Raw genomic sequence first — 288358 nt, 5'->3', positions numbered from 1 at the left:
GGTTGACAAATTAACACTAAGCAAATGTTCTTCACAGTAGCTTTAGGTTAAAACTGTTTGTATTAGTTTGACTTTTTCTGAGTTTTATTTGGGTAATTTCCTATGACTTGTGTTATTCTTGTTATTAGGATTGTTTGTGAAGTACTTGTGAAGCTCTGTTAAAGGTGCTAAATCCAATAAGTTTACTTTTTAACATGCCCATCGCAGCTTCTGCCCTCTGTGTCAAAAGGTGAATGTGTCATGTAGTTGTAAAGCACTTTGAGGTGTTGGAAGACAAGACAAATGTTGTGTACAGGCGGTCTATTTACCACTGAATAGATAGTACAGAGAGAAATCCCTTGTTTTTTGTTTTTACCATATTTTCACTAATGACAGTCATTTCTACTTTAACTTCTCAACAACAACAAACAGCTCACATGGGTGTGTTGCTCAGTTGTTTTCTTACAATAGAGAACAATAAGCTCTTTCCATATTTCTTATTTGCCCTGAGCTTCTCTAATGTTGTAGGCCCAAAGGCACCCCACATATTTGAGGTCGGGGAGCCAGGTCCAGCCCTTAGGATGTTTTCTGCTACCTTTTTTTCCCCACTATTATTTCCTGTTAGTCTATACCATGGGCAATCACATATTAATATCAAGCACCCCCTAGTTTGAGATGTTTGGTCTCAGGGCCCAAAATAAACTTTTTTTGAAAGATGCTCCTGGCAAAATGATGTTGTTGTTAACTTATATTTAGTTCTACTGATTGTAATAGGAACTCAAAACTCTGGAGAACTGTGACTACTTGTGTTTTCAGTTTGACAAAACAGTGATGTAACAGTAACAGTATTTTAACAGGGGGCAATCTTAAGCTGTCAATAAACAGCAGGTGCTTCTGCAGAAATAGAGGTAGCACAGTTCATATATCATCCTAAGAAAAAGAAAGTGGATTAAAAACAGAGTTGGTCATTTTCTCCAGGTACACTGTTTTAAGATTTTGGTTGAAATTGTCTTTATGTCCTCAAAGAAATATGAAAAAGGAAATATGTCATCTGTAGCAGTTGTAAGGATGTAAAAACTTCCACCAATGTCTGCCATGAGGTACCTATATGATGAACCCATCAGGCGCCTCCCTGTCTCCCTGCTTGTTCTCTACCCCATGCATGCACAAGCCCAAACTCAAAGCGCGTCACAGATGACGGAGTTTATACTGTGAGTTTGTCATTGGCCGTTGTGAGTAGTAAAAAATGTTTTTTGGATGTAATGTATTTTGATAAAGTTTAGTGTTTACTTTCTGAATGAGACACAGGACAACATAGTTTCTACACAATACAAGCGATGAACTGAGGTCCGCTTCTGGAGCAACGGTGCTCGTTCATATAAGTGAGGGGGCGTGGCTTCTGGGGGAACACAGAGTAGAGAGGGAGGGTTTGGATGGAGCACTGAGGGAATGTTACTTTCAAAATCATTCTAGTTTTCGAAAAGTACCAACCCTGCCTTTAATTCTCACCAAAAAAAAACTTTTTTTATTCAGCACATTTTGTGAATATCACAGCCTCTTTTCCACACAAAAAAGTGTCCTGGCTTTATGAACTTCACATTCAGCTCTGGATGACATTTCAATATTAGATATATTATGTAGATGGAGATGAGATTTATTTGTGTGAAGTTTTATTTATAAACTGTTCCTACTCTTAATAGATCAACCAGGAAGAGAAATTATTCTTTTGTCTCTGGATTTGGCAAATAACTTTTGCGTTACATTAAAGTGACTGTGCTCAATAATTTAAACACATGTCAAAATGATCATATAGCTTTTAAATCTCATGCACTGCAGTTGTGTCAAGCTTTATGAAGTTCGGTGGATTTTGTGCGATTCAAGGGTGAAGGTGCAACAGTGTTGCATTTTTCATTTGGTTCACTTTGCTTTCACACTGCACTTTGTCAAGTGCACCAAAACCTGTCAAATGTTGTGTACTGTAGACACCCGTCACTAGTTGGGGCTCTAGCTCCGGTCGGTGGCTTCTGCCATCCAGCCTAATGCTGCACTATGACCTGAAAGTAAACAACAGGACAGTTAAAGAATGACATCACGTAGTGTGGTGCAATTTGGCAGTATTTTGATCTATAAAATTGAAATAAAGTAATATGTCTGCTGTGCCAGGTTAAACTGGCATATGGCTCAGAGTGATAACCACACTAGCATAGGCATGATGAGCATGTTAACCTGTGAAGAGGAACGAAGGCTGGTGTTAGCCATGCTCTGCAAACCTATTTTGACATCGTTTACAGCTGGCCAAATTCAAACCACAATGCATTGCATCTTGGTGCACTTCCCTTGTTTGGTCCGGAATGTGTCGGAATACGTCGAACCGAACTCTGGTGCACTTGGAAGCGAACTGAGACCCCTCGTTTTTAAGAGCATTCACACCACCCCAAACCAAACAAATGAACCAACAAAGGGCATCAGAGTTCCTTTCAAAAGGACCAAACGCCTTCAGTGTGAATGAACCCTTTAACAGTGCAGAATCTGGGCTGTAACATGAATTAAACCAATCAGTGTCAGCTGTCATTGCCTTAAAAGCTCACCATCTCCCAGCCCTCTGTTCCATTAAAAAATACATTTAACTGTGTCTGCAGATGCACTTATTTAACCGGGCATTGCTGTGTGTGTGTGTGTGTGCATGGAAAAAGCTCAGTGGAAGTGCGTCATGGAGTCTCCTCTTTATTTGTGTCTCTCTGAAGCGCCCTTTTATTGGAGGAAAGTACTCTGCCATGGACTCAAGTCTTTAGACCACATTTTAGTTGGTTTATGGCGCAATCGCTTTCTGCATCCTCAAAATAGTAATACCAGTGGGCCTGATCACATTTGGTTGTAAGACCAAAAAACGCACCTAAAGGTGCAAAGGTGGGTACAAATCAATTTGCTCCTCACACAAGCTGAGCGCTGATATCTTTGGCAAGTAATATAGGAGCAAGACTTTAGATGCGTACCACAGCGCTTTGTACTGGGTGAACAATAGGGCCCTTTGTCTTTAGCAGTCAATTTTTGCATTTGCACATTGGAGAAAAAAGCCTGCATATGAATGTCCTTCTGAATCATTTTATTATTTGGTAAGGTTCATGAGGAAAGCCAAAACAAATACTTTGATATTTCTATTTTCCTAAAAGCATGCTTGGATAAATCCCCAGCTTACCTGCCGTAATAACCTTGAGACGGAGGACTATGCTTGTTTGAGGAGTCAAATTGTGTACATAAACGCACCCCCGCTGCTGTACTGAAAATCGCATGCTGATGACTCAAAGCCTCTGAAGGTTACTTTTTCATTACAAGGAAGACAAACTTAAACAAGTGGAAGGACAAAAAAGTCTGTGTAAACTTGGCCTTCTGAATTGTGCGAAGGTGCCCTGGTTCACCGAGAGGATTTCTGTTCTTCTGCTGAACATGATTTTTATTTCTTTTAATCTGTAATATATATATATATATACCTGAATGTGCTTCTACTCAGACGATGCTCGAACCATTGAAGTACTTGAACCCATAACTCAAAAGCTTCCTGACTGTAAATTACTTTTTTTTTTTGGCACAATAATTAAAGAAATACGGTTTCATTTTACTGAATGATATTCATCAGAATGCAGACTGGAAGTATTTCAGTCCTACGGCTATAGATCTTAGCTTCCTTTATAACGGTTCCCACTTATTGACAGAAGGAAAAACGGTGTTGGTGTGTCTGGCACTTTCCCAAATTAATTTAGATCTGTAGAACAGAAAAGGTTGCATATACTTTACATTGAGGATAAAAACACAGGAATACAGGAAACAACAGTTAGTTCAACAATCAAACATCCAATTCACTTCAGAGACACCACATCGCAATCAGACACCAAAAAGCATACAATAAATACATAAATAAAGACCTAGAAAAACACACACAGACTCACATACACACACACACACACACACACACACACACACACAGACTCACACACACACTCACACACACACACACACACACACACACAGACTCACACACACACACACACACACACACACACACACACAGACAGAAAGAGTAACTATTTGTATGGTTGGGATAATAGATACTTTAGGTTGTCTTTGGATAGAAAAATTATAAGATTATAAGTAAACTTTCCCTGCTTTACCCTGCATTGAGGGTTATAAATATTTTAAAATAAGAAGCTATCATGTAAAGGAAAAAAACATTAAAGGACATTGACTTCATAACACGACTACGCAACATAGTCACTATTCAGGCAGAATTCCTGGGACATGTTTAGTAGAAATCAAAGTTACCATTTTTAGGCCACATACAAAATAGGATATTATAGAAGACCCACAATGAGGGCATTTCTCCGTTTTGAAAATGTTCTGACAGTGTAATACTGCCCTACTTCATCTCAACAAAGCTCCCTCTTCTCTGTTCGCTTCAATGGAAACGTAGAATCTTTGAAATACTCATAAAACAAAAAACAGGAGAAAAATGAAAAGGGAATCCCTGGGAGGCACTGAGGAATATTGAGTGACACCTGCCACAGATATGGATCAAAAACCAAAGGGGGGATTCGCAGTGGGTCTTTTGAAACCTGAACTCAGACCAGGGACTGCAGGAAGACTGAACCGCGACACAAGGTGAGTTCATATTCATTCAGCAGCTGAATTTTTAGGCGTTCATCCTGTTCACAGTCTTGTGTGTTCAACAGTATGCTAAATAGCTGTGTGTTATGTTTTTATGCATATAGTGGCAGGTTATTGCTTCCATGTGGATATATATAAAAGATTCAAATGTTGACTTTTCCTGCACAACCAGTATTTGTCATCCTCATTTCATTTGATTGTATCTGCTTTGTTTCAGGCAAACAGACTACACTGATGAAAAATATCATCACCAATAGCAGCTTCAAACAATCAAATGTTGTTTCTACAATAAAACACCTCATTTTTCAATATTTAACTGAAATAAATGCAGATATTGATTACAATGTCTCAGGTATTCTTTTGAACACAAAGTTTTCTGTGGAGCAATGATATGAGATGACATGAATTTGAATGCTGCGCCTTCTTGTAAAAGAAGTTAACACAGCTCTAAAAGGTTTGCAAGACTGTCCTCCATAAAGTATTACATCATTATGGGTTATTAACATGATCTTCCCCCTTAAAGGGGAACTCAATCAAAGTAGTTTATATTGCAATAATATTTGCCATCATGAGGTAACCAGATCTTTGTAAGTGCCTCACTTTAGCTAAATGCTATATTAGCTGCTCAGTGTTTCCCTTAGGTTGAAGTGGAACAATGTTTTTGTTTTATAAAATGGTTGTCAATAAAATAATTATTTACATTTATTGGACAAAAAATCAACCAACAACCACCCTATTGCCATAACCTGGCTCATGGGTAATGGCAAAAGACAAAGGAGTCAGAATTATAGAATAATTTATGTCGAAACTCGTAAAAAAAAAAAAAAAAAGAATCAGCAGCGGTGGTCATATTTCAGATGCATATAGGGGAAACATTGGCTGCTACTAGAGTTCTACAACTCGAATTTTAGAAGTTGTGGTTGCTCCTAATCTCCCTTACTTTCCTTTAAAAAAAACGTGAATACTTTATTTTCTGATATGTTGCCAAAACTGAGTATTGATAAAAGAATAACAAAGTGTTAACACCAAAAATAACATGAACCATCCACCTAGGGGGTAATATACTAAGATATATTTTGCACTACCTCTGCCAGCAAACCTGCAATGTGTCATTACCCTGCTACTTATCGCACCACTCTCCTACAGCGTGTGACTAATTTCTGCCTGAGCTCACTTGGAATGTCATAGTCAAAGTCAAACCTCCCACTTTGGACAATCCACTGCTCACTGCAGAGACCAAAGAAATCCAATCCAAATCCAATTTTGCCTTTGATTGATTACTGTGCCCACTACTTAATTAGGTGAGCAGCTAGGCTAATAACTGATGTAGATACATATAAGTTATTTCCTTCATCTTCTATTTAAAGACACTATTGACCTTTGCAGCCGGGATTGGCCATGGTGAATCACAAGTGTGACACTGGCTTATAAAGAAGCAACATCTATCCCTTCCTTCCTCTAATATGTAGATAATCAAGTTATTTGTCAAGATTTGACTTATTCACCAGTATAGTTCGGATTTGTGACGTATCATGTGCAGGAAAAACCCTTGTGACCACATGACAACAATCAATACATTAAATTCAATAAAACAGAGGAGGCCAATGACTATCTAGACTGCACTTTGTCAACCAAATATCCTGAAATGACATCACTATTAAAAGTTGTCTGCTGCTGCTATTAAAAGTTCACAAAAATGGAGCGCCAGATAGCTTAGCGCTTTTGTTGTGCGTCCCATGTACAGAAGCTATAGTCCTCATTGCAGCAACCATGTGGTTCTATTCCAACTTCGGTCCTTTGCTGCACGTGATGCACCGCTAAAAAAAGCAAAACGTTTACAAAAAGAGAAAATTGAATAACCTCAAAGTTGCGCATACAAAATGAAATTTGTTGAAGATTGACTTCATGGTTCGATTTAAACGACAGACGATCCTGCCCTATCAAAAAACCTTTGCCAATCCTGCCCAATAATTTTGCCATTAGGTCTGGTGACGGCTTTAACTGTTTAATTCTGTCAGACTGTGACAACGAATCATATAACTTGTGCATTTCTATTTATTTTTCTACTGCCACAGACACACCCTAGCTATCTAAAAGACTCATATGGCTCTTAGATGAATTCAAACATCAAACATTACTGGATATATTTAGAATATCAGCACATATCTTGGCCTGCAGGCCATAAATATGTTGAGATGTTTCAATGCACTCTGCCATCAGCAACATAGAACTGTCCTTGTAAGTCTTACATTTGATTTTATGATAAGGGTTGATGAAGATTTATGTTTCTTTCTCTGTTGGTTCTTCTTAAACATCAAACAGAAAATTTGCTTTGAGGATGGAATATCTCCTCTTTAGCATTATCTATATATGGGTGCAACAGCAATTTTTAAAAAGATTATTTTGGCTGTTTGTGCCGTTAAAGCTCTCGAGAGACAAAAAAGGTAAAAGAGAGGGGATGGCATGCAGCAAAGGGCAGAGTGATTGGAATCTGCGGTGACGACATGTACATGGTGTGCACGCTTTACCAGGTGAGTTTCACAGGCATCCCACAGGGCTCCATTGTAAGTCATATGTTTTTTTTCTTCATCCACTCTTTTTGAGGGTGGACAAACGGATGTTTGTCAAAGATCAACATTTCAATCACCGATGTGGATATTACTGTATTTATGCACAGTTATCTCCTCTTTGTACAACAAGCTAACAAGCCCTGTTGAGTGAGAAAAGCAATATCACTGCCTTGTAAAGCTCCCTCCTTCCCTGTTCGCCCATCTACGCCAGAGATAGAGGAAAATAGAAACAGGGCGTCGCATCGCACTGGTTCGCGCTGCTTTGCGCTGCGTCACTTATATGCAATTAGGACACTCCAATAGAAAACAATAGGATCAGGCTGATTTTGTTGCTCGTCACGTGCTGCTAGGTCAAGCCATTAAACAGCAGAATCCAAGAGTGAGATTAAAGGAAGAAGAGACCAGAGTGGCTTGCTATGAATTAGCAGAGAAATATCTCCTGTTAAATTGTCTAAATCAAGTAAAGCAGCAGGTCAAGGTAAAAAGCACAATAAAAGATTAATTCATTCCATGAAAAGACAATCTGGACTGTCTCTTGTTACCATCTATGCAAATTTCCAAAATACCCACATCAACATCTTGCCTCTATTTTGCAGTAGTGTGTTTTGTGTTGTGAGAGTTCTTCTCTAGTGACAAAACCATTCATGCAGACTGGAGAGCACTGATTTATGCAGACTCTTGACTGATGTCAGCTGGACTGACAGGGGATGAATGCAAAGAAAAGCTGGGGGCATCTTACCAGGCAGCACCGAGGTGCCGGCACATCAAAGAGAGAGGCAAAGCTTTTTGATACAGAGGGGGGGATAGCAGGACAAGCTTCAACCCTGACAGTTCACCACAGTGTGCTTTTGTAGATTAATGTTTGGTCTTTCCCAGGCGAATGCCGCACAGAAGGTAAGCAGCAGACAAGCTGACAGAAAACACATTGGGGTATCTGGCTCCACACTATAGCTGAAAGGAACAGCAGAAGTCAAAACAAAAGTTCTCTCAGATGTTTGCGGGGCCTGCAACTCAGGGTCAGTTCACAGCGGAGTGACGCAAACTTTGATGATGTGATCAGTTTCACAGTGTGTTCTCTCCACTGAAAACTTTATCAAAGCATCATGTAAAATCAGGCCACATAGTGTAACATGCAGCACAAAGCAGCGAGAAACACTTTTAAAGCCCTGCTTTTTCCCCAAATATTGAATACAGTGACACTGTGAGCTGTTAGAGTCATCTTCATTGGTCAAAATCAGAAATGTTCTATTTTCTTGTAACCAACACCAGATTCTTGTTTGAAACATAGTCTCAACCGGAACTAATTCCCCAGTTTGCAAAAGAACAATAACAAGAAAGCAACACAGCTTCCTGTGCACAGAGGTGAACATGGATTCAATCTGAAGTCAGCATTTAGGCTTTAGATGTATGCACACTTTAAGTCAGTGAATGTGGGACCAATTTAAAGACAGATTTAACATTTACTGACTGTCCCAGAGAATATGAAAAACAACACAGCAAAACAAAAAAAAAATGGAAATCGAAATGTGTTATTGTTTTAAGGCAAAGACCCATGCCAACAAGAGCTCAGTATTCCCAGCTGCAACCAATCAAAGAATCTCACACATGCTGTTGGATACTGTCATTGAGGTTGCACAGGAAGTTAGCCAAATATTAGATTTTGTGGTAGAGCAATGGTTCTGCCTCTGTACAGAGGTGGGCTTGGATACTGAGTCAAATTTAAAAATGTTGGGCTCATGACCTGAATAGCTTCAAAAGCAAAATTCACAATGTCAAGAGATACCTACAGCTGCATCTCTCAGCATCTTATGGAGATAAGTCTCTTTCAGCAATAGCATCAACTCCAGCGAGCCATCTGTCTGTGGAGAGCAATAGAGTGACATAAAGTTGTATGAATTTGAGTGACTGTTGAGAGTAAGGTTGCATTGCATCAGACCAGTTTCTGATTAAGGCCCATTTAGAACCATTAAGGACAAATTGAACATTGTATTTACTTATTGATGGCTACTGTAAAATGCTTACTCAAGGGTAGAGCAGGCAGTGGTGGCACTGTCTGTGTAGATACCACACACAAGCAACAAAAGCGGTTCAGCAAGAAGGCATATCTACAGATAGTTGGTCCGGCCCTAAGAGCGAGACGACTCATACACACATTTTGTCTGCACCGGCACATTTGCATTTATACTTTGAAGGACTTTCCAGTGGTCATATTGATTGCCTAGACTCATGGGGACATTTTGTAATTTTCTGCCAAGTTCAATTTAAGTTAGCCCAAGATTCCCTTCTATGCAGTGCCAAAAATATTTATGTTATTTACCTACTTCATTAAATACTTGCAAGGCACAGTGGTGAAAACTGAGGGAGGGGTCAGATAAACTGTTTTACAAGTTCGGAAGTCAGGAAATAGAATGAAGCTTTTTTAAACAAATATGGTGAAAAAAATTAAGCGGCAGGATTACAGCCAATAGGAAGGCTGAGCTCAAAGCTGAGAAAAAATTGGCAGACCTGTCATTACGCTCCTCTATACACAGGAGGTTTTGTCAGCACCACCAGAGAGAGCTTTGTACAATCAAATGTTACTCAGTTAGTCATAAAACTTTTCAGATTATATCGCAAGAATTATATACAGACTATAGAGAAATATGATTTTACATCCAAGATCTATTATTTTTGAGCATCCGGACATCATCCCCTCCAGACAAGGAATCACTTGTTTAAAAACCCCCCATAATTTCCTCTGTCAGTGTCACATTACTGACTTTTCTAACAATTGACTCGTTGTTGGCTCTCTGATTTGTCCACTGACTCACAAATCAGAGAACCCCCTCTCATAGCAGCCGTTGGTGGGCTACTTCCGGTTGGGAAATGAGTCTATAGCATTTAGCATTAATTCATGTTGCTGTGATTGTGATTGTAAAATTGTGTACATTACTCTCAACTGTGTATATAAGGCCCAACATTTGAAAGATATTTCAGACCCTTGGCTCCAGAAATTGTCACCAATGAGTCCAGAGGTAGGTCAGTGGAGGTAAGACAGCTAGCAGGCGGGGGAGGACAGCTAACGTTTGCCAACATCTGTAGCGTCATCGGCCATATTTTAAATGATCCAAAACAATTTTTGTTTTAAAGATTTTGCGTTAGTCTCATACACCCTACTATCTGTCTTTGTTTATTCACCAAGGCCAACTATCGAAAATTCATTTAGAAATGAATCAAATCAATTAAATAGAAATAAAAGTTTTCAAATGAGAAGGAGCCTGGCGACAAGAGATTTTGTCTAATCTAGTAACAGTAGCTAAGGAGGGGGTCACAAAGGGCACGTTCATGGGCAGGGTCAGCTGGCATAGGAAATTTGCATTGTGTTAACTACGTACATTGTGACTACATGGTGTGCATATTAACCAAAACAATACATTGTGAAAACTTCAGAGTGCATATATTACTGTTAAGACTGACCTCATGTCATTACTCCAAAGATCAAACCAAACACTTATTTTTTCACACGGACTGCAAAACAAGTGAACACAGACAACACAACCCAAGGAAAAGTATCTTCAATTGTGTGATCTATAGGCACCATGTCAATGAAACGTTACCTACATGTGTGAAGGTCACTGCCTCACCTTAACAATTAGGCTTTCACTAATAGGTTCTGTCTTCCTCGTTCTTAGAGGAATCAGCCAGTCAGGTTTTGACATGTATGACACTGAAAAAAAAACTTGACCTCTCCATGCCCCAACTAACCTAAACCACCCACACACATCAATCTCCACTCATCTCAGGGGACTGTGAGCACAAAGGCCTTCAATCTACAAACAACCCTGCTTTATTATAGTCAACTATTGCCTCCGCTTTAAGCCATGAATTATATTCCATAATGCTGCCTACAATTGATTTGTTATATCTCATGTGATAGCTTTCAATTGTTTAAACACAAGAAGCAAGCTCGCAAGCCAAGGGCACCGTTGTTGTAAAGAAAGATGGATTCACAAGGACCTTAATCAATATTTATTAATCATGTAGGGAATCAAGCCAAAGACAACCAGCTCTCACTTCAAAACAGAAAAGGCTTTCTCGTAGCTTGAAACGGCCCCTTGCTGTGCCTTGCTCTTTGATTATTTTGACTAAACAAAAGAAACACACATTAAATATTTAGTCCAGGAAAGTTCATGCACAAGCCTTTAGTGATCAGCTTCTAAGTATTTAAAGAACTTATAGCAGGTGTTGAATAAAGAAAACATGAAGGTGACATTTTTTCAGATTTCTGCAGACTCTGGTCATTGAAATCATTGATTCCTACAATCTTGGTCATGAAATATTCACATCCTAACTTGACTACAAGATATAAAAGAAAATCTTGACTTCATTGCTTGCAAAATTGAAATTTAAAAGTTCAGTCAACGAAGGCCATTCATTTTTTATTCAAATTTGCAAATCACAGGAGAGTGTTTTTTCGAATTGCACTGAATTCAAAGATTCAACCCTGATATTGGTGCAGTACTTAAATTCTCCCCTGATCCAAATGCATCCTCTCAACCAGCAGGAATCTGATGGTTTTCCCCTTAATGGAAATCATGACTGATTTACCAACTGCTCCGGAAGTTGCTCAATTCCTCAATCAAGTTCTATCCGACTGGGCTGCATCAGTATGAAAAGCAAAATTAGCAGATTGGAAAAAGGAATCAGCTTCATGACAGCACCGCAGGTTGTGTTTCCAGCTTGGTGCGCAAAATGTTGTGAGGACAGCCAACAGAGAGAAAACCTTGTGCAGAGGATGAGATAAGGTAACATCTTTCGGGCTTCTGTAAGCAGCCTTCCAGTCTGTCTTTCTTCTGATTGCATATGCATATCAGTGTCACAGAACAACAAACACTTGCACTGCCTACAGAGCTGACTGTGGGTTTTTTTTTTGGCTGTCTTTGTTTCTTTTCCATGAGATTGTAGCTGCACTTGCTTGCAGCCCTCCAATACAATACTCTCTCAGTAGGAATAATTTAATTTGTTTCCACACATAACATTATCTATGTGAACAACACTTGAGCAATTGCTCAGTAATTTTGCTCAGGCAATCCAAAAAGATTAAGGAAAACACATCTTGGAGGGAACACAAAGAGTGTGAGGCTCCACATGCTTCCATAGTGTGAGATTTTGCAGAATACCAGACTTAATTTGCGTCAATCCAAAAAAAAAATAATAATAATGTCGGTGGCGATTTCTCCTCCGCCCATTCTTAACGCCTCAAGAGGAGGCTGGTAATTACTGCAATTAACGTTCTTCTAATTAAGGCTTTGCTTGGTAGTGCCTTAATGGACCGCACAATACAGACAAATTAATCCACGCTAAGATAATAAATCTGATTTGACAAAACACAAAATCATTAACCTTATGACCCAATGACAGTATCCAACAGCATGTGTGAGATTCTTTGATTGGTTGCAGCTGGGGTACTGAGTTATTGTTGGCATGGGTCTTTGCCTTAAAAAAATAACACGTTTAACTTTCCAATTTTGTTTTTGTTTGTTTTGCTGTCCTGTTTTTCATATTCTCTGGGACAGTCAGAAAAGGTTTAACAAATACATATAAAACCATTTTGAGGATATATTTAAACCCTTTTTGATGCTACCTAGATGATGTCATTATGTGATTTATGCAACCCAGTCCCACTGCGCAAAACGTAGTAAAAACAATGACTGTGTACATCATTTTCGTCCGGAGTCAAGGAACGAATGATATCGTTTATTCAGTCTTTCCGGTCTCGCCAGAAAAAACGTTGGACTGTTAAGTTTTCTACTGTTGCTATGGTGGTTGCTATGGACGCTATAAACAGCGAACCAGAAGGAAGTGGACGTTCGGTTGGCGGCTCTTAAAACGGGTTACATCAGACCCTAGACATCAAACTAAGCTCCTATGCAATAAATAATGATTTCTGTTACATTTGTATGGATGTCTTTCATTACAACCAAATTTGATAAAAAGATTGGAACAGATCGATGCATATTAGCAACATTATAAACTATAAAATGTAACAATCCTTGATACATAAAGACAATACTGTACAGTTCATGTGTGATTTATATGATTTTATTTAACAAAATAATCCTGACAGATTAATACTATCTTTTAAAACAGGTTTGATTTGACCACTTTTTTACAATATATATAGTCTAGATTATTATATTATAAATATTTGATATAGTGGGTAGATATACATTTTTTACAACCCTAATTATGTTCCCTCTGTGCACAACGCCAGACATAACTACCAAAATTCCCGTTTCTAGAATAACAGTCAAAATATCTGAAATTAACTGATATATGTACTTTATTTTAACATATATCATATATGTACTATGCAATAAATACTTCGGCCACACAAGATCCGTGACATTATCAGTGAATATATCTTTTGTAAGCCTTTTATAATCCTAGTTACAACCTTTTTTTGGAAACGGAAAAGACTACAATTATGGCGCCATTCAGTATCAAGCTGTATGACTTGACTCTGAGGAATTGTAGTCTTTTATACAAATCTCAGTGTTTCCCTTACCTAAGAAGTAATATATATTTAATTGAGGGTACACAGGGGAGTTTAGTTGGATGGTTAACACATTTATGTTATCAGATATTTAAAAAATAATTGATACATTTGTTAAAATGTATTTTAACCATATATAGCAGCTCCCCCTGTTGTTTTGGTGAGCTGACTACCCTCGCATGGTACTTTGTTCCAAGACCTCTCTAAAACAGTTATTCCCATGTCTGTAGCCCCTTTTGTTGCTGAGGTATAAGCCTTCAAACATGCCCTTGGGTCAAGGTTCAAAGGGCATTATTTCAAAACAGGGGTTATGTTGAAACCTCATCTTCACATATGTTACTCTCCAGGATGAGACCTTTCCAATGATGTATGTTGTTCAGCTCTAAGCCAAAAACTTAAATATTCTAATTTCATAGGCATGGGGTCTTGCAGTCATACTTTCATAGAGAGCCTTTTCATAGAGAGATTTTTTTATTTTGTTTGTTTTGGTTTAAGTATATCATAAAATCTGGGGAACTATATGTTTGGAGGACAGCCTTAAGTGCTTGGTTTAGAATTATGGCTAAAAGTAAAAATCTCTTATGCTCTTGTCCATATTAATTCATCTTAGTACTTTTTTTTATCCTTCTTTCCTTATAGAAGAGTTAATCTAATTTGTCATCAGTCATTGTTTTAATATTCAGTTTAATGTCTTTCATAGAGCAACAGGGTTGAACAGGTCAAAAGGCTTCGTGTCTCTGCTACGCCTCAAATGGTCAAATTAGCTCTTTTAAGTACCTTTAAAATGAGTTTTTAACATCAGTCTTGTTCACAAAGCATACAGAATATAGTGGAGAATGACCCTCTGTCTTTTGGAACATTTTCACACTTTTTAACACCCTTTTTTGATGTTTTGATAAAAGTGTTTCAATTGTGAAAGGTTTGGCAAATTGAGAGTGGGGCCTTAAGTGACTTGTGGGCTCACAAAATCTCTTAGAAGAGACCTAGGAAGTTGATTTTTGTCTTGGTGACAGTTCCCAATCTCACGAACAACTGGTGAAAATTTTGGGGTTTTAGGTCATCTTAAATATAAGTGTATGAAAAAGGGATTTCAAATTTGAGTCTACGGAGAGGAGGGAGAGGGGGGAGGGGGGGGAGGGGGGGGCGGGGGGCGTTGAATCGATAGTGAACGTGCCCTCGGCTTTTAAACCGACAGTGGGTGTGACTGCACGATTGCTCATGTCAGCAGCACACTGGCAGACCATAGCATAATGGGCTTTTTGAATGGGTTTTTGCTTAGATTCCTGGAATGGGATCTTTGGTTAACACAGATTTAAGATGTGTTTTTGCAACCAACCTTAAAAAACATCAGTAAATACCCCCTGAAAGATCTAATAAAGAGGTCACTCACAAGTGACGATTATCAATACGTTATTATTTAATGTCAGTGTCATGCGCCTGTTTGTAGTTCTTATCGCCGGCTGTTTACTTTATTGATTGCATTTTCTGGTATTAATATAATCCATCAGGATTATTTTGTTAAATAAAATTATAAAATCATATAAATCACATAAACTGTAGAGTATTGTCTTTATGTATCAAGGATTGTTACATTTTATAGTTTATAATGTTGCTAATATGCATCGATCTGTTCCAATCTTTTTATTAAATTTGGTTGTAATGAAAGACACCCATACAAATGTAACAGAAATCATTATTTATTGCATAGGAGCTTAGTTTGATGTCTAGGGTCTGATGTAACTCGTTTTAAGAACCGCGAACCGAACGTCCACTTCCTTCCAGTTCGTTGTTGATAGCGTCCATAGCAACCACCATAGCAACAGTAGAAAACGTAACATCCCAACGTTTTTCTATCGAGACCTGAAAGAATCTTCATAGAAACGAACAAACTAAAGATAAACTTAAACCGAATGAAGATTATGAAGATACAATGTACATTTGTCGCCAGAAAGGTTATCAAAACGGCACTTAAGCCTCAAACTGTCTTAAAATATTGCATTTTCCACCGAAAATAGAAGGGATGTCCACCATGTTTTTTTTAGGCAAAAGGAAACTTAGACATGTCACAATTTTAGAGCCCTTATTGTGAAACTACTACGTTTTGCGCTGTGGACCAACGTAGGTATTATACATTTTGACATGAGACTGGGTTGGATTTATGTTATACTGTCAAACGTATACCATGTTTGGGGCTGTTTGTCAGGGTAAGACTCTTTGTAGTTCTAAATAAGAAAAAAATAATGATAAATTATTAATTTGGTAGGATGCTTCCAACATTTTAGCCAGAGCTTCTTAAAAAAGCTTTACCTGTTTGACACTTTATTAATAAGAAGATGTTTGACTGCAGGCCAGGCTTCCTCACATAACATACATGGCTGAACTCATTAATGCTAACTCATGCATCTACTTTATTCTTTTACTATTTTTATTGTTTTTGCACCCAAACACCAAGACATATCACTCGCATTATTTTCACCTACTCTGAATGAGTGTTTTAACGGCTGTTTAGGGTGTCAACAGTGTGTCTCCATGATAGATAATTCACTGATTTGTGGCTGCAACAATCTTTCAGTTACTCTCTACTTGTAAAGCTGGAGCTTACGTCCTAGAACCTATCTTGTTTCAACGTAGGGTTGAGAGTGGCACCACACCATAACCTAAAATAGAATTTACACAGTTGCTACAACAGGCCCAAGATTATGATCTAAGTGGACTCTGTTGTATCAGCCATCCATGGTTTTTACAAAGGTTTTTCGCAATCATATATTGGCTTAACATGGGTTTGTTAACTTCTGCCAGTTTTATAAAGATAAAGATAAAGATAAACTTTACTGATCCCCCGTGGGGGAAATTTGTGCATTACAGCAGCTCCAGAAAACAGGGTACGGGAATATACTTATTAAAAATAAAAATAGAAGTTGAAATCAAATCAAACATATTTACATCATTTAAATAAAAACAATACAATAATGTAAAATTACACAGTAACTAAGGGATTGTTCTTAAAAAACACACACACACAGTGTGTAGCATGAGGTGGTGATGTTGTTAAAGAGTCCGATTAAACAGTCTGATGGCAGATGGGATGAACGACCTGCGGTAGCGCTCTGTCTTGCAGGGTGGGTGTCTGAGTCTACTGCTGAAGGAGCTGCTCAGGGCCCCCACAGTGTCATGCAGGGGGTGAGAGGGGTTGTCCATGATGGATGTCAGCCTCACTAACATCCTCCTCTCACCCACCTCCTCTACAGAGTCCAGAGGACAGTCCAAGACAGAACTGGCCCTCCTGACCAGTCTGTTCAGTCTCTTCCTGTCTCTCTCTGTGCTCCCTCCTCCCCAGCAGACCACTGCATAGAGTGCAGACGCCACCACAGTGTCATAAAAAGTCTGTAGCAGAGTCCTGCACACTCCAAAGGACCTCAGTCGCCTCAGCAGGTAAAGTCGACATTGGTCCTTCTTGTACAGGACGTCGGTGTTGTGTGACCAGTCCAGTTTATTGTTGAGGTGAACACCCAGGTATTTGTACGTCTCCACCCTCTCGATGTCCAAGCCTTGGATGTTCACCGGTGCAGTCTGGGGTGACTTCCTGCGGAAGTCAATCACCATCTCCTTTGTCTTGCTGGCGTTGAGCTGAAGGTGGTTGAGTTCACTCCAGTCGACAAAGTCCATGATGACCTGCCTGTACTCCTGTTCGCTCCCCTTAGACACACACCCCACGATGGCTGTGTCATCGGAGAACTTCTGCAGGTGGCAGCTCCCAGAGTTGTAACAGAAGTCCGAGGTGTACAGGGTGAAGAGAAAAGGGGAGAGAACTGTCCCCTGTGGGGCACCTGTACTGCAGACCACCATGTCAGACTCACAGTCCTGAAGCCTCACGTACTGTGGTCTGTTGGTGAGGTAGTCCGTTGTCCATGCAGCCAGGTGACAGTCCACTCCCGCCCCCTCTAGCTTCCCCCTGAGCAGTGCAGGCTGGATGGTGTTGAAGGCACTGGAGAAGTCAAAGAACATGACCCTCACAGTGCTGCCGGTGTTCTCAAGGTGAGTCCAGGATCTCTGCAGCAGGTAGATGACGGCGTCATCCACCCCGATGTTCGGCTGGTAGGCGAACTGCAGAGGATCCAGATTTGAAGTCACCAGGGGGCGGAGGTTGTTGAGGACGATCCTCTCCATGGTCTATATCAGGTGAGAGGTGAGGGCCACAGGTCTGAAGTGGTTAGGCTCCCTGGGGTGAGATGTCTTTGGGACTGGCACCACGCAGGAAGTCTTCCACAGAGTCGGTACCCTCTCAAGTCTCAGGCTCAGGTTCAAGATGTGCAGAAGAACCTCACAGAGCTGGTCTGCACAGTCCTTCAGGAGTCTGGAGCTGATGCCGTCGGGACCTGTGGCCTTCCTCGCCTTGATCTTCCTCAGCTGACTTCTCACCTGATCAGCTGTTATGGAGAGGCCATCGGAGGAGGAGGAAGAAGAGGAGGGGGTTGTTGGGGGGTCGTCTGAGGAGGAGGAGGAGAAGGAGAGGGCTGTTGAGGGGGGTGGCAGGGTACTCAGATGGAGTGTCTGGGAAGCGGGCTGTTCTGCGCTCTGGTGGGTGGGGTTGGGAGCAGAATCAAATCTATTGAAGAACAGATTCAGTTCATTTGCCCACTCCCTGTCTCCTGCTTCAGGGCCCCTCCCACGCCTTCTGCTGTGCCCTGAGATGTTATTCAGGCCCCTCCAGACTTCTCTTGCATTTTTATGTTGTAAATGCTCCTCCATCTTTGCTTGGTAGCTGGCTTTCCCCTCCTTGATTTTTATCTTGAGCTCCTTCTGCACCCTCCTCAGCTCCTCTCTATCTCCAGATCTAAAAACCCTTCTCTTTTCATTGAGCAGGGTTTTCAGCTCAGGGGTCAACCAGGGTTTGTTGTTGGAGAAACACTGAATTTTTTTGGTGGGTACAGTGTTCTCAACACAGAAGTTTATGTAATCTGTGATGCAGTGGGTTAAACTGTCAGTGTCCTCCCCATGTGGGCTGCACAGCACCTCCCAGTCAGTGGTGTCGAAGCAGTCCTTCAGCGCCTCAGTGGCCTCCTTAGACCACTTCTTCACATACCTGGTTGTGGGGGGTTGTTTTTTCACCATAGGTATGTAAATGAGTGAAAGTAGGGAGAGTGTCAGGCAGGGAAACGTGATTAAAGTCTCCTGAGATGAGAATCAGAGACTGGGGGTGTGATGTCTGTAGCTGAGACACTACACTGTGGATGAGTTCACAGGCTGCAGCATCGTCTGCAGGTAATATGGCCGAATGCTTACAGCCAGCAGCTCCACATCCTTAGTGCAGCGCTGTTCTTTAACGGTGATGTGTCCAGAGTTACACCACCTCTCATTCACATACATCGCTATTCCCCCGCCTTTCTTCTTACCGCTCTCCATCACGCTCCGGTCCACTCTGACGAGGTGGAAGCCGTCCAAAGTTACGAGCGTGTCTGGAGTGAGTTCATTCAGCCATGTCTCCGTGAACTGCATGATGCTACACTCTCTGTACTCCCTCTGAAGCTGGGTGAGTGCCGTCAGCTCCTCCATCTTATTAGGGAGAGATCTTACATTCCCCATAATTAAAGACGGCACAGATGGTTTGTACCGTCTTTTCTTTTCCCGACACTTCACTCTGGCTCTGCATCCCCTTCTCTTCCTCCGTAGTTCTGCGGGGATGTCCGGTCTTTCGGCTGGATGTAACCGAGGCTGGCACAGCGCAACCAGCTGTTCACGGGTTTAAACAATGGAGCCTTGACTGAATGGGTCTCCCGAGGAAGTTTTAAAGAGTCCACAGAGAGAGAAAAACATCACCAATATCCATGTTTGCTGTTTGGAGATGGAGTTACTCGCGAAGTTACAGCAACAAAAAGTCAATATTAACAAAATAAACTAAAAAACAATAACGAGGGGGGTCAGAGCTGCGTAACAGGCGACCACCCAGAGCAGCGCCGGAAGACTAAAATTACAAATCACAGATTCAAAGAAAGTGTTTGGTAAAAGTTATTTTTTCTCTAAATGTCCCTAAAATAATAAAAACAAAACAGCTGGTGTCCGCCCAGAGAGAAACAAGGCAGGCTTACTTCTAGACTCACCATTTTAATGCAATTTTGGAGATGCCCCACAGCTCCAGGGCATTGCTTTCTCTCTGTCTCTCTCAGTCTTTTTCAGCACTGCTGCTGTCACTTTCTCCGTCTACATATTTGCAGTACAGGGAAGCCTTGGTAGATCATGTTAAAAGCCATTCTGACAATAACAGGAAATTGCTTACTGACCCAAAAGTTAACAATTCCAGTTAAAGGGAATTTGCTACATTAAAGATAAAATTACAAAACCTCAGCCCGTGGAGTACAAGTAGGAACTCAGAAAATGTGATTCATTACATTTTAGATAATCTAAGAGTACCGTTTGCAATTTTAGGTAGATTTATTAAACAAGTACAGAGTTGCCAGAGTGTCCAACTTCCAGTGTAGGTAAATGCATCCTCGTATCCAACATCCAATTCAGATTTTTTTTTTGTAATTGTTATTACACCTTAAGCAATCTCAACAGAACGTCTGTGGACCAAGCTAACATGTCAAATTCTTAAATTTTTCTTAAATGCTTTATATTTGGCTTTGATGGAAAAATAATCAGACTTTATCCTGACTCACCATGGCAAATTGGGTGCTAACCTAAAGGTTGGACTGCAGCAGCTTCATATGACTATAAATGAGCTTTCTTTATGAAAAATGTCATTGTATGACTGTTCATAATTTCTGGAAAAAACCTGGCTGATGTTTTGCTGAGGACCCATGTGTAAAGTTCATCAGATGAAGGGCTCTCAAAAAAGATTGTGCCAAACCACAATTCTGAAGAGAGCAGTACTGCCAGAAGCCTATTAACCAGCCGGTGTTTTGTTGAGATGTGCTGCTTTGGCAAAAATGCTACTGTAGCACGAATCGATTGGCAGAGGCTATCCCTTTCCTCCTCTCAATAATTCTACTGGAACATAATAACTTTATGTCAAAATACTACTGTACTACTAGGGGGAGCAAGTTTTGGTACTCTCATAATTTTTATTTAAGGGGTGTTCCTGCATCTTGATATACAAATATCCACCCATCAGATAATCCTCTCAGTACAGAAACACTGTATAACTTCACTTGCTGGCTGCATTTCCTCTGGAAGGAAAAGGGAAGCAGATTTTATACTTTACTATAGAACAATTATCTTATCTCTGAGTAAGATTATCTCGACAAATAGACAAATTACCCCTATCTAATAATGCTCCCAGGACTGCACAGAGCCACTTCGTAGCACAACTTTATTGGTAGGACAATTCAGTGGAACACCCGAACTAAAAAGGAACACATTTCAAACGTTTATTACAAAAAGATAGAAGTATTTTGCACGGTTTACAAGCAGCATGTCCTGATGTTCTCCATTAAGACCTTATTTTTAGGCCCTTAATTTCTGGCATGATGCGTCTATTTCTATCAATACAGTTTGCACTGTTGTAAGACGGGCATTATTTAACTGTGTCATACATACACCATTTATTTTGATCCCCATGCACACTTGGTGGGTAAGGGTATCTTAGTAACCAAAGGGCAGACCAAAGCCTGTAAATATCATTACCCTTAGATCTCCTTTGAAAACCAGACAGGCTCTGCTCGCAATTCTTCTGAGATTCTTCCACTGCACTCTGATTGCTAAATTAAGCAGTGAATACCATGCTTTGTGGTGCACATGACTCCCAACCCAAAACAGGTCAGCCAGAAAGAGAACAGAGATGCACATCATGCTTTTGACTGCTTCCCCAAAGTCTCACTTTTAAGTTACTACACAAGCGGTGAGTGACTATGTGTGTGTGTGTGTGTGTGTGTGTGTGTGTGTGTGTGTGTGTGTGTGTGTGTGTGTGTGTGTGTGTGTGTGTGTGTGTGTGTGTGTGTGTGTGTGTGTGTGTGTTTGTGTGTGTTCCAAAGAGTATCTTTACACAATATGTTTCTCTTTAGAATGAACAAAAATATGTAGCAAGTTTTAAGACTCATTGTTATAAGAAGAGAGTTCTTGAGTTTGCAGGAATCCTTCTAGGATAATAAATAACCTAGCTTCCATTACAGTACTATTAAAAAAATACAACCAGCAAATCTAGGTTTTTGTTTCATGAATTTATTTCGTTTTAAAAATGTTGCAGCATAATATGACATAGGAAGATTTTAAAAAGTACAAACAAACCTCAGTTACTGTATGTTTCTCATTAGAATGTGTAAATCTGTTTTGCTTTCTCACATTTTGCTTCAGGTAGATTATGAGATGGATATACTTCAGATAAACATTGGGGGCAGCTGTGGCTCACTTGGTAGAGTAGGTTGTCTCTCAACTGGAAGGTCAGGGGTTCAATCCCTAGCTCCTGCAATCATATGTCCAATGTGTCCTTGGGCAAGATACTTAACCCCACACTTCACTTAAGCTTGTATATCACTTTTCTAGTCTTCTGACGACTCAAAACGCTTTTACACCGCAGGTCACATCTACCCATTCACACTGTTGGTAGTGGCCATCAGAAGTAACTAATCCCATTTGTTCACATTCATTTCTGAAGGTCACTTTGCCATCAGTGTGTGAATGGGTAGATGTGACATGCTCTGTAAAAGCACTTTGAGTAGTCAGAAGACTAGAAAAGCGCGATACAAGCTCAAGTCCATTTACTATTTACATAATGTGATCACTTTTGATCATACAAATGTCATTATCATATATTCAAAATGTCTGCATATCCTCTGCAACACCCTTTGCATAGCTTTGTAAAATTGTTCTATAAATAAGAGATATTTCTAGTTGATAATGTTTCACTATCAATGTGACCTTTTATTGTCATTTACATCTATAATCCTGCAACAACCATGCTCTGCTCTCCCACACATGTGCCTTCTCAATAATTCAATGTTCTCCCAGGAGATGTTGGCATAAGCATGAGTTACAATGTGGCCCGTATAGGGAATAGCACTTAGACCTCATCCTAGATTTTGTTTGTTTGGTGCATAATCAATATGGTGGCAGCTCTATCTCTATGATTGATAAGGTCCTCGGTATAGGCCTCAGCTTTCCATTAATGGAGAATTCCTCCCACTGATTTATGCTGTCATGGGAGCAGCTCATTTCCTCATAATTGCTTTGTTTTTTTTGTTTTTTTTAAACTGCCTTCAGAGTTGTACGGCTTCATTCTCCTCAACTTCAAGCGCCTTTCAACCATCCTCATCCTTTGTTTTGTTAAGTCCTTAGTTGTCGCACTCTTGGTTGACAGAGGGGATGTTGAATACACTTCTCCATTTCATTTATTCATTCATTTGTGCAGGGTGCGCCTCCGCATGCTTGGTGGGTTTGTGCGGTCGTGGGCTGAGACACATTTCACTTGGCAGAAAGCCACGAGGGACACCAGCGAACAGATGTTTCTGGAACCGTGTGTTCTCCCAGCAAGGCAGACGGCGCTACCAGTGCTGCAGAGTGTGTGTTTGTGTGTGTGTGTTTCTGAATGTGAGTGTCTACTCTGTGACTTAACAGCCAAGAAGCCATATGGACACATTTATTTATCTCAGGGACGAGTGAACTTTTGCTTTTGGCAATGTCTGTAGCTTATTCAGCTAACTGCATTGTCTCATGTCATTGTGTCATTGGTATTGAATTTTAATTACTTTATAATACATGATGGTTCTTATAATAATTACTGCTTTTTCAGAATAGTATTCTCTATAATAAACGAAAAATAATTAATAAATGACTGCAAACTTCCAAATGCTGTTCCCTTAAGCTTTTCATATAGTAGTGCCACTTCTGTTTTCAACCAACTAGTCCTGAAGGCAGAGAGAAATTACAACAGTAATGCAGTAAATTGCATTCATTTTTATTGTGTATGGATTGGAGAGATCAGTTCACTGCAGGGAACCAGGAACAGCAGTCATGTGTTCTTTCTTTCCTCATTTCTGAATTATATGTGCACTTTTCAACCCCTAATAGTGAACTCTACAGGAGGATGAAATATTTTCCTGAGACCCTCAGTCCAGGGCCTGCATCATACTACAACTGCCCACCTCAGAGGTCTGCTCCTCCGACAACTCTCTACACAAGCAGGTTAAATAGGCTGCTGAGGAACCTGCTGAGGAACCTGCTGAGGAACCTGCTGAGGAACCTCAGCAGGGCTGGACTTTTTATCTTCTTGGACCTAAAAGCTATGTGTATTATGACGTAGATTAAATTCCCCCTTTTCGTCTAGATTGAGATCACAAGTATTTAACTTCATCTTCCTTATATAATGGAGTTGAATGAAACACGCAATAGCCTGGCTGAGAATGTTTCCGAGTGTTAAGGTCAGTCATTATGAAATGATACTGGCAATGGTATCAGTAGTTGACATCAGCATCATAATCACATATGTAGCATTTACACTCAATGAAGATACTTGCACCTGAGATTCCTTCCTCCCTCTTTTTTTCCCCCTTCCAAACCACTTCGTATATTTATCAGTCTGCTGTCTATACTGGGAGCCTTTGTGGAGGAGCTAGAGCTGTAAAGGAGAAAGGTTTAGAAGAGGTCAAACACTCCAGCAACACTTGTAGTACCACTTTATTAACAAATTAGACCGACGCGTTTCGGCTTGTGGACTTCCTCAGAGTCATCCAGGTTTGCCAGATTCATAAAGCAAAAAGAAAAATATAATTGAAACTGAATGCATAATGTTTTCATTAATATTGAAATAACTTGAATTTCCCAGCCACTAGCCCTAGCACTTTGTTAATTAGCTGTCCCTTTTGTTCCATACAATTTGAATACCTCACAAAAGATAGGCAAAGTCTGAGCCCTCTGTCACCACTTTTGTATATTTTAGTTATAGAAACGTTAGCAATAGCAGTGAGAGATAACAGACGAATACAAGGAATTTAAATTAGTATCAGAGATTACAAAATAGGTCTCTTTGCCGATGACGTTAGTCTGTTCCTGAAACTATTAGACGTCTCTATACCTGCACTTTAAGACCTGATTGACATGTTTGTTTAAGTATCTTGATATAAAATAAATTCCTTAAAATCTTCACTTTTGTTGCTTAATGAAGATGAGAGTTAAGATCCTGGCAAACATATATTTACCTTTAAAGGTCACATATCATTAAATGCAAGTGATCTGTGTTTGACCACGCCCCACTCTGGAATGGCTTGGTTGGCCTGGCTCCATGTCCTTTTGTTTACGGTGAGAAGGCAGACACAGAGGGCAGAACAAACACCTAGCTGTGGATGGGTCTACCACCTGGGGGAGGGGTTACTTCCCTTTGTGATGTCACAAAGGGAACATCTCCAAACGGCCTGGCAATGCATCAGTCTGTAAGGGATGCATCAGTCTGGTTTGACTCTTGATATCATACCTGTCCTTGCAAAGAAACAACACAACATGACTTACTACACACCTGTTGTCCTTATCTCTGTGGCAAATTTTTCTTTGAAGCATCAGGATGTCCAACCTCTAATCCATTACTGATGCACTCCTGGATACCCTGCAGTTCATCTACAGAGCAGGCAGGTCCGTTGAGGATTCTAACATACCCCTCCACTTAGTCCTCCAGCAACAAGATTTCTCAGAAGCCGATGCTAGGATCCTGTTTCTTTCCCGTCACCTTTAATATAATCATCCGTGCTGTACCACCGGACGCGCTGTCCCAGCTGTAGTGAGCTTCCACCTGCAGATGGATCACAGTCTTCAAGTCCAAGAGTAGGCAGAGCAGAAAGCTGAGGAAACATGTCTCAGACTACCGGAGCAGCTGCATCGGTTTTCCCCCAACTGCTCCATCCTTTCCCCAGTGCTCCTCCTCGAGTACACCAACAGCTGTAATCTGCCACTGCTTCCTCCAGGCAAACTCTTTTTTTTTTTTAAACACTCCAAACAAAATCCTCATACAACTAAAATAGTTTCACTCTGAGGCAGCTGGCCTCATAAAAAGGCATTGGCCTCCCACTGACACTAACTTATACCACCCAACAGTCAAGACACATTACTTTGTATTAAAGTCGACATGGCAGACTCAAAGCATTCTCTTAATTTTCTTTGCCTCCCAGATCACGTTCTTTAAACTTCATGCACATGTCTCGCAATATTGAAGATATTGTATTGTGTTCTTAGTTATAATTTTTCATATTTTCATTGTATTCTTGTAGTCCTTGTTTTTCCCTTTTTATACTTTTTGCTGACAAACTAAGTGCAAATTTACCCAATTCTGAATTTGAATATTCATAGCATTAAATGACTGTTGTTATTTTACAGTAATATATTTCACTAGTCACATTTCAAATGTGATGGCACATACTAACAATTAATGAAAGAGCCACTTGCTTTCTGACTATTTACAGCAGGACTGGTACAACAAACATCTTGCCTCAATGTCAAACATTTCTCTATATAAATGTTTAGCCACTAGCCAAGCTTGTATAAAAGCTTCTGCGGGTTATTTTTTATTTCCTTGAGGTGCCAGATACTGTGTAAACGTTATTATGGGTCTGAGACTGCACAGATGACTTCCCCTGTTTCAATGCCTGGTTTTTCTGCAAATGTAAAAAAAAAGACTTCTTTAATTTCCTGCAAACAGTGTGTGATGTGAAATATATTTTGACTCATTGAAGTATTATATATCTTGCTGGAGCTCTTGTAATATTCCAAAGCTCACTCACAAGTTTGGCAGAGTGTGTAAACAAAGTTAATACCAAGCCTAATGTAAAATAAAAATGAGAGTGGTTGTTTATGAGATTTCCCTCGTCGCTGGAAGAACTGTTGCCCTCAGGTGGTGTGTTAGCGTTATATAACAGACAATATAGGGCAGTGTGGGAAGGAGCTGGAAAAGACTCGAGACAAGAAAGCACACTGTGGCTTTCTCCTGAGACCCACATAAGAAAACAAGGAAATGCTCTTCATGACGCAACGAGGAATGTTGTTTCAATGTAACATAATTGAAAATATGGAAAACAGAGTGACAATAAAGAATCATTTCTTGGCAGAACATATTGTGGGTTTTGAGTTAAACTCCTTCCAGTAGCTGCTGCAAATTTTTTTTTTAAAAACAGACGCCAAAAACTTTACTTTCTTTAGGAGTTGTTGAACGTGTTCTTAAAACTTTTGAGGGCTGACAAACTACGATTTTGTTTTATTTCATATTACAGAGACTTTTGAACTCAAGTGAGTCACTCTTCTCCACGTTTCAGCAAGACAATCAATGAAGGGGCAGGCTAAGAGGAGAGAAGTGTCCATGTATTATTCACTCTCACAGAGTGATATCAAGCCTTGTTGGGAACCCCTGTCCTCATCCCAGGGGCAAAGTGTTGTGGTGTGCTAATGGATTTTGCAACAAGGCATCTTGGGGCGGTTTGAAGATGCAATTATGCCAGTAATGGTGGTGCCGCCAGTGCAAAGTGAATGCATCAGCAGGAGCAAAAAAAAAGATCATACACAAATCCCAGCAGTGTGGAACATAACTTTTAAGCGTGTGTCTTTAATCCTAACCTCAAATAACATTTTGTGTGAACTGTCATAGATTAATTTTATTGTCCTGATGATAAATATGGATGATTGTAGATAGTTCCCACATTCCCCACATCCAAACACATTTTTACTGGCTCAGTATGACAAGATGGATGCAGTGCATACTACATGTAAAGCCTCCATAGAATCAACATCAATAAATGTGTTGAGAGGGAGGCTTGTGTGCGCCTGATGAGCATTCTCAACATGTTTCCTCTTTGTACAGCTTGTACCCTGAGCTGAAAGAAAAAAAATCCTGGAGAAGAAGAGAACTTACTTGCGAGCATACAAAGAACAGAACATATTGTATTCAGGGCTCAATACTGCAGACAACCTTCAAAGAGGGAGTAGGTAGTAATAATTCAAAGAATAATAACAGTGACAAGAAGTAATGGCATCTGACCAGCTTTGATGTTGAGTTGCAGATCTGCTCTCCAAACACATGTTCAACATGATAAACAATGTGCCAGGGAAGAAGCTTTGGAGAAAGCCATTCTCATAATCTTTCTTTTTTTATTCTCCTTTTGATGTGTTCTATGACCTATACTGTAGAACAAAATAGAAAGAAGACGAAAAGAAACAAGATTTTTAAAGGAAACTGTGTCTAAGGTTAACAGCTTTGTTAAGTGATCATTTGTGTGATTTCTGACTGTATAATAAGATGAACAACACGCCTCAACCTCCTCTGATTGTACAAAGATGAAGCCAAAATACTCCCAATGACGGTCGTTTAATTATTGTGCATTCGAGTCATGTGCAGAAGGGAGAGTACAAGGTCATTGAGGTCACACTACTTTCACTAATGAATACACACACATTTAACTTGCCAGAAAAATCAATCAATCAATCAATCAATCAATCTTTATTTGTACAGTGCCAATTTCTAACAAATTTTATAAGACACTTTACAAAAGAGCAGGAATAAAACCAAGTTCACTCATTCTTATATTATGTACAAAAAAACAACATTAATCCATCATGAGCACTAAGCAACATTTAGCAAAGTAACAGTGGTAAGAAAAAACGTCTTTTAAAAGGCAGAAACCTCGAGCAATACCAGACTCATGTCGAGCAGCCATCTGCCAAAACTGTGCTGGAGCTGGCTTGGAAAGTGGGATGGAGGGAGATACAGGAAGAAGGAGATGGCAAAGAAAATGGCAAAGATCCCACAGGTCAGTACAGTTCACAGCAGACCAGAATCATCTTGTATTAATTGGAAGAAAAACCTCCAAAAATATGGAAGGTCAATGACTCTTGTGGTAATGTGACTTACGTTTACTCTCACCGTTTTTTGTCTCTTCTGCTAATCTGGTCTGCACAGAGCTGCAAGAGCTGCATTTTTCAACAGAGCTGGTAATTATGGCATTTTATACCTTTTTATAGCATCAAATTACTAATTAATGGAAACTTTTTTAGAGAAAAGAGGACTTGAACAGAAATTGGTCTGATAGCTGGTTGTCACAAAGAGTTTTGGAAACATTTATTGGAATGGTGTTATGACATTATAGATGATGAAAGGATTTTATAGGGACTTCACTACTTTACCAAGGCCTTACAAAGGTGGACAAGATCATTTTTACACCAAAAAGACTACTATGAAACACGAGAATGAGTCTGCCTGGCAATAAATTTGCTGTCTCTTGAACTCTCTTGGTGCAAAGCCCAAGAATAAAACAGGTTCCAGGGTAATGAGAGGTGGAGTGATAGAAAGAGCCCATTGTCAGGAGATTTGCAACACTACTTTGTTGGCTGACAGTACCAACCAGAAGGACTGACTCATCAATCAAAGTGAATAGTTGGAAGCAGCCTTGGTAAGTTGCAAAAGAAAAAACCAGTAACAAACCATGAACACATATTTTTACTACTGCTTCAAGACACTAGAGACACTGACACAGACATGTAAAATTGTTCTGAACTTTTGATCGCGCTAATCTCTGAGGTGATTTTCAGTGGGGCTGTACAACTGAACTGAACATGAATTAATACATCTGAATACATCCTGCGTAACATATACGCTACTCTTCCAAGGACGAGAGATAAAAAGGATGTTGAAACATCCAGAAGACATACCACAGCATGTCAGAAACCTTGAACATAGATCAGCATCAGCTTTTCTCTGGAAATACACTAAGAATTGATTGCAGCCACTAAAAGCTCCATGAAGCATATTGGGTTAATGATATTCAAGCCAGAAAGCATCCATAAAATTTTAGTTTTCATAGTTTCAAGTTCCAAAGCTTATAACAAAGCTTCCTTCCAGGACCAAGTTAGCATGAGCAGCTTGTCCAGATAAATAAATGCAATCTTCCCTGCCTGTGTAGACACTCCACTGGAAAAGTGGGTCAGTTTGAGCTAGGGATATGCTATTTAAGTCAATCAAACACCTAAATGGTATCACCCTCCCTAGTCAGCGTTTATATTTTGGCCCACAATGCTGATCAAATGTAATTCTGAATCTGCAATGCAGCCACCTGCCACTAGCTGGGGTTGCAGCCATAGACTGGCTGAAGCTAAGGTTAATGGGCCTGCTCTCCCTGCTCTACAACCTGGATGCAAACAAGCACAATGAATGGATATCATCTCTTTTAGTCTTATGTCTTTGGGAAAAAAGTCCCAGAGTGTCGACTCGTTTCAAGAAATTGTAGCCCCAAAAAATTGTAGCCCCAAAAAACCCTGCCCAATTCCCCCTAGACTACACTAACCAGATAAAGGTTGGTGTCTGGTAGGTCCATGCCTGCACATTGCAGTATCACAAATCCTATAACATCTCCAAATACTCCCTCTCTGTCTCCACTTCTATCTTCTAGTTCTCAGCAGTGTTGTTTTTTAATGTCAATATGTCTCACACCAGACTCTTGGCTTCTCACTATTTTGACATTAAAAATAATATAAGCCATTCTCCCTGAAATGAGAAAAAAAAATATATGGAAGGTATAAAGCACCATAAGGAGAATTCTTCTCAGGTGCTTTTTGACTCCTTCTGTCACATGCAAACCAAGAAAGCTAGAGAGGGTAAGTTTAGTTCAAATTGAAAAAAAAAGGTAATCTTAAGATTCCCTACATCTTTAAAATGTGGCTTTAAAGGTCAGGACTCTGAAATAAGGCTGGACAAGTGTCTCTTCTATACCATCAACATGAAAATCAACAATTCACATGTCTTTTTTCGCTATCATGGAGAAGCAAAACAATTACCACATCCCATTTAGCCCACCATTTATTTTCTCTTAGTTACTGTTTTCATTACATCTTGTGTAAATGTGAAAACTCTAAACTATAAGAGTTGTCATGAAATACTCAATGTGAAGAAAATTGATCAAGACCACAGCTTCAGTTTTGCATCAAACTATTGGGCTAGAATATCAACACTTACTGCGATCAGTACTACACCTCTGCAGGATGAAAATGGACTTCTCTGTTCATCCACCAGATGTTTTGTCACCCAGCTGCCAACCCCTTTTAGAGAAATGTTTTCAATATATTGGAAATGAATGTGCCTAAATTCTCTATGACTCATATGAAGAATTTCTCTAAGATAGCCTACCTAAAAACAAAAGACCAGTTGCTGAGCCCCCTCTGAAAACATCACATTTATTATATGATTTTTTTTTCAATAACTATAGGCCAATATGTAAACTTCTATATAAAATAATAAGAATAATAATTTAGAAGGCTAATCAACACGACAACATCACAGCATTAAAACGTAACATGAAGGTTTCAAATTATATTAATCCAAATACCAATTTGTTGTCCTTTTTGTGCAGCTTGCAACCTTTGATATAGACTTAAAATACTGGCGGCAGTAGCTCAGTCTGACAGAACTTGGGTTGAGAACTGAAGGGTCACTAGTTAAAGTCCCGGTGTGGACCAAGTCTGGAAATTGGTCTGGTAGCTGGAGACTTGCCAGTTTACTTACTGAGCACTGCTAAGGTTCCCTTCGGCACTGCACCGACAACCCACACCAGCTCAGGAGCACTGGCTGTGGGCAGCCTGCTCATTCTTATATCTCTCCATTAGTGCATGTCCATGTCCTGTTTGTGCATGTGTGTTTATTTCAGCCTATGTGTGTGTATGCAGCATGTCCAACAACACAGTGGAAAATTGAATTTCCCCTCACCGGATTAGTAAAGTTTATCTTCTTCTACTCCTTGAAGATCTAGAAAACTGAGTGGGAATATCTAGCATAGCTGGTTGAGATTTCCAAGGCATTGTTGCATCATCATGACATGTGTAGTCCACCAGTGTTCAATTCTTTGGCTGACTTACTCCCATTTCTCTTCTCTTAATGTTTCATGTCTCTCTTTGGCTGTTCTCTCACAATGGAGCCAAAAAAATAACCTTTAGAAATAGAATTGGAGAGGAAGAAAGAAAAGTCTGTGCTCAAAAGTACCAACAAAGTGCTTTTTGGTGGGAAACAAAACAATTCAGTAAGGACAAAAACCAAGGCACTCTTCTGGCAAAAAGTAAAAAGCCTTTATTTGGTTTGCTTTTTTAGAGGACATGCTGTAAAGCAGGGACAATAGTTTTCAGTAATGATCCAAGTAACTGCCAACACATAACTGCACTCACAGCCTTAGAAATCCATGTGTATTAAATGGATCTGATCTGAACATCATTATCATGTCCATAACTAAATCAGTGTTTTGTCATCTCAAACAAATAATAATAACTGTATCTAACTTTGTCTTCCTAAAAAAAAAAGACTGCCAGACAACTTCCAATGGTTCCAGTGGGCAAAATACTCCGCCAACGGTTAAGTGTCTTGGCCAAGGACACATCGGACATGTTGCTTCAGGAGCTGGGGATCGAACCCTCGTCCTTCTGGTTGAGAGACAATGACTCTACCATCTGAGCCACAGTCGACCACATTTTAAAATGTTTGGTTTTAAATCTCAATTCACAGGCTATGTTACGATTCAGGGACAATTCATTAACCTATAGAACAATTATGTATGATTCAAACTGATCTGATTCCGAAGTATGTTGAAAAATATCATCCTAACAAATGTGTCATTCCAAAATAACATGTCCTCATATTTCTTACATATCCAGAATACTATAGACTATACTGTAACAAACAAATATTCAGGCAATAAGTATATGAACTGAAGTCTTATCAAACACCCACACTGAGGAACTCACTTTTACAATGAGTTTGGAGAATACATGTGAAAATTTGTTAAAATCTTATCTCTTTAGAACACCTCACTTCATAGGCTTTAAACAAGTCTGCTTAAAGTTATAAACAAAATGTGTAACAAAATGTTTGAAAACTTGCCCTTTTGACCCAATATTAACAATAATAAACAACGCCTGGCAGAATGACAACTCTGAATTCTGTTGACCTACTGTGCAATAGTTTGACCAGTTTATGGAAATTTATGCGCAGACAAAAACATTTCAGATAAAAGTTTTTCTTCACACATGCATATTATGTTACATTGAGTATGAACCAGAAGCTCTCCTTTTATGCTGTTTAACATGTTTAAAAATGCTGAGCAGGCCCACGCGACCTTGATTTTAGAACATCTTAGCTACGGAAAAGTGACTTTGAGAGCAAATTCAAAAGGCACCAACAGAGCACATACTCAATGGACGGTTTTCTTGAGACTTAAAATGATATCAAGCATATGCTTTGGCCTAGATCTCTTTCCAACTTTTTATGGTACTAGTGTGTAGAATATATGCATTTATTCAGACTTAGAAACTGAACTTGTGAACAGAAAAATTTGCACTGATACAGAATTTCTGTCATGTCTATCGCATATTTCATCTCCAAGAAGGAGCCTACACACCACACCGGAGCATGGACTATGCTATTACTGTGAGGTCTGATCGAGCAAAGGAGTGCTGGAATACAACCTGTCCTTGATGTACTTCATCTACTGGGTGTGACGCTGTTCGTAAGGAGGGGAGGGACAGTGTTCTGGGGCCCAGCTGCTTGGAGGGGCCCTTGCAGGTTAACGAAGAGAAATCTAATCACCACATTTTATTTTAAAGCTACAGTAACTCATCATTGCTGATTAAGCTCTTCTTCAAAAGTTAGCTTTTTTCTGTGATTTTAATGTTGTGTTCAGACCCATTAAAATTAATTCTCAGGTCAATAATGTCAAGCTGTGTCAGGACCTTCAGCAAACTTTATTCCAGTCAGCTCCAAAAGCTGATCGGAGCCAGGCAGAGGAAGAGGATGTTAGCCAGGAGGCTAGCACTATGGTTAATGGTCTGTTGACATTATTCAATGATATCTTAGTCGGGCCCATTTACTGGGCCTGACTGGATGTAAAATGACAACAGAAAGAAGCTGTCAATAAAATTTGTGAGCTGTCTTTTAAAACCAAACAAAGACGTTCAAGTCTGTTAAGTCAAATGAAGTCATGCATGCACGATGGTGGTGGCTTTGTTGAGCATATGTTGGCTTGCTAAATATTGCACTGTTGAATCATTTTGAAAGTTTAGTGCCATGAGTCTCATACTTTTTCATTTGAAGATTATTAAAGCCAGAACTATAATTGTCCAACAGGCATTCATTAAAACATTAACACTAAACAGTGAACATTTTTAAATCTGTTCTTTATGCCTAAATGATGTTAATGGTAAGGCATGTCAGTCACAAATGTGAAGACAGAAGCTTTTTCACTGCAATAGACTACCTTTAAACATTTACTACATTTAAAAAAGGTCTATGCATTTTGGTTTGCAAGTAAAAGTGCAAAATACCAAAACAAGTGATAATAGCCAAACTCCTAACTGTGAGGCTGCACTGCCCATTGTAATGAAGTAAATCAGGAGATGGATACAAGTTCATGTCCTCATCCTTGAGCTTAATTTAATCTTTAAAAAAAAAAAGAAAAAAAAAGTGGTTGTTATGCATTCATGCCCACAATGGCAAAAATATCATGCTAAATTATGCAAACTAGGACTAAAGACAAAGTGCAGCTGAGCCACAGTGGGGCAGCTGTGACTCAGGAGAAGAGCGGTTCATTCCCTGGCTCCTCCAGTCTACATGTCAAATAGTCCTTGGGCAAGACTCTGAACCCCAAATTGCTATTGATGGCATAGCCTTCAGTGTATGAGTGGGTGTGGATGTGATAAGATTAAATCCTTGAGCAGCATGGCACTTTGCATAGCAGCATCTGGAAGTGTATTAATGTGTGTGAATAAGGATGAATGGTGACATCCAGTATTGAGGCCTAGAGTGTTCAGAACAGTCAAAATAAAGGTGCTTAATGAGTCAAATACATTTAAAGAAATGTAGTCCTGAAGGTATTTTGCCACAGAGATTGTCCGTATTATTGCACTAGATCGTAGGGATTAGAAGTCCACCCAAACGCCATGCTGATAGTTTGAATAATAAGCAAACTGTTATATTGTAATCTGGACCAAATTAAGCAAAGCAAAATGTAATTCAGACTGACTATCTTCATGGTGACTCATTCTTACATTCTCTCGCTCTGTATCTCAACTCTACAGGCCTCAGGAAGTGCGTAGTCAGAATCGCTTTATTTCCTAACAAGGCTTTCATTGTGAATAATTTCTACTAGTCTGTGTGAAAAATTCAGTGACCATTTAAATCTCATAACGTACCAGTGTTGCTGTCTCCATCTCACAGTACCAGTATGTTACTACAAGCATAGTCTGGCTGTTGTCTCAATTTGATATCATCTGCACAGTATGAGAGCTGTACAATAACTGAGCAGGTGATATCCCTTGGATCACTCTTGGGAGCATAAATAATGCCTGGCCCACACTAATGGATTTTGAAAAATCTTAACAGATTTTTAAAATGTTAGCGACCAAACACATAATGATGAATCATATATTAAACTGTTTTGTTTCAATGTGTGGAGAGAAACGATGTGACCAAAACATCACAGCACACAATAACAGATTCCATTCAACAACAACTGGAATTCTGACTCTCAAAACTGGAAACCTCGCAAAATAACACACGGTCAAACGCAATTTATGAGTAAACAGACTTGGCAGACAATGAGAGGGAAAAGATTTTGATAGTTGTCGGACCACTTTTAACTTAAAAGTCACTTTGCTTTGGCTGCTGTGATTCTTATTCAGTGAGCTTACTTCCCAATCTTTTCATTCAACTCGGCAGGCCACAGAGTCCTACTTCAGCTGTCTCAGGGGTTCATCCCCCACTCTACAGGAGATCGCATCTCGGCATCCCTTACGTTCTTCTGATCATATTGGACAACACACCTCACATGGCAAAAATCTGGCAAGATAATCTTTGGACAAAAATGTCAAAAAGGCACGCATATCCAAAAAAGTTCAAGTACTGTACTGTACTGTACTGTATTTATTATGGTAATCCTCCTGTTACTGCATATTTTTTCTGCTGGAGTCGTGTACCAATGTAAAATATTTTTTTACTTCTGAAGTGTCTATGCATAGGTCTTTTTGGACCTTTTTTGTCCAATGTTTTGCATAGCTTAAATTCTAAATTCTAAATTGTTCCTGGTTTTGTATCACATGACCTGTCAGGTGACCTCGGGGGTGTATATAAGTGGAGGTGTGTCCATTCACTTGTTTCATGCCTGATGAAGGGCGAGGGCCCGAAACGATATTCCATAAATTCTACTTAATTGGAGCAGCTTCTGGTGAGCGGAATCAGTACTTTTTCTTTCTTAAGCTAATCTTTGGAAACATAAACATTTGGGAATCGTTAGTATGAATTGTTGGAAGGGGGCAATCAGACCCAAACACGGCCCAGTTATCTTGTAGTGTGTACTCCACTTACATGGAGGCACCAGTGGTTAGTCCCCCAAGTACAGAGTCTGTAACTCCTCAAACTGGCTGCCCAGGTTCAAAGTAATCCCACATGTTGTTCCCCCCTCTCTCTCTCTCTCTCTCTCTGTCTCTCTCTCTCCCCCTGAATTCAGACTCTATCTACTTTCCTATCTCTAAATAACAGCCTGAAACGCCCAAAAATAAACCTTTAAAAAAATGGATATCCTAACACTGGAAATGTGTTCCAATTACCTTTTTTATATTAAAGAGCTGTACTGTTTAAAACCATAAGGATGTGCAGAATATAGACCAGGGGATGTGTAAAAGTTAACAGTGTGAAGTAATTCAAGATATCTCATCTCTGACTAAGCACTTCTTCCTCGTCATTTCAGTCTGCTTCTAAGCATCTTAATGCAGACGCACTGTAATATGGCTTGCACAGATGCTCTGATACATAATGTATTTAGCGGCTGGTGCTTTTCTGGCTTTTAAGATTTCTTGCTGCTCGCAGTCAGTCCTTTGATTTTGTTTTTATCTGTTTTCTCTGGTCATAACTAACCTGGCACTCCATTCACATTATCCTGACCATATTCATTTATTCAGATCATTGGGGATCAGCAAACCTGCTTCTTCTAACTGGAGGCCTTACATGTAACTTTATTTAGTCGTTGCTTAAATCTGCAAATTATGTTGGTTGGCTAAGTATTTTCTATCCAGTGCACTCTGCAGATGTTTCATTGTTGCAATAAAATAATCTTACTAAGGGCGTTTCCTATTTTACTCAATCTTTTTTAAGCATCTACTACATTTGTCTGACAGCACTGGTATGTACATCAACTGAACTGATACATATTAAAATGATCCTTTATGCATTTATACACATTACCCTTTTGCTAAATCTGAATTTATCATCAGGAACTCTTTTTGGTTCATTTGAAAATGCATTGTAACAAAAAAATCATTAAACGTGGAAAAATGAAAGAACAGCTACTCAAAAAACATTTGACGATCTAACTCAGTTCAATGCATTGCTGTGGACCAAACTACCCTATAGTATATATTGAACCTTAACATTTTAACTTAACATCTACATAGTGAACGCTAACATACACAATACTGACAAGTGATAAGAAATATATTTCAGTCAGACAACTCACCTTTGTATCGTTTAATATATCTATTGCAGGAGACCATGGTTTGTATTTGGCGTCTAAGCTCCGCCCTAATCACTCCTCACTATAATTTAAATCCAGAAATTAGAGGAGTGATGAGATGATCTTAAACCCCCAAGTCGGAGCCTACAGGTTGATGCTGGGGCGAAGGTGGAGCTGAGAAAGAGCGCAGTACTGGTGCAGGTCAGAGCTGGTAATGAAAGAGAACAGGGAGAGATTAGAAGTCTTGCAGCTTAAATATCGCTAATTGGAAAGGTGTTGTCGGGTGATTGTGAAAATGACGCATGTCAAGTGTGAAATCAGTGCAGCTCGAGTTGACTGCCTGAACTCTCTTTGCATCACCAATGCAACATGATGAATTTTCTATTTTTTGATACTTTAAAGGTATAATATGTAAAATTAGTGAGTAAAATATGTATATAGTCCTTTGTTAAATGTTTTTCTTGAGTTGTGTATTTACATAATCACAAATGTTATCAACAATGTTCAAACCAGAGGAACAAGAGAGGGCAGGGGAAAGTATGATATCAACAAACATGACTGCATATGTTGGTTGCGTCTCAGTGCTGTCATATTCCCCCTATATCATGTTCTTTTTATAATGTGAACAAAAACACAGGAAACAGCAGACATTACCTCACACAGTGACAAAGGGTAGGTCAGGTCAACTGTTAACTATTGTTTGCATTCGTTACTCATGGTTGTGCACAATTATTCATTTCAACTTGCTGCGTGTTCCGTCACTGAAGCTGAAGTGCAAATGTACTAAACATGGTGTGACTAAACGTTTCATATATTATCCCATCAGCAGTGGTGAGTTTTTATCCCAATGAATGAAAACAACGGTTGTTAATGAATTAAGAAAACAACTCTGGTGATCTCACACTCTTTCACAACTTTATCAAAATATGTCTTTTTTGTTTTTATTCTTATGGAGACACAGCGACAGAAATTATAGAACTATCAATTGAGAGGCAACTCCCTGTCTAACAGAAACAAGCCGCCTCCACCTCCGCAGGTGAAAGCCAAACCCGAGGTTCATCCTCCTTCTGGAATGAGCTTTGTACACATTTCACCTCACTATGATAATATTTTCTCTTATTTGTCGCTACAGCCACGTCCGTTATATTCACCTGTTTGAATTTGTCCAATTGAATCCACTCCCATACTCACCTGTGCACTGTCATTGGCTAGAGTTAACACACCACCAGCTCCCCACTCAGTAAGGTCCCTAGTCAACCAAAACATCAAAATGATCATTATTAATCATATATGTTTGTTCATCTTTTGCATCTATGTCATTCATAGTACGTTCTTCACAGAGATGGGCACACATCCGTTAATCTGTTATACCATTATTATCTGCAAATTTTTTGTATTTCAATTTTGTAATGAATTTTCAACATGGACATTACTTCTGATAACTTTAGTTTCTATTAATGTTATTGTCGCTACTTGAATTCACTTTAGCCAACCCAAAGTCAGCTGACCTAATTGGTTTCTGAAAATGTCGTTTTTTCAACAAACAAATCTGGATCATTTTTTACCAGGAGAGAGAAAGAAAGTCCTCTTTGGCACTCATTGGCTATCGTAGCCTAGGAAGAGTGAATGGAAGAACCTTGATTGGTCAAATGAGGTGTCAAACAAAAGGTACATTAATTAGTACAGACAAAACAGTTTTTCAAAATCTTTAGGCAATCCGTGGATCTTTATGGATGTAATGTTGTGAGTGATTGAATCTTTCACTGGATTTACATTGTGGAGGCCTTTGCTGATGCAGAAGGACTATTTTGTTGGAACATTTTGACCAGAAGAGTACAGTAGAATTTCAGATGGTAAAAAAAATATTTTCCAAAAGAATGAACTGATATCAATCAGTGAAAGTAACTAATGATCATTTTCAAATTAATTTAGAACATTCTGCCGCCTGGTAGGAAACAATCCCACACCTCCCATGGTGTCCCCTTCCTTTACAACAAAGACAAAATGTGGTCCCATCTCCAAGACTCCTCTTATTCTTGCATTTCATTACGACTATACATTAAATAAACGCTTCTAATGATTCTTTAAGTCTGTGTTTTAATTAATTATTCACCTCCAGTCCTCATTACAGTTAATGCCCAAGGGTCCTTCCACTGAGCTCATATTAAGTCCTACTCCACAGCAAATGCATCCAGATCTTCAGCATTACTCTCCACTGCTTTGCCACCCTCAGTGTCTAGACTCCATGTGTGCTTTTCTTTATTCTAACTCATTTTTCTGATTCCCTACAGTCACATCTCTTCCTTGCATCATGAAGTGAGTGAGAGATGTGAGGGATGTGTGAGGTTGAAGGAACTGAAGCTGTCAAATGATAAAATGTTTGGTTGCATATCCTCAGTTAAAAACAATTTCACTCAATTTTGACAGGCTGCAAAGTTGTTTACCAGTATGACTGGAAAAACATAAGGACCTATTTCAAAACCTTATTTCATCTTTCATAAGTAGATGGTAAGGCTAGGGGTGTAAAGAGTGATTTTGTTTAACATAAAATATTATTTAAATGTAAGCACTGGGGTTCATTTGAATGATCTGCAACATTATTTTCAAGCTTCTAAATCAATATTAGTAGTTTTGATTATTTTTGCTATTTATCCATTTTTTTAACAGCACCGTTAAGGTGACTTTACTGTTTAATAAGATAACATAGAACTGTATTATTCCTAAAGGATATGCTAGTCCCAGGAAAAGGATTTGTTAGGTATTCGGTGTAACTTATTTTATGTATTGTAAAATAATACATACACTTAGAAAGAATAATGGGTGGGATGCTGATTTTGCTGGTTTTGCTGCTAGAGCTGGTGCCCCATGGAAAGAGGTTATGGTGTTCACCACACTGGTCACAATCGTGACACTATTTGGTGCATGTCATTCCTGTCTTGTCCTGAACAAAAAGAGGCAAAAAGCCCTGAAATGATCTTTAAAAAAATAAAGAAATAGTCAAATAATGATCTTAAAAATCAGTAAAACAACAAGCAAACTTAACGCACTGCTGCTTTGTGTAATGTCATTACACTTAATAATAATGTAATTAACGATCCAATCTACTCTGAAGTGATACATGTATCACACAAACTATGCCAGTGCCTATATTAAGTGATGAGAAATTCAACTCTTTCCATGAAGAATGATTGGTTCTGAAGTGCTGATTATACCACAACATAAGACACACCTGTGTGTCCTCGCTCTTAACTCCACAAGCCTTCAATCTAATTTCACTTTGTCTCTTAGAATTACAATAAAGGGGGCAAAAGATTAGGGGAATGATTTCAGGGTGACGGGAAGAGAGTGATCATCCATCCATTACCTACACCACATTTACTGTTTGAGGTCGTGGGGGACTGGAGCCGATCTCAGCTGTCATTGGGCGAGAGGCGTTGTACAACTTAAACTGTTGGCCAGTCAATCACAGGGCTGACATACAGAGACATACAACCAGCCACACTCACTTTCACACCTACGGGCAATTTTAGAGTCACCAAAAAACCTAACGAGCATGTCTTTGGAATGTGGGAGGAAGTCAGAGAACCCCGTAGAGAACCCACACATGCACAGAGAGAACATGCAAACTCCACACAGAGAGGCTCCTGTCAGACGGGGATTCAAAGCAGGAACCTCCACCGTGCGAGCCAAGAGTGAATGTGGAAGCCTAATTTAGTTAAATGCAAAGTATCCCATCTAAGGGCTATCTCTGAAAAAATGGCATTATGTCAGTTATGTCATTATGAGAACAATTACATTAACAAGACCAATTTTAGTCACTGTTTGTGGAAATGTACTGTATATATTACAGGGGAAAAAACAGTAGATAACAAATTACCATGTTGGTCTAACCCAGGTATAGAGATGTCAGAGGAAATGTAAAATTGCTTTGTGCCTGCCATTTTGGCACGACAGCAGCGATACCCGAGGCTGCCTACAGGCCAGGTCGGCTCCCCTGGAGTTTCCCCAGGGCTTCTTCCCACCACCTGCTCTCCCAGCTGTGTTGGAGCAACTCCAAAAGCCCTGTTTAGTATTCCAGCATCCACAAGGTAGGGAAAGAAACTATAGTCACTCTCAATTTGTCTCTGTAACTTGGTGAGTGACATGATTGAAAAGTACAGAGGAGAAAAAAAACAGATAACTCTCTGGGGAGCATGAGAATATTGGTTATCGGCAGATTATAGCTGCTTCCCTGTTTTGACAGTCACACAGCAAAAAGCAGATATCATGACTCCACAACAGCTGGAAATGGAGTGATTCCTATGATGGCGATGATACAATGCCTTTTTTTTCTCAGGCTTCACCTGATTCCCTGTGGGCTCAGACATGTTCAACAGACATGTTTTGCTCTCCCATTTGGATGGTTATCTCAGGTGGGATGTGGCCTCTGCTGTCACACCGTAACTTTTAACCCGACATGCTCATAACAACGAGGATCATGAATATTTAAACACAGGTACAGCTCAGTGCCGATGAATGTCAGTTCCTTTTGGAATTTCCTATAATTTCTCAAATAAGATAAGGAAAGACAGAATGATGATATCAATAACTTATCTATTTTCTTGTGCATTTAAAGCAACAGCTTACTCTTAAAGCATTTTTTTCAAAAGTCCCCTGTAATACATCTTCTCCCTGATGACGGGAATCTGGTCCCTCGAAATGTGAAAAAAGTATTTGCTTATACATTGCCTGTTAAGCTGCTCTGTTTACCTATAATCTTGGTCTTGCTGAATACACTGACTTGAATTGACTTGAAAGAAAACTGATTTGCACAATAGTAACCAAATGGGTTTATCTTCATAATTTTCGGATATATTTTCGACAGAAAAATGACAATGTCTTATGTATTCTGAAGTTTTATCAGCTCTTCAATAATACTGTTGCTTTATAAAATTGACTCCTTTAAAGTAGCTACTGAAGCCATAAGTTGAAATATTTTTCACTTTATATTCCAGGACCTTTTTGTTTCCCATTTTGCATTAATTTCATAGTACGAGTAATAGATGCTTAATTTTATAGCTGTGTCAAAATAGTTGATTCTTATTTTTAGCAATGTTCTGCTATCCCTCTAAAACAGACCAAACTGTTACTAAGAAAAGCAGACAGTTGCTATAGGACGAACTGTAATCATGTCAATCACCAGAAAGAAAGCTGGTTAATTTGTTGGTGATGGTAAAAAAAATAAAAAGAAAGGATAGGATAGCTTCAGAGGACAAGGATTAAAAAACAAAAAAAATGCAGGCTGTGATGGAAAAATCTACAAAACGGGAGATGCCTTCACTTTGCATCCTGCTCACCCTGTCAGAGTTTCATTCTGCAAAAACAACCCGTTCTCTTTACATACCCCTTACATTTTTCTTACTCTGTTTCAACAAAAGGATGATTATGAGTTATTTAAGAAGAACACATTTTGGGGCACTGGTGGCGCAGTGGTTAGTGCACGCGACCGGCGGGCGGTTCGGGTTCGAATCCAACCTGTGGCTCCCATCCCAGATGTTGCTCCCCACTCTCTCTCTCCCTGATTTATTGCTCTGTCCTCTGTCACAAAAAGCCCCAAAATAAATATTTTTTAAAAAAGAACACATTCCTGTCAAGTAAAACTGACATCATTGGCTATATAATTATAAATACTACAAAAAAGCAACAGCACAGTTTAGAATTAGTCATATTTCATGATTTATTTTCTGTCTTTGAATGAAATTCAAATTAAACACCCTTCATATTTTATGGTTTCTGGTAAGAAAAGACGCTGATGGCCCTCAAAGAGACTGTGCTCTCAAACAAACAGCGTTGCCAACTGGCTTGTTATTGACAGAATAAGTCTGTTACAGCAGAAATTTGGGGCTGAATGGGTGTGATTTTTTTTCTTACGTTTGACTCAGAAGCTTTATGTGGCTACCTGCGGTGCAATTCAACTTTTTTAGCCCTTGGGCCACAGCCAGCAGGTGGGTGCCACATCTATGGAAACACCTGCTGGGTACGAGTGGGAGGCTTAATCACAGTCTGAAAAAAAATGTAACTGTGAATTAGAGCAGTTGTACAACTGAATCAAATGAGGCTTGGTGCACAGTGTGCCTAAAAACCGGATGTGAGTCTGGGTTTTTTTTTCTTCAATAAATTTGATGGCTTTTATTCTTTTACTTACTGTCAGCATAATTTGATACTTTCTGCAGAACAACTAACAAAGCTTGAAAGAGTGTGCATATCATGTTCCTATAATTCGGCACTTTAACAATACAGAAAATGAATAATGGCCTTATAAGTCATAACTGATTGTAGTGCTTTCATATCTATACATTGTCTTTGTTAAACACCTCAAGACTGGCACCGCTTAAAAGGTCCCAAATGTTCAAATGGCTCAAAAAACTTCCCCATAATGAGTGTGGTATGGATTTAGGACAGAGATGACCTCTAACTTTGACACCATCATTTCACTGTAAGTCCAGATCATATCAAATGTCATAAAAAAAATAAATGTAAATGTAGTCCGGGATGAAAACAGGGTTTCTCTTAAGGAACTCAACGCCGACTGTCTGTTTGATTGTCAGGTTTTGGCACTTGGCCATACTACCAAAGCAGAATTCCTAAATAAAGGTCAAAAACAGAGTAATCAGAAATTCTTGAAAATCCTGTGTTTTTAAGGGGACTGTGAAGACAGAACCTTAAGTGATGTGAAATAAAGCTCTCTTGAGATTGAGTAAGATGTCCAAAGTTTCTCAACATTAAAGATGTTTATTTTACTGTGATGAAACAACCAAGATCATTTCAATGCACAGCCCTAGTTTCTTTTTTAGGGGTAGTTCCAAATGTTTATACACAACATACAGTGCACACACTAAACTTATTCCTCAGACTGTAAAGAATCTGCTGAATCTATGCTCAGACTATGTATGTTGTGAGAGACATAAATAAAGTAAGTCAGCTCTCAGCAGGGGATTCACCGTGCCATAAAGGGTAAATACATTTTTGGATTGAGAATTCATTACTTTAGCAAACTCATAAAATACAGCTGAAACTGTAAGGTGAGCCAGATTCTTTTTTCTTACATCTTTTGGCAGGAAAAAAGGAATGCTGTTACTTTGGATCAGGAAAGGCTGGTGTTATTATACAGCTCTTTGAAAATTTAGGGGGAGGTATGTTATGTAAGAAGGTAAATAAGAAAATGTTTCCGCATACAGGTATGGTTCACTCAGCTCAGAGTTGCATGGGACTTGATATATAAAGCCTCAAATAAACAGATCCACTTCACTCCACAGGGTCACTCTTGTTCCTTGTTTGGCAAATCACTAGTGTTTAAGTCAAGACCACGCTAACCGAGTACAAGACATACTTGAGACCAGAGTGCTCTGAGACCAAGACAAGACCAAGACCATACTGTAAATATCAAAAAAGGATTATCATCTTGTGTGCAGCGGACGTGTCACTCACTTAGACCATAACACAGAAAAGGTAGTGGACATAACCCAGGGATAAAAATCTAATTATGAATGAATTTAAATGATTTGTTCTTTTAAGGGACGTTTTCTGTCTAATCGCGGGAATGACGTGGATAAATAGCCTGTGTGGTGGTCTTGACTGGTCTTGATAAATCTGGAGTCCTCCCAGTCTGAGAACGACACAAGGCCGAGTAAAAATACTTTCGATTACAAGACGAGACAGAGACCTTCAAAAAGTGGTCTCGAGACCGGTCTTGAGACCGAGACTGATTTTGAGAAATACAACACTACGAATCACTGTTTATCTCGGGGAAGTGACATCGGCCATCTTGACATCTGCAGCCTGGCACACTTCAAACAACAAATGAAGACAGCCTTTTTGTTTGTTTGCAAAATAAATTTATTTTAATACTTTGTGTTTTTTACACAGACCTAATAACTGCAGTGAGTTGATATAAAATAATGACAATAATTCAATTTGAAGAATTAATTAGAGAATGGAGCTCATGCATAACCCAGAATAATTATGTTTACTTGTGTGTTTAAGGGCGTGCCGGTGTGTCAAGTAAAAATTCTACCACTACTACAACTAATACAAATCCCCTCCATCCATTACCTTCACTCCTTGTCCTGTTCAGGGTCTGAGGGGAGCTGGAGCCGATCCCAGCTGAATGGAACAAGTGTAAAGCACTGAGTGGTTGACCACGATAAGAAAAACGTGCAGTCTATATTACAAAAACTTTGTGTTAAGCACTTTCAAATCAAACACATTTGTAGATACACAGCAAGAATTGTTCTGACTTTAAGTTAATAAAATATAAAAGAGAAGTTTTTTTTTCATCCAGATAAAATTTGGCATCGACTCCCATTGAGTCTAAGATTGAGTGTGCCTAATCAAAAAAATGTATTTCCTTTTTTTTTGCTTCATCTTCATGTTCAAGCTCCTAACTCATCTGAAAAAAGTCTTTCTCTGAAGTAACAGTGACTTTGTTATCAGTGCAGAGTCTCTACATCACTACACTATAGCAGTTTTAATATAAAACACCTGAAAAGATGTAAGGTTCAACAAAGAGGTTTGAGGTTTTAACATAACATTGTCAATAAATTATTATTTTCCCCACCTGGCCTTGGATTTAAAATCCTCTCCCCTATGGGCAGATAAACAGATTAAAGCAGGCAGGATTATTAAAAGATAACACTGTTGACTTTCTAGGAATTTAAGGAAAAGATTAAACCCAAAGACTCCCAATTTTCAACCCATCTGCAGGCTAAGGGTTTTGTTTCATCTGTTGTTGGACCATGTATGGCATTTATATTTCAACCCTTGGTGAAAGACAAATAAACAAAATGCCATCAAAGTGATGAGATTTTACTCTGTCAAATAGAAAACTGTAGTTTGATTTGTAGAGGGCTTTGGTTTTTCTGTAGAAGAATTAGACATTAAGTAGTATTATATTAGTTGTTAATTGTCAGTTCTTAGTCCTGATATGGTTATATCCAACCTCTTAAAGATATGTGCTCCATAAAAGATTGAAATGCCTTTACAAAGGAAAAAAAGTTTTCCCATAACTGACTTTCTTAACCCAAAGTTACAACTTAGCATCAAATAGTTATGGGGTTTCTTGAATATTTAACCACTCTCGTTTAAAGACATTAAGATAATCCATCCATCTATAATTTAACATATCCATTTTCTTCAATTTATCCAGACTTGGTCCTGGTAGCCGCATGCAATGGTTAAACTAGATATCCCTTTCCCCTGAACTGTTTTCCTGCTACAGATGAGCTATTCAATCCATTTGGTATGAGAAGGGATACAGAAGTCATTGTGATCAGAGTCCTGAGCTACCTTAACGGACTCCTTTCGTCTTAAGACCTTACCCTATCTTCAGGGCTTGGCTGAGCTGCTTTATTGGGGAACCTTAATTCAGCTACTTTTGTTCACCATCTTTTTTATTTGGGTCACTGCCGATCCTTGAACCCAAGGCAATATCATCTGACATAAGATATAAACCTCTGGAAACTGATGTGAATTTCTCTGTAATTCCGGTGAAGCCAGCAGTAAGCATTAAATGCCAGAGAGACCTACTTTTTTCGCAGTCTTTATATCTACAATGTCATTTCCTGGTCCATAATATCCCAGAGTAACTAAAGCCTGTTCATATGTTGGGTCTCAATTCAACAGAACACTACAAGTAATACAGCTGCTTCACTCGGGCCTACTTCAGCAGTATGAGCCCAAAAAGTTGAAACCATTTTTTTGTGATGTACTGGCAAATATCATAACATCATGTTGCAGATTGAAAAACGAAGTGAAAAGTTAGGCTTTGTTTGTCTTGTCTTCAAGAGGAAAAGGAAACAAGTTTTAAAATGTCTGTTTTTAAGTGGAGATTGGATCAGTCCTTTCTGATAGTAGTCAGGGAATCTAAATGCTGGCTGGCTTGTATGAAGTAGCATCAAGAAGATATGGGGCTCAAGTTAAAATGTGTAATCTATAATGGACTTTTAGATGGAGTATAATGCAGATATCTTTTTATAGAAATAACTAAATCATCATGCAGCAGATGTGAGCCAGTATATTAAAGTGAAAATAAAGGTTGTGCCTGTTTTATACTGTCCACAATCCACATTGACATTTTTTTCAGCATAAACCAAATCCAGCTGACTACAAATATACAACTACATAAACCAAAACACTTCACTTGCTGAATATTCAGACCCCTGTGAACTTCTATTTAGAATTTGTAATAGAGTTCAAAGCCTGTGACCACAGTTGGGCATCAAACACATGGCCCATCCACACCACCAGTTACAGGCAAACTACATACATCCCTGTTACATCTTAGCTCCAGTGTGTAACTTAATGGTGTGGCAGTCGTTCCACCATGATCTCCCATCGAAGGTAGTAACAGAGGGGTAATGGGGGGGAGACAGTTGCAGGACCTGCAAACATAAGGCCTGTTGGAATTAATCTTTTCAGATGCAACTAGTGGAGAGTGGAATAAAAACGTTTCGGCTGAACACCATCTGAGTAGACAAGCCTTAAGTGTTAATCAATATCAACCAGCGGAAACACAAAGAAAAAAAGGTAGAGCAATCCTTTTTACAATATGCTATTTTTTTCTGTTCCCTTCCCAAAACAAAATTCTGAAGGATAGATGACTTTAGACTGATATTTAGTATCTAACAAGATACTTATGAATAAATAATTTGGTGCTTTGACTCTCTTGCTGGCATTAACACATCACTCTCTGTGGTTTATATACAGGACAATGATGTCATATATCACTGACACAGTATATTCACCCATAAACCACTTTTGACCATGGCAACTAACAGGGCTAGCTCAGACTCCAGCTGTACACACCACTACTGCTCTTCCTGTTAGCCACCTCCTCTCAGTACTTCTACATTAGTATTAATTAAAACTGTGTTGGATAAGTAGGGGTTTGTAGTGCAAGTTGTCTTTATAATTGCTACTTTGAGCATTCTGGGATCAAAGCCACATACTTCATCATGATGAAAGTGCCCTGACTGGAAGGATCAAGACTGGCAATGCACCCATTTACTACTTTGTTTTTAACATGACCTCCAGTAAAACCTGCTCGACTTTAATACTTTATTGATTTCAAACCAATTAAGAACCACTCTTGCACTTTCGTTTATAGCATGGACTATATGAATTTGGATATGCGTTATAAAAGAACATTTCACACAGTATGTTAAGATATGTTTTCCTTTTTTTCTTGTCAGAATGAGTTTGGCAGCATTTACATAATAGAGGTTTCATTTCGCCCTGATTTAGAATGCAAACATAATCCTGTTTTTTTTTTTTTTCATGGAGGTGGGGTTGGGGGGTTGGTGGAGCTTTTTAGGCCTTTTCTGTAGAGACAGGACAGAGGATAGATCCGGAAATTAGGGAGTGGGAATGACACGCGGGAAAGGAACCACAGGTCTGATTGGAGCCCGGGCCACCCGCTTGAAAGACTACAGCATCCATACATGGGGCACACGCACTAATCACTACGCTACCGGCACCCCATAGTCGTGGATGTAAATGCAATTTGTAAAGTTTGAATAATGTATCAAATTGATGTGCTATAGCAAACATAGGATCATTTCTAATGTTTTAATTGTGTTGAACTTTGCAAAGCTAGGTAAGGGTGAAATCTTCAAATCAAAGAGTCCATATATAAAACCATATAGAAGCCTGTGACAACATTAAGTCTCAGAAGCAGGTGTCTTACCAGATGCTGCATTAATTACACAAAAATCTTTAATGACTTATCACAGCGCTCGTTACCGAGCTGTGTGGCAGTATGCCCTCTATCCTTTTACTCTGGCCCTGATGTTATTTATAGCACACATTAGAGCCTAAATAGCCGGGGAGAGACATGGGAGAGAGACATGATTGCCTGGTATAAAGTAGAGAAGTGAAATTTCATGTTCAGGGAGGCCCAGCGAGGGTATGAGAAAGAGTAAATCCAATTGTGTTTGAATTATTTCCATGTAGAACAGACTCAGAAGTAAGCGGAAAATATAATACTCTATTGGGATTAGTTTTTTCCACCACTATGTACATGCAGCTTTTAAATTCAACTAACCTCAATTGAATGGTAAGAGACCGGTCATAGGGCCTGAATACTGACAATGTAAACGAGCAGACATGTAATTGTGGTCTTTGTATTTCTCAGGTCGGATCAATCTGGAGTCAGGAGGAGAGTGTGTTCTGTAACAGTGCAGTACATACAATGTGCATAAAGAGGTTCTACTGCGCTCTTTCAGGAGGACTTTCAGCACCACGGACAGCGACACAGCAGGAGTCAGTTAATCCAGAGAAAACAAATTCTGACCATAGCAGACCAGATCCCATACCTTATCAGTGTCTTATTTTATTTAGAAGCCTGATGCCTAATTCAGCAGTGTTTCATTAACAAGATCCTGATGAAATAAATATTTCTTAATTATCAGTTAGAAAGGTACAGAAGCGTATTGCATTCACATGAGAAAATACAATTTGCTCTGTGTATTTTTTAATTAATGAGATAATTAATTCTGAAAATATGAGTTACGTTTACTTTTTTTTTAATGTATTGGCTTCCTTAATTAATGAGATAATTAATTCTGAAAATATGAGTTACGTTTACTTTTTTTTTAATGTATTGGCTTCCTTAATTAATGAGATAATTATCCTGGAAATACAAGTTACTGACGTTCTGAATTTTCGAGATAACCAGTTCCTTAAATGTGTAATATGTAATTTAAAGTGGCAAACAATTCTTTACTGTTTAGTTGAACCTGGTTTTTTATTCACGTTTGGGTTTAAATCATGGGGAGGTTCTCGTGTCTTTTGATAACATAGATGATATTGTTTTTAGTTTGTTGAATTTGCGCAGGCAGCTTAGACGTTTGAAGTTTAGACAAAAAAAAAACACTCTGATCTGTCAGGATCAGCTATGCATGTGCTTCATCTGAAATGCATTCAGGCTGGCTATGGACTGATTCAGGAGACAATAAGTCAATGGCTTAAAAAACTGGATCCCCATTTAATTCTTGCAATTGAGACAGCGCTTTTGTGCCGAGAAAGACACACACCTCACAACTCCGAGATAATTACCTCGTTAATGAAGAAAAACTGAGCAAATTGTATTTTCTCATGTGAAAGCAATATGCTTTAGAAAGGATCTCCTCTTTAGAGAGGAAATTCAAATAATAAACATTTGATAATAATCAGAGGAGAGGCATGTCTGGGTTGACTTATTGCGCCTGCTGCCTTACCTCGGATAAGTGGAAGAAAATGGATGGCTGGTAATAATCAATCTCATCTTTGGATTTGTAAATTCCTCAATAGATTGTTAGTTTCTGCTTTAATAAAAATAGCAATGTCAGACATCTCCTTTGGCTATAAATTAGGCATCTTTAACCGTGACAAAATGATTGCAAGTTAATAAATAAATGAGGGAGTAGATAAACATTTAAACAGATTATGAAAGTTATGAAAGTGAAAAAGGAAACCAGTGTGATGAAGAAAATAACCAAATAGACAGATATGGGATTATGTATCCCATCTGTCCTGGAGACATCTCAGGATCTCTGATTACAGTTCACACTGCAGGTTCTGCTTGGTTGAGAGTAAACTTGTTGGTTTTGGTCCTATTCAGCCAAGTAATCCTGATCTTCCAAATCACAGCGTTGTAATTGCTCATTGTCAAAATTGCAAAAGAGTCCTGTAAAAGGGGTGTTGTTTCTGTTGTGAGCTTATTGGTTACCAGTTACTGGCTCTCCAGCATTCGGAGGCAATGGTAGCAACTCTGGTCATTTGGCTGTTTGCTTTCTGCTGCCATGGGTCATTGTTGGTCTAATGTTTTTTTTGTTTGTTATGTATTTCATTAAGTTGTTATGAGTGTCATTAATGAATTAAGACCTAACTAAAATGCTGGTGATTAAAGTGTGGGAAAAGGAGGATCCATTGGCCCATGCTGATGTCAGGGTAGAAGCTTCTGCAACTGATTAAGTGCAACATTAAAACACTGGAGTGCTCATTTATAGCTTAGCTGTTGTGTAATTAATTGGGAACTTCCCCTTAATTTAGAATTAGATCATTCAAGATTCACTCTTTTAAAATAAACTGCAGTGACATGAAAACAAACGATTGTGTTCTTGTGGATTTTGTCAAACTTCTTAATTTTTGTTTTTCAATAAATTGTAGAATTCTGTCACAGGAAAGTGAGTGCTGTTGTTTTATGTAGCCACAGTGCAACAAAGCCCAGTTAGCCCATTAAGCTAGAATATTAACTTCTATATATAGTCCTCTCAAGTAACCCAGTCTGTTAATTTTAGTGGAGGGGCCTGCTTTTATATGAACTGTGAGCTTGTCCACACTCATCAGATCATTGCTTGTCTGAGGGGTAGATGAACCTCCAATGACCCAGAGCTCTGGATACTGACTGGGGGTCTGTGGATGGGGAAGCTTGGCCCTCTGCCCAGAGCCGGGACATGGAGTTTATGTGGTCTCAGGGCACAGAGACTAGGCTGACCTTATGTAACATACAGTACTCTCAAGTCAAAGGAGCCAAAGGATCAAACACTGACTTCATTCAAATTAAAGATTGTAAAGTGTGGGTTCAGTGTGTTGAAGAAGAGCTGATGGATAACAGGATATGTGGCAAAAAGATTTAAAGATCAAAATGAGAACTTAGTCTTAAAAATGACAAGATATCCAAAGGCAGGAAGAGAATCTGAACTCAAATGTAAAAGGACAGCTGATGACAAGTCAGACATGCTAAAACAACTCAGATTAGACAATTGTCTGTAAAATCCACAAGTCATGCTGTACTTTGCCCTCTAGCATGCAAATTTCAAAACTTGTAAAGTTCAACCACAACAAACAGTATGGACCATTTTATTGTTGCATATGCATAAACAAGGATGGAATCAAAGGAGCAATTCAAGCCCTCTATTTGAGGAAGGCTGTTCTTAAAAAAAAGCGAAGCCCAATAATAATAATAACTTTATTTATATAGCACCTTTTAAAAACATAGGTTTACAAAGTGCTTTGACAAACAGCAAAAACAAGAACTAAACCAAACACAGAAGAACATAAACAACAGCAAGAACATAACAAATGTAAAAGATGCAAAAGAATAACAGAAAAGAACCCATAGTGCACGATACCCAACAGACATATATAACCTGACCATCACAAGAACCATGATAAGAACCCAGGAAAAAACAAGAACCCAACAACACGAGCTGAGACCAAGAGGAGCAAATATTATTTATTTTTTTAAAGATTTTTTGGGGGGCTTTTTGTGCCTTTAATGCAGAGATAGGACAGTGGATAGAGTTGGAAACCAGGGAGAGAGAGTGGGGAATGACATGTGGAAGGAGGCCACGGGTGGAAGTGAACCTGGGCCTACTGCTTGAGATGAGAGCCTCAACACATGGGACGTGTGCCCTAACCATTGCGCCACCAGCGCGCCCCAAGAGGAGCAAAGATTTAAAAAGATGTAAGAAACTAAAAGAGCTCAAAGCAAATCAAAAGAGAACAGCAATAAGAAGGTAAGAGCAGTAAAAGAAATAGAAACAAGTGGTTAAAGGATCAAAAAAAACAAAAACTATAATATTGATAAAAATAAAAAGTAAATATACATATAAAACATCAATAGACAAAGTAAGTAAGATAAAAAATGACCAACTTAAAAGATAAGAGGGGTTAAGATGTGAGCATAAATACGAGATAAGAGCAAAAATAAAAGGACAGTAAGAAGTAAAAGAAGATAAAAATAGTAAAACCAGTAAGAATGAATGAATGAAAAGGAGCGGTCACCTTTAGTTTTAAGTCTCGACTTTGGAATGACCAGGAGGCCCCCACCTGAGGATCTAAGACTGCAGGTTGGCTCATATGGGGTCAGTAGTTCTGTTATATAACTTGGAGCCAGCCCCGTCCGTGCTTTAAAAGTAATGAGTAAAATCTTAAAATCGATTCTAAAACTTACAGGAAGCCAGTGTAATGAAGCTAAAATTGGAGTGATGTGATGTCGTCTGTTACAACCAGTAAGAAGCCTAGCTGTTGCATTTTGAACTAGCTGGAGGCGAGACAGTGACTTATTTGTGATTCCGGAAAAGAGGGAGTTACAGTAGTCAAGTCGGGAGAAAATGAGGGCGTGGATGATCTTTTCAAGGTCTGGTTGGGTTAGTATTGTTTTAATTTTGGAGATGGTGCGTAGATGGAAGAAGCATGATTGGACAACTGTTTTGATATGGGATCGAAAGGTGAGATTGCAATCGAATGTTATTCCTAGATTTCTGGCGGTGGGTTGGACATTGGCGAATAAGGGACAGAGGCTGCTCTCTGAAATATGAGTGGAGTTTGGCAGGTTGAATACTATGATTTCAGATTTAGAAGTGTCCAGTTGGAGAAAGTTTTGTGCCATCCAGCAGTTGATATCGTTTAAACAGTTTCTGACAGCAGCTAGGCTCCTAGCGTCCTCAGGTCTCAAAGGAAGGTATATCTGTGTGTCGTCTGCGTAGCAGTGAAAGGAGACTTTGTGGCGTTCAGTTATTTGGCCAACAGCCCAAGGTCTGGGGTCATTCATTTTCTTAGTACATTTGATTTTACCTTTATTTATTTATTTTCTTTTTTTTGGGGGGGGGGGGGGGGATAATGGCTTCGTGTCATTAGGACAGACAAATGCAGGGGAGAACCGGAGGTGAGGCAGGGTTATATAATTTAATTGCAAGGTATTGTGGAATGGAGATGAAGTGCAAAGAGGACGATGGCCAACAGGAAATGGTGTAGCATGGCTGGACAGGTACAGAGCTACTGTAACAGTGTGAGGTAGGGTAAAGAATTACGGTGATAGCGGGCAGTCAGGCGAACAGGAATGGTTAATAGCATTAGGTCTGGTAGACAGCTTATCAAGAGCAAAGACAGTGAGGCGAGGGAGCAAAACTGCTACTCCACAAACACACAGTAGTGATGTGTAGTTCGTGAACGATCCGTTCAAAACGAACAAATCATCTGGGTGAACGAACTGAATTTACTGAAAAGAGTTGTTCATTTCTCAACTTCAGTTGCGCTCTCCTCTCTCCCGTCTCGTGTCTCTCTCTCTAGACCGTAAGAGTCTCTCAAAGCCCGCCCTCCGTCTCTCTTTCATGTCAGTGATATGTACTGACTGAACCAACAGGACGGAGTCGGTCGGGAGCTCTGTGTCACTAAAGCCCGCCCCTACTTCTCCCTCTAATGTCTCCAAAATTGAGGAAGTAGAAAATATATTATTTAACATTTAGGTGTTGCGAAAATGTATGTGCTTTTTATATCTGCTGTCAGTTTACAAACAGCTTTTATATCCAACTTAATTTCACTCAGCTGACTGTTTTAACATCCACTAACGATCGTGTTTCAGTCAGTACATTAGTGTGTGTGTGTGTGTGTGTGTGTGTGTGTGTGTGTGTGTGTGTGTGTGTGAGGCTGGTGACTTGCAGCCCCGCTCGTTCACGTTCAGTCAGTGTTTTGTTCATTGAACGTTCTGAGAGGAAGAGAGTGACTCGGAGGCGGAGCTCTTGTTCAGTTCGAACGAGAGCTCCGCCTCCGAGTCACTCTCTTCCTCTCAGTCAGTCAGTGAGTGATTTGTGTACTGAACGTACTGAACAGAACGGTAGGGGAAACTAAATGTGATCGTTTTAGCAGCTTTCAGTTTGCAAACTAGCTTTATGCAACTAAATTCTCAGCTCATTAGTTTATTATTCACCACCGGCTGTTCTCAGTACGATCACGAGCAGAACTAAACGTTCGGCCGTGTTTCAGCTTATTAAATTCTGATTCACAAACAGAGCTGCAGAGAAGTACTGAACGATTCAGTGAATGAATGTTTTGAACGAATCACTTTACTGAACTGATTCTACTGATTCAGTACACTGAAAAGAACTGCTTTTCACATCACTAACACATGATGCACATTTGTGTTACCTACAAATATATATTTTTTCCTTCTTTCCTTTAGAACCACACATACACACATGAAGATACGTAGATTGATTCTCATAACTACACGAAACCACGAATGAGACACGCGACACAAGATATGCCAATCTCCTTTGTTCGAAGTGGCCTATGTAAATCTACGTGTCTGTCACGGAATAAAACCCTTGGGCTATGAATCCTCTCTCCTGTCCTGATTCTCTGACCGTAATCATTTTCCATATCTGCCGATCCAAACTAAAGAACTTTCCAAAGGTTCAACCTTTATTTCACAGGGTATGTCTTAACTTAACTTTTCCTTGCTCCTCAATCCATGCTTGAACCATGAGTGACATTGGTTGGCTATATTGCAGGTTGTCCTGAAGGTTTTCTTTTTTTTTGTGGAGCCTAACGATGGATCCCAAGGATGGATCCCAAGGGACTAGAGTCATGAGGAAGTGTACACATGAGCAGCCTTTGAAATGCCCCATAATGGGAAATTACTTGGATACTGCATGTAGCTGTAGATTGAAGTCAAGTATATCACTTCTTAGTTTAAATTTGTGAAATGTTTTCTGATTCAACAAATTTCAATCAACTGTAAGAGAACAGAACACAAGGAGTACAAACAACTTTATTGATTCATTAGTAAGTTTTTTCTCGTGATCCTGTATTTCCACTGTTAAATGATATAACTGATAGAATCAAAGTCAGAGAAAGTTGTAGAGTTAGTCTGCTGGTAAGAGACATTATTTTTACATTATTAATCTTCTTTGAGGTTTGATAGGAGTTAAATCATTCATATTTTCCCTAAAACATTTAGCTTAATAAATAATTTTCAGTGTTCAAAAGATGCAATTTTAATTTCTCTGTTAATAAGTCATGATTTCACAATCAGATCCATAAATACAGATACAAATACTGAATAAACAATATGAATGCATTCTGCAGTCGAAATGGGTCCATTGCCTCTGAGCAGGACTTGGTACACAGTATCAATGCAAACTGCAGGTTTTTCTTTATGTGCAGATCTTTTAAAGCTAGTCTACTGAACAAAAAAAAAAAACAATGCTACATCAATAGCTACTGTTTCCTTAATGATGGCCTTATTTCAAAGTCACAGACACATTTCCAAAGTTGGACTGATGGTGCGTTCTGATCCCAGAAGTCAGAAAGTTGCCATGGGATACGTCATGACTTACACCCCCTGAATTCAAAACTTCAGTAGCCCAGCTTAAATTCAGAATGTCTGCTACATGCATCAATGGTAAAGTTGAGGTTTTACACTATAGTGTTTATTAGCAACTTAATCGTGTTTTTGTGTAATTAAATCAATCACACCTATAATCTTGGGCAAGTTCTACCCCGTGAACATGTCATCATGTTACTTTCGCACGCAAACTATCATGTACAGTAGTGTGTTGTTATTGCCTGGTGTTAGCTAACAAAACAAAGGTACTCCTGGGGGCGTCCATGTTGCTTGTTCGACTTGTTGCCAACTCGTTACAGTAACGCGTTCATCTCCGCTGTGACGACATTCCCAGCTCCGACTTCCCACTTCGGAGGTAAATGGAACTCACCATAAAATCCTGAGGTTTTTGCTGGAGTTTGGACATGCTCCTGGGATCTCGGTTGTTTGGTGTAAGGATGTCGTAAGCCTCAGTCGCTCTTTTAAGGCAGACTTTCTCATGTCTTTACGTTATTGTAAAATCAAACATGATTAATATTATCACAGCTCTTTAGTCTTGTCTTATACAAATAATGTTGTTTAATGATGTGACCACTGTCAACAACTGACAGGAGCGGTCTGGCCAGCACCAAAGCGGAAACTGCAAACTAGTAAACATGGCGGGGAGGCGAAGCAACATCCAGTTCATCTGGAAAGTGTAAAGGAGAGGAAACTGGTGGAGATGTGGATGATACAAGTAGGTCTTAGTATTTCCATTTCATCCATATTCAAAGCAGGATGCCAACCAGGGACCCTGTGTCAGGCAACAGCAGTAACCTCTCTAGAGCCACTTTGCCTTACTGCTATTTTAATTATTTATCTGTATTTAGGTCAACTTTACTAAAAGGTATATCTTTCTGACTCTTTTCTTAATGTCAATTTAATTGTTTTGTAAGTTGGACAATTTTTCATTAATTAAGATGAAACACATACACTCACACACACTCTCTCTCACACACACACACACACACACACACACACACACACACACACACACACCTGGTAGCTGCTAGCATTTGATTTAGAAGAGCTTCTTTTTTTCAGCTGCCTGCTGCAGGAAGGAAGCTTAGACACACCACAAGGCTGACAGGACCTGCAGAGTGGTGTAATAATTACTTGTTTGTGTATCACTGTTAATAAAAATGTATGTTATAGCTCTGTGAAAGCAACGTTACAAACTTACACCTCTCACCAGTTTTAATTAGCAAAACACAGCATGACGATTACCGTATTTTCCGCACTATAAGGCGCACCGGATTATAAGGCGCACCTTCAATGAATGGCCTATTTTAGAACTGTTTTCATATATAGGGCGCACCGGATTATAAGGCGCATAGAATACAAGATACTGCAGTCAAATGTTTGACTGGGGTTGCGTTATGCATCCACTAGATGGAGCTGTGCTAAAGGGAATGTCAACAAAACAGTCAGATAAAGTCAAACTTTATTAAGCGTTCTGACAACTGTGTTCACTCCCATGGTAACGATGTTCAAACGTTAATGTGCATATTCACAATATCTCCCAGCCTTGTTCAGTTGTAAACACGTAAAAGAAACACAGTCTGATACCGCTAATTCAAACGTTAGTGCATAACTCAACATTGTTCAGTTACGTATAACACGTAAAGCTCACTTTTTCAGTTCATTCCCCGTCCACGAATCCCTCGAATTCTTCTTCTTCAGTGTCCGAATTGAACAGTTGGGCGAGTACGGCATCCAACATGCCCGGCTCCCTCTCGTCATTATCCGAGTCAGTGTCGCTGAGCGCCGTGTACAACCAGTATGGATCAACCAATTAACCAATTGATCCATATATAAGGCGCTCCGGATTATAAGGCGCACTGTCGTTTCTGGAGAAAATTAAAGGCTTTTAAGTGCGCCTTATAGTGCGGAAAATACGGTACTCAGCCGGTGTCAAAACATGTTGTCTGGAAAGCAGAAAGAGTAATTCAGATGACTGAAATATTGACATTTAATTCTTATTGACAGGTGAATTTTCTGCAGGACTGGGTCAGTGATGAAGCTGGAAATCTCCAGGGGTCTAATTCTTTATTTTTTTTTGCTTTAACGAGTCCATACTGACAGTGAGGAGTGGGGAATGATTTAAGGTGAGAGCTTTCCATTCGGTGTGGGATTTTATGGAAAGGTTTTGAACTGCCTCCGCTCTGCTGTAAGAAATTTCCTGAGCTCTGACCTCTTACTTGATAAGGTGGACTCACAGAGAGGGCCCAATTTATCTACCAGGGCCTTGCCGCTCACTCATGAATATTTACAATATTTCTAATGCAGTGCACTTAGGTCAATTGGACTGCTCTAAATCAACATAAGAGCTATAGGTTAATAACTTGTCATTTTTTTTGTCTCACTGTCTAATCTGATTAGGTTGAAATACATTTTCCTGCTGTAGTCGATCAAAGGAATCTGAATTGTGTAGTGCTAACAAATAGTCCCAAGTTAATGCTTGTGTCTTTCTGACACACAAAGCTTTGAATGTAACGTGTAAATGTAAAAGGACAAGGCAGAGGCAGGAGGCAGCTTTGTAGTGTCTCTGATGTGACTGATAATGTTTCTGTTCACCCTTGCCTCATTAACTGGCTCACCCTGGTGTGCAGTGGTTACAAAGCGAGACAGATTGGTCTCCAATAAGTCGGAGTGTGTGAAGTCAAAGAAAAAAAGAAAAGAGTGGAGCTCTGGGCTTTGAATGCAGCTTTTCCTCAATATACCAGGGTGATCTGCTGCCTGACACAAAGTGCACTTGGACGCCCAGTCAAGCCTCCATATGAGTATTTCCCAGGTCTCTCCTTTCTCCCAGTTAGTTTATTTAACCAGAAATCTAGTTGCTGATTCCAAAACAGACTTGATTAAAACCCAGCGAATGGGACATGATTTCAGGTTTAAAAGTCATAACAGGCTGTAACACTTCTGTAATTTAAATTCCCTCTACCGCTGGAAAACCTAATCAGACTGAATAATTTCACTCTAACTGCATCAATCAATTTCTATTCAATTTGAGAGCACGCAAACTCAATCAGAGCATCTTTATGAGGTTTTTCTTGTCTAAAAGGTTGCCCATCAGTTTGCTTTGTTGAAAAAGGGGGATGGCTGTAAATGAGAGATAATGATGCTTTTTGCATATTAATTTAAACGTAACTACAATATTATCTGTCTTATCTATGCTTATGCTTATGATTTGGTTTGTATAAATTGGTTGGTGCATTGGGCATATTTGATAAGCATAGACGTGAGCAATGCTGTGGGTGCAGTGGCCTAGCAGTTGGTGTGTGTGCCCCATGTACAGAGGCTATAGTCCCCCAAAGTGGCTTACTGACAGAAAAGTAAAGCACTGAGAATTTTATTTTTGGGCTTTTTGGGTCTTTCATGTAGAGATAGGACAGTGGATAGTGTCGGAAATTAGGTTGGGAATAACTTGCAGGAAAGGAGCCACAGGTTGGATTCGCTCCTGGGCTGTACATGGGGCGTGCACACTAACTAATATGCTACAGGCGCCTCCAAAGCACTGAGAATTTTCTCAAACTAACACACTCTTATCCTGATATTATGTGTAGCCTAGCATCCATGCTGGAGCTTGAGCCTGTTTCTTAATAAAGGGGCCATGCTGACCAGTATCTCCTGTGGTTAATACACTTTCTAATTTATCTAACTTTCAACATTCTAATCTTACTTATACAACCCCCCTTAAAAAATGTGAACTATCCTTTTAAACGCACAGTATGTAAAATCCACCACCAGGGGGCTCTCCATCAAAACAATAACAAGAGATGACGTCGAGGCTAGCGGAGAATTATGGGTTTTCTCTGAAAACGAACTCTGTGTTGACTGTAGTCAAGACGAACGGGCAAAACAGACCTGAGAAAGACAATATGTTTACCGATGATGTTTCCAAGTATAATTTGCATGTCGTTTTTATCACAGCAGGACATACAGCAACAGTACGGCAGCTTTCAGTAGCAGCTACCACTTCCTTAGCGGTCTTTGACATAACATCCAGTGTTTCTATGGCAACGATAAACATTTTGTGTCTGTCATGGCGGCTCATCATGGCAGCTGCGGCTACAAGACACGTCCCATTAGAAATATAAAAATTATTGATTTCTCTGGCTTTGATAACTGACAGAAATTTTTGAGGTAATGTAAATACTCAATAAAAAATATAATATAGGTTCATTCAATTTTTAATTAATTTAGATATTTGAATGTAAACATTGTAATACAATTCTGCATATTATACCTTTAAGTAGACTCTACTTGTGTTTAATTTGACTTGATGTGGGGACATGATTTACAAAAGTCAAAATCAGCCTGTATTGGAGAACAGCGGAAGCAAGTGATTTGAGCATCTACCCTCAAAGGAAAATGTTGACTGTGGTACTTCATGAACAGAGAGGTTTTCAGGTGTACTTTCAAAAGATCAGACTACTTTTTCTAACCAGTGGAGTTTCTTCTTCTCACCTTTAGAAAGAAAGCAGGCACTTTGAAGTTTTTTTTTGTTTTTTTTTAAATAAGAGGCTTTGTGCACTTCTTATACTATAATAATATATAATATAATATTATACTATAATAGCTATAAAGAAAAATTATATAACTGAATAGTAGAATTTCAAATCATATTTCATAACCCAGATATGGTGGATATGTTAAGAATGTTTTTGAACATAAGCCCCTATCTTGCTTTAATAGGTTGATAATTAACTTTCAAGAGATTTTTAAATACATTTATTAAAACAAAATGAATTTATTGGAGAAGATACCATATGTACATTCAAAGAGGTTGATATATTAATATTGATAATAATATGAATAAAACATAAAAGACTGAAGGATAAATCATGCCTACATGTGTGCTGACTCTGCAAGGAGCACGTTCAGTGAAGAAGTTCAACCTCAGGAGATTCAGTGTTGGATGTACTTCCTGCATGTTCACCATGTTTCAAATAAAAATTTGGCTCTTAATTTTTGTGTTTCTCTTTACATTAATGAGGTTCAACCATGATGTGCCAACGTGGCACATTTGGTGCTTAAAGATTCACCAGAATAGAGGAAAAGAAGAGTGTGGGAGCGCAGTGTTGAACCTTTGCTCTTGTGACATGTTCCTTAATGATTGTGGCAACATTTCCATTCAGACTTATTCACAAACAATACAATGCATGCCTCTCTTCCCTTATTTTTGAATACACCTTTGAAGAGCATCAGTTATGTAACTTTTCTTTTAGTCTATATGTGCTCACTTGCTCATCATCCTCCTCATTTTAAATGTCAAACTACTTGTTCTCCTTTGATTCAAATATGGACTGTACAGGGACACTTTCAGTGATTTACTTTACAGAAGGACTGTTCACTATATGCATCATAAAAACATTTCAAAATGACAACACTTTCTCTCATTAACAAATCTGGAGCAGTCCTCTCTCTTAATATATTTAAGTCAATCTAACGTTTTACAGCACAAGGTAAAATCAGTTTTATTATGATACTATTCAAAATACTTACACATGCTGTTATTTTATAGAAAGAACAAGTCCTACTGAGCGCCCCATCTGCATGCACCGCCATCACCACGGCTGAATGTATAATATTGTGGGCTGTACAGTTATCAAAAAGGAATATGTTAGAATCTCGGTGTTTCCCTTTGATCCAAACCTCTCATTTAATAAGCCCCCGAAAGCAATGTCCCTAACAGCATATTTTTATCGCAGAAATATCTCCAGAATCTTTAATTCCCTTCTACCTTTCTGATGTTGGAAGACTGATCCTTGCTTCTGTAGTGAACTACTCTGCGGTGGTCCCATCTTAAGACATGCAGAAATATGTTTAAACCTCTGCAGACTAAACATGCATGTACTAGAAATATGGTGAAGCAGTCCTGTATTCTGTATCGCGATCACTTTGTGTAACTACTTCCCTTGTAAAATTGTTAAGAGTCCACTTGCCCTAAATAAAACTATAACTCGTTTACTATCCCATAAACCTAAATGAACTCTCTAACAGCTTCAGGGATTACCGTCACCATGAGAAGCACATGGATGGAAGTTCTCATAGAACTAGGAGCTTCACATTTATGTGGCACAACTTTTCAACCGACATGACCTCCACAGTTGTAGTGGCTCTCCAATTATCTCCCTGACTTAAGCTGATTTATAGCTTTCATATATGAATTTAGCTGATACTCCTATTAAAGGTAATTAACAGCAAGAGGGCAAGTAGGGATCACAAACTGTTTAAGGGTGCTTCTCTGGCAATAAGCATCGTTTTTAACTATTTCCATAAATGAACCACCATAACATTATTTTAGACATTTATCCTATTCAATAAATTAACTGCAGCGAGCCCTTATAGCTTGAACGTTTTACATAAGAAAGACACTTACTGATGTTTAAAGGAGATCCATTATGCTCAGTTCCTTCTAGGATTCCACTTGAGCAGCTCTGTATGATTTAAAGCAAACAAATTAAATAAATACTCTACTTATAGAGTCCCTCAGTTCAGCTTGTGTGCAAAAACTCCTGTCTCTTTAAGCCACATCCATCCCTGCCTAGAGGCTTTCTTTATTCTGACTGGATAGCTTTCCCCAAACATTGGTAGGATAGAGAGCTGTCAATAGCTGTATCTCAATGCATTGCTCATTTACACAATCATCATGTGCACATGGTATGTCAGTCTAGTTGAAGTGACAGTTGAATGCAGTGACGCCGCCATGCTGTGGTTTTAAAGCACAGCCATGCTCACATCTGGTATTTCATACTATTCATATCTATGTTATTAAAATATACTTACAAAATCTACTTCTTTTTTTTACATTTTAGATTTCTCTATCCTACCAATGACTAGCTACTAATTATGAGGGTTATGGGTAATGTATGGTGGCAAACAAGTGGCAAACAACAGGCTGCAAGTTCCAAAACCGTGCAAATTCAAAACCACATGCAAAAGTCCAGTACTGAAACACAACTCAAATGAAAAAGTGCTGCAAAAAAAGCAGCATAAAAAATAACACACAATAAACATGAAAAAGAAAAACACTAAGTTCAGTAGTCACAATGGAAGTTCCCTGCAGCCCTGAAGAGGTTCTTGGTGTAACAGGTGTATTATTGATGGGAGAGAGAAGGCAGTAAACTTATTGATCATCAGACCACATAACAAAAAACAGCTGGTAACAAAAACAAAATTTCCCCGCTGCTAAATGTGTCTTCTGTTCCGGATCACAGTTGGCTGTGAGGCCATTAGATTACTCTGCCTGGTGTCAGGCTCTGAGTAGAGGAGTTTGTTGGTGTTAAGTCCTCTTACTAGCACAGGAGCTGCAGACCCCGGGGAGTTTTCAGGCACAGGGGAATACAGCCCCCGAGACTAAGCAGGTCAGTATCACATTAAGGAGGAAAGTAGCACACTAGTTTTCTTGCAAAGCTTGGCTCTTGGCTTTAAGGAGCTGCCAGCTTTCACTGAGCTGCTCCTGTGCTAGCTTGATGCGATAACTCTAACACACCCATGTGCTCAAAGCCACAACACCACACGAGGCAGAGTCCCAGTTTCTTTTTTGTTGCCGTTTTTCTTTACTTCAAAATCACAGTCCCAGCCAATACATTCATTTTTAAATTTCATGGCAGGTTTTATATCCTCCAGGGTAAACCTATTCTATCTGCCTTAGTTTCAGAATGCAAAACATGCTCATTGAAGTTAACAAGAATGTTTTTAAATTTCTGAATTGCATGTGTGTTGAACATTGGTGGCTTTCCACACACCCTGTGTCCCATGAGGCTCTGTCCTGCAAAATTGGGGAAATAATTATGAAGCATCTTTTCACTCAAGTTAATGAGCCAGCTCTCTCCAAAGCTCTTTCAAATCACCCTAAAAGATGCCCTGTCAAGTACCTAATTACCGGCTTAACTCAAGGTTTCCTAACAGGTCTGTTCTATTTCAAAAAGTGGCACATAACGGTAAAAAACAGCAATCCCACCTTATAGAGCCAGGAGAAGTAAATGACCTCCTGTCAAAAGAGGTTTGAAAAGGAAACAATTGGTCACTGTCAAGATCTGTCTCTCTATCATAAGAGTAAGCCCCATTGGTGACGTTACTATGAAATATTTGCTTTAACACTACCTTACCATAAATCACGCAGCCCCTCATGATTCTTTTATTCCCAGTGTAAACAGCGCGATTCCTCAGAGGCCCTTTTCCTTGTTTTACAATTCTGTAGATAAAGCTGTGCAGATGATTGTCTGAAGGCTGCAGACAATGGTGCATGGCTGGAAAGATATAGCATATGCCTTCAAAGTCATGCCACTTTGATGCTGCAGTCATACCCCTTGATAGTGTGTTTATGTTGCCTTTCATCAGATAAGCAATCCAAGCCTTGCCTGTAGCTGCCATGTTGACTAGAAGTGATTTGTTATCTCTGTTAGGTCACCTTAACTTTCCCATGTGCATCATACCTTATGGTTAGACCTTTGTATCACCCTTGCTAGTATTGGCTAACTTTGCAAAAAATCTTACTGATGTGAATATCAGCAGTGGAGGAATCGGTCAGGATGAAGAAGGAGGCCTTTCAGGCTTGATTAGCCCACGGTTCTCTTGACTAGAACAGTAGCTGACAGGTACTACAGGAGTGGCTCAAAGGGCTGCAGGAAGCAAAAAAAAAAACTTGAGGCTATGGAGAAGGACTTTCGGTTGGCCTCGTGGAAGAAAAACTGTCAGATGGCTCAGGATGGGATGTCCGGGCTTGGCCAAGACTGTTCTCAGCAGGGGTGGAGAGCTGTCTACCCGGAGTGGGCTGGGTTGGGTGGTGGAAGAAACCATTTGAAGAACTCCTTAACCAATCCAACATGTCCTCTGAGGAGAAGGCAGAGTCTGAAGATCCAGGGGAAGCCTTTTATCATTGACCATTTTCCTTGATAGAGGTCGCTGAGGTCGTCAAAAACCGCCTCAGTGGCAAGGCGGCAGATGTTGATGAGATTCGTCCTGAGATGCAAAAGGCCCTAGACATTGTTGGGATGTCCTGGCTTTTTCAATGGGCAGCGTTGGCCCAGGTTGATGTTTCCCATGTAGTAAAAGGGGACAGTGGGATGTTGTCCAAATATGATATCACACTACTCAGCCTCCCTGGGACAGAATATTTGAGGGTGCTGGAAAGTAGTTTCTATCTAATTCTCTGGTTCTTTGGTGTCTCGCTAAAGGCAAGGACAAATTTCATTGCACATATATGATGTTGGAATCAGTTCTGCTAGTGGCAGATGGGTTTCTAAGGGGGACATCACTGTCTAGATCACTGTCTTTTTATCCCCAGCAAAATAACACCTTTTTTGATTTAACCCTAGACCTTTGTCATCACTTCCTGACCCATGAGTTGATTATGATGATGATGATGATGATGACGAAATCTAGGACGGTTTTGATGCGGATAAGAACTGCAAAGAACAGCTAATAATGTTGTTTTTTTAAAAGTGCTTTGCCTCTGTCCATTGCCTGTCAGCGCCTGTGTCCAATCAGACTTAAAGCTGTTTGTTTGCACTTGATGCTGTTTCTTCCTTTCCGTCCTCCTTTCTAGATCCATTCTTGTGTTGTACTTACTCTCTGATGTGCGTCGCTTTTGATAAAAGCATCAACTAGATAGATTGTAGAATTATACATCCCAAGAGCAGGAAATACTATCTGAAACATAGAAAAAAAGAGCCTGTGTTTATAGGTTTTGAAGTAGGAGCAATTGGTCTTACAGATGTCTATCTCAATTAAGTTAAAATGTGACCACTTTTGATATACATGACCAACATTGTAGCATTAGCATAGCAGGTCGATAAAAAAGGTTTGTTATAAAGCACAAGGTTTGGATAGTTTCTGCTATAGCTGCAGCCTCTGCAGTGGTTTTTGTGGTTGTCCTTAATGGTTAATGTGTAAACCTTAGATGTCTGCAGAGTTAGACCTATGAACCCACAGAGCAACAAGGATTCTTTTCTACTGACTCTGACACACAGTAGCAAAAACAAAGAAAAAAAAGATTTCTATGGTGGGTAAGCTTCAGGCCCCACGGTATGAAGATAGTAAACAACAAACCACCGACGTTTCTTACATTTACTGTTTTCAGACTGGTTTGTATTACATTTTTCATTTGTACCCTGTAGCAGCATGCCCACACCAACACAAGCCCTTGCATTTCAACAGTTTGAAGGTTCCCTTGGCATCCGTCTTGTCAGTAGGCAGTTGAAACATCATGTAAGGCTGCAGTAAAAAAGATAATTTAGCCTTTTTAATTCATTAGGATAAATTAACAAAAACCGAAAAGGGTTGCTAGCAAGGCTTTTCATTTAAACCACAAAATTCATGTTCATTACATACACAACACTACTCATAAAACAAACAACTCTTGTAATTTTTTTCTTGAAGTTGGTGCACTGGAAAGACCATGGGGCATTTAAATCAGGTGGTTTATCACCTTAGTAACATGAATGTCTTTGCAATCTGCGTGCAAGACAGTGTTATTTGTGCATAAGCTGTATTCGGTCAGTTTTTATAAATGCAACACTAAAATGCAGGTAGAATGGCCACTACAGCTAATTCAATGTGTCTGATAGTGCCTTTTAATATTTTGTGGGGGAATTCGATTGTATCCCTGTTAACATGGATCCCGCATGTCATCAGAGTATTATCTTCACTTGAATTGGTTCAAGTAGATCATAAACACAGGGGGACAGGTTAGAGACAAGGCAGCATTTTGGCCAGATAATTTTAACACTTTCTTGAGGTAGAACTGATAATCGTCACTGGACTTATGCTCTGGGGGTTGGGTTAAGTAGGGTACACACTCAAAGATCGGTAAAGGCTCGATTTTTGCTATGGTTAAAATGTTTAATATGTATGATCCAATCTCCTTTTGTGTTAGGGTAACCCAAAGGACAGCCAAGCACACACTCTGTGTGTCACGTGAAGTCAACGATAACCAATTGGAAAGCAAGCTGACTGAAAATAAAAGCACAAAGACTGCAGCAAATCCATGTTTTACTTGAACAATACATATTCATGCCATCTCTACGTCTTTATCCATAGTTAAATTTTTTCTCATGAATTTTCAGTTAAAAGTAGTTCAGACCTATCCCACATTCTTCTGCCTTCGACTGCCATGTTTGTTTACTCTTAAGTCCTGTTGACACCCTGACATCTCAGGCAAGATCTCTGGTTGTTGGTGAATGGGATCTGCTAGCGTATGGTGTGCTGTTTTGTTGTCATATCATATCATTGCTCTCAAACTATAGAAACAAAACAGTTTGATCTATGAGAATGTTTTGTGGGGTCTTTCACATTTTGAAATACTGTTAAGATTTGTATATACTGTTAAGCTTAGTTGATTTATGTTTTCTCTCTCTAGCTCTGTCCTTCATTTACATACAGACAATATGCCTGCAACAGGTCAACAGTTCAGACATAGCATGGTACTGTGTTCAAAAAAAGCTGACTGGGTTACATAGAATTGGGAAGATATTAAAGATATATTAAGAGTGTTTACACTTCCTGAGTAGGTGTTCACACTAATCAGTAGAATTGTGATCGAAATGTGTGACTCTTAGTACTTCCTAATTTATCAATTCTATATAGGAATTCAGCTTTATAATTTAAATATAATTGTTTTATAACGTGTGTTTATTTTTGGTCTTTAATTAATTATTCTTCTTTTTTTTTTTTTTTTGCTTGTTTCAAAAATTGCTTACGCAAGATGTCTGCTGGTTGAGCCTGCTTAATTCTGGTGAAGGACAAAATGACTCAATGGACTTTGGGAATTTAATTAAGGCGAACTGATCAAAGTTTGATGTTAAAAAGAGTCATTTTGCGAGGATTGTGACGCTCAGTACAGTTTATCCACAGTTTTACAATTCCAGTTATAAAACTTTGTTGACGTATAAAAAGAAAGAGACTGTCCTGGTTTCTGACAATGAGCAGCCATACATAGAACAAGATACAAGATTATAATACATTAAAAATACATTATCTGAACCAATTAAAACAGTAAAATATTGTTAAGATCACACACAACCATCAAATATATCAGGCAGAACACCTACAGCCAGTCATTTAAATTCCTCTTAAAATCATCTGAATCATCAGCTCAATGTTTCAGGTCTTTTTGTAATTTATTCCAAGTAAAGAGAGCAGCAAACTTAAATGTCTTTCCCCCCAGTTTAGCTCTGACCTTTTGAAAAGACAGAAAGACAAGCTCCTGGGACCAAAGATGCTAAGTCTCTGTACTCTTGCGTCTGATGTAGGTCAGAAGGTATGAAGGAAGTAGACCTAAAAAGCCTTGTAAATAAGAATAGGCCAGTGTTTAAGACAAAGATGACAATCCAACACATACAGTACATGCAGCAAACAGGCAAATAGTGAGGTGGGGGCTTTAAAGTTAGTGAAGAACCACAAAGCTCCACACTACACGGTACAGAGCATGTAAACTTTGCAAAGAGGTATGCATGTATAAAATCAACATAGTCCAATGTAGATATTAAAGAAGCAATCGGTCTCTTTTTAGATTCTAAAGAAAGGCTGAATTTGATTCTGAAATAAAAAAAAAAACAGGTCCAGTTTGCTCCTGAATGTGAGGTGTAAGACAAAAAGATACATTTATTAAAATACCAAGATATCTGTAGGTTGAAGAAGAATCGATCTGTGTACCCTGCAATGTGGATATCAATGGAAGGTTTGGTGGTTTAGATTTTGCATTTCAAAACAGCATGACTTTCGGTTTATATGCTTTGAAAATACATTATAAATTGTAGAATTTTGTTGTACAGGGTGAAAAGAAAGTTGTAACGGAGAGAGGGTCTGGTCTAGAGTGGGTGCTGAGCAGTATATATTAGTGTCATAAGGATACGATTTGAAAAATTCATTCGAAATAATTTGATCGATATATGAAGAATGAATAGGAGTGGCCCCAGGGCTGACCCCTGAGGCTCTCCTTTGGTTACACTGAATGAGCTAGAAGTGCAACCTTCAGCCTGCACACTGTGTTCTATCTGTAATGTAGTTGTAAACCAATTATCCATTTGTATTGACAGTCATTCACTCAGTTTATGTTAAAGTGCTGTATAGTCCACTGTATCAGATGCCTTGGACATGTCTGTAGAGAGGGCTGTGCAATGCTTTTCCTAGATAGTGACTTAGTGAGCAGACAGATGGAAGAGTCATTTTACAGTTAAATTTGAGTTGCTCAAAAAAATCAACTTTGAACTAAGCTAATCAAAAATATAAGATGTACCTGATCATCAAACCACTTGGAAGTTAGTGCAGGAACATCAAACACACACACACACTCAGGGAGCAGAAAGAGAGAGGGAGAAGAGGAGGCAGAGGAGGAATCATGTTTTACCCACTATCACTGTTTATCCTTCTCTAATTTGGCCATTTCCTAATTAAAACAAATCACTGTATTATCACTTTGTATGCAGTTCAAACAAGTCAGTATTGAATAATCTATTCAATAAGAAAGTATGAAGTATAAAAAACTGTCTATGTAAAATAAGGTTACTTGGAGGTCATTGGTCATTTATGATAACTTACAACCTTATGCTTCTGCTTCTGCTTTAAAGGATGAGTGGTTAGTGAAAACAACGGTGGGAATTTGCTGTGTGAGTGTAAGGCTGCCACCTACTGAGAGCTGTCTTCAAACTGGATGTGTGTTTGCAATGAGAGGAACAGTAATGCTCTCTCACCCAAACACATTTCCTTGGTGCTCGGCAGTCATGGCGGCGGGAAGGTCCTGCTGTGACGGGTAACGAGGTAATTGAATTTCAATTTGTTAATAGCTCCTTCTTGCACTTCACATCTAATGTGACCCATTTCTCCCTCCCTAAGAGAAGATGAGACAACTGCTTTCACTTTATTTTTCTTTTCATTTCACCCCTCTTTCATTGTTAAAAAAAACATATTTTCACTCTTTACAGTAATTTCATATCAAACTTCTGAAGATAAATTTAAATCTGTGAGTTGTAACCTTCAGAGCATGTTGCAGTTCTAACCACACCCCATTTAGTGATGACACTGCTTTTGTGTTGCTGTTGAAATATCAGCTCTGATGTTACGGATGAGGCGTGGAAAGACATGTTTTGACTATTCTTTTTTAAATATAGTTTTTCAGTGAATTGCTTTAAAAACACAGAATCTCCCATCACTGTACAAGTGCCAATCCAGGCCAGTAGTGTTCATGAAGAGGAGGGCTGGTTGCTAGGTTGCATATTCCTCCAGTTTAAAAACCTCTTTGATACCTGTGTGGCTGTATTCTCTCATAGGCATGCACCCACTCACATGGATCAGGCAAGAAGCGTACACACACACACACACACACACACACACACACACACACACACACACACACACACACACACACACACACACACACACACACACACACACACACACACACACACACACACACACACACACACACACACACACACACACTGCTGTTTAACACACGTATGCCCTAGCAGGTAGGTGTGGTTCTCTCAAAAATCAGGACAATAACAGCTGCCCTTTCCACCTTACAAAATACCACGGCATCTTCTTGGCTGGGCAGCTACATGAGCCGTCTAAACACACTAACAAGGTGAGCAGACGATGTGAGCTGTTGTGGCTGGTGTCTGTGCTCCTTCAGGAGGAACCGACAACAACTGGACTGGCAGCGCTAATAAGGTGTCAGCGCAGCTCTGCCCCCTCGCTGAGAAAACAACCATGCAGCTCCCCTCCTGCTCCAACCAGGATGCACGTATGAAAGCTGCAACAGGGGAGATTTTTCACACAATACAAACCTGTCTAATCAGCCACAAAGTGATTCCCATTGTAGAGAAAAGAGACTCCCAGCTCTACCAGAGAAATTGGGGATGGATGGCAGCACAAGATGTTCTCCACACAGCGGTAGTAAAGCATGACAACATGACAGCTGTTCACCATCTCCATCCCAGCAGACACTGGGAACATGCTGTAAAGACTGTGATAAAAACCTTTAGTATCTTGTGCTGCAGTTCTTAGGATAGTTAAGGTGTTCGTTCATCATTTGTCATATGAAATGTGTGTGCATATAAACAAAAAAAGAGTTATCTGTCATGGCAATCATTTTTCCTGTCTTTAATAACTGTAGGTGGATACATATATATCATAACCAAGGAACTAAATGTGCAGTCCTCATTCTGTAAAATAGTTTATAGTTGCATTCAAGCTTATAAGAGGATTGCAAAGGTTTCAAAATCTCTGAATCACTGCTTGCATCTGTATTGGAAAAACTAGAGCTTTGCAGACAGAATTGACAATGTATAAACCTCCTACATAGCTGGTAGTGGCCTTACACCATACATGGTAAATTTAACGGTAAATTCACTGCACTTATAAAGCCCCTTTCTAGTCTTCTTACCACTCAAGGTGCTTTACATGAAAAACATGGTGTGCATATATGTATTGTATGTATATGCATGTATATGTGCATATTTATATGTATATGTGTGTATTGTGTATGAGTGTGTACATATGCAGGTATGTATATTTGTACATTTGTGTGTACATATGTATAATGTATCCTTATTTCTGTTCTAGTTGTGTCCTGTTAATCCTGTTTATGATTAATGTTATTTGTTATGTGTTGTAATGGTTGCATTGTCACTATGTAAAGTCTGTTGTGAGGACCCCAGGAAGAATAGCTGTTGTAATGCTGCAGCTAATGGGGATCCCAATAAACTAAACTAAACACTGCATGTCAGCATTCACCCTTTAAAACACATGCTCACACTAATCAAATGTCATGCAAGGCCAGTAATCACCAAATCATTCACACACAATCATATACACCATTGGCTTAGCCATCTGGAGCAATTTCTGGGGTTCAATGTCTTTCCCAACAGTAGAAGCCAGGGATTGAACTGCCACTTGAAGGGCTACCCACTCTACCTCTGAGTCAGAAATAGTTTTACAAAAGTAGCCACAAAAATGGTGAGCAGCATTGTTTGCCACTGTGCAAGATGGAAGACAATGCTCAAATTTAAAGGTCATGTTATTCTACTCCCTTTGAACAAGTTGAAATTAGTCTCAGAGCTCCCCAAAACATGTCTGTAAAGTTTCCGTCTCAAAATTGACTCTGCTCCTGTATTTGATCATGCCTATAAACAGCTATATTTCAGCCCTGCTCAGGACAGGCTGTTTCTGTGTCTGTAGCTTTAAATGCAAATGAGCTGTGTCTGGAAGGGGATGTACCTTAGGCTGTCTTGCATGGTGAGAAGGCAGACTCAGAGGGAAAAACAAACACCTAGCTGTGGGAGTGTCAAAGTGCCCTTTGTGATGTCATGAAGGGAAAATCTTCCTATGCCCTATTAAAGCACACATTTGCACGCATCCATGGAAATACAAAGAGGGATCTTTAATGATTATAGCCTGGTACTGTTAAGATACAGTATATACAGCATTTGGCTAACAAACACGGTTAAAGCTTAATCTCTAACTATTTTTTTTTTACTTCACAGCATGACTGACTGATCACTGATTGTTTTGTCCTCTGTTCTTGCTCGAAGGTTTACTTCTGAGCCAATATGAAGAATAGGAAAGATAACAGCAAACAACGACCCTGTCAACATCAGCATGGTACAACATGGTACATGATGATCATATAGAGATAAACTTTGAAAGATCAAAAAAGTCAAAGTTTACAGAAACAAATGAATGTGTGAATAGAGCTTGAATATGTATTTCTGTTAGCTGTTCATATGTATACGTAAGAGGAGACAATGAGGCAATCTTTTTATTAGCCTTTGCTGCTGTAGTGAAGCTTATTTTGCAGCATGCATTCTAATGAGAGACGAGGCGATGAGGGGAGGGGATGGAGTGAGCGTGGGGAGGGGAGGGGGGGTTCTTATGTAACTTGGCGTTATATAACCCAATGTGCACGGCCTTCTCTCTCTCGCTCTCACTCGCTCTCTCTCTGTCTCAGACAACCAGACACACAGCAGCGAGAGCAGGAAGGAGAGGATGGAGGGGTTTAAAAGGGTGCTGGTGTTAATGAGGGCGATCTGAAGAGGTATGTGCCTCGGTGTAGAGACATACCTCATTACGCCACTGTTTCTAATAATGATGGTGATGAGGATAAGTTGTTCGGGATGCAAGGGGACCCAGAGAGCGGACCCCTAACTGGTCTTAGACCCAAACTCAGCCATCAAGTGGCATTCAAGTGGGTGTGCTGGGTAATTAAAGTCCATAAAATGTTATTGCTTTCACCCTCGCCCCACCTGCGGACATTTCAGAAGAGGAGGACACACGACAATTGGGATTTTGCCTTGATACTGATGTTGCTGCTTTGCTGATTCAAAAAAAAAAAAAACAAGCAAAAAATGTCTAACTTCCAAAAGATTTAAAAAATATATTTTTCTCTGTTTCTCTCCTGCAACCTAATTTCCACTTTTATTCATAAAAAGTTAAGTTTCTGCCTTGCTTTGGTGTATCGCTTGTGTTTGGATGTGTGTTTAGGGATGTTGAGAGAAAGCTGATTTTTCTGCTAATTTTGAATTCAGTGTGTTTGATTCTTGAGATGTGACCCTATTTCAGTGAGACTCAGCAGGCACAAAGCATCCATCATGCAGTCATAAAATACAGAACCTAGTACAAGAAGACTGAAAATCTCCACCAACAAAATCTGTGATAAAAAGAGAGTTTATTCTGTCTGACAACTGATATTATACAAAATGACACACACTAAGTAGGACAATTACAGCTCATTTGTACTCATTTGAGTTCATTTCACACTCAGAAAATATATTAAAGAGACAGATCAGTCAGTGTGTTCAGGAAGCCGTTGGTGCTCACTGTTTGATATGAACAGCATCAGTTCACGAGTAGTTGACCTTCACACAGAACGTCTCTTCCGTCTTCTCCTCCAGGTTGTTCACGTACACCAGTATCTCCACTGAACCGGGACTCTGGCTCGGGGCAAATCGTAGTCCGATAGTATAACTTTCTCCTCCGCTAATCTGAACACAGTGAACATATCAAACACACACTTCATTTACATCGGAACCTGATGGCTTCACTACATGATGATATTTTATTGATCCTCCATTCAGTTAAAATTGGGACAGAATAGCTATTAACTGTTTTATTCGTGTGTTTGCGTGTGTTTATTTCTATTTGGACAGGAGCAACTGGGCCTTTGCTTTCAGAACCCTGTTAGAATTCAGGACCAACTTGCCAGTGAAAGGATTTGAAGTATACAAAGATGAGGCTTGTCTGATTCTTCTACTTAAGTCTGTGCTCGGTAAGTGAAATAAAGCCTATTGTTTTATAATTTTTTTATGTTTAAATCTTATTGTATATTCAGTGTGTGTTTGTTCTTAATCATTTTCTTTTATCTAACATCACTTTGTTCCATATGCAAATTCAATTTATTATAATAATTTTATCTTAATGGGTATTTGTTCAGCGATGTATTGATGTAATCTCCTCAGAAGAATGACAATCAAATCCGAATGTGACATGGCCAACCTGCCTCACTCCATATGGTCTGCCTTTTTAGATATAGCCTTTATAGAGCAAACAGGACTGATGGTGCAGAGCCCATGAAAAGGTGGTTCCTTTCTTACCAGGGTAGATTGCCATGGTAACTTAAGTGAACACATAACCTGCTGTGGAGCAGAGCTCAATATGTATGAAACACTGACTGACCAATAAGATCTCTTGATCAAAGACCTCTGTGAGCTGATCGAGAGAGGGGGGAGAGAGAAACAGACAAAACATTTTGTCTGCCCTGTGTTTTTTAAATATAAAATGTATGCTGATTTACAGTTATCATCCTATAGCAGAGACACCAATATGATACTGAATGGGTTAAAGTTAACCGTTATGTGATGTCATCAGTGTTGAGCAGCACACTTGTCTTGTACGATCAGATATAGTCTACAGTTTTCAGTTATTTATCTTAAATATGACGTCTGTGTAGGTTCTCAGTCATCCAGGTCATGGTAAATGTGAAGCTTGATTCAAAGGCAACTGGACCTGGTTGAAGATCTTGAAGACGTTTCACCTCTCCTCCGAACGGCGTCTTCACTTCAACTGAAGAAGATCAAGATCTTCATCCAAGTCCAGTTGCTTTTGGATCAAGCTTTAAATCTTAAGTATGACACATTTGTTTCACATTTTTATGCATCATACGGCTCGGAAGGAAGAAAAATGAACACCAAAGTAAAGGAAATAAACTGTTATTGATTTATTGAATATTAATTATTCCATGATGAGGGTGTAAAATCATGACAAACTATGACAGGAGGAGGATTACTGATATGTGGTTGTTGTTTTTTTTTAAATATAACCCTACACTCACTCTTGTTAAACTTTTTTCTTGTCCTTGTTTTCCGCAGTATTTTTAACAGACATATTGCGAAAGCCAGCGATGGATTTATAGGTCAATTTGGGGGATTTATGCTGTAATCTTCCCCCAAAGCCCAGCAATATAGATCTGGACCCCTGACAGCTGATTTTATCAAGGCACGGTAGTTACTTTAAAAAAAAGAGTCCAGTGTCTTCACATTTGCCTAATGCTGGGGGCACAATAAATTCTTTATAAGACACCCGCAGCCTTGCTGACAAGATGGAAAACACAATGAGCTATTTTTCACTCTCCGTACCTCCTTTTGTCTTATTGATGCAGTGTCTGCTGGACAGCAGCAGGGAGACTCTTGAATAGTTTATGTGGAAACAGACTCCCATTGCATCTCATTCATTTATTAGTTCATTTAAAATGCTGTTTTTCCCGTTTGTTTTTTCCATTTGATCACACCTCAGCAATTGAAAGGCAATGACAACAGTGACTTCTGTTCTTCCCGTCTGTGCGAATTGAGCTATTATAGGCACTCAGACTGACAACCTCATAAAACGTCAGCAGTGGTGACTTTGTTATATTCCTTCTGTTTTGTTCCAGGCTAACAAGAGAATCAGTCACTTGTCTAACGGAGGAGTAATAAGCAGTCAACGTGTGAGGTCAATAATCACTGATGTCTTTTACTTTGCTGTCAAGATTACAGGAAAGTCATAAACATTCATCCTCATCCGTTACGCTCGACAATAAAAGTTTATTTTTCCACACAAAATGACTTATATTCACCTTCAGCGTGCAAGTCAGAACTTTTTTTTCACAGTGTCAGTCTGCAAAGTTCTTCATGGGGAGCAGCACAGTCGGTGATGATGCAGCATAGCCAAATCATGATTCTAACTGAGAGGAAACCGAACCTGATTCAGAGGCTGATAACAGGCTCAAATGTCAGTGAGAGACAGAGTTGAAGTAATTCAATTCCAAAATGTCTATTTCCTCGTCACCACCACACTGTACCCTGACTATACTACAGCTCCATCTTCACTCTGTTATAGTTTAAAAGTGCACTGGAATGATGACCTTCAGTAAAAGTATGTCTGCACAGGAGGCATTCCAGACATGTGTTATAAAGGCTGTCCATCTCATGTATGCCTTTGTAACCCTCTGAGCATTGAGAAAACAAAGATAAGATGACCTCTGGTCAATATTGTGCCTGATTGCATGCTGTGTGAACACAGACAGAAGAACAAGCTTCTGTTGCTGCTCTTCAATTGTGCTGCTTACAGAGTGAGTAGAGTTTCAACAAACTTTTTACATTTATTGAAATAAAGTTTTATACAAGTTGATTGTTTTCTTTATGTTTTAAGCAAACAGTGTAAATATTAATGGATGAAGACTGAGTGACGTCGCCCATCTGTTACTGCAGGGGGCTCTGGAAGCCCATCGGTGGCGCTCGCCATGCTGCCAATCCTGTCTCAGACTAATTTCAGTCAACCTAACGACAGGCGGAGAGATGGAGCTGAGGCAGGTTTTAAGCCTCTTGACAAACCGTTACACCACACCAGCCTGCTGATCAGATCGGCTTCTTATATTGTATATAACGCTAATCCTTCATAAAATCAAACGGATGAGTTATCAAAAATTCACCCCATGTAGAGTTGTGCTGATTGAAACATGAGCTTACCAGACCTATTTCTGTTTTTGAACCAGGCTGTAAACATATTTGTAAAAAGAGACTTTTTTTTAATGGGGTTTGTGTGTGACTTCTGGGGCTCCTGCAGCCAGCCTCAAGTGGACACTTAAAGAACTGCAGAATTTTTCACTTCCGCATTGGCTTCATCTTTAAACACCGGAGGATGCAGCTTGGTTCTAAGACATTATGGAAACATTTTTTCTGCTACATTTATGATTAAGAAACTTGAAATACAGATGTGTTACCTTATTTTAATTACTGTACTACAGCAGGGATCCTTATCTCTGTTTTGTATCGTGTTTTCTTACAAAATAATGCATTAAATTGGATGTATATCTTCATCATCTGGGGGAAGTGACAAGTACATTTACTCAAGTACTGTCAGATTTGACTTACTAGTAATTTGAGTGTTTCCTATTAATGCCAATCGACTCGTGTTTGTACCAAACGATTTCAATATAAAGGTACAGTTTTTAGTACAGTAATTGTACTTTTATTTTAAGCCTCTCCTTATTGAACTGATAATGTTTCTGATATCATGAAGTGAGAGTGGGGAAAGTAGAACAAGCCAACAGAACCATTTTCTTGCTAACAGTTGTTTGCTTATATGTCCTTTGAGGTTTGTCACATCAAAAACATGCACTTTGGTGTGGAGGAAGCTGCTTCTACATTGGTATGAGCTCGATTAGTGATGTGTGAAAAAGCGATAAAATGTTTCACTTTCCTAATGCTTTATTTTAAATAGGATTTTATAAGCTTGGTAACCTTGGTAACACTGTGATATCTATCAATATGTAGATTGTGTTGTGCAGTATTGAATGCTTTTGTGGTTATTTCCAGAATTGTATTGCACACTGGATTAAAAAAAGGTTGAAAGAAAGGATTCCTACCAGTCATCATTGACATTCTGGGATTAAAGCTAATGCTTATTATTTACAGGTTTGTAACATCACATGGTACCATTTATCCTGTGAAACTACCTGAGCTGCTGCAGGTCTTGGTTTCCTCCAGCAACAAAGAGAAAGTTTAGTCAAGGAGAAATGTTCTCTTTGGTGTTATTCACAGTATTGATTTTCTGAGAGAAAGAGAACTGCATGACTTCCTGCCTTATCTCACCTGGAACTTATCCTCTTTGAACTGGAGCAGATCGGGATGGTCAGAGCGGAGCAGAAACGTGCGACTGCGTGTGTAAGGGTTGGTGTAGGTGATCTTCCTGGAGCTGCCACGCCCACCACCAACTGGGACACACACTTCAAATGCCTGCGCACAGACACACACACGCACACACACAAACACACACAGAAAAAACTGTTCACTGTTGTACTGCTTGTATTAGATTGTTGACGTTAACTATTGTTTGAGTGCACTGGGACTTTCGTAAAACATGTGAGAGTAATGTTTTCTATTGATGCTTCTGACCATCTCCTTCAAATATACAAAAACAGGTGAAGAGAATCCTCTTTTAGATTTTGAACATAGAGAAAGGCTTCCCCTGTCAGCTCTGCTCTTCAGCGTTTTCCATCAAACCCTCAGCACAGTTATTCAGGGATGAACAGGTGAGAAGAAAAATTACGCTGGGGGGGGGGGCTTAGAGCAGAAGATTTGTCCATGTGTTGATGATGTGTAGTTGTAAAATGATACTAAAAGCTAAATGTATTTCTTCCCAACAGATTTGTCAAAATGTACAATCAGTATCGGTATCAGTATCATGCTTAATAGAAAACTATAAGGCAGCACAAGTAAGACTGCTTCCACACTGCTGTGAATCTGAATACAAAGAAGAATGGTCTCAAACTTTTATTTTGATACCATGTTACGATCTGTATTGTGAAGTATTTTCCTATCAGTTTAGTTCAACAATTTGAAGTTCATCTAAAAATAGGATTTAAGGACGGTAAGGTTTCTGCAGTCCACATGTTTTTGTTAATTTCTCCTGCGGGCATAGCCAGCTGTGTGTGAAAAGGATGAGGTTAGTACTGATGTTCAGCTTTGCATGTTGTATATCACAGTATCAATATGTGTTTGATACTGTAGGTTAATGTGAGATGTAGTTTAAAGTGCTTTGAGAGGTCAAAATACCCATTTAAAGTGTGTCCCTATCCTTCTTCTCCTTCTATCCCATTTTTCACATCCGGCACAGTTTCAGCAGATGGCGGTTCATCATGAGTCTGGTTCTTTAAAGGACGTTTTTTTTTATTGCCACTGTAACTTTGCTAAATGTTGATTAGTGCTCATGATGGATTAAGGTTGGGTTTTTGTAACACAACAATGAGTAAGGTCTTTTTACCTGCTTTTTGTAAAGTGTCTTGTGATAACATCTGTTATCAAAAAAGACAGGTAACAGGGTTTAAAGTGTGAAGACAGCAGGTTGGATGGTCTGTTGGTCTGTATATGTGACTCCTGAGGAGGATGCTGTGAGGACATCCAGTTTTCCCTCTGTTATAAACTTTTTCCCCCTGTTTCTTTGTTAGCAGAAGGCTATTGTTGATACACCTAATGAGTTTTTAAGTTTTTCTTTTGTGGTCAGCCTAAATAAAGTTTACTCCCTTGAGAACTCAAAATCCTGCATGCTTGTCCTTTCTTTCAGCTCACCCTGCCTGCACTCCACAAGTACAAGAATGTGGTTAACGACATTTTTTATTTTTTTTTATTTTTAGCCCTTTATTATAGACATAGGACAGTGGATAGAATTGGAAACCAGGGACAGAGAGAGTGGTGGAATGACATGTGGGAAAGGAGCATCAGGCCAGACTCGAACCTGGGCTGTCGGCCTGGAGGACCACAGCCTCCGCACATGGGGCACAAGCACCAACCACATGGCCACTGGCAACCCCCACACATTTATTTTTCTTTCATGTTGAAATGTGATATTAAAATGAATAGACAGATTGATTGACATTTGAACAATTAAGAATAACATGAGACCCCTCTCTAAATTATACTTTACTATTCCATCCACCTAGAAAAATTCATCAGATAATGTTCATTGAGAATGAAAGAAATAATTCTGACGTGTAATTTAAGAAAATAAAGGATTAAGGTGTGCACTTTACAAAGTACCTCAACCAGTTTGGGCCATTCTGTAATCTACTTGCAGTTACAATGTGCCCCCTCACAAGGGGGTCTACTAATCCTACACTGGCACATATTCCCATTATTATCACAAGTATACATTGAAATGCTTAGGCCACTGTTTATCCAACTGGACTTTGTGTTTATCCCTATGCTTCCCTCAAAACAAAGTATATATGGATACAATGTTTTACATGATTGAGGTTAGAAACAATAAAGACATAAAGGTGGATAAGATTGATATCAACTCCACCAACATGACTTGCACATGAGATGAAAAAAACACACAAGTTTGGTAATGTTAGCATCACCTTTGACAGTTTGACTATGTAGAAAGGCTAGCAAGAAGTTATAGAGGGGATTGATGAGTGTAAAGCAGAGTAGAGCTATGCTTAGCCTTTGATTGACAATAGCCATCAACGGGTTGGGAATGTTCAGCTGACCCAGGAAACCACCAGGATGGTTCAATAGGCGCTGAATGTGACTGAGTCACCAGCAGCTTTGACTTAGAGACCTTTGATGGAGCTGTCCATCGTATCAGGGCCCTAAGAAGTGCAAACACATGAGCTGCAGTAAGAACTGTATTTAAAATCATGTTGGCAATGACCATATAACTAAGCCTCACCATTGGAGAAAATGGGTTTGATGTGAAATGCTAGTGCTTTAACTGGGGAAATACATAAATACATTAAAAAAAAAAAAAAAAAAAATCCTCTTGAAGTATTCCGAACAAACGACTTATACCTTTGACAGGACAGGCCGATGGACATTCAAACAGAGTAGCCAGGCGGTGATAATTCGCCTCTGCTCCACGTCCACTGCGTTCACATAAAAGAAGCGACTTCCTGCTTGCCATGGCTGCACCTTCACCTGAAGCTCCTGAACTGCTGCTGGAGGCAACAGGAACACACTGTCTGGGTCCACCTAAGGAGAGGGAACGGGAGTCGGCGGTAAATGGATTGAGTTTGGCATGAGAGTGTCAATCAAGATGTTGTTCATTGTGTTGAATGAAAAAGAGACATAAAAAGAGAAAGAAATGGAGGCATTGAGCAAGGGACACAAAGAATTTGATACATTATGGAAAAAAAACATTTTATAAGAGGTAAAAAGAAGGTGTAGAAAAGGACAGAATTAATGTGGAAAAGGTGGTTAACAGAGTCGGGAGGGGGGCATACAGATTACAGGAGAGAGTGGGTGGGGGAAAGGGTGAGTGAGTTTTGGTGGAAAAGCAAAGAGAGGGGGCAGACAATGAAATGGAGAAAGTCGAGGCAGAAAAGTGACAGAGAGACAGAAAGATGTGAGAATGAGATTTACTGTGCAGCTCCTTTTCAATCTGTGGAGAAAAAGCAAAGCTATTCTCTGGCGGTGAGCTTTATCCTGTTTTATAAGACTCCTCCGATGCGATCCACAGTGAGCTAACCTGCCGAGAGTCAGATCAAAGCAGCAGCTGATGCATACAGTGAAATCTAAAAAAAAATAAAAAATAAAAAATAAAACATCTGTCGCTCTTTCAGCCAGTAGCCTATTTCTTCAGAACAGGTTTGGGTTGCAGTGTATGCACCCATGGTGGCTTTGGCATGGTGACAGTCCATCACTTTTTTTGGGGGGGGGGGATATGAGTGGGTAATATTCAATGCCCTTTTATTGCAGCTTTAACTGAGAAGCACTGTCAAAATCTCTCCACTCTTGGACCGGGCTATGAATAAGAAATGATCTCTTTTAACATACAGGGCAATCTGACAGTCCTGGAGACACGTTTTCATGTGTTCAGGGTGCACACAACCATTGCTAATTTTTTGTATCGTGTGAAATTGTGTCGCATCTTGATCTGATATGTTTGCAGGAAGTAGTGGGGGAACCTTATAAAATGAAAGGAAAGGATTTTAAATTCTCGATAATGACTTGAATTTCAACCTTGGGTTAAAAACAAGACTAAAAAATTGCCGCTCTTTTCATTTGTTACTTCTGCTAAGAGAACAATTTACAACAAAACGTATCAGATATCTGGTTTGGAAAAATTGCAGAATACATCATGTATGACCTCCGCTGTTTTGATTCAGAGCTAACTCTCCTTTATGTTGCTTTACATGTTTGTCTCCCAATTAAAAAAAAAGATATCAATAAAGAAAGGAAGGCAACATGTAGCCTTAGCCACATGGAAGGAAACAGCACAGACACCTTACTGGTATGTTAGATTGTGTTTTATATGTGCGGGGGGGTAGTGGAAGATGTACATATGCCACAAACACTGAGTACACCACCCTAAGATCAAAGAGATCATATTTCAACTCAAAGGAAGAGTTATGTAAATAATAATAAATAAGTGCTTTAAATTCTGGATGGATTTCAAGACGAATCAAGAAAGACTCTCTATTAGAAATCATCATGGATGCATAAAAAACTACAACTGACAACCAACTTGATCCTGACTTATATAAATGAGTTTAAGTTGAAAGAAAATTATCCAAGATAAGACTTGATCAAAATAAACCGTAAATGTATCAGACCTGATTCCACATGAGGTTAGAATAGGCACACTCAAACACAAAGAGAACACCAACATGAGGTTCCACCCAATTACTCAGCAGCTTACTTACAAAATGGCTTCAATACGTGTTTCTTACACTTTACTAGTTTGAGATGCTTAAATATTATTTCATGAGGCGTTAGTTTCCATGCAGATTAGCTCATGGGTGGTAGACGAAAAGGAAAGAAAGAAAATAAAAACAAGAATCTCCCAGACTTGATTTGGAATATAATTAACTTGGACCTGGCTTGACTTGCCTACTAGGTTAGGCGTGTTTGTCAAAATGTATGAAATTAAAAGATTTACTGAGACTCTGAATCATTAAACAAAGCAAATGTTCGCAAACCTGCACGTAAAGTTTGATTATGATGTCAGTGATTGTGCTTCCAGGGCATAGACTTCACTTGGGAGGGCCATCCAGCTACAATAATGTTATAATAATATACTGTATAGAGTTGCCTTCACCTCTGGATGTGGTCAGAAATGAGGTATTCAACATGCCAGGCCAGCATTGAGAGGAGCTGAGGGACTGCTGAAGACAACCCAGCCACCCAGAAGAAATATAAATAAAGGAACAGGTAGGATTACATTTCACTGTGATTGTACCTTACATGGAAACATGTGATAAATAAACTAGATTGATTTATTCCACAGGGGCATTGCACAGACTGAAAACATGATTTGAACACTGTTAATCAACATAAACATCAACTTATAATTACTGTGTTTTTAACTGACTCAAAACTGGGCTCAGTGTCGAGTTACTCTTGAAGTTCCGTACCTCAATCTCCTGGGGGTGTGATGAGAAACATTTGACCTTGCGGACAGCCTGCCTCCCCCTCAGCACCAGCGATTGACAGTTTCTCTGGCCAGTCACACAGCTGACATCCACCCGCTCCAGGAAATGCACGTAAATCTGCCAGACCTGGGAGGGTGCTGCCATCCACTTATCACTACAGAAGAAAAACATCATCAGGAACAATTAAGCTGAGGCTCACTGGAGATGCTGCAGACACAGCGTGAGGTCGAAGATGAGTAGGGGGCTGATCTGCTGCTGTGCTAGCATTTTAATAAGCAGCAACATCCCCATCATCATCTTCATCACCATCCTCCTCCTCCTCCACTCACTGCTGACAAGAAGGGGATTCAGTCTCAGTGGCCTTCTGAGTGCTGTGAGTGGGAGGCAATATACCTCACCTGTCACTTACTCAGCCCTGCTCTGTGGCAACAGCACTCAAGGAGCGTTTGGGGATATTAAGAACAGAATACAAGTGATATGGGTTTTTGAAAGGAGAGAGAAAAATGCCAGTGTTGGATTGACTGAACCTACAAAGTAAGCAGCTGCCTTACAAACATTGACACTGGATCGCATTACATGACACACATACTGAGCGTAAAACACCCAGGTCCAATGTGTGTTATCTTTAGATAATGTATGGTGATGACAGGATGAATATTCCCCAGCAACCTGGACAATTTTCTAACAACACACTGAACCCAAAATCCCCACATACTCTGTCAGTGCCACAGATTTGCTCCGCCACGGACCATGGCGCCCGCTGTGTGAACACAATGATTGACTAGAGTGGCAACGAACTACAGTGTAGTGTGTGGCCCTGACGGAACGTGGCACGCACAGAGCATGTGGAAATTGGGGGTTATTGTCAAAAAGATTGTTTTCTTCCAGGAGGACTGGATGATCTCATTGAAAAGCATTTAATGAAGCTGCCTTGTAAAGCCTTTGTGAACACGTTGTTTAACATGTCAGGTTTAGTTGTAATCTTTTATTGGAAGCAGTTAAAGTGAACCTCCCCCTGTGGAGATTCTACCTTTTGTAGCGACATGCAGAAGTGTTTCATGAGCAGGCACCTGTTTTGTTTGTGTGTTTCCAACATGCACTAGGATATAATTGTGCACACAGGAGTGTGAGGATGATGCAACCTAACTTCTGCCGACAAAGTAGCAGATTATGACAGGAACATTATTTAAAAAAAAAAAACATGTCCTCGCAAATGTTCTATGCTGAAAAGAGATGCATTCAACACATTAGTCTGGCCTCAAGGATACATATAATGGGCTTTACTGGGAACACTGAAGAGCTAACATTAATGTGTTTACCAGAAACTCCACAGGCTTATTTTGAATAGTGTTTCTATTAGACAAGCAATCCCCAACACACCAGTTATGTAAAATATATGTAACCTTAAAACTTGATGATACCCATTATATCAGAGTCTAATGTTTTTATTTGTATTTTTTACATGGGGTAGAAATTGGCAATGCGTATAAACAAACCCCAAATAATATACATAATATTGTATTATCAACATGGAGATAAGTGGATGGATGGATGTTTGACTTCGGGCAGTCAGACCACCAAATCTCCATCTGATAAGGTAATGAATTCAAGCCTGTGTGAACAATTTAATTACTCAAAAGAAAATGCTTATTCAGGTTAGTGTGTGTGTGTGTGTGGCTTCTATCTTCATCGTGTTTGTCGAGTAGAAAACACTTACGTAAAAACCATCACAAAGAACATTTTTATGTTTGGACTGGGACTCCCAGGCACTTTCAAGTACACATCCTGAGGCTCCCCTGGCACCTGCACCAAAAACAGAGAATTGTAAGATTAAAAAAGGCAGAAATAAAAGAGATTACACATCAACACTTCAAAAGTATAAGGCGTGGTGCTAGTGCAAGCCTTTTAGGTATCAAAAGTGGTTGTTCATTTCCTTCATTCTCTCACCAGCATCCTTGTCTGGCAGATGATATTGGGGTCACTGCAGCGTACTGAAATGTGAGTCCTAACATCTGGTTCTTCAACCGGACGACCCAATAGGAAGAGAAAGGAGAAGTGGTTTAGTACTGATGGTCTTGATTTCATCTGATGAAATCTGGCCCGTCAGTAGTCTCCTATGCTTACCTGTGGGGTCGTGCCATGGCGGCAGACGGATGGCTTTCTTCAGGAAGCAGAGCTCGGGGTGGTAAAGGCGAAAAGTCTGATAGACAATGTGAGGTGTTGGCTCCACGCTCAACTGGAAGATGGCCATTGGTTTGCCATCCTCTGCTTTAAATGTAACCTGTGGAGAGAGTGTGAAAAGTCAGCCGTGATCCCAGCAGCATTCAACTTTTTATCTGTTGTGTAATGTCTATGTTAATCACTTCACTTGTATTCAACAAACATCAACAACAAAATCTGCCAGATTTAAACCACGAGGGATCAGACAATACCAATATATATACATCAAACAATACATACTATGTATAAACTAGTGGTTACAAATGTTTGGTTACAACCCCTTAAACGCACAATATGTAAATTCAGCCACCAGGGGGCTCTTAATCAAAGCAATAACAAAAGATGATGCCAAGGCTAGCAGGGAATCATGGGAGTGATTCTCTCTGCTACTCCCCCCATTCCCTGATGAAAACGAACTCCAAGCTAACCGTAGTCATGACGACAAAACAAACCTGAGGGAGAGAATATATGCACCGACAATGTAGCTAAGTATTATAATGTACATGACGATTGTATCAGCACATTCAGCAGTAGTACGGTAGCTTTGAGTAGCAGTTCTCCTTATGTAGGGGTCTTTGACATCCGGTGTTTACACAAACATGTCGTTTCTGTCATGGCGGCGCCATGACAAGACATATCCCATTACAAAAATAAAATTACAGATCTCTCTGGCTTTGATAACTGTTGGAAATATTTTAGATTATGTAAGTGCTCAACTAAAGAAAATATGTAACAGGTTAAGTCCTTTTTTAATCAATTTAGATAGTTCAGTGTAAGCATTGTAATAAAACTCTACACATTGTATATTTAAAAACCTCTTATCACTTAAAACCCCTTACATAAAACAAATGACTTATTCTGCACACAAAGGGAAGCAGTTGAATCAAAAAAGGGCCTGAAGAAGGCAAGTATTCAGCAGGGTATGCAAAAAGCAGAATTTAAAAAGAAGCAAAAACAAACAAAGGTATTTTTGACCCAGAAATAAATAACTCCTTTTTGTTTTTCGAACATTAGATTTGTATTTGGTCCCACAAGAACATCCTGAAAAGAACCATCTCATTTTGAGCCAAACATCAAGCGAGAACACGTGGACTTTTTGTTCAAAACATTCAAAATAACACTGCAGGCCCCAAGACTTCGAGAGCAGAATATTGAAGTTGACTGTTATGGATGTTAACACTTTAACTGCAGTATTTTCATTATATCTTCTCTATATATCTGGGTTTAAACTATTATGAGTGCTTTTGCTAAGTTCCTAGATATCAGGCTTAAATTTGGTGAGTACAATCTATCTCGTTTTACACATTGGAATATAGAGTCATATAAAAAGTAATATTATAATATTAATTGTCATTAATATATTATAATATATATGAATGACAATTACAATATTTTATAAATTTAGATTTTTTTTCTTAGGGGAATTGTCAGCAGATCATAGATATCATGAGCTATGCCTTAAATGGCACCATTTCAAATTCCCTTTTATGCAGCTTTCTCTGTAGAGAGTGTGTGTGTGTGTGTGTGTGAGTGTGTGTGTGTGTGTGTGTGTGTGAGTGTGTGTGTGTGTGTGTGTGTGTGTGTGTGTGTGTGTGTGTGTGTGTGTGTGTGTGTGAGTGTGTGTGTGTGTGTGTGTGTGTGTGTGTGTTGCATCCCTTTAGCATAAAAAGCAGGTGAGTAAGTGTTATTTCCAAACCATCCTGTATTATTAGAAATGAAGAGGGTACCTGTACTCTAATTCCTCGACTCTCTTAAGTGATACAGATCTGGATTTGCTCTGTGTTTCTTCCTGGGGCACTACAGATCTAATCAACATACACAGCTTCTTTTTTTTATAAGCAATCTTTTAGAAGTTTTATTGAATAAAATCACCAGAGAGCACAGGGATGATAGAGAAGGCTGTCTTCTAGAACATAAAAGTTGGCATCTTCCCGACTTCTGAAACCCCCACAGACCAGTTGAATGTGCTTTGAAGTTTGCTGCATTAAAATAGCCCTCAAGATCTGTGCAAATCAACACAAGTGTCTTCACACATATACATAATTTACATAGGGACAGCTGAGATAAACACATTCTTAAACATATGCAAACATGTTGGAATTGCTAACATTCTCATGCTCCACTTGATTTAAATGTGTTACACATAGCTATAATTGATTTCAGATAGTATAGGTCTCATAAAAACTTAATTGCTGGATATGAATTATGAAATAATATTACCTCTGAAATACCAGAATAAGCCATAGACATGCTACAGAACTGAGTTTCCTTTGACTGTTTCATGCAACAATGTGCTACAGAGCTATTAAGAGACGCAGGTTAGCAATGTGACCTAAGACGTGAATGTCAGCTGATTGGGCAGGCTGCCTACACAACATTATGGGTCAATTTGGGGTCAGATATTCTGACAACTATGGATGGCTATGAAATGTTCTGTCAATATTCATGGTCTGTAGAGGATAATTCTCTTATTTTGGTGACTAACTGACCTTATCTCTTATCAATTGTTCCTGTCACTGTCAGAATCAGAATTTCCCTTTAATCAAAGATGCCCAGCCACCACCATCGGACTGTGTCGTCCCCACAACCACTGCCGTCCTCATTCATGCACGGCCTGCTTCGACTTCCACCTCAGCGGCACGGAAGTGTGGACAACAGGAACGAGAGGAATACAAAGGAGAAATCCTTCCTGCATGTTATCCCATAATGCTCTTTTGTAAAGTGTCTCGAGATAACACTTGATATGAATTGGCGCTATACAAATAATGACTGATTGATTGAACACACTCGCTTTCTTCCTCGTCCTGTCAATTATTTACTGACAGGACGAGGAAGAAAGCAAGGAGTATCCTATCAGATAACTCCCATCCTCTCTTCTACCAGTTTGAGCCACTGAGCTCGGGGAGGCGCTACAGAGTCCCTCTGGCAACCAAAAATGTCTTTAAGAAGTCATTTATTCCAAGTGCAGTCCTTAATTCTACAACATGACTGATGAGATCTGAACAATGAACTGATCTTTAATGTGTAAACCTAGCTGCTATGTTGTCTGTGTTATTGTTGGTTTGTTTATTATTGGATGTTCTTTATACTGTGTTATGTATATGGAGAGCCTAAGGCAAATTTCCCCCTCTGGTGGACAATAAAGACTTATTCTATTCTAATTCAAGAGATGTCATAGACGGAATCATGTGGTATCTGCTGTAAATATTCAAAATCAGGCTAGAATTTCCACTTGTTCCCAAAAAAGTCTACTGGGCCAGGTTGCCAAGAAATGTACTGAACATATTCATGCTTTGGATGAATAATTTCTCCTTTGAAAATTATACTAACTGTTCTACTGTTTATGTTTGGCTAAAGGGAATCCTTATGTTGAGGTTCACTGATCACGGCAGATTTCTTTCAGATGAATAATCTGATGTGAAATAAACGCAATGAGATAAAAAATGTGGAAAACTGTTTTCAAATGCGTTTGTTTGATGAGAAGTTAGCAGTGTAGAACAATCAGGTGTTTTTCACTGTTATTAATGACATACAAGAACAGCTATCGTGACTTTCAGCAGCGTGTTTTGGGGGAACTACTCAGATTTATGCATAGCCCTCTATCGTGAAATAAAAATTATATATATATATATGCTAACTTTAACACATAAGCCCCCGTTTCCTGCAAGTAGTCTGGTTCGGTTCAGTTCGGTACAGTACAGATTTATTGCTGTTTCCACTCTCACAATGTTAGAGTGGTACCAAAATAATCATTCCGATCCTACTTTTTTGCTACTATTCTGTTGGGGTGCAAAGCTTGCAGATCCGACCCTAAAGGGTGAGGGTAGACACACTGCAGTGCGTTGATTAGTCAAAAGAATTATCACTTCCCGTGCTACAGCGGTAATAAAAAAGAGGACAAACACAAAACGTACCATGTTTTGGGACTTTTGGGCCTGTTGTTCCATTTCATTTCTTACTGCAGGCTCAAATAAACACAGCGATACCTCCACTTTTTAACGGCTTTTCTCCCTCATTTAAAACACTGGTGTCTTGCAGTGTATCTGTACCATCAGCTGTAAAAGCAAGTTGCAACTTGTTTCTTAATCAAGGTTAATACTATTCTATTAAGAATCAATAGAAAAAGGTAGCCAGCTCTATTTAAGTAACTCATTTGGCTGACAGCCGGCGCTTATGGAAAGCTCTGTGTGAGTAATGAACTACAGTCCGAAGTTTACTTTCTGCATTTAGCAAACTGATTCACAATCTCAGAATTTGATCCCTGCCAATCAGCAGCTGTCCAAAACATCAATAGGTCAGATTTGTGGGCCCATGCTGACCTGCATGAGTGGCCCATATCTGGCTCTGATGATGTGTGCTGACTGACAGCGGTGCCAGTGCTGGCATCCTGACAGCTCTGCTGTTGGGGCTTGTCAGTTTTAGCGGGACACAGATTTGATCCGGACCCGACCTCTTTGACCTCTTGACAGGAATTTTGCTCTGAGCAGCAGTGCTGACACTGACACACAAATACACACACACACATACTGTATTCAGACACACACAGGCTTGGCAGATTGGCAAATATTTCATCACCCTGTGCAATGGGAGAGCTTCAGGGTACTGTACTCAACACGAACAACAGGATTATTGTGAGCTACTGCGGGTTAGCACATACACCATCTGATATCTTTTTTTAGCAGCATAAATCTGCCAGTAATGTAAGCCTAGATTTAAGCTCACATCTGTAGAGAAAAGGGGCCTAAATTTCAATTTGAAAGGATTCATGAGGAACAGAAGTTAATTTTGCTGACAGCTGTAGCACACAGGGGCTGCTGAGCACATTACGTCAAATGGAGATACAGAGCACATCGACTTATCTCTACACGCGAACAAGCAAATTCTCATTGTTGCTCCCTGCTCTAAACTTTCTTACATATTACAAACTGTTGGATAATAGCGTAAAATGGGAAAGTAACTCCCGCATAATGCCATGTGTGCATGGTTCATTTAAAGAAGATTAGCCAGGCGTGTCAGGCTGTCCTCCAATTAGAGATAGTTTAACTTTCCAGCCAGACATTTGCCAGTTGGAGGAGATAAACAATGTTCAGTAAGATAAAAGTAATTTCTAGCATATAATTTTGCTTGACAATCTTGTCTGGCTGGAGTAACTTTTTTGAAATGGTTGACACTTCAAAGCGTTCTTTGTGTCTGAGCTGTGACTGTGTGGGAGTGGAGAGGAGGGACGAGGAGGTGCACTGCCACTCTGCAGACAGTCGTCTGGAAGTGTGTGTGCGTACATTAGAAGTTGTACAAGAGAGGTTAACTCTTCTCAATTCCAATTCAAAAGATTCTAACTATATCATTAAGATAGTTGGTGTTATTTTTGTCTAATCTTCTGAATCCAACGATCCGTGTATGTACGCTAAGATGTAAAAAAAAATGTTTCAAATAGATGACATCAAAGCCCTTTTCATGGCAGAAAAAAACATACTGTACATTCACAATGCATCTCAAATATATAGCTTGCTATAATTCCAGCCTGGAGACAAACAAATGAGGGATTGAGAAGCAGAAGAATAAAGCGGGAGATAAATAAGGTATGAGGCATACAGTTAGAAGCACAGTTTGTACCTTGATAATCTTGGCAGCAACAATATTGGACAGATTCTTCCTTGCCATCCGGGAACCTTTGCCCGTAGGTAGAAAGCTCGGTCCCTGTGAGGATTTGATTAGAGACAGAGCAGTTATCAAAATTGAAGATCATTCAAAAGCAGCATATGACTGTAGAGAAAATATGACTTCTGCACATCATGTATGAAATCTGTAAATCATCACAAGATGCATAAAGAGAATTAAAGAGCTTAAACCCCCCCTCCCCCACCTCGGCTACATAGGATTAGAGCAAAGTGAAAGAGATTTATTGTTTATAATTTCTGGCATTACATTGTCTACCATGTTGCCAATATGTGGGTTCTTTAGAAGAGATCAGTTATAGTAAGCAACCCTCAAGGTGTATACTTAAAACCAGTGATTTTTGGACCACTCAAGGCCAATACATTTTTATCGATTTTCTTGAAATGGAATCTATAGGACTGACTTGTGAAATAATCGTGCACAGTTTACATGCACAGTTAAGTCGAGCTATGGTTATATTTTGATGAAGTCACTTAATTGGACTACTTTCCTTGTGCCAGTAAACAAGCACTGAGGAAAGATGATTTATTGGGAAGTATGTTTGACTCCACTACAATAGATGATGAAATGCCCACCAGCAGCTAGTTACTGCTGGACCTTCTTCCGGTTGGACCCAGTACGTCACATCCAATCAACAAACAAGCTAGCAAGAGGCCAACTGGTTGTATGTCGAACGGTTTAAACATGGACAGCTTGACAGCTCTATACATTTCATACGACCCAACATAAACTGTTTCTCCTATAGTCTGCCTTTTGTCCATGTGGGGTTCTCACTTTGGCACTCGCTATGTTAATTCCTCTGTCTTGTTTTCTTTCCAGCCTTTGTCCACGCTTTAATGCTGTTCGACTTACAGGTCAAAGTCAGGAGCAGGAACTGTAGAGCATGCATTGTACTCCCGGGCCAGTTTGGGTCAGATTGAGGCGTATAAAGGCAAGAGTAAATCGATCCCCAACCTTATATTTATATTGGTGTGTTAGTTCTGAAGTCGTAGAAATTCGACTTCAGTTGGATAAATATGTAAACATGATTTTCAAAAGTAAATTTTTTGTCAGTCACAATGATCCAATTTATTTTGAATTATCATGTAAATGTATTGACTTTTGTTCATCTAAAGGGAATGATTTGAATGACCTTTATTTCTTAAATTATGTGAAGACTGCATGTTAACACAATCATTTTGTCAATGTTCCAGTATTACATATGAATGGTGAAATAAATTGGTACTTGGTAAAAAAACACAGAATCCTGCAAAAAAACAACAACAACAACCCAATGCTAAATATGATTGTATAAGACCAGTCCAAACTTTCCACCAGAATCAACCTCTGGTGTCCTGTACTATACCTGAATGGCCATGGTGTGATCACAGAGAAAGCTCTGGTATTTCAGAGGAATGTGAATGCTCTCTTTTGGCCGGAGGTAAACTCTTGGTCCTGGGGCATCCTCTTCCAAGTGAAACATGTTCTCCTCCAGTGGGGTTGGAGTTTTGGCTAGTGCTTTGAAGTAACCCCACTCCTCTGCGTTAGTGAGAACGCTGGATGGAAAGATAAAAGGACATGGGCAAGATGAAAGGACACCCTTCCTCTTTAAGAGTCCATCAAGGATTAGAGTTGGACTTGAAACACAATCAGGAGAAAGGGAAATGTTCTCTTCATCCAGCAGAGTAAAAAGATACCAAGTGGAGCGAAAGAGATAACTAATGTTTATTCTTTACTTTCAGTCTAACCAGAAGCTTGGTGAACAATGTTCACATTGGCGGCACAAGAAAGGCCATGGGAATGTTGAAATAGTCAAAAAAGCAAACCACACGGAAAGAGCTGATTGTTGATTTGACTTTGTGTAAGGGGATTCTAAGCTGATGGTGGTGTAAGAGGTTTTAGCACTCTGATGCCTGAATATCTACAAATTGGGATATTTTGCTGCTTGTTTTTGGATGGAATACCCACCTGACATCACTGTTCTTAAAAGAGCAACAATGTTTGAAGGAATTTAAAGTAAATTCTGTATCCCAGAGAACGAATATTACACATTCGCAAAGTTAGGTGTCAAGAGAGAGAGTTCCAAAAAAAAGGGAATGGTTGAATGAATTGATGCATCGGGAGAGATATTCTGACTTTAAACGCACTGTGATCAGTTTTACTGGCCATGAAACAGACTCAAATGAATACTGATGCATCTGTATGACCTACAAAAGCAAACAGAATAAGTTTGAAAATAGTGTTACAACACACACACACACACACACACACACACACACACACACACACACACACACAGTCACAGTCACAGTTTCCATCCAGTCAGTGTCTGATAAGGAGATATAGAGCAAATTCCCCAAAGAGCACATGATTACATTTTTAACAATTGTTCGTTGGGCCGAGATTTTTCTTTAGAGACTTCTTCACAGGCATGTTCATAAAATGATCAGCAAAGAGGTGTACAGCGTTGACCGGAGGGGCCTCCAAAACTACAACAAAACTGGAAGTTACACACGGTTGAAGTTAATAAAGTGGGTCAAGCTCCTCTATCACTGTATACTATGTTCCGCATGAATCAACTGTTTTGTTAGACCTTACCTGCTTGGAAACACCTTTGTCCTTCAAACCTCATGCCCTCTTTTTGTAACACAGGTAGTCCTTTTTTAAAATTGTATTCCCCAAGACCAAGCTGAGAGCTGAGAAAATAACCTTGATTATATTATCAGTAGTTTTTAATTGCTTTATAAAGCTTCAGAGCCAGAGCAACAGCTGAAATAATTCAACAAAATTGTTTTCAGACGCTGTGCAGTACTTTCTATAACTAGTAAACTTATCCTCAAGGGAATATTGACACTGTTATTAAATCCTGGTTAGAGTGACCCAAACAGGGCCAGAGTTTAACAGTGACTTTAAACTGGCTTCCAGCCAATAGGAGCTGCAGATTTTAGTCTCAGTAGGCTCATAACTTACAGAATCCCCTTCTACATTTTCACCCTGTTTCCCTGAAACAACATTGATAATGGTATTTGAACTATTACAACCCCAGGCGTATATTACTGGCTTTGTTTAAGTATTGGTTATTTCAGAACTCGGGCACAGGTCTGATAATACTTCAATCGCGAAGGATCTGCGTTCATACCGTATGAGTTATCAAAACATTTAATGTCCAGTAAATTTGGTTTGCCTTACCGTCATTTTCTTTACTTGAATTCACTTCTTCCTAACCATGTCAACTGACATCACTTGTTCCTGACTCTCAGAAGAGATGAAACTGTTGACCGCCTTCTGTACTTTAGAGACCTTATTTTAATAACAACCCAAAATACCAATCTCTGCCCTGGGAGCTTTTATTGTGAAACTTTGCTGGACCTACTTGAAGGTACTTCCGGAGCGCCGCTAGAGTGAAGACGATATTGATATATCGAAAAAGTTTCTATTATTTGAAGATTTTCAGTACAGAGGAATGTGTAAAATTAAGTCATCATTGTCTCGAAAGAAATCGAATATGCTGACATTGCAAAAAGCTATTTTTTTTTGTTGTTTTTGATAATACCAGGTGGTTAACTTTAACCTGAGTTAATTATTTAAGGAAAAAAGCGCTATCGCAGTTAATGTCTTTGTTGACACAATAACAGTTAACAACGTTTTTTTGATTAACTGTGCCCACCTCTGGCTCACTTTCTGAGGGAACATGATTGATAATATGAAGCAATACTCCTCTTTGAATTGTGTACATGCGGGAATCGATGGAAAAGGAACCACATAATGGACTCTGCAAGGCATCCAGACAGGCAAACAAAACAACACAATTCCCTTTAGAACTGACAACAGTGCTGACCTTCCATTCTTACAAACCCAGCAATGTTTAAGTATGGTGAATGGTCTACAATCGAAGTGAGCTAATTCCACGGTTGAGCAGTCAACACACAAACGCGGAGCCTTCTTTGACAATTGCGGCTTTCAGGAAGGTGCACAAAGGTCAGTAACCCCATCCCCCTCTTCCCTTCAATCCACTGCAAATGGATTGCCAGGCAGAAAGCAAAGAAACATATAACAGATTATTACAGAGGGAGGTCTTGTTTGCACTACTTCATTTTTACGCACAAATACACAAATGGAGGTGCCGCTTTAAATATCAAAGGATCCAAGCCAAGGGCATTAAGAAGGGAATTTCTCTCAACAACAGAGCAACAGTTTATGATTTTTTCAGCACCCCACCTCACTTACATTAAGGTTCAAGGCAGCAGTCAATTCCATGAAACTTATTTTGAGATTTTTTAAGGCAGAATGAATATTTTGCCTTCGGCTTATCAAGACAACAAAGAGCCTATGATTGTGTTTCATCTGAGTCTCAAATAAAAAAAAAACAAGGGTTGATTCATTTTTACAGAAAGAAAACAAAACAAAGTAGGAAGTGAATAGAACAAACAGAATGGGGCACATAGGAGGAAAAAAACGACACAGAACAAAATGAAGATGATTAAAAAGATATCAAGAGAAAAGAGTGAACGTATGCAGAGATGAGAAAGCTCAGAGGAGAAGCCAGATAATGAGAGGAAGAAACTGTGAGGAGAGAGAGACAGCAGCAACATGAACAGCTGTGAAGCTGTGCAAAGCTGGAGTCTGCTATCTCCCTGATAGGTAGCAGTCACAGCTCACACCATGCTCTGTGAGGCCAAGTGTAAAGGTAGCCATGTGGAGGGAATGCCAACAGGTCAAAAACATTTCCTTTGTGTAAAGAGAAGTCTGACACTGGCTCAGGGTCAGACTGATTCTGTCTGTAGAACACAGAGCTAACCCAAGGCTTTTCTAGTGTTTAAAAAAAAATCCCTTGTCAAATATTGGTTGAAATATTTACAAGGCAGTTACAGCAGAGTAGCCTGAGTGCACTGACCAAACAATGCTTCGTGCAATCCAGGATAACAGAGGTGCAGGAGGCAGGTTTGTGTAGATGTTCTTTAACAATTCAAAGACTTGGCTGCTTACTAATTAAAACTAATGGAGAGTTCTTTATTAACCACTAATAGAGGTCCCTTTGGATCCTATTTTTGGACTTCCTGCTGCTGAGAACCTCCTTGATTTCAACTGCTATCATTTATTTATAAAGCTGTAATTAGTAATATACGTTATATTTCTACTCTTATTATTCGCATTGCTGCTACAGCACAAGTCTTGACTTTGTCCCTGTCTGTCCCAAGCTGCCCTTCAACTTCAACCATGTAAAACACTAATGTGAACCAACAACTATTAGCCACCATAAGAGAACATCAAGGACAAAGCACAAACACAACAAAGTTTGATGTTGTGAAAGCCGTCTCGCTAAACCGGAATGAGAATGACAAAAATATCTTGGATTCTATTGATGAAATACACCAGAGGCCTGTACTGTACTTTTTTGCTAAGCAAGGTAATAGTGGATCACTTCTGCATACATCACAATAGTAACTTAAGTCACACTTGTTACTTATTCTGGAGCTGGTTATGTTAGAGATTAGAGAAGAAACCTGTGAAAGAACCACCTACCGACTGATCAATTCTCCTGATCCCAGAGCTCAGTGAGTGGATCAAGAAGGGAGGAGCAAAACCTCTTTGGCTTTCCTGGGTGTATTTCTTTTTCCATCTAGAGATATTTTTAATGTTTGTGAACTGGTATATTCCTACCACATAGATTGATTAAAGCACCGAACCTTCTTACTTCTACTAGAAATGCAAATTTGACCACCTTTCTCTCATACCTTAAAACTGTTTTCAATTATATTAAATCTAGTTTTTCTTTGCACTCAAGTCGCTTTGACATAGCTTCTGTTGCAGCTGAAACATGAAGCACCTTCTGAAATAGCCCAACAATATCATGAGCATGTGTGGAGGTGTCCTGCCAGCATACTCACTAATCAGCTTTTTCAACTATAAAGTTCTGCTTCAAATTTCAAAACGTCAAATCTCTTCACAGGGTGCTCTTCCTGAGGCCACAACAGAGGTGACACAGTCTTTGAGGTCTCAGTCTCTTGGCTCTTACACACAGCCATTTCAAGGAGGGTTACGTTATGCGCATGTTACAGTACGTCTCACATGCAATATGTAACGCATATAGGTGGAATAGTGAGGCGAGATCTTTCAACTTCTGATCCACCAGGGGAGGTAGTAACAGAGACACTGGGACGGGACTGTGTGTGGGAAGCCTGTGGCAGTGTGTAATGTTAGAGTCGGCAAGTTGGAACAGCGCTGTTCATGAATTTCTGAGTGTGTATGTGAAGGTCCTGCTGAGTGTTAATACACCATGCATCTCGTGCTCCTGCAACGCTTTAATGCAATGTGAAATCACACACTGGGACACCAATGTTATGCCATTGCAAATGCAATGTAAATGGTAAATGGACTTCAGCTTGTATAGTGCTTTTCTAGTCTACTAATAACAAGGGTGTAACTACTGCATGGCAGAACTTCATTACAGCACTGTTGTAGAATTGCAGTCTGTAAAGGGCTTCTGTCACTCTTCCCTGGTCAAATTCTGTCTGTGGTGGTGGGGGGGTCAGAGGGGTCGGGGTTGGTGATGCTTGCAGCAATATCAGGACTCTTACCGTTGATAAATTTCCCATCCTTGAGGCTAAACTCAACCTTGCTTAATCCCATGCACCTTTACAAGCAAAAGTTACCAAGACATCAATGCCAGATCCAGTCAGTGAAAGTAAAGGCCTCTTGGTCATTTCTTGATACCTTTTTTGGCTATCTTGCCAAATTACTTCCCTAGTTAAATTTGCAAATAAAACTAAAGTATGCATCATGATAAGGAGTGTGTAAGACAACTACAAACTTTGCAAAGCACTTGTAAAGAAAGAAAAGTCTGTACATGTTGATAACAGATACCAATATGGCAATGGCATACTATGTACGGTATGGATGATGGATGACTATACTTATGAAATCTTATCCGAGGATTTCTCTTGAATTCTCCACCAGATCAGCTTTTTCTGATATTTTATCAGAAGATGTAAATATTTGAAAGGCTGTGTTTTTGTCTATGTGCAACTGTGCATTAGGGCCTCAAAGGATTTACAGTTTGAACTAAAACAGAACAAACCATAAATTAAGACCAAAAAAAAAAATCACTTCTCGTTAGCCCTTTAGCGATCTTACAGCCTGTCCTAAGAGCACATGATGCGAGCATCAGCGACAAAATCAGTCTGATTTTAGCCTGTAGTCATCAGCTTGTCAAAAGCGCCACACATCTGTTAGTCCACTTTAAGTACAAAAGCACAAGATGTCATACTGTTTGCAAGGGGAAACTGAAATTTACAGAGCGAAGAATTAAATATTTAATGAATGCAGTGTGGACAGCGAGCATGTGCAGGCAATTAAGCACATTTCTCCATAACAGGCTTCAATTGTATTGCCTAAACAGGAGCAGCATCAGACCAGCATTTAAAACAAGTGGAGTATCGAGTGTAGTACATCCCTCTAGTTACAATTAAATCCCGGGAAATGCTACTTTTTCAAATTATCAATATTTTTAAAAACCAAGGGAGCAGAAAAGTCATAATGATCCCATTCTTTTAGCACATGTTTGTGTCTTTGGCTCACCGTTGAGCTGACAGAAGCTTTGATGTGATGTGTCATGCTGCCTCTTCAGGAATTAAATAAATAAACTAACAGGATGCAGGGATGATGAAAGGACAGATGCAGGGATTGATGACTTTCAATTATATCTGCTAGGCTTGGTGGCCGGGCTAATGCCATAATGATTCATCCATGGCGCACTCCAGCCTTTGTTGATCAACATGATATATGCTAATCCAAAGCAAAGGCATGAGCAGAATCCATAACTAAGGATCCATGTGGGGGGATTAGCAACAACGCTAACTTAAGGAAACAAACACAAACGAGGTAACCAAGAAGGGGTGACTCAGGAAATGTAAGCCATAAAGGCTGCTGTATGTGGATTAAAGGGGGTATTTAGCATCTCACCAGCATGAGCATGTTTGTGTCAAGGACAATTATTTTGCTGCTGAAAGAGCTAGAATCTTCCTGGTTTATAATCCTTGTATAAGTGTGAACAGCAGTGAGTGAAATATGGCAACATAGTGCAAGGAGGTGGTTAAAGGTCATTAAAATATTCAACCTACGTATTCATGTTAATACATACAGGCAAACTGTGTGGGAATGTGTCTAATATTTGTATCAAATTATTTATCATGATTATTCTGAAATAAAAGTACTGCCTTTTTCGAAGCTGTGTTTTAAATCTAAATGTTAAAGGTCACACATTATCCTCCTTTTCATCAAGTTTAAATAAGTTTCAGAGGTACCCAAAACATGTCTGCGAAGTCTCTTGTTAAAAATCCACTCCGATCCTGTTTTTTATTGTGCCTATGAATCCCTCTATTTCAGCCTCGCTCAGAACAGGCTGTTTCTGTGTCTGTAGCTTTAAATGCAAATGAGCTGTGTTTGACTACACCTCTCTGGAAGGGCTTCAGTGGCTTGGGCCTTCTTGCACCAGCCTCTTCTGTTTACCGTTGAAAGACAGACCCAGAGGGCAGAACAAACACCTACCTGTGGGAGTGTCAGCCACCTGGGGGAGAGGTTACTTCCCTTTGTGATGTCACAAAGGGAAAATGTCCAACTGGCCTGTTTGGGCACACATTTTCTGGAGCAGGCAAAAGACAGAGAGGATGGACTTTTCTCATAATTGGGGGATTTGTAGACAGACTAGAGACACATGTTGGTGTTAGACAAACATGGTTAAGTGGGTATTTTGCATAATATGTGACCTTTAAGGGCATCCCAGGACATATAAATATTATTTTGAATCAAAACTACACCCAAAACATCGAAACAAGACAACACGTGTAAAAACAGTGCATCAAATCGATTTCAAGCTGTGAAACATGCACACATATAAAAGCACAAGTAGTTGCATAACTTCACAAACACATGTGTCTTATTAAAACAGAGGGCAGGCTGTGAATAGGACTCTGACAACCTGAATTAAACATCCAATAAGAAACAAGCTTCTTGACTTTTTTTGTGTTGGAATTTCATACTTCCAACTGTTTTACTTTTTGTATGATGGACACTTTTTGTAAAGCTGTGTTGCATCACTATAGTAGAGGTGCTAAAAGGTTAACTTCAGCATCAACATTCCTTTTGTGAAACGTCTCTACTTTGAGACTTTCAAATCCTGTTTGTGTCCTCATGTTGTTTACTGGTTTATTTTCACTGCAGTACGAGAACAAAAGTAGCTATCCCAAGCTTCAAACAGCAGCTTTCCTTAAACCTGCTGTGAGGAGTTTTAACAGTTTATGAACTGCCTAAAATTAGTACTGATGCTTCTTTTTAATAAAAGCAAAGCACACTAAAAGGACTACAATTGCTAATTTCACAGTTATCCTTAATGGTAATTGGAAAGCGCTTTCACACCTACCCATTCACACACTGATGGTAGTGGTTGCTATTTAAAGTAACAATAAAAAGTTACTTTCCGATTCAAATACATTCACATGCCTGCTGATGAAGCAGCAGGAGCAACTTCAGTGTAAGTGTCTTGCCCAAAGGACACATCGGACATGTGGCTGCATGAACCCGGTGGTTGGACCCCGACCTTCCGGATGAGAGACAACCGACTCTACTAACTAAGCAACAGTCCTTTTAGGGTCATTTTGCACCACATTCCACCGTTACACATCATTGTGAATTCTTTATCCACTATTTGTCAGATTACAAAATTTTAGTTTGTCACGATTTGGAGTTAACCAATTCTGAACAGAAGAACCAACCTATCAGGCTTTGGTTCACAATGAAACATGTCAACAACACAGAAGTGGTAGTTAAAAACCTAGTGTGGCAAGTTTAAAAACAAATAAACACAACTGGCAAATTATTCATAATCAAGATTAAGAATGTCAACTTCCCTCATCTGTAACAAAGTGTTTTATTCGAGCGTTGAACTCTGAGGGAGGAAAAAAATCATTACACTGTAGTGTGTTGGGAAGGTTACTTCATGACCAGGGCACAAATTGGATATCAAGTTCTGATATCAAGGTCATCCTGGGTAACTTTTAAAGCAGTGATCTATTGCAAAAAATCATCAAAACAGCTGTTTGATAGCTATATCAGATTAAAAAGGGAATTTCCCATATATGGCTTCTTAGAGAAAAAAACAACGTTTTCTCCTTTGGTTTAGAGACGGTCAGGACAAGTGATTAAAAAGACAAAAGGCTGTATAGAGGATAGTGAGTTGGAAATGTGTCCTTAAGCACTGTCATACACTGAATCAGAGTAGGGTAACGTAGAGGAACTAAAGAGTATCCCTGAAGTATAAAACACTTAAGAATGTAGTCATTTCTGCTTCATAAAGGCAGGGTGTGTTTCTGTAATAAAAAACAAGTATATCCTCAGGTTATTAAAGACAAAATGGGAGAAAAGGAATTTCTGGAATGGGTGTTTCAATCATACTAGGCAGTTCTGTGCGAGCATATTTTGAGTTATTTTCAGATGTTGGGGTTGCAATGACCTGATGCAAATTATAACTATTACATTCATTACATTTTAGAAATAAAGACTTACCTCAAACAGAATGAAAGCATTCTAGTCATTGAGAACAAGTCACCCCATCACAAAAGTTGCACAATGAGTTTGTGTTATATCTGACAAATCTGTCAACATCCCTCCCATCAGTCCACAATATGAATAACCACTTTGGCAGGGTTTGTGTTTACTCCATGAACTGGTGGCAGGCCAGGATTCTGGCTGTAAACACTGACTGTGATGCTGAAGTTAGGGACCTAAAATGATATGCTTCCCTTTCCCCCAGCCAAGAATAAACAAACAAACATTCTCTTACATTTTTGAGTTTGCTCTGTTATATATTCCATTATTGTGAGAGTTGTTTATGAAAGTTAAGTGCTATTAATACAAACTACAATACAAACTAAATGACGAGGATTAAAAGATTATGGTGGATTTGTTTTACTCTGTCCGTCAAAATATTCGACAAAAAGGAAATGTAAAGCAAACATTGGTTTTGAATCGACTGTCATAAGGAGAAATATGACTCGGATAATGCTAAAGCTATTTTTTGCGTATAAATTTGATCATATCCAGTTTGCTGCTTATCTTCACCACACTAAATTGTTTTTTTTTCAATAGATCATTAAAAGCATCCCATGATAGGTAAATGGATGGTCAAAACTTTAAAAGATGAGGAAGTAAACCATCACTTGAAATAACTAAATTCTAAAATTGAATATGTCTCAAAATGGGGACTGTGTGGAAGTGCAAAGATCTGTATTACTTAAGATTAAAACTAATTTAAAAATAAAAAAACAAGCATTTTAAATAGCGTTTCCTTGTCCTCATGCAGACACACTTTACACAGCATTATTTTCTTTATATTAAAAATATGTACCATTATGTAAATATCACATCACACTTTGCTTCTCAAAGGGGAATCTGTTTCCTTTGAGTTCATAGCTACTGTATATAGAAGAGCAGAGTGCAGCCTCTGTATGGCTGACTAGTCACAGACGCTGAAACCCACCAAAGAAAGATATGCATGCATTCCACAGAATGCCATCACTCTTGGAAACACATTCAGAATGTGTGAACACAATGTCATGGTGGGGCATGGTGTTTGCTCCAATCTGATAATGGAATACACCAGAGTCCAGAAATCCCTGAGCTGAGTTAGTGTGTTAGATTGGGGGGTGGGGGGCACATCTATAAACCGTCCAATTTTTAAAATGATACATCTGACTAACACATAGTAGTTTTCACAGATTTACCCTTTGCAACCTAGACAAATAATCATACTGAACACATAGTTTAGACTGAGGTTCAGACCTCACTCCAGCCTAATGTCAACTCAAGGTTAAATGAAAAAGTGTCTTACCTGAGCTCAGGGTCGTCACTGTGGATGGTGACAGTCTGAGGTACATTAAAGGGATTCTTAAGGACAAACTCCATGTACTCAGCAGAGCCCAGGCTTGCATAAAGCAGGTGATGAGTGGTGATAGCCTGGCTCAGCATGTTGGTGATGCCCTCTGCCTTGCTGTGATCTTCACTGGGTTTGATCTGATGAAGTTCTCTGGTCAATAGGGATTGCTTTTTCTGATCCTAGAACAGAACAACCAAGAACAAAGGTACATATATATATATATATATATCAGAGACACTCTAGTGTTTCACCAGAAAACATTAAAAAAAACTTTTTTTAAACAATTATGTAACATTTGTCGATTACAACCTTTTCTGGTATGCACACTCTATTTTTTCATCTATGTAGTTATGTTGCATTGTTACCAAATCTGAGCTCTAACTTTGGTGAGAACTATATCATTATGTGTGATAGAAATGATGGTCAAAACAAAGAAAATAACACCTATGATCCAATAAAGCCCAACTTTATATTATACTTTAAAAATAATGTTTCAAGTCAAACAACAACACAACCAACTAATTCTTCATTCCAAATATATCCATCACGACATTCTTTACTAAGAGGTCAAATTTATGTGAACATAAACTGAATTTGCAAAACAAATTGAAGAAAACTGTGTAAAAAAATGTACCTTGACAAAAAGCTTTAGATGTATTTTGATGTTAAACTGACTTGTAATACTTAACTAATTTTTGTCAATTCTTTTCACTTTGAAGACAGTTGAAAAAATATCGGATTACAAAGCAATGGCCTTGCAGGCATCAAGAAGAAGGCATCAAACATCTGCAGTAATTACAAAGTATTTTCATTCTGAAAGGGGGGATGAAGAGAATGGCAGGTCTTTTAGTCCAAACACCTGCCCTTGTAGCTAAAGGTTGAATGGGTATGATCTTCTGAGTAGAAGTATAGAAAGCATTTCTGTCAGAAAGACATCTAACCTCAAAATTGTCAATACAGAGAAAATGTTTTCATTTTGATTATGAAAGAGATCAGGGACAACACAGAGAGAAATTTGAAAAAAGAGAACATGGCCTAGCAGGAGGTTACAAAAGAAAGAGAGAAATAGTTCTAACAACTTTCACTTCATTTAAAGGCCACATATTATGCAAAATACACTTTACCATGTTTTTCTAAGACTAATATGTGTCCCTAGTCTGTCTACAAAACCCCCAATTATGAGAAAAGTCCACCCTCTCCATAGTTTGCCTCCTCCACTTTTCAGAAAATGTGTGCTCATACAGGTTTTTCCTTCATGACATCACAAAGGGCAGTAACCCCTCCCCCAGGTTGGTGATACTCTCACAGCTAGGTGTTTGTTCTGCCCTCTGAGTCTGACTTATCACTGTAAACAACTGGGCATTGTGAAAAAAGTCCAAGCAAACCAAGCTCTTCCAAAGGAGAGTGGTTGAACACAACTCACTTGCATTTAAAGGTACAGACACAGAAACAGTCTGTTCTGAGCAGAGCTGAAAGAGAGGGGTTTATAGGCATGATCAAATACAGATTTGGAGTGGATATATGGCGAGAAACTTCACAGACATGTTTTGGGGACCTCTGAAACTTATCTAAACTTGTTGAAAAGGAGGATAAAAGTGATCTTTAACCATACATCCACAATCACATCACCATTTCAACACTAGCTTTGGTTATTTGGAAAATAATCAATATTATAAACATTTCTCCTCAAACTTCCTCTGCCATTATACATTTTTCTGTAAACTAAAAGGACCCCCAATCATATCATCTCTATTCCAGAAATAAAATTATAATATAGTGCAAATATATTTGTATCTGTTTGCATAAGGTAGCATCATTTTGGTACTGTACAGGGCACAAAAACTACAGCCTGGGATTCTCGTCAAAACGTAGACTTGACTTAGAAAAGAATAAAACTTCTCAAATTGAGTATCAAAATCAGATAGGCAAAACTAGATGTGTAATAAATATTAAATTAGCTTCATAAAAACGTTCTTCCTGTTTGAGGTAAGGTGAAGTTACTTCACCCATACTTGCTTATTATAGCGGTGTGAAACAGCACAGAACACAGTTCTTCACAAGAGGAATTGTAAGGTGTAAAAAGCTGAGACAGACATGCTCCACAGACAAATCACATTTAACATGTGCACCCATGGGTGAAAGTACAAGATGTGCCTTCAGGTAGAAGAACAATTAACACCTTCTCGTACAGTCACTAAAACACAGAGGGTTGAAGGGCACATTGCTACAAGCGCAGCACTGTCTCAGAGAGGCTCCACGCATCTATAAAAACTCCCTCATGTAATGTTTTTCGAGCCAGAATGAAAGCCGCTGCTCTGGCTTTGTTGTCCGTTTGAGATGTAAGAAAAAAAAAAAAGACACACAGAGACAGACTATTGTCTCCCTGCTTTACAGATAAGCTTCTATTTTTGTCTCCCTAATGGCAATGTGCAAAGTTTGACCTCACCATGACCTTAGCTGCTTGAGCATCTTTCTTGCCCTCCCGCTGATGCACAGCAGCCATGCAGTTGAGCTTGCGCGTCCCACTGTCATGCTCTCCAGGCATTATGATGTCGGCTCTGATCCCACGTTTGTACAATGGCACGAGATCCCCATCCATCTCCAGTCTGTGTGCTTGCGCAGCGTTCCTCGCTGTGATGGAAAAACAAGCCACAATAATGAATATATTTACTGAACAGAGTGGAATCTAATCTCTTTGCCATTTTGACCATATGTTCTGAAAACCCTCCAAATGTCCAAGGGAGAGAGGCGCTGACAGATTAAAGTATTGTTGGAGCACGGGAAACAACAGCTTGTACACAGACAACAGTCCAGTCAAACCACTGGCACTACTACAACTGAGCCAAAGCCCTACTGTTAGACACAGACGCTCTGTCCCTAATTATGTTTCACCTCCATCCTCGGCATGAACTAAGTATCCAATTATAATACCTGATTCATCCATTTGTCACAAATAAAATGCATCCTCATTTGGAGTGTATATGATATGGAGGGCCATTTTATTTTAGTCCACACAAAAGCTGCACATCACCTCTCCACTTAGAGGACATCCACCACCCAAACTGCTTACTACTCTACCTATCAACACACATTGGAAATACAGTCAAATTGCACTGGCACCCAGTTGAGTAATGCAGACTGTCGCAATTGTATATAATGTGCCACCATGTTGAAATGGCTAATGGTAAATGGACTTAAGCTTGTATAGTGTTTTTCTAGTCTTCTGACAACTCAACCGCTTTAACACCGCAGGTCACTCCTACCATTTCACACCCATTCACACACTGGTAGTAAAGGTTGCTTTGTACTGTAAAGTGGCCATCGGTATTAGCTAATCCAATTCATACACATTTATACACTGCTGACGAAGCAGTAGGAGCAACTTGGGGTCACGTTTCTTGCCCGAGGACACATCGGACATGTGGCTGCAGGAGCAGGCAATTGAACCCCCCAACCTTCTTGTTGAGAGACTCTACCACTGAGCCACAGCGGTGTGAAAGCACACTATCTAACTAGGTTTAGAAAAGTTTGTTGTTTGGGTCATTCAGTCATTAAAAGGCCTTTTCACTTATTTTCAAGGATTTTTGTTTTTCAATTAAGATTGGGAATAAATTGGCGAACCTTGATGTCCTTGTTAAATGTCCTGTCCTTGATGACCATACAATAAAATGACTTTCTCCTGTACTGGAATGTAATATGAAGAGTGACAACATACTACATAACCCAAAAACCAAAACCATTTCAGTGCAATTTGAAAAGTTGGTGTGTAGTTCAGGAAGTATGTGTTTGGTTATTGAAAAGTTGGTGTCTGGTAACTGAATCTAAAAAGGTGACTTGCAGTTTGTGTGGGATTTGAAAGAAATGGCTTTCCATATAGGATCATGTAAATTTCCCAAGACATCTAAAAAGTTTTGATGGGAGAATTTGCCTAATCCTGTACTTTAAACAACACTCACTTAAACTAACCTGAAATTCGGAGCTGCTCACGTTATAGGATTGTCATTTTAAAGAGCTTTAATTTGAGAGATGATAGAGTATATTATTGACTGACTAAAAGCGGACACAAATCTTAGTGAAATGAGGTGTACATATATTAAGTGAGTGGTACATCGCTTTATAATTTGATTTGATGAACACAAAGACGATTAGATAAAGAAACAGGATGACAGAAAAGGGGACATGAGGCTTAAGTATTTTAGCTTCATTTTAAGCTCCTTAGGAAAGTTACCAAGCTTAGCCGGACAAAGATACAATTTTAAGTATTAATGCCATTGTCCTTTTTATCCACCAATATCAATGGCTGCATATGAAAGCTTGAAACTTGTCTAGAACTGACTGGAAAGTGTATGTAGCAGAATTTGAAAACAATTTAGAGTATTAAATGCAGACATTTGATGTCTTGTCAAACTTGAAACTGTTCAGGCCCTATCATACGTCTGGCTCAAAGCACCTTGGTGGCCAGTGCAGGTGTCTTTCCAATTGTCCAACCATTTTTACGCCCAGCCCCACAGTTTTTTAAATAGCAAATGAGCTTGAGCCTGAAAATGACCTCACCATAAACCACCTGAGATCTGGTCTGAAGTCTAAACTCTGTAGCGCAGTATGTTACTGCTATTTAGAGGGCCTATTGGAAAGATAGGCATACATAAATGAGTTCATTATATGGACTTCCACTTTTCCAGTTAGACACACAGTAAAACACAGCAACTCTCCCATGGCTGAGTTAAATATTTGTTTGCATTTGGTGATACATTAAAATTGAGTTTATAATGGTACAGAGGGCTTGGAGACCGCATACTTCTCGTTCCCTGTCTACTGTCATCTTTAAATTCCTTTCAACATGAGGCCCATCTGGTGATGTCAGAATATGAGGAAACACTCTTCGATCCCTCATTGAGAATCCTGCCTGAGTCAGATACGGCCAAAATACATCTCTCCATCATGGGGTCCAATGCACGTTCTGTCTACACACACATTAGAGAATATAGTCAATGATTCTAGCGGAGTTAACAAGTAAATACATGTTTACAGCCCACCTTTCTTTGATGTTCAACTCACAGAACATTAGTCAACAAATATCCTATCCTATCATGTCGTCGTATCTGGAGGTTTTAGATAATTAATGATAATAATAATAATAATAATTTGTGCCTCGTGGAGAAATTAATTGCATCTCTCTATATTTGTAAAGGTGCTGATCGTTTCTGGGTTTGTGGGAATGTTTCAGTGAAATTTAAGTAAAATCAGTCATCATCAGTCCTGTGTGTGTTCTGGGTGTTCAGGGGCACAATGAAAGGAGAAAATGTAGTCAGTCACGCACCAAATCATTTTCTGCTACAGGATTCGAACAGGCTTTAGACCGTCAACATCAACAAGAAAAGTACTGAAAAAAGTATGGATTAGGTTCTGAAACATTTATTGATACAAAGCAACCCTCATATTAATTTTCAATAAATGTCAGAGAAGCTAATGAAACTGAACTCGAAAATTAAGCAAATTAAGAAACATACAACATACTAAAATCTTGAAACATCACCAGGAGCATGATTAAGATAAAAGTGGGGTGCAAAAAATACTGGTGATATTAGCTTTCAGCTAAACCATATATGAATTCCCCATGTGTTTGCATTTGGTTCTTCTTATTGCCTATGTGTTGTCAAGATGAACTGTGTTTCCCAAAGTGGGGGTTGGGACCGAAATGCCTTAAAAAAAAAGATAGCAATAGCATATTATTCCCATTAATGTAAAAATAAACTGTGTGCAAAAACAGCAACAATGTAGGTGGCTGCTGCTCATTACACACAAAGACACAAACAAGTGTGTCTCTTCAGTAAAGTTTGATATCTCCACTCGGTGCTGGAGTCTATCCTTGTATCCTGCTTCTAACATTTCTTACAACAAATTACTGTAAAACATGTCATTATGTTTTTTAGGCTGTTGTGTTCTTATTTGTTGTTCTTTTGTGTTGCCAGGTTTATTAGTGTATGTATGTGGCTTTGTGCAAAGTTATACCCTTAAACCATCTCCAGGGAGAGTAGCACTCTCCAGTCTCTGGCACCTTTATTTTAGGGTCGGGCTGGAGAGTTTGGGAAACTCTGAAATAGAGAATGAGTTGATAATAAATTTGTGTTTTTCTCTTTCCAGTGTTTTTTTTTTAATTGTATGTGTGCTCGCAGTAGGGGGTCTGTTTGCTTGTGCTTTGTCAATTTGCATTTGTTTTCTTTGGCTTCAGGGAGTTGAGCATTCTCGGCCAACATAATGAAATCAATAAAAGCAAAAATAACCAATTCCAACTAACCAGAAGCAACAACCCAGTACTTTTCAATATCTATGTTATTGAACAAATAAAATGCATGAGTAATAACTGTGGAGGGAACAAACTCACTAAGTTAGATATTTCTGTCCCTTTCTTTACAGTAATGTGATACGTAATAGTTTTTTTTCCCACTCACACATACGTCCCTCTATGTTCCTTTCTCTCTTTGTTTCCCTCCCTAGTGCCCCTCTTAATCCCTGGACAATTTTTCCTAAGTCACCTTATCAGAGAGGCATTGGGGCGACTGTCAATCACCTGACCAGATAGTGTCTAGCTACACCACTTAGTTCAGACTTACAGACACACAGGAGTGTGACTGAGTGAGCACATATACACACACACAACGCACTCTCAACGGGCTAACTGTTGGGACTAGACTCAAGTGAAAGTAATTAAGTATATTGTACGTTTAAATGATACGGGGTGTTTGAGAGGAGAGAGGGATGGTTTCAGTATGTAAGACGGACAACAGAAATAGAGAGGGGAAGGCGGTGGGGAGGAGGAGGAGGAGGTGTGATAGGTAAGGAACAAAAGCAAACAGCGTTTAGTTTGAACTGTAATTAGAGCACTGAATAAATGATTACAACAGTTTAGAGAAACCATTTAAATTGAACATATGCATGCAATCATTTAAGTACATGTTTGTTTGTTGATGATCTGTATGCATACTATTGTATCAGTGTGCTATGAGCAAATGTTTGTGGAATATAATTACACAGCATCGCTAAGGTCGTTTCTAATAAGAGTGCACTATACTTCTAGACCTGCCAGATTTTTTATCATTACAAGCAATTATCTGCTTATTTTCAAACTGTCTCTCCAATGTGATGCTTATTCTTACTGTGTGTTTGTGTGTGTGTGTGTGTGTGTGTGTGTGTGAGTTGCGGTCTATGTTTTAAGGACAAATTCAGGAGTAAACACAAGTCGACTGGTGATGGCTTCTCTAATTGAGGAAAAAAATGGTTTCCCCCAGTGTGTTGTTCCTCTGCTTGGACTGTGCATGCATGCACGAACGCACGCTTACACACACACACACACACACACACACACACACACACACACACACACACACACACACACACACACACACACACACACACACACACACACACACACACACACACACACACACACACACACACACACACACACACACACACAAATGCAAACAGCACTGGGCTCGCCACCAGTGATGCTTCTGCAAGCTCAATTAGGCTGAAAATTGAGTGGTTCAGTGGTGCAGCCAACAGAAGGATGTGAAATGGATCTGGCTGGGTTGATTAAGTCAGGAGCACAAGTCCCCATCCAAAGGAAAGACACTAATTATTCCATGATCTAGAACATACATGTGTTTGGACACGTGCTAAAAAAATGTCCTGTGTAAAATCATGAAGCACCTGGTTATGGAAAGTAAAATTAAATGATATGTGAGTATACAAACACAGACATGACTCAGTGGGCTGTGGATTTAAGAGCTTACCGTTGAGTTGGAGGATGTTTCTGGAAGACAGGCTCCCTCCTCTGAAACCACCTGTGACTTCACAAGGTGTGATGATGTGAGAAGTGGTTGGCATGATGTCTGCTGGCCTCCTCTTACTGGGATCCACTGGGCACCCTGTAGAAGAGAAATACAGTTTTTATTTTTTCAACTATAGGGTCTGATATTGTGAAATTGTGAAGCATCTCATAGAGTATACTTTTAAGTCATTCATATCCATTCAATCTGAATGTTGTTCTGGAACTACAAGGTTTCATTGGTGGGATTAAAGCCGCCCAAAAAATACCCACCATCACTATGGTTAGAACTAGCTCATTGAGAACCAGCAAAGTCTGCACTGATTCAATCATTTTCAATCTCTCAAATGACTATGTTTCATCATTACTTTAGACTTTAATGGATCATCATCAAACTTGACTCTATACTGTTTTAAAGGTATTATAGAATGCTATGTATGTTAACTATTCAAGAAGAGCAAACATCAGGTAAAGCATATGTTGATAAAAACGAGCCAGTCAGCTCACTCAGGTGTATTTACATATGTTGGATGTTGATTAATGTACATTACATGTCTTTATTGTCCTTTTACCAATAAAGACATAGACTTTGCTGTATGTGCCACTTTAAGAGAGAGACACCTGATCCGACTGAAACTTAAGTGCATTTAATGTAAATTTAGGAATAGTTTCAAAACAAACAAGCCAGTGACAACACTCCCACAAAGAAATGCCACTTGTTTACTCCTTGGTCACACATTACTTTATCTCAGGATCAGGACTTTTTCTTAGTTATCTGTACGTTCTTATTCAATCCAGGTTATGTAGACCATACTTGTGTAACCAGCAGAGGCTTGTGACTCAGGTGTTTGCCACTCTTTGAACTTTAATGCCAAAAACAGATCCAAAGCCACATATATATATATATATATATATATATATATATATATGTGTGTGTGTTTCAGGCAAAAGATCCCTTTGAAGTCACATGAGAAACGATACATTTTCTTTGTAGACAGCGCCAAAGTGGACACAGTCCAGGTTAAACCCTGGATTAAAAAACTTGAGACAGGATCAATACATGAATACGAGCCTGCAGCGGTTAATGAGTAGCCTGAAATGGCCAGAGAGGTCTGGACACAGAAAGCTTGCCACGCGATGAGTGCCATGCTGATTGATGGTGAGTGTTGGCCTCTCCCAGTGTTTGGCGTCAGAGATGCAACGAGAGACAATTAAACATATAGATGAATAAATATCTACTGCAACCAGCCACCAATATAATCGGAGATGGTGACTGACCACATCATTACGGGGCTTTGGACAGTGGGATTGTTTTGCGCACTATAAGTCATGTCATTACAGAGGGTTTATGTCATTGTTTAGAAGGCTGAGCTGACAGTTTGGGGTTATTCTGCAGAGCCTGCTGCTCCACAACCAGACTGCCTTCTGTTTACAGCTTTATTTGTCTCCCAGTCTGTTCCTAAATGGCAAAATCATCATTTTCCCTCTCTTTTTAAAGGCAAGTGGATAAGTAAACACTCCAGGGTGTGCTTGTACACAGACAGTGAATGATGGTCGATATTAGGTTTTCTTCGAACATTAATTCTCCCTGCGCTGAGCCCCTACGGATAGTAGCTCTGGGAGAGACTTGCTTATGCTTTTGAACAATGCTTCATACACAGAATGCCTGGTAATGAAAGTGTGATGGATAATTGCTCACAGAGTCACAGCCACAACCGCAGCCTGCAGCCACGCATACTTTTTTACAGAGGCACTTGCATATACCACAGGGCGAAAGGATTGTTTTGTTCTTTAGTTTACAGTCAGATTGAGGCCAACACGCTCATTACAATTTAAAACGGTTGACTGAAGAATTAAAAATGAAAGTTTACAGCTCTTTAAATGATGGTGCACTTTGACACAATGCTTTTCCATTACTCCTTCTGGTTACTAAGCTTTGGAACATAACAACATCCCTGACTAAAGTGTTAATGACAAGGGTTTCAGTCTGCATTAGGTTTTGTTTTGTGTTTTGCAAATTTTAATATTATTTTCCTGGGTTTTGTTGTGTTTTGGTTTTCACCCTTGTCTCTTTCTTTCAGATCCTGCCCCTCTTGTCCCCGCCCTGTGTGTCAGCTCCGCCCTGATTACCCTCACCTGTGTCTCGTTTGTCCCTGATTGTCTGTGTATGTAATCCCTGTGTGTTCTCCCTCCTGTTGCCAGTTCGTTGCGTTCTCTGAGTTCCCTCGTTCCAGCATTATTATAGTTCTTGGTCTTTGTGTATGACCATCGCTGCTGTTTTGACCTTGCCTTGCCAAGCCCTCTGGATTTGTTTATCATTGCCTTACCGTGTACCGAACTCTGCCTGGATTAAAGGACTGATTTATAACTCTCCCTTTGAGTCTGCGTTTGCTCCATACAGTGAATCTTTGTGTCAGCTAAATTGTAAGTGTTTGAAATTTGAGAGATTTCTGAGAGGCTCTGGGATACCTCACTTGGGATGCTTTTATTTGAAAAATGGCGAGAGCAGCAATTTAGTGGCTTTAGCGCCCAGAGCTGACACCTCAGTGAGCTCGTAAGAGTTTGAGAAGGGGAGGCTAAAGCACCCTCCAAATCTTTTAGAGCCGAAGTCTCTCATAAACAAACTGATAATGGGTGGCAGCTAAATGAGTAATGTGGGGCTGATGTTGCCATGCAAACAGACACAGACAGCGCAGTTTTGCAGATTAATGGGTGAGGTGTCTGCCGTCCCAACTCATTCACCGCATCATCCATCACCCTTCCCTGGCCGCACTGCTCAGGCGTATGTATTTGTTTGAGTAATATTTCCAAATTATTACCGTAAAGACAATACTTCTACTGTTGCATAAACATCTCCAATCAATAAGAGAGCCATAGAGATCTCAATGCCAGAGTCTCATTATGGCCCTTTCAGACAGATTTCTTTTGTGCAGAGAAATGCTCTCATGATGAATATACACTTATACAATAAGGCTGTGAGACAAGATAAGCTGAACACCCAGGGCTGCAAGCCCACAATAAAACAAATGGAATGATGATGATGAACTCGATTGTGACCCCGTGATTTAATCATTCCATCATTTTAATTAATCAGCTATCACTAGGGCCATCATTAGTGTCATCAGATAAAACCTACAGTATTGCTAATCCAGGTTGACGTGGATGTCTTGCTCTCTGTAACATTATCCGTCCCTAACTGCTGAATCACACTGGCATGTTGTTAAGACGGAGCTGATGATCCTCATCACTGAAATGAAAGCTGATACTCCCGGTTTGTGTTGCAGAGAGAGAGCCGAGCGCAGCCTCTGCTGCTTGGTGTTGTCCGTGTGGAGAAGAGTAATTGTGGACAAAGTGCCAGGGGGCTGAACTCTATCAAATTTATTGACTGCCTCTCTCTGTTGCATGACAATAACACTGCTCGGCAGTACCCCCACCTGCCCGCCTTCTTTGCTCTGCTGGCAGTTCTTGAGGTTAAGGCCACAACAAACCACTGATTTACTGGCCCCAAGAACAAATGGGAGCAAGCACCAGGGGGGTTTCAAAGCAGTCTGCAATATTCGATTTCTTCTGACTCCCCGTTCCAGGCCACTGACCTTTCAGAATAAGCAGATTCACACTCACCTCAGGGCTAAAAGCAAGGTTGATAAAGTCGAGCCTTGATGCGCCAACAGCAAGACGGTTTTTAATGAGTGGGACATACTGTATGTGCATCCCTTGATGAGGTCACCTAGCTAAACTGATTGTTAGGTAAATTTCACTGATATTTTGTTCCACTTGCGACAGGATTCTCTTTACTGTACAGCAGTCGGTTTCCCCAGGGCTTATCAGGCTGCTGCAGATGAGGAGTTTGGGTTTGTGGTTTGGAGAACATTCTAATCTGTCTTCTCTGAGCTGAAGCAGATACATGCGTTCTGTTTGTGAGCGAGAGAGTGTGCATGTGTGTGAACGGAGGAAAAGAGACGGTATGAGAAAGTGAGAGAGGGAAAAAGAGATACAGACACAGCTCAGTCAGCAAAACTATTTATATCAAACAGGCATTTCCCTTCTGACACATATGGGCCTTTTTATCAGTTGGCAAACATAAAGAAAAAAAAAGTTTGAGATAGGAAACTAAAAGCTCACTGTTTAAAATGTTGGCATTTCTTTTTATGGTCCAATCCAAATCCCTACAAGGCTTAACACCTTAACCCTTTGGGACTTAATTTACAGGAAATGTGCTGTGTGTCTGTGAGAACGAGGACTTGAAACCATATGATAAAGAAGGAATAGGACACATTGTCAAATCTCACATTGCAGCAAAAACACACAACTATATAAATAAAAGAAACAAGGCCACCCATCCAGATAAAAACAACTATTCTATAAAAATGTACATGAATTAACCCCCAAGCGACTTTTTCTCTACACATTCCATGCTTGGTCTGGGTATATGGGACCCCGACTCTGCAGTGTCTCTCAGCTTTGTTCTGTTTTTTTAGAGCCTTGTTTGGGTTTTCTGGATTGTAGAAGGGATCCGTCCCTGTGAACAATGTTTGCAGCATAATGGAGAGCTATAGCTGCTACAGAGCCAGACCTTTCTGAAGGAGCTTTTGGAGAACAAATAACTGAGCTTTACAGAGGGTGAAAATGTTATGTGCCCAAACAACACTATTCAGTATGAATGTGATGTTGCTCCATGTCCATACTGCGTGTGAATTTTACAACTGCCTTATAGCACAGATGTAATATGTTGTCTGTTAAGGCCCTGACACACCAAGCAGACTGCAAAGATCTAGTGGCGATGAAGCCCGCCTGTGGCGCCGGCTCACAATGCCTTTTGTCTTGGCCAAAAAGTTGCACTAGAACACCGCAAAGACAACAGCCTACTGCCAACCACCACGTACGTTCTGCACATGCATGAGAGGCAATAACTCTCCATGCAAGCAGGTGGCGGTAGTCTGTAATCGTCATTCCAAAAAGGGGGAAACCGGAAGATGAAGAGGAACAACGCAGATAAATAAACTGTTGTCATGATGCAAGAAGACAATTTTCTCACTGCTGTTTCTCAACACTCATAATATAGGTACTTCTAATGGAGAATAATGTCTGATAAAAAGTTGAGCCCTTGGTCTTTTATTTATTATTATTTATTACATTGCCCTTCAGAGAGGGAAAGCAGACTCACAGGTAGCTTACTTCTACTGTTTAGAAGTTAACTCTTTTAAGAACTCTTATAGATAGCGCTTTTATAGAAAGCAAATTTTATTATTGGTTTTAAGATTGTTGAACAAATTAGCCTAGCATTTCTTAAAGTATTTTCTTTTCTTCCTTTTGTTTCTTTGTTGGCCAATGAATTAACTCAAGCATACCCGAGAGTAAGTGAAGCCACATACACTTTTAAAGACCGTCAGCTGCAGAATCACAGGGTGCTGTGTTGGTCCAACAAAAAAGAGATAAAAGGAGGAAACTGCAGCCTCCACTCTCTGAACTATTTCTGTAGATCTGTATCAGAATTGTCAGGACACACACTGGGAGAAGGACAGGACCGGCTTCCAAATGTTGAACTTCTGTTTAGTTTTTAGTAGGTCAAACATCTCGCTTGAATGTCTCTTCTCCCTTCTGTATCTTCACTTACTACTCAGTGTTCATATGGATTTAGCAGATGAAATCAATAAGGCATTGTAGATTTCCTCCGGATTCGCCACTTGAACAGTTTTCATTGGAAGAGCAGGCGGTCGTCATGGTTTTATACTCTCCTCATCTGCTCCTACAGGTTTTCTGTGTGGGTGTGCTGTTTTATTTTTTTCCTCAAGACCAAAAAGCAGCAAATCAAACCCCCCCCCTCGTGTTCCAGCCACGCATTTACAACTCTCAATTATTCTGATTAAGCCCCTTTCTTTGGTCCTTTACGATAAAATTAATAAAAGCTGTTTTACAGATTGATTAAAAAAAGGCCTGACAGCTTATATAGCCCTGCCATTTATTGAATTACTTGTCAATCCCACCTTGAGGTGATTAAAGAGGAAATAATTCTGTGCTTCACTCCCCTTCTGCAAAGACAGTCTGCCACATTTTTTTTGCATTATTCTGATGAAACCCTAATGGGGGAAAGTGTATACATAATGAAAAGCACGCCTGAGTGTACGTGAAGAAAAAGAAATAGAGAACAGAGCAGTTTGTTGTCAGGGCTACACTGCATGTGAAATATAATGGCACTGAGGGGGTGACACATCTACATGATTGCATAACCTATACAGCATGGTGTTCCTTATACATTTTATTAAATGTCATATTGTTGTGATCGTGGCTGAACACATGCATGGATAGAGTTCTGGGTATTTACCGACAGTAATGTTGTTGTGATGGATTTAATGTTCTGTAAATGTAAATGAATGATTAAAACAACAGGTGAACATGCAGGCAGTCTTGATATTGTAGACAGGTCAAGCAGCATCGAAAGCAAATAAATAAAGGAGCTATTTGGAATGAGGGATGAGGAAATTAAAGGCCCTGGTGAATTAGGATTAATGTCCCTCATTAAAGAGTATTTTTATACAACAATGCTTTGCTAAATTCAACGAGCACATTAATTAAATAAGCAAGACACTGCTTTGCTTCTTCACCTAATCTTGTCAGACTGCCAACATTCTTCTTCTCCCTTACTGTCTTAGTCATGGACCCCTTTTTTTCCCCCAAGAAACCTCCCGTCACCTCTCAAGATGAAATCCGGGAGCTGTATCTTGCACGGTGTCAACGCAGAAATACAAGCCTGCCTTTCAACTCGGACGCCGTGCATCTTTGTGTCCATCCACTGGGGATTTAGGAGTACTAGAATTTTTCCAATCCATAGAAAAATCTGTGTAATCCTTCTATTGAATTTGAAAATCACAAAAAAATGTGAGTCACAGACTCCTAGCATGATTTTATATACTCTACCTGTCCACCTCTCAAATCTGCCAGCCTGCCTCATCACACAACCTGTCCACGCTCTGCTACACCTATCTGTCCGTTTGTCTGCCTGAGCACATTTTGCCTTTTTTTGGCATGTGTGTCAATTTGAAAAGCACACATGAATGCATGGGTTTGTACGCGTTTCACTCTGTATGTCTCGTTGTACTCAAATTTCTGTCAAGTCTTCTTACAGAATATCCATCTGTGGTGCTGTGGGTGTATTTCTCCTGAGGCAATAATGACCCAGCTTCACATCCTTTTACCACCCACCAAATTAAAGAGCTGATTTATTACAGCTTAATGAAAGATGCAGAAAAGGAAAGAGAAACACAGAGGATGCAGGAAGAAAACAAACATTCAGATAGCTATAGAGAGAGAGAGAGAGAGAGAGAGAGAGAGAGAGAATGAGATAGAAGGGTAAGAGGTAAATAGATGAAAAGGATAAAACAGGAAGACAGTGATAAACAGTGAAGCGAGGAAGGCAGCGACAGATGGAAGCTGAAACAAAGAAAAGTGCTTGCAAGTTCTCCCTCCACAAATTGATTCTGACTGTCTGCCAGGGCGCCTGATGGATATCTGAGCCTTGATTGGAATTTACATGCCAGACACAACCCTCCTCCTCCCGTCCTAAGCACACCCAATAACCCAGTATGCCCTCAACCTGCTTTGAGTGATAAGTGCTGGCATATTTAGACCCAACAATGGCAACCGAGTTCCTCAGGCCTGCCGAATGATGTATCGTTTATGAGAGGAAGGATCGTTTCAACAGTTGATAAATGGCAAGGAAGCTATCGTCAGCTGCCATCCCGCTGCGGGGGCACGCTGGGGCCCAAATTGGATGAGTGCTGAGGAAGAGGAAAGGTGCTCAGTTGCTAGACGGAGTGGAACTATCACATCAAGATATTTCATTTTGGCACAGCGTTTGCTTTGCATGCCTGCACACCTCGAGAAAAAGGGGAACTTTCAACAGCAAGAGGAACTCAGGGGATTCGCTGTCGTTTCCCAAACTCTCTACATCAATAAAGGTAAACAGACAACAATCCCTTTTATAATCTGAGGCTCACAATGGAATATGACCTGAATAAAAAAAAAACACTCTTGTAGATGTTTCAAGAGTAGATGAGAGTTGGGTGATACTGAAAACTGGATTTTCTTCTGACAGCTAAACAAATACAAGTTCTTCTTTTCCTGGGTTACCTTACGTTTATCCCCAGGCTTTAGTGATGCAATAACTTAGCCATTCCCCACAGCACTTATCCCAAGCTTTTGCACTCAACTGTGTTTAATCCCTGGGGGCACAGAACTAGATTTAGTCTTTTTGATTGCCAGGTTTCACTGTAGGAATGTGCACTAACTGCAATACAACACACCTCGTATTTCACTCTACATAATACAGCACCTTGTGCTCATTCATCAGTTACTAGAACTGCATCAAGGTAGAGCTTCTCAAAAGGCTTTTACATAAATCCATTAACAATTAAGACATGTACAATTGGCTTAATCAGGGAATACAGATCACTAATTGTGTATGCAGAAGAACTCGGTGAAGTTGTGCACAGCAGCTCTTCATGCCCTTGAGATCAATATGTGTGACAAATGAATATCAATTCCATAATCCACACTGAGCGTGTGTCATTAATTGGTGATGACGGTGAGATGAAAATCTAAGCTCTGAAAAAAGGTTGTTATGTCCATGTCCATGTTCATGACCTTATTCAGTGACCAAAATAAACAGTTTCTTGCAGTACTTGCCAATATTGCCTGTGCGTATGTGCAGCCGGCCTTTGGTGATGGTGTGCACCGTCATTGGGCTGATTGCAGACGGTCGGCCCAGATTTGCACTTGCCAGCAGGGGGTCCTCTCCCACATAATCTGTGGTCAGCACCTCCACTTCATGAAGGGCCTGCACTGCTGGTTTACCCTGACGCAGCAAGTACTAGGGATCAAACAAAAGGGTATAGGAAAAAGGGAATGAGAAGCATTTATACAAAAATATGTGTTAGACATGCGTGTCATAATCAAGAACTGGTGAAAAATGACTTGAATGACAATGAAAGAAAAGCATGAAAATTAAAGCTCATATAAGCTTGGAATCACTTGGAAACTATTGCTTAATGGATAAAGTCAAGTTCATGAGAGCCCTGCAAAGTTGTAAACTACTATTTTCTTTTGACAGGTTTTGAAGTTACTAATCATATAAATTCCTTACCAAGGCTGACTGATACATAGATAGCAACCTTGAAAAGACCAAAATTGAAAAGGCTTTGTCTGTGTTTTTTTTAAATTTTCTTTAAAGAACATTGGTGACATTCTTGAACACCGAGTATACCAGGGGAAACATTTACTCATCCAGGTTTGATCAAAACAAATTGAGCAACACTCATTAACTTTTTTGACACATTTAACTCATCTCAACTCAAACTGCTGTTTGCATGTATTATACTATTGAAAGAAAGATAAGCTGTGCTTTTTTTGCTCCAGCTGATACAAAGAAAAATCATTTATAACTACTGTAACTACAGCTTTTCATTTTCAGAAAACTTGACAAATAAGTAAAGAGATATTTTATTTGACATTATAAGATTATTATATATTTGATACTCATATTTGAGTTATAAGAACAAATTTTCCCTGCAATGTGTCGCTTACACTGTCAGCCAGATGCACCGTATTTGGATGAAGGAATGTCAAGAATTGCGTTCGTAAACAGAATCAGTTTTTTTTTTTTCTGTTGGTGGTGTTTTTCTGATATTCATCTTGGGAAGGTCTTGTAATGAAAGAAACCTTAGTTGTTTTTATTTACCTTGAGCTCGATGGCAGTAGAGCCTATGAGAAGCAGTGAGTTGCTGTCCCAGATGTCGATGTGCATGGTGTGGAGGGCCAGGTAACGCAGAAACCAGCGCTTCTCTCCCGGCCTCAGGAAACCCTCATCTACTCTGAACTGCAGCTGCAGGCCCGGGGAGCCTGAGCAAGAAGAGAGGAGGATTCAGCATGGAGGGCACACAAGTTACACTGTTCTAAATGTTTTACAAAGTACAGAAGAGATGAGTACTACACTGTTGATTGGGTTTATATATGACCACCTTGAGTACTGAGAGGAGAAAACAACAAATATGCATCATTTTCAAACTATTAATGGATACGAGTGGATACATTATCTTAATGTTTTAATGACACAAAAAGATGTATGTTAAAGTCAGAATTTAAAGTACTTAAACATTTGCTGGAAAACTCCTGCACAGTCTAACTTGCAAAAAAACATGAATTGGCAACATATTGGTCCCTACATTGCTGGTTCGTTTATTGCAAGTAAGGCAGCGTGCATTACTTTCCTTAGCACCTGTCTTGTGAAATAGACAGTGATATGTAAAGAAAACTACCAGCAGCCTTTCCAAAAAAAGATACCCAATAGTTGGTTTTAACATGAGTCCCACTTCTGACAGGGCAAGTAGACAATCACAGTTAAGGATTTTTGAGATGGCATGGCATCTGGGGTGGCCAATCAGATTTCTATGGGGGCCCATGCCACACCTGGCCACCCATCTGGACATGCCCCTGCAACTGTGAACCCTGAAGAAGAAGTAAAATGCATCTCCAATCCTTTATGTCTGTATACCAATTTACCACATTTTAAGCAAACTTCTTTCAACCTCTACAGAAACAAAAACATTTTTACCAAAACAGTCTATACCGAGTCTATAAAACAAGTAATGCCAAATGTTGAACTGCATGTTTTGGATTCTTTGCAGTGAGTTGTGTATGTAGGACCGGGGGAAGAAGACAGACAGTGCAGCTGCTGACCAACAGACAGCTGCTGCGCGCAGAGGAGCTTTGGTAGATATAGTGGGGGGCAGAGTTTCTGGAGGAATAAATACCCAGAGCCAACAGGGATTCTGCTCTAACCTGGAGCCATTTACCGACCAGAGTAGAGTTCACTTTTCAAACTTTTGGGATTAAAAAGTGGATGTATGTTAAATCTCACTTCCAACCCATCTGCAAAAGTGAGCCACAGAGGTGCCAACCTCCACTGTCGGTTGTTATAATGTAATTAGTCTCTCCTCGTCTGTGTTGACTGCTAGCTGAAGTGGAAATTTTCGCCTACCCTACTTCATGAAAATACATAGAGGAGAAGAGGAAATGAAGAGAGGCTGCAGGGAAATAACAGAATGAACCATAGTCTCCAGTGAGTGATGAGTTCACTCAAAGGCTGATCTGAACACAAACTCAGACACACACCGTCTGACACGGTCAGAGCCTGTCTGCTTCTGGCTAGGAGCTATTTCTTCAATCTGCTGAGTGACCTTAATCCATGTTACATAATTATTAGCTTGATGGCTCTCCTGCCACTGTAGCTCCTTAAAACAGCAAGTAAAACATGCTTGAGGTAGCTAAAGTTTGAGTAAAATAAAAAAAATTAAGGAAGAATGTGCAACATTTTACACATCAAGTATATCTCTCTGAGTCATGACTGTATATAATGAGTGAGAAGCGAGAGTCCCACTGGCTGTGTTGTTGTCAAAGTCGGGTTTACATGGACGGGATGTCTGGCTCCGTGCCCATTTATAATGAAGCCACAAGCTAACATTAGCCCGCTAACACAACAATGCAGGCCACAGCATTTGCAGCTTGAAGCAAGGACAATTTTGTCAGCCACTTTCGCTAAACGTGAGTGGAGGGGGGATGGAGGGGGGATGGAGGTGCGTCGGAGTTTGTTTTGGTTTGATACTTGTGCTCAAAAAAGTTACACATTCTTCCTTTCAGTATAGTTTTTCAAATATTTGTTTGAAATAACAAATGTTTCATGTCATTTGTGTCTTGTAAGATGTTACTGGATGCTTTGAATTACCATGAGGAAAAGTATCTATCTATCTATCTATCTATCTATCTATCTATCTATCTATCTATCCTCAGTTGGGATTTTACCAGTATACCTGGGAGTAACAGCCAGGATACCTTTCCTCAATCAGTTTTGACAATATTATTATGAGAGAAACAACTTTCTCTTATAATTTTCATGTCTTTGTGTAAATTCAGCACTTATTCACTCTTTAAAGTTGAACTTTCCAACAGTAAAATGGCAAGTTTCTATTACAAGCTCACAACAGTTCTTTCATTCATAAGTTAAACTAAATCTATGTCTCTAAGAGTTTTGTACTATTGAACAACCTGGATAGAAAAGTCACCGATCTGATGACTATTCCAGCCTCTCCTCTCATCAGATGGATTTAAATTTGGTGGAAGAGCCATAATCTGCGACCAGCTGTCAACTTCATGGACAAATCTGAGCTGGTGCAGCAAGCGGTCTACCAGGAGTCATTAGGTCTGATGATTGCGCTGCAGGGGAGTACAATAACCATGCAATGCAATAAGTGAGTGTGAGGCCATTCCAGGAAATCAGAAGCACCCTAGGGTTCCCATAATTCAAGACGATAATGGTGCCTAATATAACAGCATAAAAACCTCAAGAGGGTTTTTGTGAACAGCGGGATAAAGTCATGGCTTTAATCAGCAAATCCACAAAAACAATTTCAAACTTTGGGAGTTGATTCCCTTCTTCATCAGAAGACGTTTGTGTTAGTGACACAATATTGTCTGCCATTTCTAAAGCCATGCTTAAACAACATGACACTCGAGTAAACCGAACCCGATAGAAATTTATAAATGAGTAATAAATAACAAACAACCATAAACCCCGACTAATCTCAATGTAAGGATATTACATGTTAGTGGGTTTCTAAAGGTCTTCATCTGCCAAAGCAGACATTTAGCCTGTATTGATCGGTGCATTCCCTACCCCATTTCTTTCCAGTTCTTGATTCCAATCAGTTGGAGTGCACAGTATTCCCTTCCTTCAGGGAAAAACTTCATTTCTTTATCTTTGTAAAAACCACTTATTACAAGATCCTTAATAAAAAAGAGTTCTTGTCAAATCCTATGTATTCACATTCTTACAATTGAAGCTGCTCTAAGGACATGGGTGGCCATAAATCTAAAAGATATTTAGTATTTATATCATCAGCATTTTTTTTATTTTGTCCAATCCTGCAAGGTCATACATGCAGGACACACACACACACACACACACACACACACACACACACACACACACACACACCAACCATTTTATTTTGATCAAATCAGTTCTTAGTAAAAGCCCTGATTCATTTTGAGAATGTAAAACAAGTGCCCTGTGATTATCTGATGACGGCTCTGTAATGTAATGACTTGGAATCTGACTCATCCTCTATCTCTGAGCGATTTAAGTAAAACTGACCCCATCAGTGATCCAACTCAGCTGGTGAGTGGGTACAATGAACAGTCAGCAGCAGCAGCCCAAGCCCAACCTGCAGCACTGTGGTAATGTTAATGCATGTGTGTATTAAAGGTGTGAATGTGCTTTGACTCCCAGAGTTCTACCCCCCTCGCAGCATCCCTCCAGCTCTGTATCAAAGCCCTCATGCTGTCTTTATTCCCCGAAGCCGAATGTGTGGAGAAGCAGCTGGTTGGATAGAAGTGGGGTAATGAGGACCTTTTGGTGACAACCCTGCTGGGTTAAAAAGACCAGCTACCCCCTCTGATTCTTTTTCCACATAAACTGATACAAAACTCTTTGCTTTTTTCTTCAAATACGCACGCACGCACGCACGCACGCACGCACGCACGCACGCACGCACGCACGCACGCACGCACGCACGCACGCACGCACGCACGCACACATACTTATAGTACATCCATAATTCATGCATGCAGCCTGACAGCCCAACACCACTGTGCTGCCACTGGGTGTTTCTTAAGGTTCAAATAGAAAGGTTTGTTGAGGGCAGATACTTCTTAAATAACTATTTCAATGAACCAGACAATGAATCTTTTTTGAAACACTCACCAGACTCATCAAGATTCAGCCTGCACCATTTAAAGTGTAGGAATAGGAAAAATAATTTAATTTGTGATTTGTGAGTTTATGAAAAGTTGAAACAGTCATCCCATACCTTCCACTGGAAAAGCTTTTATGGAGTTTTTTTTTCTTTTTCAAATTAAATTAATTTAACTTTGTCAAGTTGAGGAAATTAATGATTTTAAAAGAGCACTCCTTCATCTCTCAAATCTAAATGTATTCTATTTACAAAAAAAAAGCCATTCTCAAAGCAACTGAGGCTCAAGTGTTACGAGTAGGCCATCCACTAATTGGAGGATCACCAGGGTTAATTCTCTTTGCTCCTTCACTTCACATGTCAAAGTATCCTTGGGCAAGATACCTCAAACTGGGCATTTAAGACACAGTATGAATGTATGAATAAGGTGGTGAATAGCATGAACTGTAAAGTTCTTTGAGGGTTCAGAAGACAAGAAAAATGAATAAGAAAGTGTATTCCATTCAATTAACCATTTACATAACCCTTTTAAGCAATGCTTGATCCTTTTCTAGCAAGGGGAGTATCTGTAAATTATATCTGTGTTTTGGTGCTTTCACACATGCATAAAACTCTTGAAAACTTCCTGAGATTTTTCAGGGGTGAGCGGCATGTGTGAACGCAACCAGACAGATTTTTCACCGTTACCTTACCCGCAATTTTCCCTAATAGCCACTTTGTGAATTTTCCATGTGAAGTCGGGGTGAGCTGATGTGAGTATGCAGGTGTGTGTGTGTGTGTGTGTGTGTGTGTGTGTGTGTGTGTGTGTATATATATATATATATATATATATATATATATATATGTATGTATATATGCAGGAAAAATTCACAAAGAGCAAGCAAGAGAGGGTGGTGACGTTTTTATCCTGGGACCGTTGCATGACAGCATGTACGCGACCAGTGGGATCTCCAAGCATGTAATAAAAATGCTTCATTATGTTTTTCTGTTCCTCAGTATGTTCTTCTCCGCTCTTTTGTTGATATTGTAAATGTGTCTAAGTACACATCACATTGATAGGGTAATAGGGACTCAGGTGGCCTAGCAGTTAGATCGCATCCAATGTACAGTGGCAGTAGCCCTCCAAGCTGACAACCAAGGTAAAAATCCGATCTGTGGCTACTGTGTACCTTCTTCCCAATCACCACTCACTGCAAACAATTTCCCTACTCAATCTACTCTCCTATCGAATAAAGGCGAAAAGCCCCAAAATAAAACTTCAAATATATGGTGTCGGGCTCTGATGCTTCATACAGCCACCCCAATCCAAAAGGAAAAGTCTCCTGCATTGAGGTGCAAGTGAACAAGCAACCCAGAAAGATTTCAGGGGGCAGTCTGTTTGACAATTTTCCGGGGTGTACATTTAAAAATAGCTTTTGAGCGTTTTTGTCTACACAACTGGTTTTGTTTGGTGTTCACAGAAAAGTCAAGTTCTTTGAGATGAAGTTGGAAGGAAGAGGGATAGTTATGATAATGTTATAAATATAGAAAAGCCTCCAAAATAAATAACAACAAGATACAAAAATTGTGCACTGAAAGCCACAATAACATTTATTTAGGTCGGCTGCAGCTTCTTTACTGAGGTAGGTGACAGTGAATGTTTTACAAGCTATTTCTTATGAAATACCCTGAAATGAAAAAGGCAATACTGTCTGGGCTGACCTCTACTTTAGACAACAGTGCACGGATAGAAGATTTTCACCAAAAGGCCATTTCACACTTGTTCGACAGTATACATGAATAAGATAAAGAGAGAAGAAAGACACACAAAGACCAAATCAGTCCCTAATATCTCTGTGCGGCTAAGAACTCCTTTTCCTTTAAAAGAAGCTACGCAGACTCCTGCACATCCACCTCTCCTTCCCCACTCCCCAACCACCTGCCAACTCTCTCCACTTGGACCATTAATTCTCCCAGCATGCTCTGGGCTTGTGTGCAGTGGACGGGTGGCAATGAGAACACAGAGAGAGAGTGGGAGAGAGGGAGAGAGAGAGGGAATGTGCTGTGTGTATTTGTGCTCACAAGCAGAGAAGAGCTGACAGATCTGGCCCAAGGGTTCTACAGGGTTGTGTACGTGCGTAGTTAGGTCTGCAGACAAGGAGTGGCACCAAGCAGACATACACAAACCCCCCCACCCCCAACCTGGATGGCCTGCATGTTGTGTACACAGCAGACTATGCTGGCTGAGAATCCTGCTGGGGATCAACAACTCTCAACAACGCTGTGAAGGCTGAAGGCGGAAAAAAAGTGAGGATGCACAGAGCGTATAGACAGATGTAGAGGCTGATGCAAACCACAGCATCACTGTAGAAAAAATGCTGTATTTACCAATATATCTGCAGGAAAAATGTTGGTCACTAAAGTTTTTTTTTTTTTTAAATTCCAGGGAAATTGATGCACTTTATTAGACAGGGCTGTAATTGTTTCTGGTGCACATCAAACCAATTACATCAAGTCAAAGTGTATTTCTATTGGCCCAGTTCTACCATCGATGGTAGGCTGGGCCTTGACTGACTGACTCTCCCTTTACAACCTTCATGTCTCCAGAGTTCAGTTGGTCAACACAGAGCTAGCATTTCATGATTAGCGTACTCCAGCATGCTCAGAAAAGATAACCTGGAAGATCTTAACTGTCTTTGTCGTTGCCACCATGATTGCTGATTTCGGAGTCAGTGTGGAAACATGATGTCAATTTTGGCCTTTTTTGGCCTTTACTCTGATGATCAACAGGAAAACCCCAATTCAACAAGTTGCTATGAATGTGGCTGATGAGTTATTTGATATGGGCATTGAAAACACCAAATGTTCTTGATGCTTTTCAGATGTTCAGTAGAGTGAATGACTGCCTTCATGCTAACTTTAAGTGAGACTAAGCTCAATAACGGTTTCACATCCCCAACATTTTCTGGTCTATCTCTTTGATGTTGATGGTGTTGTCATATAATTTGACAAGGTGCAAGGGCTGCAGGGTGGGCTTCATCACATTTTCATGCCTCATTTTCAAGCAGGCTTACTGAAGCCACATCATCACATTCTAAAGACACGCCCTTAGATATGTGGATGTGGATGTAAAAAATAAAATAGATATTAAATTATTTTAAAATAAATTGTCATGTGCCTCGGGGGATGTTTCAACTCTTTAAGAGTCTTCTTCAGGCCAAGGCAGACTGAGAAACAAAATAAAAAGGGTAGCTGGCTGTATAGACTGGCTGGAGAGATGTTGCCTCTTCTACAGTCAGATCAGGAATGAGCTCTCTCCTGCGTGAGTGTGTCCCTTTTAAAAGCTTTCAGTTTCAGCTGTTTAGTTTCACTTTCTCTTGCCCTGGTGTTCATGACTTTCATGTGGTTTTACCCTTTAATTCATATTTATTCTTCATGAAATCTGCCTGAAATGTTCTTTTATTTAAATAAACACCGACTATTGAATGAGTAGCTGAAAGCAGCTTTTGTATGATATTCTGAAGGGAAATACAATCTATTTTCATATCAGCTTGGGGGTTTCTTGAGTGAAGGAAACCTTTGTGTAACTTGAGGATTGCTGTTGGCTGACAGACCATATATACTGTATGACATGACATATGGTGATTAAAATTAGTTTGGTAGTGTGAAAAGAATGGGCACCTGCTCCGATACCTGGAGATCTCAGCAAATGGTTTTTAGAATATTTATATATGAACTTGTCCTATTGGCAGATTAGCAGTGGAAACATATCACTCAATAAACATTCATTTAAGCTAAAATATATATATATATATATATATATATAGGTTTCTTCACACCTAGCAATAAGGCTGTGAACAGACCATCTAGGAGAGATGTTATTACAAGATGTAAACAGGGCCACTAACCTCTCTCACTGCCTCTTTATGCAGATAACATACGCATATTTTTGTGTGTATATAATCTGCATGAAAGGGCTACAGCTTCCATTAAATTGAACAATCCCATGTTGTAAAATGATACATAAATTAGGTCAATCCCCTAAAGGACTTAAAGGTGCTAAATACCAGACTAAAAGGCAAAATTATGCCCTTCCCACCGCATTGATGTAAATAAAAACGAGCAAACTGTAGTGTAATTTTTTTTGCAAACGGCTCCGTCTCTAGCTGCTCTGTAGCTGAGCTAGTAGCATCTTAAGTTGTTGTAACATGCATTTTTCTTCAGTCTGTGTCGCATAACGAACCACAGGCATGAGCGGCTGTGGCTCAGTTGGTAGAGTCGTCGCCTCTCAACCGGAAGGTCGAGGGTTCGATCCCCAGCTTTGAGTAGTTGGAAGACTAGAAAAGCGCTATATAAGCTCAAGTCCATTTAGCAGGACATCAGGTGATGTTCTGATTGGCAGTCAGAGCCTGGCAGCAGAGGGGCGGGTGTGCTGGTTAGGTGCTGAATGGTGTATGACCTGTCTCAGTCATGCTGATATGATTGGTTATTCTCAAATCACATACAAAATATTGAAATTGCCAAATTATTGTACACTTGGCATTTTCTGCAATTATTGATCGTACAGAGGGCAAAATTATGGTACAAATCTGGCAACACTGCCGAACACGCATCTGGTGAAATTTGGCCGTAAGGCCCCCTTCCCCACAAGCCCACTTTCCTCCGATTGGTTAGCTCTGTTTGCAGAGGCAGGGAAATTTAAATGAGTCTGGGTTGGCATGTCCTTAAAAGAGCTGCCTGGGAAGGCATGTCCTACAACTTTGCACCATGCTTTGCTCTAATACTTGGCAGAACCTGAAGTCAGGTTCTGGCCAAGTCTCGTTAAGTTCTCATAACCTCAAGTTCAGAGCAACAGGAAACGATGTCCGGGGTTTTAGCCAACAACTGTGTATCTTGTGTTTTAAAAAAATGTTGCAGAGGTATAGTAGACAACCAACATTGTAACATTATGCATGTATTTAAATATGGATCAGCATTGTAGATGTCCTTTAAAGTTATGTCCAGGTGGTGCAGACAGTTGCAACGATCCACCTTTGTGAGTTAAGTTGAGGACAATTTGTGCTTTTCTCAACAGGTAATGACTCTAGTAGTGACAAAAAAAGGGAAGAACTTGAGTTCCTGCTCAGTTTTGGGACTGTACAACAATACAACCAAAATGCAGAAACACTAGATAGACATGTTTGGTGAATAACTTTGAGAAAGTATACATGTAGTTAATGCCTTTTTTCAGGAGTCAATATGTTTGTGGCACAGACGAATATCTGGCTTCTTTTCAAACTGAATTCTCCTCATCAGATGCAACAAAAGACAAATAGGAAGTTACAGACACGTCAATCAAGCACTGTCTGTACACCCACACAGTCCTGAGGAAAGTTCTAGTCACGAAGCAAATTAAAACAGCTGCGTGGGTGGAACCTGGCTGAGCAGGACATAAACAGGATTATTGTAGCCGTGGCCAATAATTACTAAAAATAACACAGTTTACATATTGATCTGTTGTCAGCTATTCAGACAGTCCAGTTTGTACAACTGCTTCCTTCAAAGTAAAAAGCCTTGTAATAGAAAAAAAAAACCTCTACTTTAACAAGGAAAACAAAATACTTATTTTGCTCTCTGGTGAATTCTTTTAATTGTTACTACCAACCACAGAACATTTACACTGCTTTCACATAATTGGAAAAATGAGCCATCTCACTTGAGGTAAACAGCAGGATGCCAAAGAGTGTCTCACTCCTCTCGCAGTCTTTGAGTGTGTGAAGACAGAGTTAGCGAGTTAATGTGCTGATAATGTTCAATTATACGAGTAATCAAAAGTCCAGGGTAGATTTCATATCTATGATGGGAAGAGGTTATAGAGGTTGGAAATGCATTAAATGTCATTGAAGGAATCCACTAATTAAAGTATGTTGCCACAGAAGTTGGATTTAAGCATGCAACACATCAAATTACATATCACACCTTACAATATATGGTTAAAGCTGATTTGGTTGAGCATGGTGTTGGGATCATTTGTGGATTGAGAAATGACAACAAGACTGAATAAAAAACATGACTGTTCATTTGAATAATTGGCCAAACTGATAACAACCAGCCCATCTCATTAATGAAGAACAAAGTCAGTAGCATATCATACTTCCTCAGGGTATGAAGATCACAAACCACTGAGTAAAATAAATGCAAACATCTAAATACTTTACAAGACAATTTTATTTTGCCATATTTCTTGGGTCACAGACCTTCACAATAACCCTACGAAATGAGACAGAAGGGCTTCAAATGTGTGACAGAAGGGCTTTAAGGATTGACAACTTACGCCTTCCATACACTAGAAGACTTTTAGAAACTTTTCAAAGACTCATGTCTGACACCATCTCACAATGCAAAGATCTCAATCTGCAAAGACTGGGAATCTTGCATGGTGACAAACTTCAAGACAACAACCAGATTCCTTCTGAAATGATTTCCCATCATGCAGCAGGTGAAAATGTACAACTTTAACTTTTAAACAGAAAACGGAAAAAGGAGGGGGAAACATGTCTCAAATGATCCCTCAAAATTGAGATAATAATGATTGAGTTAATATTCCTAGCCGGGAATGTCACTGGGGATCTCAAGGGCTGACATCCCAGGTGAGGATGCTATAGCTAGCTCTGTTAGCCTTGCAGAAACACCATTAGTATGCTGTAGTCGTTTCAAGACACGCCCGCTGCATACAAGATGATAATTTTTCAGTGATATTTATGGCCTCGGTCTTGGTCTTGTCTCAGTCTACCACTGCCTTGGTCTTGGTCTTGACTCGGTCTGGATTCCCTAAATGTCTTGGCTGGTCTCGGTCTCGGGCACTCTGGTCTCGGGTATGTCATGCATCACAGCACAATAAAAGCAGATTGGATGGCAGCCTAATAATATTTTTAGGTTTCTGAACTATAACCTTTGCATAAAGCTTTACAGCTTATTTTGAGATATAAATGATAGTAGTTTTGATTCAGCAGGTAAAGTTTTGAAACGCTTAGCATACCTTAGCACTCAGTTACCTGGAGTTAACAAAGATTGAATCTGAGAATGAACAAACAGAAAAAAAGATTACCCTGTTCCAAACGAAAAATAAGTGGAAAGACATCCAGCTGTAAAATGTATAGAAGGATTTGTCTGAATGTGGGAGGGATTTGTGGAAGTGCACCCTGGATGATACAGACTGAGAGAGATACAGAGACAGATAGAGAAATATTGACAGAGTGAGGCTGGGGTGTATGTCTGGGGAATTCTGAGTATGGGTAGGTGTAGGTGGGGGGGGGTTGTTTGTGTGTTCAATATCACGCTCTGTCAGAAGCTGTAATATCTCTTCCATTTCATTAGCTGCTACATGAATAGTCTTGACATCAATCAGCGCCTGCTCGGCTGATTGAAAGGGAAGTGCCTGAGCATCAGAGAACATGTATGGAGTATCGTAGAAAGGGCTTGCAGTTTGTAGAAACTGATTTTACTCTGTAAACCTGGAGAGCAGTCAAATAAACAACAGTCAAGTTTACATCAACAATTTTGTTCACTGAGATAGTTAAGACATCTCAAACACGTTTCAAGTCCTTGCAGTTTCATACTAGTATAACAAACATGAAAGCCAGAGGATATTATTAAATTCAGTGATAATTCAGTTAACAAAAACTATGACAATAATGTACAACGACGAGATGTTAATGAGCTAAAAATAGATCTTTGACAACAAAACTCTGAAAGCGCGTACGTTTTTTTTCATTAACAAGACAAGATGGGACAATGTTAGTGGTGGTCAGTCGAACATTTAAAATCCATGATATTACCTCCCACCGTTTATCTTATCATTCTTTAAAAACACAAGTATGAGAAAGGAGAGGTATGAGATGTCAGGCAGAGAGCAGAAGAAGAGGTGGAGCATATAACTTTAGGTAACTTTCATAACCCCGGTTCTCTGAGTAGCATGCATGAGCTGTCTACGAGCTAACGATAGCGTGGCCAAGCAGTGACTGACCTCAGTTTGCATTGTATCATAATATTTGTAACCTAATAATGCTAAGGTTTCCTTTCATGAAGATGTAGGTGATACAAAAGCAGTTCAATAGGTTCAATCTGTAGCTTGTCTGTGCAGTAGTGAAAGTACAACACTGTGATGCAAGTCCTTTATTCAAAGTATATTAATATCATCAGTTTGATGTTAATATACCAAAAGTAATGCTAGTATGACTGTTCAATTATTCTATGCTATTAATTGTACAGTTGTAAGTGTTTATCAGTTTAAAAAGTCAGCTCATACAACCTCTTGTTTGTGCTCTGATACATTTATTAGACTGAATGAAGTATTGTATATGGAAAACGTTTAACTTAAAGAAATGAAAAAAAAAAATTCTTCTGTTTTTTTTCCAAGTTAAACTGGACTAAAATGTTTTGAGTTTTCCTAACTAAAATAAAAATATAAAAGGAAAAACTGACCAGGACTCATAAGACTAAGACTAATAAGCATTTTGGTCTCAGTTGGTAGAGTTCGTCGTCTCTCGACCAGAAGGTCGGGGGTTCGATCCCCAGGTCCTGCAGCCAGATGTCCCATGTGTCCTTGAGAAACTTAACCCAAAGTTGCTCATGCTGCTTTGTCGGCAGTGTATGATTGTGTGTGAATGAGTTTAGCTAATTTTGATGGTCACTTTAAATAGCAGCCTCTGCCATCAGTGTGTGAATGGGTGTGACCTGCGGTGTAAAAGCACTTTGAGTATTCAGAAGACTAGAAAAGTGCTATACAAGCTCAAGTCTATTTACCATTTAAAGTCTAAGACTAAATTAGTCTAAATTAACACTGATTCAGGTGAAAACTATTCTTTATCCAATCTGTCTTTAAAATTCTCAATTTGCAATGAAATTGATAGGAAAGAATTATCTAATGTGATTTTTATGGGGTCATACTAAAAGGCCAATTGAAGGCATGACTCTCCATTTCAGTGAGGAAATTAGAGGAATTAGATGATCCTTACCAGAGTTGACAGTGCCATCTTTGTTGATGGAGGCCAAGACACAGGGAAGTGAATTGCCAGCTTTGTGTTGAACTTTTCCACTGGTCACTAATTTGAGTTGCTGCGATGTGACTGGTGGAAAGCGATAAAACTGGAAGGTGAAATAGATGTTGTCCGGCCAGTCGGCACCAACGCCTGCTCTGGGTATTCTGTCAAGAGACACAGATCAAAGATAACTCAGAAAATAATGATCATTCATAGATAAATACTTAGTGGTCAATACAGGAATGCTGTATGTAAATAACTGCACAACTAATTCAACACTTACTGTGATATTTGTTTTACAAAATCTATGTGGGGAGTAGATTGGTACAGATTGAAAATTAATCATTGAAAATATAAAAAACCTGGGTGAGTAAATTGAGCTCATAATTTACCGCAGACAGTTCCAGGAAAGTAAAAATTTAATATGCATGCCGTGCATGTCCTGCCAGAGACAACAATACAGATTTACAGCTTCTTAAAAGTTAAAATGCACTTATTGAAATAAGAATAATAATTAAAGAAATAAATCACACCTTGAAGTGGCCATAAATTGTCCAGTTGACTGTGAGGGTACAAACTCAGCCATACACCTTTCTTCATAATAAGTGGATAGCTTTGCTGTATCTTAAAAAACAATCATAAGATCTCTGAACGTTCCTACGAAGATCCTTTTCTGTTTATTAAAATAATATATATACATATGGTTTAAAAAGGTTAATAAAAAAGGTGTGTTTACTTGCTCACTTTAAGTGCTATGGAGAAAGAAGAGTTTTTGACAAAGTGAAACTAAGGTTTTTCACACTAAGGGCGCACTCACATGAGGCCCACTGTTGTCCAGTACCGTGCTTCAGGACGATCCCCCCCCCCCCCCCCCCTCCCCATTCCCCCCGTTGGCCTGCACTCACACTGCTCCAGGACTAACCGGGTCTAAGCACAGTTACCTCTTGTAGCCTACATAACATTGCAATAAAAAATATGCATGGCTTTGCATTATTCTGAAGCGTCCTTTGATTATAAGACAGACAGATTTTTAAAAAAAATTAAAAAAGGAAGCATGGTCGACTATGGTCAACACATCGGAGAACAACACAGAGAATGTGACAGCTACTTTACTGACTTTGTGACTTATTTCTTTAATTTACAGCCATAACACCCCAGGATGCACTATGACGAGTGAGTTTTAGGGAGAGCTTCTTTCTCTCCATCTGATGAACTGATTAGCAAACAGTCACTGCGTATTCAATAATGAGGAAAAAGGAAAAGGCATTTGAAAGCAAGCAGGGAACGCTTGGAGGCCCCCCTTCAACCACAGACATGCCTATCAGAGCTGGAGATTTCAAATTGGAATCTAATAAGAGCCATGTGTGACCTCGCAGTCAATCACATAGTCTGATATTCCATTGTTAACAATTTCTGCCATGCTCCATCTTCGCAGACGAGCCGGCATTAATATTCATTCTGTAAACAGACAATATGGATAATTATGGCACCCGGGTGAGAGGTAGAAATTACATTGCCTTTCCACAAGCCCCCTGCTTGCCTAAGTGCTGCTGCTGCTGCTGTCTAAATTCCTGCCTGCCCTACCTGTTTGTCATAATTATGAGGCAACCACCAGCCCACACTACAGCAGCCACGGCGATACACAATGTATGTTCACATGTATACTGTGTCAGGTTGTGCTTCTTGTTGCCTTAAGGCAGTCTTAACAATCCAAGAAGAATCAAAAACACTTTCTTACCTTCACAGAACATCAATTATTGTAATAACCTATAATTTCTGATAATAACACAAATAAATCTTTTCAGCAGAGTTCAAACTCCCCCAGAGGCTATACATTTTTGTTGTTATAATCTTACATTATAACCAGTTTCAATAACAGAGTTACCTTGCAGAAAGGAAATTCCATAATATCTTTTGTTGTTGTTATATTTTTGGGTGATTTTAGCCTTCATTGGATGGGACAGCTGGAGAGTGACAGGAAACATTGGGTGGAGAGAGAAGGGGTGTAGAACAAGACCAAGTCCAGATTAGATCCTACAGCCGCTGCAATGGCTACACCCTCTGCACATAGGGCGCGTGTCATAACCTCTAGGCTATCCGATCATAGGAGAAAGAATTGCTGTGATGATGTCTTGATTGTCTTTTTCATGCTCTAAACCCCTCAACACTACTGTAGTATTCCAAATTGATGTTGAACCAGAATGTCAGACTGTGAAACAAACATGCAAAATTCCTAGATGTCTTTCGGCCCGAACAAGATTTCAAGTCTTTTTTGGCACTGCCATGACGTGCCTATTTGCTGCCACTTTAATTGCTAAGCCTCTTCTTTTATCCTGGTTCCCCCACTAAGGCAATAATGGACGGCTCAGGTTCAATTCCACTGACATCCTCATTCACTATTGTGACATTTATTGACATCTGAATACCGTCAGACAGGCCAACCGGACCAAAAAGTAGTCACAGAAGAGTAACCTACACGTTTTGGTCGACGAACTTCTACACACACCTTTAAAAGATCAGGTAACACCAGGGACATATTTTTCATGAATAAAACTGAACATTTGAGTCCTGGAGATGTGTAACACAATTACCTGGATCATGTGGAATATCAAATATAAATTCAAATCACTGATATGAGTCTGCTATCTCTTCCCTGACTCTACGGACTAAAGTAACCTTAGGTGAATATTTGAAGTTAATGGAGTATTTAGACAGAGAAAGTCTAATATTTTGACCTATACACATTGATTATTATAATAAATTGAGCAGATTTCTCTGTCCCCACATTTAATTGAAACAATATGCATTGTATGCCTTTATACAGCACCATGTACAGAGTTTTCAGGTTGGTACATAAGAAGTCATAGCAGGATGGTGCAGAGTCTATGATGAACACGACAGACTTTGGTGAATCAAACCGCTGACAGTGCTGATGACAAGATAGAAGGACACAAAGAGTTGTGTGTTTTGTACCCATCCTTCAGCAGCCTCCTCCACTGTCAGCCCCTGACAGAGGGGACGCTGGCTCCAGGGCTTTTGTGACAAGCCACTGACAGAGGCACTATTCAGCCTGTGCTGACGGGAAATGTGTTTATGTGTTTTTCAGCAATTGAGAGCGTATGTCTCATGCTGTGTTTGGGTATGTACTTGACATATGTGTAAAGTGTGACTGGCAGGACTTTTAGCATGCATGACTGAAGTGCATTGAAGATTTGGCTGCAGTCCATAACAAAAAAGTAGAAATATCAAGGCAGACTGGGCTTTGTCCTTGGCTGTGAACCAAAATGCATGAAAGATATATCTATTCCTTTAGACAGTTAAATGGCCGGTGGCTGAGTACACAGTGAAATGCAACTTAAATGCTGTCTTACAATCGCGGCAGTTCTGACAGTTCTAGAGACATAAATTATTATATCCAGAGTAATGCTTAAGGAGCATGTAATCACACACAATCTATCCTGTTTTCTCTACAGTAAATCCATTGTGAGGCAACAGCTGCTATCACTCGAAAGCAGCACTAAAAACCCCATGTGGCCCAGAACTGCAGGCCTCACCTGGTAAAGGCCAGAAACTGGAACACCAGCAGGTTGCCCTGTAGAAGGTCAGTCTCTTCACGCTGGGGGTCAAAGGGAACAGGCTCAGTTGGGTCGAGAACTTCTGCAACCTGCCCACTGTGATCCACAATGTCAGGGAAGCCAGCGGAGTAAAGGTGGGCCAGTGAGCTCCTTGAGCTGACTGTGCAGGAACTAAAGGAGAAAGAGTTGAATAAGAGAAAAGTCACTAAATCATGAAGGCACATCCATCATTTGCAAAGCTGGAAAGACTCTCGATGCTGTACGAGCAGTAGGTGGTAATGTGTTTAGTCCCTGATGCACCAGCCTCAATTGGGTGATCTGTGGTCGTAAATGAGGCAGAAAAAGAGTTTGGGTCTAATTTGAATACTGCGCTGTTTTATCATTTCAGACCCAGCTCAGTTTATCTTGGATCAGTTCCATTCTAACTCATGCAAGATGTTATATCTTTTGAGAGATAGTACTCACTTTATCCTGTTAAACTGACATAACAAAATTGCAGTGAAACACTGATTAGACAGCATAAGGATGTCAGCAGTATTTGTCAAGCAGCAGCTCCAAGAGTACGCTTACAGGGGAGACATGGCTGGTGCCAAAGCGCTCCCTCAGGATTTTCAAGCATAATTGGCAGTTATCTGTAATCATGATGGCCACCTGTTTTTCCACAACTGTGGGTACATTCATAACTTATATTTTAAATGCTGACACCAAACGCTCTGGGTATGATAAACACAGTGAGCAGATGGCTGGCAAAAGTGCAAGCACACAAAAATGAATGTTAATGTTTGAACTTATCACAACTTTATGTGTCCAGTTGGTTAGCAGAGCAGCTCACAGCGTCAGATTTGTGAAAGAAAACTAATTGATCAAACTAATTAAGACACCGAGAGTGAAGCAGACAGATGATTTGGTGTCTCTGTGTCAATTTCATGCTTTCCCTGTCTTCCTTATCATTCAAAGTTATATCTTAATTTAGCCCAGTAGATTAATATTCAAGCCATCATTTTGTCTTTTCAAATTGGGTTCATCAGATACCCAAAGCAACTTCAATTAAACTTCTTTAGGACTCATTGTTCTTCTCAAAGAAGTGGGTCATTCCACACTGAAAACAGTCAAAAAGATGTTTTGGCTTTGAGTGGAGAGGCATGGATGTTTCAGACCAGTGAACTGGACAGCATCATGTCTGGATCCAAATGCCAGGATTGGGAAACTGTTTCAATGCCAGCTGCCTTTTTTTCTTTCTTTACAGACTCTTTTCACTAATTTAAAGTCTTGTTTTTGAGATACTGTGCCCATTATGTCTTGGGTTTACATTGTCATTCGGGGACTCGCCTAAAAAGTTTGCCAGCATTACAGCTTCCACTCTTCAAACTCTATCATTAGCTGCATTGTAAACTATGAGCTTGTTTCATTGCAATCTGTAGCAATAAATCAACTTCAAACCCTCAGCCGTGTTGCTGGATTCAATAATGACATTTCACACTAACAAACAATGGTGCAAACATCATCCAAAGTGGGATGTAAAGGCTGACAAAATGATGCCTTTAAATTGGCTCTGAGCTCTTACCTACCGAGGACTCTGCTATGTTACCCAGCAAACACATGATGCCAATTAGAGAGCCAATCGATATCCTTCTGTATAAAGCCAAACAGTGAACTATTGTGGTAATGAAGGACTGTACCAGGGTCCACACACCGGGATAGATAAAAGCAGCAGCATGATTTAAGGATGGTAAAACTGAATTCATTTAATATAGTCTACAATCATAGAGTCATGTCAACCTCACATGATACAATGGGGAGGTCGACATGACTCTATGAAGGCCAGTTTTATTACGTTTGAAGAGGGATCTGACGTTACCCCAGTTAGAAGAATCCTTCTAGTTTATGATTTATAGGATAGATGATAATGTCCTTTGATAAAATAGCTGCTGATCATAATTTCAGTCTCTTTCAGGCAATAGTGTTTCATGTATAACAGCTCATCCCTCTATTATGATTTATGTTTCACCAGTGATGCCAGCTCCAAAATATTGGTACCCTACCAACTTATTATTCAACATCAGAGATAGAAATTGGAATACGAGAGACCAGAATGCACCCAGGTCCTTGATTTGAGGCTAGTGTATGCAAATCCTAACCTTCTTTGTCCATGCCTGAAGCAGACAATAGAGAGAACTCACCTAGGCTCATTCATCCCCACAGGGATGATGGGGGCATGGACAGGGGTGAAGGGCAGCTCTTCAAGTTGGTCCCCTTCATCCTGAGCGGAAGGTGAAACGTCCCCTCTCGGCTGAAGGGCCACTTCCATGTGGGCAATGTTGCTGACAACTAAGCCAGCCTGGGCCTACATGGAAGGATACAGACGCAGGACATTATTAGAGAAAGAGATGATTTAAAAACAGCAAAAATATGAACTTCAACAATGCTTAAATAACAGAAGGGAAGCACAGTTTAAGGTTCAATGTATGAAGTGGCTAGAAAAGCACAAGGGAAGTTGTCTGCAATGAAGGGTGGTGTTTAAGTTTAATGTAGTATGAGATGCACAAAATTAACTCAAAGAAAATAAAGGTTAACTTCAACAAAGAGGTCTCTTTCTTTGAATTCATAGACACCTTTTTTAAATGAGTGATTGTTAAATATTTCTTCCTCATTCTACAAATCAGCATTTTAAGTCTGATTTAAAATGGGTATGATTTTAGTGTTGATGTTGTCCTTGGGTATTGTGTGTTTCTGTTTGCTCTTGCTGCAAATGAAATGTTCTCTTGTGGGACAATAAAGAGAATCTGAGTCTGAGCTCGCAGTGTTGCCTCTGGTGGCCTGAATATACACCACTGAGATACTGATTTAATACGTAGTTTTGCTATGTATGAATTTGTATTTACTCAACACCCTCATTCAGTCATGTTTCTTAGCTACACTGCCTGTTTTTGGTGAGATTATATTCACAAGCATCCAACATCAGCCGTATAAAAAAAAGAGCAAGTGATGGAGTTGTTAGAATTGATTCTGAAAATGGCCAACCACTCCAGCTGCTCACACTCCACACTTGCACTAAAAATTACACCACATCTTCAATACAAAGTGGTCATATGTCAAAGAGGACATGAAGAGCTTTCCATTTTATACCTTTACTCTGTGCATTTAAATGCCCTGCATTGATTTCAAGTGTTCATCTGCAAGTTGGAAGGTGTTAAAAAGCCCCGGCCATCGACATACGAGCCTCAGACAAGCCACCTATTCTCCTGTTTCAGTAGTCATCGCTTACAATCGGATTTGAGGGACTGTTAAAAGCAGCTTTGAATTGTAACCAGTCTGGAACAATTGCCTGTATATTGAGAAAAGGCAAAATAAAGAAGATAGTAAGGACAATCAAAGTAAAAAAAATGTATGCTAGTCTCTTTCTATCACCGGATTCATTGAGGATTTTTCACTTCTGCATTGTCTTCTTTTTCAAGACCGGAGGTTGCCGCTTGGACGCGATATATAATGCTTGCGTGCTGTTAGGACGCGGTGTTCAACGCATCTCATTTCCACTCCCTCTCCCAATTTCCTAATCTATCCTCTGTCCTATCGAAATATAGGCATAAGCCCAGAAAGAAATCTGGAAAAAATAAGTATAATTTCAAAATGTCTATTGGCAAGTATCCAAAGAAACATGCTTGAAAATATACTTGTAAAATTGGATTTGGATTCAAATAATGCTTTTCTTTAAATGTACGTTCTTGTTCTTTGTAAAAACAAGCACAGAATCAGATAACTTTTGTCTGTAAACTTCCAAAGAACCGTGAAAAAAGTGTTGCAGTGTTGTTGGAACATGATCGTCCCCTGTGAGGAACTTTAACTTTGTGTCCTGCTATAAGAGAGACTACACATCCGCAGTAACTTTTAATTTAAGTGCCACTGACAGTCAATTTCTTATTTTAATTAGGGAAGAGGAAACAGGGATGCATCAACAACACCATTCCTACGTGATTAGTTAAATGTCAACTACTTCAGGCGGTCTGTTTTTAATTTGCATTTCAGTTACTGACATTCTTCAGTTTCACTGTGATTTCTTTTCTTTTTTTCTTTTCCCTTCTTTGTTCTTCACAATATCAGCTATTTTGGAAAGAAAAAGAACTGTTAATGCCTGTGGATCAACTTAACTTTTAAAATGTTCATGAGGAAAACATTAATCCCCTTCTCATTGTCATTGACAGATACGGAGCTGGAGGGGTATTAGCACAGATAATTAACTGAGGAGTGCTAATGGTGTCATTTTCCAGTCAAGTGTTTTTTTTTTTCTTCATGTCTTCAAAATAGCAGCACGGTTCAGTTGGCCTATCAGGGGACACGCATGGCTGTGCATTATTGAGCCTCCATCAAACATGTTGGTAATAACCTCGACCAAAGTCACGCTCAAACATACACATACATGTTCCTCCACTGATACAGAAGCAGCATGTTTTATAATAACCTTAGAGGATGCCCAGACATGGTTAAGATGCTGAAGCATGTTGGAAAGGTTAAAAGTAATAGCTTTATACTGTAACTGAACATGCTGCCATCAAACCTACACAGTGTGATGGAAAATGAGTAACTGCTTCTGATAAGCAGGTGTGTTTAGGTTACAAGGACGAATGTAGGTTTAAACAATAAATTCTCTAAGCTGATTTAATAACTCAATTTATGGAAAGAGAATGACACAGAAACTCACCTACAGTTTCAGAACTGAAAACTAATGTCAGCCAGGGGGTGTGGGATATAATGCATAATACTTATCCATGACTTTAATGTCGGTGTTGGCAGTGACTCATTTTCCTACAGACTAGGATGTATCATCTGCAGAGTTTGAGATAAGCTACCACTTTCAAGTTACTGACACCAGAACTCAAGACATCTTTAAAACCGTGTCAGTATATGACCTTAAAGGTCCTGTGAGGAACTTCTGGTCTGCGGCAATTTTTTCAGACCCAGAGGTTTATCTTATATCTTTGCAGATTTGTTCCTTGTAGAAGAGTATGGCTCCACTGGTTTCTGACGACAGATAGCATCTCAACGGTTTCTATTCATTTCCTATGTAGAGCCGGAGAGGCAGTCGCGCAATGCATTATGGGATCTTTGTGGCGCGTCTCGAGAAGGGCTCCGGCACGGAAAGCAAAATAAAATAATTTACTAACCGCCATAAAACAGGTATACGCACATCCAGCTGGCGAGTTGAGTGCTCCAGTATGATCCCTAGTGTCCTCGTCGGAACCAATCGAGCCGTACCATAATTAGTGTTCACGGACCAAAAAAATTGCATCCTTCTACAGTCACATGTATCTATCATTCAGTGAGAATCATTGCCTACTGTGACGCCTTTCTTTATGCTGATGGTCTCGTTTGCTTTTGTAGCTCATAAAGAGACATCAGATTTCATTTGAGTCTGTTTCACAACCAGCCGAAAACACCTCCCAGAAGCTTTAAAGCGAGACATAAAACATATATTGTTTAAAGATGAAATGTTGAATTTACAAGTGGTAAAATAAATATGTTGTTAATTTGATGAGCTAAGGAGTTTTCACTTACAGCTGAGCTTGGTTTGGTATGTTCAGTAGCCTATGGTCCATATTGTTAAGAAGGTTTTGGATGAATCTCACTTTGTAACTGATTTTTAAGTCAGTAGGTTTTATGACTCTACTCCTCATGTGCTACTGCTACACTTTATTTTGTCATTTACCATTATGCCACATTATCCACTTGTGGCGACAGTGGCAGATGTTCAGCAGAAGGTAAAGGGGCTTTAACTTTAATAGCCCGCAGATGAATTCCCTGAGCTCTTGGGTTCATAATATCTACACATCCCTAAAGGCCCATCAGAACTAATGTATTTCAATGTGTCATTTAAAGGGAAATACCGGTCCAGCATTTTACCCTCCAGCCAAACAAAAAGGATTTTAAAATAAGATGGCGACAATGAATAACTCCTTATTGTGTTTGTAAAATAACACAATATGCTAAAATGTTAACAGTGTGAGCAGAGAGGCATATAATGAACATCAGGAGAGATAGGGTTCGTATATTTAATCTATGTACCTACTTTTGTACGTTCATAATAGATAAAGTCAGAAAAAAGTGTCTGTTTTCATGAACTGCTCCTCCTTGCTCCCTCTACGCTCTGAGTCCGTCAGCTACACTCTGTTGAGCCCACACTGTTAGACCCCACGTGGGCCAAGTCTGCTCTGATTGGTCTGCCGATCCTCTCTGTCGTTATTGGTCAGTTGCTCAGCACGCGTCTCGGAAATTTCAACATGAGCTGCTGGGCTTGCCACAACGAGCCAATGGGCTTAGATCAGTGATCTCACACTGACAATGACGTCGGACTGACACATTTTTATCGAGGGGGGCTAGAACCGAGCATTACATGCAGCTAATGCTACAGCTAACAGGAGGACGTAGGAGAAGCCGCGTTTCCGAATTTTTGCACATAGATGTGCCTAAACATGCACAGGACACATGGAAAACACACTAAAGGGCATATAAAACCAGAAAAAGCATAATATGGGCCCTTTAAATTACTGAAAAGATTGTATAACATCTTTGATAAGATGTAATTCTGCTGCAGTTCATCGTAAATGTCTGAACTTTTGAGGACTCCAAAGTCAAACAGCTGTTCAAATGTAGGATTTGTATAGCCCACAAGGGCGGCTCAAATTGGCCCTTCTTCTGACCTTAAGAGAGGCTACTCATAGTATGGACTGGACTTTTATGGTCAAGACAGAGCTTGGAGTAAGGTGAAGCTCTCAATCTACTGATCAATCTGCATTCCAACCATTGGTTATTCCCATGAAATGTGGGCAATAATACATTTAGTAAAATAATGACGGTATAAAAAAGCTAGCAAAATCCAACCAAAATGTTTCATGGGTTCATCCTTAGGGGCCACAGATCTGGAACATTTTTAGCATAGAATCAATTCTACTTTGAACTGAATTGTGCAGGTTGAGTTAGTTTTGGTCATCTGACTCACATGTAGACTGTGCATTTAAGCTATGGCTCGCTTTCGGATCATACTCTGGTTCTGTGTGTTAAAGGTTTCAAATCCCAATCGCTAGGCGAGAAAATAACCTCCAAGCTAGCATTGTCAATTTGTAGCCACTGAGGAAGCACAGTAGCTCACTCCAAGCTCAGTAGAACTTTTCACAAAGTACTCAGAGATGGTTCACTGTGAAAGCTCCTGGGAGGAACTTTCAGTTTGTGTCAATTTTGACCACCTCTGTGGACAAAGTGGTACATCCTCCTATCTCTTTACTAATCTCATCTTGAACATGTATAAATTGTGTTTTCTGACCAAAACAATGTCATCCTAATTTATTTGGTGGCAGTTTTGTCGGAGTGAAGTGAATCACTCCGTCTGAAGCCTAGGCTTTCAAACATTAAAAATAACCATATAGAAATAGTTTATCTTCGTGCTGATGGTCTTGATGACTTTTTCAGCTCATAAAGAAGTATCAACATTGAGTCTGTTTCACAACTAGCTAAAAACTCCTCATAGGAGCTTTATAGAAGTCTGCACTGAAATTGTTAACATCATAAATCCTGTCTTTAACTGTATTTCATCCATGACAAGGCTCAGTCCCATTGCATCTTAAACATCCATTAGAAGGTACATTATTATCAAAATGTGTTTAATTCCTCTCTCTCTGCAAGCAAAGACATTAAGATACCAAAACTGACGTGCTAAAACATCACTTCAGTACAAACAGAATTCTGGTAAAGCTTCTTTGCATTAGAAATGGAGTGGAGAAGGACGACTTTGGCATGTTAATGAAGGGCAACAGTAAAAAAGAAAAACAAAGTGCTTAAAACACCAGCATTATGTTGTACTGAGATTGAGTTTGAATCCAGTATGACAGTGACAGAGTATTGACTCTATACTAAGATTTTACCATATGTCCTATTGTGCAGGATGCTGGATTCTTAATATATGCATCCTTGTGGGCGAACATAGTCTAAATTAGTGAAGACAAGGTGGCTTTCAAAGCAAAACGACTCTGCCTTCTGATTCACAGCAGCAAACACCTACGACTGGAGCTAACAGGTTACCCTCACATTATTTCAGGAAATGATTCAGCAGAGCTATTAAAATAATCCCAGTATAGCTGACTTTCTCATTTCTGATATCCCCTGGCTGCTATGAGTGGAATTTGTTAATATGTATAAAGCTTGTTAACAAGTGAAGCCGCTCAGATATTTCCTAAGATCATATCTGCATCTATATGCTACTTTGCAGGGATGCAGATAGTTTCAATAAGAGAGTTCTAGCTTCATCAAGGTTATCTCAAGACTGTCCTTATAGCTTTTGATGTCATGTGGGTGCCATGATCTGGGTTGAATTATAAAAAGAAAACTTTTAAAACTCTTACTCTTAAATCTGCAATTGCCTGCTTCAGCTGTGGCACAAATGCCAAGCATTTCAAAATAGGAGCTGACACTACAACGAGGAGGCCAAATATGGTGAGAAAAAAGGGTAAACCATTTTAAAAGTGGTCCTGGACAAGGCAGATTAAACATATTTTCCCATAGGGCCAAACACAAGGTTAAGCGGGATACTCAATACCTTATGAAAATTGAAGTAGCCCTTGTGAAAAGATTTGAAAAGCCAAGTCAAAGAATATTGGTTCTTTTGATTATAAAGATGAAAAGGAGTAGCTTCAGCACCTCCAGCAGGTCCAAAGACAAAGCATGTGCAGTCTGGAGTTCAGTTTAGAGGTTGTGTGTGTGTGTGTGTGTGTGTGTGTGTGTGTGTGTGTGTGTGTGTGTGTGTGTGTGTGTGTGTGTGTGTGTGTGTGTGTGTGAGTGTGTGTGTGTGTGTGTGTGTGTGTGTGTGTGTGGGGCTGTATCTGTGTGTGTCCATGGATATGAGGTTTGGAGCAGACTGCAGAGTAAAGGTGAGTGAGTCTTTGAACTATTTTGAGTGACTGTTTTCATAACCTTGGGAATGCAATGAAGGATTATCATGTTCTGTGTTTCGTTGTTCCTTTGTTTGCTGGTTAACCCTTCTGTCTCTTCTTCACCATGTACTTCTTTGAGAAAAAGGCTGTGTGTGTGTGTGTGTGTGTGTGTGTGTGTGTGAGTGTGTGTGTGTGTGTGAGCGTTACGGGGGTGGAAATCTTACGACATGTGACAGCTGGTGGGACGATGCCAACGGGGAAGGATGGAGCAGAGAAGGAAACGACTGTTGCCATGGCAACGCCTTGCCGGAGTGGCTGACGGTCGGGTAGTGTGAAGTTGCTGCCAGCTGAGAGAGCGAGAGCTGCAAAGAAACAATGCAAATGATTCGCTTTTTATTATTATGATTATGAACAACGGGGCTCAGGAATATACTTTATACGCCAGAGAGACACATGTGCCACCTCTGATGACAACAACAGACGATTACACCGCTTTGGAACTCATAAGCCCTTCTCTCTCTCCACCCACAATCCTTCAACACTGTCATCCCCTTAGCAGGTCGAATTCAAAATGTTTGTCTGCTCCTTTCTTTTTTTTCTGAAGCCTTATGACTGGAAACAAAAACAAAGTGAATCTATTAAATGGAAAATTGCTATTGGCTCTTAGAGTTGTCTTATAGGTTACACAAGCCCTGGAAATGAAATATTGTTCTGCTTATGCTCATGATAAATGACTTATATAAACAGTGAATTATTTTCCGAAGACTGCTGAGCACCATTGCCACTCCACTTATCCTCTAGAGAAAATTAAGAATGTTCCAGCTTCAAGTGCAGTGCCACGGCCACTTATACACAAGTACGTGACAGAAGAGAACACTTGTATAACAATAATCAGGGACGGATTCTTTGTCAATGCTTAGAAAAGTTACCTGTTTGGTATACCTGCACTTCCAACTTCAGACAGGACTGGACTTAAAAAACTGTCTCCAAAGGAAGAACAAATAGCATTGTTTGCTACATAGAGTGACTTTTTTGATTAAAAATATTGATGTCATGTTTGATGTTGGATATAACTGGGAAACATGGTTGATTGTTTGAAAAAAGAAAGACACTATTATTTTGTAAATGTATTGTGTTTGTCTTTATACATAAATCTGATCCTTGTGAACAACAAATAAAGGCAGTGCTGTTCACAGGGACATTCATATTTGATATTAGTTCATATAAATAAATAGCCCTATTTGAATTAGGTTTGGTTATATGTTAACTTAATTGTACTCAAATCTCTTACTTATTTTTGCGTTTGTTAAAAAAGACTGTAATTCTCTCATCTGGCTTTGAATGCAGTTCTCTTACCCACACACCTGCACCTCTCCTCTCCTCTCCTCTCCCCCCGCGCTCTCGGCCAGTCTGCTCCTTCAACAATCTTCATCAGCACTTCATTTCATAAAGTGGCCCAAACAACTAAATTCCCATTTTAAGAAAGTTTCACTTGCCGGTCTGTTATCATAAAAGAGGAGCATCTTGCAGGGAGCAACGGGCAGCTCAAGAGCATTAAATCAACAGAATTACAAGGTTCATACATGAAACCTCCCACCACAATCAATGCTTTTCCGGAAAAATGAAGAGCTACACACTGTATATCTAAAAATACAAATATACATATACATATATATATATATATATATATATATATATATATATATATATGTATCTGCAGGGCATACAGATGGCACATGCAACGGGTGTAGAGCTAGTGCGGATTGTCCACTTGTTTATCAGTCTTAGATGGCAATTATGTCCAGAATTTTTTTTAAGCAAAACTGGTAGGAAAAAATAGTTGGGTGACCATAAATATACCTGGGAGGCTCACCGAGGTAAAATCTATCAATCAATCAATCAATTTTTATTTGTATAGCGTCAACGAATAACAAGTGTTATCTCAAGACACAAAAAGCAGGTAAAAGACCTTACTCTTTGTTATTTTATATTACTAAAGTGCAGGTAAATAGACCATACTCATTGTTATGTTACAAAAAGCAGATAAAAGACCTTACTTATTGCTATATTACAAAGTCCCGGTCGGACATAGACAAATGAATGAATGCACTATGTCTTGACATTCAGTCTTTTCTAAGTTGGAACTATGTGTTAGAAACACTGAAAGGTATTGAGTGCACCGACAGCAACAACAATCCTCACTTGAGTCAAATTTTCTTCTTCTAGTAAAACAGGACAAATTCCATACATTCATCACGCTTTAACAAAATGAAAAATGTCAACAACTTTACTTCCCACTGCAGAGAGTACGTCAGGAGCCCTATTCAGACAGGCCCCTATGAATGTACAGAGATGTAATGACAGCTGAGCTACGTTACCGGGCTGTTGTGGAACTGCACTCTGAAAAGGGCTTACTTGAAAACCTTGCCATGACTTTTAAACCCATAAGATAGTAAGGTTTGGATGTTGTTCTGCACGTTTCTTTAAATCCAGAATTCCTTGTCATGCATTGTCACCTCATATTACTGTTTCAGTAAGTATTGTTAGCTTGTGACTTCATTGTATGATCATTTGACATGTGAAATTCTAAATGTGGATTCTTCTCATCTTCAACATTTTCTACTTCTTATCTAGGGTTATAAGTAAGTAGAACTCAGACATTCCTTCTGCTACAACCTGAAGACTCTCTTGGGGGAAGCCGAAGCTTCCCAAGGCTCGACAGGATTTATTAAAACCTCTGGCATGAGTCTGCCCCAAGGTTTCCTCCCAGATGGATTTTCATAGGGAGACATCTGGGAGCCATGGTGATCACATGCCCCCAACGACATCTAAGAGCAACACTTCTGCCATGAGATAAGGCCAAGTTTAAGAACATCTTTGCTTTTTTTAAAATTCCTTTAATGATGGGAATGAGTAATTCTAAGTGCTGAAAATGGCTAACCAATATTCCCTGGACCCTCCTACTCTATATTCATAGCTGCCCTTTTTAACCCTAAAGTGGGAGTGATAGCTGAGTCGGTTTTAAGGACTGCTTAATACTGCTTTTTGAGTAATATTTAGATAACAGTACTAGGATTTGTCACCTAACTTTGGGAAAAAATTCCACCAAGAAAGCATGACTTTATTTTGGCATATGCTGGTATTGCCATTGATTCAGTTATGCTCTATTACATCACTTTACATTCATTCACTTGGACCTTTAAATAGACAAAACAGGTTATGAAGCGCACCAAACTTCTATTTATGTATCAAATAAAAGAAAGACCTAATCACGAACTGCAGGCTCAACTGCTTCTGTGACAAACATCCTATAATCCATGATGAATATTGAGGGACAGGAAACATTGGGTGTGTGACGACAGTAGCTGTGCCCTCAGAAAAAGAGAGAGTAATATGACTTGAGCATAGGCAACATAAATAGCTGTTAAAAGACAGATAATCTTTATGTCCTTATTATAGATATTAAAGTTAATCTTAGAAGACTGCTCAACTTTTATAATGAACATAATCAGCCGTCCCTGTTCCATCATCATTACAGTTGCTATGGTAATATCAGACTAATACATCTAATATCACACTTAGCTGTTACTGCTAATACTACACATACTTTTACCATTATTACTGACATTGTAACTATAACACCTTTTTATTGTTGTTTCTATGTTTGTCTCTATCCCTCTCCTTCTTTCTGTAACTCCCTCTGTCCCACATTCCAAGCCCAACACAGTTTCGGCAGATGACTGTTCAATATGAGTATGGTTCTGTTCGAGGTTTCTGCCTCTTAGGGCGCGCACACACACTTTAAACTTTGCTAAATGTTGCTAAATCCTCATGATGGATTCATGTTGGGTCCTTTTGATAATATAACAATAAGTAAGGTCTTTTAGCTGCTCTTTTGTAAAAATGTCTTTGGATAACATTTGTTATGAATTGGTGCTTTAGAAATAAAGATTGAAAGATTAAAGTTAAAAGAATAAAATGGTTACATTAGTACCCACAGCAACATGCTTATCCTTACCACACCACACAAATACCAAACCATATCCCTGAATCTCTAAAGCAAAGTTTTCCCTCTCTATAAATCCTGAAGTGGCTTTACGGTAAATAAATAAATAAATAAATAAATAAATAAATAAAAATCCATGTCCATTATTTTTATTTTGGGGCTTTTTGTGCCTTTAATGCAGAGAGAGGACAGTGGATAGAGTTGGAAACCAGGGAGAGAGAGTGGGGAATGACATGCGGAAAGAGGCCACAGGTGGAAGCGAACCCCGGCCTACCGCTCGAGACGAGAGTCTCAATATATGGGACGTGCGCCCTAGCCATTGCGCCACCAGCGCGCCCCCATCTACACTTTTTGACATCGATATATACTTTTTGACTTTAATATCAGTTTTATTTCTGTATAAGCTTATATATTAGATATTGGGTTGAGTCGTCTGAGTGACATTCAAACGGAATGCTCCACATTTTTGATGATTGTACCTTTCCATCAAATGGAAATACTCCAGATCTCTTGCGACTCATTTTAAGCACATTTTCCCCAAATTCACCCTGAAAATTGGAAAACGTCTGAATCTGCACTAGTATAAAATATAAAGTTCTGCAGGTTTGAGCAATGTTCGCCTGTACTGCTTGAGCATGTAGTGATTGACCCCGTGTTGGTCAGTGAGGTTGTATGAAAAGTAGCCAGTGATCAACATTCAGGATGGGTCACTCTACAGGAAAGCTGGGGTTAGAACAACCACATTACCATGTCAAAGTAAATACTGTTCTACACTGCTTTCCATTAAATGTGCTTAAAGAGCAGGTCAAACTTGCATATGTTTTCACTGTGTCGGCCTGTAGCTCAACAGAACCTTTGCCTCACATGAAGTGGCCTCAGTTTAAGACACCGCTGGTCTTGAATGCGACCTTGTGTGGTTTACTTTGAATGCTCCTGTTTCCTCCCACCACAAAATATTCTCTTGTTAGCCCTGCTGTTTGTCACAACTTCAGTAACCACATGTACAGGAGATTAATATATATTTTTTAACATTAAAACTCTCAAATATGTGTCCTGCCTTGAATAGTTGACTTTAGTTTTCATTACAGTATTATCAAGATCCATCGGCCGATTCCTTTTGGGACTTGCCTTATGCATTGAGTGAAATACTGACAAAAGGCAAATATCCCACTCTCATGCCACACATGCCTTTTCTCACACTAACTTGTCCTTTTTCCCCCATATGGCTGGGATGCTGGATTACACAAGGCTAAAATAGCACTTTTACTAGATTGCCCATGAATGCACCAGTCATCATCATCATCAGAATCTGTTAGAAACCATACACTCTATGGTTAGAACCTTAGAACACCTTATCATAGTGTTGGCGTCCCTGTGGAGCAGCCAATCACAATGATTTAGCTGTTGATCACCCGGGAAAAGACTGCAGTTTCTGAAGAAGAAGAAGACGGGAAAAATAGAAAGGCTGCAGTTCATTAAAAGAAGTACTACTTCTCCTTTAAACCCCACCCCCAAAATAAATCTCACTCCAAGCTGAAATCAAAAGTTGTCAGCCCTTGTGCTATCTTTGATGTAGATGAAATCTTTCATATAGATTTTTAAATAAGTATGCTGTGTTTAGGTTTCCAAAGCCCTGCATTGCAACAAATTTCCTTGAATAAGAAAAAAGAAATCTATCTATCCATCTGTCTTTCTGTTTATTTTTCTATCTTTCTCAGTTTATAAACACTGACAAGATCATGTTTGGATTTAATTTATTAAAAAAAGAAACACGTACAGTAGTTGAAAAGCAAAGTGCTTTGTCACATTTAGAAATGGTTTTAGAGTAGATCCATTCATATATATTCAAAATGCTGGCAAGTCTCCATTTTTCCTATATTATGTGTAGGTGTAACTCTGAAATGAGCTGTTTCGGCTGTGAGGACTGTTCAAAGTGTACACACTGTTTCAAATGTCCTAAAATGTCAACACCAGTGGGCTTTCACAAGTCAGTCCTCACAAGTATTTCTAAGCCATACCACATTTTGCAGACAGACACACAGACACACAGACACACACACACACACAGACACACACACACACACACACACCCAGACACACACACACACACAGACACACACACACACACAGACACACACACACACACAGACACACACACACACACAGACACACACACACACACACACACACAGACACACACACACAGACAGACACACAGACACACAGACACACAGACACACAGACACACACACACACCCAGACACACACACACACACAGACACACACACACAGACAGACACACAGACACACACACACACACACAGACACACACAGACACACACACACACAGACACACACAGACACACACACACACACACAGACACACAGACACACACACACACACAGACACACACACACCCAGACACACACACACACACAGACACACACACACAGACACACACACAGACACACAGACAGACACACACACACACAGACACACACACACACACACACACACACACAGACACACAGACAGACACACACACACACAGACACACAGACACACACACACACACACACACAGACACACACACACACACACACACACACACAGACAGACACACACACACACACACACACAGACACACAGACACACACACACACACACACACACACACACACACAGACACAGACACACACACACAGACACACAGACACAGACACAGACACAGACACAGACACAGACACAGACACAGACACACACACACACACACACACAGACACAGACACAGACACACAGACAGACACACACACACACACACACACACACACACACACACACACACACACACACACACACACACACACACACACACACACACACACACACACACACACACACACACACATACACACACACACACACACACACACACATGCATTCATGTTACCTCACATTGAGTCACCATGTCCTGCACACAGAGAGTGTGAAAGACAGCTCACTCACTCTGCATGTGAGGATCTCTCACTTTCTCTCTTTCTCTCTCTCACACACTAAGCAGGATAAGCAGAGCAGGGCAATTAGTAGTAGAATAGCAGTGGCTGCCAATGTTCAGCACCCAGCCTGTTTGCCCTGACAGACAAGCAGATCATCTGTTCACGTTCTATCTTCATGGGACCTGCATGTTTGTAAGTGTGTTAATGTGTCTGAGGCATTATGAGCAAGTTCATGTGCAGTACATGCTACCCACTCTGTTTTCCCCTGTTTTGTTAAGTGTTATTTCATGTCTTTCATAAATGTTCATTTGGCCGTTGGTCATGACTTTATGTGGTGAAGGGAGAGATCGTGACACGGGGTCAAGCTCATCATGTTTCTCAAAGAAAGAAAGTGAGAGACAGGTAGGCACAGGCGGGGTGTGAAAGGGAGGAGGATTAAGAGAGGCATCGAGTGAAAGAGATGGAGAAGATTACTGGAAAGCAATATTGAGAACAAATGGCAGAGGAAAATATTATAGCTATTGTTCGACCCATAATATATAGAGGTTCATGAGAGAGGAGGAGTAGCAAGTCAAAGTGTAGAAAAGGGGATTGGATGCGATCAATGACGGGTGATACTTGCGTGTGAGTTTGTTACAAGAGAAAATAAAATGTGAGGAGATACAGGACAGTGTGAAGTGGTAAAATATCGAGTTCGTTAGATATTATAGCTAAGTCAAATGGAGCAGACAAAGGGCAACATCATGACCAGAAATGATTACAACATGTACATGGAATCTACGGTATAGGAAGTTCAACATACGTGCTTCAGTACTAATGGGATTTACAAGGTAAAGTAAATGCTTAACATTCAGAGTGCATGAAATCAACTGAATTTGTAATCTGACATTATGTTGGTTGATTCTTGAAAAACACAAGAATTGTTATTGGCATGCTGGCTGCATATTTTCAGACAAAACCAGCATTTTCGATTCTTGCTGACTCACGGATTGAGCGCTAATTAACTACACTTGGTAAATTTGCAAATGAAAGTCATAATTATGGCAGATGGGATCAACAGTTCCAGCTTGTTAAGAGATGGGAACTTGGAATTGTGATCAAAAAAGAAGATCTTGGGATTTACAAAAGGAAACAAACCGAAATATGAAGTTTTAAATAAATAGGCAAGCACAAGGTTGACTCGTTACTCAAAGTAAAGGTAGAGAGTCAAACAATAGTTATTGACACATTCAGCAAATACAGAGTTACAGTCCTTGTTCTGTTTCCACATCCAAGAAAGGATGCATTTTTGCACACATAATGTCTCTCACACAACGTGGCCCTTAAAGAGCCTCTCTGAAACTTTCAACAACACCCCATCATTAAACTTTACAAAGGTACAAATAAGATCCCGCTTTCTTACAGATATATAAAGCCTAGCCCACACTAATGGGTACAATTTTTTTTTTGAAAATGTGAAGGACCCCACACGACAAATAATCATGGATCTAACCATTTTATATGACGAAAACGGCACACCACATCCTTACGAGAATCCTAATCTCTAAAAAAAAACTGGAAATCTTGCAAAATTTCACAAAATCTCGCAAAATCTCTTGCTGTCAAACATGAATTTAGAGTAAACAAACATTGAGGATGAAGGGCAGGAAGAAGGTTAGATCATTTTGGACTACTTAAACAGAAAAATCACAAGAGTCGTTTTACTATATGAACTCCAGGGGTCTCCTGAGGTAAGACGTGACATGATGGAGCAACTATACGGTTAGATCATGAGAATATGTGCATTTCTATCAATGCTACGTGTAGTTCGGCAGAATCACAATGTCAACAAAAGAGCGGAGAACAACGTACTGATGAACAGAAAACATAATGCAGCCGTTTAATTATGTGCGCAGAGATCGTAGCAGTCTCCTACACTCTACGTAATGACTCCAGTCACAGTACATTAACGTCACTCCCCCTCCCATTGGCTCGAGGTGAATTCTCAGGAGAATATTCTGCTGCGTTCTCACATCAGCCCACTCGGACAGCCCACTAGGGGTCTGGCAGGAGAAACTCCGGGTGAAGTCCGAGTGAAAAATTAGGTTGTTTGCGTTCACACATGGCTCCTCTAGCAAATATCAGGAGTTGGGCTTTCTCCTTTAGACAGCTTGCTTCTCAATTGGCTTGACTATCTGGGGGGGGGGGGTTGTATGTGTCGGGGGTTCCCCCTGCACACACACATAACACAGGGCATCCTTCCAAGCAGATTCACTCACTTAACAGAGCTCACACGACAGGAAAGTCTAAAAAACATGTATTTTAATCCTTCCAAAAAATCTGGACTCTGCTGACTCAAAATCTGACAGATTATGATGTAGTGTGTACCCCACTAAAGTCATCAATAAAATGTCTCCAATTACACCAATTTAAGATTTATGGAGTATGAAAGTAATCAAGTCCCTCTTACTGCTCACATTTCAGAGTTGTTATCTAAAAGAGTTAGATATGTTGTTTCTTCTTTAAAAAAAACAAATAAAAAAATGGTCCGTCCATTTGTCCTTTAGCATTTGTCCTTAAGTTTCCTCCTGCTGCTTTGGCAGCGTGTGAATGTACATGAAAGGGATTAGTTATTACTGACGGACATTTTACATAGCAGCCTCTGTTAAGACAGAAGGATTCACATCAAAGCTGGCGTTTTGAAACAGAATCATTAAATAAACACTGGCCAGAAATCTTAATGCCTATTCATTCAGAAGACATTTGAAATGAGGACAACCCACTTAGCACTGTGTGAAAGAGAGCTGTACAAATGTAGTCTGACTGAATCATCACCAGCTGCCAAACAGGCCTCTGCCAACAACTAACTAAAACATGGCCTAACCTCTTGCCCGCGGACTACAAGACCACCTGGGTCAACGGAGCACGAGCACAACCCTGAAACACGACCGCAGCCCGATGCGAGAAATCATCATCAAAGACAAACAGAGTCGGCTGCTCTCCCCCCAAATGTTGGCTATAAATACCACAGGATCCTTAGCATTCTCCACCACGACAAACTGAGAGAGTCAGGGATCAATAATTTATGCGCGCAAGAGAAGTCAGATTCAACAAAGCCTACAGACAGAAAGGGAGCGTAGGGTTTGTTTACAAAGCCATTTCAGAGAAGGATGCCATTGATTAATCAGTGCTTGACAGGCATGTTGAAGAGGAGAGAAACATTTTGTTGAACAGGAGAAATCATTTTAAGGACTGAAACAAGTGTATTTTTATACCAGGCTTTTTGAAAAGCATAGGAGAGAGCGTAGACAGAGAGAGAAACAGAGAGACTGTATTCGTGAATTTTGCAGCAACACTTAAGTCGTGATGAATTGTAGAGTGACTGCCAATCGCAGTGGCATGGCTTCACACATCACTATCTGTTTTATTTCTTCACGCAGAATCCTGGATGGCCATCAGATTCAACTCTATGCCGTGCACATCGAGCAGCCGGGCATTAATGACTGCTCTTTTACCCATTGTTTAAATAAGAGTATGAAGAGGAGAGGAGTAGTTCAAGATATTAGACATTAGACTCAAAGCCGTTTTGGTTGATTTGCTTTTCTAAAGCCTGGTTCACACTGTGCGATTTTTCCCCGATTGTATAAAAGTCGTGGTGGCATGTCAGCTCCCACTGTATGACTGAATCGTTTACGACGCCCGGCCAGACCTTGAGATGTACGTGCTCACACTGTACGACCTGTTTGTCGGCCGGAGAGCTCACACTGTACGAGTGAAATTGGGACGGAGCGTTGACAATTGTTAATAAAGTTTCATTTGAAAAAAAAAACAAAGGACGACGGTTGGTGAAAGAGAAGGAAGTGGAAGTTGTTGTAGGATACAGAAAAGTTAAGTTAAAAGTTAAAAAAAACAAAAAACGCCGGGTTGCGTCCTGCCGCTGGTTGCCATGACTACAGTCCCCCCTTGTCTCTCGTGACACACAACTTCTGCCGGACCCTTTCATGACATAATCGACAAGATTTTAAATTCTAAATACCAAACATGTTTGAAATAAATCTGGGCGTCCCCGACGATCTCCGAGCAGATCGGGGAAGTTAAGATTGGATCTTTGTACCGCTCACACTACAAGAGAATCTGAGCAGATATTCGGGTCCGAGCAGCCTGGAGTCGGGAGAGACCCTGAGATTGTCGGGAAGGAAGAATCGGAGCTCAAATCTGCCTGATTATCCTACAATGTGAGCCAGGCTTTAGCTACACTGGATGGAGGAACCAGCTGAATAGACATTATCTGGTAGCTGTTATGTTTCTGTGTTTGCTTATTGTTGTCTTTTTAAACATTCAGGAGACACAAATAAACCTCAGCATCCATTTGTCATGGTTTTTCTGTATATTCACTTTAGTTCAGACTCCACTAAATGCTGAGGAGAATATTTGGCAAAGAAGTTGAACATCTGACATTTATCACCAGGTTTTGTAGACCAGAGAGTTTGATAAAATAGAGATTACAAACAGGATCTGTACATCAACAAGAGGTCCAAGCAATCCAGAACCACCATCTTCTAGTGTCATCCCCTAAGAGATGCCCAGTATGATCACGGTCGTCTCTTGTTACCCGCTGGGAGCTGCCCACTTGCAGGCTTCCACCGCCCTCGCTGCGTAATCAGAATGAAGGTCGATTTGTAGAGTTCATGGGTGCAGCGCTCCCACAGCTCCGAGCCCCCGTTGGTTCAATTTAAAATGAGTCGACAATACAGACTGAGGCTCATTTTGGCTCAGTGAGCTAACACTGAAACAGAGCTGATCTCTCTCCTCCTACTCTGCACTGCACTGTGTTAGTGTGCGTTGGTGAGTGTGTGTGTTTGTGTGTCCCTGGCCTCATCCTGACAGAAAGCAGCATCCATCACAGCATCCAGTCTCCACTGGCACATCCACTCAGGCTGAGGGATGATGGTAACGCCCCGTAGCTTAGCTACAGACACACATAGTACACACATAGCAACACACACTGTTGGTATATGTTACATATGGTCGACATGAGATATCTTACTTAGACTGGGATATGAGTCAGTCATCATCGCCCACCTCACATTTGAAGGATGGATGATTATGGTGCAGTTAAATTTATGATCATAGGATTGATCAGCACAACATCAGTTGCCTGTGTGAAGCTGCTAACATACACCGATGCTAATGTGACATTCAATCTGATCTTGATGAAGCTAGGCACGATTATTATCATCAGCAGGTTTATGTGGTGATTTAAGTGCACCACACAGATATTTTGTTGTCTTTCCTCAAGAAAAACATTTCCTCCAGACACACATCCACTGATCTCTATTTTCTCTTGCCGAGCCGACTGCATACATATTCAGTTAAACTCTGGCTCTGGGGTATTTTGATGGACCCAATCTAACTGGAATCTCAAACCAGGGAGTCAAAAGATTAAAAGAAACGTCACATTGTTGTCAAGAGATCTAGGACAGATACTGCATTCTTCCAGACATTTATTTTAGCTTATGTATTAGCCTGACTTGAGATCTCTGTCAGAAACCAAACAGGAAGTCGATTATATTCATGAAGAGGTTAGTAACTGTTAAAGTCCTCCTACTCATGTTATTGACCGGAAATCACTCCTAATTAGCTCTTAACCAGGAGCCATAAACCATTTGAGTACGGACATGAGCCAGAAAGCCTTTTCACCTTCAGGGAAAAGAAACAGTGTTGAACAAATGTCTCATCATTACATCACGATCAGGGCCAGAAACAAAAATGCTGCTTTGTTTGTTAAGACAATGCTGTCTGAAAGAAAATGATGGCTGCTGCTGATCTATATAAAAGCTTTCTGCAGACTGAAGCCTTACTTTTGTCAGACACCTGCTTTACAGAGTGAAGTATTATCGTTCTTTAAATATGTACCTGAACAGGAGCAAAGACATTTATAGATCTGTAACTTGCATCAGAGTCTAATTCCCATTTCAACATATTCCTAATTCATTTTTTTTTAAACTTGGACTTCAAGCCTCTCAAATCTAAAGTGTTTTCTATGGACAAGTGGTCAATGACTGACATGCAACAGTGAACTCCTCATAGAAAACAAAGCAGATCTAGATTCTCTGCAGCTCAGCAGAGCGCTTTAGTTTTTTGTTTTTCTTGCCCCAAAATCCTCCTCCCTTCACTTATATGACCTGGTTTTGTAGGTTTTCTAAAATTGCTTAAATTAACCTACTGTTTCCGACGCATACAGTATTTTATGGTAGTCAGAAAAAGTGAATTTTTGATTTATTTATTTTTTATTCATAATATTTTTAATTGTATATACTTAATAATCCCGCTCTGTTATTGAGAGATATCCTTCTCACACACTAAATACACACATGCACAAACAGGACATGTGGAAAGCAGTAGTGGAGAGATGTCAGAGTTGCATGGGGCTGCTACACACTGTTACGCAGGGAGCACATCAGAGCGGTTGGGGGTTCAGTGCCTTGCTCAAGGGCACCTTGGCAGTTCTCTGTAAGTGATCTGGCACCTCTCCTGTTACCAGACCAACTTCTGTATTATGGTCCGTACCGGGACTTGAACTGGTGACCCCCTGGTTCCCAACCCAAGTTTCAACGGACTGAGCTACAACCACCCCACAAGGAGGTTAGCAAGGAGAGGAAGGTTGAACAGTATTTAGTTTATGACTTATAGCTTTGTTGGAGGTGGGATGATAAGAAAAACAGACACAAACACAACACTAAATGAATGCTGCAGTTGTATCTGTCGGTTGATGATTCTTGCACTATAGGCCTAAAAGCCTATCAACAAATTAACTAAAAAAAAAAACCTGCATGCAGCTTTAAATGACAGACTTCAGATCCTGCACTGACAACAGGATTTCATTTCTTATTGAAAAAAAGTTTAGGTCCAGTTAAGAGGACTAACTTTTATTGAGAGAGTTGGAATGTCAGACGAAACCTTCTCAGCATAGAGCTATCTGTTTAGGGCTTAGGGTTTAGTCATGTGTGTAATTGAGTATAGGTGTGAGGTGTCTTACCCCAGGGCCTTGAGGAGATTCTGGAGGAGAAGCTGGTGGAATGTATTTTCGCCCTGGAACACAAGCAACAAAAAAAAGAACAGTTGTTTTAGGCTGAATGGACAGTGTAGCCTATTCATCAGCATATGGCTTAGTTATGTACAAACAACTGCGCTTTAATGTTTTACAAGCTCAACTAACAAATGTTAATGTAATGCTCCGCACTGTTAATTATATAGTGTGGTTAGACATTGAACGAATATTAGCTCTAGAGAGGGATTAGAAGCTGACAGTTAAATGTCACCGTCTCAGATTGCTTTCTTGTTGATTTGATTTGCAATCAGGTGGTGACATCCTGGGTAATTAAGAATACAGCCTAACACTGTGCTTTAAATGACTTTGGCAAAGTAAAAACCTCCACTGAACACTGGGACTCCCAATTACTTATCATCAGTAACAAATCTATCCAATTTCTCACCGACCAGGAGACAGAGATGGATTTGGATGTCACGCTGAGTTTAAAGTCTAACAATGCTGCCTGTAGTTTTGGTTGGTAGCCATGGTAATGCTGAACTGAAAGGCGTTCCAGCATCCCTTTGTCCTCCTCTCCCACACTTTCTCGCTCTCTGTGCTGGGCTTGACTGGCCTTTTGGAAATTGCTTCAGTTGCCTTGGGGTGTCTTACTGTAGCTCCCATCTGTTCAGAGAACATGCACATCGAGTGGACACGATGCAGGGCTTACTGGCTCCCCCTCACTGTGTTACAGTGCTGGGAAAATGTGCTTCACCTCATTAGCTGGACTGATGGCAATTGGCAGGTTATTTGTGATCAAGTAGAGGCCTTAATGGCAGCTAAGAGAACTAGCAGATGTGTGAGAGGTGGACTCCACCCACCCATGTGTGATATATGTGTGATGGGTAAAAAACATCAACAAGGGATTCCCCTGAAGAAGACACAGTATACAAAAAAAAGTGTATGAAAGTGACATGAAATGGATAACCACCTGACAGCACCTCAAGAGAAAGTACACCAAGAATGTCAGAGTGGTTCCTTCTTCAAAAACATGATTAACAAAGGATCTTGTTTTTTTCTCACACATTCAAAGGTTGTAAAGAGTCACAGAGTTCTTTCCAAATAAGTAAATATTCATGCATCAAAGGCATAACCCTCTGGAAATCCAAATTGGCTTAAAAATATCTGCGATGAAGCGCAGCACATTTACAGGCATGTTCATCCGCCCACACACAAAATCTTGGAAGAACAAAGTCAAGGATGATTAAGGTGCTAAAATCAAAGAATGACATGGATTCATTAAAGCATTCTCCTCTGAACACTAGCCCAAATCATTTGGGCAAATTCTGCCAGGACGTGAGCACTGATTAAAATATCATTAATAGACTTTGCCAACGGCCTGCTCAACACACCCGTGAAGTAGGCCCTGATCAGCGCTATTCTTCTCTCCCAAAATGAGTTAGCAGCATCATTAGCGGGAAAATCAGTAAAAGTACTACCGGGGTCCACTTAAGTTTTCTCTGCTGTCACTGGGATTGAGTGTCTGATTGTAGTGTTTACTACACTTTAAATTAATTCACTGACAGGCAGGCAGCAAATCAGCAGTTTGGCTTTCAATAAGAGATGCAGACAGTGGCACATCGTTTATCTTTGGCTGTGTGCAGGATGCAGAATATTTAATCGGAACTTTGTTTCAGCGGGAGGTCCTTTTTTTTAAAAGCTTGGGTTTTAGGAGTTATTTTCAGAGGGATATTGTGGAACGGTCATGCTTAATTGGGACCCGTGGAATAAAAATCCTCTGCAGCACACACTGATAACCTCCTTCAAATCTGGAGAAAAATAAAATGAGGACATGGTTCGGGTCTATTTTCTCTCTCCTAATCACTGCACTTATAGAAGCAAAGAACAGGCAACATGCGTGGTGACACAATTGGCTGATGTGTGATACTAAGAAATGCTGTTGAATGCATACTGAAGCTTCTCTGCAACTATAAGGGGGTGATATTGAAAACTGTTTGTCACTACCACTGCTCCTCGTGTAATTAAGTTCATGAGGTTATATCTAAAGTTCACAGAGGCTTGCAGCGATTTGAGAATTACATTTTTTTTTTAAAAAGGGGGCAGTGAGGACTGTGCGTGGCATTACTTAAAATACAGATTATTTTCTAAACCAATATAATAAGATATATTTACACAAGAGAGAACTGGGGTTGTCTTACAAAGCTGGATTATGACATCAGCTGGATGAGTTAAAAAAAAAACCTCACAAATCTGTAATGTATTTTAATCCACTTCTTTTTTTTTCCAGACCTTGGTAGCATAGACAGGATGGTGTCCCTTCTTTTCTTTTTTTTTTATGTATTTAGATGTACACAACAGTAACATGTGGTTTGTGTGTCAAAGGATTTGAAAATGATCATGTAAAAAGTTTACTGGCCAAAAGTTCACTGCATCTAACAAATATATCTAAAAGCTCTGGAATGATATTCTCTCTGTGTTTCTTTTACTATTAAAACAGTCATATCATACTTTAAATGCTAAGCAGTTTCACTGAAACTTTATTTTGATTGACAGACCGAAGCATGCCTCATATATTGGGGTAATCAAAGTCTGACAATGAGACTCAATGCTGATATATTTGAGAATAGAGTCAGCCAAATAAAGGACTTAAAGTTAACCAAAATGAAACAAATTACTTAAAAGATTGGAGGATATTCCTATAGGGACTTATGTCCTTTTCATAAAAATGCTAGTCTACTAGTCTGAAGTTAAGAAAACTATTAGAGAATAGTTCAAACTGAGCAGAATTTACTTAACACAGCTTAGCACATGATCACAGCTAGCACCAATAGCCTTAGGTCCACCTTGCAGGTTAAAGTCCACATGCCTTGCTAGATGTTGTCACACATTGCTCAGGTCTAGTGGTTAAATGCCAGTTGAACCTGACATAGCCTACAAACATCATCATCTCCATTTTCTAGATCCAATTACTCTATGAGATGCCATCTGTCCACTATGGTTTACATCTGGGTAGTAGAGCTGCATTACAGCTTACAACCAACCACATGTTCAGCATTACAGGCCTTAATTAATATAAATATAAATCCTTAGTTTATTAGTACTTTAGGTGACGACTAGTGAGGATGACGATGTTTAATCATTCCGTTGGCTAATTATTCTTACCAATTTTAAATTCAATTCAGGTTTATTGAACTTTAAAGCATACGTTAGAGCCGACCATTCCTATTGCTGATAATAATCGTGATTATATGTATAATTTATCGACTAGAATAAATAGCCATGCAAAGACATGTCACATTCGATAAAAGGCTGTACAAGATCAAAGCCCTGATGGACAGTCAAAGACTTCTAACACTCTGGAGTTTAACCATTTATTCCCCTTGGACCCCTGTCATGAAGCATGCTAATCTCGCAAGCAGCAGGTGGTACAACTGAGATAGCACAACAAAGATGGGGGCTGCATTATATGCAGATCACATGCAAGTTTGTTGTTAAAAACGTATAGGCTCATACATGGGATTCTCTGCACACTTGAGGGGCACACATTATAACCTTTGCAGGACCAAACCACACACGTCCTGGTCCAATAAACAATAGACTAACGAAATACGGGAAGGAAAACTGCTCATTGTAGCTTGCTCCTGTTCTTTCATTATTTTCCAACCTGGGGATTCTGTCTTTATAAAGCCATTATGCATGATGGTATTTACCCTTAGAAGGAGATGTAGGTGACCTTCTCTGACATGACACATCCTCCTGCTTTGACCTCAGGGACACCTTTGGACTTAATTCCTTCTTCTCCAGACCGGAGGACAGCCGGAACTTTAACGTATCCCTTGCCACTGAGATCTCCTAGAGAAAATAAAGTTTCAGACATCTCATTACCACGCACAACAGTTTACATGTATGAGTGTTTGTGACAGAATGAAAGAGTAAGAGTACCTGGGTAAGGGGATGTTAATATGTATATTGGAATATTACTAAGAACACAATACCGAGAAGAAAAAATCAAGAGGCCTAAAGAGAAGTGATCAGGCCACAAAAATGTAAAAAATGGACAGAATACCAGAAATGTTTTAGACCTTCAGGCTTTTTACACCTGCTGTTAACAGGCATCCTGGGTGATGGAAAGTGCCAAGAGAACATCTGTACACATCTGGCATTAACATGTATCTCCTGTGGCCGTGATTGGTTAACACTTTTTTTTGTTTTCTGCAAATAAACCAGTAAAACTATGATAAACTGCCTTGGGGTTACATTTCTAAGTGGGTCCATGTTTTGTGTCGTCTCATCTGCTTTCACACTAAAATAATACAGGGTGTGATGTGTCTTTAATTCATCTATTAAGCTTGCATGTGCTTTAAATCAGTGGTTCTCAACTGGTGGGTCGGGACCCAAAAGTGGGTCGCAAAGCCGTTTTCAGTGGGCCGCGAATATGTGACTGGAAAAAGAAAATTGTCAAAAGTCTATAAAGCACTTTTAAAACTTGTTGGTTTTGTTCCGTTACATGTTTTGTACAATCTGAGGTCCAAACTACACAATTTTTCATTCAATAAATCTGATTGGTTGAAAGAATATCAGAAATCTGGGTCACAATTTTCATGAAGGAGTTGGTGGTGGGTCCTTAGGCCAAACCAGTTGAGAACCACTGCTCAACACAATCATTGCAGTGAATACAGAGTGAAGGCTTTCCTTAAAAGAGGTCTAAAAGTATGTAAAAAAAAAATAGGACAAATGTTTTACAAATGTGGGGACTGGATCCAAATGTGTCCTAAATGGGTTGGTTGCAATTACAACTCCATTTAACACTGACATTAGTGGTTAGATCAATCATGATACATGTTAACACCAGGAGTAAACAGGGCCTCTCGTTCTCTCTCCCCTCTGTGTGACATGTAATTGTCACTTGACCCTTTCTGTGACAACATAACAAACAGGAACACACAGGTAGGAATGAGGGGATTTCCCACTATTGATCGCAGATTAGTAGGTGCTAATATATCAAACACATGAACGGCAAGGAGCATGGAGGTCACAGTGACCTTGACCTGTGACAACCCAAATCTAAATCAGTTAATCCTTGACTCCAAGTCTGCCAAATAAAGATCATTCTCTACAGGAGATTCTGAAATATCATGTCCATAAGCCTTTCAATTCCTTCTCGGGGAAAAACATCATCATTTATCAGACATTAGTTTGAGGTTGGATCATAATGAGTGTATAAGCTACTGAATTATGGCTAAAGATGTTCTTGAGAGAAACAGATGTATAAAACTGGAATGAATGATGAAGATGACAGAAATAGGAGATATGTGGTTGCATTAAATTGTTTATTTTCAAATGCCTAAGCTAGGTGCAAATGTACAACTAAAATGTTCAAAGTTAAGTCATTTGATTCCCCTAATGATGTTTTAGTTATGTAGTCAGGAGTGTGCTTGAACAACTGATGTAATTTGAGCTTTTAAAGATACTGTATAATAATGACAACACATAACTTCCTGCATCACAAGATGCCACAAAGTAAATACGACAGTTTTTTTCGTCTTCAGGGGAAAATACTGCGTGACTGCTTAAAGGTGCTGGGGAAAGGCGTCGTGTCTTGACACCTTTCAATGCTCTCTTTACATTTTGTTCCTCTGACAAAGAAGTCCCTCTGTGCTGTTGTGTTACCTGAGCTGTGCCTGCAGCCGAGAGTGGCACGGGGCTCTGAGTCTTGGCAGACATTTCTGTGCTGTAGACCATGACTCCGTGAGGGTTTGGCTTTGCACCTCCTTGCAGAACAAGCTGGAGCTCTTCCCCAATCCAGTCGGCTGGCTGCTGAAAGGGGCACCAAACCCCCCAACGAAGGCACTGCAAGAAGGCCGCTCGGGACGTGGACGTGGTTGACAGCTGTGTGATGGAAACAGTCAGGATGAGAGGATAAGAGGATGTGCTGAGAATGGCATGACAATCATGGTTTATATATTGAATAACAATCTTGATTAACTTATTCATAACCCCATAGGAAATAATCTGTCTCTGCAGTAGCCTGAAAGTCAGTTTCAACTGACCTGAAACTCAAATATGTGTTGACAGCTACATTTTCTGAGTTACAGTTTTTGTATTGAACTCAAATTAACACTCAGTGATAAAAAATAAAATAAAAAAAAGATTTCAACTATAAGCAGGGGTTTTAAAGTTACAGTTAGGCTGTGTGCATGCAGCTGCAGAAAGAGCAATACTTTGCATTTAAACAGCTTGGTTGCTGATGTTTTCATTACATTTCATAACCGAGAATACAAGATCACTGTTATCCCCCAGGACTGACATGCGTGGGAGCCGGTTTCAAATGGTGTTGGCTTTATATGAATCTGATTTGTGCATGCATATAAAAATGTTTGTTCAACCCATATAACATACAGCAAGAGCTCCGATTAGGGCCACAGCTACCCCCCAATGTATCTTACATGTGTCAACTTCTAACTCTGGAAGTACTCCCTCTACTGTCTTTCAAAAAAAATGTGACCAGTCCATGTTGCCTGTAGGTAGGGGTGGTTGAAGCCATTATTCTGATGTCTTTCGCAGGGCATGGTACAAAGGCTGGATCCTTTATTGTAAGTGTGGTCAACTACAAACTTTCAAAGCAGCCTTTCCAGCCAGCAGGGAGACACTGTTTGGTGGGTGAATAGTAGATTTAGTTTTCCTTCCAGTAATTACCTTTTCATAAAATCCCCTTCATATGTACACACATTAGATGCAGTGCATATTTGAGGCTCTGATAACAGGTGCTCAAAGCACAACGCAGCAGCGGTTTCAGCCTAATGTAAAGCTACCACAAACAGTAGATTAGCGTGTAATCCTTATTGAGGGCTTATTCAGACATTTGGAGGGAAATGATGCTTCATATATCTTTCCACTATGTAGTGGTAGTAGTGGTCATTTCCACTAATTCACAAAGACACTCAAAATCATTTTGACAATTTAAGAGAGCTTTATACAAAAAAAGGGTCGAATTTCCTTTAAGCTAAGGGGGATATTGAAGTGCAGTGGGTCTACATACTCTAATAGCTGACATTTCCATATGGTCGATACATTGTGTTCCTAAACACTGTGTCATACATTGAGTCCAGGAGAGGCTTTGCTGTGTTTGAACATGATTTACAATCAATCCCATTGCATCTCTACTTCAGCCAACCAAGAAAACAAAAAGATCCTTTTGCTTTAAATCATCCACAGGGGACTGAGAGGTTTTGCTGAATCGATTAATAAGCCAGTCAGTCTCAGCCTATTGTAATCCATCATATGTAGTGCAAGTAGAGAATACAAAAAGGAGGGTGATAGTCCACATTGTTTCAAGACAAACTGGAGCATATAATGGTTCACTCAATGATTTCAATTCCCCCTGAGCATGATTATGACATGTAATATCGTAAGCCAATACTATAGGTCATCATTCATAAGTATAGTCTTTACTCTAAATGTCATACCGTGTCCACTGGGTGGTATTATGGAATACAGGATGTGCCTCCAGTAGTCTTATAGCAGACTGTGCAAATGGCGGAGATGTTCCTCGAGTGCTTTTGTTGTGGAGCACAAGCTCTGATAAGTAGACGGAGACGATGGTTTGCCAATTTAGAGAATCTGTTTAATGCACTTAATATCATCATCATCCTTTTTAGGGTAATCGAACCACAAAGCAATGACGTTGGACTCAGAATCACAGGATGTGTACTAAACAAAGAACATTATCTGAACAGGCGGGTGATTCCATAATCAGATGTGTGTGTGTGCGTGTGCTTGTGCGTGTGCGAGTATCAAAACAGGATCTTATGACTTGGCTAAATCTAAAGGTCAACAACTGGTTCATGGCCTTTTGCTGTCCAAACTGTGTGTCTCTTTAAAGTTTCAATCTTTCAAACTCCAACCCTTTTCTAGCCAGAAATTAGTAGTAACCTTTTTATTGCATGATGCAGCACAATCTGATCATATGATATAATTATATAATCATATAAAATGGTTCTTGAAGGGTTTTTGACAAAATGATGAAATCATATGTGCTGAATCATCAACACTCTGGGTTAGTCTTTAGTTTGTATACAACAAGACATGACCTTGAGGTTGCAGTATTCTTTGCATATAGGAGATGTTAGCAGCAATAAGACAAAAGGAAAACACTAGTCTGATTTAAAACTCAGCTGTCCTCAGAATGACCAATTCTTTTAGCAGACAGAGAAAAAGTCTGCACAAGGCTGAATGCTATCAAACATTTAATGGAAAAAAGAAACAAACGACGATTCCCAGTCACCTCCACAAGGAGTATATACGGGATGAAAACAACATTGTTTTTCTTTATTGATTTATTTATTCTATTTCCTTCTGCAGCCACAGCTCTATATTCCCACAGAGACCAACCAGTTCACAGTGATACACAACTGGCAGAACTTTAGTTGTAATTCCCAAGAGAGGAAAAGCAGGGTGGCGTATGACATTGCATGAAACAGCTACATCGGGGAAGAAATACATAGTTGAATCATCAGGGTGTCTGAAAAAGTGACACAATCTTCACTCTATTTATGACCACTAATAATCATACTTAGGCCCTAAGTCTCTAACTACATTCTTCTCCTCTGTCACCCCCCAGTGGTGGAACGAACTACCAAACTCCATTTGATCTGCAGAGTCCCTTTGCACTTTTAAGAAAAAAGCTAAAGACCCAGCTCTTTCATGGCACTTAATGATGATAACAATGATAATTTTAATGGTCTTGTTTGATATTGACAGTGACATTATTTAGGATGGTTTCTATACTGATTAGAGCTCTCAAGAACAGCTGTCCATGTTGTGCTTTGCCTCTGTGCACTGCCTCTCAGCACCTGTGTGTCCAATCAGAGTTAAAGCTGTTAGTTTGCGCTTACTGATGTTGTTTCCTCTTCTCTTGAGCCTTGCTTGTGTTGTACTTACTCTCTGATGTATGCCGTTTGGATAAAACGTCTGCTCAGTGAATTGTAGAATTGAATTGTAGGTCATGAGATAAAAAAACGAGCCACCTTCGTCCACAAAGGACAACAGATAAATAGCAGAGCTCCAAAAACAAAAAAACAAACTATTATTGTATCATGCAATCTTTTTTTTACCTTTCACATGTTCAAGACACATTGGAAGTAGATTGTTGGATTTTAAAGGGTTTCCAAAAGTTTGACTCAATACTAAAAGGAAATAGTCAAATCAAAATGTTGAATAGTAGGGTTTCTGCTAACTGACAGACGCTTTTAAAAGAAGCATTTGAAGCATTGGAGTAGGTTGAGAACAGAAGTCATGCTTGGTTGCAACATGTAACATGAGCAATATAGACTTCCACTTACAACTGTAACTGCAATAATAAGACAGATTGGTTATCATGTTGTTGATTTAAAAAACCTTAATGTCCATGTGTGATTAAGGAGAATGTTGTTCACATATTTGATGTTGCTTCTGCATTTCATTAAAAGGTCAGCAGAACCTTTAAAGGAAAATGTAAGTTACTAAATATTCCTCTTGTGATGAAAATAAAACATGTTGGTGTAAATGAGCAGTTTCAGGTGTTTGTGAAAGCCTAGAAGCCAAATGGACTGCACTTTAACACCACTCTTCTCCTTTAATGGACCAGAGGCTCTACAGCTTGCCTCTCATTCATCCAATCACACTGTGATTGCAGTGGAGCCGCCTTTCAAGGAGCCGGCCTGCACCTCAAGCTATTCCATAAGAATCCTCCAAGCTTAATGACAGAGCAGGGTTTTTTTTTTTTTTTTAGATATGCTGTTCAGAATGGCCCGACCATTCTTATGATTGTTTTCTGATCTGCCACCTGTATGTTGAAGGTTTGTTTCATTTAAGGTGAGAAAAGGTTGTAAAGAAAACCATGTTGACATTTGGCACATAAATCTGAAGTGAACAGCAGTCTTGTATAAAGTCACATCCTTTGATGACTAACCAGCTCAGCCTGTTCTCCTCCTGAAGAGGTTTTTTTCTGCCATTATCCACACTGCCATGAGAGGTCCTTGTCAGGTAAACAAAAACAAGGATACATTTTTAGACAAACAATTATCGCTACCTTTTGGTTTCTGGAGAGGCCATTTTTAAAAATGTCATATTATCATACATTATGCAGAGTAACTTTGCTGTCCAGTTAGCTTGCTGTCAAAGCCCAAAGTCAAGTGTTCGGATAGGTTAATGGAGCTGGCATTTTGAACACTACAACTGCTTGCGCAATTCAACAGAGAATAAGAGCACTGAAGGTGAAAAGGTTCAAAACATGTCAGCTAAATCAGAATAAACAAATCTTAACACCCCTCCCCACACACACACACACACACATACACACAAACATCTTTTGAAAATTGCATGGTTTGCCTTTTCCAAAGCCAACATTTGGAAATGACTCACAATTTCCTTCCTCCATAAAGTCTCCAGGATGGCCCTGTCTGTTTGATTTGTGTCGCACTTTTAAAGACTAAATATATATGTACAGATTGGTAATACACACTACAATTGCAAATATTGCTATGAACCAATCATGGCACTCAGTCCGTGTGTGAAATGTTGTTTATGTGAATCTTAGAAGACCCCCTACAAAACGTCGGACCCCACATGCAGATCAATACTCCATTCCTCTAAAGAAAGAGTTTGTCTCATACTATAATTTTGCCCCCAAGTAGCACAGGCATTAAAAGCTACTTCTTTGAATTGTAACTCCAGAAATATATAGCTGCCATAAAACAGATAGCAGACATTTATTCCCCACTGAGGCACTGCCTGTTTTTCCATCTAATGGGGTTGAATTAATATGATTCTTAATATGAAACATTCAATCAAACAAGTCTACTTTCAATGCACATCATTTGTAAGAAGATCCAACTGAAGAAAAGATCATTTAATGGTGCAGGGAGTAGCCAGTAAAAAATACAGTAGTCAGGCAATTTATCCAATGTGTCACTTTTTTTTCAAGCACTCACTGACGCTAGCATGTCTGTACTCCCACCGAACATGAGGACGAGAGCAAGAAGAGTGTCTAGAACACGCTCCCCGCTCACTTCTTGTATAATTCAATGAATATATTGGGTTGCAGGGACCGTTTTGGAACAGCGATGCTGGCTGAGCTATGAGAGAAAAAGGGAGACAAAGGACCAATCAGAGGCCTCTTCTGCAGGGACGCCTCTAGCCTGGGAAAAAAGCTTTTATCTGTTCGACTGCAACGCTTATCACAGACTTTCAGTCGTCCAATCATAGGAAAGTGAGAATAACTCTGTTCAAAATTTCACTGCGTAACTGCAAGTGGGTATACAAAGGAATAATAAAATAAAAAAAACATAGGCCAAACTGCCTCTCAGACTTTCACAAAAAGTGTCTAAAATACAAGGGAAGTCAACACCCATGAAAGGGATCAAACAAGTAATAATTTACTATACGGGGGATTAAGAATAATGAACCCTATGAACACACTAATGACACGAAAGAATGCAAATCACAAAGGAAGAATTCCTTTTTGACATGCAAAGCTGCTAGCGACATGAATCCCTATCATGTTTGCATTGCAGTGTTTTTAAGTACTTTGAAATAGTGTGATCTACATATAAACTGCATGAAGCCTGACAGCCTGGGCTGGCAAACAATGGGACAAAAGGAATCTCAAAGAGATTCTAGTTGCACTCGGAGTAAACAAACACAGACAATAGTTTTCTGAGCAAGGCAGAAAATACACATTAGGAGTAATCCTTTTACAAAAACACTCCAGAGCGTTCCAAGGCATACATGAGCTTAAGAACAATATGCAGTCTGGTGATTATATGACGGAGGCAGTTTAATGGCATTGTGGTATGGATAAAGTGCTCTACGAGGTAGTTAGCTAATGTATGCATGTGATGAAGGCCTCCAGGGAGAAGAGAGTTGCCCAGAGGGTCAGACACATTGACTCATTCTTAGCACCACAGTAACTCAGTGAGTCTTCATCAATTGCAAAGCCTGCTGGTGACACCGAGGAGACATCAAATCAATTACATTTTACCTCAGTGGAAATAAAGTCTGACTCCTCACACATGCACTGTTTTAGGCAGGAAACATTTCAATTAATCCCAGAATTTGCCATTTGAATTAAAAGTTGCTTTTAAGACCATTTGCTATGTGGCACTTGTCATTGTGTCAGAGCAGGCAGAATGATCAATAGCCAATTTCCCCAAAGTGATTACACTGCTGATTTGAGCGTTAAAGGACATATATAAAACAGGAGTCATCAATGTTCACCCAAAGTTCAACAAAGAACTTGTTTTAATAGCGAACTTGTGGGGGAAAAACAAGAAACAGCACCCTACGGCAAAAACAAAGAAGCAGTTAACTTTTTTCATAAAGCTGTATTGAAAACAATAACAGGCGATGTCACCGCACACATAATTGCTTCAACTGGTAAAGCGTTTTCCAAGGGAAGAATCCATCAACCGTGTTTGGAAGTGTAAAATATAATACTAAAAAAAAAAGCATTCCTGTTTCAAACCCAATGGAGGTAAGGGCTCCTATGTCTGTAACCTGGAGCAAGAAAGGTAATCATCCATTTCATCGGCGGGGACACATGAGAAGGTAAAAAAAAAAAAGAAGGAAATATCAGAAGGATATATATGTTGAGTTTTGCAAACTGAAGACAGCTGAAACCATGTTTTGCAGCAGATGAGAAAAACTGTAAGCAAAGACAACCAGTCAAATTTGACAATCTCTAAATGTGCTGTGCTCATATACATTTTCCCAAATATTAAGGACAAGCCATATGTGAATTGTACAGGGATAAAGCAAGTCCCAGAAACATGGTTTCAGAGAGGCTAAAATAAAATAGCAAATAATTCGGTATCTTCGGCCTTTCCAAAGTACAGCATAAATTAATCCTGAATTAGGGAGATGTGAGCATTGATGGGAGACAGAGTCTGACAGTTATTACTATTACCTCAGTCTGTTGGGCTGCTCAAGTCATTATTTCAGCCAAGACCCTGTGACAGGCAGCGGCCCACAGCTCTAGCTACTTATTCTCTACAATGAGATGCCCTGAAGAAAGCGAGGGAACATGCACCAAAGATCATTAACTTAAGAGCACTAAACCACTCACACTTTCATCCATCTGCAAAAGTAGTCCAAATTAACCCAGCAGCCTTCTGTGCTCTATTAAGCTCACCAAAGCCCAAAAAAGGGCTCGGAAAGAATTGCGCTCAGCCTCAGATCTAGCTTTCGTTGGTGGCAAAACTTGAAGATGTTCACGGATGGTGCGTTCCCAGCTCAGACCAATTTACTGTGAATATGCACATTTTTTATCAGCAGTTGTTGCTCTGCCTCAAAAAATCCTGAGAACTATTGATAGACTTTTCAGTCACTTTTAAGAAAGTAACCGCTCCAACAAGGATCAAATAATTACTCTGGGTAGAGGTTTTGTAGCCCAGCTGGAAGAGTGGATTCAGGGGTGTTGATGTTTCTAGGTCAATTTATCTTTTTTTTTCGAAGATTTTAATATCTCAATAAAGAAGTAAAGAATTAAATATAAATTCAAACAAAGGTTCGCTGATTCTATATTATTGACTAGTGATACCTTCATTTGGCTAGCTGACCCACCAGCACATTGGCATGCATCACTTCAGAGTCATCAAGGGTCATGAAAAATAATGTATGTTTGGGGCACCAGTAGCCCAAAGGTTAGTTTGTGTGTCCACCTCTTTCCAATGTCGTGTCTCTCTAAAGGTAAAAAAGTAAAGCCCAATAAATACATCTCAAATGGAGACTTGAGGAACTCAATGTTTTTGCACTTTGCATTGTCTTCTTTTCACCAGAGGTTGCCGCTTGGGAAAAAACATTAGTAGCTTCCTAAGATAAAAGGCCAAGGGTGCATTTATAATCCATTAATCTGTGGGGCGGCAGTAGCTCAGTCTGTAGGGACTTGGGTTGGGAACCGGGGGGTCATCTGTTCAAGTCCCAGTGCAGACCAAATATGGAAGTTGGTCTGGTAGCTGGAGAGGTGCCTCCTTAGCACTGCTGAGGTGCCCTTGAGCAAGGCACCAAACCACCTCAATAGACACAATAAACCGCTTTGTAAGTATTAGTCAAACTAATGTTGCTTAAGTGTGACATACTACAATAATTATATCTTTAACAAAAAGAAAAGGGGCTTATTGTCATACAATGTGCATACCTAATGTCTTGTGTACACACTGTAGCCTAAAAAGCAGACTAACATCAGTACATGATTATTTATAGTATCTGCAGCTAACATTGGAATTGCAAATAAAAAAATAAAGAATTAAGTTTTCGGTCATTTGCAAATAATCCAGTATACACGAAGAATCTTATAAATATTAATTCACCTCTCATATCAGCTGATTTGACTGTTTGAGAGCCTTTTTGTTAGACAGAGTCATCAGCGAGGAGGAAGAAGAAAAAGACGCTTCACTGCAAAGGATGGCAGGTGGATTAACCGTAATTGGGGATCTAGGGACTCTAGAAATTGGCCATAAACAGTGACATGTCCCAAAATACCCCCTCAGCTGGTATAGATCTCAGCAAACAGCATTTAATAAATTGCTTTTGAGCAGTTTAATGGGCTGGGGTGCTCTGTAGTCAAGAAACTCCTCATTTTGCTCTTCAGATCATCTCCCAAGATTAGTTTTGCAGTTTATACCAAACTGTTACACAACCTATGTTATATAACGTAAAAATTAAAAGATCCAATCATCCTCGACTCTTTTAAGATTGCTGAAGTGATTATAAGCAATTCCAAAGATGCAGCGTTATGGTTTCAAAATGATGAAGACAGTTGGAGTCTAATTAGATGCAAGATAAGGTTTATTCTCTTCAGGGTTTATCCAGGGCTATCATTATTTTCAAATAATGATGTACAGATATAAGGCATCATGTTATCTCTATTGGCTGGTAAAATAGTGCATACAGCTGCCACAAATGACCGTCCTATATCTATACCTGAATGTTTCAAACATCTGGCTCAGCCTCTGCTTTGGCTGCTACGTTCATATATCAGAGAGCAGCGATATTATCAATAACCACAGATGGAAATGGTATGATAATTATTTCTAACTTTGACGCATCACTCGTTTGTATCATCAAACATCAAAGCCCACAGTTTTGAACACTGCAGATATGTATCATATCTCAACATGCAGTCTGACATTCTTGTTATTTTGCAGATATGCAAGCAGTAGAAAATAAGATGAAAGATGAGTGCCTGTGGGAAGTAAGCACACGTTCCTCTAAATAAATATATAAAAGAATACATAAATGGGATATTAAAGGTCTAAACCTAATGTTCAGGTATATTGCCTTGCGATTTGAAATGAAACCTTTTCAAATTACACCATTTTCTTTGGATGGAGTGGATGCTGGAGGGCAGAAAAGGGCTGCTGCGTTACCAACAGGCAAATGACAAAACTGTAATGACTTTAGGCACCATCAGGAGAACAAATACACAATGTTGGAAGCCGTTGTTTGGTCTCTAACAGGAAGGCATTACTGATGTGATGAAGCCACAAAGCAACATTTTTGTCACCACTTACCTTACTTAAAAAAAATAATGGATTTCATAACCACATTACAAACAGTGGACAGCTAGAAATACTTTTTTTTTTATTGCTGCTTGTTCTTTAAATGTCTCTGAAATGCCACTTACGTCTTCATACAACTGCTGTGTTAAATGAAAATCATTCAAGTCTGGGCTGAAACTCCTCTTTATAAGAAGCTGGGCCTCAGTCTGAGGTGGCCATCCACATGGCAACCATTAGATGTGCAAACATCATCTCCACTGCCTCTGTGGCTGCCAGGGCCACGCATCCATCTGGAGAAGGATGGCACTGCTGGCAGGCACTGACAGGGTAAGACTCACTGTGGGCCTGTCGCAGGGGGAGATTGATGCACTTCTCAGTGGGGGGAGCGATGACATTCATTTTAATTAGGCGGGTGAAATAATGTCACTGCGGCACGTACCCTCCCATGCCATGTCCTAAACTTCTCTTCTCATTGTGAGAAAGGAAAACAGACCTCGAGGGAGGAATGACCTCCAGAATAGGCCACAAATCAGCTAAATATATCACATCTAAATCCCAATGACATTACTATGCTTACGATGTTTGATTAACATTTAATTAACATTTGTATGACATTTCAGATCAGAACCAAACATAACTATGACCGGTTTCTTTGAGGATGGGTTCTACACCAGAGGGAGAACTTCGCATGACATGTAAAGGAAGTCGCCAAGGAAACAAAGACTCAGGGAGGGGGTTATGGGTTCAGGAGAAAGTGTCGTTTTTTAAAGAGGCCATTTTAATGAGCATGTGATTGGGGAGAGCTTCACGAGACGCTTTTCATTCAGCAAACATTATTAAAGCCTGCAGGGGCCTGCCATAACATTGGAAATGAACACACAAACACCCACAAACGGCACACAACAACACACAGCCACTTAAGGGAAGTCACAGGAAAAAACACACAAGAATCTATACAGCATGTACCTGTCGGTGAGCCAATTAAAATCCAAACAAGAGTCTCAGTGGCACAGAGGAGAAGCTGTACACCAACACCTTTAATAAACCCAGCCGCTAGCCATGTCACTGCTTTCTGCTCCACATACTGTTTATCTCCCATCCCCTGGCAATGACATCTGAGACAGAGCAAGGAATAAATAGATAATTAAGAGTGTGGTATTTGTTACATATCCCTCCACTAATGGGAAGCTTATCTAATACCAACAAAATACATTACTTGTGTATGATTGTAGCTCACAATTACTAAGCTGCCGGTTAAGAGTCAACAATAAGACCACAGTACATTTTATTAATATCCAAAAGTGGAATCTGTACTGCACATCTGTGTTCACTCTACTGCTGTGAGTCTTAACCATGCTGTGTCCACAAGTTTGTATTCCAATCACAGTAAATAGGTTGAAATAAGTCCTTTATCTGGCAAGGGGTGGGAAATTAATCACATTTCATGTGTATGATCTTGGCTTTAAACAATTATGAAAACAAGATAGTCGAGATTAAACGATTTTTATACTGTTTTCTGTTCACAATGGTGCTCTTTTTGTACTACACTATTATGTATGGGACTCCCACATTTCTATCGGGAGTTTTATCCTAAATATCAATATTGTTATATAACTATAATACACTATAATACCTAACCCACAAGTCACCCCTACTTCTCATACAATATTATAATATTACGATATTGACCATTACTATTGATACTCCATATACTATTGACCATGTGCAATAGTATATGGAACTCACTTTGTGCAATAATATCTCTTTTCAATGATAATCAACTCTTTTCTTAGAACTGAATGTACGGACATTTGTTACAACTGCAGCTCTGTTTTTGGGTCCTCAACTATTTAGATTTAAATTTTTGATTTAGATTTTTTTGGCTATCCTTGCTCTTTGCTGATGTAACGCTGTCCTGACCCGTGTGATACATTTGTGGTATCGCTGGGGCAACATATTGAACAACCTTCACATTAATACAGTCTACAGTAAATGAGTGACATACCTGCTGCACACGAGATGATGAATTCTCATTGATATTTATGGGCTTGGTCTTGTTTGGTCTCGCCCTGCCTTGGTCTTGGTCTTAACTCGGTTTTGATCCCTAAGTGTCTTGGTCTTGTCTCGGTCTCAGGTCACTCTGGTCTCAGGTATGTCTTGGTCTCGGTTAGTGTAGTCTTGACTAGAACACTACCTAAAGTGTTCCAGGTTTCACTCCTACCCTCTGTGCTCAACGGCATTTCATTCTCCACTCTCTCTCTCTCCTCTCTTTTTCACTCCATACACTATCCTATCCATTTAATAAAGGCTTAAAAGCCCAAAAATAAATCTTTAATAAAAGTTAAAGTCATAACTTTCTTTATAGATCTAAAAGAGTGTGGTCTAACCATATTTCAGACGAGATGTTGCATGCACTAAGTCCCAGTTGGCTAGAATGCTTTTCTAATTAAATAGCAGGAGATGTGTAGTGCTGTCAATTCTCTGTCCAGCCATAATTCTGAAAAATGCAAAGTCTCCAGGAGTTTGGGATCCACTAATCAGTTTCAGTTATTTGGAAATTGTTCTCTATGACAGCTTTGACAGCCAACAGATGTTTTTTTTCCAGTTTTAGATCAAACTGCTTACAGAAAAAAACACAACACTCATGAATGCTGTCCAATGTAATTTGTAGGTGACCACCACATCACACATCTTTAGCATACTGATGACTGTATTTTATTTAAGTTGTAATGCTGCTTTATATAGCATGTGAAATAGGCATGCTGCCAAATTCATTCCTGTGTGTGTCTGCATATATCTAGACGAGAGCGCAGTAAAGGGCAAAACACTGAGTATGTTTAAAGGGCATGCATTAATGGCAACACTTTCTAGGACGCTCGGTAATCGACTGTGCCACTCTTCCAAGCCCAGTGAGGGTCAAAGGCGACAAAACCTGAACATATGATGTGATTGACACATTCATTACTGGTTGTTTGCTGTCTCAGTTACTCAAACAAAGAACCCATTTCAGTACATGACTCATATCACAACTGTCTACATTTTTCTCCAGCTGCACAAGTTTGCTGTAGTGTATCAGCTCAAGAGAGTCTCCAATTACCGTTCCGAAGATGTGATTTGCTCCTGACAGTCGCTCAGAGGTGTAACAGCGGTTAGCAAGGAGATGAAATCAAGCGTCACTTCTCTACATGTCTCTTCCCTTCCCTCTGTCTGTTCATCTTTCAGTTTTGCTTCAGTCTTTTTGAAGCTCTGACCCATGAGCAGGCGCTCATTCCCTGTGTCAGTGATTTGGATGACTGCAGCTGTCACACCTCCCAACAAATTGTTTCCTGGCAAAAGGACAAAGTCGAGCAAGTCAGCAGCGCCCTCCTGCCGCTTCCTTCTCTGGACCAGCCCCTCCATTAGCGATGAGCTAGTGCTTGTCAGCCGAAGATGGCAGACCACAATAAGTCCCATCATATTGCATTACGCCGTATGCAACTGTATTACATGGCTTGATTGTTGAGCAGCGCGGAGCTAGCGGTGGTCGCGGGGAGGAAGCATCGGCGAGGAGGAGCAGGCTAAGAGTCTCAGATGAAGTTACGAGTAGGACAAATTGGGGCTGACAGACCATAATTACAGGAACTGTCGTCGCTTGGCATCAGCTCTCAGTGACCCAAGCATACTCACAGTGAGTAAATCATGTAGTAAGCAAGGCACACAGTTAAAATCCTGAAAGATAACTGAATTCATCATGCACTTTTTAACTTCAAAAGGATAAGCGTGTAAAGGAACTGTGAGTTATTTTGACGACACATATTGATATAAATATATATTTTTGGGGATGCTGTTCTGAAATGAACAGGGAAATTATGGAGTTTATTTTGGAAAATTGGATGGTAGGGTAAGAATCATGTTTTCTCCATTACCTTTACCGCTGACTTTTCATGTTTTTCAGAAGGAAATGTCATTCTTGACCTTGTCATTAAGCCCCCATTTCAATGGTCCACCAGTGGTCACTGCTATTCAAATATCTTGGCAAGGACTTAAGGTTTATGTAATAAGTTAATTAGAATGAAATAAGTAAACTAGAGCTGAGAGAGCCCTTTAGTTTTAAGGCCAAAATCTACACAGAGAAGGTCAAAACTGCAGCAAGCCATACAGAGTAACTCTAAGCCCTTTTCACACGGACAATCTGCCGCAGTGCCATGACAAAGTTATGCCATCACTGCACCTTTTTACTGTTATTTTGAAGCAACAACATAATAGTGATGTCCTAGCGAGTGATTTTAACTCTTGGTTATTACATCACACAGTGACACTGAAGCATTACAGAAACCTAATAGCCTTTTTACAATCACACAATGTAACAAGGGTTTTCTGTTCCGGCTTGTGGCCATCATGAGGTCGTCATTTGACAGGTTACAAAGGTCTGAGACCTTGGATGCACTTCGCCGGGTTTACAGACCTAAATCTTGTGTTCCTGATGTCTGTTATTGAGCACTCTTACCCTTGCCTCTCTGCTTTTATTACAATTTTCAGAATTGAATGGCCTGAAGCCATATGACCATATACCCAGTAATTTATGGTGACCCAATGACTGATGTGTGTTCGGATGTACTGTGTATCATTTGTTGGAAGTAAGTTCACCTTGAAAGTAGATGAAGTGGTGCCAGAAATCCCCAATCTGTCCAAACACAGAGACATGCAGTCTTAATAAGTGTAAAAAGCCTTGAACGTGCATGGTTCTGTTCAATGGTTCTCCATTATGGAACTCTACACACATTCACAAGCCTGTTTCCACTCAACCGTAAGCCTTTTAATGGTTGCAAAGAGGCTCTCAATCACTCGTTTGCATGTCAGTACTTCTGCCTGCTCCTACTCTTTCGGCGAAAAGAACAGCAGAGGAATTAGCACAATTTCTGTGTCACACTGGAGACGTTTTTCAACAATACCAGAGCAGCTGTAATTACAAATAATCATCGTACACAGCTGTGTCTATTTACAGCACCTGTATCATCGTCATTAACTCATTAGATGTATCTGCAAACTGTCACTGGCAGTTATCATCATGATCAAACGTCAAAAAAAGGCAGTGAATGATTTACCTAACTGCACTTCCCAATGAAGGATCAAATGAAAAGAACATGAAATGATTCCCTTCAATATTATTAAAATAAATTATGTGCCAGAAATAATCCCACACAGCATCTTTGTGCCTGTATAGATGTGCTGCAGGAAACTGTATGAACAAAAAACAAAAACAGTGAATAATCTAAAAAACAAAAAAATGCATAAAAGGTTCCTACAGAAGCAACTGACTGATTATACACAATAAAAGGAGCAGCGATTCAGTATGGAAATGCTGTATTAATTGTCATGTTTAATCAAACTAAACTGCCATTGGACTCCATAGCTTTTTTCACACATGCACTTCTGAACATTTCTAGAAAATCTCAGGACAGGCTTCCTGACTTGCCTGTTTAAAAATGCACCTTACATTTATAGACTATATACACATAGGTGGTAAATAACTAGAGATGGGATCAATATTGACGTAATTTACGTTTCAGATATTGGAAAGACGCCGATCCACGTCACTGATCAAGAAAAATGAACTCTGACTCCCATCCAATCCCAATCCCAGTGCAATAACCCAACCCTATCCCACTCCTGTTTATTATTTTGTTAAACATTTTTACTGCACTCCATTTCAAGTGTGTCTCTTGAGGACACTCATCCCAGAGTAACTGGTGTATTTGACAATGATGTTTTACAAACAGAATATGGTGTTGCACTTTCACTCTCGACTTTCATAAAGAAAAAAAAAAGTGTATGTCCGACTTACCCCAGAGCTCTGTCAGTTGAACAGTTTTATCTCTGCTGTGCAACTCAGTCTTTAACACATCCATTTTACCTGCTTTTTCTGAATCAATTGTTGTTTAATTTATGCAATGGCTGCAGCGCTTGCATGACCATGCATCGGCCGATATTAGCATATTAAGTGACTATTGGTATCAGCTAATTTTATCGCAGATGTGCATATCTTTTCCACAAGTGTTGGATAACTGCATTTGAGGGAACAACTCCATAAATGTGTATATCTATATCTATCCATTTCAACAGACTGAACATAGAGTTAAGAAAGATATTGGCTGATTTATCAGTTTCAGATTTTTTTCTCTCCCCAATATCGATATCGGTATTGGCCCCCCCCAAAAAAACAACATATCAGTCAGGCCCTAAACAGCATGGAGATTTACCAAGCAGAATTTATTACAGTAGACTTGAGGAGAAGCTAAACTATTCCTGTGTGCAACATTGTGTAAGTCAAACTATGATAGTGTGCTTAATTATCTGATTATAAAGCAGGTTTCACATCAAAACATTGTATATTGTAAATTAACAAGCGGTTGCAGTAATTGCAGTAATTTGCAGGGAATGCAGGGACTCCAGCCATGGAGTGGGACTCAGCAAATGGGATAATGGTGGAGAAGGGAAATATTGTGAGAGGGATAAGAAGCATTCCAATTTTACTCTTCTTAAATATCAATGTTTTTTCATCAAACTGTGGTAATATCGCTTCCTCTTTGCATCTATTTCTGAACCTGTAGGCGTGCATAATGAGCATATGTCTACAGTGTTTGTGTATAAACTGCCAGTCACAGCAAGAGACAAAAGTTTCATACTGTATGGTTAAGTCTGCCATTGTCTCAATATTTCAGGGTATCAAAATCACTGAGCAAAGCAAAGGCGACTAACTGCAACTCTCAACAAACCTTTGTTACTATCTACAGTGTCTGGGGGTATCTCCTTTAATGACAAAGTAAATAGAAAAAATAACTAAGTTAAGGAAAGTGAGAGGAAGTGGACATAATGTATTGGATTGAGAAAAAGTTGAACATTTGAAGTTAAGTGACCCCAGACACCCTCTGAGAACACAATATAAGACAAATTCACAGTTCCTCTCGTCTCCCCTGCCTCCTGAATTTAAATTGTTATCTTCATCCCTCTGACTGCTGCTAGCATGAAAGAAGCTGCTCAAAGAGAGACCCAGAATGTTACACAGAGAGACAAGAGAAAAAGAGCCACCCAATCATAACCAAAATCAAAAATACCAAAGAGAACAAATGACGCCACAGTATGATTTTCTTTCTTCATAACCAAAAGGCATTGGGTTGAATTCTGTAAAAGGAGGCCATTCTCGTTCACGCAGTGACAGACACTGGCTTTTTTTTTCAACACAAGGATGAGACAGGCAGTCTCGGAGCTCAGAGCGATTGCCTCTGAATTGCAGCAGTTCTGTTTTAGGAGAGAAGGGATTTCAACAAAATGTTTTACTCAATTCGCCCACCTTAGCGCCCTTAGAATACATCAAAAGACATAATTCTATTTAATCAGAGGAAAAGAATAACAGTAACATTGCATGTTTCTGTCTTGCTTCTTATTCAAGCACAGCCTCATGACAGAGCACACTCGCTCAAGTTGCACTACACAGCACCATCTAGTGACGATGACGGAGGCAGGGCAAGGTTGAAAACAACAGAAAACAGCTTCAGTACCCCATTACAGGGAAGTCACAATGACAGAATCATAGTATGTTTGTCACTCCGCACACCCAATAAGACAGAATGTCAGGCCTTTGTTGTATCTGCCATTGGACTGCATAACAGAGCCGCTTGTATTACTGACTCCTCAAAGGTTATTATGTAGAATTCTTATTATTTCACTACATATATGTCATACATCCCAATACAATTGAATATATCATATTCTCATATATTCATATCTCATATTTTATACAAACTGAATTTAATTATCACTGTTTCATTTTTATATTCTATATTTTATACGTATCTACTAAATGCTAAGTACAATTCATCACACAGTTCCTGTCAGGGCTTTAACTTCAATCACTTTGTACATAATATTAAACCGCATGCCTTTTCAACACTTACATTAAAACTCATACTGTTATTTATTTCTTCACCCACGCCACCCTCATACCCTAAAAACTCAACATGTTAAGACAAAAGTGCAATTTCAAGTGTTTTACCTGTCAATTATTCCAATTTAATCAATATATCAAGGTCTTTCTTATTGTTCTTTCTAGATGAATTGGCTAAAAGGAACAGCAGCAACTCTCCTTGAACAAGGAAAGCAAGGCTTCCTCCTTGGAGCCAGACCGGAGAGGGAAGCTTGCCCTGAGAGTCTCTTAGCTGAACCAGATCAAAAGAGCTCGGAAAACATTCAGGGAGCCTTGGTGGAGTGCTGAATTTGCTAGCTATGGCATCACTTTGTTCATATTTTTTGTCTTCTAGAGGAATTCATTGTCAACGTAGTATATGATGAAGAAACCCCAAAGAGGGGACGGGGAGGAGCAACCTGCCTGATCTAAAATTGATTAGTGTTTTGTCCATCTCGCTTGACAGATTCTGTATGAAATTGCAAAGTCTGTCAACAGAAAGTGTTTTACCTTCAGGAGTCTGAGTAGCATCGTCCATTAGTGATTAAGTGGGGAAGGGATCTATGTAAAATCAAAAGGGGTAGGAGCGCAATCCGCTGTATTGCAATCCTTGAACCCAACAAGAGCCATGTGTCAACGGTTTAACTTTAATAAATGATAACCCACCAACACATGTTTTTTTTTAAATGTCCCCACTAAATGACACACCCACTGATAAAGTAATTTCAGTTATTGGCAAATCCATAGTCAGACATGTAAAGCCTGCGTAGTCAGCGGTAAGGTTCAGTGTATCCCTTGGGCTAGAGAGCGTCAAATTTAAAACTGCTGGAAAAGCATATACAGTACATAATATGGAATTGCTTTCTCTGAGTTATAGCCAAGGGGTCACCATTACCTGTCATAACAGCAACAACCCAAGAACCCTCTTGTGGACATCATCAGTAAATGAAGGTGTCATGCCTTTTGTGAGGCAATGAAAAAGATGTTTCGATTGGCCTAAAATGCATGCATTTGAATTTTTAAATTAGCTTTATCATTTGAATTCTGATCACTAATCGCTTCCATATAAAAGAAACTTTGGGAAACTGTAAACAATCCAGGCTGGGAAACTTCTTGGGGTGTTTTCAGCAGTGAAAAACAAAACGGCTGACCTGGACTTGGGATACTTCTTTGAACGAACAGAGTTTGAAGATCCAAGGGGAAGACCTCACAGAGGCAAAAATCCCCCAAAGTGTCTGGATTATAGATCACAGCATTGCATCTCTCCTTTTTGTAGATGATGTGGTTCTGTTGGCTTCATCAAACTGTGACCGCTACAGACGAATCAGCAGTGCATCCAAATGTAAAGCTGTCAATATTAAAGTCAGCCCGTCCATGCCTTTCTTGGTTTTCTGTCCCCCATGCATTCAAGCATAGCGGGAACGTGAGGTAGACTAAAGTCTTGCTGAATGTATTATACTGTATATCACATTGAAGCCTTGGGAATTCTCAAGAGCTGGAAAATTTTGACTGTGAAGAGGAAGATCTGGACAGACTTGCTAAGCATGCTGTCATCAGATATGATCCACCCACCATAATCCATCCATTAAAGCATACTCCACTGCTACTTCAATGTAATACACTATACATGTTTAAACCCCGTAACTACAGACAGACTTAAATGCATATTTCCTTTTGTTCAGCAAACCAGTCTGTTCATTTCACATATGTTGAGACATATACCATCTTCATTAATATCTCCTTTAATTCAATTTAATTGTATAATATCCCATATTTTGAGTCCTTTATCTTAACACATGATTGCCATTAAGAATTGTGGTGAAGTTTTCCTTTACTAGGCTGAAAATATACTGTGTCTTCATCTGGCATTTCCCCCCTCCTGCAATAATACCTAATGTCCTTCATTAGAATCAATAGTGTGATCTTATCTTCACTACCTCATACCCACATCTAAGAATCCAGCAGCAACAACATAAGGTGAGGATATAGAGACACAGCAATCAATAGCCATAATCACAGCACAGACATGTTTTGTTATTGGACAATATGTCCTCAGGGACTGAACCCAGGTCAAAGGACTGGCCTCTGGGGCATTTCTGAGACTACAAATGAAATCAAACTGCCATAAGTCCATATACCATTCAAAGCTACCTGATAGATTTTTTTTTTTTTTGCCGATTTAAGTAAGCTGCCCAAGGGCCTTAAAAGAGCTGTAATCAGACTGAAACCTTCACATCTGTGGTTTCGCAAGTGGCAGTAAGTGCCATTGACAGTGGACAGCTGCTTGCTCTGAACACTCACCTCGGCTCAAAACAGCCTTAACACCTCAAAAGCCTCACATCTCTGATAGCTGTGAGGGACATGCAAAGTGTCCCCTCGTAGAGAGTACAGAGCACATGTATTTTAGCAGACATCTGATTATGTCTGGGCTTTTTTTACAAGGCGCAGTGGAAAGTTTGGGTGAAATGTATGGTGTCACAGCTGCTGCTGTCTTTAGAAGAAAATATATTAAAGTCAAAGTCAACTTTATTGTCAATTTCAAAATATGCCAGACATACAGCAGAATCGAAATTGCGTTTGTCTCCGTCCCACGGTGCAATACAACTAAAATAAGGTAAAATAAGATAAGGTAAAATAGATGAAATAAAATGAGGTAAAATAAGATAAATAATATTTACAGTAATAAATTCTAAATTGTGCAAAAGGTACAAAATGGTGAATAAAAGAAAAGAAAATTTAAAGAAAAAGTAAACTTGTGCAATATGTGCAATGTGCAGTAAACTGATTGTACTTTTGAAAAGTTAGCTTCAGAGTTATTAGTCCAGAGTTCTGTAAACTTGTGCAATGTGCAGTAAACTGAGTGTACTTTTGAAAAGTTAGCTTCAGAGTTATTAGTCCAGAGTTCTGTAAACTTGTGCAATGTGCAGTAAACTGATTGTACTTTTGAATAGTTAGCTTCAGAGTTATTAGTCCAGAGTTCTGTAAACTTGTGCAATGTGCAGTAAACTGAGTGTACTTTTGAAAAGTTAGCTTCAGAGTTATTAGTCCAGAGTTCTGTAAACTTGTGCAATGTGCAGTAAACTGAGTGTACTTTTGAATAGTTAGCTTCAGAGTTATTAGTCCAGAGTTCTTGGTGGCAAACGGGCGGGGGTTTCAACATCCAGTGTTTGTGGGGGCAGAGGGGAGGGAAGGAAGAGGGGAGAGAGTTAAGCTTCCTGACAGCTTGGTGGAAGAAGCCGTTTCCCAGTCTGGTGGAGCCGGCCCGCAGGCTGCGGTACTGTCTCCCCGATGGCAGAAGGCTGAAGAGGCTGTGTGAGGGGTGGGTGGGGTCACGCACAATGCTGGTTGCTTTGCGGGTGAGGCGGGTACCGTAGAGGTCCAGAAGAGAGGGGAGTGGGACACCGATAATCCGTTCAGCAGCCTTCACTGTGCGCTGCAGGGTCTTGCAGTTGGCAGCAGTGCAGCTCCCAAGCCACACAGTGATGCAGCTGGTCAGGATGCTCTCGATGGTGCCTCTGTAGAAGGAGCACATGATGGATGGGGGGGCTCGTGCTCTCTTCAGCTTGCAGAGGAAGTAGAGGCGCTGCTGTGTCCACCCTTTATCAGTTAAAAACCCCAAAACAGGTCCGGCTCTAGGTTAACGCTTTAATTCAGCACACACAAACACACACTCACACTCCACTCCAACTCTAAGACAGAAATGACTCTCCACCTGCTAAACATCTCTCACATCATCAAACATTCATGTCAAGAAAGGCGAAGGTGGTGGAGTAGAGTGTGGTAGGAAATCTTATTTTTCTCCTCCACACAGCAGTTTTTTTTCCAAGCTATTTTGAGATGATCTCTTCGAATGAACTTTTTTCATTAAATGTAAAGGAAGTTTAGCTCATTCCAAGCGTGAATGATGGCAATAAATTTCATTGCAATCTGTCCCAGAGATTAAGATATATGCTGTTTCAGCAAAGCTGATATCGTTATGGAAGGAGTTACATACTCAAAACACACAAAACATAAAATGTGCCGCTTGCACATATGCAGTCAGATAACTTCAGGAGGACTGCTCCAGATATTCTCCTGTCATGGTTGTTCACATCTGCACCTCACAGAGGGAGACTATCCCTGTCAGGTAGGAGGGGGGGGCGAGGAGTCTCCTGAGGTAAGACATGACGTAAAAAAAAAAAAGACGCGTAAGTAGAAGAAGAAGCAACAGAGTCCGCTAATGACGCTGTAATGAGAATATTTTCCCTGTATATTAGTGCTTTGTGTATTTCAACAGAATGACACTACCAACAAAATAGCGGAGAACAACAAAATGAAAAACGTAACGAAGCTGTTTAATTATGTGCACAGAGATAGTAGCAGGGGCTTGCTTACACGCTATGCACCCGGCAGCAGCCACAGTATATAAATGTGTCCACTCGATGTGTCTGTTTTGCATTCACACATAAAGCTGCTTAAAATGTGAAAGCTCTATAAGTGACTTGTATAGTATCAACTCAAGTAAATATACTTCTTTAGTCTTTTGACTTCCTTCAACACCATGACAACCATCTCCTTTTTTCCATCACCAAAGGCAGCTGCTGGAACACAGTCAGTAAGTCTGGAATTCAGTTTTTTTTTGTTAGACGTCACATTGTGTGATCCTGTTCCTTTTAGGATATTTAAAGTTTTATCGTCACAAAAATATGTTTAGGAAATTTCAGATTTTGTTGGAGAAACTGATCTAAGAAAGATATGGAAGCTAGTGAGCTACTCCCCTCTTCAGTTGGGAGTCCGTTGAACAATCAATATCATCTCTGGTTATAATTGGGTTAATTCAAATATAAATGCAAATGTTCCACAGTGCTCCAGTGGTTGTTTTTTCCTCCTGCTTTTAAATAGTGATCTGATCTGACCTCTGCTTGTACAACACATAGAAACACAATGAGAGCCAGGCCTCAGCATGCATTAAGTGTTGAAGGCTCACCCACACACATAATTACCCCAGTCTTTCTGAGGTTTTCTATGCCATGAGTGGTTGTTAAGTGGCGCGGCTCCAATTTAGAAATGACTTCCCTGAGGCTGTGTTGACTGTGTCGGCCTGTAACAGGTGCCAGCTACTGGTCAATGCATTTCATACAGACATAGAGGGACATGACGGCAACAGTGTTGGTGAGTTGGACGAGGTTTATGGACAGAAGCTGCAGACAGTGTGTGTTGAAATTTGAATATGTAGTGAAACATTTGACATGCCTCCAAAAATCCACGTAATTCACAAAAAAATCTATTGAAAATGTCTCGGGTTATTAGCTTCCCGAAAACAAAGTTGTAAAAAGGCATTTGATTTAAAATAAATGTTAATCTAGCAGATCATGACTGACATGGTCTCCCCAACGAAAAATATATGCACCAATCAACAATAATTGGTCACTATTCCATCGTATACATATATATATGCCATATATGTGCCTTTACACAGGGAACTCAACATGATGGGTTGATCTCTTTTAAATCACAAGCGGCTTAACATACTGGTCACTGTCAACTAAAGCAGAGAACTGCCAAGTGAAGAGAAACTGTCGTTGTTCATTTCATTTATGTGCATAGACCCCAATTAAAATTCAAATGAAGACACCATTCCCGTACTGTGTATTGAACATAAATTCCTTTTACTGACTAAAACAAAACAAAAAACAATGTTTTTTAATAAAGAGCATGTCTGTGTTCCTCAATGTTAGTAATTATAGACATAAACATTTGTTTCTGTTGTGCTAATTATTTTAATTTATTGGCTAGCATACATGGTATTACCACCAATAAATAAGGCTCTAGTTTGAGTCGAGTCTTATGTGGACATGTGTGAGTTTATGGGGATCATGGTGGCAATATAAACATTATAATATTAACTTAGGGCGCTCTCACTCTCTGCAAAGTTGTACCGTGCTTAAGCAGAATTGTAGGTGACTGACACAGTTTGCTTTTCTAAGGAACAATGTAAGCGATTTCTGTAGGTTGTAAATATAATCTCAATTATCCCAACCATCAGGTAGGCAACATTTTGTTTTTTTCACTTGAGCTAAGTGCCACCACGATCTGACCTTATTTGAAAAAGTAAGGATACCACAAGCAACAACCACCAACAAAGGTGAGAATGATACGCTGAAACACCTGACACTTAAGATATTCCCTGTGGAGTTATTGACCTCTAGTACCTCTGAGGATTTGTTTTGTTTATCTCTTGCACATACACAAGAGTCTGCACCCACCCACAAACAAACACTCCTGCTGGTAAAGCAATAAAAAGTCATGAAAAATGTTTCACCCTATTCCACTGATCCACAGGTGGCCGTTATACTCCAAAAAGAATTGCAATTGTCCAGCAAAGACAAGTAAAAACAGAGGGCTGAAGCTGGTAAACAGTAAGGGTAATGCTGGGTTAAAATACTTCATTACTTTTTTTAAGACTGCACTGATGTTTTATGTGGAAGAAAATGAATTGAATTACTTTCTTGGAGTAATAACTTAATTTAAATATCAGCCCTTCATACATTCTCCAGTTGTATAAAGGAATTATATGCAAAGCCTACATGTAGTTTTATTTTGACATATTGGAGCATCAATGGGTTTGGACGAAAGTTTGACTGCCACAGATTGACTTCATTATGCAAGAAAGAGAGAGCTGCTGACCTGCTTAGATCACTTTCATCCAGACCTCGCTGTCATAAGCACCTCCTCCCCCTGCCTCTCTCTGCCTGTATTTTTTACTCATTTGGCACTCTTCATCAACAGTACGTTTTATAAAGTTACCAAAACTACACAGCTCTTGTTTTGAAAAGTTTCACTTGTTATTTCATTATCCCAGCTGGTCATCCTTCAGTACCCAGAGTTCATTGCGAACTTTGTGGCATGAAGAACATGATCGTCCAGCCCCCCCAATAATGTACTCATACTCATACTCATAGCAAGCATGGAGGTGATTGGGAAAACACAGATCAGTTGAGGTGACAATATGTATCCTAGTTGATTACCTTTGTGGTTATTCAAATCATGTTTTGAAATGTTGTTACTGATTTTCAGTCAGATATTCACTTTGTATTATTGGTTGAGCGCGCTGCAAGCAGGCGTCAAGCTGGACAAAATAGAATGACCCAGACAGGAAGCCAGCCAAGACAACGCACACAGTGTATGGTCAATGTCAAAATAAAATACAATACTGTATACAGACCCACGATCATATTTTCCATCACTTTCCCTAAATTACGTCCAAACAGGCACCGAACAAACATCAAATCATCCTCAAAGACACAAAGCAACATGTTGATTGCATGTTTTTCTCTTTAATCCCACCTGATCTTGTAGTTCTCCTGTGATGTGTGTACAGCTGCTCATTGCTGCGCTAACACTCCAGAAACGGACCCAGTGGGGCAGGCGCGCTGTCCGATGGAGCAAAACCGTGGCAAGTATGTGGAAATTTGCAGTTGGATTGGAGATTGAGATCAGGCCGGGTAGTTGCAGTAGATCAATGATCTGACTTCCAAACGATTTGATCGGATCTTTGTTCAAACAATCCATGGAACGATACCGATCAATGAATTGTTATACTCCTAATTAAAAGTAAAGATAAGAAGCAAGCTGCCAGCTCAGGAAAATCACCATGACTGTATTTGTCCTCTCCATGACTATCCTCCTCTCCATACCTCTTTCTGTCTTGTTTGTTTAGATGGAACTTGTGCCCAAGGATGCCTTCAGTTATTTCCCTTGGGATAGCAAGAGATGGATGAAGTGATACTCAAAGGACAAGAGGTGGTGAGGCTGGATAAATAGAGGACACTAGGGTTTTTGTGTGAAAATGCTCAAATGTTTTTCTACATCTTGGATGGTAAAGACCTGTTTGAGAGCGTCAGACTACGAGGAGAGGTCTGTCGAGTTGTACTCATTTTATCAAGAGGTTGAGTTTGGTTTCTGGTTGAAATTAGGTATGGTTTGGACTTGTATGATATACATATAAAACAGTTTGTGCATTTCTCCTACCATCGTCTCAGGGCCAATTGGAGCAGAGAAGACATACTCCAGCTGGAAGACGATTGCCAAAGCATGGTGATTGGCCAGCCTGAGCTCCAAGCTGCTGCGAAGACCGAGCGTCTGAGAGAGAGTTGATGAGCTGAGGAGAGAGCAAAGAGACACTCAGGAAGAGAAGGTGTGACGAGTGTGTTAATAGAGAGAGAGAGAGAGAGAGAAAGAAGTAAGCAATGATGGCACCCACATAAAGATTAAATGTTACTTATGTGCTTTAAAGTCATTACTGAAGAAAATTGCTCCGCCTCAATAAATGCAGTCCCCCTTGTTTCTTTAAATACAGTCTAATGTTTTGATTTTTAGGAAAATAAATCAATGTGCTGCAGGATTTACACACGCTTGCTCAATTTTCCCTGGCAAGCAAAGGCCTCCTGTGTGAGCAGCGGAACAGCATTCTTGGTATTCGTCATTCACAGCTTGCATACACCATAGGCAGGAGCATACTGTGGAGTGCTGGTGTGTCACGAGGTGGGGCCGAGCGCCTTTTCTTTTTTCCGCTTCATGGACTCTCTGGAGGATAGAACAGGCGAGCACTTCAGATACTTTTTTTTTTTCCTCTCTTTCTCTGCTGTCTGGAAGCACCAGGCATAACACAGGCAAGACAGACTGTCAGCTTTCACTTGGAGCACCCAAAGAAGCAGTAAACATCATAATTATAGGACATTATCATACTTATAATACTAAAGAAAGGACTTTCTGTCTCAAAGAAAACACAAAAGGAATTTTTTGGCACTAATTGATTATAGAAGATAATTGCTGTACATATTATGCAGTAATTGGACCATACAGTGGCTCAGCATGTGATGGTGTTGATTATGCATTTGCATCTTTTATCCCATTTTTTCATGCCTTTAAGAAAGCCCATGTAATTATCCAATTAATCACCAAATCCGCTAATGTTTCAATTAAAGCAACACACATAACGCATTGAAATTCAGACACACTGAAGAAGGGGACGTTCATCTTTCACTGTCTGTGCTTCATCTGTTAAGTTAACCTACATACATTTTGGCATTTACGACTTTATTTAACAGTCAGCCTATTACTTTTACTCAGTAGTTCTATCCATCATTATGACAGCAAACGTTTAAAAAAAATATCCCCCTAATCATAGAGAGGGCCACAGCTTACATAAACAACCTTACACTGACAGAACGGTGTGGAAGGATAGAATAAAACATCCAGTGTAATCAGTGGCTTCTGGTATTGATGGCAACTGACAGCAAGTGTTTGCACACCATTATGCCTTTAATCAGTTGGGTGTTTTGCACACAACACCGTCATCACCCTCACAGTGGACATGATATGGACTAAATATAGGAGAAATGAAAGGGAAAATCCTAATTCCACAGAGCTACAGTGCGTGAAACTGACAAGATGGACTCAGAGTTTATAGCAGTGGCGATCTTGGAGTCTGTTAAGGCCCTAGGCAAAAATTCACTGGGGGCCCCTCCTCCCAGCATTCATCACCAATATGTCTGCCAGTGTCCCAATGCTTACTCATCTTTCACTCCCAGACGGGTAATTCCTCTTCATTTTCCTTCGGTGACTTTCATTGACAAACTTTGATTTTCACAGCAAAAATGCACGCTATACGCTTAGCAGGGCAATCAGAGGGAGTGCTGTCAGATGGGGCCCCTTAAGGAGCTTTCATTCTGTCTTTGCTAAATGCTCCCAGTTCGACCCACCACTGTGGTTTGAAGCTTGTAGGCCGTTGGGGGCCCCCTACTGGCCTGGGGCCCCAAGCAGTTGCCTGCTTTGCCTATTGACAAACAGCAGCTCTTGTTTAAAGCCATGGGTAATTTTTTTCTTTTTCCAAAAATCTAAATTCCCAGAAACAAATTCATGACACTACAATAAAGGAAAGGGGAATGACACTTTCTTTTTTAAATACTCTGGGATTTTCCTTAATTTATTATAAATGATAGTAAAACTATATACACTTGAAGAACACACCTTCTATCACAGCTTTTTTGTGATATTTTGGAGTATAGTAGTTTTGTAGTATTAGCATTTTATCCGTCAAAGAGAAAGGTGGTTGTGTGGATCTGTCAATGCAGGATTTGCATATCTTCTCTTCATAGCTTGCAGGGGCAAAATGTTCACATTACAGGCATGACACACTTGCAAACTGTCACAGAAATAGACACAAAAACCTTGTTTATTTAACCAAAACAGCTCTGCTCAATGGCTCACTGATGCATCCTGACAACTCATTAACTGAAACTGCCGGCAGTTGTTCACTTGTGCTGGTCAAAGGTTCACTCACTCAAAACATCTACGTTAGTAATACAGTGCCTGCCGGTGCAATGGGTTATTTTGTGTCACCTCGAGGATAAAGCCTATTGATTACAACATCACAATGTTTCTTACAGCAGTGAAATTAATGAATTGCATCAGTCCTGATCATGAATCTGAGGTCCTACATTTGTAGAAATATTGAGTTTACAAAACGGTGTGTCTTTGCGATGTGGTTCTTATAAATGTTAACTTTATGTTTTACATTAAATTAGATGAAGGATCACTATGTCATGTGCATCACCTGGGGTCAGAGTCTTGCCGTTGTAGTGTATCACCGTGGCTTTGTTGCTTATGACTTGCTGAAACCATTTAATACAAATGTTTTACTGCTGATACAAGACACACTCTAGTGTCCTTATAACAGCAGATCCATTTTGACAAGGCTTGCATTCAGAGTCATGGTGTCTCAATAAAACTCAGGGGCAGAGGCAGCAGGAGCCATATCTCTGTGATTGGACATAAAGTTCTTCCAAGCAATCGAATGTATTTCAAAGCTGTTTTATGAGTGTGGAAGCCTGTATGGCATGGAATACTGTTTAAATTATGAGCCTGCTGTTATGGTTGGGACATATAAGGAAGGCCATAAAAAAGACACAATATTTTTCTTTGACTTTGGTCAATTGACTACCAACAGAGTCACATGAAGAACATATATACAGTGTGGGGCGGTATCACCACTACAAATAGGGGCATTAGGAGTTTGACTACATTTTTTAGTAACTTTGTGGTAGCAACACTGTTTTCTGAATGAAATAGTTTAGCTGTTTTATTATTCTAGTAGTGCGGTAGCATCCAGGAAAGCTACATTTCCCAACCAAAAATCCACGATTGGTCAATGAAAGAGCGCAGCAGAGCACACTTTCACATTCTGAAATCAAACTGTTAAGGATGAGTAGAAGACGCCAGCCGTACGCAGGCATGTATAGGAAGCAGACAACCTACTTCCATATGACATCACAATCTAATCCTTGATGCCCACAACAACATGTCTGACATCCCTGCCGCTATGTTGTAGTAGCTTAGCTTGCTACATCTCTCCTATAGTGGTAGCTTTGGTGTTGTGAAGCTTCATTTTATGTGGAGTAATTAGTAGCTTAGCTCACTACATTTTACTAGTAGCTTACTCAACACTGACTCCATATTATGAATTAGTAAATATAACAATTAAAATGTTGTTGTTTTTTTTGTTAACCAACATCATTAAAGGCAAAGAGGTGTTAATTTTGTTTTCTTTTTTTTTACTCAACTGTCTGTGACAGCATCGCCCTCTGGGGCTGAAAGATGAAGCCAATGCTGAAATCCAAACAACTGCAGTGACTCTTTACTTTCACATAAGGCTGGGTCCACGAGCACATCAATCCCTCTGGATCTTATATGAAAATGCCCAACTTTACAGTTAGTCCCTACAAAAGCCCTAAGGAGACCTCATCCAAAACATTTGACTGAAATCCAATTTTCCCTGATAACGAGTAGCTTCTGATCCTTTGTGATTCTCCTCATCTTGGAATAATCTTGTTTTTTTCTGAGATCTTGAGAGATGAACTTGTTATCATGGGCAAACCTGCGTTGTTTTCCCAAAATAATGAGATAAAAAAAGAAATAAAAATAACCCAGATTTACTTGTTATCACGGTAAAATGGAGTAAAATAAAATGTATGAATGTAAGTCTGCTTACGGCTTCTGTTACTCTATTTGCCTCTTTAACCTAATGAATACTGCAGTCAGCAGCCACCTTAAAATAATCTCTTTCTGTGAGAAGCACGGAGGTCAGCATCACAACAGAGAAACACGTGTTTCCTCTACTAACCTGTCCTTGATCAGGGTGCTCTGTTTGGAGTTGCTGTCTGCTCGGCTCCTGGTGCCTGAGGATAGGAGCTCCAGCACCACCACTTGGGGCTTTTCAAGGAAACACCAGCCATTGTGGACCCCGACATGTAGCCTCCTCTCCTGGATAGCAACAGTCCGTAGTGTTTCGTCTGGTCCTGGCTGTTTCTAAAAAAGGAGGACAGAGAAGATTTGCGTGACGACAGAAACAGATAGTACAGCACAACATAAATGTGTTTCATTTTGATCAGGACATGTTTCTGGACTTAGTCAAAATGAATGAAAGTAGTTTCAACTATTTTGGTGTTATTTACTAATGCAATAGCTTAGCACCTATGTGTCCACAAATAATCTCTCAGTTATGCATGAGACAGACGAGTATTTGTTAAATCTAACTACTTTCCAACGTATAAAACTCGGAAATTAAAGGACCAATATGTAACTTTGACACCTAGCGTTTTAAATGGGTACTACAGTCCAATTCAAAACATTGGAGAGAGCTGACTCCAGCTGACTTTATTAGGGTTGGTTTGCTGTTTGCTTGGCAAACTGAGAGGGGAGGGGCATAACGGTTGTGTTGAGTGCAGTAAAACCACCTACTTCTCTGGTCAAAACAAAAACTGACCATTACACACCAGAATCGAAACTTTGAAGGAGGACATACTGACTGCTGCGATGTTGACAGAGAAGCCAGCACTTTAACATAGCATGTTTCCTTAATGAGATTCAGTAGATATCTTACATATTGGACCTTTAAAAAAAACTTGAAATGTCTTGGTAAATATCATAACATTACGAAACAAAGACAAAATATTTGACATTTTTGATGACACGAAACAAAGAATAATTGCATAAATATTGCTGGCCTGTTTATCATCAATAAAGCTGAATAGCTCAAAAGCACTCCATAAAGAAAACGATTTATTGTATAGGAAATTAAAATCTCACTTCATCTTAAAACCAAGTGAGAATACTTCCTCTTTGCAAATCTATTTGAAGACATCACAGGGACACCATAAAAGCCTGTCTTAATTATCTCTTTTCATTATCCTCAGGTCCTTGTACCCCCTGATGGACTGACTGTCAGCAGTCACAAATCCTCTTGCGATACCCCTCTACTCACTAGTAAACCATGCATAAGGTTTCTATTTTAGAGATTTTTTAACAAGATCTCATTTTAGACAAGTTCCTTTAAAACCAAACGGCTTTGACAAAAAAATTTGGAAATGCTTTAAATCACATGATCAACTGCAATCTCAGCAATCCTAACACATATTGTTTAAACACGACTAACACATTAATTCAAAGTCCTTTCAGTGACAAAAATACAAAATACATGCAACATCTCGACCAAAAAAACTTCCTATGTATCTATTTGACTTTTTATTTTTTGATCCTGTTTTACACACATACTGCATACGATGAAAAGGAGATGGACACACTCATTCCCCACAGTGGCCGTCACACTTCCATAACCAGAACTCGTACCACTTTCAGCCGTCCCTGACTCCCTGAATCAGTTCATACACCTTAAGTTAAAAAACTGTAAGTCATGTCATATTACTAGCTAGATGCTCCTTTTTATATCTATTTCTTAATTACGTCATCTAATCTAAACTTTGCCACTTAGTTCACAACAGATCTGAATGTCCTGTATAGTTTTTTGTTTGGCATTTAATGGGTGTATCGTTTACTTTATACTTACTAGTTAATCGTTGTAAATACATCGTGTTTAGTTTTTATTCCTATCTTTTCTTATTGTTTTTACACTTATATGCATGCTCTTCTTGTTCTTTTTACTGCTGTGACACTTGAGTTTCCCCACTGAAAACAAAAGATCATCTTATCTTATCGTATCTCTTATAATACTTAGGAACCCAAATTTGCAGCCATGGTCTTTTAAGGATAAAACAAGATAATTCTTATTCGGATTTTATACAAATAACTGGAATGTCAGTTCCTTATAGTGTTTCTTACTTGGTATAGAAGCTGATTTATTTTAGTTACTTATCAGATTGTGTATCAAATAGTATTGAAAGCTGTCATCAAAGGTCTGGTCAGAACTAACGATCAGTTTTCTCCCCAATAACGATATTGATATCAGCCTCACAAATCCCATATTAGTCGAGCCCTAGTTCTATGTGGGATCAACCCCTATGAGAACTGTGAACTGCTCATGATCTGCACACGATTGACGCAACTCCGCACGGACATGAAACTGCTTCATTATGTTTGTCTTTTGATTTGCGTGTCTTTTGATTTGCGTGTAATCTTTAAAGTCATGTGTCCCCTGAGATCCCCTCCCCCACCCCCACCCCCTCTCTTCGGACAGGGATAGACTCCTGCTTCGATGTTCTTGTGCGAACTAGCAACTGAGGAAAATTTCAGGGGAAACCTGTCTGAAATATTCTAGACATTTTTTGCAGCGTTTAGATTTACTTTACTTACTATTTATATGATGTAGACAGCTGGCGGAAGCATTGATGTGTTTATCTTATCTTCTGACATCTCATCTTTGTGTTCCACGATTTGAGCAATTACTTTAAGTAAGACCAATATTGTATTACATAATAGAAACTGTGGAGTAAACTATGACAGTAGGAGCCAACTAACTCATTGATAAAATATTTCTAAGTCATATTCTGAAGACAGCATGACTATTTTCTTTTTTTAAGACAAACTGTGCGTGCTGATTAACAAATGTATGAAACCAGCCAGTGTGTCAACAGGCGTTGGTGGAGCCTGTACCGCCACCTTGTAGCTGCAGCCTCTAACACAGCACAGCTGACTGACAACTGCTCGATGATTGACTGTAAACTCTCACACTCCAAAGTGCAGAGCCACGCTGTGCTCACCTCTCTTCCCACTCCCTCCATTTGTTTCATTTCATTCTTTCCCCTCTCTCCATCACATCTCTCACTCCCACTCTCCCTTTCTCTCCCTCTCTTTTCTTGTCATTCTCGCTCTCTGTCCCTCTCAATGCTTAAAACCTTCTCCATATCCACCCACACCTTCTCGATCAAATTAGCATATCAATTCAGCTTGTTTTTTTCAGTTTTTTTTCTTCTTTTCAAGCAACAGCAGGAGCAGCCGGCCAGCTTGCCTAGATACTGTACAGCCCACATATACACTGTTCACTGCTCTCCTCATATTACATCTCTGCACTGACTGACTCCATCCATCCCTCTCTCTCTGTCTGCCTGTTAACCATCTTCCATCCTCTTGTTATCGCCGCTTATTCCCTAACGGACAACAACAGCTGATATGCGCTCACAGTAGTGTGCCTTATTTGTCTTCTTGTAATGCTGCTGGGATATAAGAGTCCTTATTATAACCTCTCCTGTCACCTCGAGTGGCAAGACAGATTCATGTTTGTTACACATTGGCACAATCCTACTCGGAGTAAAAAACCCAAAGAGCCGAGTCTGTAGGTCCATTGTGGTGCGTTTTGTGGAAGTTTACTTTCTATTTACCTCTAACAGGAACTGGTGACTCACTAATGCATTGCTCTATCTATAGTTTGTTTTGAATCATGTCAGCTCTCACTTGGCTTTGGAGGTGGTTATATAACCGTCTTCCAGCTGGATCACATAGGGCTAAAGCTCCATTCAATTAACGTTTCCTGTCTGAGTGCCAAGACTAAGATGTGCCCTCACAGAGGAACGTACAGCACGCTTTCAATCCAGGACTTAGTCGCATGCACCGTGACAAGTGGGATAATTACTAATTAGGGGAAAAAACCTGAAAAACATGTTAAATCCTTGTTTGCATTATATGGTAAAGGTGTTTATTATTATTATTATCGTATTATAGAGGATGTTCAAACTTGTTCATTTATTCACATTATTCCAAAATATTTTTATTGAAAAAAATACAAAACAATACTTCCAATCACAGAAATACAATTTACCTTTTTTTAAACATATATGCATATGTACACACAGTCACATAAACACATATAAAAAAGAAAATAACCAAAAAACAAAACAAAGCAAAACAAAAATGCTCTGATAAGAATGTAGAAGAAAATAATTTAATTAAATCACAGAGTAGAGTGTAATAAACAATGCACAACCCCCCACCCATGCCCCCACTCAGTGCATCATGACCAACACACATATTAATGGTTATTTATGCAATACAAAAGGTGCAACAAAAGCAGGCACGCATTCAATCGGGTGGTACCTCTAAATTAGTGAAATAGGAAATAAAGGGTTGCCATTTGTGGAAAAATTTGACTGTACATCCTCTCAACGTGTATTTAATTTTTTCAAGTTTTAAAAAAACATCATGTCTTTGAGCCACCGGGAGATAGACGGATATTTAACAGACTTCCAATGCAACAATAAGGAACGTCTTGCTAGTAAGGATGTGAAAGCTATAATGTCCTTTTGTGTAGAGGTAAGTGCAAGTAAGGGGTCAGGAATCCCAAATATAGCAATCAGAGGACAAGGTTAGAGATTTACCCCAAGAACAGTGGACATAATAGTAAAATAACCCGCCCAGAAACCTTTCAGATCAGGACAAAGAAAAAACATGTGGCTAAGGTGACAAGGAGAGCCATGGCATTTATCACATTTGTCTTCCACTTCCGGATACAGTTTAGATAGTCTAGACTTAGAGAAATGCACCCTGTGTAAGACCTTAAACCTTAAAAAGAGGTGGTAGATCGTATCCTCTCTATGGCCTGTTCCCAGGACTCCTCCCGTATTCGTATTCCCAGCTCCTCTTCCCATGTACACTCAAGTTTAGCATTTGAGTGATTGCTAAAAGCCAAGATAATATCATACAACTTTGAGATGATTCCTCTGTGATGAGGAGCAAATGATAGCGTGGTTTCCCATCGCTGTTCTGGAGGTAAAGAGGGGAAATTAGGGAAACACTTACTAACAAAATTGCGAGTCTGAAAATAGTGAAACAGATGAGTAACAGGGAGGCCGTAGCGAGATGACAAATTGGCAAAACTATCAAAGACATTCTTTATATTATCTGTAAACTAGTATAGCATGCTCACTGCATCTTAATCTGTATATTATTAGTATAGCATGCTCACTGCATCTTAATCTGTATATTATTAGTATAGCATGCTCACTGCATCTTAATCTGTATATTATTAGTATAGCATGCTCACTGCATCTTAATCTGTATATTATTAGTATAGCATGCTCACTGCATCTTAATCTGTATATTATTAGTATAGCATGCTCACTGCATCTTAATCTGTATATTATTAGTATAGCATGCTCACTGCATTTTAATCTGTATATTATTAGTATAGCATGCTCACTGCATCTTAATCTGTATATTATTAGTATAGCATGCTCACTGCATCTTAATCTGTATATTATTAGTATAGCATGCTCACTGCATCTTAATCTGTATATTATTAGTATAGCATGCTCACTGCATCTTAATCTGTATATTATTAGTATAGCATGCTCACTGCATCTTAATCTGTATATTATTAGTATAACATGCTCACTGCATCTTAATCTGTATATTATTAGTATAACATGCTCACTGCATCTTAATCTGTATATTATTAGTATAGCATGCTCACTGCATCTTAATCTGTATATTATTAGTATAGCATGCTCACTGCATCTTAATCTGTATATTATTAGTATAGCATGCTCACTGCACCTTAATCTGTAGATTATAATCCTAAAAACACACTTATATTGTAGCATTACTTATTTATAGCATTTATTTATATTTATTGTATCCCATTAATCCAGCCATCCAGATTTACCTAATAATTCACTTTTTTTTGTCTACATCTGTAAATTTTGCAATTACTGTACATAGCACAGAATTACTGTACATAGCACAGACTCTTGCACTCAATTACTGTACATAGCACAGACTCTTGCACTCAATTACTGTACATAGCACAGACTCTTGCACTTTCTGCTTATTTGCACTTCTGGTGAGATGCCAAACCTCATTTCGTTACTCTATACTTGTATATGTGTAATGACAATAAAGTTGAATCTCATCTCATCATCTCAAAGACACCATCTACATGAAAATATTTGAATTGTGTAATACCCTTGTCATACCACACTGAAAATGTTGAATCCGAAAGTGATGGAGGAAATAAATGGTTGTTATTTAAAGGACCCAAGGAAGATGCAGCAACAAATTTAAAATGCCGTCTAAATTGATAACAGATCTTGAGTGTGTTAAGAACCACTTGATTATCAGTATATAGAGAGGGTTTTGTAGGTAAAGAGGAATAAAATAGAGCAGGAATAGAAGATCCCCTACAGGATGATAGTTCCAATTTACACCAAGAGGATTCAGGAGATTTTAACCAGTAGCAAAGTTTATGGATGCAAGTCCTCCACCAAGTCTGCATCTCTGCAGTAAAGTTTTACGAACCCTAGGTGATTTCTCACCCCAAATAAAAGAACAAATTATCTTATCCAGCGAATCAAAGAAATATTTTGGCAGAAAAAGAGGAATTGACTGGAATAAAGATAGAAATTTTGGTAAAATATTCATTTTAACCACACTGATCTTGCCAATTATTGAAAGGGGGAGGTTACCCCATCTTTGAATATCGGATGTAATCTTTGAGATAAGGGGAGTGAAATTAGCAGATGCAAGGCTAGATAAAGAACGAGTCACATTTATACCTAAGTATTTAAACCCCGATCGATTAAATTGAAAAGGTAAATCTGACTGTTGAAGATGACATGCTGCAGTATTAATGGGAAAACACTCACTTTTCCCCAAATTTAATTTATAACCCGAAAAGGTGCTGAAGTTCTCCAGAATACTTAAAATAGCAGGGATAGAAAGTGTAGGATCGGTTAGATACAATAACAAATCATCCGCATACAGCGATAATTTATATTCAATTCCATTACGGGTGATTCCTTTGAATAAGGGGGAAGATCTTAATGTAATAGACAGAGGCTCAATAGCAAAGAGCAAAGGTGACAAAGGACAACCTTGGCGACTTCCACGTCCAAGCGCAAAATAATCGGAATAAACATCATTAGTATGGACACTGGCTTTAGGGGACAAATAGAGGAGGCGAATCCAATAAATAAATCGATCACCAAATACGAATTTCTTTAAAACTGCAAACAAGTACTCCCACTCTACCCTATCGAATGCCTTTTCAGCATCTCAAGAAATCACAAGTTCAGGAAGTTCAGCCGAATGTTTTGAGTAAATTATGTTAAAAAGTGTACGGGTATTAAAAAACAATTGACGTCCCTTTATAAAACCATTTTGCTCTTCGGATATAATATGAGGAAGCAAATTCTCTAGACAGGATGCAATTACTTTAGCCAACACCTTTACATCAGCATTAAGCAGAGATACTGGTCTGTATGAACCACAGGAGGTTGGATCTTTGTCCCTTTTGAGAAGGAGAGCAATAGTGGCTTGTGTCAAAGTTGGTGGTAATGCACCACATCCTATGGATTCATTAAATACAGATAAAAGTAAGATGTGCCAATTTACCAATAAATGTTTTGAGAAATTCAATCGGAAACCCGTCAGGGCCTGGGGCTTTGTTAGATTGCATAGCTTTAATTGCATTTGATACTTCTTCAAGGGAGAGTGGTAAGTCCAGTTGCCTGGCAGTATTAGTATCAATGACAGGATTAGAAAGGTTCTGAAGAAATTTGTTAATTTTAGTGTTGTCTGTAGGAAATTCAGATTTATATAATGAAGAGTAATTTCCAAGGGATCTGTAGTAATAGTGTCATAAGTGTTTTTAATGCGAGGTATCAAACGGGAAGTGGCCTGTCGTCGTAACTGATGTGCCAGTAAACGACTCGCCTTGTCGCCATGTTCATAATATGAGCCACGCCTACGTAGTAACAAGCGCTCTGCCTCTTTAGTTGAAATGAGATCGAATTCTGCTTGCAAATCCAAACACTGCTTAAGTAGTTCCGAAGAAGGGTTCAGTGCATATCTTTGATCAAGGTTACTAATCGCAGATGTAAATTCATTAAGCCTAGCATTAATCTTTTTATTAGAGAGAGCAGAGTAAGAGATAATTTGACCTCTCAGGTAACATTTAAGTGTCTCCCATAGCAATGAATATGAAGAGGAGTCATTTTGATTGAAAGACAAGAACTCATCAATAGAATTTGAAATGAGTTTGCAAAATTCTTTGTCGGCCAAAAGAAGAGAGTTAAATCTCCAAAGTGGTGGGCTACGTTTATAGGTAGAAAGTTGAATATCTAATAATAAAGGTGAATTGTCAGATATTACAATACCTAAATAGTCAGAAGAATTTACACATGAATAAAGAGTACTGTCAATAAAAAAAGAATCAATCCTAGAATATCAGTGGTGCACCTGGGAGAAGAAAGAAAATGTTTTAATAGAGGGGTTGCAAGATTTCCACGGATCAATAAGACCATTCTGTTTCATAAAATCAGAGAATGTTTTAGACATAGCAGATTGAGTCAGATTACGAGGATTAGACCGATCCAAAATTGGATCAAAAACACAATTTAGATCCCCTCCGAGGATCAGGAGGTGAGTATTCAAGAAGGGGATGTTACTCAGCAACCTGTTAGCAAATTCAACATCATCGAAGTTTGGGGCATATACATTTACCAACAAAACCTTTTTCTGCATTAGGGTACCAGCAACTATGAGGTACCTGCCATTCCTATCAGCGATAACATCAGTGGATGAGAACTGGACTTTTTTGTTAATTAAGATGGCGATTCCTCTAGCTTTTGAATTAAAGTTTGAGTGGAAGACTTGACTTACCGAAGGGCAATGTAACCTATTGTGAGCCTTAATATGAAGGTGAGTCTCCTGTAAAAATACTATATCAGAGTTTTAAAGTTTCAAGTGTGTAAAAACCTTAGATCTCTTAACAGGATTACCCATACCTCTGATATTCCAACTAATAAATCTGAGAGGTTTGCCCGACCCAGCAATGCTGGGATCTATATTGCCATTAACCATTTAAATAAAAAACAAAACAAAAATGCAATTGGACAATGAGCGCCGAGGTGGGACACCCTCCCCCCAACATACCCCTAAACACAAATACACCCAAAGTCCCCATATAACCACAGAACAATGGAGACAGCAGTGTTTCCCACAATACCCAAAAGTTGTCCACAATGGTGTTTGATCAACCCGGAGACTAAGCAGAACAAACTAAAGTAAGAGAGAAAAAGAGAAAGAAAAAAAACCTCCCGCCGATCTCAACACTATTTAACAGAATGCGCGCAATGATAAACACGATATATTGAAAAAAAAACTCAGATTACAAAATATTGTTGTTTTTGTACATAGATGTTTCCACATAGATCAGATGGATACAGTAAAGCATGTGAAAATGCAAATTAACAAATAACAGTAGGCCCTAAGTCCTGTACAAATAGATGCAGAGAGCATAAAATGAGGTAGTGCTAATCTTATCTGAAGTACAAAAATACTAAATATGGTATAGCCTTGTTATATAACAGTATCCAGTAAAATTGAAGGAAAAAAGTGCTTGCTATAAACAAACAATAGTGACACTAACTATTAGTTAGTGCAACAAACCAGAAAACCACCTAATACTGCGCAGGCAAAGAATTGAGGCTGGTGAGGCCACAAACTCTAAGCGATAATAGAACACAGATCTGAAAAGCTATTGGAGCTCACCCAGAAATTAAGGTTTTGACATAGACGCTGGCTTCTTCCGCTGAAACAAAGTCCCTCTCAACACCATTGTATGTGATGCGAAGTCACGCTGGATGAATCAGACCATACCGAGCGCCGTCAATGCCACGAAGTTGGCGCCTGACCTCGTTGAATGCAGCCCGAGCCCGAGCTATCTTGGCAGTGTGGTCAGGGAAGACTGAGATGGTCAGGCCATTGACTTTAAACTGTCGGAGCTCTCTAGCGCGGCGTAAAATGTCAACACAGTCACTGTGATAATGAAATAATAACAATTGTATATATCAGTAATTTGTTGTCAGGTGGACTTCTTCTGAAATTTCTTTAAAAGGCAAAATGGACTTGAGCTTGTAGAGCACTTTTTTAAGTCTTTTGACTACCGTATTTTCCGCACTATAAGGCGCACTTAAAAGCCTTTAATTTTCTCAAAAAAACGACAGTGCGCCTTATAATCCGGAGCGCCTTATATATGGATCAATTGGTTAATTGGTTGATCCATACTGGTTGTACACGGCGCTCAGCGACACTGACTCGGATAATGACGAGAGGGAGCCGGGCATGTTGGATGCCGTACTCGCCCAACTGTTCAATTCGGACACTGAAGAAGAAGAATTCGAGGGATTCGTGGACGGGGAATGAACTGAAAAAGTGAGCTTTACGTGTTATACGTAACTGAACAATGTTGAGTTATGCACTAACGCAGGGGTGCCCAACCTTTTTTGAACCAAGATCTACTTTTAAAGTTACCAGTCTGCCGAGCTCTACCAGTCCACATAGTGAGCCATAGCCTTTACCAACAGCCTACAAACGCATTTAATACTCACACAACAAACAAAATAATAAATGAGAGTTCTGTAAAAAATAATGCAGACTACAGACTACAGCAGGCTGCTGTGAGATGATTTTGATTTTGTTAAATTAGCTGCAGACACGGTGAGAGTGAACGGAGTAAAGTCCAACCGACTGTTTGACCGGGTCACGTGTGTTCCCGCCTCGGTCCGTACGGATCACGGATCAACTGTGTGCTGTAGCACTAAAAGTAAAAAGGTTCGCGTGGTGGCTGGCGCTCCAGTGCAAGTGTGTGTGTGTGTGTGTGTGTGTGCGTGTGCGTGTGCGTGTGCGTGTGCGTGTGTGTGTGGGTGTGTGTGTGTGTGTGTGTGCGCGCTGTTTGTTGGTGTGTCTCGTCCCCCGCGATGCTCACAGTCATGACAGCAGAGAGGAGCAGAGAAAAGTAGCTGCAGCTTCATCAAATGCGCTTAATACTCGTAGCATAGTTTCTATATATGACTTTTTGGTAAAACATTTACCCCCCCCCCCGGTTTTACCTGCACGTCATTGCGCATGCCTGCACTCTCTATTGCGCGCGCTCTCTCTCTCTCTCGCTCTCTCTCGCTCTCTCGCTCGCTCTCTCATGCACGCAGCAATTTCATGAATAAATGAAAAATTAAATACACACAGGTCGGAAGTATACTTGGGCTCCCAACACAGGTATCGTGTGTGGGAAACAGTGCAATGAGATGAAATTGAAATCACTTTTCTATTTTACAATTGTATTTTATATTGACAAAACATCTCGCGATCGACTGAGAATCAGTCAGCGATCTACCTGTCGATCGCGATCGACTGTTTGAGCACCCCTTCACTAACGTTTGAATTAGCGGTATCAGACTGTGTTTCTTTTACGTGTTTACAACTGAACAAGGCTGGGAGATATTGTGAATATGCACATTAACGTTTGAACAACGTTGAGTTATTGTGAATGCACTAGGTATAAAACTACGTTTTGAGAGTTAAGAGAAACGTCAAAGAAATAATTTATTATTTGGGGAAATCGTCTTATGTACTTTTGTTTTTGTAGTTTTATACGTTACGTTTTATACGTATTTATATTTATATATTCACAATATCTCCCAGCCTTGTTCAGTTGTAAACACGTTCTATTCTATGCGCCTTATAATCCGGTGCGCCCTATATATGAAAACAGTTCTAAAATAGGCCATTCATTGAAGGTGCGCCTTATAATCCGGTGCGCCTTATAGTGCGGAAAATACGGTACTCAAAGCACTTTGACTCTGCATGTCACCTACCCATTCTCACACTGATGGCAGAGGCTGCTATGTAGAGTGACCATCAGTATTAACTAATCCCATTCATACACAGTCACACGCTGCAGAGACCAAGCAGCGGACATGGATTTAATTGTCTAGCCCAAGGACACATCTGGACAGCTGTGGCTCAGTTGGTAGGCTAGAGACTACAGGTCCAATGTGTCCTTGGGCAAGACAATTAACCCCTTGTTGCTGTCGCTGCTTGGTCGGCAGCGTTTGAATATGTATGAATGGAATTAGTTACTTCTGATGGTCACTTTACATAGCAGCCTCTGCCATCAGTGTATGAATGGATTTGAATGGGTAGGTTGTGAAAGTGCTTTGAGTAGTCAGAAGACTAGAAAAGCTACAAGCTCAAGCCCATTTACCATCTACATCTGACATGTGGCTGCAGGAGCTGGGGATTTAACATCCAAATCTACCACTAAACCACAGCCGCCCCAAAACTTATCCCCAACTAACAAGTTACAGGATGTTCCAATCATGTGTAGTATTTTTTACTTCTATCTGAAAAAAATATTTAACTGTGATTCAAATGTGTCATGAAAATGTCCTGATTTTGAATGTAATTGGTGTTTATTTAACTTTTCAGTCAGACAATATGTCATTATCTGAAAGATTGCTTTTTCTTTGCTGGAAAATTCTGCACCTTGTTATGCTGTTACCTGACCAATTGGAGTCACTCAGAGGCTATGAATCCAAAGAGGAAGTATTATCATGCACAGTTCATGCAGTGCTGTGCCTTTTTTCATTTTGTCTTTGTATCTTGAAATGTAATTTTCAACACTGTATGGATTGTATTTATCAATAGATGTTATACTCTGATCTTTATTTAAATGTTATTATATATATATATATATATATATATATATATATATATTATATATTCTTTTTCATTTCCCTGCACACATATGGTATGTTTACACAATGTGGATATGGAAAATGAGGCTTCTGCAGAGTGGTAGCAGACAGTGCAAAGACAACAAGATATCTGTATATAATTGTTTTCAGTGACATCCAGATTATAATTATGATTATGTCTCTTCCTACACTTTGTGTCTGTGCTAGATTTTTTTCCCTCCGCAGCAGCCAGAGAGCCGGGGCGGATGACAAAACAAACAGCTCCGTCTCTTGTTGGACAGGTCTGCCATCACATGTCTCCGAGTGAAAATAAAAGAGAGACAGGGAGAAAGTTGTTTATAAGAGAACATCAGTTAAAGCGCTGCTTTTCTGTTCTCTGCTTCCCTCTTCTCGCTCCCCCCTCCTCTGAGTTTCTTTCATTTATTTCATTGCTCCTTTTTCTCACTCCGTCAGTTTCTCTACCTCTCCCGCTCGCTATCGTCTTTCTTCTCTCTCTCTCTCGCTCGCTCTCTCTCTCTCTCGCTCTCTCGCCTCTGTCTGCTGCCGTCACAGATTTCTTCCTCCCTTGACTGAAATATGAATATTTTAGAGCTAAGAAGCTTAAAGGGAACAATGAAATGGCCCCCGAGTTAAATTATACTCCATTTCCAGAGTAACAGAAGAAGGACTTTACTGAGGGATGAGCTCACCGGTGCCACGTGGGTGTGTCTTTCTCAATTTCACACACTCACATAAGCTTGTTGTCTCCTGCTTTTATGTCATATTTGTGCATTTCCCACAGATCTCGCTTCTAGACGTGCAAAAACCTGGGAGCGGCATTGGGCCGAATCATAAATTACACTTGACACCTGTGTGAGAAAAAGGCAGAAGTCTTTTTAACATGCCTAAATGCTGTTTGTAGCATTAAAGAGAATGGAAGCAGGGTGGGCCCTAATTTGAATGCTTCTCGGAGGCCGTTTGTTTTAGAGCTTTGTTAACAGAGTAAACAAAAGCAGTGTTTTGTAGGAGCACAGTTAAAACTTGAAGTGTTGTCGGTGGGTTTTTTGGTCCCACAATTACAAGAGTCACTGTAGTGTGGGCGGTAAAACCAAACATTTGACTAAAGCATTCAATTTCCTGTTGGGGAAATAACAGAGAGAAAAATGCAGTGAAGCCGTGGTCCCACACTTTCATCTGTGATGGTTATGATGGGTAATACTGTTAAGTCTGCAGTGAATCAAGAGCAAGCAAAGCCAACTTGAAACCATACATCCTCAAGGGCTCAACAGAAATGTTTCAAGGCAAAAAAAACAAAAAAAAAACACTTTTTAATGTGTCTGCAATCTCGAGGAAAAATGACCATATTCCTTTGAAATCTGTGTTGGGGATAAAGTGTTTGCCAGCAAGTCAAAGATAACTCTGGCAGAAAAACACATCTTATCTGAGAAAGAACCCCTCCACACACACACACGCGCACACACAATAAAAAAATACAAGCAATCCATTTCTCGAGAGGATTGTAGTGCATAATGTTTGCTGAAGAGAGTTGCATTCAATTCCGGTCCACTTGAATGGTATTAACTTTGCTTTTTGTTTTTTTGTTTTTTTTTCCTTTTTCAGCGGATGTGATTCTTTTCCCCACTTCATCTGAATTTCAATCCCAGAAGAACCGACACAAACCCTCAGTGGTACTCAGAAGTACAGAAGTGGAACATTATTTCTTCACTTGAGTTTTCACACCTTAAAATGGCAATATCATTGTCAAATATTAACAACAAAAGGATTCTCTTAAATTCAATTTACTGCTCCGGTTGTGCTGGGGGGAGGCGGCGCGAGGGAGAAGGGAGAGGATGAGAAATTAGCAAGTGAAATTGATTTAGTTCGGGACACTGTCATTTGTATAAAATGAAACTTCTGCAAAAGAAAGAAAGTCATTTAGAGTGAGTTTAGGAATAATAGGAGTGGGAAGAGAAATGTAAAGCAGGCGGCAGCTGCCTGATTGTGCATGTTTGAGGAAAATGAGAGCAGATTTTCAGAGGAGAATAAATTAGTTTCTGAAGGTTATTTCTTTGTGCTCAAAGGGCAGGAGATGAAGTGAGAGAGCAAGCTTCGTTTATTAGCTCCAGCTGGGACATAGAAAGCTCCAGACAGCAAATGGGACTTGACCCTGTAATCACTGACTAGGGACTTCATAAATGGCCTTGACAGGGCTTAGCCGCGGTGATCAATAGCCGGGTCAGAAGCCCCAAAATAGTCTCCTGAAACCTTCCACATACTACCACTTGTCTAATAGCAGATGTAGTTCCAATCTGACGCCTCATAGAGCTTTTTACTGACAGAGAAGAGGGGTTGTTTAGGACTGCTAGTTAGAAACAATTTGTTTTCAAACATGACAGTTGCTAATAGTCATCATGTGGTGCAATGTTGATCCGCGATCCATTCCGATCACCCCCCAAATTTGACCCGCATGTGATCCGCTGATGAATGAAAATGTAGCATTATGGCAGGGTTTTTCCTGCATAGAGAATTCTTTGGCGCCCCCCAAAGAGGTTTTACCCAGCGCCAAAGGAAAATCACGAGCGCCAAAAGACAAAAAAGACACGCTGAGATGAGACACACCAACATACATGGCTACAAATGCGCGCACACACACTGGAACACCAACCACCGCGCGCACCTGTTTACTTGTAGTGAAAGGGAACACGGTTGATCCGCTATCCGTCTGGACCGAGTCGGGAACGCACGTTCAACTTTTCTCTGTTCACTTCCACTGTGTCTGCTTTTATCAACAATCAATAACTTAACGACCGTAACGTCAGCCAGCTGTAGTCTGTGAACTTCTCCACACAGACTGTCAAACAGGGCTGCGTTAGAGCCAGCAAATATATTTTTATTATTTCTGAATTTACTGATCTGATCAAATGATCCAAATGATCTGTGACTTAAATCTGTGATTATTTGACATAATACCTTAGTAACTCAAATAAACGTACTTAAACAAATGTGTAAGTAAAACCAAAAACACAATTTAAAGGAAAAGAGCAGCCATCATAGGAAGAGGGTGAAATGCAATGAGGATGTGACCTCCCCTCTCCAAATCTCATTACACCCCTCTCCCTCAAAATCCCTCACGTCCCCTGTTTCACTGTGGCAATAAAAAAACAATTCTTTACCAGATCTAATTGGGATTTCAGTAACTTAAGCATAATGATAATATTATTTATAAAATGGTTAAAAATAACATGAAATGCACAGATTTCTGTCAAATAAGGTAATACAGACTCATAGACTATACTGTTATACACGGGTCGAACGTTTACTACAGCGTGTATAGTCGCCTCCCAAAGGTCCATTCTGAGCCAGGAAAAAACCCTGATTATGGTGTCAAATAAATGTACTAAATCCTTGTGTCCTGTCTCAGGGAAAATAAAGAAGCATATAAGTAATGTGTGTAGGTACCGTAAAGACAATTCAGTCCTTTAAAATAATGCTTACACAAGTTGTTCACAGTCTTTCACACAGAAACGGTGATGATTCACACACCTGACCACCGGCAGCCAGAGGTACAGAAAATATGTCCAAACTGTCTGAGTTTGCTTCCCAAATTCAGAAATTGTTTGAGGAGGGGATTTCTGATGTTTCTCTACCATCCAGTAAGCACTTTGGGTGGAGATTACCCACTGTTGTGTGTAGAGCCACCCTGTATTTGTTTTTTTATTAAATTCACAACGATCCCTACACACATGCTTCAAAGTCAGTGGAGCTAAATAAGGTAGCAAACACTAACAGCTAAGAAATGAGAAGAAGGTCAAATGTTTTACCACCCTGGAGAAAGTATATGGAGTCAAAACAAATTCAACTGAACTGGGCCTAAATGAATAACGTAAGGTATTATGTGTCATCATAATGTTTTCTTGACGTGAATGAGCAGTGACCACCTAACTGCCAAAGCAGAGTTCAGCAAAAGAACTTAGACAATGCTATGACTCACAGGCTAATTATATATTTTCTTACTTATCTAGACAACGTAATTACTCATGTTCCCCCCTCTTCTCTGAATATCCACAAAATATCTCACAATATTTTTGATTATCTGTTCGCCATCGTATATGGCTGCTTATTTGTGAATGCACACAAACACAAAAACACACAATAAAAATAGATGGTGTGCAATATGTGTGTGTGTGTGAATGTCTGAGCTATATGTGTCTGATACCAGTCTAAATGGTAAATGGAGAGCTTTTACACCTCAGGTCACACCTACACATTCACACACTGATGGCAGAGGCTGCTGGGTAAAGTGACCATAAGAACTAACTGATCCCATTCATACACATTCATACGCCGCCGACGAAGCAGCGGGAAGTGTTTCGTCCAAAGACACATCCGGCTGCAGGAGCTGGGGACCCCTGACCTTCCAGTTGAGTGACAACCAACTTTAACAACTGAGCCACAGCTGCCCATTCTACAAAGCTGCCCACTTATGCATACTATAGAACTAAGAAATTTGAAGAAAATCAGGGCAGTCAGCATGGGATTAAGGTCTAATATAAATGCATTCATTTTTTTTTAAATGGCATTAATCCTGTGCTATTTTGCTCCTTTTGGCGCTGCTGAAGCTTCTTCCCGATGCCACAGTGATGGAGAATAACGACACGGCTGTGCCGCTGAATGTTGCATTTCACTTTTAAAACTCTTTTGGATGGACATCAGTGAGGCATTTTGTACAAGCACTGTTTCCTGCCCCTAAGTCATGGTTCCAGACCACACCGGTGTAGCAGTGCAGAACATATTTGAATACTAAATGGAAAAGTCAAGATCATAAAGTACAGGTTTTTTTTATTTGATTCCAAAATTGACAATATTAAGAATTACTTCTCATTGTTAATATGAACTGCTTTGAAATGTGAAATAATGGAATTTTAAACATTCAATTAGTAAAACAATTAATCGTTGTAATATTTGTTCAACAGCGATGGACCTTGTGTGATATGATAGTCTTATTATCGGGGGGTGCCAAATTCAGCAATTCAAGGCAATCCCAGCTCAAACAATAAGGTGGAGAGCCTTAGAGGCGTCTGTTACCACGGGAGTACAACATATGCAGGATATCCTTTTATTTGAATTCACTAATCCATAAATTTGACCCCGTCTGGCTCTGTCTGCTTTGACACTAACTGGGCGGGTGTCACATCATAAAAGCAATCACACAAATGAAAAAGTCTTCAGGCAGCCATGTGGCCTATTCTACAAACCGAGAACAAACTTTAATATCGGAGAAATGAGAAAAAGTTAAGACACAGTCCAGGCTCAAAGCTACACAGCTGCAGCTTTCTTCTGCAGGAGGGACAACTGGCACAAAATCACAGACTGTGTGAAGGAGTATGTTGAGGTTTAAATTATCACTGCCCCCACAGGGCAAAAGTAGATCTAACTATAATAACTTTAGTCTACTTAAATGAATGTCCTGTTATGCGCTCACAGTGTCAAACAGACTTAAAAAAAAAATATTTTCAAATTGTTAGTTCAGTACTTTATAAATACAGAATCAAAAGCACAATTATATACCTGAAATAAAACACAAATGTATCAGGGAAAGCTGGTTTTGTAGTTACTCTTGTGGCCTTCACCTCTCATGATCTGTTCAGTGAGCGTCTGGATCTGAGGAAGTCATTGGTGAGAAGGTTGTGTTTTTATACAGACTGCCAAAATGAATCATTTTAAGTTTGAGCCAGACCAAAGGTTAAAGTTTAGTTATTTAGACCAACACAAGTGTCTTTATCGTTTTATGAAGCATTAAAATTAAAAACCCAATCAAATGACTTAATTAAACCACTTTTCCTGAGGCTGTAGTCCTCCAGGCAGGCAGCCCGGGTCCGAATCCAGCCTGTAGCTGCTTTCCCGTATGTCATTCTCCACTCTCTCTGTCCCTGATTTCTAACTCTATCCACTGTCATATCTCTATAAAGTCATAAAAAAGCACAAAAATAAATCTAACCTAACCATATTGTTTTTGTGCCAACCAAACTAGCAAACCAAACTACAACTGTTATACAAGGTGAACAACTTGTAAAGTCAAATCTGTCGATGTGTTGAGTATGATAAAGGATAAATATGCAACCTGTCTCCCCTGAAAGATGCAGTTTGAACCGTTTCAAGGATTTCAAAAACTGTGTCGACTTTGTGACTTAAACAGCTTTTTAACTATCTAATAAAACTGGAAGCAGAAGAGTAAAATATGTGATTTAACATTTCAACTATCAAAACACCTGGAATAAGAAAAGAAAAAAACCCTGCTGCTGTAGACGTAAGACACGTAAGTTGTAATACAGGCCAAAAACATCTTGATCCGGTTCTACATAGCTGATGCAAGCAGCACCTTTTTTTTTTTTTTTCCCTTTCTGTATAGCACCTTGAAAAGTCGCCAGCTTTTCTGTCAGTACTTTGTGAAATCAACGTGGAGGCAGTTGTAAAAGGTAATAATAACTGTACAGATGGCAAACTGTCATCTCAAGGGGTGTGCGAGTTTGCGAAAGAGAAAGACAGTGTGAGACAGAGAGAGCGGGTGAAATGGTGTCCCACATTTTGTATAAGCCAATTACCAAGTGAGTTACACAACTCTGACATGTTTGTCTTACCTTCAAAAAAAAAAAAAAAAAAAAAAAAAACAGCAAACAAGAAGAAAAAATGCTTCTGGAAGTTTTTTGTGTGACTATCACACATCTGTCACGGACTCATGGACAAGATGCTAGTAGGCTGTAAACATGTTGTTTTCCATGTTTTTACCAACTGCTAACACATCTATCAGGACACTTGCCTACACATCTGTATCTATGTCAAGAAGTGAGTGTCTTGTGTGTGCGTGCGTGTCTTGTGTGTGCATATGTGTGTGTGTGTGTGTGTGTAAGTCAGATGTGCCGCTACCCACACAGTGGATGTTAGCTCCCCCATATTGAGGGTGAGTCATCCATGGCAAGAAACAGTGGCAGCTTCATTAGCATGCCGCTCTCATCCTCCCACTCCTCTACTCCTTAACAGATTTTAACTGGCACAGCACTTCCACCGATAAATCACAGTTGCCCTACTGCTGAAACACCAAAAATATTAAGGCAAAAAAAAACACAGTCACACTGCTGCCTTCCTATTTCCCTTTCCCTTTTTCATACCTCCTCTATCTAAGCATAACATATATCATGCCACTTTTATCCTTTGACTAGTATTGGTTCCACTTGGAAATAAGCCATAAATGTTGTGACATTCCAATCAACAGGACGCAGACAAGCAATATTCTGACTTAAGGATAGGGCTGGTAATATTATGTATACTTTTTTAACCTAAAGTTACAAAACAAACACTGACTTTGTCTTTACAGTTCTTTTAACAATTCTACCCAGTTTGTGGCACATTACACATTGGTTTGTTCTGAAGTCAAGCATCTTTAGAAACAGGTCAAAAATAAGAAGCTGCTCACTAGTTTTGAGAAGAAGCTACTGAACCAAGAGTACAGTAATTACTAATGCATTTATATTGCAAAATGTGCCAAAGATGAATATATATCTGCCACATTATGTTATGTGTACAGCAGCAGGATGGAGAATGTGGGATTCACCAATTCAGTCAAATTTTGCAGTAGTTTAGGAAATTATATAAGCTGTATGGCACAGAGAAAAAAAAATCTTTAGCTACATTTTAACCAGTTCTTCTTTGTTTTTGCATTTTAATGGGATTTGTTAATGAATGATGGAGACACAAAAGATGCAAATGCCATCAATATTGAATATGTTCTAATCACAAATAAACTCAGAGGTTAACAAAGGTCATTTCCTTGATCCTTCTCTGTCTAAAGAATTGTGGTGAATGAGTTTTCTGTTCACTTTTGTGACCTTCATTCTTTGTTAAAGGGAAGACTGCTATGTTCCAAAGGGAATGTTCTCATCCAAACAGACGGATATCTCGGGAAGAAACAGTTTGTGCCAGTTCATTTAAGTTGGAGTGGGAGCTATAGAACACATCCCAATCTGTGGAATCAAAACGAGCTTGCAGGCTGGTAAATGCTGTTTCCATCCAGCATTTCACTGTTCCTGCTATTTGCTCCCATCCCTTGCAGATGGACTCGTATATCAGTCGAGGAAGTATACTATTGCGGTTGGATGCTCAAAAGAGGGCATAAGCAGGGATCAGACTGTGGTGGGCACTGAGCCATAGCACAAGAGGAGATCTTATACGCAGCTTCACTGATCACATACTCTGTATTTAAAATGTCTTGGCATTCATCAAATTCTCTTCAACTGATTTCTTTTTAGGAAGGCACAAAGGTTAAAAAGTAAAACGAAATGGCAAGCAAACAGATCAAAGTCAAATGGACAGAATTTGATATATAATTATACATTACCCTAAAGAATTACCAGTTTTCAAGGCAGCTGTGGCTCAGTGGTAGAGTAAGTTGTCTCTAAACCTGAAGGTTGGCGTTTCAATCTTCAGCTCCTAAAGATTATTTGCCATAGTGATCTTGAACCCCAAACTTCTACTGGTGGCATAGCCAGTGGTGTGTGAAAGTATATGACAGGGATTAGTTAGTTCTGATGGACACGATGATTAGCAGCCTCCGCCATCAGTGATTTAATTAAGGTACAATGTTGCAATATTACCTGTGGTAATCAATGTAAAAGTAAACTGGTGTTGAGTTTATCTGTCTCGCAGCAGATGTATCATATGTTTGGTAAAAGAAGAAGTGCTGTCTGTCACCTTATCGAAATAACTTCAGTGTGATTTGAAGGCATCCTCCTATCCTCTCTAACGCTGTTGTTGTTTTTTTGTCAGCGATATTCCACTCACAGCATCTAAGCTGCTACTTCAAAGTGTTGGGTAAAGTGCAGTAGATTATCACAAACTGCCAGTGGTCTAAGGGAAAGTTGTAACTTGTCTGTAGGTGATCCTGTTGACAACCATGCCGCTGCCATCATGGTTACCACGGGGAAATTGGCTTAAAAGAGTCTTAACTTTGGGGGAGAAAAACAAGTCGACCCGCCTCATGTTTAAAAACATTTCCATAAAGTCTGAGGCAATAAAGTTTAAAAGTTAAAAGGTGAATGATGAGTTTTTACAGCATCATAACATCAGAAACAGACTCCTAGAAGCTGATACCAAATAAGGTATCCGCGTTAACCTCCAGTCCTGGCAAAAATGTTTAAATTGGCTATCCACAGATATGTCAGTCAAAGCACTTAGCCGATAGCGTGTGTAGATTAGCGTGTGAGGATTCCATTGCAAAAGCCGTTTACAGATCTTTGTCAAATGGGGATGTAAGAGTTATACCTTCTTTAATCACAAATATTTAAATTTAAGAACCTGTTCCAACCACAAACTGGTTCCAAATGACTTAATTTGTGGACTTGATAAGGCACGTTTCGATTCTGCTTTTGAGTTCCTAACATCAACATAAATTGTTCAGGATTCAACATCAGGGAGCATTTACAGTCCGAAAAGTTTTGCTTTCTGCCAGCACCTGCTGCGTCCACGTAAAATCACGTCATTTATGACGCAGTAGGCCTACGTCAACAAAGTTGCGAGAAGCGGGTCATGGCGGACCGCAGCAATCGATCAAAGTTTGGCTAACTTACTCTAAATATAATAACACAAGTAAGTGCAACACATCCAATGTGATGAAGCATTTATGGTACTTCAACGTGGAGTGAATTTCAGATATGGCACCGTGTTTGATGTGTTACGGTCTCTGATCCACAAGAACACCCGGACCAAAGGTAGCAGTAGTAGCTTTAGTAGCATCTTGTTAAGCTCAGGAATGAAAAACAGTTGAGCTCACATTTTTATTTATATTAAGGTAAACAAATCATGTCTACAAATAATTCTAGGAATGTCACCATGTGGTGCGAAGATTTATGGTGCCCTAACCCCGTCACCAGAAATTAAATTAAATAAAAAGGGCTGTAACCCCAGTCGTCTGCCACTGTTGAGTTAACAGGTTTTATGTATGCAAAATGCATTACTGCTATCAAATTATTCAGAGTAACATCGATAAATTTGTATAGATAGGAAGTCTATGTTTGCCACTGTAACTTTGCTAAATGTTGCTTAGAGTTTGCTTAAAATGGACGTTGGGTCTTTGTAACAATGAGTAAGGTCTTTTACCTGCTTTTTGTAAAGTGTCTTGAGATAACATCTGCTGTGAATTGGCGCTATACAAATATAGATTGACTGATTAATTGATTTAAGTTATGTCTGATATTTACAGGTGTTATCACATTTCACACATCACAGTGCATATGACAAAATGTAACAAAAAATGTTCTTATATATTGTGTTGTGTTGTTTTGTTGATCTAATCTTGTGAAATGTGTAATGTTTATTGTTCTATAAATGAAGGTGAAGATAAAAATCCCTGTCTGATCCAGTATCCGGTCTGCGTACCTGAAAGTTCTAAAGTGCGTCCTTAAGGTAGTTTTATTCTGTCTCGTCAGATTCTGAAAATATCTGCCTTAAGCAGAGGAAACACTGAACAAAATGGAAAAGCAGTGTCAGTCAGACTTTTAAAGTTTATGAATCTACTTTTCCACATTTAACTGCTGGGCATTCTGTCTTGTGTGACTTCAAGGGTCCATTAGCAGCAGCAGTTTATTTCGTCTAATCATTGAATCGTCAAGCATTACGAAGACCTGCATCTCATGAATATCTGATGTGAGCCGAGTGCATTAAACCAATTCCTTTGCACTGCATCAGTTCCAATGGTTACAGGTCTAATCATGACACGGTGATGGCACTCACAGCTGCAGCCAAACTCTTCGTCCTTTGAGAACAATGTGCAAGACACCTCCCATTTCCAAAATGTTCAACCTCCTTTGTCGTTTTTTTATAGTACAACGTCCACAGGGGCAGCCCTACTTTGAGTGAGTTTTCTCCTATTAGGACAAATGAAAACTTCCTGGAGCTTTTGTTGCCAGAATCTTTCTCCATTCATTAAATCAGCCTACGGCGTTTTGTTCTGCCTGCGGCGGGGATTCGGTCCTCGTCTGCTCCTCTCCTCCTCTTCATTGTCTTCTGTTCTCCCGAGTCTTTTGATCACAGGCCAAGATGTTACATAATTTCTGACACGTTCTCAGGCCCTTTGTTCAAGAGTGATTTTTATTGAAGATGTAGGTAAGCGGCTGCTAAAGGTCATTTGAGTTGATGAACCCTCTTAGCGTCAATCAAACTTGAAGAAGGAAGACATGTTTAAGTTGCCGTAAAGATGTGTTCATTTTTATATGTGGAAGTCAGAGTGTGTATGGAAATGCTCAAGAATGTAGTTCAAATTAGCCTACTGCTCATTAGAGTATGCTGTGAAGCTATGGAAAATAGCTACAGTAGTTCACATGAGAAGAACATCAACTAGGGCACTGGCTGTATAATCGTTACAGCAGAAAATGGACTGTAAAAAGTAGGCACACTGTGATAGTTTGTCGTGCTAAAAATAGTAATACTTAGGGGGAGATTATGTGAGGACTGTATGTCAGACTAGAAGCCAGCATAAAGCATTCATCTCATGCTGCACTGTACATTCTTCCGCCACCTCATTCCTCTTTATTTTCGTCACCCCGGTTTCTGCCTCGATACCAATTTGAGCAATGACACACTGGCATGGAGTCAGAAACACACACACACACACACACACACACACACACACACACACACACACACACACACACACACACACACACACACACACACACACACACACACACACACACACACACACACACACACACACACACACACACACACACACACACACACACACACACACACACACACACACACACACACACACCGGTATAACTGAGTTGGCGGGTGAGGTGTCAGCATCACTTCAGAGACAGCTTGATGACAATCCATCTGGAGTCACACTTTTAAAGGTCACACAGAGATCACACACACACACACATTTTCTTTCTCTGTCTATCTCTTTCACACACACTCAGACACACACACACACACACACACACACACACACACACACACACACACACACACAAATCACACAAAAGTACTCTTTAATTAAAAGCTGCAACCAAGCTGACTTTCTGGGTGTATTAACACCTCTCACCGACATGAGAATGTCGTCATAGCACTAGAAGAGTCTTGAACATTGAACTATTCTACACAAATTAGGCTTGCTGTGAAAATCTTCACAAACTCACATCTCACACAAGACAAAAAAAAAGCCCAACTTCCCACTTACCTCATAGTGTAAAATGACTACAAAGATTCAGCCTTCTTTCCACAGTTATATGTTGAGCACAAGCAGTGCTGGTGGTGCTACTACTTAATTAACCATGTGAATGCCCAGACACTCTCCACTAGAAGTCAGTCAGGACTTTTACATGCAGGTAGAAAAGTTTTTTTTTTCCTTTTAGTCTGACTAAAACTGGACTTAACAGATGAATGTAAAGTTGTTAGTGTGACTGAAAACAGAGATGTGATGTTCTACGCCTGCTCCACAGTTCCAACGTCAGACTTTGACCCGAAAGTGGTGCAGCAGAAATGCGTAGTATAAAAGAAGTTGCTCTGTCATCTGCCTTTGGATATCATGATAAGCTTCAGGGATTGCATGCCTCAGATTTGTACCAAAAGTAAAGTGTAGAGTAGTATGAAATGTACAGAGTAAAGAGTTGTCCATGTTTTCACCGTTCGACATACAACCAGTTTGCCACTTGCTCACTTGTTAGCGAGTTCAACCAGAAGAAGGTCCATTGCAAAACTGAAAGGGGGCATATCTGCTTCTATCGTGGCAGAATCGGATATACTTCCTTCAATAAATAGATTTTCCATTGTTGCTTCTATACTGGGACAAGGAGAACAGCCAATTAAATTGCCTAATCGAACTATAATCAATAACTGTAGCTCGACTTTACTATACTGAGACACAGAGAGACTAGGGACTTATAAAATCTAAATTTAGGATACAAAATCAGCGTCATTTGAGCACAGCATAGAGTCTGGTATCAATCTCCTAATTCATCAGTATAGTACAGTATTAGTGTATACAGTATAAGTGTATATAGTAGTGACGCATCCTAACCAATAGTTTGTGTTAACAAAATGATCTCTAAAAATATTCCAGCAAACTTTGCAATGAAAGAAACAAAGAGAGAGAAAGTAAGGGTGTTAGGCTGCATCAGAAAATCCAGCAAGTTCCTGTGTGCCTCCCCCCCTGCCGACTCTGACAGAGAATTGTTCAGAAATTTAAAAAAAATGTTCAGCACTTCATTAGTGCTACACTCTTATGTGAGTAATGATTTATTTATGTTTGATTTGATTTTGAAACAGTAGCCTTAGTGCTTGTGTTCATATAGTCTCTCCCTCAAAGCACAAGTGTTTCATCCTCGCACCCCGCTGCACCCTTCCTGGGTTTTCCTGCCAGCGTTAAAGGCTACACAAACAAACACGCTTATGTTGTTTGTTACCGAGTCTTTCTCAAGTCATTGCATGTTTAAATAGATATTTTCAACATATTAAAAAAACATTGCCCCCTTTTTGCTATTTCACACAGCTCTTCACTACAGAGGAGCACTAGAGAAAAGTCTGGTGGTTGAATCTTTAAAAAATAAATTTGAAACCCCCACAGGCCGCCCCTAATGGCTCAAATGGTCATTGTCCTAAAGGGTGATGCTGTGTGTGGGGTTTGGACATTTGGAAGTACAAAATGAGCCTCATAACAGTTTGTGACAATTAAATTAGGAATTTTCTTGAGGCTATTCATCAAGTAATGCATTAGCTTAGCTTACTGGAATCCTTTTTTGGTCACATAATCCAGGCCCTTCAAGGGACTGAAAGTGCTGCTTTAATTCATGAGGGGAATCTTGGGAGTGTCTGCACTGGAGCCGGGCAGCATGGAAAACTAAGAGATGGCTGAGTCTTCCTTTAAGTGTAACTCAGTATAACTAAAATTAAATCGCTGTGAGTCCCTAAAGAACAGACTTCCTCCTGAGGTTCTGTCTGCAGTTCTCGAAGGGAAGCGAATTTAGACTCATGAAAGAACAGCGCCCTCCCACAAGAGTCTGATGGTGGCCCTGGGCAAGGTCACATTACAGGCTCAATATTATGTGAAAGGGAAGAAAAGAAAGGGGAAAGGACTAGCCATCCTCACATTAGTGCCCTCATTATTTTCCCTATATTTTAAAATGTCATCTGTTGTTGAATATAAATATAGAAAAGCTAATATTTATTCAAATATTTCTTCTGGAAATTAGGGTTACATTATACACAGTGATGGTAACACATGAAGAATTGCTGTTGTGGGCAAGTACAGCCATGGACTAAAGAGAGAACAAACTTATAGAAGATGATGTATAGCATTCTGGATTTGTGTTTGTTTACAAGAAAATACGAAAGAGCAACTACTTTAAACCAGCGAACAATATGCAGCTACAGTCTAGCTGTCAACATCTAGCTGTTGACTGGATTTAGCCATGATGGCCTCAGATTAGTTTGTTGGCTGAAGCCATTTAAAAGCCTCAAACTCAGCAGAGTGTCTACTGCATTTACACTGTAAGAAATAGGATTGGGCCTGAGTTATATTTACTAAATAAAACACAGTTACCTATGATAAGAATGACTCATTGTTGTAAACAGTCACACTGAGTAGAATTTAACAACATTTGGTAATCTATTAATTTCATTTACTCACTTTTTCCAAGACTGACTAAATGAGTAGACTTTAACTTTTGTTTTACAAGGAAAGTCAAAGATGAGGAAAATTGACTAATGTTCGTAATTGAGAGGTCTTTGGTTTAAGTCAAAGTTTATGCATTTGTTGCGCATGGTCTTCGTCTGTTCATCTTCATCTGCCACACATTTCATTGACTACTGTTTCCCCAAAGGTAAGACCTGTTTAAAAAATGTTAACAAACTATTGTTCACTAAGTTGCTTTAGTAGTTTAACATTGTATATAATCACTGCATGTTACATGCCGGCTTTACTAGCTAAGTCACATTTGTATTGGACCTGTGTCCATTAATGGCTTTCTTTTGTGCTGGCAGCGCCCACAACCTCAGTTTTAGAGTGCTTTTCACTGGCTGATGCTGAGGGTGTTTTGGAGCTTAGTATACAGATCACTAAATATGCTGAACTGCATTGGTTTTTAATAGTAAAATGGCCGCAGCCAGTGTAAAAAGTCTGTGGACCGGCTAATTTATGAGCAAACAAATATTGTAGATAACTGCCACGTTTCCCATATTTTTTATAGTGGGTACTACTCAAAGGGATCATTTAAATATTAGACTATAAAAGTTACCAGAGCATGTGGAAAGTAGCGGACATGCCCCTTGATTGTCAACATATCAAGCATGTGTCATGAGATGATTGTTGGCGTTATTTGGCGGTTTCTAAATCAAATGTGATTGATTGATTGATTTTCTCCCTTAAGTACAATAAACAGCACATCAAGCCATACTCTTCATCAGAAATATGGATGATGAGTCACGATCAGGCTGTGGCAAAGAGGTTCAGTTCAGTGAATGAAACGCGTAACGACAGGGATTTTCCTTGAAACAATATATGGACTATATCAGCCTACCATTTGCTCCACTTAATCAACCCTAAACATTCCCTCGAGTTCCTGTGATGAGTTTGAGGATCTGGCCCTGCAGTATCAAAGCGCAGCAGGAATGAGATACAGAGTGACAGCACTGTCATATTAATTCTCATCCCTACCAAAGACACAGCTCACTTAGGCTGAAGTGAACAGATAGGCCCGTGCAAAGCCACTGTACAAATAATTGCTCGTCCATAGCTACACCTGTCATATACAGTTACCCATCTGGGTTTCCATAGCCAAGAAAAAGGGGAGCAGAATAGATAAGCTCCATTTAGTTTGGGAGGTGATGTGCTTTAAATTGCAGTGGCAGCTGTAAAATGGCTTGTGCCTGCACACTAAAGAAATGGAAAGTGAGATAAAGGAAAGCATACGGTTGGAGAAAATAATCTTGGCAGCGGTTTATCAAGGCCATTGTGGCAATCTTTAATTTCAGGAGTGTAGTGAACTGTTATCCCCAAAGTATGAAATGTTATCAGTATTGGGAATGTGCTTTTGTATTAACTATAAGGATATTTGTTTTTATTTATTTATTTCAAAGTGAAAGTTCTTTAAAATGTGTAAGTGAGATGCCCATACTGTGGACTCGCTGTATGAAAAATGGATCAAAAGACAGTTAAACATGGTGGAACGCCCATCATGAGAAACTCAGCACTGTCCTCAATGTGTCATGTGCATGGACTATCAAGTCTGTGTGTGTGTGTGTGTGTGTGTGTGTGTGTGTGTGTGTGTGTGTGTGTGTGTGTGTGTGTGTGTGTGTGTGTGTGTGTGTGTGTGTGTGTGTGTGTGTTTTGGAAGGCTGGACTTACTGTATTATGGCAGTCAGCATTGATCAGCTGCAGCAGCCTGTTCTCAAACTTCTCCAGGGACGGCTGGAGGGAGATGGTCAGTCTGTTCAGGTTGAATGGCAGCATCTTGAGCAGCTGAGGCCTCAGCAGAGCATCGCCTGGTGACATAATGTGAACATAATGTCAGTGCATGATCATGCCATGATTATGCATTGACATTATGTTCACATAAAGCGATATGTGTGATTATTATTAGAGATGTCACTGTGAGGAACATTCCCACGTGTTAATTCACTTATGACAACACTGGTGCAACCTTTTTCACAACACATATTACAAAAGAAGATATTTACCAAAAAAAATCTCCCTATTTTTTTTTTTTTTTGTACTGACAGCGTCTACAACGTCAGTTTCTTTTGGACACTTACTGTTGCTACAGGTTACGAAAAGTTGAATTTTGCTCCCCTTGGTACTGTCAGTTGGTTTGAAACACATTTGACGCAGCGATTGAAACAAAGTAACCATACCATGTAATAACAACACTTATCTGTGTCAAAGTCTAAAAGAAAATCTTGCATAGAAACTTTTTTATCGATACTGACTCGTCTTCTTATTCCCCCACAGGGATTAAAAGGCAGTAAATGTATTTTATCTCATGATCAGACATTTTCAATAAATCTGCGGATCACATGCATCCTGAACTGTGGTTGGTGATCTGAATGATCACCGATCGACTGTGATCCATTTCATAACTACCCTGCATTCTCTACAGTCATCCGGAAACCAAGAACTGAAACATGATTTCAAAGCTGCTCGAGTTTTTGGTACATCACCAAAGAAATTCAAGACTCAGAAGAAAACATTTAAACTGAAAGCTAAGTCATACAGTTTCTCAAGTAACTTCTCACAATACAAAGGGTGACTAAGTTCCACAACATTGAGCTCATTTAAATGTTATCCCCTTCGCTCACAACACTGCCAAGCCCCGTATATTTGACGTTGCATTGGATGTGAAGGAGCAGCTGTTGAACAATATATGCTGTAGTCTCTTATTCTCCATTCAATTTGACTAGTCCATCAATGTGGCCAACTGCTCAAAGCTAATTATTTATGTGCGCTAAATCAAAGAGCTAAATGTCCAGGTGGAGTTCCTGTTTCGTCATTTCGTGCCAGCTCACACCTCAGCCTTGAATTACTTCATTAAAAGATAACAACATTGACTAGAAGCAAGGACAATGAAGGGTCGCCATCATCTGTTTTCCCCTTTTTTAGTGATGAGATTGGTGCACACCTTCTCTGTTTGTCCTCTGGAGTGGTTCCCGCAGCTTGTGTGTACAGGCATGAGGAGGTCATGCATGTCTAGTCCCAAATAAACTCCTTTAATCAAACACACATAGGAGAAGAATTCGGGGGCAGGATTGGACTGTTTGTATGACACATTTGAAATGACTGTTGAAAAAATGTCATCTGTGGTTTTCCTTTTTTTTTTAAAAAACAGGGCTGAGTGGAAATGTGGACAAGTTGCCATCCTGCAGGACGTTTTTTAAACAAAGTAGCTGGCCTTTGCCTCTGCACATCGGGTGGCCCTTGCAAATTTCAAGTGGCCGCGGGAGCAGTTTGGCAATTATTTTGGAGAGGAAATTGTAGGGAATTAGAGGGCTAGAAATCCATTCAGCTTACTAGCGGAGCACTGGGATGAACTGATCATCCAAGATGAGGTGGCCCTGCTCGACCTGAGCTCTAACATGTTTGAGGTGTTGCTTGCACACTTCGACAGTAGCTGTTTTTGTAGACGGAGTTCCCATCCTTCTCAATTTTGGCTATACAAGTACTGAGTGATTACCATCTATGTTATTGCTGCAGTCCATGGTAGGGTTAAGCAAGACTTGGCAACGTTGGTTTGTATGGTTGTCTTGTGATGGTTTTGGGAAGCAGCAATGCAAACAGATTGGTTTTGTATTCCTGATTTTTGTTTTTGTTTTTCAAAAGGGTGAAAAATATGTCTTCAATTTTCATTTTTCAACACCAGAAAAATAATTAAATTGGCACTGACTTAAGTCAATTAATAATCACTTCATTAAAATTAATTGAATTGCGCAAAATGGTATTAAGACTGATTGTTCAAGATAACCATTGTAAGTCCTTTCAGGTTGCCACCCTTTATATAAAAGGCTCTGGTTACTTGATGTTCTCTAAAGGGAGAGTCACTGTTCTGCACTTTGAAGACTTCTGCTGTAGAGGATGATTTCTTTTTTTTTTACCACTGGCAAGTAAAATAAATGTCTAAAAAGTGTTGAGAAACTTTGAAAGTTTATCTTAGTGACCCATTTTTTAAAGTTCCCCTAACATTCCTCATCATCCCCAGAAAATGTATCATGACATCCCAGATGTGCTAGAAATGAAGAAGAGAGAGGTCAAGTGGAAAATGCTTAGTTTGATACAGTTTTTTATACCATTAGCCTTACTGATACTACTCATGTGTGGGTCTTATCTTAGAAAGCGAGCTAAACTTCTTCATGTTACTTTACTGGTAGTGTCAACTCAGTGCCAAAGCGTTGTATCCAGAAACATTTGCTGTTTTATGGCAGCTTATTAATGGTCTGCCTCACTCTGGACTTGAGAGATGTTCTAATTCAAAATGTGACGTACTCCTAGAATGTATGTCTGTGGGTACTTTACAAGGTGAACAGCTTGAAAAGAAAACTAAATTCTGCACTCCTCTGAACCTTTGTTATGTGTGTTCCCTGAAAACACTCTTGACAAAGGTTCAGAGGAACGGAAATGTTGTGATTTTTTCCAACAAATTGGTGATGACGAGCAAGAGTAGTGTGCAGGATCATTATTTTTCAATGTGATAGTTTGATGTCCTACGCACGTACTTCATGAGAGAGTTGGATGTGCGAACCACTCCTTTAAAACAAGGTCAACAGCTATCTCAATGGATGACAATGTAAATCTGTCAATCCGTTTATCACTCATTCAACCGTTTAGGGAATTCAGGGACTTTTCCTGGAATTTCACCTGCTCATTCACATTTAGTAATCACTTGGTTCTGATACTTTGGTTATCCTAAATGGACCTGAGCTTGTTTAGCGCTTTTCTAGTCTTCTGACTACTCAAAGCGCTTTTACAGCGTAAGTCTCACCTACCCATTCACACACTGATGGGGGTGGTTTCTATGTGAAGGGGCCATCAGAATTAACTAATCCCATTTACACACATTCATATGCTGCTGACGAAGTAGCAGGAGAAACTTGGGGTTAAGGGTCTTGTACAAGGACACATCAGATATGTGGCTGCATGGGGCTGGGGATCGAGCCCCCAACCTTCTGGTAGAGAGGCGACCGAATCTACCAACTGAGCCGCCCGATCCTAGTCATTTAATACAGCAATACCATCAGATTTAAATTTGTCCTATACATTCATCCAGTGCAGTTTAGTTTTCTCCGCTGTGAACGTTCGGAAATCACAGGGGTCAGGGGCTCAAATTTTGCGACCCTGCATTTTTATTCCAATTTAGCAGGGTAATTACAAAGACTACGGATATAAATGAGCCCAGCTGCAGTTCCCTAATTTTCATAAAGAGCCACCAAATAAGATCGGAGGCTGGGATGTTTAGAAAGTAATTGAGCAGAAAGAAAAATGTGTAATGTTGCATAACTTGATACTCTGCAGTGTGAATTCATCCTGAAGAAGACCTGCGGGTGCATAATATTGAATAATCATACTTTTCAGCCCAACAAAAAGATCAGTGGTTGAATGACTTAGACAGCTTTAATGGCTTGTGTTGTATTTCTCAGCAGAACACTCTTGTAAAGAAAACTTTGTAATGCATGCTTTCATTAGCAGTTCTGTCTTTCTTTCTGTCTCTCTCTAAAGAACTGTTTCAACCTGGCTAGTCACACAACCTGTCCCATAAAGCCATGCAGCAAGGGGTTTGCGCTTGCTTTTCTGAAGCCTAACATTTCAAACACAGTTTCAAACCTGTGGGGTAAAAAAGGTGTCGCTTATATCACTCTTTTTTGTCCTTCTGAGCCTTGACCTATGCCCAGACTAGTTCTATTAGGAGGTTGGTCTTGCTATGTAATAAAAGTTAGATTAGAAATTCATAAAATTGATACTATTCTATTCAACTTTTCTAATGGTACATGAAACTAATTTCATGATACAGCTAGCACTTCATACACGATCTTGAAGCAACCAACATTGAAAGTATGGAATAGTAACTTTAGTCTTACACTTTTATCTACTCCCAAGAAGCTGGCTCAGAGGAGTACTTTTTGGAACTTTTGGCCTCACTGGGCTTACGCAAATGCAACACAGGCAGTGGCAAGACACAGAAAAGAGGATGTGAATGGCAGGGGGTTTTTAAATTTTGTAACAGAAACTTTATCAAATGTCTTCCAATACTTCAACTGTCTGTTGTCATATGGTGCATTCCCTTTTGGAGATATCCATTAGCTGGCACCACGATGTGGCAGCAAATGTGAACAAGGTCAACGTTCATTCTTTGATTTAAATATATTTGATCAGATATATTCTTAGAGACAGCAGCTTCACTTAAATGCCTGCTTCAGTGATCAATGGTAAACTGCCTACTGCCAATCACTGGATTATAAATCCCAGAGAGGGATAACCATGCATGTGTACAACAATCTATCAGAAACTGTTTCCATCTGGAAACTTGGCTTTAATTGAATCAGAATGGCTGGAAGAGTGCATTAGAGCCCATGGATGATGCAGGATAGGCTGAGAAGTCCACAATCACCCCTTTCAGACACAACAAAGAGAAAATAGCCTTTGTGATTGTGATCTCTTCAAGAGTAATGCAGCCATCAAGTGTTTCATTGCTTTCCTTGTCTCTGGAGCGCCGAGTTGGACTGTTCTGAATGTGGCGTGAATATCAAACTGGTGGCTGTGGTCTTAAAAGGCAGCTTAGGTCTCTGCTGCTCACAGCCCCAGAACATGAAGAGGATTAGCCAGCTACCATACCTCCCACTGACTCCCAATGATTATAGCTCTGCTCTGTCAGACTTCATTACATTCCCCCTTAGAAACTTACTTTCTAAGTACTGCAGACATTTTAACTTCTGATGGAAGTAAGTTTCCTAGAAAATGCCACAATCAGCTACCATGACGACTGTCGTGTATGTTATTTTGACAGTTGGTAGAAGCAAAATGAGTTTTTGATGAAGTATGCCATGTTTGTTATGTAAGTTGATATGTGCTGAAAGGTGTTGGGTTGAGCCATGTCATATTTTTGATTCATCTAGCTTGAGTTTAGTTGCCCTCTTTGTTGACTTCACTGTTATTTCAACTTTTTGACAGTTGAATGCAGAGATGCACTGATTGAACTGATTTGGTCAAATCCAAATTCATGTCGTTTTTCTTCTTTTCTCTTAAGCACCATATTTGAAAGCAGGAAAAAGAGATTTCTGGAACTTTTCTGAAATGACATTGTATTTAATATTCATAATTGTTGATACATAAGTTATTTAATAAAAAAAATCAAAATACATGACCATCTCTCATTCTCACTCAGACAAATCCCCCCCCTTCTAGAAAGTTGCAATGTCAAACCAGTTTGTTCCTGTATTCTTGTTTATGTGTATGTCATAATTAATGGAGGTAGTGATTAATATTTGTAAAATAGAACATAAAATGAATAAATGATCTATATATACAGTATAATACATAAAGTACATTTTCTGCATGAGGTTCACTCTTTGAAAAGTTTTAAACAGCCATTATTATTAACACTCTCTTTATCCCTGGTTGTGTAATGTTAGTCATTAATACATCAAATAAGAGAAACAGAACAGTTTACAGCTTCACTCTCTAAAGAACTTGTGAATTTCTAAAGAACTTGTGAATTACCCAACAAATAACTACATTTGTTGACTGTCATTAGACAATGGAAGGGAGCCTAACCTGTCTGCATCTCTCTCGCTGCCTAGGTAAACAGTGTTTGTGGTTGATAAGAGTTTAAATTATGTTTTACATCCATTAATTATCAGTATTCATCTATAATATCTCCTGCAAAGTGATGTGTCTGAGGTTTTATCTTTTCAAAAGTTCCTCTGTAACCAAAGAAAATATAAGGAAAATTAATTCAGTGATATTTAAACATACTGCACTCTCCAGCCTGTGAGAGACTGAGAGCACATATACATACTGTACGTGCGGCACAGACACGCCGATCTGCCCTTGGGCATAAAGGTACTTTTGGACAAGTGGAGGGAGTGCCAGGAAACAGTCTTTGTTAATCCTCTTATGTTAAATTATTTCCACTTCTGCTGATGGACACTTCACATCAACTGGCCTGTGTGTGTGTGTGTGTGTGCGTTGTATTCATATTTGTGTTAATGTACGCACGGCGTAAAAGTCCCTGAGATCAGCTCAGAATCAGCTATATTTGTGAAGACCAGCGGGTCAGCGGTCACAGCCGAACTGCATGCTGAAAATCAGCAGATTCCGATCATCAGCGTATCTATCAGTGAAACTTTAGTTTATGGGTAGTTGTACTAAACCCTGGTTCCAGCAATATAGACTTCCTGGTCATGTCTTAAAAGAGCACAGAATAAAGGAAGAAAATGTGCTCAAGTAGTGTCATAGAAAATGCATCAAATTCTGCAATAACATGAAAAAATGTGCTACTAACGCAGGACAGAGATAAAAAGAATTGGAAACTATCTAGCATTCCTTCTCCCAAAAATGCTTTTAGTCATCTTACCTTCTCAAATAAACCCCTTCAGTTAACCTGGAGAGACATGTACTTTTTTAAATGAAACTTTTTTTATAATAATAATTTATTTTACAGGAGAACTTGATCCTATCATATGATGTTTACCTGTTGGAGAAGCTGCAATCCCAGGAATGTCCTCATCTCCAGAAACCAGGACATTCTCTGGAAGGAGGTGCATCATGGAAACCAGGGCAGGGTGGTTTTTTATCACACAGTCCAAACGTGCACCTTCAATAGCCTTCAGTAGACTGTTATCTGCAAAAAGAGACATGGATTATTTGTGCAGAGTTGTTTAACTACTTCATATGCAATCAGCCATTTTGAATACAAATTAGCTCAAATCTGATGTTACACCCCATTATCATTCTGCAAGAAATCTCATCTATCTCCCAGGGGCATCAGAGTCAAATATTTCCCCAGAAGCAATAAGTCAGCTGAGAACCTGACACCCACTACTTAGACACTTCCATTTTTCAATATTCCATTTGGGTGTTTGTGACCTGGGTGCAATGTTCCATTACACTGGAAGAATCGTTTTCAAGGGCTAAACTGAAATGACAACCATTTCAGGTTGGAAAACACGCTCTTCCAGACGAGCACTGCAGAGGAGACAAGGCACAAGGTATGAGCAATGAGGTATATATTGTCATCTTTCAAGCAGGCAATTCAATGACAAGTGATGACTCACAATTCACGCCATCCAGACAAATCACAGAGCATGTGGAAGGTGAGCAAAGTGGAGTTTGATGTGCTGCGTATGTTGGCTTCCTTCATGCCTGAGCAGTGTCCCAATCCTTCACACTGACAGGGTTAATGATTGCACCTTCAACATTATCAGTGACAATCAATACAGGCAGCTCTTTTCAATCCCATAGCCAATGTCAACAAGTTGACAGTGAGCAATCAGTATTGAGTCATTATGCATAGAAAATGTTGGTGATGCTGAAGAACACTCAGGTGTTGGAATGTGTTTTGGTCCATAACTATCATGGGAAACCATTTAAATAATGGATATTAAAGCAGTTTGTTCTATTTTCATGTAGGATAGAGGTAAATATGTTCTGGGGAAAAACAGGAACTATTCAAAAATAACTGTGCATGGATTTATAATGTCTTGTTCCATAAAACATGAATAATTTAATACTATCAAATATAATAGTTCTTCACTTAAAGTTCTTGCATGTCTTCTAACTAAAACAGATCATCTCAATTGCTTCTAACGGCGGAAAAAAGAAGCAAAAGTGGCTTGAAAGTGAATTGATTTTTCGTCTTGCCATCATAGCTTGTTTTTTGCCTAAAGCGACCACTCTGACACTTCAAAAAGAAAAACAATTTTGGAAGTTTATTCACACAAATTTAACAGACGATTAATTATCAAAAATGGATTTGCTGCAACCTTTGCCTTTGAAGTTTGAGAATTTGGTCATAAACAATATGCAAAAACTATTTTGGAAAAGATGAGATATTGCTATCCATAATTGACATATATGTTTTGAAGGCCCGTGTCCATCTAGTGTTTTTTTCTGAGCACCAGCGTCTTTTTTCATTTGTTTTCCAAGAGTAGAGAGTGTGTGTAGCAGCAGGCGGCCGTCTGGAGAAAAAGCGATGCGCCCAGTGTCTTTTTTTTACCCAGCGCTCTGCCTTTTTTGTGCGGCCGCTCCATGCGCTTAAGTTGAAAATATTTCAACTTTTCAGAAAGACATCACCTGCGCTTTTTTCTAGATTTACAATATACCCCGCCTACAGATCTTGTTTGTACCCACATACCCTTTGCTCCGAGTCTGATCTAAAAAACAATACAGTAAAAAGCAATGGAAAATTAGAGTACTAGTCCCAAGTTAGAAGGGTAACTAAAAAGTGCTATTAACATGACCAGACACGAAAATAAAATGTAAATCAATTCATGCATTCATTAACCATGATGTATGTCAAGATAGAAAAGCTTTCTGCCTGGCACTGCATGTAAGTGGACATTTTTAGATGCTGGGATCCTTGAGATGTGACATCCAGAGGATCACATTAACTAAAGAGAGCAGCTACTGAAAGTTGCTTCAAGTTGTGTGAGAAACGATTAACTTCCAGCAGGACAATCACCCAGAGCAACATCAAAGTGAAGTCAGGTCTGTTTGAAGTCCAAGGGAGAGCCAGGAGGGGCTGACTTGAGAAGCTTGTCCTGCACCGTCACCATACCTAAAGCCTAAAACATTTTAAGGAAACATATGAAACGAGAAAAGATGAGAGACACTTTAACTTCACAAGACTCTGGTGGATCTTCTGAAAGAGTTCAGGATTAAAGTGTTTTTTTCAAATTCTGCAAACTTATTGAGAATCAAAAACAGGTTTCCAGCTGTGATCAACACAAAAATGATGGAAGCTCTATTCAATCTCATAAGCTGCGATGTCAGACAGAAATTTTAACCTCAGACATACAAATACAGATTTGTACTATGTTGGTGACCAAATATACAATCTAATATGGGATAGAAAGATAAACAGGTTTTAACTGTGAATAATATTGTCTGACAGAAGGATGTACATTGTTTAGAAAATTGTGTAAAAAAATTATTTCACCAAAATTTAAAATCAGAACCAGAAGATGGCAAAAGGTTTCTTTATGGGAATAAATCCATGACATGCTAAAGGCAACCAATTATTTGAAATTCACCTTTCAATTTTGGTGTGCTTTGCACATGTATTCTTACACTATGGGACATAACATGAGCCAGACGTTTACTATTGTTTTATTTTGTTAGTTCGAACTTCAAACAATTATAACAAGGGCTTTAAAGGAATTATATGTTATTTTTCACACTTAACTGTAATAGAAATCAAGTATATCCTCTGAAAATAACTCTGTGAGTCATGACTGTCTACAATGAGTGTAACACCCGAGTCCCACTGTCTGTGATGTTGTCGGAGCTTTCTGAGCCGTAGCTTCACTTTGTGTACATCGCCCGGACGGCAGTCGGGCTCATCAACTTGCCTTTAAAAGTTGTTTAGTTGAGGGACTAGAGAAAATAAGAATAACATACTGTACTCACTGCTTAACTGTGTTTCTAGATCACGCTCATTTCAGGTAAATTTACATGCAGTGTGAAGATACCAGCATAATAAAGATCGCTAGCATTAGCATGCTAACACAACAATGCACCGCAAGTTGTTTTGGTTTCATGCTGGTGCTCAAGGGCGACATCTGCTGGATCAAAAAAATCACATATAAAGCCTTTAATTGATTTGTAGTTTTGATAGTTAAATTATTTGGCTGTTCAACTAAAAGAAATTACGAATTTTTTTTTCCCAAATCCAAACTTCTATCAGTCTTCATGAGTGTCATGTTGAGGCTTGTTTCAAGGAGAGCATTTCATTTCGGGATATGAAATCGTTGAATTTGTCTAACTATTAATGGCTGTATGTTGTATATACAGGTTTGCGGTCACAAAAGTTTAGGCCAATTTGTTTGTGTGTTTTATATATAATTGGGCTCAGAGACACATCCTAGAAATGTGAATTTTGGCTGTCGTAGTTGGTGAGATTCAACCTTTCATCACATTTTGGGAACTGTGGCTGCTACTGCTTTTGAAAGAGAGATACCTTTAGGGAACAAAAAATAAGAAAAGCTATAAAAGCTTTGTCTTTAAAGATGGATTTTTAGGAACTGCTGAAAACAGTCAAAAGATTCAGTAAATCTGATAGATTGGGGAGGATGATTCCTCAGGGTTTGTACTAAAACATCAAAGGCCCGTTTCACCTTTACTTTTACAGTTTGAAGTGGGAGCATGATAAAAGGCCAAGACTTCAGAATCAGAGTGGTCAAGAAGTGGAATACAAGAAGGAGGCCACGTGGGACCAAAGGATAGTTTTAGGTAATACATTCGGCAAATAAAGAGCTTGACTGAGGAACATGTGAAGGAAATACCAATAATCTAGATGGAAGTTAAGGAAAGTCTTATTTATAATAATAAATGTGTTATCTTTTAGAACGAGAGAAGTCAAAGCTTTGCAAATTTTACCAAGACAATACATGACATTGATTATTTTTAAAAGAATTATTTATGAACTTAAGAGAGGGGGGGAAAAGCTAAAAGTATTTATAACTTGTGAGTTCAGAGATAGGTTTGGTAGACATTTCTGCTGTAGACAGCTTTCATCCGTTTTCAGGGCAGAGCAAGTGCTTTTATCTTTAAAGGCAATGAAAGGGGATTGAGTAGGAAAGAAGATGATGGAGTGTATCGCTACATATCCTCCCCTCCGTGTCCATGAGTCATCCCAGCCAAACCCTCTAACTCTGTCTAACTCACTACCAAATAAGTGCTTGCGTCGAAAGCCAAAAAGGAAAATGATGCACAACTTCAACTCCATTTTACAAACATTTTCAGTGTTGACAGCATCTTTCATTGGAAAAAGGGGCCTCTTTCTATGAAACACAGAATAGAAGGGGAGTGACATCAAGGGATAGAAAAAGGGGGAAGAAACCAAACATAGAACCTACTTGACACAGATGGTGCCCAGGTGTATGAAACTTTTCATCATTTATTTCTTGTTATTCATTATGCATCAAGCTTGGATTTCAGTCAGATGCTGTGCATATATTAGAAAACTAGCCCAAAATGTCCTTACAGCAGTAGTCTGGTACCTCAGAGTCAGTTGAGCAAGAACTTGGCAAAAGATGTGAAACCAAGGAAGTTGGGGGGAAAAAACCCAAAAATGGCTCAGCATCAGTCAAACAGAGGCAGTGGTTTTGGGAGACAGCTCAGTTGGGAAGAAGAAAGTGATAAAGATGAATGCCATTGGGCTGATTTTTGAAAGGAGGTTTTACTGCCAACTTAGCTTAAAGATATGAGATTTAAGTGATGACTTGCAAATTAATTTGTTTCTATATTTGGTACCAAGCATGAACTACTTGGGTGTGTGATTGTGACTCATGTGTCATTTGACAACCAAAAGTTTTCCATCCATTATTAACTTATACAAAACTGCAAAATGTTTACAGCTTCAAGATTCATGGATGAGTGTGCTACTTAACTTTTCTATACACCCTGATTTTCAAAAATGTTTGTGCAGCTTTTGCATCCGCTAAACATGTGCAAATTAGAAAGAGAGTCAACGTGTAATACGCACACAAAAGTTTAATGTGGCCTAAATGCACAGGTGCTGTTTGTGGGCATTTAACTAAGCTATCATTCATTTATTTGGGGTAAAAATGTTGTATGCAAAACAACTACCTTTCAAAAAATTTCTAGTTTACAATCAACTGCGCTTATGCACACTTCATTTGAGTGGAAATTTAACTGTCTGCTGGGATTAAGTGACAAGGGATGTTGCCAATTATTTTTCAGTGATCAGGACAACAATTCCACCTCTGGATGACTTAAAAATAAATACACCTACTAATAGGTCTGTAAACATGACTTTGACTTTGCTTTTATTATAAGAATCAGGGGTTGGAACGGTCTTGGGCTGCCAGAGGCTCACCTCCTGGACACTTTGTCCAAACGTGTGGAGACAACACTTTGGGTCATTACTAAGGATGGGTGTGTGAGTGTTTTTTTTTTGTTTGTTTGTTTTTCTGGATGAGCTTGTAACTGGGAGGAATCTTTGTTTGAACCAAGAAACTTTTATTCCTTTTCCAAAGACTAGACGGCACAATAAACTGTTAAAACGGTCCCATCTGCATCCAGCTCATCGTCTGTATGTAGATAGATTAGAGCGCCGTCAGGATGAGAGCGCACAGCATAACTCTGCTCATCAGAGAGACCTGATGCTAACGGCTCAACTCCACAATCAGACGCAATACAAGAGCAACTACACAGAGCAGAACAACTTTTTGGGCGTGATTGCACTTGAATATAAGATGGAGCAGATAGCGGGCATAATTGATGTGCTATTAATGAAGATATCAGGGGCCACAATCTATTCCATGAATATCCCCCTTAAGTGTTTCACAGGACTTAATGAAGAGGCCCTTACATTTAATTAATAGACACCCAATAAGATGTGCCAATTTTAGATTTTCCTATAGAGAATAAAAGCATCTGTTTACAATATATTAGTGGGCCACCCCCCTCTCCTTCTGCCCCTCCTGTACCTGCTCCTTTAAAGAATCATCAACTATAGTACATAGATATTGGAGGGTTTTTTTATTTTATTTAACAGAGATGTATCAGACAATTTACAGTTTTAAATGGAACTTGTGAATAATTCCTGGTTGATAAATCAAACAATTAAATATATGTATTCAAATAACCTCAAGGAAATGAAATAAAATGCATTATTGCCCCTATTATTATTTCTTTAAGTTCATAAGTAATGAGAAGAGGCAGAAAACATCCAAAGAAACATATGCTGGCAATCAGCAATAAGCCAATGTTGCACAATGTGTCAGCCTAACTGCTAGTAGTGTTACTACGTAGCTCAGAAAAAGCCATGCCCACACAAATGAGAAGGTGTTATTGTAAGGGGGGCTGCAATGAGTCCCCTGAATCTAAAGAGTATGTTCTATGTTTTTACTTTTTAACTATTTAATGAAAGTAGCTTCTGCTTATTTAAATGGATGTTTTTATTTGCTATCCTTGACCATCCTACTTCTAGGTTATTATAACATTGAATCATCAAAAGTACGGTAAAACAACAAAGAGCAACACATTCAGTAACACAATTGAAAAAAAATCTAAATAAGTTGTCATTTTACACGGATCATCTAAAGAACTTAATCTGGAGGTAAAATTGTGCTCTGATGCATCTAAAATGTCGATGCAGTGCAAGCAATCACTGTAAAAAGTGCACTGTTTATGATGGATATTCACAACAGAGCATCCAGCTATCATTGGAGCGCTTATCAATTCTGTCAAAAGTCCCTGGAAGAACAGTAAAACCATCTCCAACAAACAAAGACAAACAGAAATGTCTGCTTTGTGTTCATGGCTCTCTGTTCTTGTTTTGCATAGCTTTGAGATGTTCGCTGAGGTTTTACCTACTTCATATGCATCGTTCTATGATGGATGAAGTTTGGTCAGTTTGCTATTTTTAAGCTACAATCACCCCTACAATTGCCTTAACAGTATGCATATATTGCAATGCAGGGTTCACACTGTCGTTTTTTGGGATGAACTTACTGGACCAGCTGTGCTTAAGAACCTTGGAGAGAGAGGACCTTTGAGTCAAAAGTAGAGCAGCATCATCAAAGCACTTTAGTTTTTTTCATCTCATACAAAATTAATTGTTTTAAATGACATATGGGATGTAACTGTTTCCAACAGTCTGTATTGTGACTAGAGAAAAGGTAAGACGTGTCTTAATATTCCAGCTCATAACTAAGATAAAGAGTTCTCCTGTTTCCTGGGGGCATTTTGTATTATTACAATTGCTTGCTCCAAATTTTAGGACATTAGTGTGGAAAACTTTTGGTTGTCAAATAAAATGGTTTTAGCTGGAGTCCTGAGTTCACCTGCAGTTCTCATTGGATAAATTACTTAAAATCACCTCTACTCTGAAGCATATTAAATCTACGCCCAAATGGCCTATGATGTTGTGAGCATTACATACTCATGCATCGGTGTGTCTACGTAGCTCTGCCATACTCCGCCTACAAAAGCTTGTTGGCAGTTCAATTGATAAGCTAGTGATATCACCAGTTTCTGGTACAGCTACATTGTGTGCTTGTTTGTGAACAGGAAACCATGGCAGCTAAAACAGAGCTTATTGAAGTGGGGCAGACATAAGATAGCAAGTTTCCCAAAATTAGAAAAATAATACACAAGTAGAAATTCTCCGTTCACAAAGTTAAACTTAAAGTAAAGCTTTTGGCGCTGAAGATACCTACACAGAACTAGAAGTTTGGTTTGTCCAAAGATAATGTTGTTTAAGCTGGTGGAAATTTGGCTGGAGGTTTTTTGGGGGGTTTTTGGGAGAGGAATTTACAAGAAACAGAGAAACATTTTATTTAAAACAGACGAGTATGAAAGAGCAGTTTAAACATTGTTGGTGAAGTTGTACAGCTCTGGAAGTCTTAATACATAACTTCTTAGTGTTTGTTGAAGTTTTAAGTTCATCCAAATAGCACTAATGCTTGACCTAGGTGGTGAAAACAAACACTTACGGGGGATGCTTTAAAGTTAAATGTGCAGTGAGAAGCCATTTGAAAGCACTTGAAGACCTCTTTGTCTTAAGCACAGAGAAGCTTTTAAGTGTATCAGTGACTAAATTTGTTATGGCACTACCTTTCTGTCCCCTTCACACAGACATATACACAATAAATTAATGCATCATGGTGTTACTTCAAATTAAGACATGCTAATGTGAACACAGTGTACCATCTGTTTATTCTCTCATCACACTAAGAGGGCCCCAGAGCAGCCCTTCATCTTTCTCTTCCATTTTTCTTCACTCTACTCCTTCCCCTTCTCTCCCAGTTGGTTGAGAAGAGATGCTTACATCAAGCCAAAGGGCTCTCTGCCTCCCTTCGAGCTTGTTTCCTCCCCCGTTTTTGCCCTCCCATCCTTCACGACTTTCAAAAGCCCCACAGCAACTTCCTTCGCTAAATATTTCCTTTTCCTATTTCCTGCCTCTTGACCCCGACTCCAGCTCTGGAAAATTGAGACGTTTTGACTTATCTGCCATGAATGCTCTATTTTGTTCTTCCCTAGTTTCACCATTTTTTTCTAATGAAAACTGAAACCTTTAATGATTTGTAGATTTAATCATCATCCTTTAATGATTTCTTTTATTTATTTTGAACAAATGTTCATTTATGTGGTGAAAATTTTAACAAACAACCTATATCTATATTCTACAAAGATGTTAAATCTAAAAATCCTCTTATCAGTAACAAAATACAAAACATGTTTATTCTTGTTCTTGGATGCACCGTTGTATTTTTTTTAGTCAACCCAGTGGTTGTGTTTTCCTCTTTCTTCCTAGTTCTATCCATTAATGAGCTTATCTCAGAAGGGAAAGTGTGTGTGTGCTACCAAGTGGGTGGCACAAAGCCTGGAAAGGCATTAGAACATAGACACAGTTTTTGGCACCCGCCTACAATATATACCCTGCCTGTCACTGCTTGGTCTGGCACCCAATTAAATCCCCCTACACAAACCACACATATACAAAAACATACACATACCCTGGCAATGGCACCTCTCTGCAATGAGGTACACATTTCCAAATGGTCTGTTGTCAAGGCTGACATTGAAATCTCAAAACGATGGATTTATTTAGCAGAATCAGAAGATTGCATTATATTCACAAATCCTAAAAATATATATTTTCAAAAAGTAGAATTGCATTTAAGTCTGTTATAGTCAGAAAAATATGCTTCTAAATAGGTCCAAGTAGTCTTTAACCATGACATCAATCTTTCCATCCATCCATTTTCTTTCCCTTATCCGGGGTCAGACAAGCAAGTTGAATATGTCCCACTCCACAGTAGTGTTTTCTAGCTCCTCCTGGAGGATCCCCAAGCATTCCCAGGCAAGAAGGGATATAAGACCTCCAAAGGGAGGCAACCAATGGGCATCTAATCAGATACCCAAACAAACTTAACCGGCTCTTTTGGACTCGGAGGAGCAGCGGCTCTATCCTGGCGCTCCTTCCGAATGTCAGAGCTTCTCACCCTATCTCTGAGGCTGAGCCCAGTCACCCTTTGGAGGAAACTCATTTCAGCCGCTTCTATCCACAATCTCATTCTTTCGGTCACTACCCAAAGCTCATGACTACAGGTGAGAGTTGGAATGTAGATTGGCTGGTAAGCTTTGCCTTTTGGCTGAGCTCCCTCTTCACCATGACGGTCTGGCACAACACCTGCAATACTGCTGATGCTACACCAACCTGTCTGTCCATCACACGCTCCACTTTACCCTTACTTGTGAAAAAGACCTAAAGATAATTGAACTCCTTCACTTGAGCCAGGGACTCACTCCCCACCTGGAGGAGAAATGAGCCTTCAATAACAGGTCACACAAAGGCTTGGCAATTTGCATCTAAACTGCCCTGCACCATTTGTTAAGAAGAAAGGCATTTCATTTATAGCAGGAACCTTTCAAGGAACACCTTCAGCTAAGGTTAAATACATAAATGAGTATTTAAAACGTTACTATCTAGAGTACAAGCCTATGAATATCTGGGATATCCTTCCCCGCTCCGTTTCTAAAGAGACTGCAAGCCGTTTGTTCTATAAAACTGTGTGTACTTTTTTGTTCTATTTAAAAACATAGGATAACCTGTGAATCTAAAAAAGTCACAGGAAAAACTAAAGCGTCATGTTTCAGTTAGCATGCACACAATGTATCATCATGGCATTGGCTATAACATCAACAACAAAAAACACACCTCTAGCTGTTTGCCAATTCTTAGGTTGGCCAGTACATCAATGACCACTCTGGATCAATTGGCCAGTTATTCTGTAAGCCAGCTGCTAAACCATTCTTGACATGTTTCTTTTTGTTTGTTTGGTTTTTTTTTTTTTGGGGGGGGGGGGGGGGGAGCTTTTGCTTTTATATTTGATAGGACAGCTGAAGATAGACCTGGAACATTGGGAGAAATAGTGGTGAATGACATGCACCAAATAGCAACATGACAGGGAATCAAAACTGCAACCAGTCAGCGTGACAAGGACAGCAGTCATCCTGTACATGGGGGGCCAGCTCAACAAACTGAGACAAATCTGCACTTGATTGTGTTTAAATTACGAATATTTTGTTGGTCTTTGTGCTGCTATCCCATACCCTAGATAAAACATAAAATAGAGATGTAGGTCCCAGATGGAGATTCAAAGACAAATAAACAGCATGTTTAGAGCTAAAGATGTTGTAATAGCTGTTGGAAAGTGAATCAATGCTTTGTAAAAAGATATGCATCATGATTCACTAAAGTTTACCCCAAAGAAGTTAGGCAATTACTTTTGATTATTTTGAAATGTGTTTGAAAATAAACACTGTGTAGTTTGTAACACGATATTTCAAGACCTTGCATTTGTTTGTTGTTTTCTTATAATTTATGCATTGCATTATTTACTTTTTCAGTTTGTGGTGAGAGCTGAGAATTGAATCTAAAGGGAGGTAAAAACACACAACACGACTCATTTGTTGGAAAGGATTGTAACAGTCACTTGCAGAACAGAAGGATACAGGAAATGCTTCACAAACCTGCCTTATTAGCTAAACATACATCTAAATTATATGCAAAGAAAATAAAGTTTAAACGCCTAGATGTAGAGTGGATTATTGTTCAAACTACAGTACAGCTACAGTATCTGCTGCATGCACCCGTTTCATGTCCGGCTACATGTTTATCTATTTTTTTTTCTTGTTTAAACTGGTTTGTTTTGTGGCTTTAGGGCAAACACGTATATTTATTATTTGTTTCTATTTCAAATTATAAATAATAAAATAAATACATCTAAAAGACTTGTACACAATAGATCCTGATTAGTGTCCAGGGGCTGCTCCAGGGACCTAATTTTAGTTTTTCACTTGTGCTGTATATTAAAGTTACTCTTGTATTACAGAATTCAGCCACCATCAGGATATTTTGCAAATTTCAATTTTGGGAAGACCATGTCTTGATTGATATTTCTTTATATGATTCAATGTATATGCCCTAAAAAGCAAAAAAAGGTGTGCTTTTGCCAAGTGTATGTTGCAGTGTTAAGAGGGTTGTTGACAGCGTAAGAATGACGTAAGTGTTTATCATAGATGAACCACGATGGCCTGTGGGAAGAATCTTTTTCTTGGTCTGGTTGTCTTGGCATGCATTACGCTGAAACATCTACCTGAGGTTAAGGTTGGAACATGTTGTGTCCAGGGAGTGATGGATCCTGCCTCCTTTCTGACTTTTGAGAGCAATCCTGACTGGAGGGCAAGTTGGCATCGGTGATTCGTTTTTGCAGTCCTGACCGCTCATTGTATTTCTGCTCCTGTCTGGATTAACAGCCAATCCAAAGCAGACAGTGAAAGATGTAGCTATGTTCCTAGGTCTGTTTCCCCACATTAATTTAGGTTGGCATCAGCATGTTATGTTGGAACTAAGCACCTAGATTTTTTTTTTTTTAAATGTCTTATTTCTTTTTTGAATTAACATAATAGAACCATCTCCTCAACCAAATTAAGTGTAACAGATTAACAGCCATTTACAGTATATATGTTACGTTTATGGACATCTTTGGCAGCAAATGGAAAGGATGACTGTCTGCTGAGACCAGCCTGAGCTGTCCTTGTTTATAGCTGCTCTGCATCTTTTGCTGGAAGGTACAGTTCAATATACATTTATTTAAGTGATAAACAAGAAGGAACTAGCATCATCCATTTGTGGCTCGTCAATCGCAGGGTGCAGAGAAGTGTGTGGTGAGTGGATTATCAACTGCAGCAGTGGATGAGCAGCTCCTGAGGCAAGAGTAACTTGTTGAAAAGGCTCTAGAAGTATGTCAGTCTGCTTGTCGGGGTGTTTCACCTGACCTCCCCTGCTGCTTCCTGTCTCTCAAAAAGTTTTTGATTTATGTATGACATGTGAGCTGGCTGTGTTTAGAGTGAGGAATGACTTGGATAGTTTGAAGTGTTGAGCTCCAGCACACAAGATCCAGGTGTTAGTCTTAGGGGAGTCGAGGCGTTGCAAGATGTAGTGCAGCCCCATGTTAAACTTAGCATCCACTGACCTGTTTCTCCAGAACCTGTGAGGTTAACCTGGGGAGTCGACACCAGTTGTGTGTAGGGTTTCATGACTAAATATTTCAGGGCAGTGGGTTTCTAGTAATATCAATCTGCCATGGAGGGTCTCTTGGGGACTGAGATGATTGTAACGAATTTTCAAACATGAAGGCACTCACACCTCCAGTAACCTATAGACAATCTTTGTGAATAGAGGGGCCAGCTGGTCAACTACTCTGGTCTGAGTGTACAGGATTATGCTCAAACTAATGCAGACTGTCCTTGGACTGATAAGGCAAACCATATTGTTTGATTGTATTCATAGTAGGTTTAAATTGGCACACACACCTCCAGGTTCACCAATAACTGATAAATATCCCCAGGTTAAGAAAGATGAATATTGGGGACAGAGTAATAGGTCTCTTTTTCTTAAGGTGGTCCTGTAGTTGTTCCATTAGATTACATTTACTCTGTATTTTATGTATTTTGGTTCCTTGGACAAAGGTTTGCTGTGTTCATATCCTTAAGAACTGAGGGCAGACACCAAATAAGAGTAAAGGCGAGTATTCTGCAGCTGAATGCAAAGAGTACGATTTGTTAGGACTGTGACTGACAATAAATGATTACCAGTATTCCCTAGGTATATTTGCTTGGTTTAATTCAGAATCTATGTGTTTACCTAAATGAACTGAAACCATGAAACGTATCGCAGCATTGTTGGAATGAAAAGAGAACTGAAGCAGGACCTGGGGGAATATGGGTAATGACTTAATGTCAATCACAGGCCCAACTAATATGGTATACCCTTTGCATTCAGCTACAAAATTAGACACAACAAGAGCACTTGTCTCAAATAAGAAGTTGTGCCATGCACTGCATCGCAAAAGTAGCTTGAATCAACTCAGAAAAGTGCCAAAGTGGATAGTGAAACCTGGTATTAAACAGGCCCCGGGGCTAAAATGTTAGAGACTGTTGTATTCATAAGCCCTGACATTACTGGCTCTTTTATCAGTACTTTTCAACGGTTTGGTGTAATTTATTATCACACTGCAGCCTCTTGTCTGCTCTCTGTGTCTGCACTAAGCCCCAAAAAGAGTACACACACACACACACACACACACACACACACACACACACACACACACACACACACACACACACACACACACACACACACACACACACACACACACACACACACACACACACACACACACACACACACCTGAAGAAGTCAGCGATAGCAGAGCATAGAGGCCTTGGTGGAAAAAGGGAAGTGAAGTAGGTGGAGATAACTCAAAGACAAAAAGCAAAGTTTGGGGCAGGATCATTACATGATCTCTGCGACTTGCTGGCTTGGAGGATTTTATATCATTTGTAAGCTTGTATAAAAAAACAACATAAAAAGCTTTACACAAAGCAATTTTTTATTGTGTGAGGCTACAGTAGTCTTATCAGTGCTTCTGAAACTTTGCTATAAAAAGGGGAGCCCAGACGGCCTGGGCAGGTGTGTAATGGGTGGCTTGGGACCCAATTATATTTGTGATTGGCCATCCAAGGTGCCAAGCCAAAATCTTAAACTATGAATGGCTATTTGCCTTGTTAGAGGTGTGATTTTGATTAAAATCAACTATTTGGGCTATGTTCCAACTGGCTGCAAGTACTGTGTATTTAAATCAATTTGGTACTTTTTCTTTTTGTTTGAACTTTGAAGAAACATCTTATCCTTGAGTCTGACAGTGAGGGAAAAACTTTGAGAACCCTTCTTTGTGACCCAATTAATCATCTACCCATGTAAGGTTGATGCATTTATCATAAGTGCAGATAAAACATGTATCAACACATCCATATTTACAGGAATCTAAAATAACATAAATAGAAACAAATGCATGACATTCTTCAGAATCAGAATCAGAATTCTTAATGTCTGTGTCTGCTTTTAAACTGTATCTGAACCTGAAGCCTGCAGCTTGTTTTAGGACTATCGTTTAGCACACTGCAATATAATGATGACAATGTTTGATTCTTGCTATCATGTTGATATGGTAGGCATCTGGAATTATAGCCATTTATATTTTAGATGCATTCACTTTAACTCAGCTCAACTTTTAACCTCAACTTAATTTGCAAAACATCAAGAAGTAATGCAGAAATTATTCTTATCTGAAGACACGGTATTTTAAAAAACAAAATTGGGGAACTGAATAATGTAGAATTTGTTATGAATAAAGAACAAAAGTAAAGTCAACCTCCTGGGCATGTTTTCTTATTATATTTCTTCCACACAATCAAACATGAGTGACCCCTGAAAAACAAAAATGTTTTTTTTCCGCTGAAGCACAAAATAGTTTTGGATACAAGTTCCACTCCACAACTTTACAAGTTTTAAATGCTCCACTTCAAACAGTATTTATACGGACTATGTGTCCCTGTCACAGCAGATAAGAGTAAAAGTGATATAAAGAAAAAAGAGTTCTGACCATAAAAGAGCATCAGCAAGAGTGGCAGCACTATGGGCCATGAAACAAAATAGCAACGTTTCGCTAAACAACAGGCATGTGGTTAATAATTCAGCAAGCATAAAAGTCTGTTTGAGGGGAAGGTTTTCTAATATTCATGTGACATGATAGCCAAGACAGGAACTCTGGCTCTCACTAGGCACAGTGTTATTCATACTGTGAGGCACTACGGCGTTTTGTAATTCATAGCTTCGGTTTTTTAGGCCAAGCTTGGACCTATCTAGACCAAGACTGAGTTTCAGCGGCATAATAAATTATTCAAAAAGATTTGTTCATGAATGCTTCAATGATTTTAGTCTAATATTCAAAGGAAATCCATTAAACAGTTGTGAGGTTTTGAAACCTCAAACAAACAAGTCAAACAAAGAGCCAGAAGAAGCATTAAGTAATGAGATTTACATGTATATATATTCATTCTTTCAAACATAAATAAGATCTTCAGTCACTTCCTACTGGTCATGCACTGGTAAGGTATCATGGAGGGGTGGGGGGAGGGGGTAAAGGAAGCCATTCTGAAGAGATTTGACCATTTCTCTTTAAGTAAATAAAACCAAAACAAAAAACTACAAAAAACAAACAAATCTCATTATAAAATATCATTTATTTGACTGACCATACATTGCATTTGACCCGCGTTCTGTGATGGTACCTGGCTAAGAACTCAGATACTGAATAAAGAACTCATCTTTGTGTCATTTCACACTGTAGATAGATGTAATGCCTGCTGACTGGAACCTCACACTGAATGTATTACTTACTATTTCCAGAACTATATCTTCACATCTTCTCTTGTCTTCCTCACATCTCATAGCATACTACTTATTTTAATGTTTTCTCTTAGCACCCAAGGCACTTGGTAGGGGGTATTTCCTTTTGATTTTCCACACCAAGTATTGATTTTGTGTATTTCCAGATAAGCTGTTTATTTTATCAAACATTGGTATACTTAGCTATAGCATAACCCAGCACACTGATACTTTCTAATTTAACTTTGCAAGTATGCAGCTTCATTCTCTTACAAGCTAAAATGACACAGTCGATGCCCTTCTATAAGGATTACATTCCCAAAAGATTACACCTGAAGACTTAATCCCTTCAGACTCTATGAGGTGTTAGTGAATCACTGGTATGATATTACATTTCTGGACAGCTTAGCATGCTATAACATGGCCAAGAGCAGAGCTGAGTGCAATACATCTGTTATTGTAGATAGTGTTGGTCATGATTAGCAACATATGGTGTAGTTATGATTACTTATGAACAGTTATGATTAAAACTTGGAAAATAAAGGTAACTTCACTTCTAAACTCCATATGTACAGTGGTCCTCTTATGGCGCATACACATTGCCAGTTCAAGGTGGGATATTTACGCCCCTGATACGACTCACGTGCAATGTGTAATGGACGGAGGTGGAATGGTGGGGCGAAGTTGTTCTGGCCCTAATCCACCATCGAAGTCAGTTACAGATGTGTAATGGGAGGGAGATGGTAATATACGTTGTTACAGAAGCAATGCGTAATTGCAAAGGTGTAATCACTGAAAGGGTGGAACTTCATTAGGGCGCTGTTGCGGGATTGCAATATATGAAGGACTTTCGATTCCTGTTGCATGTATCCAGGTAAAAATACTTTAAGTTTCTAAAATAGAATTAGTAAAAAAGGTACTTACAATCAACTGCGTCCTTCAGCAGGGGATGGAGGAGGTTTCTTGGTGATCCATGGTGTAGATTCAACCTAGGAGACAAATTGACACCATCCTGAATCGATGACAGAATAAATAAATGAACAGCGCTGCTGTTGGTGCACTGCTCATAAAAACTGGGCCTGTTTTCTGAAACTAGTGTCATTTAACCAAAATAGCCCTGAACATCCTCGCTTAATCCTGACTGCTACAGAGGAGCAAATCCAAAACAGCTTACACAAAGTAGTAGTTCTGCAAGCATGCAAAAAAAGTTACATTAGTACAGCTGTGCTACATTGCACTGCAAGGGTTTAACATGTGTACATTTGCCAAACAAGCTGGAAGTCCCTGGGTGATACGTTAGCAGCGACTCTTTCACCACAGCAATACATGTCCTTCAACAAGAAAACCTCATTAATGCAAGGCTGGTGTAATTAAGAATGCTAATCACCTTCTGTCGCCATCAGCAGGCTGAGCCTCTGGCCTGTTGATAAAAAGCTCCAGGACAGTGAAGCCGCACCCCAAGGCCTGCTGGGAGCCGTCTGGCCTGGGCAACAGGGACACCAGCTCCAAGACCACAACTGTGCTGGACAATCGCAGAGAGGTATGGAAGTAGAGGACCTAAAGAGCAATAAAACACATGAGGAAAGACATTATCAATACGGCTCAGAATGTGGCTTGGATTTTATCTTTGGCCAATAACTCTGCAGACTAGCATTACATTCAAATGAGACCAAAGTTCACTGAATTTAGAATAACAATAGATTTGGAACAATAAACATGAGTCATTGCAACTTCTAGGGTCGGTAAATCCCAAAATACATCTTTAAAAAATATAATTCAAAAAGTGTTAATTACATTGACGACATTGTGTTCAAACAAGTGTGTTCTGTTAAAACCCAAAGTGAAAAAACACAAACCATCAATGACATTTTTGGAGGAGCCATTGTCGGCTCAAATGTAAGGCAGAAAAAATAATTAACTGATTCCAAACAAAATATAGAACTTGAGAAAAGTATCATGACATATGAAACAAAAGAGTCAAATCAATTAATAAATGGATGGTTTTATTTATGGCATTCACCCACTGTCTGAGCTACACAATTCTTCAAACTTCCATATGTCAGCTTCATCAAAGTGCAGTATACTGACCATTCAAAAGCTTTTATAGACGTGCCTAAGCTATAACAATGACCATTTAGTTCCATACGAACATCCCTCAGGTTAGACCATGGATTAATACACTGTTATTTGGGTCATATATGAACAAAACCTTGTTGCATAATAGTTTGGGCTCAGTTTGTTTTCACACTGGCTTTTTTACAAACACACGAAGAGCGAAGCCATTTATTGAACACTTCTTGTGATTGTCCTACAGCATCAACATCCACTCATTATCAGGACCCAGGTGGGGAAACCACATTCTGGTAATGGCTGCAGGTTTTGCAGCCCTTAGATGCTGATCATTAAAGCACTTTAAGTATCATTTAACTGTAAATCTGCGGAATGTTATAGTGAGATTGCCATGTGATTCAGTTTTCCTATTTGTGAACTTCAACCTCCATGGTGCAGAACACAAACAAAACAGTCTGCAATTGTTCCCAGCATATTAAATCGTGGTTTACAAAGCCAACATATACTGTATACAAAATGCACATAGATACTTGCTTTAAATGATCCCTCATAACATTGGGCAGCTGTGCTCAGTGGGAGAGTGGAACAGTTGGCTGCTTTCAATTGGTCGTTTGATTCAAGCTCCTGCAGTCCAAATGTCGAAGGGTCTTTGGACAAGACACTGAATCCCAAATTGGGCCAAGTGGTAGCCAGAGGCAGGTGAGTGTTTATGAATGGGGTTGATTAATATTGATGGGCATTGGGCACTCTACAGTACATAGCATACTGAACCATCAGTGTATAAATGTGGCCGGAATGGGTGAATGTGACATGTAGTAGAAGAACTTGGTCAGAGTGAAGAAAATCTTAATACAAGTAAAGTGAATAGTTCACGGTCATTTTCTTATAAACATCTTTGCTTTTAATTTAAGACAAACAACATGTGTGGTGCTTGTTATACTGAAAAGGAAAAAAACTGACAAGATGGCATAAAAATAAAAAAGTAAAACACCCTCCTGCCTTTACTTAAGAAATCCCATCTCTGTTAGTTACTGCTCTGACCAGAACAAAGACAAAACTGACACAAGTGGATAGTGTTTAGTCAACTGAGGACCAAGGTCAAACTATATAGCAGTTTAGCTTCATCGAAAGAACTGATAAAAGAGACACCAATGCCTGAGAAAAAAGGAATAAATATGATGTTAGCATCTTTGGGTAATATATACGGTACATTTCCCAAAGTGGCTGACCTACTCTCTATAATCATTTGCTTCTTCAATCAAAGGACTTTTAACACATGACAGACAGTACAAAGATAAAATACATGTATATGATATGTACAATTAGAATGGTCAAGATTTTAAAATTCACTTCAGGGAAATGCTCTTGAATTTGACACTTACAGTATAAAATCTTTATCAGTCTCCATAGTCCACATTTTTTTAAACCAATGGGTCAAACGTTTAAGCTTGAGAAAAAATCCCTTGGAAGATGAAATAAAACTCTTTTATTCCAGAGGGGGGAATGTCTCCTTGGCGAGACCACTCTTCAGGATTATGTGGGGGTGTGACCTCACTATTTTTACTCAACTTCAGAGGAGGACAGGAGCGCTTTTGGGAGCTTGTTTGTAGTCTGTGCCAGGTAGGTGCAATTGTTTACAGGCTCTGATCTGCCATTCAGATGGGAAATAATAGCCTACCTACAGCAGAGCCGCACTGATTTACATGCACAAAGGGCTGAATATGATAAAGAGACCCACAAATTCACTGTGATCCATCGGTCCCTGTGCACAACAAAGCCTGTTATTTCTCAAAACCATAAAGAGGAACATGACAGTGTCAACAGAAAAAAAATAGAATAAGTAGACATGAGCTACCTTGAAATATACAGAGGCAATTTCTCCCAGCCCACTGTGACAGAGCCTGTTCCTCTTTAGACCCTGCTACCACATAGCTGTACATTCAAATTCAAAACCTCTGGGGCCTTCCTATTTCAGCTGCAACAGTCTTTTATCTTTGTGCACTGTGAGTTTAAATTGCTAGTTTTCCAAATACAGACACTCCTGAATGTAAATGGAAAACATGGGAGGCAAAAAAAAGCCATTGGTCTAGCCATTGTTTGATATACTTATTTGTGTTTTTCCCTTTTGCACAGATTTACTGGATGTTTCCATGCTGACTTGGATGTTCACAAAAAGGAAAACAAACTAGTTTCTGCTGAGATGAAAGTGTTGTTGATTCAACATTAAAATATGATGTACATGGCTTAGTTCAAATGAGATGATTAGACAGAATGGGGAAGGTAATACTGACTTGTTACTGAACGCAAAGTGTTTTATTTGGGAGGAAATTTGCAACCTTGAGTATGTGTATAAAATCGTAATCAAAATATCTGGCATCTAAAGGATTCTCAATAAAGGCAATGCAATTAATGTCAGGTAGTGAGCATTTATTCTGCAGGGCTGGAATTCAGACGGATATTTCAGCAGCAGAGAGCACAGGCTCAGCTAATAAAGCAAAAATATCCCCTCATCCCAAGATGCATGTCATCTTGTATTCACGGACTAAAAAGTTTACTTTCATTTTATTTATTTATTTCCCTCCAACCTTATCTCCCAAATCAAAGCCTCCTCTTTCAATGAACTTCTCCTGAACCTATCCCAATCTGTGAAAACAAGATTGAAGGGGGTGGGTGGTTGGGGGGGGGGGGTCCATATTTTTTTCTATCATGTTTCCCCAAGTTCCCTCCCCCTTTGATCGCTCACATTGTGGTCAAAGACGTAGTCCCCATTCTCAGAGCGATCCAAACGTGGACATTGTTTATGACGGATTTCCAATTCAAAGGTAGAATTCCTTTTTCATCTGCTTCAATGCTTTGATGCACCTCCAAATTGAATCTGTTCCAATCGCAGGGGGGGAAAAAGAAAAGAAATAAATAAGTAAAGGCTTAGTTTCCCAAAGGAGTGAATAGCTCCCCTGCTGGATTTGCAATGATTCACATTTCCAGTGCTCAAGAAAACAGCCATGACTGATGATGAATACTTGAAGCTGAAGTCAGCTTAAAGACTGTTAAGTTATTGTTAAGTTAATAGTTGATCTAATGTAATTGAAGATTCTGTTGAACGGATCCTGTGATGTTAAAATGTATCCGGTTAGACCTTGATTGTTCTTCAAGGCTGGTTCATTTAAAGCTGTTCGATCAAGTGAAACATGCTATTATTGGTGAGGTCATTATATTAAACCCGCCCATCAATAGTTTTCCTGCGATGGTGTGTTTTATGCTCTTTCTACAGTATTGACTGCCAGAGAAACCTTAGCTGACCTGTGCTGTTCAGGTCCTGCTTTACATTCAGAGCAGGGCCAAAGAGTGATGGCACTTCGACTAGGCCCAACTAAATTGTCTGCTTTCGTTGCCATAGTGAATAAACTGCCTCGACTGTGCAGTAATGCAAGTGGCAGAAAGACAGAGGGCATAATTATCTGCAGCTTTCAGTGGTTGTGTTTTCTATTGATCTGATACAAAAAAAAGCATCACTGTTCTTTAATATATATACATATATATATCAAATTATTTTGGAGGGTGTTATGGAATATCATGTATTAAAGGTTTCAGCCCAAAGTCAAACTCAAAATTTTGCAAACAATATAATATGCCCCACAAACCTTAAGCTAATAACCAAAATGGTGACTGGATACACTCCCATTAAGGTTTGTGGAAGGCAATGGCTTCCAAGAGCTGATCAATGGAGTTTGTCGAACCGGAGTTCATGCCACCATCACGGCTAACAACAGCTACGAGAGCAGATCTGTACTGATGAGCAACACACTTCAGAAAACACAAAAGAGCATTGAAAGGTCTGTGTCCGACTTGTTTTTTTTTAAGGTAAAACATTTTGAAGTACTGGGGCGCGCTGGTGGCGCAATGGTTAGGGCGCGCATCCCATGTATTGAGGCTGTCGTCTTGAGCGGGAGGCCCGGGTTCACATCCTGCCCGTGGCCTCCCTCCGCATGTCCTTCCCCACTCTCTCTCCCTGGTCTATCTCTACATTAAAAGGCACAAAAGCCAAAAAATAAATCTTGAAAAAAACAACATTTTGAAGTACTAAAGTAGGAGTTAATAAGGTAAGTGCTTGAGTATTTAGATTACTGAAGGCCCATCCAACATTGCATCAAACCTACATCGCATCAAAGATTTTAATGTTGCTATTCTTACTAATTGCATGTACAGTCACTTACTGTAAGTCTTTGTGTATACAGAGAACATATGAATGGGAATATTTTTAAGAAAGAGAAAGGAATAAAAATGGAGCCACAGCAGCATCCCTCTTACACATGCATCTAAATATAATATCACACTGTATCTTATGTGAGTGATCTTTTTTGTGTTGTTGTAGGAGGTGCATTACATATCAGGAATGTACTTATGCGTACTGTAATGTTTTGTTCGAACGGGACAAAAAGCAAGTCAGTGTTAACAGATGTTTACTGTGTTTTGTTTTGTTTTGTTTTGTTTTGTTTAGCAGAAGGCATAACTTATTGAAGGAATTCTATGAAAAGGGGGATTTATGAATTCTGCATTCGTTTACACCCCTAGCTATTTAGACATATTTTTCTCACACTTAAATATTTAACACTGACAATTACCTCACTTTGCTTTCGAAAACTTCCCTTTTTTTTTTTTTTTTTTTACTATTTCAAGACCACCATATGTGCGACTCCCTTTGCCTAGAACTTAACGTTGAGGCAATGTTATGAGATGTTGCTCCTTCTAAACACCACAGGAGAGCTGGGAGATGTCATTGAGAAAACAGCTTGCATCTGCAGCAGTGCCAGGCACAGCATATGTCGGACCTAATGAGAGGTTATACTCCACAGTGACTGTCAACAAAGCACTAATCGATTCTCGCAGGGGTAAATATCCTTCCTCCCCACAAGTGGAGCAAAGAGGGGCGAATGGCAATGGGGTGACATTAAAACATCATCAGCACAGAGGCATGTAGCCTGAAGTCACTGTCAGTCCCAACAACCAGCCTGTCTGCTGCTTTTGACGATTTGTTCAGACCCCTTTGTGGGAGACAGAGAACTGAACTGTGAAAGGAAAGAGAGAAATTTGTATGACTGAGCAATGTTGTGAGATGAAAAACTAGAAAAAATATATAAGCCAGAGAGATAATAGAGGCCCAGTGTTGGTGGTTTGGTTCTGCAATAAGCGAGTTCAATCCCCTCTATATTGCAAACAGTAACTTGCAGGTTCCAAGCATCAACAAGTTGAAAAATGTCACTTTTAGACGGTTTAATTCTGTTCAAAAACTGAGGAAGACCAATCACACACTAGTTTCGTCATCACAAAGCCTGCAACATCTATTTTTTTTCTCACTCAATGATCCACCATTTGTCCATCCTTCCAGAGATTTGAATGAAACTCAGTGTGTCAAGTTGTTAGGTTTTGTTATTTTAACGCCCCCCAAACTTGAAAAGGCCTGCTTCACCTGAAAAGGATGCATGCAACAACTCTCTCTTCTTTTGCTTCTTTCATTTTCAATCCACTTGTTATGTTCAACAAATTATAGTCCACTTTGTTTCAGTTGACAGCAAAACATTATTGACAGTTAAGTGTTTTTTTCAGGTGGATAACCTTTAAAGAAAAATATATGTACTGTATACACAATATCCTTACTTCCAAATAGAAGACATGAACTATTCAAATTAAGATTTTCTAAGCGTAATCATTTTTTTAAATTAAATATTGACAGTTCCTTAAACGTACTCTCTGCAGCTTTGATCTCAACACACCTATTAATTCTAAAAAGGTAAATAATCTGTTTTTAAACCGCCCACTACATACTACTATAGAATGCAATATGCTGTATCTACGGCATACTATGTTCAACATTTGTACTGACTGCCAGTAGATAGTTATATTGCAGTATGCCAAGATCAGCTAAGCTGGTTTTCTGTCTTGGAATGCTGAAGTAAACAGCAGCCCAGCTAACAGCAAACGCTACAGTGTAGCATCTACTCAGGTCTGAAAAATGTTTCCATAATTACAGCGCCACCATCTGGCCGATCGTTTTCGTATTTCATACTGAGCTAATGCACATATTCTACAGTTATTGTGCTAAGATTTGTGTCGCTGCGTTGTTCAATTTCAAGGGAAATTGAGCCGGAACATAAAACAAATATTATTGTTACGGTAATATTATTATAATTATAATATTATTACAACAAACTAAATATATAAAAACTGTCTGTGCATGTATAGCTCATCAGTTCAACAATTTACTGCATGGTGTATGCAAACAGGTTTATTGGTACTGTCTACATCAGCTGTCTGGACAATTACTGGAGATTAGTGGATGCACAGCTAAGCAAGTTACTAGCAAGTCATTACGGTGTTTCTAAATGCAGTTCTTCTGGGATTTACTGATGCTCCGCCTTCAATGCTTTAGTTTTGTCTTAAAGAAAATTGTTTCAATTAAAAAGGCTGGAGGACATGGACAGCTGAATTATATATTTCATGTATGTAAGGGAAAACATAGCAGCATTGGATCTTTACTTTAAATAGATAATGTCTAACCAATAAGACACTCATTTTTAATAAGGCTAGCTTTCAGCCATGCATTAAATATCCCTACTGATTACGGTCTTGCTGTTTCAAATGACAGATGTCTTTAACTTTATCATTTTACAAGATGAAGGAGTCACATAGGGATCAAGAGTAAATGAAATCCTGGCTCACAGCCCCTGGACATTGAATACCTAACTAAGTGCACAGTAGCGGGCGGCTGTGGCTCAATTGGTAGAGTCGTAGCTTCTCAACCGGAAGGTTGAGGGTTTGATCCCCAGCTGGCCCAATGTCCAATGTGTCCTTGGGCAAGACGCTTAACCCCAAATTGCTCCCTCTGCTTCGGTGGTGGTGTATGAATGGGATTAGTTACTTCTGATGGATGATACTACATAGCAATCCCCAGTGTGTGAAAGGGTGTGAACAGGTGGGTGTGACATGTGGTGTAAAAGCGCTTTGAGTAGTTGGAAGACTAGAAAAGTACTATATAAGCTCAAGTCCATTTACCATTTAGCGGAGCGAGTGTGGGGGCAGAAGGTGCAGCCGCCCCAGGCCCACTTTGAGCCAAATTTAACATGCATTTTGTTATTTAGTTGAATTTTCTAATAAAGTTAGTTTGACTAGGTCTGAGTCTCTCTTTTCTTTTGCCGCAATCAAGACACACAATGTATTTTGTAGAGGAAAGAGGGGCTCCCCTCCACTGCCAAGGGGGTTCTCAACTTCGGCAGCAAACAGCACCAGCAGGGTGCAGTGGCCTGTTTGTAATGTCATTGATTACACCTCTTAGCACCCCCTTTGCTGGGCCCCCGCTGCTGTCTGGAGTTTTAAAAACCTAGTCGTCTGTCTGCTTTATTTCTGTTTACCTTGCTGTTTTTCGTAACATTAAAAGTGTAAAAAACTAAATAAAAAAATGTTTTCTCATTGACAACTCAACCTTCAACAACTCAACCTGGCAAGTCTCCTTCCGTTGCTAGCTCCACTAACATAAACGCTACTAGTCAAGCAAATAAACATGTTAGGAGGAGCACCCAGCTAGCTCCGTGCAGGAAAGCAACAGTGATGATGAAAACTTCATTGGTAAGTTGTTTCATCATTATTTGTGACCACACTTAGATGCTGGTCTTTTGTTTGTGGGTCCATGTGTTGTAGACCGCCGTGTGTCTGCTTGGTTATCGTACTGTATGAACGGCAGGCCATTGCTGTCACACTGTTTACAAAGTTTGTTGTGGTGCGTGGGTTGATAATGTGTGGTTTTATTGTATTGTCTGTTTGTCTGTGTGGCTGGATGAGCGTCCAACTTCACTGAATGTCAAACTGTAGTTGCCTTCTGCTTAAACATCAGCAGGTCACTCACTGATAAGTCCCTGTCACTGTAATAGCACCCTTTGTAATCTGCAGCGGCATTTCTCTTCGTCCCGCCCCGTCTTGTATCTCCATACAGCCGATATTATACCATAAATGCTAAACTATATTACTATATAGGCTACAGCATATGCTATATAGCCTATAGACAGTTTAAGGGCCCACTATTGGTCCCCGCCCCCTCTGCAATGAGCCATAGGCTTCGCGCCTGTAAGTGCATCGTATATTTTAACATAAAACTGCTTTATTCAGTGTTTTTACCGGTTCACATTTATTGGCCAATTTGTTTAAGAAAGAAGACGACCTGTAATTCAGAAGCTGGTAACAATCCTCCAATGAAGAGAACTTTTTGAAACGGGTTCACATCCTGCCATGCTGTTGTTACAGCACTGCTTCTTTCTTCAAAGACAAAAAAACACAAGTACAAAGATGTGACTGAGAAAATATGAGACTACAGTCTATAAACATCAACGTTTGTAATAGCTTGACAGAGTCCTATTACTGGCTGTTGGTGCTATCAAGCATAATTAACCTCTCAGAGTGGTGTTTGAATGTAAAAGCAGAAGCAAATTCTTCCTGTCCTCTTGAGGTGGTGATTCAAATGTTCCATTAGTGGGCAACTGGGCAAGCCCTGAAGGAGAAATCGCAGGCATTTCACGAAACAAAGGGGCTGTATATGGGCAATGGTTTTGCAAAGAGAGGTCCAGAGCAACTGGAGAGTAATTGACAGGGCCCTGCTGTTCGACCCCTGGCGTCTTTCCAAAAGAGAAGCAAACAGGGCTTTTCCACTTAGCCAACACACTAACTGGGAGGGTGGGAGCAGAAGTGTGTGCTACCTGAGATAATATGCCAGTGCCACGTGTCTGCATGCATATATTAACTATTCACATGGTATGCATGTACCTGTATGAATGGATACTGCATGTTCAAGATGGATAAAGGCGGCTATCATACAGCTGGGGGTAAAAGGCACATAAATACATAATCAGGCTTCAATGCATTATATACGTGTGTATGCAACCATGATCTCCTTCTGTACTTCTATAACATATGTGCCCAGCATGAGTCTCTGCCCAGACAACGGGTGAAAGGAAAATGAGCAAAGTCAAAGCTCAGCTCAAGATGAGCCTTAAAACCACACAAGCACATCACTCAGAAAGCTTCTTGGCTGTAATGCCTTGAAACTTGTTTTGGCAGCTTGGAGGTGGAGAGGGGAGAGAGAGAGAGAAAAAGGAAGAGAGAGCGATACAGTAAGTTACTTGACAGGCACAGAACCAGCGGGTATCAGCATCACAAATCCTCTTGGTGTGAAATTCTATGACTGTCAGCAGCACAGGAGAGATGAGAGATGGTGGTGGGGATGATAGAGAGGCAGGGAAAATGACAGGGATGGAGGCTTCAGGGTTCCCTGGGGCCAATAATGTCACTGAAATGCATCTGAAGCGATAGGACTGAGTTTGCATATGTGTGACAGATTAATCAAATATGCTTTCAGAAAGTTTTAACAAATTTTGGACCAGATTCCGAACTCGCCTCATGAAAACATTCACAATACAGACCAGATCCGTCAAACTGAGTTAGAAGGAAGGATGTTTCATCTTAAACAAAGACAAAACAGCAGCAATGGTGACAAAGTGATTCATTGGCAATGAGCGGACAGATAAAATGTGTCAGATGAGTCAATGTCAAGTCATGGAAATGAATCTAAAAATAAATCCAAATAAGCCAAAATATAAGAAGATCTGCTGGTTAGCTCATCTTGGTTTTGTGGGTGGGATTAAGGAAAGGAATTTTTACAGCAGATATTAACATGTTAATAGCCTGGTATTGCTGAATGGGAAATGGACTTCTAGTCTTCTGACTACTATAGTCTTCTGACTGCAGACTGCAGACTGACTCGCATGTCACACCTATTCACGCCCATTCACACACTGATGGCAGTGGTGGTTGCTATGTAGTCTTGCTAGGCATGTTGCTGCAGGAGCTGGGGATCGAACCCTCGACCTTCCGGTTGAGAGAAGACCACTCTACCAACTGTGCCACAGCCGCCCCCATTGTCCTAATGGGCACACACTGTACGGCGGTGAATTTCTTTATAGTACATCCGTTTTGATTTTATGAATGAAACTTGTTATCCATAGTTAGGCTCTTAGCTGACATGATTGACATGTATTAATTCAGATCATCAGGCCACTTTAAGCCAGTTTGGTCTCAGTAACTCAGAACCTATTTTAGATATCCTAACTGTTGTCTTTGTATATTTTAACTGTATCTGAGTCACTTGGGCTCTTACTCAATATTGTAACCATAGAAATGCAGTTACTTTGAGCAAGAAGAAACTCACCTTACTGAAGAACATCCTCCACAAAGCTCAGTTTTCTGACTTGCTGAATGGAAAATAAAACTGACACCTGGTTAAAACGATCACCACATGCCCACATCTCACCATTAACACAATGCACTCCCAAACCTTTATATTAACAGAAGAAGGGCCATTCAGCAGGATCAGAGATGTGGGGGTGAAGGAGGCAGCAAGTGAAAACCTGAAGCATGACGGGCAGAAAAAGGAACCGGCAGTGTAATGGACCTGATTGTGGAGTTGAAGTCAGGAAAGGTGTTCTTTTCAATCACCTGAGTGACTGGTGTGAGGAAGAAAAGGAGCTTGGACTGGATTAATGGAGTCAGTGAATTGTGTCCCCTGAGATGTGTACTGAGTCTGAAGGGGGAAAAAAGTAGTTTTATATAAAAGTTTATGTCATAAGGACAAAAGAGATATGGAAAACAAGGGGGAAAATGAACAGGTGGAGGACAGGGAAAAGCTGATTTATCAGCTGAAGATGAAAGGACTGCAGCAATTACTGGAAAAACAGCCCAATTATGTGGAGTCCCTCGAAGGAATGAGGGTGACAGTGATGGGATATCTATTCAGCAAGGGCTTTCATCAAGCAGTGACTCTTGCTTTAAAAAAAGATCTCCTTCTCATGCTTTTTTAGACTAAAGAGAATTTTAAACAGTGAAGCCACTGAAAAGTGATCCACTTCTTTCTATTTGGATAGACATAGAAAAGTTCTGGTACCGATCAAAATGGGCCAATAGCCAGAAAACATTCAAGTTATGGTGGTAATGCTAATTAATCTAAGATTCATAATCTTCTATAATTAATGTTTTATCTGAAAGTTCTTGATTAAAATTGAAATGCCAGATGATATCCAGACCTGTACCAAACTGTATCAAGACAAATATAGCAAATTTACATCATGCAGTAGTACGCCAACTTTTGTCTACAACATGGACTTAAGCATTTATTTAGACTAAATTAGCTTGCACTTGAAATATTACATTTATTTTCTTACCATGAACATATTGTTTGCGTGTTGTCAAATTTCACAACCTATTCTGTCTGAATGAAGTCTAGTCTGAGGTCTATCATGCTACACTGTCTCTATGTCCACTATCTGGCAGCACTAGATCACTGACTCGTATCACAGCTGACCATCTTGCTGCACTGCAGCAGCATCAATTACACATCAATGTCACACTCTTCTGTCCATTTAATTAACCTTTTCAGCCATCTGCTTCCATTTGCTCCAACAAACTTCAATGTAAATCACCAGTCAGTTCATGTTTTTGTAGCTCATGATTGCATCTCGTCAAAGTCAAGACAAGCAGTAACATTAGAAAGAAGTCAAGGTCCATCTGTTAAAAAAACACATTTTTTGTTTTGTTGGGAAGTGGGGAGGTTAATTAGTTTGTGCAGCCAAATTTAAAACGTTATCTTGAAATTTAGGGAAACTTTATGAAGTTTGATAGAAAGTTTTTTAATTGATGACAGACATTATTGTGCAAGAAATACTGTGTGAAAATTACCCTAGCTGATTGAAGGTTGCAACAATAAATCTTATTAAGTGTCCAAAATGGAAAATGTTCATCTTCTGAAGAGCACAAAACATCTTTTTATTTTCTGGAAGTGTCCTTTAGATTTATTAAGGATAACAGAATAAATGTTGTTTTCATATTTGCAAGTTAAATGTTTGCCCATGGGGGATCTTTGACCTGATTCAAGTATAACGTAAAATCATGAAAAGGTGTAAACGGCATCTTTAGGTAACACTATCTTCAGTCTAGAAACAACTATAGGAATGTCATGCTAATCTGGTAAGAAGCTTTCAAAAAGAAGAATCTTCCCTGAACTGATCATTCTAGGGTCTCACTGCAAGGGCAGGAAAGTCGAAGGGAATCAAAATATAGTCATCTGAAAACACCTTCTTTTTAGCTGAAAGAAACAAGAATAATGCCTCTCTCTAGTTACTATAAGGGAGAGACAGACACTGACAAAGATGGATAATGGCTCCAAACAGACTTGGCTATAACTGATGAAGTCGGAAACTGACTAACGCCCTGAAAGCAGACAGAATTTCGACTCTGAGTTTCATGTGTCCTGACAGGTTATGTGCCCTGGATCATAGCTAAGGCTAGACCAAGGCAGTTGAGAAATTAACAACATGAAAGAGCGATGTAGAAATCTGCTATTTTCCTTAAAGCCACTTTAATTCAATGACAGTCCAAACCTATTGTCAGCATCCACACAGACTCCAATTTCCATAATACATTCCTGCACACAATAAAAACCTCCTTAATCAGCATAACTCAAATAGCATTTCCTCGAGTCCCTGTTCTTCATTTTTTAGCGCCTTAAATGCCTCTTTTTTTTTTGTCTCCTTCTCCCTGCCTCCAACAAAATCCAAAGATCCTGCATCCTACAAACACCCCAGCTTGGTCCAATGACATATCTCAACACCCACTGGGAAAAGTCTAAGTTTGTCACCCAGGTTCTGGTCCCCTGATATTTTGTAAATCCTGTCTGAGACGCCTCGGAAATAAACTGCGGGCACCGCCTGTGAATGCTGGAGATGCATCACAATAATGCAGGATATATGAGATGATTAAATGGTTTTTCGGAACGCTGCCAGACTTCAGATTCAAAAAAGGTAAAGTTGGAATTGACATGTCGAAGCTTGGAACAACAAATAACGAGACAGAGAGAATCTATTTAATTCTCCCTGTCTCTTTGTTTCTATTTCCCTCTCTACCACACACACAGGCAATAAAGACCCCTGCTAGTGATGATAGCAGAATTCTAGGCAAAGGCTCACTCTGTGTTTGATCGAGTGTGTGCGGGGGGGGGGGTTAAGTAAGACTCAAGTCAATACACAACACGCCCACATGAAAGTCTCACACACCAACACCTAACCTCCTAAAGGCATCTCAGCCTCACCTCTCCCTACTGTCGCCTCAGCGGTAAATCTTGTGGCCCCTGTATTCCCTATTTCACACACGCACGCACACACACACACGCACACACACACAAACACACACTTACACACATAACCACAGTATACAGCAGTGTATTGCGGGGTGTGCCTTTCCAGTGTGTAAAGCTGTTAAGCAGCAGCTGCTCCGCGAGATGTTTGGTCCCCTTGGAGCTGAAATATTGATCAGTTCTCAGGCAAGGCAGCGGAGTCCTCGCCCCCACCGTGGCCATGTATAATTGAAGTGTATATCTCTTAGTGTGGCATGCCAGTTGGGAGAAGGAATTAAGCCTAGAGGTAGGCTGAAGGCCTGTGTTTGCTGCCACAGCAGCTCCTTTGTCCATCAATCATATAAGGCTTTTCACACAGGTGGGTTTCATAGGCTCACTACATTTTACTGTAGGAAGTTGCCATGTCTTGTAAAAGAAAAGAAAAAATGGAAGACCAAACATAACAAGGCTCAATATAGGTCGTGTTTTACTGCTGGCCATTTATCTGAGCACTTAGCAGTTCAAAGAAGGGGTACAAGACTCCTTTGGGCCATTTTGTGCAAGTCAGCATTTAAACAGGAGCAAAATCCAGTTTGTGTAAGGATAAGGCTGGGGTCATGTTGTCAAAAAAAATCATGAAAAGACCAAAGTTAACCATGTTTCAGTCTCGGAGTACTTTGACTTCTCTAGCCAGTCTGTGGCGCTCAGCCCCGAGACTATTTGTTCCTTTGAGGAATGTGAGCTTTGAAATAAATGTCAAAAGAATACAGTTGTTGTTGTTGTTGTTGTTTTTAAGAGAGAATTCTTAGATGTGCACTGCAGTTAGTAAAAACCCTCAAACAGAAATAAGCACTCTGTTTGTTGAGAACTATTTGCAGTAGGGGATTAATACAGATTTGCAGCAGTGTGTGTATGCAGGACTGACTCAAAATAAACTACAGTTAGTTTTGGACAACAGTGGAGCTCTTTGGCCCAGAGTAATACTCTCTATCATATATACAAACACAACATCTATTGTTAAAGGTCTCATGGTTACTCAGTGGATGGTCCATGGTCTATTTTAGCTCTAAATGTCTGAAACACAGCACCCCGATTTTTTATTACTTTTTTTTGCCATTACTTGCAACCTCATTCAAGATTCACATTTGTTCACTTAGACATTAAGAGGACATGTTGAAAAGTGTCATCTTAAATTGTCCTGCAGGTGCAATTGAAGATCTGGTTCAGGGCTAAGTGTAGGACTGCGAGCAGGGTCTGAATATGTGTTTTTCTTATGTGAAGCTGTTGCAGGTCACTAAACATTTCTATCAGCCACTTTACTTGAGTGTTTGCCTCGCTAGACATCTTTGTAGAACACCTTGGACATTCAAATTGTGAAAAGTCATTAAAACATATTTTAAAAGAACACAGATCTTTCCACCATTGTGGTTAAGTGAGCTTAAATTTGAAACTCCCACTGCCAACATATATATTATTTTTGCAGGTTGCAGGAGCTAATTCTTTTTCCTGATTGCTTTACATTGAAAATGTACAACATATTACTTAAATATTATTCACCGAGGTTCATTGTAGTGAAGTGTTTTGATTTTTAGTGCATTGATAGCGGCAGTTATGTTGATGTGAGGCCTTGCATCCAATCTCTTATTTGACACGGGGCCATTATCCTACAAGGTTAAATACACATTTTCTGCACTATGTCCTGAAGTATCTCTCACACACACACACACACACACTCACAAGCTCTTTCTCCCTCTCACACACACACTATGCAGATCCACCATGCAGCCATCTCTGCAATCATTTTCTTTATTAGAACCTGAACACGTTCTGAGCTCAGCCATAATGTCTTGACCTTCTTGAATTGAAACAGTTTTACATACAAATAACCTTATAGAAAATTCAAACATTGCACATTAAACTAGACTGTATATGGTTTGTATTTTCACATTTGCTATATGGTCTTTTAATAGTGCATATTGCTAACATCTTGGATGCTAGAACTCCAAAACCTTCTACCTTTGCTAAATGTGTGATGGTTATATGATTATGGTTATTATTTGATCTGTTACTCCGAGCCCGGGTCTGACAGTAAAGGGGAAATTACTTTTGAAATGTTTTTTTTTGTACCAGGCTGGTAACGTTTATATTTCTGGGGACAATTACCTTTATATAAGGTGGGTATGGGACTTCAGGGTTTTTTGGAGCCTCAAGTGGAAACATGAGGAACTACATTTTTTCCGCTTCAGCATTGGCTTCATTGTTTAACACTGGTTGCCGCAGTATCTTTAATACACAGAATTATGAATGATTATCAAAAAAACAAATGAAACAAGAAATAACGCCATAAGTAGCACATGTACCGAAAATACCAGGATGAATATATTCAAACAATATTCCCCCCTTATACCTGACAGTGAGGAGACTAGATCAAAGCGCCTACGTGTGATGTGAGCAATGTATTTACAGCAGATTTCTAATTATTCTGACACTAATTTTACAATCACATTCAACTTTAAGCTACATTTCTAAGTCATGTCTGAAAAAGAAAGATGTATCAGAACTTTAATTATGCCATGTTGGTTGTGCTATACTATTCCACCCAGAACTGTAATCTTTTAAGACAGTTTAATGGTTAAATTCTTATTATACTAATACTTTTTGCAGCTGTGAGAATTGGAATAGAAAAATAATTGAAAAAATGATAATCAGCAGCTATGTATAAATAAAATTAACACTGACATGCCAGCTCACACATCCTGCTAGGCTGCCCATAAGCCAGAGAACAATTAGAAGGGTAGCGTTATTTGCAGACCCGCCAAACTCAACGTGACAGGTTGAATCAGTGGGCCCCTCCCATCGCAGATGTTTGCTTGTATTCAGCCAGAAACACCTGAAAACGTATCAACAGAGACATAAGTCATGCACTAATTGTTTCTTCTGTTCTGTTGGGGGTGGAATATAGAATTGACATGAGAGTAAGATAATCTCACCTTTTCTCCAAACACAGGAGAAAAGGGCAGAGTTTCATCCTGTGTGACAGCTGAATAGACACGCTTGAATAGATGAGGATCACGTGTGCAATCATACGTGATAGGCTACCAAAACACTGTGTATATAGCCCACAATAACAAATATATAAGAGAGTCAAATAAGAAGTTCTCCCTCAGCTCAGTGTTTGTGGTGTTTGTGTCTCCTATAGAGAACACAAATGGGAGGCTTTTACTGCAGCTTTTTTAAAGTACTGACTGTTTAAATTTGTCAACTTCTTGTCAGCTGTAAGATGAAACATATATGCTTTACAGGATACCATTGACTACTGCCACATATATTCATTATTCCAAGCCCAATTTTAATCCATTTATGGTTTTCCAAAATTAAACCAGTTTGCTCTGTAGGGAACAACTATTCATGAAACTAAAGCAGAAAGATTGCATGACTGATGTTCAAATGTTTTCTCACCGGTGAAGCACTGTCTTCCTCTGCTTTGAAGTCAGACACAAAAAGGCTGTGTGTGAGGATGTTATTGCTTTGTTGGTAGGGGGCTATCATTTTTACCCTATAATAGGAATACAAAACATGATAGTCCTGTCTGATGCAGGGGGGGTCCTGCAGTTAAGTGTAAGGGTAGAAGGTTATCACAAGGGTCAGGTATGGACATGTTGTTATGGTCAGGAAAAGAGGCATAAAGGGTGGAGAAATGAAATATTAATGTGTGTATGTGTGTGTTCCTCTGAGTGTATCCTGTGCTGTGCAGCCTACGTCATGCCAAACAGCATTTGGAGACCTTGAAACACAGAGGTTGCACGGACAGAAACAAAACTTGGCCTTTTCTCCAAAGCTCAGCTGTCGGCATGATAATGTTGCACATATGAGAGAAGAAACCGCTGGCTCCCTATGAAGGCAAGGAGTTCAAATGGAGCGATCACAGTGAGAGACAATGTAGAAAGATGCACATTTCTCTCTGCTTCCACCAGTTTCTCATCGCCTCCTTCTGCACTGACTGTAGCCCAACATTGCCCTCTAGTGCACAGAGCTGTCACTACCACAGACTCAGGAGGACAGTGGCCCTGTGAAGAGTGTCAACACTGCTGTCAAAGAACTTGAGTCATGATGTGGGAAACCAGAGACTGCGGGGAGAGTGAAAGTGTGATGGAGGTCATTTTGACAATACTGGACAGTGCACAGGATAAAGATTGATGCCATAAAGGATATAAAAGCAACATTTGACCAAAGGCTTCAGAATGAACTGTTATAGAGCCATTGTAATAACCACAGACATAAAAGACCATTCATGACTTTGAAAATGAATTGATTGATTGATTGATTATTGTTACAGAAGCTGAAACACATTTTGAACAGTTACCCAAGTTTCCTGCACACAAACTTTTTCAGAACTGTTCAGTATAATATGTCTCCTCCAATGGGCTTTGTTGGCTCAACCACATACACACAAGAAGCTTCCACAAGATTAGAAAACCAATTCAAAAGACTTGACAAACCCATCAGGCTGTCCACAAAATTGCATTACACTTTTCAAAACAAAAGTGAACAAAACGTCAGACTTGACAACTGAAAAACAGCTTGTAATGCACCAGACACATAAAAGCAGCAGACCTCTTCATTGTAAAGATGTCTTGCCTCTGCCGGGAAAGAAAGGACTGCAGATACAAAGCAAGTAAACATATTTGGTAAGAGCTCTTTCTTTCTCTCTTTAATCACAATGCATCTTTGCTTTTCACACAATATTAAAACCAATCCATCATGGCTGACTTGGGGAAGGTGGGGGCCCTGCGCTCCTGTAACAGAGGAGAGGATCCCCCTCTGACATTATTTGGATATCAAACAGCAATTTGCCACTCATAAACACCAGCATGAATGTGAGTGCGTCGGGCCAAATCCAATAAAAAAGCTGGTGCAGCTCTTGCGGCATGACACAGAAGGGGCCAGGCCCACTTTATCATCCTGATAGGATATGATGTGGTGTATATTATTACCCTGGATGGATAATGGGATTAGGATGCTTATTGGGATACCAAGTGGGTTTTTATACAGGCCATGACTATTATGCAGGATCAAAGTAGAGCCTTACTGTGAGAGACTGTTCGATCAAAAGAACATCAAGCAGAGGAAAAGGACAGAAAACAGATGGTGACAAAACTGGAAATCTGAATGTTGCCATAGCTGTGACTCATTGGTGCCTCTGTAAAAAGCCTTATGCAACATTGCATTTATCAGCGAGCTCCAGCTCACAGTATTATTTCCATTAAAAAAGAGTTTCAAATCGTGTACAGCGGCTCAGGCTGTAAGTAGATCAGGTATCTTTAACATTGCAAGCCTCACAGGAGCTCAGCAGTGCTCTGACGCATTCATAAAACACTGGATAACTGGCCGCCAACCAGGATGAACAGAGACCTTCTGATGTTAGATCGAGAGGAACACAGATATCCAGCTGCTCCCCAGATATCTGTATCAAAAATAACAGAATGACTCGGAAGAGATGGTAAACACGATGCTGGGAGACACATCTTCAGGGGGAAAACTACAAACGAGTACATTTTATAGTTCAGAACAGATGACGCTTTCACCAGAAACTTCTCTGGCAGGCACTGCAGAAAGACTGCACTTTCCAGCCGGTTCAAAGGGTTCAAACTAGGAGATAGCAGAAATGTCTCCTTAAATACTGAGTTTGCATAAGACAACTGTTAAAAAACTTGCCATCACAAGTGCTGTGATACTATATTGGACGATGACTTATGTGTTTTCATAAACATAAATGGGCGGGCAAATATTTGCTTCAGGTTGTCGAGTTCTCTCATCCTGTGGGATGGAAGCCCCAAAAATACCATAATGATACATGGCTGCTGGATGCTGTGAATCCAATTTACATATAACGACAAAGGGCAGTTGCTTGTTCTCTCTTTCTTCCTCCCTTCCCACACAGGCAGAAAATGTTCCCAGCACTAAGTGTGTCCCATAATCACCAAGAGGAGAGGTTGCACTGAATTGTTGCAAATGAAATCCCAAAATGACACTGCCAAGTGTAAAACAGTGAGTAATGTTTCTCACTTTCATGAACCTGCTCAATTATGTCCATTTCTAATGTTTTATTGTCACTGACCTGTCTTTAGAAGCCTGTTCTCTTGACGCAATCATCCTGCTTTTGTTTGCTCTAACACAAGGATGAAATTGTCATAACTCCTCTAACCTGCTACTTTTCTTTTCTTATTACAAACATTTCCTGTTTTCCTATAGGACCAAAGGAGCTCACAGCCAGAACCAATACTTTTAGCAGGCCCTTAAAAGCTCTTTTATTGTATTTTTTATTTCATCTCTGGGAGGCTTTGGAGGGCTCGATGTCAAACCTCAATACTTTTAATAATACAAAATAATTCTAAACAGCAAGAAGTGCTGTTTTTTTCACCACAAGCTCTTTGTCAACCACAATTCCCTTGCACCTCTCTCCTCTCTCTGCCCTCATGCTAGCTGCCAGTCATATGTAATAACAGTTAACCTGAGAGAAACTGAAAGCTAGCTTGGGCTTTATCTGATTAGCCATTCGAAGGGAATGCATGGCCTATTTATCTGGCGCTACATCTGATCAGGCAAGTATTCACCTGCTTGTTGGAAATATATAGACTGCATACATCAAAAGGTTTTAACTTAAAAAAAATATGATATGGGCAGTTTCTTATGATGTGTTTATTGCACATTTTCATACCCCGAGGAAGATGAAAATACAATATACATGATGCAGCCTTACAGTGACGTTTTGACAAATGGCTGCATGAAGCCATCTCCATTTGCAAAAATAACAAGTTTACTTGAACCATCGTGTTTCTTTGGAGATAATAACAACAGATTACAAGGAGGAAAGACGACCATCCAAAGCAATGAACTCCCCTTTTCAAAGACCTATTAAAAATCACAATGCCAAGGTCTCTGGTAGGGATTGGTTAGCAGTAACTCGAGTACTTTGTTGACATCATTATTCAAGTAGCATTTCACTACTTGTGCACCTCCACACGCATTGTTAAACTCAGTAAGTGTTTCATGCACAATGTCAGCCTTGAACCAGAAAAAAGGATATCTGGAAGTACACTGATAAAAAAGACGACAATAATGTTCAGTGCAAGATATTTGGTATCAACCTTGCAAGTCAAAGAAATACTAGTTTTGGTGGTGACTGGATATCTGCACCTATAGTTTTGTGGAAGTAGAAGTCTGGCCAGAGTTCAAGCCACCATTATGGCAAACTCAGAGGTGAGGACTGACAGTCTTATAAGCTTTTCAGTGACCCACAGTGTCTTGAGAAATTATCTTATCCAGTAGACATGTTTCATGTCTGAATAAGCTCAACATAGGTAAACAGAGAGTCAGTGTGAAAATGTCTTTAAGTGCCAGCAATGAAGAAAAAAGCTGAACCTGCTGGAAAGCAAGGTCAAGGCTGGGGATGTGTCCACTTTCCTTTGTCCTGTGTGAAACGTGCTTCATCTGACACATCACTCCCAGATGCAATAGCTCAGCACCTCTTATCCATGGCAGACCAGTTCACAGGGTGCTTCCCAGTCATGGCCAGGCCTGAGCGGATCAGAGACCCCTTTTCTGTTGATGTGACAGAAATGCCTGATGACCTGACAAGTGCAGAATAGAAGAAGCTGCTTGAATAATCAAGGGACAGCACTCCAGTTTGAAGCTGAAAAATCACAATTTCTGTACTCGTAGTAGATACAATACAGAGTTGATTACCCAGCACTCTCACTGAGGATGAACAGTTTTTTGTTGTAGTTTGTCAATTCTTTTAACCATTTTTTATATTTCTTTTATAACTATTTATGTGTGTATGATGTTATTATCGCCATCCACAGCAGAAAGTTGTATTTGGACAATCTGGTTTGAAAAAGATTTGGTGTTATTCATTTCTTAAATGTTAGGTAACATCAGTCCTAGACTATGAAACAGTAAAACATATAAAAGAAATCAATAACATGTAGATTCAATTAGGAATTTGACTCCATCACCTTTAACCTAGAGAACAGGAAACAAGCCGTTAAAAAAAAATGGAGGACACAGACCTGAGGGCGACTGGATATTCAAAAGAAATCCTTTCAAGTTGAATGAAAACTAAACATGATCTGATCTGTGGAATATTCCAATACCGCACTTTGTATACTTAGTCTTTTGTATCTAAGGTCCTCTTTAGCTATCACATTATCTTCAGCATTTTCAAGTAGTAATTGGAAATTTCATCATCAAAGCTTTAAAGAATACATTGCACATTTTGACATCAAACATTCTGCATGTTCCTTTTATCTAATAATGATTACAGAGGAGAAAAGGCGTAGGGTACAATGGTTGAAAAAAGTAAAGAAGATAAAAAAAGTGTATCAAAGTGAGACGGTACCCTTGTTTGCAACTGTCATTGCACATTTGAGAGAAACTGCAGACCAACATAGTTCATGGACTCACTCAGATCAGTGCATAAAAACAGCAATCTCAAATGGATACACCAGGGGCTGTATTCACAAAGTCTCTTAAGTACTAAGAGATACTAACAAAATTCAAAAAAAACTCTAAGAATCATGACATTTTCTAAGAATTTCCTCTTAAAGTTATGGACTAGATCCTTGTACAGATGAAGCATGACAAAGCAGCTTAGCCCTTAAGAGAGCTCCTAAATTGCAAAACTGGAGAAATGTTCTCCAAAAGAAGAATATTTTTGACTCATAGATGTGCAGAACAGAAAACAAATATTTTTCATTTGAAACCATCGATGACTTTTTTCAGTACATAGTGAGACATGCATGTTCCTCCACATGTGGTTTCCTCCACGGGTGAATCCAATCACTATTAAAACCTCTTCACCTGCTGAAACAACGATCAGCATGTGAAGAAGCTGCTGCACAAGTGCACATGTGATTTTAAACATCTTGTATGCTAAACACTTTTAAAGTATGTCTTACAAATTATCACACAGATGCTTATTTCAGTGTTCATAATTTCACAATGTGTGACTTTTTTCTCAATTTTTTTTGGATTAACCAATCACAGCTTCTGAAAAAATGTGTCATACCTAGTAACAGGGTCCACCACACACCTCACCAAGATAGAGGTTTCTTACTCTTCTTTGCTCAGAGTTGCCCTGGGATTGTTCCTAAATCACTTCTATGGCCTAAAAATCCTTGCTAGGATTTTTTTAAGCAAAGTTAGGAGCTCTCTGAGAGGATTCTCAGAACGTTTGTGAATACGGGCCCAGGTCTACAAGAAGTACATACTTCAGAGTGTTTATGTTATTGCACCAAATGTAGTTCCAAAACACAAAGTGTTTAAGCCTTAATGTCTGGAGTTGCCTGTTTGTCATCATAATGTAGCAAGCAAACACAGCCCTGAGCTACACAATCCACATACAAACATGAACATGGAGCTTAAAGGGATGACGTGAGGAAACAGATCTAAAGCTATCACATCGCAGAAGGAGATGCACTTTAGACCAACAACAAGCAGTTGACTTAAGTTCATATTTGTATCTGTGGAGAAAAGCAACAAGTAGCAACAAAAACATATTTTAAAGCTGCAACAAACAAGTTACTACCATATACATTCTGGGCTTTCTGGGTGTATTGTGTTGTTATTGTGTAGGTTGTGTTGGCTGCTAACAAAGTGGCAGTGGATTCAGCAGCTCCACTGAGCTCCTTCAATGTGACAGCAAGGCAGAAAGAAATGTTGCTTGTTGTTCACTTGTGAGGATGAGCAAAGCAGAGTGCTAATTTATTATAACTGAACACATTAAAGAAGGCAGAAATACTGTCATGGAAACCATTCATCGTCTGTTCAGTAGGGCTGTGAAACCCACAAAGGTTAAGTGGCAAAACATACAAAAGCCCCTCGACAACATACAAAAGCCCCTCGACAACATACAAAAGCCCCTCGACAACATACAAAAGCCCCTCGACAACATACAAAAGCCCCTCGACAACATACAAAAGCCCCTCGACAACATGAAACATCCAGCATTAACAAGATACCTTCATTGATTTAGCGGTTCTTTGCAAAAACTACAAATATCCAACACCAAGCACTCCAGCTCAAGCACCTAGACATCCATTTAAGACCGAAGAGATGATTCTTCACAAAGTCCAGTAAGTACTAAGAGTTGCTCCTACTATCACAATTCTAAGAAAATTCGTAGAATCAAGACATTTTCTAAGAATTTCCCCTTAAAGTTATGGACTAGATCCTTGTAAAGATGACAGTTATTCATAAAGTGTCTTAGCCCTTAAGAGATCTCCTAAGGTGTAAAACTGTTGGAGTAGTGAGGAGGACTTTAAACAGGCTTCACAGTTTAAGCGGAGGAGAAAATGGAGAAACGTTTATCAAACACTACATGAAGACTAATCTTTTTGACTCAAAGTCGGCAAAAATGATTTGTGCAGACATTTCAATCTATGAATTGTGAGACATGCATGTTGAGTTTCTCTACATGTGGTTTCCTCCACAGGTGCATCCAATCAGTATGGATCGGATGCATCCTTTCAGGAAATGAATTGTATTACTATTTTACCACCCACAATGCTGTGCGAAGTTAAACATAAAACATCACTTCACGTGCGCCTGCAAATCAAAACAACCGAGCATGAATTGATAGAATACATTTAGAGTTGAAGTCCCGACTGAAATCGCTACTTTTAATTAACAACAGAAAATATAATAAATGTATACATTATTATAAAACCTTTCCCCCTCTATTTAAATAATGATTTCACTATTTAAATGCATCTTTATTGGTTTATTTTACTTTATATTCTATATATTTCTGTCTTTCATTTATGTAGCCTACTGTATGTTATTTAGTTATTTAATCTGTCTTTTACTTGATTTGCATTGTGATATTGTTTTTGGTTTACTCTCTCCTAATTTGAATTAAGACAATGCAATGAAGCACTACTTTGGCAAATTATATACTATAGCCTTCTGAATCAGTTTAATGTGTAGGTTTTATTTAGAATATTTTTACTGCTTTACCTTCACATAATTCTTTATTTTAGTGATCCATTTTCTAAGCAGTAATACTTATTCCTTTGCATGTCAGTACTGTATGCCACAGATAAGCTGCAGTGTTCACTGCATGGAAGGGACATAAATAAAATAAAAATGAGTGGTAATTACATCAACAATGAATTGCCATCAGCTGTAGATATACAAGGATACCTTTATGATGTTAATAATCAATCCCATAAACAAACTGAAGATTAAAGATTTCAGTCTGAGCTTGCACAGCACTGTGTGAGCCAAGCAGCTACAGATCCTAAACTGAATAAACCCATTTTAATGTAAGGTATGAACTGGATATTCACAAGTTTCTCATACAATCCAACGCTGCGGAAAAAAAAGAAAATAATTATTCATATACACATCTGCCTCTACAAATGGATCTACTACACACTTTGCCCTCTCTAATAATAATTAAAATAACATGTGTTCCTTATTAACTTCTAATGTCAGATATTGAATCACTTGTAGCATGCAGCTTGTTGCATGAAGATTTATCGGCAATCATGGAAGTTTGTACTTACTTTGTTTAAGCTGGCAATATTCCTGAGAGCTGTGCAGAACACAGTCCATTCATCATTGCTAATTTAATGTCTTGAGTGGTGGAGCTTTTGAGCTGATTAAATTTATTAAGCCTGAGCTAAATCTATGTAATTGACGCCTGAATATACATTGACTTTACTATATAATCATCAATTAACACTAAAACATGAGAAGACATTGAAAGTAGACTGAAAACCTAACACAAAGTCAATCATAACTTCATGTCATCTTCAGGCCTTATTTCAGTTAAATGCCTGTTATAATGGAACTACCTGATCGAAGAAGATCTTGTTGTTTTTCATCCTCTGTGGTTGGCTCTTCCATGTTTTCCCAAAGAAGTGCTGGTGACTTTTATCAAACAGGGTCACTCGGAGCTGGTAGGTCAAATCTTGCCCCCCCTCTGAAATCTCCTGGGAGTAAATGTAGAAAAAACATTCATTAACCTAACCCTGAAAGGTTTTGATGTATTCGATATTTAAAGGCATTAGCTTTTCTCATTTGACCATCACCAATTTATTAGTTAACACTCAAACAATATATCCTTGTAGAAGATTTATATTATCTTAAAGGTTTCCACTGAACCAGAGGCTAGTGTGAGGGTTAACGTAAACTTAAGTGGGTTTACTGAAGTGGGTTTACTGAAGTGGGTTTACTCTGGGCTACTGGCTTTTAAGTAAATTCAACTTTTCCTGTGACGTTTTTAACGAGTTCTCTCTACGAATAGTGACGCATCATAAATTAGGTGCAGTAGGTGATGCCATGGGGTCTTAATCATATTTATCGATCTCAATATCTGTGAGCCCAGAGTCAGTGAGTAGACTCGTCTCTTTAGGTTTTGTAAGCAACCCTTGTGCACACAAGTTCCTATATCTCTAGCAAGCATGCAGCGTTAGCTCTGTGAAGTCACCTGCGGGGGTTGAGCTACAGTGAGTCGGCTGAGGCAGAGCTGGAAGCCGTGGGACTGGGTGAAGTGGCTGTCCACGGCAAGGCGGACTGCCTGGCGGGGCGGGGGTACCAACCGGCTTCTTTCAAACACTTCTCTCCAGCTGTCCGCCGTGGTCGACATGTCTTCCGTTTTGACCATTTTCGTATGTTACTGGAGAAATGAGCATGCCATCGCAAAATGTCTGAAATATAGCTGACAACAGAACTGTTACTGAGAAAACTATTTTTCCTAAGTCCCAGTTTAGATTTTCGAACACGCGGCCGCCATATTGAAATCGGACTCTCCTACTTAACGCAAAGGGGTGAGCAAAGTAATATGATATTATCATTTTGTGTACTCACTGATAAATACAACGATTTTACGACGGAATTATACTTACGAGGAGTGCACTTATAGAGCAAGTCATTTTAAACCGCATCAACGCATTTAAACAAATATTCACAGTGGTCGTCATAAAACAATTTACCTGCATTTGGTATTTCCCATCGCCTTGCATCAGTTACTATGGTAATTGTGGCGTTGCTATGCAGGGCTACCGTACAGTCGGCCAAATGTTTCAACAAAGAAACAATCTATGAGGGCATGTTGTACCAAACAGTTATTGCAGAACACAATTGTTTCATTATTGTCAAATATAATAAACAAATATCAAACTATATAATTATTTGCAATGTATTATTTAAAGTATACAATATATAGCATTATTCTGAGCAGTAGTAGGCTATGTGTGATGACAAAAACCTCTAACCTACTAAATCAAGGCTAAACAATTAGACTTGACTCAGTAGCCTGCATTAAAAATAGGTTTGTGGCCCTTTAATATATAAGAGTTTGAGGCATTTGATTGTGACAGCTTTCAAATTTTAGTTTTACAGCAAATTGTGTTGGTCCCATTTAATATGATTGTAACTTTTATTAGACAGTGTGACAAGATAAATGCAGTAGATTGCTTTTTGAAACTGCTGGCCTGGGTGCATCTGACACTTTTCCAAAAGTGACACATGAGGGTAGTGCTTAAATGTAATTGATTTTAAACCTGCTTAAAATAGATATCAAATACTATTCCAGATAGCCACTTATGTTGTGGAACTAAATATTTGGCTTCAAGGGGTAAAGAAGAAAATGTGTCAAACATAGGCCATTTTTTCACTTGTAATAGTTCCTCACTGAATTTTACTGAACTTTATCGTGGGCCTACACTTGGAAAAATATAATCTTCCTCCAAGTCCATTACTTTATTTGATTTGTGTTACTGTCAGAGCCGCCAGCAATATCAGTCGGCCTACAGCTAGAGATAACACCTCTGAAGAATATTTATCTTCAAAAGATGATCATTGACAATCTGTTTCCGATATTTCTTAATATGTATTCTGATGTGTTCACAAAAAGATAGCCTCCCCCTTCAGTGTATTCCTTTTGTTCAAGAAATGCTGACAGCAGAGAACAAACACTAGAGGGCAGCATCACAACCATAGACTGTACTGCTGCGTGTTCTCAGCCTGACGAGGAAGAAGAAGACGGAAGCGGTAGATACAAACAGTGCAATGTTTCGACTCTTCGGGAAAAATAAAGCCGTGAAAATAAGAAGTTGCGATGATAACAGAAAATACGGTGTCGCAGCACAAAGCTTGAGAGAGTTGCTTAAAAAAGGCTGCAAGTTATTACAGGTGAGCCCATATTTTGTGTGGTTGAACATGTTTAGTGTTTCATACCGACCCTTCCGCTTTTTCTTTAGGGAACAGATGCTATCAAAACAGTTCATAACTCCTCTTAAACAAAATAAAGATACAGTTGTTATCTTCTAGATTTGAAGAAGCGTAAGTGACTGTTCTGAACATATTCCCTCTTCCATAACAACCTGAGCTTTTTGATCAAATGTTCTTCGAAACAGGGGCGGGTTTTGTCCGATACAGGATCATCTTCAGCAAAACAAAAAACAAGATATAATAAAGAAATCATACCAAGAGGAAGATAGCCTTACAGCAGCAAACTCACAAGACAAGTGTATCTTTAAAATGAGTAACAGATAAATAGAGATAGGAAATTCAACAACAATAAATGGATAAAAGCTGTAAATCTATGTCGTGTGATATACCAGTGCATGTTTAAGTGTCAGAGATAGAAGACGAACAATTCATCTTCTGTAAAATAAACCGTAAATAAAGCTGTACCTAAACAAATGGTACATAAGATAAGGCAGGCTGTGTAAAAGGCTTGTATGACACTGACTTTTTTTCATAGACCTTTATAGTAAATTATATAAAACTTTATGAATATATTTAAAATAAAAATATTACCACACTGTAAGATAAGGAGATTTGGGCATTCAATTGAACTTCCACCTCATGTATTAGTTTGTTGTTATTGTGTAACTGTATGGCATTTTCATTTGCAGGTGTCACTTTCCGGTGCACATGTTTGCTTGTATGTTGATGGGACAAAAGTGACAGAGGACTTCTTCTGGACTCTTCCAGACAACATTGAACTTGTTCTTCTCTCTGAAGATCAGACATGGAGTGGAGGTTGGTGAGACAACCCCAGACAATATTTAAAAAGCATTCTTGTGTTTTCTTTCTCACTCGTATAACTGCTTTGCTTATTTCTTTCAGTTGTGTGTGACATTGGTCAGTTACTCAACACAGACCGGCATGCTGACGGCCTCATTGAAGCTGCGAAAGGACTCCTGTCTGATGAGGAGTCTCCAAAAAGGCGCAAAATCCTGACTGACCTGCTGCAGAACCTTGAGGACAGATCTGAGCTGGAGGGCAGGGAGGAAGATGAAGACTGGTTCAAAGGTACAAAGTCAAATGGAGACTTTGGCTTTTTGACTTGGGATGCTTGGTTTATGGATCGGCAACAATGACAAACATACAGTATAGCTTAATTTTTCTCAGGTTCCCTATTTAACAAAGGACACACCTGCTTTTACACTGGAAGAACATATATTTGATATTGTGTTTCCAGATTTTTTTGTTTTAAATACAACATGTAAAATTGTTCAGGTTAAACAACGGCAGAACATTCTCAAGTCAATTTAACAGATCCTAGTTTCACACATGAACAAAACTCCTGAAAACGTCCTGATATTTCTGTACTGAGATTCATGTGTGAATGCAAACAGCAGAATTACCACTCCAACTTAACCCTGAGTTTTTCTTGAACCAGAAAGCGTCAGGGTGAGCTGATGTGAAAAGCCAGCAGGAAATATGCATGAAAATTCACTGCAATGGAGTGGGAGGATGTGATGAGGATTATATCCAGCGATTGGCATGCCAACTGTATAATCTCTGTGCACGTATTGAAAATGCTTTTTCATGTTATCTGCTCACCAGTATGTTCTTCTCCACTCTCTCATTGATAAGATGAATATGTTAAACTACACGTAGCATTGATAAGCATAGCCTTGGACTCTGTTGCTTCGTCCACCATTTCGGCATTGTTGAGATCCCCACACTGAGAGGGATAGCCAACCACTGTGAGGCTCATTTTATCTAATAGTTCGAGAGGTAGAGGTTTAAGAACGTGTAAATTCCTCCTCTGAGGGATCAGGGACTTTAAGTCACATTATTATTATAGAATTGAAAAACATCAAAAGTGTGTCTAAATTGGCCATTAAACTCCACATAAATTGATGATAAAAATAGTTTAATTGCTATATGAACTACACTAATTATTACATCTAAGACAACAGACAAACACTAGTGACTATTGGATTCCCAAAGACCATTTCCAAGCAGTCCATTGACTTGACATGATTGGTTTTGAAAGCTGAGACTGATGAATTGAAAGACTTTTGCCTCTTTGTTATATTTCATGAAATGTACCAAAACCTGACTTGCCCACATTTGGGGACGTCTGGGTTTAGGTAACTGGAAATATGAAGTTGACACAAAATCATTCCCATTGGGGTCACAACCTCTTTATCTTATTTGTAACCTTGATATGATATATTTTGTTTGCAATTGTAATATGTCTTACATTAAACACTTAATGTGACTCCAAATTCATCTGCTTTTGAGGTTAACTAGGTTTTGATTTCAGGTGTTGATTCCAGATTCAAGACCAAGTCTGCCTACATGAAGTTCAACTGTGAAAGCAGAATACGAGGCTACTTGAAAGAAGTAAAACTCCTTAGTCTATGAATTCAGCCTCAGTCATTATTTACTGTTTATGTATCTGATATACTTACCGTGTCATTTCTGTCCTCAGGTGGATGATGCCACAAAAACCATCCAGAAGGCAAAAGTCAGAGCTGAGTTTGAGAAAGCATCCAACTGCCTGGTGGAAATGTTGAAGACCGCAAAATACAACGGCTGCTACTTTGACAGGACTGAAAAGGAGCCACATCGCCTCTGCACTCGGGAGGGATGGTTCACCTGCCAGGTATCAAAGGTGTTGATACATCTGCCAGAGCAGCTGAACGAGCAGGTGAAAACATGGTTGTCATCCTTGTCTCCTCTGTTACTTCCTCAGGGATCGTTTGACCAGGACGTGTGCCCGTCTCTCCACTCGATCAACCCTTACGGGAGCCGGGAGAGCAGGATCATCTTTAGCACCTGGAATCTGGACCACAGGTTTGATACTTAAGCTAGATCCAAAAATCTTTTCAAAACTTTTAAGGGCCCAAAGCTAAGCTATATGCAAACTATTGCAGACAGATTCTTAAAGATAAACTTTGATCTTGAAGTTAAATGAAACTGTGAGTGTATGTAACTGCCAGGTCATCCATCTGGACTGGTGGCATAATGATTAGTGCACGGATATAACTTTTATATCTGGGGGCAGATTAGTGATGAGAATGATCTTAAGTTTATACTTAATAAACGTTAAGCATCCTTATTGTTCTATAGCTAGCCTCAGTAGAGGACACATTTGCATAAGCCTGTGTAATTATGAGCCGTGAACAGTGTTTGACTCTGAGGAGGAACTTAAAGGGTGGATGCAAAATACCATAGCGTACAATTTATGTCTGCCATGTTTTGCATTCTCCCGCAGGATTCATGCAATTCTTGGCAGGCATGTGTTCCTCGGCATGACACCGAACAGGTTTTTCTAAGACAGTAATTGAAGGCCTTTTTTTTTTTTAAATGCTGTTATCACCAATTACAAAAAAAAAACGGTAATTTCAGACCCACGCTGAAGAATAGAATCTTTTATCATCGAGGCTTTTGTAGACATTTTTCATATTTGAAACAAATGTTGACGTTTCTAAGGTCTTTCAGCTGCCACTAACAGGCGAATCTGTGTGTGGAGGCAACATTCATTAAAAAAAACTTAGACCCAGGGAGTCTGCTCTGTGGTTTTATTCAAAGACTCCAGTACAATACAGCTCATGAAGCTCTCAAAAGAAATGACAGCACAAAGCCACAGCAGAATCAACAGTGTTGTTTTCTCTTGTCTGAGTCTCTACTTTTAAATAATCTCCAAACAAACAAACCAAAAAAAAAAGACTGCTGACACCACATATCAAAAGGACACCTGAGCATGAGGGCTGAAGCGTCACCCATACACGCATGAATACAACCTGTAGATAGAGACACAGGGCTGAGAGGACAGGGACAGCTCCATGATCATGTTGCCACCTAAATAACATGTGCATCCTCAAGTCAGTTTGACCAAGTTAGAGATGTTTCTCTTTGCTGGATAGATCATATCTCCTAATGGATACACGTAGACAGATGAGCAGGCCAATGTAGTGGCAGGCTACAACCCTCCATGTCTTCACTACCTGAAACCCTCCTGACTGTGTACACACCCCCTCTCCCTCCTGGTGTGCTTTATTCTATGCTTCTATACTGGAGTCTTTAGCACTTTAACCACAACACTGTACACCAGGGATGGGCAACTTTGGTGACAGCAAGGGCCACATTCATTTAATTCTCACTGCCAGAGGGCCAAATTAAACGATTACAGTCAATTATGTCTCAATTTAACTCAACATGTACCGGTGATCAAATATTATTATGGACATATTTCTGTTTTTTTTTTTTATGATTTCATGGCAGATTTCATCATGTTTTCTTCATGTTTCCAAATCATTGATGTGTAAAAAATTAACCTGAGGGCCACGTTGAGGGTTGATGGGGGCCGCCAGTTGCCCACCCCTGCTGTACACCTACCCGTGTTTATGAACTGGAACAAAATACACTCTTTTATTTCTTCTTCATGTGTCAAGGATCGAGAAGAAGAGGTCGGTCATTCCCGCTCTGCTGGAGGTTCTACACAATCACAAGAGCACAGATGTCAACCTGAACTACTTCTACGGCTTGCTGTTCACCAGGGAGAACCTCAAACTGGTTCACATCGTGTGCCACAAGAAAGGAGCGCACAACCTGCTGTGCGACACCACAAAGATTTTAAAACCAGCCAGTAAAACAGAGCAGGCAAAACAGAAAGCCAAAGGGAAGAAGAGGCGCCTGGTGTGAATGTGTTTGTGAAAAGTAAGCGTTTAAACTGTGACAACATTACCACTACTTTTTACCTCACTTGATTATTTTTATCTCATTATATATTTTGCTTGTGGTCAGTGTATCCATTTTTTAAAAAAATTTAAAGATTCATTTTGGGGCTTTTTGAGCCTTTATTGCAGAGACACGACAGTGGATAGAGTCAGATATTAGGGACAGAGAGAGTGGAGAATAACATGCGGGAAATGAGCCACAGGTCGGATTTGAACCCGACTGCCCGCTTTGAGGACTACAGCCTCTGTACATGGGACACACGCCCTAACCACTCGACCAACAGTGCCCCAAGGTCAGTGTATCTTAAAAAAACAGACCGACAGTGATTTGTTTGACACAAAGTAATTAAGAGTGAAACAAAGGATGAAATCATGAGAAAAAACATTTATTTGTTCTTGTATTGGCACAATGATGTAAACTGCATGAACTGATTATACAATGCTTGAAGAGTGAGGCACAAAGTTGCATAGACGAATATGAAAAGCTTTTTTTTTTTGGCATAAATAAGGCGGTAAAAATATATAAAACATTTGATAAAACACCTTGATTGGATTGTCACATTAACGTATATACAAAATACTACAAAAACTGTGAACAGCTCAAGTGACCTGTTTTGTTTTGATCCAGCACTATTTGGCAACACTAATTTCTCGACCTGCACACTTGACCTCACATTTTGAAGTATTTTATGGTGTGCTGTGGACGGATTAGTTTAAATAAAGTGCTTTTCCAACACACCCTCTAGCTCAGTGGTTCTTGACTGGTCGAGCCTCGGGACCCATCACAAACCCATTGATGAGAAATTGCAACCCAAATTCCTGAAAAAAGTTAACCTCTCAAATGTTATTAATGAAAATTGTGCTATTTAGATTGTATACTAAAACATGTTCAACAACAAAGAGTTAGGAAAACAACAATATTTTTTTAAAGCACATCTTAGATTTTTTGACACTGATTATTTTTCCAAGATGTCCTTTTGCGACCCACTGAAAGGGGCTTAGTGACCCACTTTTGGGTCCCGCTCCACCGGTTAAAAACCACTGCTCGAGCTAACACCAAAGGTGACTGATTCAGGGGCAGAATTTAATCTATAAATATGAAATCAATATGTAGTATTTACACACTAAATATGTTCCTTACTGATGACTATGAGCATCATTACTGTGGCAACCTTAAAAAATATCAGAAATATTACTCTGACATCATGCCACTTGTAAGTGGTTGAATACTACAGAGCAGTTTTTGGTATTTAGACAGCCAATCAAGGACTTGCTTTCAAACTGCTAACCGTCATGCTGCAAATACTTTTGGTAAATGTTTAACAACAAATTTAATGCTCGATTTCTGAGTGCAAAAAAAAGCCACTTAAGCCCTTAGTGAGCTACTAAGAGCAAGTTTATGGCAGATACTGTTTGTTTGGCCTAAAGCGTATTTAGCTTCAGCAAGTCAACACTAACCTCAATCCCACTTAAAAGTTTAATTTGGCTGATTTTTCCTCAGTTCTGAGGGGTTTAATGTCCTTCCACAGGGTAAGACAATGAGTCCACTACATTCATTAGTGCAGCTCCTTGTCACTGAATGCCCCCTCCGTCTCCTTTCTGCATAGTGCTGAAGTCTAGCTCCTCTTCGTCACTGTCCTCCAGTGCAAAGTAGTGTCGTCTCCCGTTCTCCCTCTGAACACGGGCAGAAGAGGCTGATGACCTCTGAGGGAAGTCCTGTAGAAGAAATAAGAATTCTTTTATGAAGAGTTCTAGCAGGTCATAAGTGATGATTATGGGATTTTTTCAAATAGGGGTAGATACATTTATCAACAAAAAAATCTAGCTTCCATACATACAACCGTTAGTATTTTTGCCCAAAAAACACCACTGTTTAAACACCTCTCACTCCCCAACCCCATACCATACCAGAGAGTGAGCTCTGATCTAAATGTCACAAAGTCCTACAATCATGTACAGTCATGTCTTTTTAGTTATCAAACTGGAGACATGTACTTGGTAATAGATTTGGGGCCTTATCTATGTTTAGTCTTGAGTTTTTTTCATCATAACCAATTCTGAACTGGCCAACATTTCCAACCTGACTAACAAACCTCCTGTTATACCATTATCCTGCTTCACTGATCCATGTAAAGGCTAAAGAGGCAGAATGGTGGTCAAACATTGTTTAGCTGTTATGCATACAGCTTAGGTAGTGACAGAGGCCAAACAGTTTGGAGCGAATGATGCACAAAGGCATCCCCAAGGGGAAAGGTCATCACGCTCTGGGCCTCGAACCTCATCTGTGAACGACCAATTATCATCAAACTTGCTCTCAGTTTTTTTTTCATGATGAGGTCATGACGACATCTCTAGTTATTGTGGTTAATGTTGATAACAGCTGGAGTGTTTAGATGATACAGCTTCCAGTATTCAGTTACAAATGAGACATTGGTCGGCCACTTGGGGCCTCAAACATGCCTTGAGCAGTCGTTGGTTCTGAACTGAAGACGAACCCTGAGGCAGGAGGATTGCTCGGTGCACAATGTTGTTTGAATTAAGATTGTTAAAGAAGCCTGGCAGATTTATCCAGATTTTGTACAAGTCAGGCAGAGGACAAAAGCTGACATATTGAATTGAAGAATTTTACAGAATTTAATAAAATGCATTGAGCATTTATGTAGTATAATTCTAGTGAGCACAGCATGTTGAAGGTGAGACTGTAAGGCCTCTACTGCGCCACGCGATCTGGATAAAAGGAAAAGAGGTGAAATGGTGGGGTGAATTCTTTCCACCACTGAGCCAGCAGCAAGGAAGTAACAAGAGACATAACAGAGGCAAAAGGGCGTTTAAATGACGAAGCTGGCGGGACAAAGCAGTACTGGCAGTGAGTTTGGTGCCAGTATTATTTGTTTGGACGTCACGCCTCTTCTGTTCCCATAACGGTGCAACGCTGTGTAAATATTACAAACTGGGACAGTAGTATGGCAGCATTTGGTTCCATGTCAAAGGCAGAAGTGGCATTACAGAGAATCTTCATTTATGGCACTCAAGCAGAAACTCTCATCAAAGTGGATGCAGTTTATTCATTTGGTAGAGATAGATAAACACGGCTCACCTGTACTGTATCCAAGTTTCCAAAGAACTGCTCCACAGGAAGAATCTGATTACTGTCGTCATCTGGGAACATGTGTCTGACAGAATCGTCACATTCCATGTCCTCAGACTCCGGTTTGTCAAAGGTATTATTCAATCTGCAGCTGTCCATATCCAGCCCTGTCTTGAGTTCATTCTCTTTGCCCTCCTGTCCTTCGAGCTCCGGTGATGCCAGGCATCTCCCCCGGCCTGCGGTCAGAGTGCATTCGCAGCTGATGCTGGAGAGTCTCTCTTGAGGTGCGTCTACTTTACTTAAACCACCGACTACAGATGTGCTCTCTGCTGACGATTGTGTCTTTGGACTTTGTGTACATCTCCTCCTTGTAGCAGAGGCCTGCAGCGGAAAGTTAAACACTTATTTAATAACAAACAGCAGCACATGACATGCTTAATGTGCAATTCATTGTCTTCTGTGTAACACATGTACACAAACCTTTCTGGAGCTTTTGACCTCAGAGCTACTCTTCCTCTTTCTGGGTTTCAAGCCATCAGGTTGACCGGGCATCTGAAAGGCAACATCACTTTTTTTTTAGTCCCTTGTAACAATACTCATTTATAGCCACCACTTAAGGACAGCTAATCATTATAATTATCATCATCAGAATATTTAGTCAGTCCTGTGAGGTAGTTAACAGGATGGATGAGGAAGAACAGAAGAGCAAAGAAAAAAACCTATTTGAAACATCCTTTGTGTTGAAAGAAGAGCAGCACTTTTTGATTTAGGAGTTATTCTCAATTCTCAGGATGAGACATCACAAGCACAGCTACTTTATAAAACATTACAAACAGCATACGGACAATGAAACTACGAAGCTATACCTGATATTCACACTTCAATATTTGTTTAGTTGCTGCACATCATATCAGCCTTGGCAGGGTAGTCAGCTGTCATAACACCAGCAGGTCTAACCTTAGCTTGCTAAGCCAGGTGCTTTTTCCTAAACACAATCATGCAAAAGGGGAATCGTGTTATTTATTTTGTCCAATTTTTTTTAAATCTTACTTTAGAATCAAGATGTTTGATGTTCACTGTTAGGCACCACTTCTTCATGCACAGATCTTTTAACAGGTTAACTTAGTTAATCCTCACATGGTATGTCTGTGTTCATTTGAAAAGCAGTCTCTGATAACCACTGCTGGACTACAATGATCAAATCAGTCAAAGTAACCCTGGGAAAGATTACAAAGAATCAGTGATCTACTGTTCCATAGAAAAAGATGGAAAGAAATGCAGCCAGCTTCATGCTTTGTGATGTAAACACGACTGAACAGGTCCACATGGACACACAGGATTTGACTGATAACATTTAAACGTCAACGATTGTTGTCATCTTCAAAGTCACGTGTTTTTCTAACAAAGCGTTTAAAGATGACTCTCATGTGAATATGGCTGGGTAGGAATATTAATGCACTATCATATATGCTTACATTTCATCAAACTACAACTTTCCGAAGACAAATGTTGGAGTGAGTATTAGAGGAAGTTTATAAAAGACCTCGGTTATTAGCAACAAGCTAATTCAGCTAGCAGGATACCAATAGGTTACAAATAACTCATTTCCTAACGGACTAGCCTAGCCTAACGCTTACCTTATGCAGCATTTGCCGGTGTTTTTATTTGTGTTTTGACGCTCCCGGTGTCAGTTTTCTTGTTATTAGCCTCTAAATCATGTAAAGTGATAGTCTACGTACAACTGCTACATCTAACAGCTTCGTCGTCTCCGTAAGTCTTTGGCAGGTTCACAAAAATGTATTTCCGGTCGGATGGTGAGGTTCACTCAGAGGTTCACTCAGCGGTCACAGCTTCTCAGTTCATCAGGGCTTCCTTACTTTTAATAGCAAAAAGTGTTCGTAAAATTTCATAGGCATTTAAATACACATTTTACTCTGTTTTCTGTGATGGGATTCCTTTTTATTGCTGGGTTATCTAAATACGAATTTTAGATGTACATCTACATATGTCAGTAGTTTTAAGACTGTTCCTGTCCATAAAGCCCTAGTAAATATTAGAAAGTGTTTTTGTTTAATGTTTTTTTATTACTTCAGATATCGACTGATCGTTTGGCCATCTCTAAAAATGTTAATATCCCCGTATTCATATTCAATGGCATTTCCATGATTTTATTTTGAAGGCAATATCACAATTTCCGCTTACACGCCTCTAAAACTAGCAGATGGTGCAGTTAGCTGTTAGCTCCATATGGTTGTATTGTTTCTGTTCTCTTTATCATACGGTAATGTCTGACTGGTCCTCAGTCAGAATAAGAGTAGAGTATGGCAAAGAATATGTGACAGCAATGCCGTGAACGCTTTTGTTTGGGATTCAGCGCCGAGATAACAGATTGACTGGGCCGTCTTGAGGTGACGGACGGGGAGGAGTAAGCTGAAACAATAGTAATTCCAAATATGTCCGCTAGAGTGTGCTAGAGGTCTTTTTTTTATTGTAGCGAATAAGCGCATGTGTTATGACTGTCTCTCTGCAGTCTTCACAGCTTTGTTCCAATCAAAAACAACATTGGATTTTGATTTCCCTATATGGTATTAATAAGGGCTTTAAAGTCTACTGGTCGGCCACTCAAATAAAAGGAATGACAAGTAGGCTATAACTATTCAGTATATTTTTCAGCTTGTCCATTCCCTAAATCCAAAGAATCTCTTTGATGAGCTTTCTTTGTGGCTGGGTTCTCACGTGTGGATGTTTGTAATCGAACAGAGAAGCTGAAACGTCAAAGATGATGAACTGGTTCTATTATGGAGCTTCTGAATGCCTATACAGAAACAAAGTCACGTGTTTTCAACTAATTGGAAGATTTGTATTAGTTATATTTTCCTTCAGTAGCCAATGTTTTCTGTGCCCTAAAACATGTTTTTTTTATATATATAAATAAAGTCTGTTTTCCTGAAAGCAGCTTTGGCATATGTATTCCTTTGCTCTGCTGATCCTCTTT

General features: G+C 39.5%; 3 protein-coding genes across 5 annotated transcripts; 1 reads left to right on the top strand and 2 right to left on the bottom strand.

Moving 5' to 3' along the window:
- Nucleotides 1-70670: 70670 nt before the first annotated feature.
- On the bottom strand, nt 70671-276221 carry LOC109987139 (nephrocystin-4-like). Of its 2 annotated transcripts, none has more exons than XM_065961552.1 (29): nt 275777-276221; nt 275142-275276; nt 249394-249563; nt 248931-248995; nt 232212-232361; nt 225383-225519; nt 196365-196549; nt 192212-192341; nt 166394-166612; nt 164434-164575; nt 160712-160764; nt 146915-147052; nt 139956-140119; nt 137755-137946; nt 134177-134364; nt 121133-121293; nt 120082-120265; nt 111365-111499; nt 106015-106199; nt 103524-103747; nt 93006-93195; nt 91598-91681; nt 85889-86045; nt 85712-85782; nt 85482-85567; nt 83747-83918; nt 81183-81362; nt 78483-78626; nt 70671-74339 (listed from the first exon to the last, which is right to left on the bottom strand). In XM_065961552.1, the coding sequence occupies exons 1-29, from the start codon at nt 275951-275953 to the stop codon at nt 74199-74201; spliced, it is 4359 nt and encodes a 1452-aa protein (XP_065817624.1). In that variant the 5' UTR covers nt 275954-276221; the 3' UTR covers nt 70671-74198. The 2 variants fall into 2 exon arrangements, with proteins under 2 accessions (XP_065817624.1, XP_065817623.1); XM_065961551.1 differs by having other exon boundaries at nt 275142-275279; nt 275777-276218.
- A 1098-nt stretch (nt 276222-277319) lies between these two features.
- Nucleotides 277320-283013, top strand: dffb (DNA fragmentation factor, beta polypeptide (caspase-activated DNase)). The gene is made up of 7 exons (XM_020650877.3): nt 277320-277482; nt 278211-278337; nt 278425-278610; nt 279857-279936; nt 280025-280198; nt 280289-280389; nt 281991-283013. Exons 1-7 carry the CDS (start codon nt 277360-277362, stop codon nt 282238-282240), a joined length of 1041 nt encoding a protein of 346 aa, XP_020506533.1. The 5' UTR covers nt 277320-277359; the 3' UTR covers nt 282241-283013.
- c12h1orf174 (chromosome 12 C1orf174 homolog) lies at nt 282641-287138 on the bottom strand. Of its 2 annotated transcripts, XM_029280593.2 has the most exons (5): nt 287001-287138; nt 286230-286348; nt 285844-285915; nt 285373-285744; nt 282641-283991 (listed from the first exon to the last, which is right to left on the bottom strand). In XM_029280593.2, exons 3-5 carry the CDS (start codon nt 285913-285915, stop codon nt 283848-283850), a joined length of 588 nt encoding a protein of 195 aa, XP_029136426.2. In that variant the 5' UTR covers nt 286230-286348; nt 287001-287138; the 3' UTR covers nt 282641-283847. The 2 variants fall into 2 exon arrangements, with proteins under 2 accessions (XP_029136426.2, XP_020506534.2); XM_020650878.3 differs by lacking the exon at nt 286230-286348.
- Nucleotides 287139-288358: the final 1220 nt, after the last annotated feature.

The sequence above is a fragment of the Labrus bergylta genome, chromosome 12 (assembly GCF_963930695.1).
Source record: "Labrus bergylta chromosome 12, fLabBer1.1, whole genome shotgun sequence".
Classification (NCBI taxonomy): Eukaryota; Metazoa; Chordata; class Actinopteri; order Labriformes; family Labridae; genus Labrus; species Labrus bergylta.
This window is presented reverse-complemented; position numbering and strand designations above follow the sequence as displayed.

Excerpts from the sequence above, each read along its gene's own strand:
- LOC109987139 (XM_065961551.1), bottom strand. The coding sequence starts at position 275,953 with ATGGTCAAAACGGAAGACATGTCGACCACGGCGGACAGCTGGAGAGAA. Across the intron at positions 192,342-196,364 it reads AGCACCCTGATCAAGGACAG|CTCATCAACTCTCTCTCAGA; the intron begins GTTAGTAGAGGA and ends CTCTCTCCTCAG. Across the intron at positions 160,765-164,433 it reads ACCTACATCTCCTTCTAAGG|GGCGAAAATACATTCCACCA; the intron begins GTAAATACCATC and ends CTTGTGTTCCAG.
- dffb (XM_020650877.3), top strand. The coding sequence starts at position 277,360 with ATGTTTCGACTCTTCGGGAAAAATAAAGCCGTGAAAATAAGAAGTTGC. Across the intron at positions 280,199-280,288 it reads AGGGATGGTTCACCTGCCAG|GGATCGTTTGACCAGGACGT; the intron begins GTATCAAAGGTG and ends TTACTTCCTCAG. Across the intron at positions 280,390-281,990 it reads ACCTGGAATCTGGACCACAG|GATCGAGAAGAAGAGGTCGG; the intron begins GTTTGATACTTA and ends TCATGTGTCAAG.
- c12h1orf174 (XM_020650878.3), bottom strand. Across the intron at positions 285,745-285,843 it reads AGGTCAAAAGCTCCAGAAAG|GCCTCTGCTACAAGGAGGAG; the intron begins GTTTGTGTACAT and ends TTTCCGCTGCAG. Across the intron at positions 283,992-285,372 it reads GAAACTTGGATACAGTACAG|GACTTCCCTCAGAGGTCATC; the intron begins GTGAGCCGTGTT and ends TTTCTTCTACAG.